This window comes from Phytophthora cinnamomi (assembly GCF_018691715.1).
Source record: "Phytophthora cinnamomi strain GKB4 chromosome Unknown Contig17, whole genome shotgun sequence".
NCBI lineage: Eukaryota > Oomycota > Peronosporomycetes > Peronosporales > Peronosporaceae > Phytophthora > Phytophthora cinnamomi.
In genome coordinates this window covers 964,864-1,245,033 of record NW_027150950.1, presented here as the reverse complement: position 1 = coordinate 1,245,033, position 280,170 = coordinate 964,864, and the positions used below count along the sequence as shown (strand labels likewise).

General features: G+C 52.5%; 33 protein-coding genes across 33 annotated transcripts; 13 read left to right on the top strand and 20 right to left on the bottom strand.

The window, feature by feature from the left end:
* Positions 1-7,678: 7,678 nt before the first annotated feature.
* Positions 7,679-9,433, top strand: IUM83_04767 (uncharacterized protein; the record flags this gene model as incomplete). Its single annotated transcript, XM_067928864.1, has 1 exon — positions 7,679-9,433. The coding sequence occupies one exon, from the start codon at positions 7,679-7,681 to the stop codon at positions 9,431-9,433; it is 1,755 nt and encodes a 584-aa protein (XP_067795999.1).
* A 15,412-nt stretch (positions 9,434-24,845) lies between these two features.
* IUM83_04766 (uncharacterized protein) lies at positions 24,846-25,793 on the bottom strand (the record flags this gene model as incomplete). The annotated part of the gene is made up of 3 exons (XM_067928863.1): positions 24,846-25,315; positions 25,487-25,647; positions 25,705-25,793. 3 exons carry the CDS (start codon positions 25,791-25,793, stop codon positions 24,846-24,848), a joined length of 720 nt encoding a protein of 239 aa, XP_067796325.1.
* A 30,494-nt stretch (positions 25,794-56,287) lies between these two features.
* IUM83_04765 (uncharacterized protein) lies at positions 56,288-57,013 on the bottom strand (the record flags this gene model as incomplete). The annotated part of the gene is made up of 1 exon (XM_067928862.1): positions 56,288-57,013. The coding sequence occupies one exon, from the start codon at positions 57,011-57,013 to the stop codon at positions 56,288-56,290; it is 726 nt and encodes a 241-aa protein (XP_067796326.1).
* A 759-nt stretch (positions 57,014-57,772) lies between these two features.
* Positions 57,773-62,131, bottom strand: IUM83_04764 (GDH/6PGL endoplasmic bifunctional protein; the record flags this gene model as incomplete). Its single annotated transcript, XM_067928861.1, has 7 exons — positions 57,773-58,019; positions 58,121-58,545; positions 60,960-60,984; positions 61,052-61,104; positions 61,164-61,292; positions 61,370-61,516; positions 61,592-62,131. The coding sequence occupies 7 exons, from the start codon at positions 62,129-62,131 to the stop codon at positions 57,773-57,775; spliced, it is 1,566 nt and encodes a 521-aa protein (XP_067796327.1).
* Positions 62,132-84,089: 21,958 nt separating this feature from the next.
* Positions 84,090-120,654, bottom strand: IUM83_04763 (uncharacterized protein; the record flags this gene model as incomplete). The annotated part of the gene is made up of 11 exons (XM_067928860.1): positions 84,090-85,884; positions 88,845-88,905; positions 88,995-89,072; positions 89,177-89,254; positions 89,359-89,436; positions 89,541-89,690; positions 119,344-119,507; positions 119,575-119,627; positions 119,687-119,815; positions 119,893-120,039; positions 120,115-120,654. 11 exons carry the CDS (start codon positions 120,652-120,654, stop codon positions 84,090-84,092), a joined length of 3,273 nt encoding a protein of 1,090 aa, XP_067796320.1.
* A 14,904-nt stretch (positions 120,655-135,558) lies between these two features.
* Positions 135,559-136,002, top strand: IUM83_04762 (cytochrome b5; the record flags this gene model as incomplete). The annotated part of the gene is made up of 1 exon (XM_067928859.1): positions 135,559-136,002. One exon carries the CDS (start codon positions 135,559-135,561, stop codon positions 136,000-136,002), a length of 444 nt encoding a protein of 147 aa, XP_067796224.1.
* A 312-nt stretch (positions 136,003-136,314) lies between these two features.
* Positions 136,315-137,368, bottom strand: IUM83_04761 (Aspartate-semialdehyde dehydrogenase; the record flags this gene model as incomplete). Its single annotated transcript, XM_067928858.1, has 4 exons — positions 136,315-136,418; positions 136,484-136,682; positions 136,761-137,224; positions 137,299-137,368. 4 exons carry the CDS (start codon positions 137,366-137,368, stop codon positions 136,315-136,317), a joined length of 837 nt encoding a protein of 278 aa, XP_067796160.1.
* A 262-nt stretch (positions 137,369-137,630) lies between these two features.
* IUM83_04760 (Mediator complex, subunit Med21) lies at positions 137,631-138,325 on the bottom strand (the record flags this gene model as incomplete). The annotated part of the gene is made up of 4 exons (XM_067928857.1): positions 137,631-137,695; positions 137,777-137,859; positions 137,949-138,037; positions 138,107-138,325. The coding sequence occupies 4 exons, from the start codon at positions 138,323-138,325 to the stop codon at positions 137,631-137,633; spliced, it is 456 nt and encodes a 151-aa protein (XP_067796323.1).
* Positions 138,326-138,637: 312 nt separating this feature from the next.
* Positions 138,638-139,066, top strand: IUM83_04759 (uncharacterized protein; the record flags this gene model as incomplete). The annotated part of the gene is made up of 1 exon (XM_067928856.1): positions 138,638-139,066. The coding sequence occupies one exon, from the start codon at positions 138,638-138,640 to the stop codon at positions 139,064-139,066; it is 429 nt and encodes a 142-aa protein (XP_067796162.1).
* A 144-nt stretch (positions 139,067-139,210) lies between these two features.
* On the bottom strand, positions 139,211-140,647 carry IUM83_04758 (Transmembrane protein; the record flags this gene model as incomplete). The annotated part of the gene is made up of 1 exon (XM_067928855.1): positions 139,211-140,647. The coding sequence occupies one exon, from the start codon at positions 140,645-140,647 to the stop codon at positions 139,211-139,213; it is 1,437 nt and encodes a 478-aa protein (XP_067796161.1).
* Positions 140,648-141,697: 1,050 nt separating this feature from the next.
* Positions 141,698-142,672, top strand: IUM83_04757 (Hydroxyacyl-coenzyme A dehydrogenase, mitochondrial precursor; the record flags this gene model as incomplete). Its single annotated transcript, XM_067928854.1, has 1 exon — positions 141,698-142,672. One exon carries the CDS (start codon positions 141,698-141,700, stop codon positions 142,670-142,672), a length of 975 nt encoding a protein of 324 aa, XP_067796168.1.
* Positions 142,673-144,295: 1,623 nt separating this feature from the next.
* On the bottom strand, positions 144,296-145,286 carry IUM83_04756 (L-allo-threonine aldolase; the record flags this gene model as incomplete). The annotated part of the gene is made up of 2 exons (XM_067928853.1): positions 144,296-144,312; positions 144,419-145,286. 2 exons carry the CDS (start codon positions 145,284-145,286, stop codon positions 144,296-144,298), a joined length of 885 nt encoding a protein of 294 aa, XP_067796167.1.
* Positions 145,287-145,454: 168 nt separating this feature from the next.
* IUM83_04755 (uncharacterized protein) lies at positions 145,455-146,713 on the top strand (the record flags this gene model as incomplete). The annotated part of the gene is made up of 2 exons (XM_067928852.1): positions 145,455-146,585; positions 146,693-146,713. The coding sequence occupies 2 exons, from the start codon at positions 145,455-145,457 to the stop codon at positions 146,711-146,713; spliced, it is 1,152 nt and encodes a 383-aa protein (XP_067796170.1).
* Positions 146,714-147,301: 588 nt separating this feature from the next.
* Positions 147,302-148,282, top strand: IUM83_04754 (uncharacterized protein; the record flags this gene model as incomplete). Its single annotated transcript, XM_067928851.1, has 1 exon — positions 147,302-148,282. One exon carries the CDS (start codon positions 147,302-147,304, stop codon positions 148,280-148,282), a length of 981 nt encoding a protein of 326 aa, XP_067796169.1.
* Positions 148,283-162,725: 14,443 nt separating this feature from the next.
* Positions 162,726-163,151, bottom strand: IUM83_04753 (uncharacterized protein; the record flags this gene model as incomplete). The annotated part of the gene is made up of 1 exon (XM_067928850.1): positions 162,726-163,151. One exon carries the CDS (start codon positions 163,149-163,151, stop codon positions 162,726-162,728), a length of 426 nt encoding a protein of 141 aa, XP_067796164.1.
* Positions 163,152-165,160: 2,009 nt separating this feature from the next.
* IUM83_04752 (uncharacterized protein) lies at positions 165,161-165,612 on the top strand (the record flags this gene model as incomplete). Its single annotated transcript, XM_067928849.1, has 3 exons — positions 165,161-165,218; positions 165,287-165,531; positions 165,604-165,612. The coding sequence occupies 3 exons, from the start codon at positions 165,161-165,163 to the stop codon at positions 165,610-165,612; spliced, it is 312 nt and encodes a 103-aa protein (XP_067796163.1).
* A 1,518-nt stretch (positions 165,613-167,130) lies between these two features.
* Positions 167,131-167,664, bottom strand: IUM83_04751 (uncharacterized protein; the record flags this gene model as incomplete). Its single annotated transcript, XM_067928848.1, has 1 exon — positions 167,131-167,664. One exon carries the CDS (start codon positions 167,662-167,664, stop codon positions 167,131-167,133), a length of 534 nt encoding a protein of 177 aa, XP_067796166.1.
* A 324-nt stretch (positions 167,665-167,988) lies between these two features.
* IUM83_04750 (uncharacterized protein) lies at positions 167,989-168,960 on the bottom strand (the record flags this gene model as incomplete). The annotated part of the gene is made up of 2 exons (XM_067928847.1): positions 167,989-168,365; positions 168,546-168,960. 2 exons carry the CDS (start codon positions 168,958-168,960, stop codon positions 167,989-167,991), a joined length of 792 nt encoding a protein of 263 aa, XP_067796165.1.
* Positions 168,961-169,988: 1,028 nt separating this feature from the next.
* On the bottom strand, positions 169,989-170,405 carry IUM83_04749 (uncharacterized protein; the record flags this gene model as incomplete). The annotated part of the gene is made up of 1 exon (XM_067928846.1): positions 169,989-170,405. The coding sequence occupies one exon, from the start codon at positions 170,403-170,405 to the stop codon at positions 169,989-169,991; it is 417 nt and encodes a 138-aa protein (XP_067796154.1).
* A 1,032-nt stretch (positions 170,406-171,437) lies between these two features.
* On the top strand, positions 171,438-171,938 carry IUM83_04748 (uncharacterized protein; the record flags this gene model as incomplete). Its single annotated transcript, XM_067928845.1, has 1 exon — positions 171,438-171,938. One exon carries the CDS (start codon positions 171,438-171,440, stop codon positions 171,936-171,938), a length of 501 nt encoding a protein of 166 aa, XP_067796211.1.
* A 229-nt stretch (positions 171,939-172,167) lies between these two features.
* IUM83_04747 (Importin subunit alpha) lies at positions 172,168-172,650 on the top strand (the record flags this gene model as incomplete). The annotated part of the gene is made up of 1 exon (XM_067928844.1): positions 172,168-172,650. One exon carries the CDS (start codon positions 172,168-172,170, stop codon positions 172,648-172,650), a length of 483 nt encoding a protein of 160 aa, XP_067796145.1.
* Positions 172,651-173,447: 797 nt separating this feature from the next.
* Positions 173,448-173,918, bottom strand: IUM83_04746 (uncharacterized protein; the record flags this gene model as incomplete). The annotated part of the gene is made up of 1 exon (XM_067928843.1): positions 173,448-173,918. The coding sequence occupies one exon, from the start codon at positions 173,916-173,918 to the stop codon at positions 173,448-173,450; it is 471 nt and encodes a 156-aa protein (XP_067796349.1).
* A 5,714-nt stretch (positions 173,919-179,632) lies between these two features.
* On the top strand, positions 179,633-180,653 carry IUM83_04745 (uncharacterized protein; the record flags this gene model as incomplete). Its single annotated transcript, XM_067928842.1, has 3 exons — positions 179,633-179,778; positions 179,842-180,121; positions 180,486-180,653. The coding sequence occupies 3 exons, from the start codon at positions 179,633-179,635 to the stop codon at positions 180,651-180,653; spliced, it is 594 nt and encodes a 197-aa protein (XP_067796291.1).
* Positions 180,654-199,791: 19,138 nt separating this feature from the next.
* On the bottom strand, positions 199,792-200,250 carry IUM83_04744 (Equilibrative Nucleoside transporter (ENT) Family; the record flags this gene model as incomplete). The annotated part of the gene is made up of 1 exon (XM_067928841.1): positions 199,792-200,250. One exon carries the CDS (start codon positions 200,248-200,250, stop codon positions 199,792-199,794), a length of 459 nt encoding a protein of 152 aa, XP_067796292.1.
* A 2,683-nt stretch (positions 200,251-202,933) lies between these two features.
* On the bottom strand, positions 202,934-204,254 carry IUM83_04743 (Equilibrative Nucleoside Transporter (ENT) Family; the record flags this gene model as incomplete). Its single annotated transcript, XM_067928840.1, has 2 exons — positions 202,934-203,526; positions 203,594-204,254. 2 exons carry the CDS (start codon positions 204,252-204,254, stop codon positions 202,934-202,936), a joined length of 1,254 nt encoding a protein of 417 aa, XP_067796146.1.
* A 16,800-nt stretch (positions 204,255-221,054) lies between these two features.
* On the bottom strand, positions 221,055-221,501 carry IUM83_04742 (Small cysteine rich protein; the record flags this gene model as incomplete). Its single annotated transcript, XM_067928839.1, has 1 exon — positions 221,055-221,501. One exon carries the CDS (start codon positions 221,499-221,501, stop codon positions 221,055-221,057), a length of 447 nt encoding a protein of 148 aa, XP_067796352.1.
* A 6,014-nt stretch (positions 221,502-227,515) lies between these two features.
* Positions 227,516-228,145, bottom strand: IUM83_04741 (Equilibrative Nucleoside transporter (ENT) Family; the record flags this gene model as incomplete). Its single annotated transcript, XM_067928838.1, has 1 exon — positions 227,516-228,145. The coding sequence occupies one exon, from the start codon at positions 228,143-228,145 to the stop codon at positions 227,516-227,518; it is 630 nt and encodes a 209-aa protein (XP_067796350.1).
* A 4,953-nt stretch (positions 228,146-233,098) lies between these two features.
* IUM83_04740 (Equilibrative Nucleoside Transporter (ENT) Family) lies at positions 233,099-233,575 on the bottom strand (the record flags this gene model as incomplete). The annotated part of the gene is made up of 1 exon (XM_067928837.1): positions 233,099-233,575. One exon carries the CDS (start codon positions 233,573-233,575, stop codon positions 233,099-233,101), a length of 477 nt encoding a protein of 158 aa, XP_067796351.1.
* Positions 233,576-244,043: 10,468 nt separating this feature from the next.
* IUM83_04739 (Kinesin light chain) lies at positions 244,044-245,135 on the top strand (the record flags this gene model as incomplete). The annotated part of the gene is made up of 2 exons (XM_067928836.1): positions 244,044-244,276; positions 244,388-245,135. 2 exons carry the CDS (start codon positions 244,044-244,046, stop codon positions 245,133-245,135), a joined length of 981 nt encoding a protein of 326 aa, XP_067796176.1.
* A 126-nt stretch (positions 245,136-245,261) lies between these two features.
* Positions 245,262-249,698, bottom strand: IUM83_04738 (DnaJ subfamily C member 13; the record flags this gene model as incomplete). Its single annotated transcript, XM_067928835.1, has 1 exon — positions 245,262-249,698. The coding sequence occupies one exon, from the start codon at positions 249,696-249,698 to the stop codon at positions 245,262-245,264; it is 4,437 nt and encodes a 1,478-aa protein (XP_067796175.1).
* Positions 249,699-250,261: 563 nt separating this feature from the next.
* Positions 250,262-252,758, bottom strand: IUM83_04737 (DnaJ subfamily C member 13; the record flags this gene model as incomplete). The annotated part of the gene is made up of 4 exons (XM_067928834.1): positions 250,262-250,312; positions 250,477-250,514; positions 250,583-251,739; positions 251,800-252,758. 4 exons carry the CDS (start codon positions 252,756-252,758, stop codon positions 250,262-250,264), a joined length of 2,205 nt encoding a protein of 734 aa, XP_067796180.1.
* A 1,122-nt stretch (positions 252,759-253,880) lies between these two features.
* Positions 253,881-257,695, top strand: IUM83_04736 (P-type ATPase (P-ATPase) Superfamily; the record flags this gene model as incomplete). The annotated part of the gene is made up of 3 exons (XM_067928833.1): positions 253,881-257,021; positions 257,090-257,530; positions 257,600-257,695. 3 exons carry the CDS (start codon positions 253,881-253,883, stop codon positions 257,693-257,695), a joined length of 3,678 nt encoding a protein of 1,225 aa, XP_067796179.1.
* Positions 257,696-258,168: 473 nt separating this feature from the next.
* IUM83_04735 (GTP-dependent nucleic acid-binding protein engD) lies at positions 258,169-259,064 on the top strand (the record flags this gene model as incomplete). Its single annotated transcript, XM_067928832.1, has 2 exons — positions 258,169-258,518; positions 258,599-259,064. 2 exons carry the CDS (start codon positions 258,169-258,171, stop codon positions 259,062-259,064), a joined length of 816 nt encoding a protein of 271 aa, XP_067796178.1.
* Positions 259,065-280,170: the final 21,106 nt, after the last annotated feature.

The following is a 280,170-nucleotide window of genomic DNA, read 5'->3' as shown; positions in this document are numbered from 1 at the left end:
GGTCTTCGTCGACCGCTTCAGCAAGATGGTACATCTTGCTGCGGTGCCAGCAGAGGTGACCGCGAAGCAGACGGCCCGTCTGCTCGTCGAAATGGTGTTCAAACACCATGGCATGACGACCGACATCGTGTCGGACAGAGACCCACGCTTCACAGCGCACCTGTGGCAAGAAGTGTTTACACTTCTTGGGAGCCAGCTTTCGATGTCGACTGCGGATAATCCGCAGACGGATGGCCAAACCGAGCGCGTGAATCGCGTGCTCGTCGACATGTTGAAGAGCTACGCTCACTCGTTCCAATACTGGAGCGAGTGCTTATCGATGGCAGAGTTTGCCATCAATAACTCAGTGCATGCCTCGACCGGGCATACACCGTTCTTCGTGAATGCCATGCGGCATCCTCGTCTACCGAGTTTACTCGGAGTGATGGCTCCCACTTTAAGTGGGGGAGGATCTACGACTGCAATACAGCAGCCGCAGAAAACCGCTGACACTTGCACAGTGTCAGCTGCAACAATGGACAAACCACATGAGTCTACGCACGGCGCAGACACCGCAAAGAACCACGCAGAGGTCGGGCCTCTAGCGGAGAGCGAGCTGAATGACTTCGGCTCGGATGCAATCAGTTTCATCACCAAAAGACAAGCCGTAATTCGGTTTGTCCAAGACACAATAGCAGCTTCTGGTGACCAACAGAAGCTGAACGCCGATAATGTTGGCAGAGGCAACACAAATGAATTTAAAGTTGGTTCATTAGTTTTGTTAGCTACTCAAAACCTGCCTAAACATGCAGTTTCGGATTTCGGAGCAAACAAGCTTGCTCCGCGCTTCATCGGGCCATTCACGGTGATGGCACGCCACGGTAACGCATACACGCTAGACATACCGTCTAGCATGCGGCTCCACCCGACATAAAATGTCGGGTGGTTAAAGCCATACCTCCAGCACGAGCCATGTGGCTCGTCTGACCCGAAGAGACAGAATCGGCAGGGGAAACCCTCCTCTCCAGCGCGTGGTCGCGCTAGAGCAGTTAATACAGTCGGGCCTACAGCACGACTGACACGTTCAAGGCGGTCTGGGAGACCGCCACAACCGGGACACGAAGGTACAGAGCGGCTACCGCCGCGCTCTGAAGGTACTCCACGACCGGGTGACGGTCGTGGAGCGACACGAGATGAAGGTCAACACGGCGTTGACCATCGGGGCGTGTTTCCACCACCTCCGCCACCGCTGCGTGACGCACGCGGAGAAATGCGCTGGATCGTCCAGCGAATTGTTGATCATAGGAAAACAATTCGAGGTCCGGATTGTTTTCGCATTCGCTGGAGAGGTTTCCCTCCCCAACACGACACGTGGGAACCACGGAACGACCTGATGGAAGACGTTCCGGACATGGTGAAGGAATACGAAATCCAACACGCACTACCAGCAAGAAGGTAGTGCGAGCGCTGTAGTAAGCTACAACGCCTGACGACTCGCGTGCTAGATAATTAGCACGGAGATCATTGAAGCTTTCAGGTATACATATAGTATACCTGTTGTAGTCGCGGTTGCTAATACGCACCGCCACCTGGACGGACAGTGCGCGCGGCGCACGGTCACCAGCCTCCACCGCAACAGCGTGGAGTTGCTATTACTTGCCTCATTTCGAGAAGGACTCGAAGTGCTTTGGCGCTTGCTTACCCGATCACGGTAAACCACAGAAATTCGCTTAGAGATGTCGACCCATAGACGCGGTCGACATCGAAGAATCGTACACAGACACTGTGTTGTCTGTCCCTGTGGTAGCGGCGCACCTCGCGCTACCGCGCATGGTACTCAGCAACAGAGAGTTTACACTCTGTTGCAATGACAGTCTTCAGCTTGGTCGTGCTCATTGCGGATGAGTACGAAAATCCCCACCACAAACAATTGACAAGCAGTCAATATTAATTGACGTGTCGAGAACGACACGTCTAAGCTTAACGGGGGGATGGTGTAACGGGGTTACACACACAAGTGACAACAGTCACTTGTGCATGACAATGGTCACAAGTGACAACTGTCACTTGTGCACGACATTTGTCAATTATGGTTTAACAGATAAATATCTGTTAAAGGTTTTAGATACTTCCTCACATTGGTGGAAGTCACACCAATGGATACATTGAAGTGGTCCACCACAATGAGTGGGCCATACCTACCCAAAGATCCTATTGGTAGAAAGCAGCATCTTTCTACCAATTAGAGACGTGCATAGTGGCGGGGCTCCGACGGCCAGCCGCTGTCAACCCCTTTCATAGATGATAAGCAGTTTTAGCAGATTTAGGAGGAAGATCAATTTACAAACAATACAGATCTCATTTTACCTTAAACTAGCTACTTGGTGTTTTATTTGATTTATATTATACTTGTGGACTCAAGTATAATTAATTCAAAATTATTAATAAACTCCTACGCTTCCTCATACACGTAGCGCAACGTGTAAGCAAAAGTAGTGAGCCAAAGTAGGCCCACTACAACTACCACAATCACACCCACTGTTACTTACCTCTCTGTTTCGGAACGAAGGAATGTTGAGTGGGCTGTCGGCGATGTTGGCGGCTGGTGATGAAATGCGGATGACTCCTACCGGAATTCCACCCCATTTGGTTATTTTCAAGCAGCTTCAAGGAGTCCAACAATCTATTGACAATCTACCACCGGTTCTTATTGATGGCATGAGTGAATTAATAGAGAGCAAGGGGGTTGCGGCAGGCAACATAACTCGATATGTTTTTAGAAAGCACTTCGAAAGCGCACTGGAACGCGCCGGCCTCGCTCATGCCCAAGCAGAGGCAACTCAAATATCGTCACCAGCATCAAGTTCGAGTACGGCACATTATTACAACGGCAAGTTCCACACGCTTCCCGAAACATTTGAATTTACCAAGGTTGGGACATACGGTGCGTAGCAGTTGTGGTGGTTTGGCGACAAGACAAAAGGCTATCCACCGTTGAAGCGAGTCGGCACGCATGATCTATCTCGTAAACAAATGCGAAAAACATTTTCGGACTGGACCAACCTAGTAAAACGGATTGCTGTATCGGCAGCAGAGGCTGGCTACGAAACTAGATTAGATATGACTCAAGAGCAGGCATAAAAAATATTTAGGGTAGGAATGGAGAATTTGCCTCTCCTAGCTTCGACTCGCAAGCGCAGAGTATCCGAGCTATCCCTCGGAACTACACTCCGCCTAGCACGTCAAGTAGCTTCTAAGCGCTGGCGGGGCTTGCTATAATTGGACAAAACCCAGTGTATCTCCACCAATAATAAGAGAGACTTTGTTGCCCGCGAGAATTCCTACGTTTTTCCTAGATACGTGAGTGGAAATCTCACAGCGGTATTGCAATTTCCCTGTCACACCTAGCGTGAGGTAATGTATTGCGATGCTGGTGCGAGATGTTTGGTAGCTTTCCTGGACAAAGCCGATGAAGACGATGCTGCATTCATGGCTGCCATTGAACGTACACATCGTGGTATGGAGGTACCTTCACTTTCGGGGGAATCACGACCTGGTCGGGCCCCAAACAAGGCCAGAGATCGTGCCGGTGGATACATTAGCCTTTTGTCTCCAGGGATAGGATGGTGTCTCCCGCGCGTACGGGTATTAATAGGCTCAATTTTGGAAACAAAGTTAGAACGCAACAGAGCACGAATAGACGAACAAGATAGACGAGGAAGAAAAGGAAAACCTGGAGTGTACTCAGCTTTTTCCTTGGTTTGATTCGAGTGATGCATCATCCCAACATTGCTGTCGGAAATTGGACAAATCGATAAAAATCACCAAAATTTTGTTTTGAGAAAACTAACGATGCAACGGAGAAACGGCTGAGTACAGTGGAAAGACGAGCATATAGAGAGCTTGACGCAACTTCGAAATACTTGACACGAGCAAGGATCGCATCAAAAATTGCTAGCCAAGTTTACCTCAAAATACGTCGAAAATGTAGGCTGGTATCGTCAAATCGTACGGTCCGTATGCGCGGCCTCGGATAGTTTAATATGAACGTTTGCATCAAATTACATATGGATAGCAAAACTGATACGCGGATACGAAATCCGAGATTTGACGATTTTGGCCTACATTTTCGACACATTTCCGTACGGTACGGGTAGGATTGTACCCATGCTCAGGCCCTCAAAATTAGGTATTGTGTGAAGAGAAAGTGCAAAATGCCTAATCCTATTTTTTTCAAAATACCTAATTGCGAACATGCTTGAAACCACCCTAGCTCGCAGTCTATTCGCGTCGCTGCCTGTGCATTCCACCTTTCGGCGCTCTCCACCTCCTAACACGATGGGGAAGACAAAACGATCAAGGCGAGGGTCTAAGAAGGGTGCTCGTGGAGACCAACAGACCGCACCACAGCCTAAAGTCACTGGTGCAAACCGCTGTGTCAACACTGCCCTTGTGCAAACTAAAATCACCCCTCTGCAGGAGCGACAAAAATGGATCCCCAAATACGAGGCTGAGCTTGGTCTTCAGCCTTTGAGTTCAAGTGTTGTTGTCTCCAGTTTCGCAATCTCATTGAGACGCACAAGGCTCGGTTGACTGCTGCGTATGGTCCGACAGCAACGCATGACATTTGGAAGCAGAGACATGATATGGCCGAGCGATACAAGGTCGACACTTCTTTTCATCACCGCGTTGACAGTGTTGATCGATCTTCGTTTCTTGTTGCGTGGTCTGATGTGGACTGCGAAGGCAATTACACGTTACTGTTCGCATTCGTCGCTGGAGTGGCGGCGATATCGCCCGACACTCACGCAGTTGAGAGTGAGTTCAGCGTCTTGAAGCAGTCAAGAACCCGCAGAGAACATCTCTAACCAACTATGCAATGGAAGGCCAACTCCAGTCGCTGCAGTACTTCTTTTTGGTCGATCTAGCTGAACGCGTCGCTAGGAGTCCACGTAGCTAATTCACTTGAACACCTGGATGCCTAATTTGGATTTTGAGCCATTTGTATCGAACTACTTAACAGGCGATCCAGTTAAGAGGGGGACTTTTTGGGGGGAAACTAAAAAAATAAATAAATGCGGAAATTGTCCTATTTCAATGAAATTTTAGTCGGAACATAACTAGAATTTCTAATGACGAATGAATCAAGCCCGGCTTTCGTAGCTGCACTGGTTGTGCCATGGCAAGGCATGCAAGCAGCATACCGATACTAGCGCTGTTTGAAGCATTTGTAGGGATTTGGAGGTATGAGACATTTGATAGTGGTACAGACGGTGCACGTCTCGATGCGTTGGTGGGGGGATTTCTCAGTGGTGCAGAATTCCAAATGGAGGGGGGACGAGAAGACTCTGGTGGCGGAATCTATCCGCTCATTACCTGAGCCACTACCTGAGGCAGAGACCGAGTGCAAGGACCGAAGGCGGTGCTTACTGCGCGCTCTCCCTGCCGAACTGCGCGATGGACAAATTGTTCTCACCCTGCCACGAGCCCACCGCCGTCTTGCCGTCCTTGTGGAGACGAAGCTACACATTGTGGAAAGATGGGGACACATTGTGGAGAGATGGGGCAATCCATACCACTCTACCTCCTCGTTTTCCGAATTTAGACAAGCATCGCATTCACACCAAGCGGAGGCGCTGTTTTCGAGCGCTCATGCTAAGATGTGAGCTGCGTTCAAGTGAATAAAGACAGCATATTTATAGGTTTGAAATATCGATCTATCTGATGATGCTAGTTTCACGACCTGAAAATAAAGACCGCAATTACTTGGCTCGACGATTTCCCCATTTTGGGCCCTTTTTTTCCTCTTCTTAACTGGATCGCCTGTTAAGAACTACCTATTCAGACTTTTCCCAAAATACCTAATCGAGTTCAAATTAGGTAGGTAGGTATTTCTGCCTAATTTTGAGAGATCTCCCATGCTACCCGTACGCTTTCAGCCTGGAGACAAAAGGTTAGACTGCTGCGCCCACGTTACAAGAGCCCCATCGACGTCGGCACCCGCCACCAAGGCTCCTGTAGCCACTTCTCCCCCTGGCAACGTGATGTCTGTGCCACCATCACTGCTAACTTCTATCCAGGCCTCATAAGAGAGCTTTATCTCCCGATATCCGACAGTTTGCTCCTCGTGCGGGCCGCTCATTTTGCCGACGTTACTCACGCTACCCAGAGCTATTTCCACGGCCAAATTTGGCCTCAGAAATAGCTCTGTGATCGGAAAGCTATTTTTGTGTTTGGCACTTGGCGATACCGTTGGCGCCACATCCAAGCCAAATTTGGCATTTGTGGGCTGGATAGCTCGACGTGTACGGTCACCCTAACCCGCGGCAAAAATGGAAACGTATAGGGGCTGCTGAACCCGCATTACAGTGTTGAAAATTTATAACAATGCAATGTAATACTGCAACTGTATACTGCACAGCTGGATGATAAGACGATGGGTCGGAGGCCCAACAGCTTATGCTCATGTGCATGGCCGACAGTTAGCTAAGAAACTTCGGGGTCGTAATGCAAGTTTTGTGCAGAGCTACAGTATTACAAGCTGAACTTGGTGCACCTCTGTCGTTGCGAGGCGAAGGTGATGAAGCGAGCTTTATCGAGTGGGACGATTGGCGCTCCCTGTCAAATCGAATTCATACGGAGCGCTAAACTCCCGACGAGCGCGCTCGCAGTCTTTTTGCTGCTCGTGCCCGTTCCTGCGAGCAGCGCTCCCGCTCAGCTCGTGGGATGCTTGGGTTTATTACATGTACAGTACAACAACACCAACGATTGACAGCTGGCTGCACACCCATATATCCGTTTTCCATACGTTGGCGTGCTGTAGTGCATGTTGGTGATAAAGTATAGATCCTCCCAAGACCATGCCAAATCGCACGAGGGACCTATTAACCTACAAAAGACTAGGTAATTCGGGATAATCTATGGTTTTTCGTGTGCAAATCAATCGCTCAAGAGAGGCAATGTAACTATTTGAATATAACGCTTTTCTCGAACTCCTGCACTTGGGCACTCCCGTGCCAACTGTAACGCGCTTATGCTCGCTACCCTTCGATCTTATCCAAGTGCATCGACTCGAGCATGCACTGGTTCGATCGGGAGCGAGATCAACACGTAGAGGCGCGGGTTCTGAGCGAAGTATGAGGGGGCATACTGCTTGCATGGTGTGGTAATGCACAGACATTATATTGAATTGGTGCGAATATGAACCCGCTAGCATGCGAGGGGACACATCTCGGCATCTGTCCAGTCACCTGCGTACCGGTCGAGATCATTAACTGGGGTTCGTCAGTGTGCAGGCAGCACTGGACACACTTACACTGGTATTTTGACTTTGTCTTGTATGTGGGCATGGAAAAGTCTACGTAAATCGGCAGAACACACAGCTACACGCTGAAAAAACCGTGATTTGCTGGGAAATCGATTTAATCACGATATGCTTGCTATCTCGAGAAAGATGTGTCTCCTCAGAGAACCACCACTTATTCACGCAGTTAGGGGTATTTCACCATCTACCGGGTATCCCGCTGGGTTTATACCCGGTCCCAGTAAAAGACCCAGTCTTTGACCAGAATATGCCGAACATGGAAAGCGTTCTAATAAACCGTCATGCTAATCCAGCCTTCTGGAACTCCAGTCTGCATTTCCTTGCCAACGGCGCAGGTCGTATTTCACTACAACTTCTCCGACGCAACACTCCCCCATGAAGATCCTGCTGATTCTAAGTGCCGTTCTCTTGGCGCTGCTCTCGCGGCCGGCGAACGTGGAAGCTCAAACGACCTGCGGCCCTCGAATGCGGAAGGACTGGGATATGATGACCGCCATGGAGAAGACCACGTATAAGAACGCCATCGCTGCTGCCATGGATTCGGGCGACTACATCAAGTTCGTCGAGATGCATACTGAGATGAGGTCGAAGATGGAGGCTCACCGCCAGTGCATGTTCACGTACTGGCACCGGCTGTTCCTTCTCGTGTTTGAGAATATGCTGCGCGGCCAAGGACCGCAGTTTGCGTGTGTGACTGTGCCGTACTTCAACTGGATCGTAGCCAGCGCTCGCATGACTGCGGGTACTTGCACGTCGTTCGCCGACTGCTTGGCCATCAACAAGGAGTTAGGAGGTGGCTCCACGAGCGGCGAAGTACGTTCGATCTCCATTAATGGTGAAGAAAGCTATGGTCGGTGCGTAACCGAGTCGCCGTTTGATCACTTTTGCGAGCTCTCGTCCCTCAATGGCACAGCCTGCGCCAGGTGCGTGCCTCGCAGTGACTGGAGTCAAGTTCCGGTGCCTTCCAGCACGAGCTACGCATCGGTTCGCCAGCAAGTTTTCAAGGGCAAGAACATCGGTCAGATGTCTCCTCTCGTTGAGCAAGGCTGCCACGATAACGTGCACGGCAACCTCGGCAGCACCATGGGCACATTTGCTTCGCCGGCTGACGCTCTTTTCTGGTCGCACCACGCCACGGTCGACTTGTTGCACACAATTTTCCACAAGTGTCGTGTTGGAACAAAGCGACTAACTTTTGCCCAGAAGGCATCCAACCCGGTCGCGTGGACATCGTGCCGTCGCCGTGGTGGTGGTGTCTTCCGTCCGACCGATTTGATCACGATGCGCACCGGTGTTAATCCAATCCCCGGTTGGATCGACCCGAAGATTGGCAAGTACTTTGCAGGAGTCCCCAACCAATTCGCTGGTCTCATGGATGTCCGCGATTTGGGCAATAGCAGCTATGGGTACATCGTCACAGGTCAACTTGCTGCCATGTACAATCGGTGTGACGCCTCTCCTACATCTCGCAAGCTGGAGGAAACGACTGCCACGAACTCCTCGTCCAAGCCTGCCATGTGTGGTATGGCACAGGACGATGGTTATGATGCCGACGGGAACGACTATGCCGCGCAGAACAACTTCCCTGAAACCGATTACAACGGTCAAGACGACGGCCACCAGGACATCGTAGTTGTCGACAGCAACGGAGAGCCGATCAATGCCAACGCGCCGGTCGATGCCTACATCACCGACGACGCCGAGAAGCGCGCTTTCAACTGGTACGACCAGACCATCGAAACCATGGGAGGCGACTCGCATGAAAACATGGCCGACCTCGAGCGTCAAGCCTGCATGTTTGAGCACGTGTGCTTGGGTGGCACTAAGGACTACTCACCAGAGTTCAAGGCGCTCTGGAAGGTGAAGGAGCCGCGCTGCAAGACCATCGTGGACGCCATCACAAACGGCTCGCAGCCGATCATCTACGAGTCATGGCGCCAGGACATGGAGTCTCACTTCGGTTGCCCGAAGCCGATCAACTCGGCGAACGCAACTTCGCACTCGGGTTCGTGGGGCTCTTCGGAGGGTGGTTCGCAGGTATCGGTTGGGGATTCGGACAACACGATCCAGTTCTCGTACGTCGCCGCTCAAAATGACGTCTCTCAAAATGGCATCGCTGGCGTTGAGTAAACCTCCAGCAAAACGTTGTAGAGTGTGCACGGAAAGGTAACCCGGGGCAATTTGTAGATTCGATTATCAGAGCACCGTTTAGTTTTTTTTTTTTTTTTAATTAAGCTAGAGGACCCTGATATCGTAAAATACTTCGCCAGACCGATTGTCGATGCATGCTAGTTCGCTGGCTTGACAGTACCCGGTTTATCGTCGTAGTCGATGTTGACATTTCATTAGCCGTGCTTGTGTTCGGAAGGGTAGGGATGCATTCCTTGTAAACCTCCCACGAATACACTCGATCCGGTTTGGACACATCCAATGTATACCAGTACATGATGCAGCTTGTGCCGCATCCGCTATAGTCGAGCGCGTACGTCATGTTAGGCAGAGACACAAGACAGTCAACGCTGGAGTAGGTCAGCATGTCGTCCAGCCAAATCTCACATGGACCGTTATGGGTATAGCCTGATGTGCGCATGATATCGTTGTCCGGAATTTGTTGGGGGGACCCCTTCAGGTTGGTCCAGCCGCACGTTTGGTCAGCCCCCGACGTCACGGAGTAGTTGCTGTTGTTCATGAAGTCGCGAAGAGTCTCGAAGTCGTTGTCAAGCTGCCACCGTGTGAAGTTCGCCGTAGCGTTGAACCCCTGGTCTTCGAGATAAGCCAACGGCATCCACAGTAAGCGCTGCTTAGCTTTAGTCGTGTTCGCTACCGTCCACGTCGGCGCGGGGATGTAGACAAGTTGATTCGCCGTCGACGTCGCTGGATGTAGCATCATCACACCGAAAAATGTCATGAAAGACGAGAACGAAGAGAACATTGCGCTTAATCTAGTACTGTAGACGGCTAGTTGGGGACTGGGAGGCAGAAGTTCGGGGGATCTAATAATTGTGTCCATTCCACTGCACCAGATGCATCTTTACCTATCATTACGAACGTCGAGCTCGCTGGGTGGGGCTACACTATAATAGCAGCAAGAGTTCGTTCGCATTATCGGTGCACGAGTTTTGTGTATACTCTTCGAGAGTAGTCTACGTCAAAGCCATCCAGGATAATATAACCCAGAAAGACGAGGGAGTTTGAGCTTGCTGGACTGAGAGAGTGTGGCCCAAAGGCCTCACCACGAGCAACAGACATCGCCTCGTTATAACGAGGAATGCTCTTGCACGGATATCGTCGTTGTCCACCTCGCAATACACCGCCATCAGTGTGGATAAAGCCGCACCCTTGCGGCTTTATTTCGTCCAGGGCTCTGTCGCGATTTGCTAGATAAAGCCGCAAGCAAATTCAAAAAGCTGAATAGAGCCGGCCCTATAAAGCCGAAGATAACTCCGCGAGATTGGCTATACAACGGTATACGAGAGGCTATACCTACTTGTATACTCGGCTAATTTGTGTGGGGTTTGTGTTTCGGAAAGTTCCTGCTCAGGTGAGCACCACAACACAACCCCCCCTCAAGTTCCCGTCCAAATCAGTATACAGCCAGCCTACTCATACAACAAGCCTACCCTGGCACGATGGGGCGCCTCCAGGGCTACGAGCGGCAGCAGTTCATTGAGACGGGCTTACCGAAGAAGGGCGACAGGCGACAGCTTTGGTGCAAGCATTGTCATGCAGCTTACGGCGACGAACAAAGATCTGATCCTGCACCCGCGCCCAAGATCGTCATAGGGCGAGATACCAACTATGTGAGCCACCTCAAGCGTTGTGAGTACTTCCTTGAGGCAGTCACACTGCGCAAGGTTGCCCCTCCTCCCTTTGAATGTGTTACTCTTCACGAAGCGTTGATGCGCAGCGCCCTGCGGCCTATACCCAGACCCAATGTGGCGAGGACCCGACATCGGGGGGATGACGTCAGTGATAGTGTTTCGACGGCTGGAGTTTCCACGGCCAGCTCCGACAGCCCAATTAGGTACGATTTGTCCGGTAATGTCCGGATATTGGCCGCCACTTGCCCCACAAATAAAGCCGCGGCTAAATTATAAAGCCGATCGGCTAAAAAATCGATAAAGCCGAAAAGCCGAAAATAAAGCCGCGGCTTTATCCAACACTGCGCCATGGCTTGAGCACATCCCGTGATAGCACTAAGCTCCTCAAGTATCCTTTCTTCACTACAGTAAGCACGGGTTCTTGCACTCCGTTCGGTTGAAGCGAGTCTCTCCAAGCGAATATCGGGTTAGCTTACCTGTCAAGATTCGGTGGGGACCAACTCAGAGACGGCGATGTGGCAGGTAGGTCAGCTGCTGAGATGGTTAACCCAGGTTCTAGCAGCAGGCTGCTCTGGAATATGCCCCGCCACAGCGTTTCCATGAAGCTGACTACATGGACCAGGACAGAACCCACTAAACACAGAGAATAACAGTTTGTCACACAGATAACAACCAAACACATTAGATTTGCGTTCGGCACACCAAAACTACTTAGGACCACACTAATCAAACACGCGGCACACAACAACACGCAGCACCACACCAAAACCAAGGGGCTGCACACCACCCAATATTAGCAAATAGCTCGCGACCTAATGGGAGAATTTTCACCAATGATATGGCTTAATTAGACGATCAAAGCTATCATATCTGTTGTTTCTGTTATGGATCTCCATTCATTACGAAGAAATTAGAATTCGCCACAGCCCAAGCACCCTCGCCCCCTCCCCTCCTTTTCTTCACTATGCCTTCAACGCACAAGTGGACAACCGTCTGCAGCGACATGGCTCGTGAAGACTCGCAATTGCTCACCGAGGACATGAAGTTTTTCATCGTCGTCAAGAGCCACCTGGTTCCGTGCGTCGTGCGTGCGCTACCACGCCCACCTATGATGCGCTACCAACTGCTGGAATGCTCTTCGGGAACATGCAAGGCTGCCACACCATATGACGCCTGTCCGTGGAAAGGAAAGATACTCACCTGCCAATAATTAAACCGAGTGACGATCATGGAGCGTGGTGCCCATGAAACCCTTTCCCGAGATCCTCGCAAGCCCCAGCTTACTCCACGCCTGAACGATTATGGGAGAGAAATGGCAACGCAGGGTTGAAGCCAGCTCGTATCCGCATCGGCTTTGGTCGGCGATTTGGGCTAACCGAGGAGGAGATGACTACCTTACGCCAGGTACAGGGGTTTGTCAGTAACAAGAAAAAGCTTTGCCGCAAGACAACTACGACGATGTGGTTGATCAGATTGACCAGTTGGCGTAAGGACCGGCCATTGCAGACACACACCCGTTCTCATTCGGATGGGAGCGAAACAGCAATGATAAACCAGACATGGGGAACGGGTCTGACGAAAACCCATTCCTGGTGGGTATCACGACCAAGTGTCTGTTACGAAACTCCGTCCGCGACCCAAGCTCGTTTGTGTTTCACATGGACGGTACCTTCAAATTGAACCAAGTGGCATATCCAGTTGTCGTGTGTGGAATATCGGATCGGGCTCGGCCGTTCCACTTGGTGGCCATCTTCATTACATCACAGCGCGTAGAGAAACTCTATAAAGGCGTTGTCAGCTCTTCGCCGGATGTTTACGCGGTCACCAAAGAACAACTGCTGATCAAGTACGTGATGGCGGATGCCGAAGCTGCCCAGTTGAACGCTGTCAATCAAGTGTTCGGCATGGATTCCGACCTGACCTATCTCATGTGTTTCTATCACGTGATGACTAAGGTTCACGAAAGACTGATGGCTGCGCCGGGCACGATGGGTGAACATGTGATAGCGGATATTTACGGCACGCACTTTTCTTCAAGTGAAGCTACGTGTAGTGGGTCTAACTTGACTCACTACTTTAGCTTACACGTTGTGCAACGTGTATGAGGAAGCGTAAGTACTTAGTAATTACTTAGGTTAATTATATTTGAATACACAAATATAAGTTAAGTAAGAAAGGATTCCAAGTGACTTAGATTAGGTAAAATGAGAACTGTATTGCTTGTAAATTGGCCTTCCTCTAAAATCTGCTAAAAACTGTTTATCATCTATGAAAGGGTTGACAGCGGCTGGCTGTCAGAGCCCCGCTAATATGCATGACTCTGATTGGTAGAAAGATGCTACTTTCTACCAATAGGATCTTTGGGTATGTGTGGACCACTCATTGTGGTGGTCCACTTCAATGTATCCATTGGTGTGTCTTACACCAAGGTGAGGAAGTATCCAAAACTTTTAACAGATAACCTATCTGTTAAATTCACAAGTGGCTACAAGCCACTTGTGCGTGTAACCCCGTTACACCATCCCCCCTTAACCCTTTCACTACCAGAGATTTCTTACGGGTCTCCTTGGACCTATGGCTCCAGCAAATCAATTCAACGCACAGGGGAAAAAACGACCAATCAAAAACACCAATTTTTACACGTGGCGACGGTGGTTTACTTCACGGTACTCCCAATCAAAAGTTTGAGAGGTCGAGCTACATGCCGTCGCGCCCTGGTCAGTGTCGCTACAACGGCAATGGTCTATGGAAGTAGGAGCCGTTTGGGGTGGACATCACGGCGAGCCCACTGAGGATGCTGACCTCCGAGCGGTGGCGTCGGAGCCCGCGCGCTCTCGACTCAGCGTCATTCCGTTATAGCATTATCCCAAGTATGCGTGCTTAGCCGAGCACCCCATGTAGTAGATGTAGTAGCAGTTTCCAATCTACATCCGCCAACCGCTCGCACTCCTGCACATGCAATCCTGCGTAACATTCACACTGGCTTGCTATAACGCTATCACTGTAAGCTTATCTAGTTTGGTTAGGATTCTGTAGCGTTGCCTGATGTATGAATTTGAATATTAGCTCGTATACATTCGAACCTGCTCCGCACCCTTCCAGGCCAGGGTCCATGTCGGTCTCCCAGTCTCACGTGTCGTCGTCGGCTACATTGAACAACGCATCGAAGTTCTTTTGTCCACGAAGGGGAGGCGGGGCTGCTAGCTAGACGAGAAAACAATTATGGCAGGTCACACGAACTGTTTGTGGCTCGTGCGGTAATGCATTTTACAGGTCCATGGAGACCTGTTAGGTTGTACAGTGCTTTGCCGTCGTCTCGTAGCTTTTAGTTTTGGCCAATCGCATCTTGCGATTAGACCTCTTATGGGTCCCTATGGACCTATAAATCACTCCAGCTGGCTGGTAGTCAAAGGGTTAAGGTTAGACGCGCGGGGTCTCCGCACGTCAATCTTCTGAATTGACCATTCGTCAATTCTCCGCGTTTGGAGAAGAAATCCGCGCTCATTCAACGATGAGCGCGCCTCAGAAGAAGTCCACAAAGTCGGTGGGGAGTCATCTCTCCATTCAAGACTACTTCGAACGCCAGAAGGCGAAGTATGGCGACGTCATCGACTTCGACGACGATGATGAAGACATGGAGGACGAGAAAGACTCGTCCTCAAAGCGCAAAGACTCAGTGTCGAGCGAATCGCTCGACCCTCATGTCAAGAACGTTCGCCCGCGTGAAGGGGACGAATCGGACGCTTCGAGTTCGAAGCGTTCGCGTACTGAGAGCGATACCCCACTCGGTTCCGCTGGGGCTCTCAGTACTCCGCGCGCTGCTGCTGCAGCGCGTGATGTCAAAGCTCAAGGCTCTCCGCGCGCTGCACCTGCAGCGCGCGATCCATGGATGCCGTCCGCGTCCGAGATCGCGGACCGGTATGGGAACTCGGTACCTCCGAATGAGGTGCCGCTGCACGTATGCAGCACCATCAAAGATGACGCTGTGGCTGCCGAGCTGCACTTTGATGCGGAAACGCATCAAAGGCGCGATTACTACATCGGACTCTTTCATGAGCTCCGGTGGTTTCAAAGCAAGAAGACCTCTTCTCGCAGCAAAGTGCCCGAATGGCAGGCACTTTGTCAAAGGTGGAACGCCTTTGTTGAAAACTTCAACGAGAGGCCGAGTGCTTACCGTGATCGGATTAAGCAAGCGCGTGATCGCTTCGAGACGTACTCGAAGCGTGGGAAGCTGGAGCAACTTCATGTTGCTGCTGAGGAGGCAAATGTGCCGTGCGCTGTGCCCGAGGGCTTTCAGTGCACGACGTGCTTTCCAGGCGCGGTCCGCTTGAGCGACCGCGACCTGAACCGGTACACGTCATTCCGTGTGCCCGAGAGTCTCAAAGAGCTCCGTGCTAAGTTCTTAGCACGTGAGGATTCGGGCGCCAGCGATGACCGCAGCGCTCGCACTACTTCCGCTGTGCCAGTGCGTACTGCTCCTCGTACGCCCTCACCATTTCCGGAACGTCCTCCAGCAAGACGTTCCGCGGCTCCCATGTATCTCGATGGGGAGGAAATCCTCTCCAACGAATACGAAAACGAGCCCCTTGAGGGTTCGTTTTCGGGATACTATGGTCAACAATCCGCTCAACAATCCAGCGGGTTGAGCCGTGGGCGTCACGGATCGGCGGTGGCGGGGGTGGGAACACGCCCCGGGTATGATCAGCCCCGGGCTGATCAGTATGCGCCTCTCCACGACCGGGAGACCGTCGTGGAGCGTCTACAGGGCGCTGAGTTCGCCGCCCTAAAACAGGAGCTGGCGAACCAGAAGGCCCAAGTCGCGGCGGTCTCGCAGACCGCCTCGAATATCCAGGTCGAGCTGGCGACCCAGATGAAGGGGTTGCTCCAGCGCGTCCGCGCGCTGGAGGAGAGGCTGCTCGTCGCCGAGGCCAAGTCCTCCGCTTCTGACTCGGCTCCTGCCGAGGCTTCGGGTCAGCCGAGCTAGATGGCTCGTGCTGCAGGTATGGCTTCAGCCGTCCGACGTAAAAGGTCGGATGGAGGCGCATGCTAGACGGTATGTCTAGCGTGTATGCGTTGCCGTGCCGTGCCAACACAGTGAACGGCCCGATGAAGCGCGGAGCAAGCTTGCTTGCTCCGAAATCCGAAACTGCATGTTTAGGCAGGTTTTGAGTAGCTAACAAAACTAATGAACCAACTTTAAATTCATTTGTGTTGCCTCTGCCAACATTATCGGCGTTCAGCTTCTGTTGGTCACCAGAAGCTGCTATTGTGTCTTGGACAAACCGAATTACGGCTTGTCTTTTGGTGATGAAACTGATTGCATCCGAGCCGAAGTCATTCAGCTCGCTCTCCGCTAGAGGCCCGACCTCTGCGTGGTTCTTTGCGGTGTCTGCGCCGTGCGTAGACTCATGTGGTTTGTCCATTGTTGCAGCTGACACTGTGCAAGTGTCAGCGGTTTTCTGCGGCTGCTGTATTGCAGTCGTAGATCCTCCCCCCACTTAAAGTGGGAGCCATCACTCCGAGTAAACTCGGTAGACGAGGATGCCGCATGGCATTCACGAAGAACGGTGTATGCCCGGTCGAGGCATGCACTGAGTTATTGATGGCAAACTCTGCCATCGATAAGCACTCGCTCCAGTATTGGAACGAGTGAGCGTAGCTCTTCAACATGTCGACGAGCACGCGATTCACGCGCTCGGTTTGGCCATCCGTCTGCGGATTATCCGCAGTCGACATCGAAAGCTGGCTCCCAAGAAGTGTAAACACTTCTTGCCACAGGTGCGCTGTGAAGCGTGGGTCTCTGTCCGACACGATGTCGGTCGTCATGCCATGGTGTTTGAACACCATTTCGACGAACAGACGGGCCGTCTGCTTCGCGGTCACTTTTGCCGGCACCGCAGCAAGATGTACCATCTTGCTGAAACGGTCTACAAAGACCACAACACCGGTGTTCCCTCCGCTGTCCGGGGGAAGACCAAAGATGAAGTCCAAAGACATGGACTTCCAACACTCTGACGGAGTCGGTAGTGATTGCAAAGGAGCCTGCGCGAATGGCGCAGGCTTTACGCGTTGGCATACCTCGCAAGCACGGATGTACTTGCGCACCCACTTATACTGGTGGTGCCAGTAGAAGTCGCGCGTGAGAAGGACGTAAGTCTTCTCACGTCCGAGATGTCCCGCAGTCGGGGCATCGTGATACTCGTACATGATCCTGAGTCGCAGGTCATGGTCATTTGGCACGACAACGCGGATCGCGTTGTCGTCGACTGCATTGTAAAGAAGCAGTCCGTCGTGCACCCGATATCGGTGTGCACGCGCACGAAGGTGCTTGGGCAGCTTCTGACGGGACTTGTCAGAAGGCGCTGTGCCATAGGCCAGCAAGAGCTTCGCGTCCGCGTCGTGCGCGTACGCGGCCTTCACATCATCCAACAGAGACGACGTGGGTGTGCTAGATCGCATAGTGCCAATGGCATTGACATCAGCAGCTTCTGCGTAGTCCGGCTGACGTGATAACGCGTCGGCCACCACATTCAACCTTCCGGGTTTGTATTCGACCCGGAAGTTATACTCCGCAAAGAATGAGAGCCATCTCGCCATTCTTTGTGATATGTGTGGCGACTTCACTGCAGTGCGCAGTGATGCATGGTCGGTGTAGACCACGAACGGTCTACTTCCAAGCAAATACACTCGGAACTTTGCGAGTGCAAACTTCATGGCAAGGAGTTCCTTGTCATGCACCGGATAGTTGCGCTCAGCTGGCTTCAGCTGACGCGATTGGTAGTAGACGACACGATCACGGCCCTCGTGATCGTGTTGCATCAACGCGCATCCGATCGCGAAGTCGGATGCGTCACACACTACGTGAAATGGGCGATCTTGGTCAGCCACTGCCAAGATCGGCGCCTCAGTCAAGCCCCGCTTGACTGCATCGAATGCCTTTTGGCAATCGGGTGTCCAATTCCACACAGCTTCCTTCTTGAGAAGCTGTGACAGCGTGCGGATCTTGCCCGCATACTCCTCCACGTACTTGCACAAGTACGTGGCCAAGCCAAGGAACTGCCTCAGTTCCTTGACACTCGAAGGCGTTGGCCATTCATTGATCGCTATGACCTTTTCTCGGTCAGAGCGAACACCATTCTTTCCTACGAGACACCCGAGGACGGGTATCTCGCTCGCCCCGAAGATACACTTCTTCAGGTTCGCGTAGAGCTTATGCTTTCGCATAAGCTCAAGTAGCTTCCGGAGATGCACCCTGTGCATCTCAATGTCGGCCTTCCCGTCCTCAGCTCGGCTGTGGATGAACTCATCGTCGAAGTAGCTCAGTGCGAAGTCGCACACCGAGCGCAACAAGTGCGTCACGCACCTGTTGAAGGTTGCAGGGCGTTCTTAAGCCCCTGCGGCATTACTAGCCATTGCCAGAGCATGCCGCTTTGCGTGCTCACTGCCGTGAGAGGGATATCGCTCTCACGCATTAGGATTTGGTAGAATCCGTCTCGCAAGTCGAGAGTACTGTAAACGGTGCTCCCGGCCATCGAATCGATGATAACATCTTTTCGCGGTATCGGCGTCTGCGCCGGTACCGTCGCATCGTTCAGCTTGTTATACGCATGAACGATGCGCCATCCGCCCTGTGGCTTTTTGACACAGAACGTCGGAGCACTGTGCGGGGACTTTGATTCCCGCACTTGTCCTGCTTTACGACGACTTTCAAAGAAGTCGTCGATTGCTTTTACTTGCTCTCGCGGCAGTAGCCACTGCCGCGTGACACAATACTTCGTGCCCGGCACGAGATCAATCTTGTGCTGAATGCCCTTATCCTGCGGAAGCTCCGCAGGAATCTCTTCCGGGAGTACGTCTTTGTACTCCCTCAACAATTCGTAATAGGGACTCGACTTCAGCGAGTCCCGACCTTGTTCCTCGAAGCGCTCTCGCTTCGTCTTCGCACTGAGAGTGTCTTCACTCTCAGTGGTACTTCCCATGAAGAGCTGCCTCGGCTCTTCGCTCTCGCTCGCCGTTCTTTCGCTGTCCGAAAGAACGCAGACTTGCTCGATGCGTCCATCGTGCAAGTCGCGCGTGAAGCGCTTCCAGCCATGAGCTGGAAGCGAAGTCAACTCCGACGCCGTCGTCGGAGGACTAGCGAGTTCCATATCACGATACTGGAATCCAGTATCGGTGCGCGTCAAGACGCTTAGCGTCTCGACGTCCGGCGTCACCGCCTCAGTCTGCTCAGCCGACTGCTCTTGTTGCGTCTCGGTCCCGGACCGAGACTTGCGTAGCGTTCGTCGCATGCGCCGTCTTCTTGTTGTGCGGAGCCCGGCTCCGCACGGTGGTTCTTCTGGTCCAGGCCCGGCCATGGACGGTTGTTCGCCGGCGGACCCTGTCCGCGGGCGCGCGATATCAAGCCCGGCTTGATCGCATGGCGCTTCGTCGTGCAGCCCGGCTGCACGACAGCATGCAAATTGCGTCAGTGCGGTACGTTTGCAACCGTCCGCACTGTTTGCAGCGTCAACTCCCGGAGTTGACACGCCATCGTCACCTCGACGCCATTCATTGGCGGAGCCCCTCTTGACCGAGGGTGCGTCGGCTCCCGGAGCTGATGCGTCGTTGTCGACCTGACCTCTTCGGGTCAGGGACTGTCCCTTACACGCTTGAACGTGGGTGTTGGTTCCCGGAACCAGCACATCTTTTTCTTCCGACGTCGGCAGCATTGCCGACGTGGGTTTCACTTGTGCGCGCCCTCGCGCACTTCTTGGGCACTCCGGGACAGCAGCATTAAGCGCTGTCCCGACTGGTGAGCCGCGCGCACCTGCTGGTGCGTGCGCTGCGGTAACAGGGCCATCGCGCGATGTTCCGCTATCGAGGTCGAAGCGCACGAGCGTGCGCTTCTTCCAGTCTATTACCGGATCATGCCGTGCAAGCCACGGCATGCCCATTACTACGTCGAACTTATCGTCCAGGTCGAGGACGATAAAGCGTTCGACAAACACTCGTTGTTTGTACGAGAAGCGCACGTTCACGACGCGCTTCTCGGTCTTCATGATGGCACCTGTTGCCAGTCGTACCTCCAGAAGACTTCGAGGTACATTTACTTCCTCGAAGTCAAGACTCGGTAAACTCCGCAGTCGAACAAAGTTGTTCGACGCGCCTGAATCTACCAGAGCGCGAAGAGAGTCGCTCGCTCTCTTCGACGTTACCTTCAAGATGACCAGGTTCGGCCTGTCATCTTGTTTCTTGCAGTGAGAGCTGGTCTCACTGGGGGCTGCAGTCCTCAGTGTCGCGTGCCCGATGTCGGCACGCGTGACTGCATTACCAGTGGGCGCCCCGCGCCTACTGGATGTTCACGTTTTTTGTTTGTTCGCGGCGGTGCCCGGCATCGCCACGACGGCCACCATTGTAGTGCACGGGGGCCGTGCACTCCCGTGCAAAGTGACCGATCCTTCCGCAACGGAAGCATCGCACGTTACCTCCCTGTTGCTGGTGACCAGCAGCCGTTGCATTCGAGAGGTCCATTGGTACCGGACCTCCCGTCCTCACTATCGGGCGTGGTTGCGGCCTCGGTTCGTTTGCATGGAGTTTCGCCTGCGGCAGGATAAACTCTTCTTGCATGGCAAGAGTGATTGCAGCTTCGAGAGTACTCTGGTACTCTCGGAAGAGATAGGTCTTCACGGGCCCATCTCTAAGTCCCTTCATGAACGTGACGACTTTAGTCGCCTCGTCTATCGGGTTGGTCACGATGTTCGAGACCAAGTACCGTGCACGCTGCGCGTAAGCATGGACGTCATGCTTACCCTGCTGCAGGTCGAGGAATTTCGCCCTCGACCGGAACTCGTTTTGCGGGGGCTCAAACGCTTGTTTGAGCTCCTCTTTGAACACTTCGTACGTGCTGAAGCACGTAGGATCGGAGAGTCGGCGTCCATACGCCCAACTCCTTGCGCGTCCGCCAAGGCAGGACATGGCGAACGCGACCTTCGACAGCGGGTCGACGATGCGTCGAGCCGCTATGGCTGTGTCGAGTTCGACAAGCCATCGGAGGAGAGGCTCGCCCTCTCTTCCCACGTAATTGCTTACGCTCAACTTTAATGGTTGAGCACGCGGTGTCGTCCCTGCCGACGCCGTCACTGAGGAAGCAGCGTCACGCTGCTCCTTCATGATGAATCCCAGAGCAACACCATGTTGCTCCGTCGGCGATAGCGAACGCAGCATTGTAGCTATCGCTGCTTCTCCAATGACTGTTGACAGGCGTTGGAGGGCTTCCCACTCTGGGTCAGACAGGTGGGGGCGGTCTGCGCGTGCAACATGCGTTGCAGGCGTATTCGAGCTCTCTATGGGCACCTCCATGCTCATGTGGTTCTCGGCTCCGCGTTCGTACACCTCGTACGAACGTCAAGCAGTCGGTTGTTGGACGGACTACAAAGTGCTACCAGGTGTAGTGGGCCTACTTTGACTCACTACTTTAGCTTACACATTGCGCAACGTGTATGAGGAAGCGTAAGTACTTAGTAATTACTTAGGTTAATTATATTTGAATACACAAATATAAGTTAAATAAGAAGGGATTCCAAGTGACTTAGATTAGGTAAAATGAGAACTGTATTGCTTGTAAATTGATCTTCCTCTAAAATCTGCTAAAAACTGTTTATCATCTATGAAAGGGTTGACAGCGGCTGGCTGTCAGAGCCCCGCTAATATGCATGACTCTGATTGGTAGAAAGATGCTACTTTCTACCAATAGGATCTTTGGGTATGTGTGGACCACTCATTGTGGTGGTCCACTTCAATGTATCCATTGGTGTGTCTTACACCAAGGTGAGGAAGTATCCAAAACTTTTAACAGATAACCTATCTGTTAAATTCACAAGTGGCTTGCAGCCACTTGTGCGTGTAACCCCGTTACACTACGTATGACGAAATGGTTAAAAAAACAAACTCTGGCCAAGTGGTCGAGCGACCAGCGGCTTTCTGGTTTTCGAAGCTGTTTCAAGAAGGTGTGGGTGAAAAGTGAATTCCACCGCTGGTAGTGTTTTCACACTTCCAGTGGCTACGCTACGACCAATAACCCAGTGGAGCAGTTTAATCGATTGATCAAGCGCGATTACACGTTTCGTACTAAACACAAGATCGGAACTCTTATCGGTCTACTCGCGGACTGTTGTGGACATCAGTAAGTGACTCCCAAACCGTTCAAGGTCATTCCTCAAGCTACTCAGAAGTTAACCCCCTTGAACGCGGAGGGGTGACATGGACGGCATTATAAAAGCCTTATACCACCCCGGACGGTATAAGAAATAGTATGACGCACAGTATACCATATCGTACACTAGTACAAAATTGGATTTTTTTCGCACACGTTGTAGCTAACCTTCCTGGTAATAATTCCCGCAATGCGGATGGGCACCGCACGTATATACGTTTAGCCCAATCACAGCTACTTGCTCGAAATCACGCAATCATGTTTTTTTTTAATTGTGGTGCAGGATCGGCCACAAATCCATTGAGGAGACTGAAGCACAGCGGAGTCCTCAGCCGCGCTAACTACGCTGCCCGTATTCGAACGCACGGCCTTTCAGAATGCGCCAGCATGTATTATAACGAAACCACTACTCTTTCGCTACTGCACGATCACGGATATGGCTTGCCTTGGGTGCAACCTCACCGTTTTGCCACACGAAATGCCAAATTTGGGTGCATATGAGGCCCTCGTTGTTGGGGTGCCCGCGCTCCTTGTTGGACAGTGTGATCAGGCCTTTCTTCCCTTGTGAGCACGGAGCGCAGTAGTAGGAAGACGTTCCTCCTCGCTTCTTTCCTTCCGGCTTGTAACAGGAGCATACCTTACATTGCCTCTGGCGGAGGCGCTGAACACCATTAATCAGGCGGTAGTCAGTGGTCTGTGTGAGCTTGTGATCTCCTTGCACGACATTTGGCCTCTTCGCCACCAAGTTTGGTGCCGCTCTTGCCTGTGTAAAGCACGCTTCCGTTTGCTCAATCAAATCGTTATGAAGCCTTGCCAAAAATTGAAGTGCGACCACTTGTGGGACTTTTTCTCCCATAGATGCTTGTAGATGATGTAGGCATTCACTAGAGCCATGTCGATAAGGCCGAGAAATGGACTCTTGTAGTATTTGTTGAACCTGTCGTATCCGAACGGCACAAGTCAGAATTGTAAACCCCACCGTGTCAGCATACATCCATCCCTACCTTGTTGACATCTGCATCGAGTACGCTTGTAGCCGCAGCTGGTCATGACGATCCACGCCTCCCATGTAACGTTGGTATTCAGCTACCAGACCTGGACAAGGGACGTCGCTTGCTCCACCACCTCTTTCACGGCGCCAACTGTGGTTGCTTCAGTAGTCACCTGGGAAGCGAGGAAATAGACGACGGTATTGTCGGCCCACATCAGCGCCCCGAGACCAGGATTCGATTTCGCCACTGCCCTTTGGAATGTACCACGCGGAGTCCGAGCTTGGCATTTTTCTTTGGGTAATTCAAACGATCACACCAGCCCTTCCGATCGGTCTGCATAGTGCCGACGTAGTTGAAGCCCATCGTTCGCAACGGCTGAAACAGTGGGATGGAAGTGTAGTATCGATCACCAATAATCAATCGCCGGCCTTCGTACGGGAGGCCCCGAAACACACACGCAATGTTCCTGATGACAGCAGTCGGGCCATTTTTGTATCCATAGCCTGTGAACCCTCGGTGTCACCAGATCGCCCAATATCCAGCTCGACTCTAGAATGAGCAGTGTCATAGTATGCATATCATGTCAGCATAACAACAAAACAATAAACATACAATGTCAACACACACCTTTTGCAATACTCCGTTTCAGCGCAGCAGGTCATGACGAACTTGGAGCCCCAGCGATGTGGTTTGTCCTTCATAAACGTCCTCGTCGGGTTTCGCTTGTTGTGAGAGGGAAGGACACCTTCGTCAATAGCAACGCGTGATCCAAGAACATAGCCCTCTTTGAACATCTTCTCTAGTGTAGAGAGAACAGACCTTATTTTCCAAGCTCGATCCGTGGCTGCTGCAGGACTCTCATTATCCGTGAAATGTCGAAAACGCGAGATATCACGAAACCGGTCGCGACGCATCACTTTGCTGAACGTTACCACGGGAAGTACACCCATGGATGTAGTATTCCAATGATCCTCCATGCGCTCACAGGGACTCAATGCATGTCCAATCATCAAAGCAATCCATTGCACGAGTTCGTGGGGTGCAATCTTCTCAAAAATTTCAAGGTTTCGTCGCAACGCATCCTACGCGCTTACAGGTACTCAATGCATGTGCAATCATCAAGCCAATCGATTGCACGAGTTCGTGGGGTGCAATCTTCTCGATTTTTTTAAAGGTTTTGTCGCAACGCATCCCTACTTCTCTGTGCACGATGTGTAACACTTTTTTCCTTCTGTTCTGCCTTGTCTAGTCTTGTGCTCAGCGTTTGCTTCCAGTACAGGTTGGTTTGGCTTGCTACATCACGCCAGAATGCCTTCGGTAAAAAGTAATAGAAGAGCTTCAGTGGCGACTTTGACGCTGCAACTATATTTTGTGATGGGCCGCAAGAGCCCGAGTACATCTTGTCAACTTCGGTGTCATTTACGATGACAGTTTCCAAATTCTCAGGTAGCATGTCCCACCCGTCTGCTTTCATTTGACCGAGCTGGTTATCATCGTAGACCTCCGATGACCCTGTCCGCATAAGCGCTAGTAGTTAGTTAGCTAAAGCACAGCTTACCTTGGACCCGCATGTGTAATCGTTCCAGCTCGTCTGCACCCAACAGCTTCGTAATCCTTCTAAGCTGTTGCTGGATATTGTCCGCACCCGGCAGAACGGCGTCGCTGTCCGTGTCAGCAACGCCTTCCATGAAACCTTCAGCGGAATCCTCGCCTCCTTCGCCATCGGTCTCCAGCGCAGTTTCATCGGTATCCCCAACAATGTTAGGATCTAGCGGGTCCACAGAGTCGAAGCGAAGGGGTTTACCGCAGGCTGAATCACGCAGGGTATTGTAAATACCATTTCTTGGCTGTTGTTCGTCGACGTCCTTTGCTTCACCTTCTTCACCACGTGCTTCCTTGGCGCCGGCAATGCTACGACGTGCTAGCTCTTCTTCGTCTTCGTCATCTTCGTCACTGGGCTCATACGTTTCTTCATCCGAAACCGAGTATCTGCGCGGCGTACTGACATCTGATAGAGAGCTAGCATCAGGAGTCGAGCCATGCACTGCGCTGACTGGATCAAGCGTCCGATTGCTGATGTCAGTACCAGAAACGACATCATGCCCCATCTACAACTGATAATGTGGGAGCGTCGCCGGAATCAAGCGACAATAAAGCGTTGAACCAATACTCTACGTACTCGCTTGATGTTGCGACCGCTCCATTATGTTGCGAATGCCGAGCCACTCGCATAGCTGCTTGTCCGTGCAGATATAACTCAGCAACTCGTCCTCGCCATTGAAGAAGTCCACACCTCGCTTTCCCCCTCTCAGTTTGCGACCAGGTTTGAGATAGTTGTAGCTGGATACAATAAAAATATTAGACACAGCATACCATAGCTATCAGTAGTTGACTTACTGGATCTGAATCCCGGTCGCTGGTTTCCAGGTCCACCCCTCCTTGCGCAGCAGCGGCCAGATCGCGTGAAAGGCCATGGCATACGCCATACTTGCGCTCTGCGCGGTGAAATCGGAGAATGAGTGGCTTTGCTAGAAGGCGGCAAGAGGGGAACCTAAATATCATTTATCGAATCAGCCTAGCCTTGCACGCGGTTGTCTCAAGGCATATATTTTGATACCCAATCAGACTTACCCTTTTCACCACGTGGACCAATCACATCCTATGGATTTCTGGGAAGCACCGAAGATCCTTTTTGCGGATTTAGAGGCATAATGAAGCTAAGTGTTTTCACGCCGCACTATGTAGCTCGTAGAAGGACTAATAGCAGGGATGATATTGCTCAGAAGACTCGTAGAAGTTGTTTGAGATGCACTTGGATATGTCCCACCTGTAAAGCCAAGAATCAAACCAAAATTGGCATTATTGATGATCAAACGCGGAACTCGTGTCGTCGTTGGGAGACCTGTTCCCGTTGTCGAATAAAGCCCGTTGCTGGTCGTGTGTATCCCGTCGGAAGCGATGTGGGCGTAGCTGAGCAATCAAGCTGGCACGCATAATAGGTTGAATTCTCTTCGATCTGAATATAGAAAACATTATTTCCATTACTATAAATCCGATACGCTCCAGCTGCGACCAGCGCCGTTTGTATATTTCGGTTGATATCGGAGTACAAGTAGTATCCGTCTTGGAGAGTAACACTAATAGTAGAAGTGGTAGCAGCAGTAGGCACTTCAATCGTGAAACTGGTGTTACCAAATTGCCCTGAATCGATGTTGAACTCGGAGTTGTACAGTGCAATCGATTGAATCGAAGCTTCAACATCTTGGAAATTACAAGCTGAGCTTGCAAATTGGTATTAACGGGTATTATTCAAGCTGTTTTGGACTAAATTAGTATTATCGATCTTGACAAAAGTACTCATATGAACGAAGTTCGAGACAAACGAAGTTTGTCGAATCGCCAACTGCAGTTGGCTCGAAACGGTGTATGCTTTGTGAACAAGTTCTTTTCCGTCTACTGAATCGTTGCTATATGACCTGACTAATAGATTCTGCCAATTTTAATTGGCTGATCAAAACTATACCTGATTTGACCCTTTACAGAGTCTATGAACAGCATCTGGCCCTTTCCGCGCTCGACCGCCCGATTGTAATAATGGAGAATGCCTTCCTCCGTGAGACCAGGAATGTTGAAATCGGTTATTAGTATCTTCAGATCGCGACGTGAATTCGCGCGAAGGATCGCCACATACTCCGTATTCAGGCGAATCGTTTTCTCGGTAGCGAACCATGAATGTGCTAGGAAGATGGTCGATAGCTTATGATGGCGACCTCTTGTGAAGTAATGGCTGAACACATTCTTCTGGAGGGACTTATCGTTGCTATAGTCATCGATGATAACGAGCTCTGGTTTATTGCCTGGCGTGCGCCTGGTCGCATTAACAGATGGAGGCGTTTCGTGAAATGATACGAAGCCTTCAAGCTTGTCGCGAAGATAGTCATACAGTTCTTGATGAGGGTTGCGCGCAATGGTATGGAGGTGGGAGAAGAGATGAGGTGAGCTTTTCAGTATATGGTAGCATAGATTGTTTTTCCCAGAGAACGATGGACCCAGTATTACCATTCGCAATAGCTTTTTGATATCAAGCTCCTCGATATCACCTACCGCGTCGGTTCGAAACTTCTTTGGCAATGACCCACCATAATCGGGAATAACGCTCATGACTAAAAACAATCAATTGACTTATATAAGAGGCCACAGAAAATGAGTGGATTTAGTTATCCCAAGCCTACTTTCGTTTCTTCATGCTATAATCCAGCATTCTACCTCTCGCTTGATCAGACGGGATACTTGACATATGTATACGCACAAACGCTATATATCGGCATTAATGATTATTGACTGAGCTATATTACGGGTATAACGGCTGGATCAGCTACTCCTGGCGTAGCACTTGTCGTTGCTCCAGACGTATCACTCAGCGGATTAGGAACACTAAGTTGCTCCAGTCTAACTATTAACGGTTCCGCAGTATCATCGCCGCCGGGCTACGTACTCGGTATTACACCTGGTACAGCATCGTTATCGAAACCACATGTACTTGATGGATCGCGCAATATCGCTGGAATCAATTCGCTATCATCATCAAATCTTACTGGAACGCTCCAAACTGCTGCTCAGCCGAATATTACATCGCTTGGTACTTTAACAGCCGTAAATTGATCAGGAAACGTATCGGGAACGCTTACTACCCCAGCGCAACCAAATATCACATCGCTTGGTACGCTAACAGGTTTGAGTTGCTCTGGAACAAGTTCAGGGACATTATCTACTGCAGCACAGCCAAATATCACGTTTCTTGGTACTCTAACAGGCTTGAGTTCCTCTGGATCGAGTTCAGGTACATTATCTACAGCAGCTCAGGGAAATATCATATCAGTGGGTACGCTTACAGGTTTGAGTTGCTCTGGTATAGTGAGTCTAAGTAATACAACGTATAGCTCATCAGCTGTTTCAGGCTGCTTAGTGCTTTCAGGAGGCTTAGGAATTGCTAAGAATTTCGTGATGGGTGGTGAAAATTTCAGTTCGCCCAGCTGGCTTTCCGCAGGCAATCAATACAATGGATTGTCAAGTATTTTCATTGATTCCAGTGCTACGGCTAAATCGGTTGTATCATCCACTGTTATCAACTCCCATGCCGTATGCACTATCGCGGCAACGAATAGTGGAATCACTTATACTTTTGGATCAACTCTATATATCGGTGGGCCTCCTACGACTGGAGTGAACGTATCGATAACGAATCCGTACGCGCTTTGGGTGAACACGCTGAAAACGCTTATTGGCGATAGTACCTTTGCTATAGCCTCAACCGCAGCTCTGATTATCAGCGGAGGAATTTCGATTAACCGCAACGTAGTGATTGCATCATCGGGACTATCACTTAATAGCTGGACTACTACTGGACCGCAGCTTTGTATATCTGGATCAACTTATACTATTAATAACATAGCTGCTTCAGGAACAGCCGCATCGGCATGTATGAATACTTTCGCGGCTTCAACGATATCGTCTATCAATACAGCTGTCGTTTGTACCCGAGCGGCAACGGTATTGATCAGTGGCCCTCCAGCTGCTGGAACCAGTATGACTTTAACCAATTCTCATGCACTCTGGATACCAAGTGGTTCAACTTATATGAGTGGGGCTATCGCCGCTACATGACAAATCACGAGGACACTTATAGTAGGCGGGGGAGTCGGTATTGGCGGCGATTGCTGGGGGAACCTCTTTCAGGCTGTTAGTGGTTGTTTTGGTGAATACGCCTACTGCTTCTCAAACTGCTTGGCAAACCATCACTGGAGATGGTGTTAATTGGCTTGATGAAACATATACGATCTGCTCAGACTACTATGGATCCAATGCAACGCCTGTAAGGGGCTGCATTCAGATGTCGAATGGTGCCAATTCTACATCTACAAATGCGATGTTCATCGAAACGAGAAATTGTGATCTCCGATTTGGTACACTGGATAGTACCAGGATGACCATTCTCGGAGGAACAAATGTCCATACGCCTGAGCCAGCCTTAGACTCCGATTTCTCCCATTGGTCGCCAGTAGCATCCGTTTGAGTCGATACAGCTTTCTTTGCTGAATATGGTTTGCGATCAGCTGTCCACACTGCGGGTCGATCGCTTGATGTAACCTCCTTGATGAGCAGCTCCTTCATGATAGCCTTCAGCTCAGCAAGGTTTTGATCAGAATTGAGGTTATAGAGCCCTCCGCTGTTGGAAAGTTGTTGGGATCGAGATCGAGTACTAACATTGCTATAGTAGTTGATACTCCTGTCCATGGTGGAAGTAGCTGCATGAAAACTTTAAGCACCTCCCCCCCCCACCCCCGCTGAATTATCTAGCCAACGCTTCATAGAGGCTTGGGTACCCAGTACAGTGGATGTACTCAGGGTCACAAAGTGGCTGAAACGGCTTGTCCATCACTTCACTTTTTTTTTTGCTTGTGCAACCACTACTCCGTGTAGAGATGCTTGCCCATACTGCTCGACAGTTTACGAAGCTCAGCACTCCTCGTGTTGAACTCCTCCTCCGTCTCAGACCAGATGGTTTGTAGAACTTAGCCATCGATTTCTCGATTACCAATACGATTATTTTCTTCGTGCTGATAACCGCCGAATTCTGCGCATCAACCTGGCCAATTTGCTTCTGGACCTGTGCGAGCACATTGCGATAGATGTGCCGTTGGCTCAGCTACTTCATTGCCATAGGAAACACAGACTCCGTTATATTTGTACACACCAGTTCACGGTCGGTCATGATCCCACGGGGCATGGTGATTGAATTATCTACCAGTAAGCCTCGCAGCTTCGACAACGCCCATGTATCGTCTGGTTCAGTTTCACCAATGGATCCATTGGTGAAGCTGAACCAGACGATACATGGGCGTTGTCACAGCTCAACACGAGGTATTTGTGAACTTGCGTCGTACCGACTTGTAAGCAAGCGTCATGGAGATGCTGTTGTCGCCCGCGCCGGATGCGGCGCTCCGCCGGTTGGCCTCCCCCACTGAAACATTTCCAATACAAATTTGTAGTCATATCGGGGCTTGTACAAAAACTGTCGAAATCTCACCTCAGGACCACCCCTATGCGGATTCATAAGAATGGTGCAATGACGCTCCTAGAAATCGATTTTGACAGGGTATGTGTTGCAACAACACAATTCCCAGCTCCAGCAATCTGGGTCGAGGAATTGCAACGTCGTTTATCCCCGGACCCAGACTTCGACGGAGAAACTAGGCCGCACAGGGGTGAACCAATAATTTCGACGTGCAAGTATAGTATATCGCCGTCCCATGTTCTTCCGCAATATCCAGGCAATATCCGAAGAAAACTATAATCATCCCGATAACCCAATGAATGCAGCAAAACTACAAACCAGACTGTGTCACGGTCCTATTATGGGAGATGACTCGTCAATCTTGTCGTTTAGTGTACCTTTTGACTGCGAACAGCAGGTAGTACAGTATGACAGCACATGTACTGCTAGCTTGGACAAGGGCAAGAATGCTGCACGTAGATGACTCCTCAATCTTGCCGATTGACTGCGAACAGCTGGTAGCACAGTATGACAGCACATGGATAGTGTACTGTAGGTACATGCACTGCTGCTAGAAGGAAGGACAGCGCGCACGGAAATGATAAGTGAAAAAATGTGTTCAGTCGCATTTTTAACAAATCAACGCTAACAGAGGTGTAATTTTACCCAATGATAAACAGCTACTGGCGGTTTGTTTGTGGTGTCGCTTGCTTGAATCCAACACTTGGGTGCTGAGTTCCAGTTTCAAACCTGATTTTAGCCGTCTGTGCAAAGCTGAAAAATGATAGACAAACAACCGGTGGATGCATTTAACTCCTCTTCCAATGCATTTTAATTGGTCTCCGAAGTAGCTGAATGTGCTCATGTACATCGTCTGATGGCCTAAGAGCCGGTATACTTCCGTGCAGCGTTTTACCTATCGATCCAAAAGGTTTACAAGCGTCGACGTCGGGATTTCATCCTATGCCTTCTTAATGGCCTTGCCAAGGTCGCCGTGGTGTCGTATTGCTTGCCGTTGGTGTACCCAGCTTGCGCTCGGATCTCTCATAAGTTTTCAATAGGATTTAAGTCCGGAGGCCTAGCAGGCCACCACGTTACCCGCACATTGTGATCCTCTGAATGCCACTTGGCAACTCTCGCCGTGTAGATGGAGGCGTTGGCATGCTGAAACTGGAAGTTTGGTCCTTAATGCAGGTGCACAAACGGGAACAGGTAGTCACCCAACGTGATGACGTACTTCTAGGCGTTCTGCTTGCCCTCCAGGAAGGCCAACTCAGACTTACCCTTCACACCAAACACGCCCCTCATGAACACACTTCCGCCCCCAGACTGCAGGTTATTGAGATCTGTTTTTCTTCCTGATTTTCCTTCAATAGTATTGGCAGCCATCAGGTCCATCTAGGTTATTTTTTTACTTGTTGGTCGACACCACACTGTTCCATTTGCGTCCATATTCCACAAACTGATTGGACCACTTCAACCGGGCCGCAATGTGTTCGGGTTTAGGCACTGTGCACGTCAGTCCTTTCTCGTGCGCCACCTCCTCCACTCGCCGCAACCCGAAGGTTTTCTTTCAGTGATCTAGCGCTTGCACCAGTCTTTGAGGCCTCACGCAGCAGGCGGCGCTCGGCGGTAGGTGTCGGCCTCCTGGGCCTCCTGGTGCTCTTTTTCGGGTCGTACGTTTTCGGGTCGCGCGAGAAGATGTTCACTACCTTTCGCGAGCTCCTTACGCGCTTAACAATCGCATTAGTGGACAGGATGCTCTCCCAGTAGGCTACTATCTGACCTTCTGGATGTCCGTCAGCGCATTGCCTCTCCCCATCTCCAAACGTTAACTTTGAAGGCTGCAATGGCACAGCAACTGCCGCTAGTGATTCTTCTATGTATACAAGCGAGGAGAATCGCCAAGAAGCTCATGTCAGCTTCAATCGTTGGGACTACGCACCTCTGCTATCTGTTTCGCGCTAGGAGGGGGGGGAGAATACATTTTAGAGTGCAGCTCCGCTCCCACGTGTCGGATTTAGGCAAGCGACACCGCGAACAAACCGCCAGGAGCTGTTTAGCGTTGGGTAAAAATTACAGCTTCATTAGCGTTGATTTCGTAAAAAAAACCACTGAAAAACATTTTCCGCGTTTCATTTCCGCGCGCACTATAGGATCTACCCTCCACCCACCCATTAGCTGAACCCACTTGTGCTACTGACAGACGCAGTGGACAGATCGGAGGACCAGCAGGGATGATGGAAGGTAGAGGTAGTGCAAGGATTCAAGTAGCGCAGGGATTCAAGACCGGCAGTCTTCTCATCAATGCATTTGATTCATTTTGGAATTTGTTGCGTAGCACGCAGCTGCCAGGTTAAGGGCCTAGCGGGTCCAGAATAAAGGGAATTTGTCATTATAGGACGCAATTCGACTCACATGTCGTCGGTGGCGGAAGGCCTTGCGCCGAGCTCATCGGCGGCAAATCAAGAAGTCAACTCCGAGGATAAAGAGCTGACCCTCGAGACGGACCTGCCTCCTCTCCTTTCCTCAACTGGATGGGGGTGAGAACAGTGGGCATGGAACCAGCAGATGGCACCTGTTCAGTACCGGGGTGGCCCATTTGCAACGCCATTGGTAGGTGGCGATGAAGATGAAGACTGTATACTTGAGTACACAAGTATAATATAAATCAGATGAAGACTCCAAGTGACTTTGTTTAGGTAAAATGAGAACTGTATTGTTTGTAAATTGGTCTTCCTCCTAAATCTGCTAAAACTGTTTATCATCTATGAAAGGGGTTGACAGCGGCTGGCTGTCAGAGCCCCGCTAATATGCATGTCTCTGTTTGGTAGAAAGATGCTGCTTTCTACCAATAGGATCTTTGGGTAGGTGTGGCCCACCCATTGTGGTGGCCCACTTCAATGTATCTATTGGTGTGACTTACACCAAGGTTAGGAAGTATCTAAAACATTAACAGATAACCTATCTGTTAAATTCACAAGTGGCTACGAGCCACTTGTGCGTGTAACCCCGTTACACCATCCCCCCCTAAGGTTAGACGCGCGGGGTCTCCGCACGTCAATCTCTGAATGGATCATTCGTCAATTTTCCGCGTTTGGAGAAGAAATCCGCGCTCATTCAACGATGAGCGCGCCTCAAGAAAAGACGAATCCGAAGTCGGTGGAGAGTCATCTCTCCATTCAAGACTACTTCGAACGCCAGAAGGCGAAGTATGGCGACGTCATCGACTTCGACGACGATGATGAAGACATGGAGGACGAGAAAGACTCGTCCTCAAAGCGTAAAGACTCAGTGTCGAGCGAATCGCTCGACCCTCACGCCAAGAACGTTCGCCCGCGTGAAGGGGACGAATCGGACGCTTCGAGTTCGAAGCGTTCGCGTACTGAGAGCGATACCCCACTCGGTTCCGCTGGGGCTCTCAGTACTCCGCGCGCTGCTGCTGCAGCGCGTGATGTCAAAGCTCAAGGCTCTCCGCGCGCCGCAGGCGCAGCGCGCGATCCATGGATGCCGTCCGCGTCCGAGATCACGGACCGGTTTGGGAACTCGGTACCTCCGAATGAGGTGCCGCTGTACGTATGCAGCGCCATCAAAGATGACGCTGTGGCTGCCGAGCTGCATTTTGATGCGGAAACGCGTCAAAGGCGCGATTACTACATCGGACTCTTTCATGAGCTCCGATGGTTTCAAAGCAAGAAGACCTCTTCTCGCAGCAGAGTGCCCGAATGGCAGGCACTTTGTCAAAGCTGGAACGCCTTTGTTGAAACCTTCAACAAGAGGCCGAGTGCTTACCGTGATCGGATTAAGCAAGCGCGTGATCGCTTCGAGACGTGCTCGAAGCGTGGAAAGTTGGAGCAGCTCCACGTTGCTGCTGCTGAGGAGGCAAATGTGCCGTGCGCTGTGCCCGAGGGCTTTCAGTGCACGACGTGCTTTCCAGGCGCGGTCCGCTTGAGCGACCGCGACCTGAACCGGTACACGTCATTCCGTGTGCCCGAGAGTCTCAAAGAGCTCCGTGCTAAGTTCTTAGCACGTGAGGATTCGGGCGCCAGCGATGACCGCAGCGCTCGCACTACTTCCGCTGTGCCAGCGCGTACTGCTCCTCGTACGCCCTCACCATTTCCGGAACGTCCTCCAGCAAGACGTTCCGCGGCTCCCATGTATCTCGATGGGGAGGAAATCCTCTCCAACGAATACGAAAACGAGCCCCTTGAGGGTTCGTTTTCGGGATACTATGGTCAACAATCCGCTCAACAATCCAGCGGGTTGAGCCGTGGGCGTCACGGATCGGCGGTGGCGGGGTGGGAACACGCCCGGGTATGATCAGCCCCGGGCTGATCAGTATGCGCCTCTCCACGACCGGGAGACCGTCGTGGAGCGTCTACAGGCGCTGAGTTCGCCGCCCTAAAACAGGAGCTGGCGAACCAGAAGGCCTTAAGTCGCGGCGGTCTCGCAGACCGCCTCGAATATCCAGGTCGAGCTGGCGACCCAGATGAAGGTTGCTCCAGCGCGTCCGCGCGCTGGAGGAGAGGCTGCTCGTCGCCGAGGCCAAGTCCTCCGCTTCTGCCTCGGCTCCTGCCGAGGCTTCGGGTCAGCCGAGCTAGATGGCTCGTGCTGCAGGTATGGCTTCAGCCGTCCGACGTAAAAGGTCGGATGGAGGCGCATGCTAGACGGTATGTCTAGCGTGTATGCGTTGCCGTGCCGTGCCAACACAGTGAACGGCCCGATGAAGCGCGGAGCAAGCTTGCTTGCTCCGAAATCCGAAACTGCATGTCTAGGCAGGTTTTGTGTAGCTAACAAAACTAATGAACCAACTTTAAATTCATTTGTGCTGCCTCTGCCCGCATTGTCTGCGTTCAGCTTCTGTTGATCAACAGAAGCTGTTATTGACTCTTGGACAAACCGAATTACGGCTTGTCTTTTGGTAATGAAACTGATTGCATCCGAGTTGAAGTCATTCAGCTCGCTCTCCGCTAGAGGCCCCCTCTGCGTTGTTCTTCGCGGTGTCTGCGCCCTGCGCAGATCCGTGGTCTTTGTCGTTGTTGTTGGAGGAGCCTGCGCCTTGCGCAGACTCATGCGTTTTGTTCGTTGTTGCAGCTGACACTGTGCAAGTGTCAGCGGTTTTCTGCGGCTGCTGTATCGCAGTCGTAGATCCTCCCCCACTTAAAGTGGGAGCCATCACTCCGAGTAAACTCGGCAGACGGGGATGCCGCATGGCATTCACGTAGAACGGTGTATGCCCGGTCGAGGCATGCACCGAGTTGTTGATGGCGAATTCCGCCATCGACGAACACTCGCTCCAGTATTGGAACGAGTGAGCGTAGCTCTTCAGAATGTCGACGAGCACGCGGTTCACGCGCTCGGTTTGGCCGTCCGTCTGCGGATGGTCCGCAGTCGACATGGAAAGCTGGCTCCCAAGAAGTGTAAACACTTCTTGCCACAGGTTCGCTGTGAAGCGTGGGTCTCGGTCCGACACGATGTCGGTCGGCATGCCATGGTGTTTGAACACCATGTCGACGAACAGACGAGCCGTCTGCTTCGCAGTCACTTCTGCCGGCACCGCAGCACGATGTACCATCTTGCTGAAGCGGTCGACGAAGACCACAACACCGGTATTCCCTCCGCTGTCCGGGGGAAGACCAAATATGAAGTCCAAAGACATGGACTTCCAACACTCTGACGGAGTCGGTAGTGATTGCAATGGAGCTTGCGCAAACGGCGCAAGCTTTTCGCGTTGGTACACCTCGCAAGCACGGATGTACTTGCGCACCCACTTGTACTGGTGGTGCCAGTAGAAGTCGCGCGTGAGAAGGACGTATGTTTTCTCACGTCCGAGATGTCCCGCAGTCGGGGCATCATGATATTCGTACATGATCCTGAGTCGCAGGTCATGATCGTTCGGTACGACAACGCGATCCGCGTTGCCGTCGACTGCATTGTAAAGAAGCAGTCCGTCGTGCACCCGATATCGGTGTGCACGCGCACGAAGGTGTTTGGGCAACTTCTGACGAGCCTTGTCAGAAGGCGCTGTGCCATAGGCCAACAAGAGTTTCGTGTCCGCGTCGTGCGCGTACGCGGCCTTCACGTCGTCCAACAGAGACGACGTGGGTGTGCTAGATCGCATAGTGCCAATGGCATTGACATCAGCAGCTTCTGCGTAGTCCGGCTGACGTGATAACGCGTCGGCCACCACATTCAACCTTCCGGGTTTGTATTCGACCCGGAAGTTATACTCCGCAAAGAATGAGAGCCATCTCGCCATTCTTTGTGATATGTGTGGCGACTTCACTGCAGTGCGCAGTGATCCATGGTCGGTGTAGACCACGAACGGTCTACTTCCAAGCAAATACACTCGGAACTTTGCGAGTGCGTATTTCATGGCAAGGAGTTCCTTGTCATGTACCGGATAATTACGCTCAGCTGCTTTCAGCTGACGCGACTGGTAATAGACGACACGATCACGGCCCTCGTGATCGTGCTGCATCAACGCACATCCGATCGCGAAGTCGGATGCATCACATACGACGTGGAATGGATGATCTTGGTCAGCCACCGCCAAGATCGGCGCCTCAGTCAAGCCCCGCTTGACTGCATCGAATGTCTTTTGGCAATCGGTTGTCCAATTCCACACAGCTTCCTTCTTAAGAAGCTGTGACAGCGGGCGGATCTTGCATGCGTAGTCCTCCATGTACTTGCACAAGTACGTGGCCAAGCCAAGGAACTGTTTCAGTTCCTTGACACTTGAAGGCGTTGGCCATTCGTTAATCACTCTGACCTTTTCCGGGTCAGGGCGACCACCATTCTTCCCTACGAGACACCCGAGGACGGGCATCACGCTCGCCCCGAAGATACACTTCTTCAGGTTCGCGTATGCTTTCGCATAAGCTCAAGTAGCTTCCGGAGATGCACCCGGTGCATCTCTACATCGGTCTTCCCGTCCACAGCTCGAATACATCATCGAAGTAGCTCGGTGCGAAATCGCGCACCGAGCGCAACAAGTGTGTCACGCACTTGTTGAAGGTCGCAGGGGCGTTCTTAAGCCCCTGCGGCATTACTAGCCACTCCCAGAGCATGTCACTTGGCGTGCTCACTGCCGTGAGAGGGATATCGCTCTCACGCATTAGGATCTAATAGAATCCATCTCGCAAGTCGAGAGTACTGTAAACGGTGCTCCCGCCCATCGAATCGATGATAACATCTTTTCGTGGTATCGGCGTCTGCGCCGGTACCGTCGCATCGTTCAGCTTGTTATACGCATGAACGATGCGCCATCCGCCCTGTGGCTTCTTGACACAGAACGTCGGATCACTGTGCGGGGACTTTGATTCCTGCACTTGTCCTGCTTTGCGACGACTTTCGAATAAGTCGTCGATTGCTTTTACTTGCTCTCGCGGCAGTGGCCACTGCCGCGTAACACAATACTTCGTGCCCGGCACGAGATCAGTCTCGTGCTGAATGCCCTGATCCTGCGGAAGCTCCGCAGGAATCTCTTCCGGAGTACGTCTTTGTACTCCCTCAACAATTCGTAATAGGGACTCGACTTCAGCGAGTCCCAGCCTTGTTCCTCGAAGCACTCTCGCTTCGTCTTCGCACTGAGAGTGTCTTCACTCTCAGTGGTACTTCCCATGAAGAGCTGCCTCAGCTCTTCGCTCTCGCTCTCCGTTCTTTCGCTGTTCGAAAGAACGCAGACCTGCTCGATGCGTCCATCGTGCAAGTCGCGCGTGAAGCGCTTCCAGCTCATGGCTGGAAGCGAAGTCAACTCCGACGCCGTCGTCGGAGGATTAGCGAGTTCCATCTCGCGATACTGGAATCCAGTATCGGTGCGCGTCAAGACGCTTAGCGTCTCGACGACCGCCGTCACCGCTTCAGTCTGCCAAGCAGACTGCTCTTGATGCGTCTCGGTCCCGGACCGAGACTTGCGCAGCGTTCGTCGCATGCGCCGCCTTCTTGTTGTGCGGAGCCCGGCTCCGCACAGTTGTTCTTCTGGTCCAGGCCCGGCCGTGGACGGTTGTTCGCCGGCGGACCCTGTCCGCGGGCGCGCGGTATCAAGCCCGGCTTAATCGCATGGCGCTTCGTCGTGCAGCCTGGCTGCAAGACAGCATGCAAATTGCGTCAGTGCGGAACGTTTGCAACCGTCCGCACTGTTTGCAGCGTCAACTCCCGGAGTTGACACGCCTTTGTCACCTCGACGCCAGTTATTGGCGGAGCCCCTTATCACCGGGGGTGCGTCAACTCCCGGAGTCGACGCGTTGCCGTCTCCCTGACCTCTTCGGGTCAGGGACTGTCCCATGCGTACTTGAACGCGAGTGTTGGTTCCCGGAACCGACACATCTTTTTCTTCCGACGTCGGCAGCATTGCCGACGTGGGTCTCGCTTGTGTGCGCCCTCGCGCACTTCTTGGGCACTCCGGGACAGCAGCATTAAGCGCTGTCCCGACTGGTGAGCCGCGCGCACCTGCTGGTGCGTGCGCTGCGGTAACAGGGCCATCGCGCTCTGTTCCGCTATCGCGGTCGAAGCGCACGATCGTGCGCTTCTTCCAGTCTATTACCGGATCATGCCGTGCAAGCCACGGCATGCCCATTACTACGTCGAACTTATCGTCCAGGTCCAGGACGATAAAGCGTTCGACAAACACTCGTTGTTTGTACGAGAAGCGCACGTTCACGACGCGCTTCTCGGTCTTCATGATGGCACCTGTTGCCAGTCGTACCTCCAGAAGACTTCGAGGTACATTTACCTCCTCGAAGTCAAGTCTCGGCAGGCTTCGTAGTCGAACAAAGTTGTTCGACGCGCCTGAATCCACCAAAGCTCGAAGGGAGTCACTCGCTCTCTTCGAGTAAACCTTCAAGATGACTAGGTTTGGCCTGTCATCTTGTTTCTTGCAGTGAGAGCTGGTCTCACTGGGGGCTGCAGTCCTCAGTGTCGCGTGCCCGATGTCGGCACGCGTGACTGCATTACCAGTGGGCGCCCCGCGCCTACTGGATGTTCACGTTTTTTGTTTGTTCGCGGCGGTGCCCCGCATCGCCACGACGGCCACCATTGTAGTGCACGGGGGCCGTGCACTCCCGTGCAAAGTGACCGATCCTTCCGCAACGGAAGCATCGCACGTTACCTCCCTGTTGCTGGTGACCAGCAGCCGTTGCATTCGAGAGGTCCATTGGTACCGGACCTCCCGTCCTCACTATCGGGCGTGGTTGCGGCCTCGGTTCGTTTGCATGGAGTTTCGCCTGCGGCAGGCTAAACTCTTCTTGCATGGCAAGAGTGATTGCAGCTTCGAGAGTACTCTGGTACTCTCGGAAGAGATAGGTCTTCACGGGCCCATCTCTAAGTCCCTTCATGAACGTGACGGCCTTAGTCGCCTCGTCTATCGGGTTGGTCACGATGTTCGAGACCAAGTACCGTGCACGCTGCGCGTAAGCATGGACGTCATGCTTACCCTGCTGCAGGTCGAGGAATTTCGCCCTCGACCGGAACTCGTTTTGCGGGGGCTCAAACGCTTGTCTGAGCTCCTCTTTGAATACTTCGTACGTGCTGAAGCACGTAGGATCTGAGAGTCGGCGTCCATACGCCCAACCCCTTGCGCGTCCGCCAAGGCAGGACATGGCGAACGCGACCTTCGACAACGGGTCGACGATACGTCGAGCCGCAATGGCTGGGTCGAGTTTGACAAGCCATCAGAGGAGAGGCTCGCCCTCTCTTCCTACGTAATTGCGCACGCTCACTTTTAATGGTTGAGCACGCGGTGTCGTCCCCGACGACGCCGTCGCTGAGGAAGCAGCATCGCGCTGCTCCTTCATGATGAACCCCAGAGCAACACCATGTAGCTCTGTCGGCGATAGCGAACGCAACATCGTAGCTATCGCCGGTTCTCCAATGACTGTCGACAGTCGTTGGAGGGCCTCCCACTCTGGGTCAGACAGGTGGGGGCAGTCAGCGCGTGCAACATGTGTTGCAGGCGTGTTGGAGCCCTCCATGGGCACCTCCGTGTTCATATGGTTCTCAGCTCCGCGTTCGTACACCCTGTAAGAACGTCAAGCAGTCGGTCGTTGGACGGACTACAAAGTGCTACCAGGTGTAGTGGACCTACTTTGACTCACTACGTTTGCTCACACGTCGCGCAACGTGTATGAGGAGGCGTAAGTACTTAGTAATAACTTGAGTTAATTATACTTGAGTACACAAGTATAATGTAAATCAAATAACACACCAAGTAGGTAGTTTAAGGTAAAATGCGAACTGTATTGTTTGTAAATTGATCTTCCTCTAAAATCTGCTAAAATTTGTTTATCATCTATGAAAGGGTTGACAGCGGCTGGCTGTCAGAGCCCCGCCACTATGCATGACTCTGATTGGTAGAAAGATGCTGCTTTCTACCAATAGGATCTTTGGGTATGTGTGGACCACTCATTGTGGTGGCCCACTTCAATGTATCCATTGGTGTGACTTACAGCAAGGTGAGGAAGTATCTAAAACTTTAACAGATATCTTATCTGTTAAAACCACAAGTGGCTACGAGCCACTTGTGCGTGTAACCCCGTTACCAAGACGGTGATGTGGTCATGCCGACGGATTCACAAAAGGCGCTGCAATTACCAGCTCAAGCAACAGACGTCAGGCTCCTACGCTCCCTGTGGCGCCGAAGGAGTCTGGCCGCATGTTGCAAGATCGGCGAAATTTGATGAGGGATTATGAAACCTACCACAAGGCACTGGTGGTTTTCATCACTCCGACTAGTCGACCCTTCGCGATGTCTGTGTCGGCGAGTATTGAGGCGCGGACAGGCAGGATGATATGTCTATATGAGTTCAAGAAAAAACCTGTACTTCGTCACTGAGCAAGAATTGATCTCCTATTTCAGAGCCGCGTTCAAACCAGAGAACCAGGAGTACGCGTTCGTGGACGAGGCGATGGAGGCGATGTGTCGTGTACGAACACGCGCTAAATTATAAATTGGCACACGCCCCACCAACATCACCCACCAAGTCACGAAGACTCGATGGGCTTGTTAGGGTTAGCACCTGAAGGCCCAGGAACATTCCCTTGAACCGAGTGGATGTTTCCCCTGTGTACCGTGTTTCCGCTAGTCGCCCAACGGAAACTCAGCGTCACTATCGACGAGCAAAGGCTAGCTCGCTCTCACACGCAAATATACCTCGCAGGCCCTCAGAAGGAAGGGCCCCAGTCTTTTACGACGTGATACGAGGGTGCCGGAGCTATACCCCGGCGGGAAGAATAAATGGAAAGCGCTCCCGCTCCTCTAATACCTGGCGACGACTCGCTGCTACTAATATACTGGCCACTACTCTCTTGGTCCTGCCAGGGATGGACACACCCTAAACTAGCAGATGTGCCCACCGATAGTCATAATCCTACCTACCAGGTTTACCTTGAGCTGCAGGACGTCACTGCAGGCACCAGTGTCGCCCTTGTGTGGTTGGGAGGAACAGATGTTATGTTATTGTTGTCCGTAGGGCTTATCTGTCTTCTCTTAAGTTCCTATTGTCCAATACAAATATCAAGTATAAACGGGTCTGTTTTGGACTGCCAATTGTAACCCACAACTCTTCGGTCTTTTCTCTGCGACGTGACGGCGATACCGACGACTCAAACGGCCGCCGATAGGTCGCCGACGACTGGAGAATGGAGCGGTCGACTTGTAAGTTCGGGTATTACCAGTAAGTTCGCAGTCGTACTTAGAGAACTACAACCGCCCGCGCTGGGCATGGCCCGTCGACGGGTCGCCGTCACCTACCTATTTAGACCAATCAGCGACCGAGAATACGATCCAACGACTGGCGATGGGTCCTGGCTCGTCAGTTAGCACTGGCGCCTCGAGTCTTCTCTGCACCCTATCTCGCTCCATGTTTTTCTCGTGGCTCTCTACCACTGTTTTCTGCTCGATCGTTCACGTTTGGTACTAGCAGATTCGGCTTCCACTAGCTTACTCACTGCTTCCGTAAGATGTGCTACTGGGTCACTACTACTCCTCCTATTTTCTTGAGTCTGACGCTTTCGATTCACAGTTTTTTTTATTTGCCCCTTCCTCCGTCTCCTTGGATTCGTCATCTTCATTATCTTCGTAAATGCTTGTAGCGCGGAATTAACGCACTCTAGCTTCAATTGATCGACTGTCCAACTGCTGTAGTTGTCCGACGAAGGGGGAGGCACGGGACGCTTGCTGATTGGTTTCTGCTGGGCCGACCACCTGCCACTAACTCGTGCTTCGCTACTCTACGCTCCCTCCATCGTGGAAGGTGCTCCACCCGCTGCAAACACCACAGGAGCTGAGTTTGGTTTTGCCATGGGCGTCGGACCCCTACCCCCCCTCCCAGATGCTTCCGCCGTCGTTACCGCTGCCCGTGCCTCCCTGTAACGGGGTTACACGCACAAGTGGCTGCAAGTCACTTGTGAATTTAACAGATAGGTTATCTGTTAACAGTTTTGGATACTTCCTCACCTTGGTGTAAGACACACCAATGGATACATTGAAGTGGACCTCCACAATGAGTGGTCCACACATACCCAAAGATCCTATTGGTAGAAAGCAGCATCTTTCTACCAATCAGAGACATGCATATTAGCGGGGCTCTGACAGCCAGTCGCTGTCAACCCTTTCATAGATGATAAACAAATTTTAGCAGATTTTAGAGGAAGACCAATTTACAAACAATACAGTTCTCATTTTACCTTAAACTACCTACTTGGTGTGTTATTTGATTTATATTATACTTGTGTACTCAAGTATAATTAATTCAAATTATTACTAAGTACTTACGCTTCCTCATACACGTTGCGCGACGTGTGAGCAAACGTAGTGAGTCAAAGTAGGTCCACTACACCTGGTAGCACTTTGTAGTCCGTCCAACGACCGACTGCTTGACGTTCTTACAGGGTGTACGAACGCGGAGCTGAGAACCATATGAACACGGAGGTGCCCATGGAGGGCTCCAATACGCCTGCAACGCATGTTGCACGCGCTGACTGCCCCCACCTGTCTGACCCAGAGTGGGAGGCCCTCCAACGACTGTCGACAGTCATTGGAGAACCGGCGATAGCTACGATGTTGCGTTCGCTATCGCCGACAGAGCTACATGGTGTTGCTCTGGGGTTCATCATGAAGGAGCAGCGCGATGCTGCTTCCTCAGCGACGGCGTCGTCGGGGACGACACCGCGTGCTCAACCATTAAAAGTGAGCGTGCGCAATTACGTAGGAAGAGAGGGCGAGCCTCTCCTCTGATGGCTTGTCAAACTCGACCCAGCCATTGCGGCTCGACGTATCGTCGACCCGTTGTCGAAGGTCGCGTTCGCCATGTCCTGCCTTGGCGGACGCGCAGGGGTTGGGCGTATGGACGCCGACTCTCAGATCCTACGTGCTTCAGCACGTACGAAGTATTCAAAGAGGAGCTCAGACAAGCGTTTGAGCCCCCGCAAAACGAGTTCCGGTCGAGGGCGAAATTCCTCGACCTGCAGCAGGGTAAGCATGACGTCCATGCTTACGCGCAGCGTGCACGGTACTTGGTCTCGAACATCGTGACCAACCCGATAGACGAGGCGACTAAGGCCGTCACGTTCATGAAGGGACTTAGAGATGGGCCCGTGAAGACCTATCTCTTCCGAGAGTACCAGAGTACTCTCGAAGCTGCAATCACTCTTGCCATGCAAGAAGAGTTTAGCCTGCCGCAGGCGAAACTCCATGCAAACGAACCGAGGCCGCAACCACGCCCGATAGTGAGGACGGGAGGTCCGGTACCAATGGACCTCTCGAATGCAACGGCTGCTGGTCACCAGCAACAGGGAGGTAACGTGCGATGCTTCCGTTGCGGAAGGATCGGTCACTTTGCACGGGAGTGCACAGCTCCCATGCCCCCTGGAGGTGGCCGTCGTGGCGTCGAGGTGACGAAGGCGTGTCAACTCCGGGAGTTGACGCTGCAAACAGTGCGGACGGTTGCAAACGTTCCGCACTGACGCAATTTGCATGCTGTCTTGCAGCCAGGCTGCACGACGAAGCGCCATGCGATTAAGCCGGGCTTGATACCGCGCGCCCGCGGACAGGGTCCGCCGGCGAACAACCGTCCACGGCCGGGCCTGGACCAGAAGAACAACTGTGCGGAGCCGGGCTCCGCACAACAAGAAGGCGGCGCATGCGACGAACGCTGCGCAAGTCTCGGTCCGGGACCGAGACGCATCAAGAGCAGTCTGCTTGGCAGACTGAAGCGGTGACGGCGGTCGTCGAGACGCTAAGCGTCTTGACGCGCACCGATACTGGATTCCAGTATCGCGAGATGGAACTCGCTAATCCTCCGACGACGGCGTCGGAGTTGACTTCGCTTCCAGCCATGAGCTGGAAGCGCTTCACGCGCGACTTGCACGATGGACGCATCGAGCAGGTCTGCGTTCTTCTCGAACAGCGAAAGAACGGAGAGCGAGAGCGAAGAGCTGAGGCAGCTCTTCATGGGAAGTACCACTGAGAGTGAAGACACTCTCAGTGCGAAGACGAAGCGAGAGTGCTTCGAGGAATAAGGCTGGGACTCGCTGAAGTCGAGTCCCTATTACGAATTGTTGAGGGAGTACAAAGACGTACTCCGGAAGAGATTCGCGGAGCTTCCGCAGGATCAGGGCATTCAGCACGAGACTGATCTCGTGCCGGGCACGAAGTATTATGTTACGCGGCAGTGGCCACTGCCGCGAGAGCAAGTAAAGCAATCGACGACTTATTCGAAAGTCGTCGCAAAGCAGGACAAGTGCAGGAATCAAAGTCCCCGCACAGTGCTCCGACGTTCTGTGTCAAGAAGCCACAGGGCGGATGGCGCATCGTTCATGCGTATAACAAGCTGAACGATGCGACGGTACCGGCGCAGACGCCGATACCACGAAAAGATGTTATCATCGATTCGATGGGCGGGAGCACCGTTTACAGTACTCTCGACTTGCGAGATGGATTCTATTAGATCCTAATGCGTGAGAGCGATATCCCTCTCACGGCAGTGAGCACGCCAAGTGACATGCTCTGGGAGTGGCTAGTAATGCCGCAGGGGCTTAAGAACACCCCTGCGACCTTCAACAAGTGCGTGACACACTTGTTGCGCTCGGTGCGCGATTTCGCACCGAGCTACTTCGATGATGTATTCGAGCTGTGGACGGGAAGACCGATGTAGAGATGCACCGGGTGCATCTCCGGAAGCTACTTGAGCTTATGCGAAAGCACAAACTCTACGCGAACCTGAAGAAGTGTATCTTCGGGGCGAGCGTGATGCCCGTCCTCGGGTGTCTCGTAGGGAAGAATGGTGGTCGCCCTGACCCGGAAAAGGTCAGAGTGATTAACGAATGGCCAACGCCTTCAAGTGTCAAGGAACTGAAACAGTTCCTTGGCTTGGCCACGTACTTGTGCAAGTACATGGAGGACTACGCATGCAAGATCCGCCCGCTGTCACAGCTTCTTAAGAAAGAAGCTGTGTGGAATTGGACAACCGATTGCCAAAAGACATTCGATGCAGTCAAGCGGGGCTTGACTGAGGCGCCGATCTTGGCGGTGGCTGACCAAGATCATCCATTCCACGTCGTATGTGATGCATCCGACTTCGCGATCGGATGTGCGTTGATGCAGCACGATCACGAGGGCCGTGATCGTGTCGTCTATTACCAGTCGCGTCAGCTGAAAGCAGCTGAGCGTAATTATCCGGTACATGACAAGGAACTCCTTGCCATGAAATACGCACTCGCAAAGTTCCGAGTGTATTTGCTTGGAAGTAGACCGTTCGTGGTCTACACCGACCATGCATCACTGCGCACTGCAGTGAAGTCGCCACACATATCACAAAGAATGGCGAGATGGCTCTCATTCTTTGCGGAGTATAACTTCCGGGTCGAATACAAACCCGGAAGGTTGAATGTGGTGGCCGACGCGTTATCACGTCAGCCGGACTACGCAGAAGCTGCTGATGTCAATGCCATTGGCACCATGCGATCTAGCACACCCACGTCGTCTCTGTTGGACGACGTGAAGGCCGCGTACGCGCACGACGCGGACACGAAACTCTTGTTGGCCTATGGCACAGCGCCTTCTGACAAGGCTCGTCAGAAGTTGCCCAAACACCTTCGTGCGCGTGCACACCGATATCGGGTGCACGACGGACTGCTTCTTTACAATGCGAAGTCGACGGCAACGCGGATCGCGTTGTCGTACCGAACGATCATGACCTGCGACTCAGGATCATGTACGAATATCATGATGCCCCGACTGCGGGACATCTCGGACGTGAGAAAACATGCGTCCTTCTCACGCGCGACTTCTACTGGCACCACCAGTACAAGTGGGTGCGCAAGTACATCCGTGCTTGCGAGGTGTACCAACGCGAAAAGCTTGCGCCGTTTGCGCAAGCTCCATTGCAATCACTACCGACTCCGTCAGAGTGTTGGAAGTCCATGTCTTTGGACTTCATATTTGGTCTTCCCCCGGACAGCGGAGGGAATACCGGTGTTGTGGTCTTCGTCGACCGCTTCAGCAAGATGGTACATCGTGCTGCGGTGCCGGCAGAAGTGACTGCGAAGCAGACGGCTCGTCTGTTCGTCGACATGGTGTTCAAACACCATGGCATGCCGACCGACATCGTGTCGGACCGAGACCCACGCTTCACAGCGAACCTGTGGCAAGAAGTGTTTACACTTCTTGGGAGCCAGCTTTCCATGTCGACTGCGGACCATCCGCAGACGGACGGCCAAACCGAGCGCGTGAACCGCGTGCTCGTCGACATTCTGAAGAGCTACGCTCACTCGTTCCAATACTGGAGCGAGTGTTCGTCGATGGCGGAATTCGCCATCAACAACTCGGTGCATGCCTCGACCGGGCATACACCGTTCTACGTGAATGCCATGCGGCATCCCCGTCTACCGAGTTTACTCGGAGTGATGGCTCCCACTTTAAGTGGTGGAGGATCTACGACTGCAATACAGTAGCCGCAGAAAACCGCTGACACTTGCACAGTGTCAGCTGCAACAACGAACAAAACGCATGAGTCTGCGCAAGGCGCAGGCTCCTCCAACAACAACGACAAAGACCACGGGTCTGCGCAGGGCGCAGACACCGCAAAGAACCACGCAGAGGCTGGGCCTCTAGTGGAGAGCGAGCTGAATGACTTCAGCTCGGATGCAATCAGTTTCATCACCAAAAGACAAGCCGTAATTCGGTTTGTCCAAGAGTCAATAACAGCTTCTGTTGATCAACAGAAGCTGAACGCAGACAATGCGGGCAGAGGCAACACAAATGAATTTAAAGTTGGTTCATTAGTTTTGTTAGCTACGCAAAACCTGCCTAGACATGCAGTTTCGGATTTCGGAGCAAGCAAGCTTGCTCCGCGCTTCATCGGGCCGTTCACTGTGTTGGCACGGCACGGCAACGCATACACGCTAGACATACCGTCTAGCATGCGCCTCCATCCGACCTTTTACGTCGGACGGCTGAAGCCATACCTGCAGCACGAGCCATCTAGCTCGGCTGACCCGAAGCCTCGGCAGGAGCCGAGGCAGAAGCGGAGGACTTGGCCTCGGCGACGAGCAGCCTCTCCTCCAGCGCGCGGACGCGCTGGAGCAACCCCTTCATCTGGGTCGCCAGCTCGACCTGGATATTCAAGGCGGTCTGCGAGACCGCCGCGACTTGGGCCTTCTGGTTCGCCAGCTCCTGTTTCAGGGCGGCGAACTCAGCGCCCTGCAGACGCTCCAAGGCGGTCACCCGGTCGTGGAGAGGCGCATACTGATCAGCCCGGGGCTGATCATACCCGGGGCGTGTTCCCACCCCCGCCACCGCCGATCCGTGAAGCCCGCGGCTCAACCCGCTGGATTGTTGAGCGGATTGTTGACCATAGTATCCCGAAAACGAACCCTCAAGGGGCTCGTTTTCGTATTCGTTGGAGAGGATTTCCTCCCCATCGAGATACATGGGAGCCGCGGAACGTCTTGCTGGAGGACGTTCCGGAAATGGTGAGGGCGTACGAGGAGCAGTACGCGCTGGCACAGCGGAAGTAGTGCGAGCGCTGCGGTCATCGCTGGCGCCCGAATCCTCACGTGCTAAGAACTTAGCACGGAGCTCTTTGAGACTTTCGGGCACACGGAATGACGTGTACCGGTTCAGGTCGCGGTCGCTCAAGCGGACCGCGCCTGGGAAGCACGTCGTGCACTGAAAGCCCTCGGGCACAGCGCACGGCACATTTGCCTCCTCAGCAGCAGCAACGTGGAGCTGCTCCAACTTTCCACGCTTCGAGCACGTCTCGAAGCGATCACGCGCTTGCTTAATCCGATCACGGTAAGCACTCGGCCTCTTGTTGAAGGTTTCAACAAAGGCGTTCCAGCTTGACAAAGTGCCTGCCATTCGGGCACTCTGCTGCGAGAAGAGGTCTTCTTGCTTTGAAACCATCGGAGCTCATGAAAGAGTCCGATGTAGTAATCGCGCCTTTGACGCGTTTCCGCATCAAAATGCAGCTCGGCAGCCACAGCGTCATCTTTGATGGCGCTGCATACGTACAGCGGCACCTCATTCGGAGGTACCGAGTTCCCAAACCGGTCCGTGATCTCGGACGCGGACGGCATCCATGGATCGCGCGCTGCGCCTGCGGCGCGCGGAGAGCCTTGAGCTTTGACATCACGCGCTGCAGCAGCAGCGCGCGGAGTACTGAGAGCCCCAGCGGAACCGAGTGGGGTATCGCTCTCAGTACGCGAACGCTTCGAACTCGAAGCGTCCGATTCGTCCCCTTCACGCGGGCGAACGTTCTTGGCGTGAGGGTCGAGCGATTCGCTCGACACTGAGTCTTTGCGCTTTGAGGGCGAGTCTTTCTCGCCCTCCATGTCTTCATCGTCGTCGTCGAAGTCGACGACGTCGCCGTACTTCGCCTTCTGGCGTTCGAAGTAGTCGTCGATGGAGAGATGACTCCCCACCGACTTCGAGGTCTTCTTCTGTGGCGCGCTCATCGTTGAATGAGCGCGGATTTCTTCTCCAAACGCGGAGAATTGACGAATGGTCAATTCCAAAGATTGACGTGCGGAGACCCCGCGCGTCTAACCTTAAGGGGGGGATGGTGTAACGGGGTTACACGCACATGTGGCTACAAGCCACTTGTGAATTTAACAGATAGGTTATCTGTTAAAAGTTTTGGATACTTCCTCACCTTGGTGTAAGACACACCAATGGATACATTGAAGTGGACCACCACAATGAGTGGTCCACACATACCCAAAGATCCTATTGGTAGAAAGCAGCATCTTTCTACCAATCAGAGTCATGCATATTAGCGGGGCTCTGACAGCCAGCCGCTGTCAACCCTTTCATAGATGATAAACAGTTTTCAGCAGATTTTAGAAGAAGACCAATTTACAAGCAATACAGTTCTCATTTTACCTAATCTAAGTCACTTGGAATCCCTTCTTATTTAACTTATATTTGTGTATTCAAATATAATTAACCTAAGTTATTACTAAGTACCTACGCTTCCTCATACACGTTGCGCAACGTGTAAGCTGAAGTAGTGAGTCAAGTTAGACCCACTACACTCCCAGCACGGAACCCCGGTCAGCCACGCCGCGCCACGTGGGTCCCAATTGACAGAGCATCCGAAGCAACCAGCAGCCTCAGTCCCACCAGAGCCCACAGCCCCCCAGCTGACGCCTAACGCGGACTTGCACTGCGACTTCGACCTCGCTGATTTCGTGCGCAACTTCCGCAACGGTGGCGACACCGCAGTACCCCACTCGCAACCCGTCGCTCCGGATAATGTCTTCGCGGCTGGCCCAACACTCCATGCCGCGCCTGGCTCTGAACCCATCGCGCGGCTGGACCTGGGAAATGCGCCTGCGCACACCCCTCAAATACAACAGATGCTTAGTGAGCTACTACGCCTCATGCGCCCCCACGCGGGCTCCGAGGCCACGGCCTTTCCAACCCCAGCCAGTGACCGTCTCCCGCTGCCAGCCGAAGGTCATGAGCCCACGCCACAAATTGGACAATGCCCAATCACCGGGGCCTGCTTCCAGCCGAAGCGGGCCTGACTCTACGCGCAGCGCACTTCCCGCCCCCAGCACGGAACCAGCGCGCCCGCGGCGACTTTGTGCCTGCAGCAATGCACATGCTTGCCGCACACGGTCTGTACCCTTACCTTCTAACCGACGAAGGCACGCACGAAACGCCGATGTCCTTCGTCAACCGCATGCGGTTGCTCGAATGCGTCACATTCTATGATAGCCCAGCTGTCCTGTCAGCCACAGCGGGTGCTCAGTTTGGCCGATACAGTTTCTCGGTCATGTACTACCGACGTGCGGACCACATGGCCCGGCTCGAGGCAGAGTCCACCGGCGCCAACCTCGCCCAGGACTTCGGTCCGACCGCCGTCGCCCCTCCGGCCCCACCATGCACATCGTACTTCGACTTACTCAGTGCGATCAAAGGGCTCCTTACGTTCGCGCATGCAGAATGGTACGAGCTCACGTCTCGCCCGTTGCATCGCCTTCGCGAGTTTGTGGTTGCCAACATGGACGACGACCCTGCTCACACACCGCGTCGCGTGCTACGCACACTCCATGAGGTTAACCATCACCTCGGCGCGGTGTACGTGCACCTGTCGGATGACTCTCCGTATTGGTGGCGCGACTTCTCGGCGGCTGCGTCTCGCATCGAGTTTAACTCGGTCGCTTGGGTCATGGCCTTACAACAGCTCAGCAACACACCAGTGGCTCCCGCGCCCGCCTCACCGCGCTGGCCGCCGTCGCCCCGCAGCCGCTCGAGCAGCCGCAACGCCAGCAGCACCCGCCCAAGCAGCATGCCGGCCAGTGTGCGCGCCCTGATTCCTCACAATGCCGACGGCTTGGAACCGTGCCTTCGGTTCTTCGGCGGCGGCGTCTGCCGAGGCGGGCCAAACGGTGAGTGCGTCGTCGCCGGCCGTACTCACACCTGGCCGGCCGATCTCCCGTCCGCACTCCAAGCGTACATCACGCGGCGGTTCGGCCACGGTGGCACGCCCCAGCGCCGCTGATGGGGACGAGGTGCTGCTGGCTTACCAGCACTCCGTTCCATCACCAGGATAACTACGAATACACACATTCGTTCTTCAGTCCTGCCGAGTAAGCCACCGTCGCCACAACCACAGGTGTCACATGCCGGCGAGACTCCAGGGAACACCATCCCAAGTGGAGATGCCGCCGATGCGCATGACACCCCGCCCGTGGCGAGCACCCACGTACCTTCGCCGCCCACCAGTACGGCGGTAAACAGACCGGGCCGTACATACAGTGCTCCCACGCGAACTGCACTTGCCGGTGAGAGCTCCTCCGAGCATGCCACCGATGCGTCCATGACTAACTCTGCTCACATGCGTGTTCCAGCCCTTCCCCAGTCCGCAACTACCGCTACTTCTAGGGTCCCTACGATCCAGCCAGCTACCTCAGCGCATGCGCTCCAGCGCCTCCAAGACTCTAGCCAGCGCCGTGCCGAGCTCTGCCAGTCCATCAGAGACGTGTCCATCACGACCGCTTTAATGCGGTTGGCGTACCATTCCCACGACGTGCCAATCCGGGCACCCCCAACGATGCCGCGCGATTCGAGCTCAACAAACCCATGCAATCGGCGATGTCCGAGTGCATCCGGCGGACGCAACTACCACTGGCACGTTTCGTGGAGCTGGTTCGTGGCCAAGCCTCAGACGATTATCGCCCCAACAAGGCCATGCTGCCTGCCGCCCTGCGCCGCTGCTGCGTCGGGTACACACACATTGACGATCTCGTCCGAATCGCCGAGGAGGGTGTGCGAGCGACCCTGTCGGCGTCGTCGACAAAGGGGACAGCGACCCCCTCACCACGGGACGTGTCATCCACGACCTATCCCATCCAGACCACAGCTCAGTCAACGATCACACAGATCCCGACTCCATCCCGAGGGCTACTTTCGAGAACGGCTCCAACATCGCACAAGAAATCATGCGATGCCGCACTGCCGACCCAGCTCACGCTGTCAAGCTGATGGCTGGCGACGTCGCCGCCGCTTACCGGAATGCCAGTATTCACAGCGAGAGCGTCCACATGTTTGCAGGGCACATCCCCGAAGACAACGCGATAATGATCGACTTATCCTCTGCCTTTGGATGGGCTGGAAGCTCTGGTACGTACGGCATCCTCGGTGGCGCGGTGGCACACATTCACGGCTCAACTTGCAACGCGTGTCACCCCCAGGGCTTCTACAAATACCATTGGGTTGACGACCACGTCAACGTGACATCCGATGCAGGGTCGAACTGCGACGACATCAGCCGTTCTCTCCGCTGGGCAGTGACCTGTGTTATGGGCAGCGCAGCCGTTAACAAAGACAAATTTTCGGCGGGCCACCAAGTTAAAGGTGCTCGGCCTCATATTCGACACCGTCGCCTGCACGGTCTCCATACCCGATGATAAGATAACGAAGGCGAAGCAACTCATCTCGCAAGAGTTCAACGCGGTGCAACTGTCAAGAAACAACTATCTCAGCCTCCTCGGCTCTCTTCGACACGTGGCCACGTGCATTCGACCAGCTCGGGTCTTTCTGCAGCGCCTATGGACCACCGAACGCTACCTACACAGGGTTCAACGTGTTCAAATTTCAGCGGCTATGCGAGACGACCTAGTGTGGTGGTGGCAAATTCTCGATTCTCCATCTCTCAACGGGGTCCCGCTCGAATACTTCGCCGCCCAGGCTCCCATTGTCAGGCCCACCTCTGGCCTGCTGAGCAAGCAAGCCAGAGCGATGCGGCGCAAAGGCTCTGGCTTGCTTGCTCGTGGCCAGAGGCTTGAAGTTCCTGTGGCAGCTACCCGAGAGGGTCAGCCGTCACAGTGAACATGCATTTTGTAGGAAAAACATGAAAAAGAAACATGGAACATGCATTTAGTAAAAAAGAAATGAAAAGAAAACAAAAAGACGCAGGGTAGCGCATAGTCAAGGAAAAACCCAGAAATACGCAAAGAGAGCCCTGTGCTCGCGTAGGAGCACAGCGAGGCATGCATGTTAGGCTAGCAGTAGCAATTCAGTATTAAATAAACCGTCTACCCCGCACATCGATCACAACTACCGCGCTTCTCGACAGGACCAACACTCGCACCCACTTCAACGACAAACACTCTTCGGGCCCAACGCGACACCCATAGACATCACCGTCGTGACCGCCTCATCCGACGAAGGCGTATGCGCAACCGTCCCATCGTCTCAGGCGTATCTCACATACAAATCCAACGGCACAGAATCCAGTCTCATCGAGGCATTCCACGAGGGCATTCAGAACGAATTTGACATCAACTCCCGCGAACTCGTAGCACGCGCTTTCGCCATCCACGCCTGGGCTCCGCAGTGGCACCGGGAACGGCAGCAGCCAAGTCCCATTCACGTTCGCTTCCTCATCTACAACACCACCGCCGTTTCCTGGTAAATGAAGATGGCGTCCCGCAGCCGTCGGGTACAGCTACTGACCAGACTTCTTGGCATATGGGAGATTGAGTACGGCCTGCGCTTCTCCGCCTCTCATATCCCTGGCGTCGAGAATACGATTGCCGACGCAGGATCTCGGCGGTGGAGCGGCGACGCGCACGCTCTCATCTTTTCCAATCTAACTCGTGGCTGGTCCCAGGCGCAGTCCCCTCCCTCCATCTCATACCTCGAGACAGTCTGGCACAACATCTGCGAGAACACTCCATTGCGTCAACTTCCCTCAAGACCTACCGCCGCGCGTTCGACTTCTGGAAGTCTTGGCTAGCCCGCCGTGGCGCAGTTTGGGACACGAACATGCCTGCGGCAATCCAAATCAGTCTGATCTCCAACTTCATCATCGAGTGCAGGATCCACGGCCTCGGGTCCAGCCAACCAGTGCGAAGCGCCACGATCAAAACCGCACTTCTCGGCATCCGCCATTTCCTGCTGGCGTCAGGACTCAGCTTTCCAACAAGCCACCCACAGGTCCGCATGCTCCTGCGCGGCATCAACAAACTCGATCCCCCACCAAGGCAGAGAGCTCCAGTGTCGGTCGCCCTAATTGAGGCCTTTTTCGCCAGACTCAACCTTCAGGACCCTGCGGACCAAGCTTTATGGTGGGTTCTGTGCCTGGCTTTCTTCTTCCTCCTGAGGCGATCGTAAATTGTGGCCACCTCGGCCACGAGGTTCCGCTGGTTCGCCCTTAAAGCCGCCAACGTAGTAGTCACCGATCGCGAAGGAAATCCAACAGCGAACCCTGGCAGCGCGGCCGCAGTGTGCATACGCCTATGTAGCTCCAAGACGAACCAAGCTGGTGCACCCGTCATCCGTTCCCTGGCTCGTTCAGGCCACCCAGTGTTATGCCCAGTCTTCGGTGCGCTACTACTGACACGGTCCAGGCGACACCTTCCGGCAAACATTCCGGCAGCGATCTACAGCGACCGTGAACGCCACCCAAGGTGCGTGTCAGCAGCCCAGGTGGCGAACGCAATCCAAGACGCGGCACTGGTCTGCGGAGAGGATCCCAAACTTTACAGCACGCACTTGCTCAGAGCTGGCGGCGCGACAAACATGTATCGATCCGGAATTGACGCCCTCACCATTCAGGGCCGTTCTTAACGGAGCGGTAGGCTGGGTGTGCGGTGTGCGTAGAGAGTACCACTCTGCGCGTCGTCGTTAAGAATGACGGAGTGTAGGGCTGTAGGCCGCTGTACCAGACTGTACCTGTGTCCGAGAAATTGTCTCATTCACAAAACGCCCCGAACCCCCTGTGGCATATACTACGTATGTTCCCTCAGTTAGTCGATATGGACGACGAGGAATGGAGCAGTTCGTCCAGTGATGAAGAGATGAATGACATTGTCGTGTGTGTCGCTGCAGCGACGCAGGCGCTTGCCATTAGAGAAGATTATTTCTGTCAGCAGCGGATCATTTGGAGCGACCACGTAGCAGTCCAACGGCGGCGAAGCTCGTTTGAGAGGAATTATCGGATGGATGAAGGTTCTTTTGATCATCTGTTGGAGTTGCTGCGCCCAGATCTGCAGGTAGATGCGCTCATGTCGACGGTTCGCACGGCCGAAGCCCCGATTTCTGCCGAGGTAGTTTTGCACTGTACACTGCGATGGCTAGCTGGCGGATCTTACCTCGACATTTGCACTATTGGTCACATTGGCCACGCTTCATTTTATCGCTGCCTCTATAAGGGGGTTAACGCAATAACCACATGCCCTGCTCTGGCCATCAAGCTTCCGAGAACACACGAAGAGATCGAGAGGACAGCAGCCGAGTTTGCAAAGTGTAGTCACGAAGCTGTATTTGATGGATGTGTGGGATGCATTGATGGAATGCTGGTACGAATTAAGTCGCCAAGTTCCTCTAGTACAGCGAACGTGCGCTCATATTTCTCGGGACACTACTACGCCATGGGCCTGAATATTCAAGCTATCTGTGACGCCAAGTGCAGATTCACGTACTTCGTGGTAGCTGCACCTGGAGGATCGTCGGACATCCACGCACTGCGCCAGACATCACTATCACAATACATTAATTCGCTCCCGTATGGACGCTATGTAATTGGTGATTGCGCGTATGTTCCGTCGGAGCACCTACTTACACCTTTCAGTGGAACCCAAAAACACATACCGAAGAACGACAACTACAATTTCTATCTAAGCCAGCTACGGATCAAAATTGAACAAGCATTTGGATTAATGACAACAAAATGGTGGCGACTGCGATCTCCTCTTCAAGTGGATCTGAAGCACGCTTCAAAGGTACTTGTAGGTATGTCACGGCTTCATAACTACTGTATCGACCATCGTCAATATCCGAGCCCAACACGCATCGCGAGGGTGGCGTACAACGTGGGCTACATACCGTCTCAGCCTCCAACGATAAGTGTGCAAGGTATCTCTGTCCTTCGAGAGGATGGTGGAATTCATCGCAGACTCCGGACTTGCCAGACCTCAGCACAATATTGCTCGTAGGCGTAGACAATCTACAGAAGTAGATGCGTCGTAGATGACGTTAGAGACGTAGAACGAGTTCGTCCCGTTAATCTTCCTCTGAATGATCAAGTCGACCATAGCTGCTTTGGTCTTGTTCTTGTAGCCATGGACACCTAGCTTCTTGCACAAAAATCGTAGTTGCTTGTACTTAAACGACGACCCGGGTAGATCTTTGATGTACAGAAATATTTTTTTCTCGTTCTGCACTTGCTCCGTGTGCTGCTCCGTGTAGTGATCATCACCTGCACGCTCGCTAGATGTGAGTTCCTCCATAATGACTTCAACGTCGCCGAGAGTGATAGAGTCCAGTTCAGGGTATAGAGAAGCAGCATCAGCGAAAGCCGACGCGCGAACAAAATCATGGCCAGCGAGCAGGGCATCAGCGCGTTCACTGCTTTCGACGATATCCTCACACTTCTTCTCCTCTGCCTGGTGATACTCGTGTCGCGCTGGTGGGGGGAGCGTGGATTCGCTGCTCGCATACTGCGCTAGGCGGGGAGAATGACTGCCGCCACTACAGCCAGACAACTCGTCTGCTTGAGCGAGAGGACGGAAGGTGCATGCGATGGTCGTGTCCTGGGTGTCGGAGGTAGACACGTCGTCAGCGCTGGGACCCGAGAGCAAGTCAGAGGAGCTCGCGCTGGGCTGGACAATGGTGCGCAGCAACCCTCGAGGGCGTTCCATTTGGATGGGGAGTCAGAATCTGGGCAGCCTACCACGGACAGCGCCCCCCCCCCCCCCCCCCCCCTCGTGGTGTGCGTAGGGTCCGTGATCGAAAATTCCCTCGAGGTAGTCCCGACTGCTGCACAGAGCCGGTGCGCAGCCTACCCGGGCCTACCGAGCCTACCGCACACCCGCTCCGTTAAGAACGGCCCTCAGTTCCACGGGCGGTGGGCATCTGAGGCATTCAAGTTGTACACTCGCTTGCGTGCGGAGCCAGTAGCCAACGTGGCTGCATCAATGGTCAGCGGTGTCCCACGCGGCGACATTACATTGACGGATACCAGCTACCACCCTCATTGGGAGGCTCAGCCCAGCCACACGGCTAGGGCTGTAGTGCGGTAGCTGCATATCCTACAAAATGTATCTGTGTTGGCCCCTGATGGATTATCATGTCCTAAGAATAAACTGTTAATCCGAATTTAGCCTCACCCCTAAGTAGATCATGATCCAGTGTGATCCCGTTAGGAACCGGTCTATGTCGGCTTCATTTATCGATACCACAGCTGCAGCTCGATGTTATGATGGCTGACGCGGACTCGCGCTTTGCTTTGGTAATGCGGTGGAGTATTTGGTGCCGGTGTCGCTGCGGCGATGGATCGTGCGCCGTGTGGTGGGCTCCAAGACGTCCGAAACGTTCCCGTGGGTGTTCAGTTAATCAAAGAAACCTTAGAAGCAATGTGCAATGTAAAAGAAAGTAAAAATAAAACCCAACTGGCAATTCTACGCTGCCGATGCGGCCACTTCGCGTACCTGCTTGGCATCAAGAACGTCGCCGATCCACTGCGAGGTGTGAGCAGCCATATCGCGCGTCCCACTCGTCTCTATCATGAAGGCGTGGGCTTGTGGCACCACACGGTGCTGAGCGTTGGGGAAGCGCACCTGGTACTCCTGCATGAACTCGGCGGGCACCCACTCGTCCACCGTCGAGTACACAAACAGCGTCTTGTCTCGAACTTCTTGACTATCTCTTCATCCAGATTTGCCACATCCTTCATTTCATCAGCCGCCATCCCCAGCACGTTGCGCATGACGGTCGCGTTCACGAGCAACAGCGACGCGAGTTGCAACGTTTCGGACGTCTTGGAGCCCACCACACGGCGCACGATCCATCGCCGCAGCGACACCGACACCAAATACTCCACCGCAGCAACGAGTGTCACTCCCTGTTCGTAGTGGTTGAACAGCGGTATCATCTGCTTGCCCTTGGGGGACGGCGCCATGTGCGTGATAGTTGGCTGTATGAGCACCAGCTTGGTAACGTGCTGTGGGAACCTCCTGGCGACATCTAGAGCAAAGTAGCTGCCGATCGAGTGGCCAATGACGGTATGGCGCAGCGTCGGGTCCTCCTGCAGTCTCTGGTTGAGGTAGAAGGCCTTGTGCTCCAGCTGCCCCTCGAGCGAGCAGGCTCGGTTGTCGTTCTTCCACGGCATGGAGTGGCCGGCGTGCGACAGGCAGCGCACCTCGTGGCGCCTGCCGTGCTTCCTGACGATCTCCTGCACGAGCAGCAGATGTTAAAGCATAGCACTTAGCTCGTAGTGATCAAAAGAGAAAGTAATTCATTTTCTGCCTGTGCTCACCTGGTTCTTGCAGTTAACCCACGATTTACCCACGAGAGGTACTCCAACCGGAGCCGATGCGCTCCCTGATGGCTTGACCCGCTCAGTGCTGGAGCTCACGGACACCAATCGTAGCCGGTAGAATACTGGCACGTGAGATGTTCGACACCAGCACGACGCCTAGGAAAAAGTCGCGGAAGCAATAAATGCCAAGAGCGTCTAAGAAGGCCAGCAAACTAAAAACTGATGCTTGCCATCGTCTGACAGATAAACCTATAGCCTATATAATTGCATAAAGGCCATCGGTATAGATTTATAAGTCTATAATCGCACTTATCAGAAATTATAGTGTAGTGCCAAGCATGTGTTGACGCTCATACTAAAAGCAAGATATTTCTCGGCCTTAAACTAGTCGACGGCTCAAAACGTAGGCATCTTGTTCGGAAGGCTATCGCTAGATAGGAAACCGCGTCGAGACAAACTGCAACTGTCCAAAACATAGTTGGAATAGCGCAGATTTCTTATCTGCCAAGAACGTTTCCATAACCATCTTGGATCAAAAGTTACAGGCTGTCAAAGTTGGGTAATCTGTTTTTGGCCTTAAACTAATGGTTTTCCTTATGTGGCATACTGCAGTGCTGTCTTCGGTTCTCGGCCATCGCGTTCGTGCTCGAGAAGCAAAATCAAATTTGTTTCTGGGTCTTCTACAACGTCCAGGCATCGCTTCAACACCACGGTACGTCCGGTGGCTGCGGTCAATTGTTAGCGTTTGCCATCTAAAGTGCATGGTTTTCCTCAGGTTTCGACTACACATTCAAGTTCGCTTGGCTGAACGAAGATACTGCGGCAATGGTGAACAACGCGACGGTGGCCAACTCGTACGAGCATTATCAGCGGGAACGCCGATGACGGCTGGCAGAGCTTGCTCGACAGCCACACCTTTATTTCGGAGATGCAAGTAGTACCTCTGCTCGCGCGGACAAACGCTGGAATGCGAATTGGATTCCGTTGATACGAACTTGGTTGCACCAGCTAGAATACGTCGAAGTACTACGCACACCTACTCATCCGCTTCGTGCTGCACACAGCACCAAGATCATTCACCAATCTTCTTCGCCGACCACACGTCCCGACAACAAACCCATCAACAATGGTCAAGTTCTCCTTCTTCGTCGCTGCCCTGCTCGCCGTCGCCACCATCCAACTGGCCCACGCGGACGAATCCCCCCAAGATTTCGCACCGCTCGACCCCACTGAGGGAAGTGGTTTCGTGAACACGACGCTGGAGGAGAGGTGCTGCTTGTAGACTAACGCAGTCTCTAGCTCAGTGACGTCGACTGAACTCTCTTCGTGTTTCGCCGACGTGGCGTCGAGTGTGAACACGGTACCCACAGACACTGCTGTTCTTTCCTTTTAAAAAACTAACAATCCAACGCTCGTTTGAGGCTACTCGACTAGAGTTCTTCTCTAGCTGTTAGAGTATGTTCTTCTAATTGGTAACTCGATTGAAGACGCTCCCAAGGCGATGTGCCCGCTGGGTACGATATAAACTGCAGCAGTGCGGCTTGGACATCACCTTCGTCCGTCGATCGGTGTGGATATCTTTCAACAGCTACGACGACTGGTGTCCAAAGTGCCCAGGCTGCTTCGATTTCGTCCAAGTCGGCGAAGTGGCTGGATGCACCAAGAACCACGTCTCGCAGGAGGACGTCATACGCAGATAATTCGTCGCCTAGTTCCCAAGGAGATGTCTCAACAGTGCCCTCTGCCGTCTTCGCGTTGGGTTGCCAAGGAGATATGACGGTGCCCCTGGTCACCAAGTACTCCCAGTCGTCTGGGATGTAACGGGGTCCAAGCACATCGCTAACGTCGCAAGACCATTCTATCCGGTGGCTTTGGCGCGTGTCTGCATTGTGTTCGCGTTGGATCGTAACGGTGAACCTGCATGGCTCAGAACTTTTGCTTGGGAACGTTCCTTGTGCGAAGATAGCAGTGACTGTCAGTAATCGATCATCGGTAGCTTTCGCTGCAGTAAGGCGAAAGGTGGTGTTTCCCCACTCCTCCAAAGAGCTTGCAAATTCAACCATGGCGGCTGTCGGGGTGAAGTGGTCGCTTTCATCAATGTTTCGCCCCAACTCCTCTCGGTAATGCGTCGCGTACTCTTGGTATTGCCCGACCAAGAGTTGCTGTCGACGAGAACTCTGGATGGGACTCTGTAATGACTCGATAAACCGTCGCTGGGCCACGTGCACGTGTCGAGCACACTCGCTAGGTGAAAATGATGCATCATAGATTGCGGCATCGAAGCCAGGAGATACAGCAATATTGAGTAGCAGCTGAAGGTGGTTTACCATGACATCGCGGATAATGCCGACACTATTAGGAGAGTAATGTCAGCCTACCACCGAATGAATATGGCCAAAAATACGAAGTGAGAGCATACCTGTCGAAGTAACTCACGCGATTTTGCAGTGTCGCCTTTTCCGCCATATCGATCTGTGCAGCATCAGTTTAGCACATTGTTTTTAGCACGTGCAAGCATCCATGTTACGTACATGAATGCCACGAATATGTTTGCTGTTCCAGACCGGTCGAAGTATTGCTGCATTCAGCTGAAAGTAGTTGCGGAGCGCATGAACAATGAGTTTGCCTGCGTAATGGTCCATCAAGTACAGCTCATCGCTCTGCAACCAACAATTCAAACAAAACAGCGAAATAAGCCTCGTACACTATCAAATCCCCCGATGCTTCCTAAACGTACGCTGTAAAGCGACCGCAAGTGCGTAGCAAGTTCATGCGCGGACTGCAGATCTCGGCCAAACGGCTTCTCCACCACAACCCGAAGAAAAGCGGCAGTCCCCTTCTCCGACGACACCGGTCTCAAATAACGGTGAATGAACTCGGTGCTCTCGAGGGCAAAATGAATCACCGTCAGTAACCAGCGGAAACGACCACCACCGAATTCCAGCCGACACGCACGCACCTGAAGGAAGAACTGCGGAGGAATAGCGAGGTACACCACTCTCCCCTCTTCCCTGTTATCCGGCGACTGCTGCTCTACTAGGCTTCCCCCCAACTCATGATAGTGGATCTCCTTCGATAGCGGTGTATACTGCACGCTAGGCTTGAATTCCGCCTCCAGGAACTCCAAACAGTTTGTCTGAGCAGCTGAAATCCCCTGCTGCCGTGCTACAGCTCCACACACTCGCAGTGCGAATCCCTCGTCGAAGAATCCGCTGCGCCACGCCCGCCCTCGCTCCAAAGATTGCGAGGCCCCTGCAAAAAAGCGGTAGGAGCGCCCACCGGTTACCGCCCCCTCCAGCGCCAAGCGGAACAGCGCCACCCACAGATACTTCGCCGCCAAGTCTCCCGTGGCACCCGCCACGATGACATTCACCACTGAGGTCTGACTGCCATTGCCTGCCGAGAGAGAGGGCAATGCGCACGACACCAAGATGCTCGGCAACGCAAGCAGGAAGAGCCCGGAAGCCACCAGCGGGCGCAAATGACGCATGACATGCATCTGACGAATTTACGCTTATCGAATAATCGTAATACCGGTAGAAATACAGATACCGCTGAGGAACTTTAGCTAGTTCCCCCAGATATGTGATTAAATCATGTTAGGGAGGTGCACCCTCGAACTCCGCCAAAACGCCAAGGCCACTTCCGAATTCAAGCCACCTCACCAAAATCTCTGCCTTCACACCATGGCCACCGCTACATGTAGCAGCATGGGCAAGTGGTCCATCGTTAGCAGAAGTACCTGGTTATCCTCGAGCATCACCGGCAGCCGACGCTATCTTGCGCCAAGCTAGCTACCTGGGCTCAGCTCAAGTGTGAACTCCAAGATCCGCCCAACCGAGAAACCGTGCGTATTCTACTAAAGTCCGCGGCAACGATCGAAGTGCCTCACCGCCACGACTTTGAAGGGGAGAAATCAACAAGTAGCGTGCCGTGAGTTGGAATCATGGCTGGGGCGTTTCATCGACGGAACTACGGCTTGTACATGCCCGTCGCGTGGTTTGATACGTCTAATAGCCTCAGAGATCCTGGCAGAGACTCCAAACGTGCCCCCCTTAAAGTTTTTGGACGGACGGTGGGTGGGCTTCATGAAGCGGCATGATCTTCGCTTCAGAACGATGAATGGCGAAGCTGCATCTGTGGACCCCTCCCAGGTGTGAGCGTTCCCCACGTTGAGCAACTTCAAGCGATGAGCTGGATTGATGAGGCGTGGGGGGAGGTAAGCGCCGAAACCATTGCGGATTGCTTTCGCCATTCTGGGGTTGCGTTTTCTGATGATAAAGAGAACGAGAGGTAGATTCTATTTGGGGTCGTATACGGATCGGATCGTGTTAGAGGTCGTACACACTACCGGGTCGTCGTTTTAGACATCGTGTTTCTGGTCATCGAGAGTAGTCCAGTGACTGCAACTTCATTTATCCCGCAACCAAGGCAACAACTCGGCGCCGCGCCTGTTGGCGCACTGTATTTCGTGTACCCCTAGTAGAGCATGGCTAACCGCACACTTCGAGCTGGTTGAGAACAATATCAACAAGTGGCTGGCGACGGACAAGATGCACGCATACCAAGACAAGTAGTGTTTCGCTTAGCATCCACAAATTGACACAGTTTTCCAGCTCAACGTCGACGGCTTACACACGTTGTGGACTCGGTGCGTGGGTGTACCCCCAGAGCCGTATGTCGGAAACGACAGGGAGGTTAGACGACTATGATTCACGTCGGCCTTCGCGTCGTTATATGAGAGAGATGGTGCGACCTCTCACCCTAGCTGCGTACGACAGTACCGATTGAACCCACAGCCCAGTGGGCTCCGCCCCTGCCCAGACAAGATCATTCCGCATTTCGCCGAGGAGAGAGCAAAGCTAACGCCTACGATAAAGCCAGCCTTTGCCTACGCACACTACAGCCTTGAGTATTTTGTGGTCATAGTAGAAGTGTAATTCTCATTCGTTCTCCCAAGAAGCGCGAGCAGTCAGCGAAGTTCTATCACGGAGGCTACGAATTCACTCGGGCATAGCCTTCAAGTCGAAAGATCGTAATGAGGTGCAGTGTGTACCACAGCACAGACTGTAAGGCTCGCTTGGAGGTTCGACTCACTGTCAGACATTGCCATCTAAGTAGAACTCATCACTCACTTGCTGCCACACTTCGTTGGCAGGAGGATTAAGATTGACCACGGATAGACTGTCAACACGATTTTTCATCGCAACCGTGCAATCAACAATATCAGTAGTCACAGCAGAAGTCGTCTACACACAACTGTGGGTATTCACCAGGTTGTGGCAATATTCAGCCGCACAGCAGGTGAAAAGAACTTTTTGGGATAATGCAAGGATGAAACCAAGCCGGTCGCCTCAGTTAGGCATAGCGTTTAGTTTAAGAGCTTCCAGCTTTCCCACAAACCGTTATCTTCACGTGGCTCAAGACCCCCGCCCCCACTTTCTACGCGCATAGGACAGTATGCCCAGGCTTACCCCTCGCTCTTACATGCACCTAGTACAAGCGTCATGTGATCCGGGCTTCGCGAAGAAGTTCTTCGTGAAAGTTACATCAATTGATGGGTCAAGTGTATCATTCCGGAGCATCGAAGAAGAGCAAGAGGGTACCATAGCTCGTTCGGTAGCTGAACAGTACATAGTGCCGGCGGTTGAAGTGCAAAAGGCTGGACGAATTTGTTTACTGCGTCAACCAGTCGCTGCTGTGACAGCCGAACGTGTGTATCGCGGAAAAGTAGTGTTTGAAGTGGTGACTCAGTTACAGTGGCAGTCGGCGGTGAAGAGCTGTCGATCAAGTACTCGAAGATCATCATGGTCGCCCCAGCCGTGGCATTAATCCTGTAACATATCACTTTCAACTTAAGTGAGTGGGAATTGCCAGAGGTCGAGCCCTTGCATGACGAAGTTCTCACAATAGTAATCGGCACTAACAACTAATGCCGTTCAAGAAACATTAACGAAATTGTAGAAGGCCTCATTGACCAAGATGGATTTCCCAAACCCAATCGCATTTGGCGTTGGATTCATCCAACCTCCGGCGGTTGGTCAGAATTGCCCCTGCATCATGCAGTTGACTTCGCATACTACGTTGACAGAGGCGTCCAAACGATTCTTGAGTCCGTTGGTAACTCTTTCTGTGAGCCGCCGATATCCGTCACAGCCAGCACGAACGCAAGCAATCATGAAACGAGTGAAAGCAATAACCCGCTTTTCGACCCGCTTCAAGACGACGATGACGCCGCCCCAGATCATTCCGAGATCGTAGAAATAGTAGAGTCGGCAACTCGAGAGGAGTAACAAATGGTACATGATCGAAACACGGCACGCCAGCATCAAGGTAAGCCCTCTTCTACATTTATTCAATCTTTGATCCGGTCAGAAGCTGTCTTGTCCAAGCCTCTACCCGGGATTTTAACCAGACTGTACGACTGACAATTTGGTACGCGGGGTCTCTCTGTAATGCACTTCGCGCAATTTCATCAAGATTCACGCATCGCTTGATACGAAGCTGGTGGTGCAAAATTTTGAAAAATTATCTGCGACGATAGAGGTCGGACCAGCAAAACATGCAACGTCACTGGAAGAGGTTATTGCGGCAGCTCGCGTACTTCAACTTTACGCGCGAATATTGCTGCTCCGAAGCGAGTGAATAAACGGATACTGTGGTGGCATTCCTTAATTCGAGTGCTCTCCAATTACAACGGAAAATGGCCGAACTATTCACCTTAGTGTTCTGGATAAACGATATCTTTGAGGACTTTGAGCGGCATGTGCAGCGAACACAGATCTGCGCCAAATTAGTCGACGATGTTCCTCAGATGACCGCATTCTTCGGGGACTGTTGTACGAAAAATTGCATCAAAAGGTCGATGCATTAGTCCAAGCAAGTAATTCGCAATCACCCGCACAATCCCGTTCACATCAAGTTCAGCAGACTGGGCGGCATTCGGTTGGAGACAGGAAACCCTGGTCCACTGCCCGACCGCGTCCTCAAGCTTATCCCTACCCAAGTCGATCCCTCGAGCGGTGAGTCTCGTAGTTTGTCTGCATTATCTCTCAACGACGGGTGTCTATCCGAGGGCAACTCAATGTCACGGGGGCAGAGAGCATTTCGTCCCAAAAGCTCTACACACACTCGTGGAAGCCGAAATCAATAAGCGTTTCGGAGGAATCAAGCAGGAATATAAAGCACTTTGACTCCTCCCAGGTGAGTTCACAGGGCACTCACTCGGGAATCCAATTCAAGCGCTGCCGATCCCACTCCTCAAAAACCACGCCGACGACGACAGTGAACAATTCTCTCCCGGGCTCATAATGCAAGTCGATTTCGAAATGAGATCGAGCGTTGTGCCAGCTGTAGGCGCTGCAGAAATATTCAACCCCGCCGTCGTCGTCGAGACGAAAATCTCTCCCCGGCTCATTGACCAAATCGATGCTTCATTGCAGTCGAGGTCAGTGATAACTGCAGGCGCTACAGACCCTTTCGTCTCTCGGGAAAAACTATCACATGTCGATTCAAATCAAAACCTTTTAACTAGCACAAGCCAAATTACTCTGACAAGCTATTCGGCTAGGATTATCCAGCACAGTCTCGAGTCCGAGCTCCTACGAGCAGAAGCGAAAATTACACAAATTCACCGTCGTGAAGGTTGTGTACGATCAGATCCAGCGAAACAAGACGCCATCGACATGTCTGCCTGTAAAGCTTTATCCGACTGCATCCACACTCAGCAATTCAGTGTGGAGGAGGCTACTAGATTCGTCCGCAGCCAAACAATACGTGACAACAGCCCCACAATAGCATTAGACCCCGTACGGCTTCAACAAGTGTCAGCTGGTTATCCCCACCTCGACGTCTTGATGCAAATTGCAGAGCGTGGAGTGTCTGCGAAATGGAGAGATGGCCCTATCGCGAGGCGTCCTCCTCCAAAAAATCACAATTCATGTACAAAACATCTGCAAGCGGTGGCTAGAAATATTCGCCATGGCCAAGGCGCTGGCGAATACCTAGTTGTGGACGGCAGCACCCTCGATATCTGGTCATATGTAATTTGCGGTCCTCTTGGTGCCGCTCTCAAGAAGGAGTAGACCCAGCAGAAGAAGTTCGTACGATACACGATCTATCCTACCCCATTTTCGATTCAGTGAATGGCGCGTTTGTCGTTGACTCTGCTCCAGTGGTCCCATATGAACCCGTAGCAAAAATTGCGATGCGAATTGAAATGTTAGCTGGCCAATGGGTTCGAAGGAAAAATCGGCCTGCTGACAGGCGATGTCAAGTCAGCTTTTTGAGCAATCTACGAATACATGCTGATCACGTTTTCAGAATGGCAGCTTACATCAAGGAACTAGATATTCTCATGATTGACCTTGCAGCTCCATTTGGGTGGTCGGGATCATCCCCGCTTTACGTGTTATTAGGCAGAGCTAATTCGTGGCTAATGAAAACCAACTCGCCCGATACAGTCTCCGACTCCACAGACCGGGATCCATTTTTTAGTTATGAATGGGTCGATGACCACGTACTAGTTCCAATCCTCCGACGAAGGCGTCGGAGTTGACTTCGCTTCCAGTCATGAGCTGGAAGCGCTTCACGCGCGACTTGCACGATGGACGCATCGAGCAGGTCTGCGTTCTTTCGAACAGTGAAAGAACGCAGAGCGAGAGAGAAGAGCTGAGACAGCTCGTCATGGGAAGTACCACTGAGAGTGAAGCCACTCTCAGCGCGAAGACAAAGCGAGAGCGCTTCGAGGAACAAGGCTGGGACTCGCTGAAGTCGATTCCCTATTACGAATTTTTGAGGGAGTACAAAGATGTACTCCCGGAAGAGATTCCTGCGGAAGCTCCGCAGGACAAAAGAACTCCAGATTATTTCAATCACATCGGATTCAGAACATGAAGTAGTAGTAGAACGTGGGAGCGACACGGAATCAGCCCTGACTTATCATTTGAACCGGGTGAGTATTGCGATGACGAGAGCCAAGCGGCAGTAGTATAAAAGGCTTACACGAGTTACCAAAAGCTGGTTGTTCTGCGCTTTGTGGTAGGGCCTAGATGTAATGAGCGTTTAGGATGATTATTACGTTTGGGCACTGCAAAGTTGTTTGCGAAGTGAGTTCATTTAGGAAAGCATTTATCAATCCTCTACTACTCCTGCCTGCCCAGCAAGGAGGGCGGTGTATGGCAGCAAGTCCTAGCTCCGCAGCACCAACCAATGACGCTTGATTATGCAGTGTCTCTGTTGAGGCGGAACCCACGCAGTAGCTTATGGAGTGGCAACGTTGACGCGGATAGACTATTTCTGGGATCGTATACGAATCGGGTCGGGGATTAGGTCGGGCATCAAAACTGTTAATGTGATGATCGGGCATGTGCGAGGCTGCTTTTCGCAGCTCCAAAACAAGCACTGACGTACCTGCATATTCACAGGGTGCCGTGCGGTCCGGAGGTTGTTGCTATCTATTCGTAGACGGCGGTTGCGCATAGCTTGCCGGCTATCGACGGAAATAATAGCATACATTGCAGTGCCCAACTTAGGAGAACTACAAGCATCGCAACGTCGCGAGGAACGGTTGCTGTTCTAACTTCGGCAACGACCTCCTAGCAACAACAACCTCAAGCATCTCGACGCGCACCGATACTGGGTTCCAGTATTAGGAAATGGAGCTCGGTCCTGCGACCTGACTGGCTCCCGCTAGCGCTGCGCGTAGATCATGACACGGCAGACAATCGAGGGGCTAGACACCAACATGCCTCAGTCGATGCTGCGAACGACGCGAAAGGCTCAAAGTCGTACAGGCGAGACGTGCGTGTACCACAACGGAATTCGGTATACCAAGGGCTGGGACTCGATGGTGAAGATCACGTTTCGGTGCAGTGTATACCGAAGCGCACAGTGCAACGCTCTCCTTCACGAGTACGCCACCGGTGGATGTAAAGTGACTGAGAAACACATATGTCTACCTATGCAAGGTCCAGAAGCCGATACAATTGACGTGACAAAACAAATGAAGCAACTGGTGGATACGTTGGCTATTATGGACCTCGCGGTGCCTTATTATCAAATGTGGGATGGGGTTAGCAAGGCGTTTATCCGAAGGACGACGTTATCCGGAAGGGGCTTAGTATCGACCAGGTTAAAAATCGAGTCTATCGAATTCGACGCAAGCACTACGGATCGCACATACTAGGTTTGATTGAGGTTCCACCGCGTTCTTTGGCGGTTGGCAAGCCATTTAACTTCTTCCAGTGTCATCAGTCTCGACCTAGCAACGATCCAACGGCAAAGTCTCAGCGAATTATAGGTTGGACCCACCCAGAGGTTCGACCGCTTATGATGTATCACAATGTATCCATCGTTATTGATGGTACATTTCGCTCCGTCTCAAAGGGCTTTAATTGTTGCGTTATCATGATGGTGCATGACAGAGCCAGCGAGTTGTACGTGCCGATCTATTATGTGTTTTGCATAGGAAAAGAGCGCGATATGTACTCCGTCATTGTGGAGCAGATATATCAAAATGCATCAGAAATCTTGCGCCGAGTGAAATTGGTACGACTTTGAGCATGCATTGATCGAGGCATCGCGAAAGCAATTCGAGAATGCCTTGATTATCGGCTGCTTGCTTCACTGGAAACAAGCCGTGAGCCGCCGAATGCAAAAAAACGCTACATTTACCGGAAGCTGAGATCGCCATTGCTATGACCAAAGGCGTGCTTGACATGCTCACAGTTATCGGGCCTGATTTGGTGCGTGATGAGGGTATTAAATGGGTGAAACGAGAGATTAGGAAGCGCTGCGCTGAAAGGGAATCCCGTACTCGCATCCCAAATGGAAGGAATTCTGGGGCTACTTTCGTGCAACATGGCTGGACCGCTACAAAATCGAGGAGTGGAATGAGCACGGTGTTCAACACGATCTCGTGACGCGAACTAATAACCCATTGGAGCGCTTTCATAGGGAACTAAACAAGGCTTTCACGACTCGTCCAAACATCGTCACATTTGTGTCAACTATTCGCAATATCTCACAGGTCTACGTTACAAAACTAGCTGATATCGCTTTTGGACGTCGAAAACCAGGCACGAGGAAGAACGCAAACATACGCAGGGAAAAAGAGGCGTGGAAAGGGTAAGAATACGCGTAACAAGCACCAAAGCCAAGACGAAGAACAAAGTGGAGCCGACGAGTTTAGCGTGGCAGTGTCATTGGATCTACGTAGTGTAGCAGGAGTGTTAGCCTAGGAGAGCGAAGACGACGCTCCGGCACTCGAAGGGCTGGAAAGGGAGGCAGACAGCGACAACAGTGACGATGCAGAACCTGGAGATACCAATGACAACACCGCCGACAATGACTTTATACCCGACTTCTCGTTCGAGTTCCAGGAGGAGGATCTAGATGGCGCTGGAACAAGCGACACCGAGCAAAACATGATATTAGTACTAGTGTAGATCTAGCGCCTAACGCGCTCTAACACGTGCGCGAGGAACATGCATTTCACTTAATATATTCGCATAAGAAGGATCGATTATTCAAAACCCTACTTTTGATCGGGTCGGTATATTAGGTCGGGGTTTGATGCCCGACCTAATCCTCGACCCGATCCCAGAAAAAACCTACGCTCGGGTATCGGTTCTCGCAAGGTCCCAGGTTGAATAAGCACGCCGCTGAGCTATGCGAAACCCGTTTGTGTAGACTCACAGTCTTTGGCACCATCAATGATGTCAGCGGCTGAGCTTCAACACTACCGGTAGCAGTATGCGCCGGCGAAGGGCTAAGGTCAAACAAAATTCTTTTGCTGTGTCGGTTGGTGTCGGAGACAGTGCAGTGTTGTCGGCGCCACCACCATCGGCGTCGCAGTCGTCTGAAACAATTCTCCATAATGCTACGAACTAGGGACTCACGGTCTGGCCTGGCGTTGTGGTTGGCTACATCGCACGAACCAAACACGCGATCAGACCCGTATACGACCCCAAAGAGAGTCTACCGAACCAGGCTGGTTACCAGCCCCCCGATGGCCCAGTGGCCTCGACTGCCTCAACTGCCATTAGATATTGCGTCCTAAAGGCCTTCTTACCAATGAGAAACAAAACGGGTATACGAAGGAGTAAGACTATGTTTTTGAGCTGCGCTCTGTATTCATGTGATCTCGATCACAAGCACCAAACTTCGGCGGTCTCAAGTTGGACTCGGTTCGTGGGATGCTTGTATTACAGTGTAGAATAGCCGGTGCATTTCAAACTAAGATAATATCGTATTATGACGAAAATGTATGCCTACCACATGGTACATGGCAAAATATAAATAGCACCTTGCCAAATGCAGGGTGCACACCAAAATCAGATGCGCCACACAGATGGGTGCGGCAAGGTCACCAGGATGTGTGATCTTGTCGCTCCACGCAGTGGGGTAGGGAAAAGCCAGTGGGAGGACGAGGACCATCCATCCCACTGGCTAGACCGCCTGCGTAGCGTGGGCCGCGCTACCGATCCTCATTTCAGAATCGGCAGTCAAGTTTGCAGACATCACCAAAGCGCGGCGTGCCTGGCCCTGCGCGGCGACAATGCGACGCGGCTACAATGCGACGCCCCGTTCGCCGTGCTTGTGTGTGCTACTCCACCGGCCTGTGCGAAGCAAGTTCAAGGGTAACCCCGTTTACTGCTTCAGCTGATGGCCGTAGCAGTAGTTCACAACGGCACGTGTGCTTCATCGACTATAGCGATTGCATCAAATAAGCATCGTGTGGTTTGTATTAGAAAGTTATCGTGTAATATATGTAAATGCGTACTATCGCTTTTTGTTTGTTGTTGTTCTTCTTCATTCTTCTTGCGCTTCAGCCTCCACGTAGGTGCGCTCAACTTGACGGCGTCTGTGCCGTCTGAAGCGCTCAATTTCGCCCGACGGCAGGTTTTCCGTGGTTTCCAGCGTGGGCTCCCATGACGTTAGAAACAGAGTTCGCCCGTTAACCCGCACATGATCGAGAATAGTTTTCATCTGGTAGGTGGGGCGGCCATGCAGGTCCACGTCAGGTGGCAGGACCCACTACCCACTCGGCCTCCCCCGTATCATCACCTTGTAATGCGGCATCGATAAGGGGGGGGGGGGGGCCTTGGTAATGCGCGCATGCGCGACCGCATCAAACGACCGCTTGATTGCGCGCCCAGCAGCCATTGTGGGCGAGGTTGAATTTAGCCCCCATGTCCTTAAATAGCGGGCGGCCGCCTCGTCCAGTCGCCCCCCACCCTCTTTCTTTAAGGTACACTTAACACCACTTAAACCAAAACCTTCGACCTCCATGCGAGCATAGTTTGCCCCCATCTGTGCTGAAATAGGAGCTTTCTCTCGGCTTCATCCTAGCTCTGGAAGAAACACCCGGTTGCATCCACGTGATAGCACACGAATCTCATTTGGGTTGGGGGATACGAGCAAAACCTCAAAGCTCGATCGGCTTGGCGTCATGTCAAGAAGTAGTTCGCGGCGACGGAAATCCTTAACGGGGGTATTTAACCCCTTGGATGCAGGGGGTAGGAAATTTGCCTTATGTTGTTCTGAACAGCATAAAAAACACTCAGCTTCATTATGCCTCTAAATCCGCAAAAAGGATCTTCGGCGCTTCCCAGAAATCCATAGGATGTGATTGGGCCACGTGGTGAAAAGGGTAAGTCTGATTGGGTATCAAAACATATGCCTTGAGACAACCGCGTGCAAGGCTAGGCTGATTCGATAAATGATATTTAGGTTCCCCTCTTGCCGACCTCTAGCAAAGCTACTCATTCTCCGATTCCACCGCGCAGAGCTCAAGTATGGCGTATGCCATGGCCTTTCACGCGATCTGGCCGCTGCTGCGCAAGGAGGGATGGACCTGGAAACCAGCGATCGGGATTCAGATCCAGTTAGTCAACTACCGATAGCTATGGTATGCTGTGTCTAATATTTTTATTGTATCCAGCCACAACTATCTCAAACCTGGTCGCAAACTGAGAGGGGGAAAGCGAGGTGTGGAATTCTTCAATGGTGATGACGAGTTGCTGAGTTATATCTGCACGGACAAGCAGCTATGCGAGTGGCTCGGCATTCGCAACATAATGGAGCGGTCGCAACATCAAGCGAGTACGTAGAGTATTGGTTCAACGCTTTATTGTCGCTTGATTCCGGCGACGCTCCCACATTATCAGTTGTAGATGGGGCATGATGTCGTTTCTGGTACTGACATCAGCAATCGGACGCTTGATCCAGTCAGCGCAGTGCATGGCTCGACTCCTGATGCTAGCTCTCTATCAGATGTCAGTACGCCGCGCAGATACTCGGTTTCGGATGAAGAAACGTATGAGCCCAGTGACGAAGATGACGAAGACGAAGAAGAGCTAGCACGTCGTAGCATTGCCGGCGCCAAGGAAGCACGTGGTGAAGAAGGTGAAGCAAAGGACGTCGACGAACAACAGCCAAGAAATGGTATTTACAATACCCTGCGTGATTCAGCCTGCGGTAAACCCCTTCGCTTCGACTCTGTGGACCCGCTAGATCCTAACATTGTTGGGGATATCGATGAAACTGCGCTGGAGACCGATGGCGAAGGAGGCGAGGATTCCGCTGAAGGTTTCATGGAAGGCGTTGCTGACACGGACAGCGACGCCGTTCTGTCGGGTGCGGACAATATCCAGCAACAGCTTAGAAGGATTACGAAGCTGTTGGGTGCAGACGAGCTGGAACGATTACACATGCGGGTCCAAGGTAAGCTGTGCTTTAGCTAACTAACTACTAGCGCTTATGCGGACAGGGTCATCGGAGGTCTACGATGATAACCAGCTCGGTCAAATGAAAGCAGACGGGTGGGACATGCTACCTGAGAATTTGGAAACTGTCATCGTAAATGACACCGAAGTTGACAAGATGTACTCGGGCTATTGCGGCCCATCACAAAATATAGTTGCAGCGTCAAAGTCGCCACTGAAGCTCTTCTATTACTTTCTACCGAAGGCATTCTGGCGTGATGTAGCAAGCCAAACCAACCTGTACTGGAAGCAAACGCTGAGCACAAGACTGGACAAGGCAGAACAGAAGGAAAAAAGTGTTACACATCGTGCACAGAGAAGTAGGGATGCGTTGCGACAAAACCTTTAAAAAAAATCGAGAAGATTGCACCCCACGAACTCGTGCAATCGATTGGCTTGATGATTGCACATGCATTGAGTCCCTGTAAGCGCGTAGGATGCGTTGCGACGAAACCTTGAAATTTTTGAGAAGATTGCACCCCACGAACTCGTGCAATGGATTGCTTTGATGATTGGACATGCATTGAGTCCCTGTGAGCGCATGGAGGATCATTGGAATACTACATCCATGGGTGTACTTCCCGTGGTAACGTTCAGCAAAGTGATGCGTCGCGACCGGTTTCGTGATATCTCGCGTTTTCGACATTTCACGGATAAGGAGAGTCCTGCAGCAGCCACGGATCGAGCTTGGAAAATAAGGTCTGTTCTCTCTACACTAGAGAAGATGTTCAAAGAGGGCTATGTTCTTGAATCACGCGTTGCTATTGACGAAGGTGTCCTTCCCTCTCACAACAAGCGAAACCCGACGAGGACGTTTATGAAGGACAAACCACATCGCTGGGGCTCCAAGTGGGTCATGACCTGCTGCGCTGAAACGGAGTATTGCAAAAGGTGTGTGTTGACATTGTATGTTTATTGTTTTGTTGTTATGCTGACATGATATGCATACTATGACACTGCTCATTCTAGAGTCGAGCTGGATATTGAGCGATCTGGTGACACCGAGGGTTCACAGGCTATGGATACAAAAAATGGTCCTACTGCTGTCATCAGGAACGTTGCGTGTGTGTTTCGGGGCCTCCCGTACGAAGGCCGGCGATTGATTATTGGTGATCGATACTACACTTCCATCCCACCGGTTCAGCCGTTGCGAACGATGGGCTTCAACTACGTCGGCACTATGCAGACCGATCGGAAGGGCTGGTGTGATCGTTTGAATTACCCAAAGAAAAAATGCCAAGCTCGGACTCCGCGTGGTACATTCCAAATGGCAGTGGCGAAATCGAATCCTGGTCTCGTGGCGCTGATGTGGGCCGACAATACCGTCGTCTATTTCCTCGCTTCCCAGGTGACTACTGAAGCAACCACAGTTGGCGCCGTGAAAGAGGTGGTGGAGCAAGCGACATCCCTTGTCCAGGTCTGGTAGCTGAATACCAACGTTACACGGGAGGCGTGGATTGTCATGACCAGCTGCGGCTACAGGCGTACTCGATGCAGATGTCAACAAGGTAGGGATGGATTTATGCTGACACGGTGGGGTTTACAATCCTGACGTATGCCGTTCGGATACGACAGGTTCAACAAATACTACAAGAGTCCATTTCTCGGCCTTATCGACATGGCTCTAGTGAATGCCTACATCATCTACAAGCATCTATGGGAGAAAAAGCCCCACAAGAGGTCGCACTTCAATTTTTTGGCAAGGCTTCATAACGATTTGATCGAGCAAACGGAAGCGTGCTTTACACAGGCAAGAGCGGCACCAAACTTGGTAGCGAAGAGGCCAAACATCGTGCAAGGAGATCACCAGCTCACACAGACCACTGAGTACCGCCTGATTAATGGTGTTCAGCGCCTCCGCCAGAGGCATGCTCCTGTTACAAGCCGGAAGGAAAGAAGCGAGGAGGAACGTCTTCCTACTACTGCGCTCCGTGCTCACAAGGGAAGAAAGGCCTGATCACACTGTGCAACAAGGAGCGCGGGCACCCCAACAACGAGGGCCTCATATGCACCCAAATTTGGCATTTCGTGTGGCAAAACGGTGAGGTTGCACCCAAGGCAAGCCATATCCGTGATCGTGCAGTAGCGAAAGAGTAGTGGTTACGTTATAATACATGCTGGTGCATTTTGAAAGGCAGTGCGTTCGAATACGGGCAGCGTAGTTAGCGCGGCTGAGGACTCCGCTGTGCTTCAGTCTCCTCGATGGATTTGTTGGCCGCTCACTCCTGCACCACAATTAAAAAAAAACATGATTGCGTGATATCGAGCAAGTAGCTGTGATTGGTCTAAACGTATATACGGGCAGTGCCCATCCGCATTGCGGGAATTATTACCAGGAAGGTTAGCTACAACGTGTGCGAAAAAAATACAATTTTGTACTAGTGTACGATATGATATACTGTGCGTCATACTATTTCTTATACCGTCCGGGACGGTATAAGGCTTTTTTAATGTCGTCCATGTCACCCCTCCGCGTTCTAGGGGTTAACTTCTGAGTAGCTTGAGGAATGACCTTGACCGGTTTGGGAGTCACTTACTGATGTCCACAACAGTCCGCGAGTAGACCGATAAGAGTTCCGATCTTGTGTTTAGTACGAAATGTGTAATCGCGCTTGATCAATCGATTAAACTGCTCCACTGGGTTATTGGTCATAGCGTAGCCACTGGAAGTGTGAAAACACTGCCAGCGGTGGAATTCAATTTTCACCCACACCTTCTTGAAATAGCTTCCAAAACCAGACTGCTGCTGGTCGCTCGACTACTTGGCCAACGATTTTTCCACCATTTCGTCATACGTAGCTTCACTTGAAGAAAAGTGCATGCCGTAAATATCCGCCATCACATGTTTACCCATCGTTCCCGGCACAGCCATCAATATTTCGTGAACCTTAGCCATCACGTGATAGAAACACATGAGATAGATCAGGTCGGAATCCATGCCGAACAATTGATTGACAGCGTTCAACTGGGCAGCTGAGGCATCCGCCATCACGTACTTGATCAGCAGTTGTTGATTGGTGACCGCAGTAAACATCCGTGAAGAGCTGACAACGCCTTCACATAGCGTTCTTCTACGCGCTGTGATGTAATGAAGATGGCGACCAAGTGGAACGACCGAGCCCAATCCGATATTCCACACACGACAACTGGATATACCACTTGGTTCAATTTGAAGGTACCGTCCATGTGAAACACAAACGAGCTTGTGTCGCGGGCGGCGTTTCGTAACAGACACTTGGTCGTGATACCCACCAGGAATGGGTTTTCGTCAGACCCGTTCCCCACGTCTGGTGTACAATTGCTGTTTCGCTCCCATCCGAATGAGAACGGCTGTGTGTCTGCAATGGCCGGCCCGTGCGCCAACTGGTGAATCTGATCAACCACATCGTCGTAGTTGTCTGTGCGGCGAAGCTGTTTCTTGTTGAAGTTGCTGACAAACCCCTGCACCTGGCGTAAGGTAGGCATCTCCTCCTCGGTTAGCCCAAATCGCCGACCCATGCCGATGCGGATACGAGCTGGCTTCAACCCTGCGTTGCCATTTCTCTCCTGTAATCGTTCAGGCGTGGGGTAAGCTGGGGCTGGCGAGGGTCTCGGGCAAGGGTTTCATGGGCACCACGCTCCATGATCGTCACTCGGTTTAATTCTTGGCAGGTGAGAATCGTTCCTTTCCACGGATAGGCGTCATAAGGTGTGACAGCCTTGCACGTTCCCGAAGAGCACTCCAGCAGTTGGTAGCGCATCTTATGTGGGCGTGGTAGCGCGCGCACGACGCACGGAACCAGGTGGCTCTTGACGACGATGAAAAACTTCATGTCCTCGGTGAGCAGTTGCGAGTCTTCACGAGCCATGTCGCTGCAGACGGTTGTCCACTGTGTGTTGAAGGCATAGTGAAGAAAAGGAGGGGAGGGGGCGAGGGTGCTTGGGCTGTGGCGAATTCTAATTTCTTCGTAATGAATGGAGATCCATAACAGAAACAACAGATATGATAGCTTTGATCGTCTAATTAAGCCATATCATTGGTGAAAATTCTCACATTAGGTCGCGAGCTATTTGCTAATATTGGGTGGTGTGCAGCCCCTTGGGTTTGGTGTGGTGCCACGTGTTTGATTAGTGTGGTCCTAAGTAGTTTTGGTGTGCCGAACGCAAATCTAATGTGTTTGGTTGCTATCTGTCTGACAAACTGTTATTCACTGTGTTTAGTGGGTTCTGTCCTGGTTCATGTAGTCAGCTTCATGGAAACGCTGTGGTGGGGCATATTCCAGAGCAGCCTGCTGCTAGAACCTGGGTTAACCATGCCGCATCGCCGTGTCCCACCGAATCTTTACAGGCTAACCCGATATAGACTCGCGTCAAGCTTCAACCGAACGGAGTGCAAGACCCCGTGCTTTACTGTAGTGAAGAAAGGATGCTTGAGGAGTTTAGTGCTATCGCGGGATGTGCTCAAGCCATGACGATGTATCGCGAGGTGGACAACGACAGCATCCGTGCAAGAGCATTCCTCGTTATAATGAGGCGCTGTCTTTTGCTCGTGGTGGGGCCTTTGGCCACACTCACTCCGCCCAGCAAGCTCAAACTCCCTCGTCTTTCTGGATTCCATTATCCTAGATGACTTTGATCTAGACTACTCACGAAGCGTATACAACTCGTGCACCGATAATGCGAGCGAACTTTTGCTCTTCAGCGCCCGGGTTGTAGCCCCACAGAGCAAGCTCAACGTAATGATAAGCAAAGATGCATCTGGTGCAGTGGAATGGACACAATTATTACATCCCCCGAACTTCAGCCTCCCAGTCCCCAACCATCCGTCTACAGTACTAGATCAATAGCGCAATGTTCTTTTCCTCATGCGTCCAGATTATCACGACGTAGGGGGGCAAATCGTTTTGTATTGACTCGGGCAAGCTCGAGGGCGTGATTAGCGGGCGTGGTGAGGCGGGATCCGCGCGACGATGCAAATGAAAAGTGAGTTCCGGCACTCGCTGAGCTCGGCCTCGACTAACAATAGCTACCACTGTACCTCCGAAACATACCACCTATCGGAAAACCGATCATCCTCCGGACTGATCTCCATTTCCTCATGCGTCCAGATTATCACGACGTACGGGGGCAAATCGTTTTGTATTGCCTCGGGTAAGCTCGAGGGCGTGATTAGCGACCCCCAGTTTTGTTGCTGGAACGCGCTTAAGATTGTAGAGGGAAAATCATGCGGTTGGACAGATCTGTTGTAGTCGCCGCCGATTGCATTGGATACTCCTCGAAGCACCGCGACATCCACCTGCCCAGTGTCTTGATGCACAAACTATCGACTTTCCCGCGAGTAGCGCTGTCACGCCTCCGCTTCTTAGCGAGTGTGTGGAATATCTTGTCGGCGGTACGCCTGCACATCTTGCCGTCTTGTTGAGTGCGCTCGCGACTGTTTGTGCAGTAAGATCAGCGCACAGATATTCGTGGCTGGACAACCGGAGCACACGTGTTTTAGCGCTCGGACAGGGCATATTGAGCGGTCTCCTGATTGATGCAAGGTTCTCCACGAGCCGCGCCCATATTGATCATTCTTTGCGCCACTGAGGCCGATCGTGATAGCTGTCGCTCCTTCAGCGTTCACAGGTATACCGCGTGCATCGACAAAGAAGGCGTTCTTGCCTTCAAGCAGTAAAACTTTCTGTACCTCCCGACCAATAGGTACTCGGATCTCAGTAGCAAGAAGAAATAGCCGAGAAGCACGCTGCTCCATAGTAGGCGGTCGCGAGGGCGTTCGAGACGGAGGGACCGACGAAGAAGTCGAAGAAATGCGGTAGTGATTGGCATTTTCTTCTTGGTAGGTTTGGATAGATGTTTGATGCCTTGGAGTAGTATCTTGAGCAGAGGTGATCGGGTCGACTCCACGTCACGGTAACGCCTATGGAACCAGAGCACACTAGCAATTTTGGACTGGATAGTTGAATACTGGTTCCTACTACTTGAGGAGTTCCAGCCGTATTTCCAAAGGTAGATAGCAAAATACGCGAGTTTGTTGGAGCTGGATCGACCGGCTGTGTTTAACCACGGTCTCCACCCCATCGAGGCTGAGTATTTTTTCCACTGTTGCCAGTGATCGTAGCACTTGCTCGAGGAAGCTTTGGCGAGGGCTTCGCTGCCCAGAGTTGCTCCCAGAGACTTGAGAGATCGTCGAAGGGAGGTCGTGCTTCTACCTGTGACCACGACGATGATAGCTTAGTCCAAGTTTGCCATAGAGGATGCGTGTCTGTCCACGCGCGTGAACCAGCGTCGGCCATCACGTTCAGCTTTCCTGCGATGTGCTTCGTGGAGAACGATAGTTCGAACTCGAGTTCAGCGAGCGAGGGGAGGCTGTTATATAGCTGCTCCGTCGGATGGCGACTGAGTCGGTTGGTTGCCCATGCCACAGCGCACGAATTGTTAATATGGAAGCACACGTAGACCGGCTGTTTCGAAGCTTGAAATTGCGTTGTTGAACCCCAGTGCAGAGCGGCCAGTACAGCACTATGTAGTTCTCGGACGTTGATAGAGTTCTCAAAGGGCTCGGCGTTCAGTAGTTCGAGCTCCTCGGATGTGTACTGCGCCCGAATAAATTCTCGTCGCTGCGGCTCGAGGACACACAGCCCTGAACCGGAAGCGTCCATGTATACGTGGATGCTTGGCGAAGATAGGTTTGCAAATTGCGCTACTGGAATGCTGTTGAACCAGTCACTGAGATTGATGACGGCTTGGAACCAGCATAGGTCGCTGACCACTTCTGTTTCGAGTGGGCGCTGACCAAACGGCGGGCTGGTAATGGCGGCAACGTGAACTTTCTGGTAGAAGGCTCGTGCTGGTGGGAAACACATTGGTATGTGACGTAAGATGCCGAGCAGCTTCTGGAGATCCGCCATCGACGCGTGGTTCGTGGAGCGAATGTCCTCGATTCTTCGGTTTGCTTTCGCAAGCTTGTCGTTCGGAATTGAGACCGTACCAGCACCTGTGTCCCAGATTAGTCCCAATGCCTTGTTCTTCGTGCTCCAGGAAGTGAATTTCCTGTCGTTGATGGCCGTTGGTCCCAATACTGTAGCCATCGCCTGTCGTAGCGCCGTGTTGGCGTGATGACACCGGCGTCCATAATTAACTTCAACGCAGGTGTGATCGTCACACCACAGATTTCCCTTGAGGTTCCCCAGCGTGCCGCATTCTAAACCGTCCCGCGCTGTGTTCTCGTAGAGATCATTGATGACGGAACCTGCAAGTGAATAGAATGCGGATGAGCCACACCAGCCAAACCCGCAGGATAAGTCGATGACAACGTAGTCATCGACGAGGAAGGTGAACATGTGCACCGCGCTTTCGTGTACCGGCACGTGCCCGAATGCCCCAGAGACGTCTCCGAGCATTAATAACACCTCCACGTTGGGGTATTCTGAACGCAATTCGTGTATGCGCTGCGCTATGTCGCGTGGGGGTTTTACGGGATCGTAGGAAACTCTGACCGATCGGTGAAGTCGTTCACCGAGGCCCGTTGTGGGTATGAATAATCGTTGATCATACGTGTGTCGTTGCCATCCTTGTCCACCACCCCGACCGGACTAATAAATAGTTCCGGCCACAGCTTCTGGACTCGTTTGTCAAGGATGAGATAGCGGCCTTCTCGTTGCCCCTTGCGCACGTGCCGGCGCACTACTGCCACATGGACGATGGCGCTCTTGTGGTTTGGCGGGCGCCGTTACTGTAACTGAGGTTTGGCACTGGTCCACTTGGACATGACGCCTTCCTGAACGATTCTTTTCCAGTGTTCGTAGACGTCTTGACGGGAGGAGCCGGGAGGAATTGGAACCTCGTAGAGTGACTTGTTGGGTCTGTTGTCAGCGGGTAACGGTAAACTCGAGCGCAGAGCCAGATGCGAGAGATATACGACAGACGAAGTGTCGATTGAGTCCTCTTGCTGTGATGGAGGGGGAAATTCAACGCCAAATACTGAAGCATACTCACGTAGGTTGTCAAGCTTGTCAATTTCGGCGAGCTGGTCGAGTCGTTCGAGGAGATGAATTTTAGATGCTAAACGTGGAGGGTCCTTTCTCAGTCTCGACGCAACCTTCGTATCGTCGCTGGGGAGAGTCGTACTGGCTGCCAGTCATTCACTCTTTGGCTCTGGGGCTACGCCATGGTAGCGTTCCGTAATGAAGTCTTTGACGACGTCAGGTAATGATGCCGGGCGGAAGTGTGCTCGCTTGCTATCGTAGCAGCCTCCGGATCCGTTGCCTGAACATCCAGCTACGGAAATTGACTTCATGCACAGCTTCTTATCACCTTGGCGGGGCAGGGCCGCCGCCCAGACGACTGTCGGAACGGATGATTGACGACGTTGTCGCTCGACGCGACGGAACGGATCTGGGCATGTGTGGATGCGATGCGTGGCGGAATCTCCATTTCGATGAGGTGTGCCGTCTTCACTGCGGTGAGAGCGACGCAGTTCGAGAAGCTCCAGCAGGTCTTCATCTCGTCTCGAGAACTCGTGCTGGGCGTCCTGGGCTGAGTCGGGGTCGCGAGACACAATGTAGCTACGAAACTTGCCAAACTTACTCGTGACCCAAAAGGCCATGAGCTTTCAACCCACGTTGTCGGATTCGTGGACTCCTCTATATCGTTCAGTGACGGTAAGTGCGGCGTCGATGAGCTCGACGACGGCCTCCACGTAGAACTCGCTGGCGAATGATCTCAGGCTCCGAAGTGCGCTGCTCACATCGCTGCGAGAGGTCGCCACTGGAGCCGCACGAAGGATGTTACGCTCTGAAAAGTCGGTATAACTGACGTTGGCTGTTGTCGTTGGTGGAGTCAAGAAGTGGCCGAGCGCGCTGCATTCTACGCACGGACTCGAGGCCGCGAGCTCGTTTCGCTAGGGTTTGATTTATTTGTCGCACTTCTTGCACGTCCTCATCGTCTGACGAGCTAGAAAGGCTGAGTAGCTCGTCCGTCAGTGAACAGGAAATCAGCACGCTGTTGTGACGTGGATTGACTTGGCGACTGGGGATCGCGATAGAGATCGAGCGCATTTTTCTTGCGTGGTCCCAATTGACAGTCCAGGACGTGTTGTCTGCGTACTGATACAACACTGAGATTATGCGGACGTACCAACTTGATTCGGTCGTCGGGAACAAAAAGTGTCGTCAAGGTCGACCTCACCGACGTTGGCAAGTCACCGCGACGCTTGAGGCAGGTCCCGATGACGGCGTCCTGTTGGGCTAGTAACTCCTTCGGGTTAAGTACCATGTCCGATACAGTAGCTCCCACCTGAAGCCCGTAAGTAATTGGGTCTGCCTTGATGACGCACAGGGACTCCGACAGCCTGACTTCCACGGTTGTGCCACCCGCAAGGACACTAAGCCAAGTGCCTTCAGTGTTGACTTGGTATCGTGTAACTGCTCCATATGCCCACAGCCCCGCGTGGGGACCATTCGGTTGGACGAAGGCGACCGGGTGTGCCACGTAGCTGCCCGGCCACAGGTTGGTTTCAGACGCATCGACAGCGCGTAGCCGCAGCGTAGACACTGGCACCGAGAACACATCTCCGTCGTTTTCGGCGTCAGGACCAGCAACCCGAACGTTCGCCGTATCCCCGTCCACCTCGATCACTCGCACGTAGCAAAACTCACTCAACTCCGCAGCGTGTACAGGGCCGATAAAGGCGAGGGTGTTGACAGCAACGGGAGAGGCGGTCATGGTAGAGCGAAAGTCTTGGCTGACTGATAACTGGTGGGGCTTGAAACCTCTTGTTGCTGAAGGATAGGGTTCTGCGCGACGATACAAATGAAAAGTGAGTTCCGGCACTCGCTGCGCTCGGCCTCGACTAACAATAGCTACCACTGTACCTCCGAAACTTACCACCTATCGGAAAACCGATCATCCTCCGGACTGATCTCCACTTCGTTCTCGTCTTTCATGACATTTTTCGGCGTGACGGTGCTACATCCAGCGACTTCGACGGCGAATCAACTTGTCTACATCCCCGCGCCGACGTGGGCGGCAGCGAACACGACTAAAGCTAAGCAGCGCTTACTGTGGATGCCGTTGGCTTATCTCGAAGACCAGGGGTTCAACACTACGGCGAACTTCACACGGTGGCAGCTTGACAACGACTTCGAGACTCTTCGCGACTTCATGAACAACGGCAACTACTCGGTGACGTCGGGGGCTGACCAAACGTGCGGCTGGACCAACCTGAAGGGGTCCCCCCAACAAATTCCGGACAACGATATCATGCGCACATCAGGCTATACCCATAACGGTCCATGTGAGATTTGGCTGGACGACATGCTGACCTACTCCAGCGTTGACTGTCTTGTGTCTCTGCTTAACATGACTTACGCGCTTGATGCGGCACAAGCTGCATCATGTACTGGTATACATTGGATGTGTCCAAACCAGATCGAGTGTATTCGTGGGAGGTTTACAAGGAATGCATCCCTACCCTTCCGAACACAAGCACGGCTAATGAAATGTCAACATCGACTACGACGATAAACCAGGTACTGTCAAGCCAGCGAACTAGCATGCATCGACAATCGGTCTGGCGAAGTATTTAACGATATCAGGGTCCTCTAGCTTAATTAAAAAAAAAAAAACTAAACGGTCCTCTGATTATCGAATCTACAAATTGCCCCGGGTTACCTTTCCGTGCACACTCTACAACGTTTCGCCGGAGGTTTACTCAACGCCAGCGATGCCATTTTGAGAGACGTCATTTTGAGCGGCGACGTACGAGAACTGGATCGTGTTGTCCGAATCCCCAACCGATACCTGCGAACCACCCTCCGAAGAGCCCCACGAACCCGAGTGCGAAGTTGCGTTCGCCGAGTTGATCGGCTTCGGGCAACCGAAGTGAGACTCCATGTCCTGGCGCCATGACTCGTAGATGATCGGCTGCGAGCCGTTTGTGATGGCGTCCACGATGGTCTTGCAGCGCGGCTCCTTCACCTTCCAGAGCGCCTTGAACTCTGGTGAGTAGTCCTTAGTGCCCCCCAAGCACACGTGCTCAAACATGCAGGCTTGACGCTCGAGGTCGGCCATGTTTTCATGCGAGTCGCCTCCCATGGTTTCGATGGTCTGGTCGTACCAGTTGAAAGCGCGCTTCTCGGCGTCGTCGGTGATGTAGGCATCGATCGGAGCGTTGGCATTGATCGGCTCTCCGTTGCTGTCGACAACTACGATGTCCTGGTGGCCGTCGTCTTGACCGTTGTAATCGGTTTCAGGGAAGTTGTTCTGCGAGGCGTAGTCGTTCCCGTCGGCATCGTAGCCATCGTCCTGTGCCATACCACACATGGCAGGCTTGGACGAGGAGTTCGTGGCAGTCGTTTCCTCCAGCTTGCGAGATGTAGGAGAGGCGTCACACCGATTGTACATGGCAGCAAGTTGGCCTGTGATGATGTACCCATAGCTGCTATTGCCCAAGTCGCGGACATCCATGAGACCAGCAAATTGGTTGGGAACTCCGGCAAAGTACTTGCCAATCTTTGGGTCGATCCAACCGGGGATTGGATTAACACCGGTGCGCATCGTGATCAAATCGGTCGGACGGAAGACACCACCACCACGGCGACGGCACGATGTCCACGCGACCGGGTTGGATGCCTTCTGGGCAAAAGTTAGTCGCTTTGTTCCAACACGACACTTGTGGAAAATAGTGTGCAACAAGTCGACCGTGGCGTGGTGCGACCAGAAAAGAGCGTCAGCCGGCGAAGCAAAAGTGCCCATGGTGCTGTCGAGGCTGCCGTGCACGTTATTGTGGCAGCCGCGCTCAACGAGAGGAGACATCTGACCGATGTTCTTGCCCTTGAAAACTTGCTGGCGAACCGATGCGTAGCTCGTGCTGGAAGGCACCTCAGCTTGACTCCAGTCACTGCGAGGTACACACCTGGCGCAGGCTGTGCCATTGAGGGACGAGAGCTCGCAAAAGTGATCAAACGGCGACTCGGTTACGCACCGACCATAGCTTTCTTTACCATTGATGGAGATCGAACGTACTTCGCCGCTCGTGGAGCCACCTCCTAACTCCTTGTTGATGGCCAAGCAGTCAGCGAATGACGTGCAAGTACCCGCAGTCACGCGAGCGCTGGCGACGATCCAGTTGAAGTACGGCACAGTCACACACGCAAACTGCGGTCCTTGGCCACGCAACATATTCTCAAACACGAGAAGGAACAGCCGGTGCCAGTACGTGAACATGCACTGGCGGTGAGCCTCCATCTCGGACCTCATGTCAATGTGCATCTCGACGAACTTGATGTAGTCGCCCGAATCCATGGCAGCAGCGATGGCGTTCTTATACGTGGTCTTCTCCGTGGCGGTCATCATATCCCAGTCCTTCCGCATTCGAGGGCCGCAGGTCGTTTGAGCTTCCACGTTCGCCGGCCGCGAGAGCAGCGCCAAGAGAACGGCACTTAGAATCAGCAGGATCTTCATGGGGGAGTGTTGCGTCGGAGAAGTTGTAGTGAAATACGACCTGCGCCGTTGGCAAGGAAATGCAGACTGGAGTCTCAGAAGGCTGGGTCAGCATGACGGTTTATTCTATAGCACGCTAACGTACGGAAAACGGATATATGGGAGTGCTGCCGGCTGTCAATCGTTGTTGTTGTTGTACTGTACATGTAGAGCCAAGCATCCCACGAGCTGAGTGCTCGCAGGAACGGGCACGAGCAGCAAAAAGCCTGCGAGCGCGCTCGTCGGGAGTTGAGCGCTCCCTATGAATTCGATTCAACAGGGAGCGCCAATCGTCCCACTCGGTAATGATCACTTCTCCACTTTCGCCAGAGGTTCACCAAGTTCAGCTTGTAATACTGCAGTGTAACGCACTGCGTTATATTTACTGGTTTCGTAATTTATTACGAAGCACGTAATTTATATTTGTTGTGGTACGTATCACGGGACAACTTACGGGCGACTTACGGGACGGCTTCAATGTGCAGTTTACGGGGCGTCCCGTCAACTAACAATTGCATTCAACAAAGAGTGGCCATGAAGTGAGTAGCTAGTCTAGAGTACAAGAGAGTACGGACTTTAAGTTACAATATCACTTTTCTTTTTGCCATGTACGAGCCCAAGCTTCGACTACATGTAGCTCTGCACAATACTTACTTTACGACCCCGAAGGTTGTTAATTAACTATTGGCCATGACACATGAGCATAAGCTGTCGGCCCCCGACTCATCAGTATCTTATAATCCAACTGTGCATTACATAGTTGCAGTACATTGCATAGCTATAGATTTTCAACCATGTTGTTATAATCTCCGCATCCATTCAAACACGGACGTTGGTATTTTTCGTGCACTATAGGTTCGGATATGAAACTGTGTAGATATGGAAGGAGTTCTCAATCGCTATCTTCATCGTACGGCTGTAACGCGGGTTTTAGCAGCCCGTATACGTTTCTATGTTTGCCGTGGGTCACAATGAATTTGCTCAACTCGCGAACAACAGGGTGTTACAACACCGACAACACGATGCGGACTTGAGTCCACCCACCGCCTTGGTGCAGTGTCTGCGACCTACTGTACCTCATGCTGGTGGTGTCCCACCTCATGCCGGTGGTGTCCACTGTTACAGCCGACAACACGGAACGTTTGCGATCGAACGATTGGTCCATCGCAATCAGCAGAGGATCACCCATCACCAACATTCCTTTGCAATTCTGAGAACACCGGCTATAATCAGGCCTCTCAAAATTAGGCAGTGTGTGAAGGGAAAGTACATAATGCCTATTTCTATTTTTTTTCAAAATACCTAATTGCGGATATGCCTGAAACCACCCCAGCTCGCAGTTTATTCGCGTCGCTGCCTGTGCATTCCACCTTTCGGCGCTCTACATCTGCTAGCACGAATGGGGAAGGCAAACGCATCAAGGCGAGGGTCTAAGAAGGATGCACGTGGAGACCAGTAGACCACACTACAGGCTAAAATCACCGGTTCAAATGGCAGTGTTAACACTGCCCTTCCGGCTATCGAGTTTACGACGCATCGCTTCTTCGAGTGTGACCCTGTCTAGGGGATATGGCAGAAGATCTGGGAACCATGGGCTCCAGTTTTTCCCTGACCTGGAGGCTGTTGATTATCCCGTCCGACCGCGATGTCCAAGATGAATGGCACCATCTTCGTGAGGTTATTCTCATTTATGGCGTATCCACACAGCCATGGTGTTCCACACGCTATGGTGTCTCCGGAACGCTACCTATTTCCACAGTGTGCGTGCGATCAGCCCAAACATCCCCCATTTGATCTGCTCGCTTCAGCAACACTACTTGTACCTCTATCGCCGATCAGCCGAGTTCAATCTTGATAGTGACGAGATCACGACAGTTTTGCACCGCCTGGGTTCCCTGAACTAGTTCGTGACGACGTTTAACTCGTGTGTGGGTACCTCAGCCTTTGGTTTGATTTAGTTTTGGACGTAGCTACGGTTTTTTGTATGAGAGCCTCCCTTCAGTGCTCGAACTCCGCAAACTTCTCATCGTAACAATGTTTCTTGAGGGGTCTGAAACACATATCTAAACAGCAAGCGCCAGCTCACAGTAGAAAAAAAGTTCTACCAAAAAAAGGTAGCCGTAATATTTAGTCCGGGAGTGCAAGACAATTCATTTGAATAATGTATACCACCTGGATGCCTAATTTGGATTTTGAGCCGTTTGTATCGAACTACCTAATCAACCTTTTTCCATAATGCCTATTTGAAGTCAAATTAAGTAGGTATTACTGCCTAATTTTGAGAGGACTGGCTATAGTGGAGCTGTTTGGTCACCAACTCCCCAAGCTCTCTTATATTGTGGTTTGCAGATATTTTGTCGCTCGGATTTAGGGCTTAGATCGATCTCTGAGATAAAATAATTCGTAGACATAAACATGCGACATGGTAGTAAATCGACCTTCAGAGTATGAAGCCTACTAATATTATAACGCTTTGCAATGCGTTTGTCGTTTTCACCTAGTGATTTACCCGAGTTATAATATCTGGCGCCCGATATAAAAACAGATGGCCATTAAATCCTCCAAGTTATAATCGCCAGCCTCGATATCGATCTCGATTTACGCTATCTGTGGTCGAATTGCCGATCCAAAAACGAAATTCGGGCCGATTTAATTTAAATCGCGATGTCTGTGTACGGATGATAATGCCGCGCTTTATATATATAATATGCAATTGGACACTTACATCTGGACACTTGACGAGTGGTCGGCAGATCGCGCTGCTGATCTGTCGAAGCACCGCAGTTTCCGAAAACCTTCACCTTGCACAAGTGCAGCATGTACTCTCTCGACTACCGTTGGCGAGCCGTTTTTCTTATGCATGTGTATGGAATATGTATGCAGTATTTTAGTGATATATTTGGGCCTAACGTGCGAACACTGCAACGTCGGTACAAGTTGTTTTTGACCGATGGTGTGGTTGATGAAGGAGATCGAACTAACCGCTCGTCGCGTTGGCCGAACGACGTGGTCACCCGTGTTCGAAAGTACGTGAAAGCCCACCCTACAATTTATTTAGAGGAGCTACAGCAGTTCATACGAAACGCTTTTCCTAAAGTAAAATGGTAGCATAGTATCAACATGTGGTCTTACATGGCGGGGAGCTGCTCGCGCGACAGACAAGCGGAAAGCCCAGCGATACAGGAGCCGCTAGTGCACTCACAAACGAAGCTAACGAGCCATCAAACACGTTCAACAGATTAGTATTAGAGTCGCAAGGGCCGGAGACACACTAAGTTTCAGTATGGTAGCGTAGTATCGACATGCGGTCTTACATGGCGGAGTGCAGCTCGCGCGACAGACAAGCGGAAAGCCCAGCGATACAGGAGCCGCTAGTGCACTCACAAACGAAGCTAACGAGCCATCAAACACGTTCAACAGATTAGTATTAGAGTCGCAAGGGCCGGAGACACACTAAGTTTCAGTATGGTAGCGTAGTATCGACATGCGGTCTTACATGGCGGAGTGCAGCTCGCGCGACAGACAAGCGGAAAGCCCAGCGATACAGGAGCCGCTAGTGCACTCACAAACGAAGCTAACGAGCCATCAAACACGTTCAACAGATTAGTATTAGAGTCGCAAGGGCCGGAGACACACTAAGTTTCAGTATGGTAGCGTAGTATCGACATGCGGTCTTACATGGCGGAGTGCAGCTCGCGCGACAGACAAGCGGAAAGCCCAGCGATACAGGAGCCGCTAGTGCACTCACAGACGAAGCTAACGAGCCGTTAAACACGTCCAACAGAGCCGTATCGGAGTAGCAGTGGCCGGCGACGTTAGCTCGGTGTCCTGAGAACCAACGATGCGCCCGTTATGTTAAGTAGGAAGAGGTGGTGCGACTTACCTACACCTGGAGGTCGATTTACTACCATGTCGCATGTTTATGTCTACGAATTATTTTATCTCAGAGATCGATCTAAGCCCTAAATCCGAGCGACAAAATATCTGCAAACCACAATACATGTAGATTTATAGCTGCTATGAGAGGAAACCTATCATTCAACATACAAACTACTATTCCACATGGAAAGAGATCCTATCATTTAACATACAAACTACTCTTCCGCATGGAAATAACCTATAGTTTAACATCCAAACTACTATTCCGCATGGAAGACGAGATGAGCAGGCCTCCGAGAAAATAATATCACTGCCGTAATTACTACCTATTTTATATTATACTGCGGATTATTGTTTTTTTTCGAGAAATAATATAGTGTGATACTGACGGAATAATACAAATAAATCCCGCAGATGTTGCCAGCCAGTCGTTCCCCGCTGCCATCCATTCACTCGGAGCTCGAGTAGCTCCGCACCCAAGCAAGAAAAGCTCATTCTTCAATCCTCCATGTCGTCCCAGTAACTCTTCTACACTGTCGTGGAGCCTAGGCTCTATAGATGCAACATCTGCGAGCAGCCACGCAAGCAATCTCAGCGTACAGGCTACACAAACCTGATGTCACACGTGAACTCCAAGCATCCCACTCACAGTGACGAGTACGCTGAGTTCTAGCGCAGAAACCTGACCTCCCTTGAGGTGTTCGGCTTCGTGGACGAGGTGACGACCCACATGTACGACTGGCTGCAAGCACAACCGAAGGCTCGGTGAAGTACGTGCTCTCTTTGACGCTTGTATGGCGAAGTACCCTGTCATGGAAGAGTATCTCAAGTCTACTGCCCAGATTGTTCACTCGCCGACCTTTGAATCTGCTGCTATCAAGGTCATGAGCTCTCGTCCTGTTTCCAGTACCGAGTCCAAGACGCTCGAGCCGTTTCGACGTCCAGAAGGCTCCAAACAGATTGATGAAGAACCGGCTGCTGACTTTGCGAACCAGATTCTTCGCCGTGCTAAGAAGCCCCGCACCTCGCAGAGGCGCGCTGTTGACTACGTCCCACTACTTGGTGCAATTCCCCCAACCAGTAACCGATGCGAGCGGTTATTCTCGGAGTGTAAGTACGTGCTTGAGTCGCACCGTGCTTCCATGCGCTCAGCAACCTTCGAGAGACTGATGTTTCTAAAGGCTAACCGGGAGCTATGGAACGCGTCAACGCTCGTGCCGTGATCTTAGAGTTAAAGCTGGCCGCAACAATACATTGAAAATTGCGGTATTGCGGATTATTGATCGTCTTGATATTGCAGTACGTATTACTTGTGGGTGCGTTGCCTGCGTATATTGACTACGGTATTTTCGGAGGCCTGGAGGTGAGCACTTAGAGGCGATTGCCATTCTCCTGGAGGCGTTGACAACGTTCTGTACGCTGGTGTCCCGCAATCCGTGGGCAAACATGTACATCTGGAGCTTTTGCGCACCTTCTAGTGCCTCGCCGTGCGAGTTCCTCCTCGCCAACACCGTCACTCTCGCTGTCGCTTGAAGACTGCTCGCGTGTGTCGTCTCTCTCTCTCTCTCTCTCTCTCTCTCTCGTTGTTCTCAGCAGCATATTCAACAGAAGGGATCCAATAAATCTAATCTAGTTATAAGCAGCTCTAGATCTCCAAGCTCCGTTTATCACCTGGTAGACAGTTCACTGTCGCACTCCTGCCTAGCAGCCATGCTCATTGACACGATCCTCGTATGAAGCAGTGTAGAATTGTCGCCTCCTAAACAGTGTTCCACGCGACGTAGTTTGTTCTTATAGTAGATAGTGAGGTGCTGGCGCGACGAGACCATTGATGTACTCCTGATCGTGTTTAAAAATGACCCACATATCCCCCACCCTCTTAGAATGTGTAGTTTTGGTTTGGCGGGGGAGCTCTCTTACACTCTTACAGCCTAATAGCCGGTTTGACTTGATTTTACTATAGTCACGATTTGGGATCTCACGAAAGCCTCTAATAACCGATTTTCTCTTATTACCGGCGCCACTATAGCCGGTGGTCCTCTGTAATCACGAATCGTAAACGACATCGTGATTCACGATGGCGTTTACGCACGATTCAAAGGAGAACGCCGTACTCGAGTTGATCAACGCGAATACGACGCGTGGCGAAATGCGTGGATGACTTGAAAAGATGTGTAAGAAATTAAATGGTTGCTTTTAGACGCTACAGCATTTGGGGATTTTCCAGGAGCCGAAGGCGAAGAGGAAAATCATTTTTCCGCTTGAGTGGAGGTCATCTCAGAATGTGAAGGTTGACCGTCCGTGCTTCGACCGGAATCAGATCTCGTCCTCGCCGAGCGGCTATTTTGTATGTTTGTGTGCCTTGGTTTCCTACCCAACACACGGGGCTGTAACATGCCGTCCCCGGACGGGTAGGGTTTTCCAACGCTAGACAGTATAGTGGGAATCCCAGACCAGTTCTGTCGTTTTAAAATGAAATGGATGGAGCTTAGCTGAAGCCCTCTCCATCTTCAGCTCAGTCCCAGCTAATGGGGCGCGGGTCGAACGCACTCACAATCAACTTCTTAATCTTAGGGGAACCTGAGTAAGAGAGGGGGGGGGGGCAAAACAGCATCATATATTGCAATGGATGGAATGTAGCCGGCTACAGCTTTGTCCAGAAATGACAGGAGCTGAGCCCACCAACTGGCCAGTACGGGTCGTCATTACAGTAGTAATGTGTGCTGTGTCCCGCTTACCATCCTCGATGCGAGCGACGACACTGATTTCTTTCACAGCCGAGTGTAGATTTAAATGTGTCAGCGCCCAGCGTCCGTGGTATTAGATAGTGAGTGTGTCGATACCCGACCGATACATGTATGTGGCTCCACCTGATCGTAAGGAGTGCGTGCTGTACGCGCGCGGATATTCTTCGACGTTCCTCGCAGCATCCTGGGGTTTACTGGACAGGTGGCATGCTGACACCGAGCTGATACCGCCATTCTCAGTCGGGTAGGCTGCGATCGGCAAGTCCATCGGAAGGGTTTTCCGAGCACAGAGGAGAAGGATCGCTCCGAGCACCGGGCACATAAACTTGCGACCGGAGCGTTGCAGCATCCGCGGTATGATCTGCCCAGACGGATGTTTTTTTTTGTCACTCGTAGCCGAATGTGGACGAACCACCCGGAACCGCCCTGTGCTGACAGCCACTATCGCCGACCGACTGAGCAAGAAGAAGAAGGCCATGCACAGACCCCCTGTAACGGGGTTACACTCACAAGTGGTTTGCAGCCACTTGTGAATTTAACAGATAGGTTATCTGTTAAAAGTTTTAGATACTTCCTCGTCTTGGTGTAAGACACACCAATCGATACATTGAAGTGGGCTACCACAGTGAGTGGTCCACACATACCCAAAGATCCTATTGGTAGAAAGCAGCATCTTTCTACCAATCAGAGACATGCATATTAGCGGGGCTCTGACAGCCAGCCGCTGTCAACCCTTTCATAGATGATAAACAGTTTTTAGTAGATTTAGGAGGAAGGTCAATTTACAAACAATACAGTTCTCATTTTACCTAATCTAAGTCACTTGGAATCCTATCTTACTTAACTTATATTTGTGTATTCAAATATAATTAACCTAAGTAATTACTAAGTACTTACGCTTCCTCATACACGTTGCGCAACGTGTAAGCAAAAGTAGTGAGTCAAGTTAGACCCACTACACCCCCCCCCCCCCTCAGAGCGCCAAGTCCGAAGGTCGAAGCATGTTGAGTGAGGTGAAACAGGTCTCCAGAAGACGGATTGAGACTGGTGTTTTCCGGCCAGGGTGGGGGTGTGTGGGTCGGTGGGTGCGGGGTATCATGGCGGCTGATGCCTTTGAGTAGCATGCGGATCTGTATATGGTCCGACGGAGATGACCGACCTGAGGCGGAAAAGAAATGTCGGACTCCCATGAGCGTGTTCAGGATTGTAAAGCTCTGTATTGGGCGGTCGGATCCATAGCCATGTTGAAATCCGGAGATAGTGAAGTTTGATATAGTATGTAATTTGGCCGAAACGGGAAAAGCCATCCAACCAAGGATTCAATCCATACCGATCCGCGAAAGCTCGCCCGACGGTGAACGCGCGACGATGCTTGATGTAGGCTTAGTCTGCCACCGAATGCTCGCGCGGATATCGCGCCAAATCCGTTCCAGGCCTAGGATATCCACTCGCGGATGGACCCGTGACCACGTATACGTGCGTTTAGTAAATCTTTGTAGCGCCTGGGGGGCGTTCTGGGATCTAGGATCCTGCATCCGCCGTTCCTGGAATGTGTGACGCAGAAAACCGTACGCCATACGCCACCTCACACGACCCGAGGAGACGGATTATGGTCTGAGCCCGAGTGTTTCTAGATGCCATCAATCATTGCCATGTTGATTTGTTGTCGATGCGGAAGTGTACGTGGATCGGGTTCGCGTCGCAGGTGTTGTGTTCCTTACACCAGGCACCCGACCACGTGTGAACCGCAAACGCACAAGAGAGCAGTTCTCTGTAGTTAATATCAAATACGATTTGGTGCCAATTGTGGAAGTCGTTGATGAGCTTCCGTTCGGTGTCTGAGAATCAGTACGTCAGAACCTGCTGATGTGGATGTTCCAAGGTACACAATCCAGTGTCCGACGCGTCCATTTATAGGACAACATCGGCCGAAGGGGATGTCCTGAAGTAGCTGAGAGGAACTCCGTTGAGGGCTGATGAGTGCAGTATATGTTGTCACCAGACAAAATCTTGCCTCATGTCGTCTGTGATGGATACTTTGGACCACCGATGTAGGGTTGCTTCAGGTCTGCGAAGACATTGCAGGAACAGCCTTACTGGCCGCAGACACGTAGCTACGTGGCGAATGCAGCTGAGGAGGGACCCAAATTGGGTACGGCTTAGGGAAGTTGCGTGGTAGGCGTCGAAGACTAGTTTGGTAGCCTTTTCGGATTTTGGCCGGTGGCACGGACACCGTGCACTGCTCCGTGTCAAACACGAGCCCCAACACTTTCTAATGTGTGCTCCACTGGGTGAATTTGTCGTCACTGACAGCTTCGGGTCCCAGCACGGTCATTATGATGCACCTTAGCGATCGCTCCACATCATGGCGGGAGGAACCGATATCTGCAGAGATGCAGCCATGGTCGCCCACCCAGTGATAGTTGAAAAGGCCCATAGGATGTGCTGAATTGGCAGTCTGACTGTGGATATATGAGATGGCATTGCTGCCTACGCTATAGTATCCGGGGGAACAGGCCCAGCCAAAGCACGCCGAGATATCGATCACGAACGCATTGTCCTCCAGCACTGTGCCGACAAAGCGGTGAGCTGATTGGCTATGAATGCCGGGGTTTCGAAAGCTGCGGCGACATCCCCCGGAAGGATCTTGATTACATGATCAGGGGACCGAGCGCACTGAGCAAGGATCTCCTTAGCGATGGCATCGCAGTGTTCATACAACGTGTCGGGTACTGATGATTTTTCGGTGCGGTCGTTGATAGACTGACCGTCGGGAAAGAATAGAACATGGGTGACCCGACCCGACACCTGAGGGTATCTATCCCCTTTATTGACGGCACCAAACGGGCTAAGAAAGAGCCCCGGTCAAAACTGGGCAAAGTCCATATCGAGGACAAGACACCGACCGAGATCCTGCTCCTTCCTTATGTTCTTGCGGAGGATGTTAATCCGTTGGCGGGCTGATGGGTAATTGGGTGAGGGAGACAGCCGAGTCATCATTGATCGCGTAAGTATGACAGAGACGCCTTTACGAACGATAGATAAGAGCTTGGGAAGCTGGATGTAGTTGCTACACGCGCGTTAAATTAGGTCTGGATGAAATGTTTTTATGTTTGGGCGTTAATCCGAGGGAGTTTGCCCACGGTAAAGCTCCACTAGCCCTGCCAGCGAGCAGCGGGAGCGGCATTCATATTACATATTCGGAGAGAGCGCGTTTGAGCGGTATGTTAAGGGGGTTACGAGGTTCGCCCGCGGGACCGGCATATACTGGGGTGGACGCACTAGGTAACGTCATATTGAAGGCCGCCAAGGCTTTGCATATTCATTTGAGGCGGATTGCTTCGCATAACCGAGACTTGATGCGGCAGAGGAGTTAAAACTGGGTTACCTGTTGGGCCGTTGGTGGGCTCCACCTGCAACCAGATGTAGGGGTAGTGAGCGGGTCGGCTCGGACCGCCCGTGAATATATGCCTATGGTCGTGTGGAGGGCATAATGAATGCCGCGGCTGTAGGCGACGTGCGAGGGAGATGTGTCTCGTGGCGGACCGTTGAAGTTGACGTGAAACAAGGCAACGTATAGCTTGACTTGCCTGGTGAAGATGATCGAACTAAAGGATGGGAGCCGGTTGGGTGTTGTGTTGTGTTATGGGATGGTGGGGCCCGAGTTGCTCGTGTGAGATTCCCGCCAGAGACCGTGGAGAGCGCTGGCCGGACTGCGTCGATGACAGTGGTGGTGCACTACGGTTAGACCGCTGTCATATCTGTGCATGAAGTGTAGCGTTATTGCTGACAGACGCATGATATTGCGTATATGAGGTAAGCTTGGTGGCTCTGAAACGCGTAAACGAGTCGCAGCATTATTCTTGATAGAAGTGGGATACCGTGCACACAAAGTGAACCGAAGCGCTAGTGAGCCAGCCGCGTCTCGGCATCATCACTTCCGGCGAGAGCCGTAGTGGCCGCGGTGATTAGAGCCGTAAAGCCTGTTGATTAACGTTTGGAGGTCTCGGTGGAGAGGTGCCTCCCACGTGTGTGCGGTATGAATACGCGCTCTTCTCGCGAGTCCCCCCGAAGCACATGCCACCACCGAAGAAGCGGAGGCATGGCTCTGTACTGTCGGAGCGACGTGGCTCCAGTTAGCGAAAATGATCAGGTATAGTAGGGACTCGTGGTTGTGTGGCCGGTGGCGTTGACTCGCAAGTGGGATTGAGCGCCGCTCCGGAATCTCAGAGCGCGGTGCTGGAAGGATTTGTAACGCAAGCAGCCAGTCCAAAGACTTGTACTCAATTGCGTCTGTAGCTGCACAAAAATCTGTCCACCATGTAGGGGTGTCCTTTGCCAAGAGCCCTACCGCATGCCCCAAATACAGATTCGCGTATTGGAGGGTGCGTGTGACGCTCAGGTTGTTGTTGCTGGAAATCGGCTGCGTAGTTGTCAGTTACAAACTGACGAATGTGGTCTAGTAGATGGTTCATGTGTGGGTACCAGCAAATGCTGCTAAAAGTGCTCAGGCCGCTCAGGGCAAGTAGAATTTCATCGTGGATCGTCACTATAGATTGTGGTTGTGGAGTGCTACTGAAGTTCATAGAGAAATTCGAGTTGTCAGAACTGCGGGTGAAGCGTTCGCCATGCGTCAAAGGTCGGAAATATGTAAGCAAAAGCCCATGCGATTCAATGCGTACGCTGTATAAACCGGTCGCCGTCGGAACAGGCATTTCAAACGGGATGCAGGTTGAATCTCTGAACCAAAGAAGAGTATCAGAGAGAGAATGGACGCACCGTCCGGCCTCGATAGGTTCGGGATGTTGCGGTACGCGGCCAGAATGTGCGAAGGGTGAGGGGTGTAATCGCCACTTCTCCGGTGCACTGTAGACGGAGCGCTGGAGACGTGAGGTTCACGGAGTCGCACAAGAGGAAGGCCGTATTCATTGGCCACTGGCAGCGTCGACGACGCCTTCATGCCGTGTTACACAGGACAGGCAGTGATGTGCTATGGGCGTGTTCTTGCTGGCCAGTTGTAGGCACGCGTATCTCCGGGAGAGCCAGACGGTCGCGTAGCTCTAGCACTATTGCGCTGAGGGACCCCACTTGTGCTGCGAGTTGGGCTACCACTGGGTCCGTCCGTTGGGGCTCGGACGGCTCGAATGCGGCGCTGCCGATAACACCGGAACTGGAAAGAAATGACTCGAGGTCAAAGTTGACAACACCGCAAGTTGCAGGCTGAGTCGACGAAGGGATTTGCTGGGAAGGTGCTTGAGACACACTGGATGGCCCCGCCGCTGTACCCGGCGTTGTGCCCGCACTTGATAATGGCAGGTCATTCTGCAGAGGAGGACTGTCCAAGTAGATGATTAGCAGATGGTACCGCATCCGCCCCTTGCGTTGCAGTCGGTCGGTTCTCTGTAGGTGGTAATGTCTCCTGTTGGGTGGCGCTGACGGGGCCATGTGCAAGGTCGGGACCCGGAGTTGGAGCGGTTCGAAGAAAAGTCCCTGCCTCTGGTAAGGCCTGCGCGGAGGCGCGTGCTGCGGTGCCAATTTTCTTTTTTGCCTGCTGCTTTGACTGCGTCGTAGACGCCCCAGTCTTTCGGGAAGCCAGTACGGGCGGCGCCGATAAGGCATCGTCGAGAGTGAAGCCGTGAGTGCCTGTTTTCAAATTGGTACGGCTTCTTGCGGAGCTCCACGGAACGCAATGCAGCGTCTGCCTTCCGTTTCTGCGGCCGAATGCTAGTCCGGGAAGTTGTAGAGGTTGGCGTCGAGGTTGTGTCGTTGGTCCCATCAGAGGTTTGGGGCGGCTTGGGGCGGCTTGGGCTTGGGTCCTCCGGAGACGCTGGCGGCCGCCCTGGTGAGAGCGGCGTCAAGTTCCGTAGGTACCCGTGGCGAAGTAGGTGACGCGATGAGTAAAGTTGAAGGCGTCGCCATAGCAGTCGGTTGTTGCAGGGGGCGAGGACGAGAGGGTGGCAGAGGTCGAGCTTGCGGGGCTGAGGGCGAAAAAAAACGGATGATCTCCTTGCGCTCTTATCCTGCTGCTGCCTGACCGCTGCCGGGATAGCTCGGCTGGACTGGAGGGGTTTCATAAAGGTCGCCCAGGACCGACAACAGAAACACCGGGTCGTGATCTTGCCACTAAACTCACCAACTTCAGTGTTGTGACAAAAGATGATGCGGTTTACAACACAAGTGAAACTACTCAATGTCCGAGTTTATCGCTGGCCAGTGGCTGCGTCATGCGATCGGAAGGATTCACGTCAGCCTTCACCTTTCACAAGTCCACGGTCTTCTTTGCCACTTGGTCATGTACGTAGTGCCAACGTAGCTCGATGTGTCGTGTCCCGCGAATGTAGGTTGGGTTAGTAGCTATTACGTATGCTGCTTGGTTATCGATGACCATTCGAAAACTGGACTCTAAATCTGGAAAAGCATGGATCGGCACGTTGCGTAGTCCTTGGCCCTCCATGCATGCTTTGGATGCGGCAACATACTCCGCCTTAGCGGTCGTTTGTTCCACGATGCGTTGGCGTCTTGACGCCCACGACCGCACCTCCGACGATGCAGTGAACAAAACCTGTGATGCCCTTGCGTGTGTCAGGGTCATTACCCCCAATCGAGGTAATGACCCTGACACACGCAACGCAAAAGCTCAAGTTAATTATTGATACGTCGCAATACTTATCAATAATCAACTCGAGCTTTTGCTCCGCTAACTTGTTCGGGTGTATAGAATTCCTTGCGTCGTGGTCCCAACTATGTATCCCAGCACTCTCTTGGCGGTGTCAATGCGCTATTGTGTAGGCGTTTTCAAGTATCTGCTAAGCTGTCCAACAGAGAACACGAGGTCTAGTCTTGTACAGGTAGTCAAGTACATGAGGGACCTGACCAGCTCACAATGCGGGGATTTCTTGCCGTTCACGAGCTTCACCTTGCGTCGACTCGTGTCAGTGTCTTTCACAGTCAAACGCATGTTCGTCTCCATGGGGATCCTACTCGAGTGAGCGTCCCCAAAATCGAATCGTTCGGTAATCTCTTCGCAGTACTTTGTCTGATGCAAGTTAATGGAGTCTGTGTTCTGTTCTACCTGCACGCCGAGGTATGTGTTGAGAAGAGCTTGATCCTTTAATCCATAAACCTGGTCTAACCGCTCAAACATTCGCTTCTTGAACTCGACGTTGGTCGTCGCGCACAGTATATCATCAACGTACAGAAGTACGAAGGCGAACTCGCCGTCTTGATTGTAGAAATACAGGCAAGGCTCGGTCTCACACTATAGTCCACACTCCAGTGATTCACCTTACTGTTCCATTCTCTGACGGACTGGCAGAGCCCGTACAAAGCCTTTTCGACGATGTATCATCTTCACACGGGTAGCCTTCAACCGCTTCCAGATAGTGTATTATACCTAACGTAGCGTTAAGGTAGCCATCTCAGCGGCCATAGTTTCACGCCAAAACTTGGCTTGCTTGGAGCGTATCGCTTGTCTATAGTTCTACGGAATCTTGGTGGCACTCGCACATAATCCTCCATTACCACGGCGATCTGCGTGTAGTCCCTTGAACGCTGAGTACATATCGTAGTCCTCAAATCGTTCAGGATTATGGTTCTGTGAGACTACACAAAATCCTGGGCACCTTGGTGCCGCTGCAAGCTTGGCCCTCAACATGGTACACTTCGTGTCATGCGTACGACGAATATCTTCGTATCTTGGATGCACCTGTCCGATTAGCATCTGCGATGAAATTGCAAGAACACCATTGTCTGCTGGCGCTGGCGGTTCACTCACGTCATCACTTACACCGCTATCGCCCTGTGCCTCGTGATCATCACTTGGGCCGAAAATATAATCGTAGCCATCAACGCCATCAAGTCCCTGTCATTCTCTTCAGGAACAGGTGTCAGATCAGACACATGGCTAGATGTTCTTGTCAGTTCATAAATAAACACGCCAACATCATCATCGTGTGGTCATCAAATTCACTCTTGCATCATCGGCATCTCCGCGCTTCGTTTGGGTAACAAGCCACGCCGTCACCAACGTGAACCGCTTCTGTGTCCTCATCCTCCTGCAACCTCATAGTCGGGCAGAGAGCTGTTCTGCAGATTATTATCCCCCGACCGCTGGTCATTTTCTGCTAAACCACTGTTAGAGCTGCTCCCATCCTCATTGGGAAGGTCGCTGTTGCCTACTATATCATTCCACAGCGCTTGATCCGCTTCGTCGATGTCGTCTGTGCTTGCAGCAACGCTTTGCATTTCGACATTGCTATTGCCACGGACAGATTCAGCGTCATACTCTGCTCGTTGAGATTCTTCGCTGTCATATTCTGCGTAGTCGATATCTCCATCCCGAAGAAACTCATCGAACCTCTGTAACCATCTGTTCACCTTTGTTTTGCATCCGCTCTCGTAGCGATCATTATACTTAATCGCCTTGTTCAGCTTCACATTAGCCATGAAGCCCTTTTGGTGCTCGGTAGGAAAATATACCTGGCAGCCAACAATGCTTTCTTGATAGCCAATGAGAAAATCCACCTTACCGTTCACACTCAGTTTGTTGCGTTTTACCACCGACGTGGGGTAGTACACCAATAACCCAAAGGTACGAATTTGATGAATATCTGGCTTAGCACCGTATGGGGTTCATCCGACGCCATTGCAAAATGCTCAGTTATTAAAGTAAACTGCAATGTGGTACAGTGGCAATCAAGACAGGTTCCCGCGAGGGACGATGTCCATCGTTCGCCAGCTAGAACCGGGACGGATCCAGATCCAAGACAAGCGATGAGGGAAGAAGACGGGAGAAGACGTGCGATCCAAGTGACGCCTCGGTGTCAGGGGGAATACAGCCGATCCGATGTGGTCGCTGTCGATCACAGTAAGTACGGGCTATCCGATCTGGGACCGGACAAAGGCGGCAAGTCTAGAGCCGGAGGAACGCATGCGTGAGTGCAAGGGGGCTGAGTGGGGCCGTGACAGGGCAGGATTGGCGGCTGATGCGGACTGATCACGGATCAGGCATACGGATTGAGGCAGATCGCCGGTGGACATACAGGTTTGGGAAATTTGCGATCGCCGATCGACGGATGATGGGAAGCATCTGAAGGCGCAACCGGGGCAAGAATCCAGCGGATGTCGAGTTGGTGGATTAGCGAAGGGATGGTAGGGTGTAAGGAGGCACAGGCTAAACATAAATCAGAGCTGAATTTGCATCCAAGGCACAGGTCTTCACATCTCGGGGAATTGCATTGGCCCCGACTAAGTTACAAGAAGAAGATAGTTGATCTAGCAGTTTAGGTAATATTTGGAGTAATACATTGGTCAGCTTTCTCTGCTCTAGTGATCTACTGTTTGTGTGCTAGCCCTCGATCGACCGGAATTATTTGCTTGAGCGGCGATCGTTTCACCTCTCGACCGAACTCGATCCCGCTATAGGAAGCGGCAAGCAACTCAAGGAAGGGAAGAACGAAATGAACGCCTACGAAAGGCAACAACAGGCCCCGGATCAACTCCAGGCGACTCGATCGGAGCTGTAGACATCCCATCGAGGCACACAACTGGACGCAGAGTGAAGATTTCTGCGCTGCTCCACCCCATTTCCCCGCGTCACGCCAAGACAGTTATTCTTCGCCAAGTGCTGCATCTTCGGAGCCCCGAGAGAGCAGATCTAGCTGCTTGCCAAAATGACAGTTAGTAGTAGAATTTCGGCTAGTAGTCATACTACTACTATCCTAATTCGGGCAATAGTAGAATACTGTATCTATTAGCAGTGAGGCATCAACGGTATTAATACGACTACTAATTTCACTGAGAACAAATTACCATATCCGGCGCTTGCTGGCCTCCATACTCAGCCGTCTTTGCCCAGCTTCTCCATTCTCGCGCCTCATTTCCGACCAGCTGTGGCGAAGTAAGTAGTATTGTTTACACGGATCAAGTAAATCATTTTTTCATCTGTTATTTAACTATCTACATTCACCCTAATAGGATTATTTCATCAGAATCAGAAATCAAGGAAACTACCGCTTAATGCCCTCTGGTGCGAAGGAGGACTCCTCCAAACTTCCAAGTACCACAGAATGAATCTAACTTATTGAGCACAATGTCGTTTAATATAATTTTTCTGAGATATTAAGATCGATCCATCCTGATAGATAAAATATAAAGATATAAATAATCATATCATACGATTCAACCAACCAACCCATAACGATAATCATGAACTTCGTAGAAGATAACTTTGAAGATGAATTCTGGTGTCAGGATACGCCTGAAAATACGTTCACTGAAGGTGAAATTGAAGACCAAACATGCGCGATAACCGAGAGGATCGTATGTGGTACATTGATTGTAAGGTGACTCAATACAATTCTCTGTAGATCATGATGGGGATGCTTAATTCATGATGACTTTACGCGAGAGATTCGTGAATTCAAGATTGGAAACAGAAGCAAAAATATGTTCCACAATCATCGTGCTAAGGGATTAATCCAGCAGTGCATCGATATATCTAAACACAAGAACGTTTTCAGAAATAAGATCTTTGAGCAACTCATCGCTGAAGTCATGCACCCAACGCGAATGATGAAGCAAATGGACAGCTTCGATGACATCGAAGCCTTCTTCGAATGGATGGGATGCTAAAGTTCTAGATTTGGGAAATTCCTATGAATTTTCCAATTATTTCTGAATTTCAGACAGTTTTCGCTGAAATTCGAAATTTTCTTTATCGAAATATAGGCGTGGACAGGGCTATAGCCTTACATAGATTCTTCTATCAAAGCGATGACTTTAGTTATCACTATTACACCAATTGATATGTATTAAAGGATATCAACCTCATCGGACTCTATTTTTCTTTCAAAAAAATATCATTAGCTTACAGTTCATTTGAGCAGTCAAAAGCTTAGGCATCTTCTCACGAACAAATTCGTTCTTCTTCAACCATTCAATGTAGTTGGAATGAAGGGCTTGGACTTGCTTAATAGCGCTTCCCTTATATTTACCCCACGTTAGCAAGACTGAACCATCATCATTGTGATAGCTGATTCTGAGGAATTCAGCAATTTCAAGGTTCAATTCAAGCAGAATCTTCAGGTTCAGCAGCCAACGACAGTTGCTTGGATCAGTTGCATGAACTACCTCAATGCTCTTGGATTTATGCTGTCAAAAATTAAGTACTGAACTAATGATTATTATCGGGTTTATATATATACATACCCACCAGGAAATTTTCAAAAATATATTAATTAATGGAAAAATGCGTATTTAGGAGCTAAGGAGGAGTAAATCAGTGATTAGCATAACTAGATTCGTTTTATTGGTAGAGGAGACTTACACTTACTCGTTTCCTGAGCAAAGATAGATGTGAGAGTTAGGCATATCGCTTGTGGGAAATGTAGTGGGTCTAACTTGACTCACTACTTTAGCTTACACGTTGCGCAACGTGTATGAGGAATCGTAAGTACTTAGTAATTACTTAGGTTACTTATATTTGAATACACAAATATAAGTAAGAAGGGATTCCAAGTGACTTAGATTAGGTAAAATGAGAACTGTATTGCTTGTAAATTGATCTTCCTCTAAAATCTGCTAAAAACTGTTTATCATCTACGAAAGGGTTGACAGCGGCTGGCTGTCAGAGCCCCGCTAATATGCATGTCTCTGATTGGTAGAAAGATGCTGCTTTCTACCAATAGGATCTTTGGTATGTGTGGACCACTCATTGTGGTGGTCCACTTCAATGTATCCATTGATGTGTCTTACACCAAGGTGAGGAAGTATCTAAAACTTTTAACAGATAACCTATCTGTTAAATTCACAAGTGGCTTGCAGCCACTTGTACGTGTAACCCCGTTACACCATCCCCCCCTTAAGGTTAGACGCGCGGGGTCTCCGCAAGTCAATCTTCGGAATTGACCACTCGTCAATTCTCCGCGTTTGGAGAAGAAATCCGCCCTCATTCAACGATGAGCGCGCCTCAGAAGAAGTCCACAAAGTCGGTGGGGAGTCATCTCTCCATCGACGACTACTTCGAACGCCAGAAGGGGAAGTACGGCGACGTCGTCGACTTCGACGACGACGATGAAGATATGGAGGGCGAGGAAGACTCGCCCTCACAGCGTAAAGACTCAGTGTCGAGCGAATCGCTCGACCCTCACGCCAAGAACATTCGTCCGCGTGAAGGGGACGAATCGGACGCTTCGAGTTCGAAGCGTTCGCGTACTGAGAGCGATACCCCACTCGCTTCCGCTGGGGCTCTCAGTACTCCGCGCGCTGTTGCTGCAGCGCGTGATGTCAAAGCTCAAGGCTCTCCGCGCGCTGCGCCTGCAGCGCGCGATCCATGGATGCCGTCCGCGTCCGAGATCGCGGACCGGTATGGGAACTCGGTACCTCCGAATGAGGTGCCACTGTACGTATGCAGCGCCATCAGAGATGACGCCGTGGATGCCGAGCTGCACTTTGATGCGGAAACGCATCAAAGGCGCGATTATTACATCTGACTCTTCCATGAGCTCCGATGGTTTCAAAGCAAGAAGACATCTTCTCGCAGCAAAGTGCCCGAGTGGCAGACACTTTGTCAAAGTTGGAACGCTTTTGTTGAGAACTTCAACAAGAAGCCGAGTGCTCACCGGGATCGGATTAAGCAAGCGCGTGATCGCTTCGAGATGTACTCGAAGCGTGGAAAGTTGGAAAGTTGGTGCAACTCCATGTTGCTGCGGAGGAGGCTAATGTGCCGTACGCTGTGCCCGAGGGCTTTCAGTGCACGAAGTGCTTCCCAGGAGCGGTCCGCTTGAGCGACCGCGACCTGAACGGGTACACGTCGTTCCGTGTGCCCGAGAGTCTCAAAGAGCTCCGTGCTAAGTTCTTAGCACGTGAGGGTTCGGGCGCTAGCGATGATCGCAGCGCTCGTGTTACTTCCGCTGCGCCAGCGCGTACTGTAAACGAGCCCCTTGAGGGTTCGTTTTCGGGATACTATGGTCAACAATCCGCTCAACAATCCAGCGGGTTGAGCCGCGGGCGTCACGGATCGGCGGTGGCGAGAGTGGAAACACGCCCCGGGTATGATCAGCCCCGGGCTGATCAGTATGCGCCTCTCCACGACCGGGTGACCGCCGTGGAGCGTCTGCAGGGCGCTGAGTTCGCCGCCCTGAAACAGGAGCTGGCGAACCAGAAGGCCCAAGTCGCGGCGGTCTCGCAGACCGCCGCGACTGATCCGCAGACGACATGGAAAGCTGGCTCCCAAGAAGTGTAAACACTTCTTGCCACAGGTGCGCTGTGAAGCGCGGGTCTCTGTCCGACACGATGTCGGACGGCATGCCATGGTGTTTGAACACCATTTCGACGAACAGACGGGCCGTCTGCTTCGCGGTCACTTTTGCCGGCACCGCAGCAAGATGTACCATCTTGCTGAAGCGGTCGACGAAGACCACAACACTGGTATTCCCTCCGCTGTCCACGGGAAGACCAAAGATGAAGTCTAAAGACATGGACTTCCAACACTCCGACGGAGTCGGTAGTGATTGTAACGGAGCCTGCGCGAATGGCGCAGGCTTTACGCGTTGACATACCTCGCAAGCACGGATGTACTTGCGCACCCACTTGTACTGGTGGTGCCAGTAGAAGTCGCGCGTGAGAAGGACGTATGTCTTCTCACGTCCGAGATGTCCCGCAGTCGGGGTATCATGATATTCGTACATGATCCTGAGTCGCAGGTCATGGTCATTCGGTACGACAACGCGATCCGCGTTGTCGTCGACTGCATTGTAAAGAAGCAGTCCGTCGTGCACCCGATATCGGTGTGCACGCGCTCGAAGGTGCTTGGGCAGCTTCTGACGGGACTTGTCAGAAGGCGCTGTGCCATAGGGCAGCAAGAGCTTCGTGTCCGCGTCGTGCGCGTACGCGACCTTCACGTCGTCCAACAGAGACGATGTGGGTTTGTTCGATCGCATGACATCAATGGCATTGACGTCAGCAGCTTCCGCGTAGTCCGGCCGACGTGATAACGTGTCGGTCACCAGATTCAATCTTCCGGGTTTGTATTCGACCCGGAAGTTATACTCCGCAAAGAATGAGAGCCATCTCGCCATTCTTTGTGAAATGGGTGGTGACCACTGCAGTGCGCAGTGATGCATGATCAGGGTAGACCACGAACGGTCTACTTCCAAGCAAATACACTCGGAACTTTGCGAGTGCGTACTTCATGGCAAAGCGTTCCTTGTAATGCACCGGATAGTTGCGCTCAGCTGGCTTCATCTGACGCGATTGGTAGTAGACGACACGGCCACGACCCTCGTGATCGTGTTGCATCAACGCGCATCCGATCGCGAAATCGGATGCATCACACACTACGTGAAATGGGCGATCTTGGTGAGCCACTGCCAAGATCGGCGCCTCAGTCAAGCCCCGCTGGACTGCATCGAATGCCTTTGGCAATCGGGTGTCCAATTCCACACAGCTTCTTTCTTAAGAAGGTGTGACAGCGGGCGGATCTTGCCCGCGTAATCCTCCACGTACTTGCACAAGTACGTGGCCAAGCCAAGGAACTGCCTCAGTTCCTTGACACTTGAAGGCGTTGGCCATTCGTTAACCACTCTGACCTTTTCCGGGTCAGGGCGAACACCATTCTTCCCTACGAGACACCCGAGGACGGGTATCTCGCTCGCCCCGAAGATACACTTCTTCAGGTTCGCGTAGAGCTTATGCTTTCGCATAAGCTCAAGTAGCTTCCGGAGATGCACCCTGTGCATCTCTACGTCGGTCTTCCCGTCCACAGCTCGGCTGTGGATGAACACATCATCGAAGTAGCTCGGCGCGAAGTCGCGCACCGAGCGCAACAAGTGCGTTACGCACCTGTTGAAAGTCGCAGGGGCGTTCTTAAGCCCCTGTGGCATTACTAATCATTCCCAGAGCATGCCGCTTGGCGTGCTCACTGCCGTGAGAGAGATATCCCTCTCACGCATTAGGATCTGATAGAATCCATCTCGCAAGTCGAGAGCACTGTAAACGGTGCTCCCGGCCATCGAATCGATGATAACATCTTTTCGCGGTATCGGCGTCTGCGCCGGTACCGTCGCATCGTTCAGCTTGTTGTAAGCATGAACGATACGCCATCCGCCCTGTGGCTTTTTGACACAGAACGTCGGAGCACTGTGCGGGGATTTTGATTCCCGCACTTGTCCTGCTTTGCGACGACTTTCAAAGAAGTCGTCGATTGCTTTTACTTGTTCTCGCGGCAGTGGCCACTGCCGCGTGACACAGTACTTCGTGCCCGGCATGAGATCAATCTCGTGCTGAATGCACTTATCCTGCGGAAGCTCCGCAGGAATCTCTTCCGGGAGTACGTCTTTGTACCCCCTCAACAATTCGTAATAGGGACTCGACTTCAGCGAGTCCCAACCTTGTTCCTCGAAGCGCTCTCGCTTCGTCTTCGCACTGAGAGTGTCTTCACTCTCAGTGGTACTTCCCAGGAAGAGCTGCCTCAGCTCTTCGTTCTCGCTCTCCGTTCTTTCGGCTGTCGTGCAGCCGGGCTGCACGACGGCATGCAAATTGCGTCAGTGCGGTACGTTTGCAACCGTCCGCACTGTTTGCAGCGTCTACTCCCTGAGTTGACACGCCTTCGTCACCTCGACGCCATTCATTGGCGGAGCCCCTCATGACCGAGGGTGCGTCGGCTCCCGGAGCCGACGCGCCGTAGTCGACCTGACCTCTTCGGGTCAGGGACTGTCCCTTACATGCTTGAACGTGGGTGTTGGTTCCCGGAACCAACCCATCTTTTTCTTCCGACGTCGGCAGCATTGCCGACGCGGGTTTCACTTGTGCGCGCCCTCGCGCACTCCTTGGGCACTCCAGGACAGCGGCATAAAGCGCTGTCTCGACTGGTGAGCCGCGCGCACCTGCTGGTGCGTGCGCTGCGGTAACAGGGCCATCGCTCTCTGTTCCTCTGTCGCGTCCGAAGCGCACGTGCGTGCGCTTCTTCCAGTCTATTACCGGATCATGCCGGGCAAGCCACGGCATGCCCATTACTACGTCGAACTTATCGTCCAGGCCCAGGACGATAAAGTGTTCGACAAACACTCGTTGTTTGTACGAGAAGCGCACGTTCACGACGCGCTTCTCGGCCTTCACGATGGCACCTGTTGCCAGCCGCACTTCCAGAAGACTTCGAGGTACATGTACCCCCTCGAAGTCAAGACTCGGCAGGCTTCGTAGTCGAACAAAGTTGTTCGACGCACCTGAATCTACCAGAGCACGAAGAGAGTCATTCGCTCTCTTCGAGTAAACCTTCAAGATGACTAGGTTCGGCCTGTCATCTTGTTTCTTGCAGTGAGAACTGGTCTCACTGGGGGCTGCAGTCCTCAGTGTCGCGTGCCCGATATCGGCACGCGCGACTGCATTACCAGTAGGGCGCCACTGAATGTTCGCGTGTTTTTTGGTCCGCGGCGATGCCTAGCATAGCCACGACGGCCACCTCCAGGGGGCATGGGAGCTGTACACTCCCGTGCAAAATGACCGATCCTTCCGCAACGGAAGCATCGCACGTTACCTCCGTGCTGCTGGTAACCAGCAGTTATTGCACTCGAGAGGTCCATTGGTTCCGGACCTCCCGTCCTCGCTACCGGGCGTGGTTGCGGCGTCGGCACGTTCACATGTAGTTTAGCCTGCCGCAGGCTAAACGCTTCTTGCATGGCAAGGGTGATTGCAACTTCGAGCGTACTCGGGTACTCTTGGAAGAGATAGGTCTTCATGGGCCCATCTCTAAGTCCTTTCATGAACGTGACGACCTTGGTCGCCTCGTCAATCGGGTTAGTCACGATATTTGATACCAAATATCGTGCGCTGCGCGTAAGCATGGACGTCATGCTTACCCTGCTGAAGGTCGAGGAACTCCTCCCTCGACTGGAACTCATTTTGCGGGGGCTCAAACGCTTGTCTGAGCTCTTCCTTGAATATCTCGTACGTGCTAAAGCACGTAGGATCTGAGAGTCGGCGTCCGTACGACCAACTCCTCGCTCGTCCGCTAAGACATGACATGGCGAACGCAACCTTTGACAACGGGTCGACGATACGTCGAGCCGCTATGGCTGTGTCGAGCTCGACAAGCCATCGGAGGAGAGGCTCGCCCTCTCTTCCTACATAATCGCTCGCGCTCAATTTTAATGATTGAGCACGCGGTGTCGTCCCTGACGGCGCCGTCACTGAGGAGGCAGCGTCACGCTGCTCCTTCATGATGAACCCCAGAGCAACACCATGTTGCTCCGTCGGCGATAGCGTACGCAGCATTGTAGCTATCGCCGCTTCTCCAATGACTGTTGACAGTCGTTGGAGGGCCTCCCACTCTGGGTCAGACAGGTGGGGGCAGTCAGCGCGTGCAACATGCGTTGCAGGCGTATTGGAGCTCTCCATGGGCACCTCCGTGCTCATGTGGTTCTCGGCTCCGCGTTCGTACACCGCGTACGAACGTCAAGCAGTCGGTCGTTGGACGGACTACAACGTGCTACCAGGTGTAGTGGGTCTAACTTGACTCACTACTTTAGCTTACACGTTGCGCAACGTGTATGAGGAATCGTAAGTACTTAGTAATTACTTAGGTTACTTATATTTGAATACACAAATATAAGTTAAATAAGAAGGGATTCCAAGTGACTTAGATTAGGTAAAATGAGAACTGTATTGCTTGTAAATTGATCTTCCTCCTAAATCTGCTAAAAACTGTTTATCATCTATGAAAGGGTTGACAGCGGCTGGCTGTCAGAGCCCCGCTAATATGCATGTCTCTGATTGGTAGAAAGATGCTGCTTTCTACCAATAGGATCTTTGGGTATGTGTGGACCACTCACTGTGGTAGCCCACTTCAATGTATCCATTGGTGTGTCTTACACCAAGACGAGGAAGTATCTAAAACTTTTAACAGATAACCTATCTGTTAATTTCACAAGTGGCTTGTAGCCACTTGTGCGTGTAACCCCGTTACACGAGCAATCTCGGCAAAATCGCAGATAAATCTGCGATAATAGAGACCTTTCGGAGCGGATGCTGGTTGCTGGTTGCCGGAACGACGCACGAAAAAAGTGCAAAAATCAATCGGCTTACTAATCACTCCGCTACGTGACCTTTCGTTCCGGCTTCTGTGTCGGAAATGTTGGCTATTTGGCCCTCCTATCCGACAGCGTGTCGGATGCCGGAATCGGTCCAAGCCAAAGGTCGCTTACATTTCATCATGTGCTATCAAATAAGATATTGCAGTGCTCGTCATTTGTGTTTGAAGATCTCAAGTCGCAGCAACAGCCATGATGCCCACCTTGAGATCGATCGCGAGGTCCTCTCCTCCCCTGACACCTACTCCAGTCTCCGGTGTTGTGAGGACACTTCGCTGTCGCCCCTAAGCTCGTCGAGCCGCACCTCTGCTGACAGCTAGGGGGCGTGTGATACTCTCGCTCAGCGAACACAATCTCCGCGCGTTGAGAACGAAGAGGAGGAAGAGCAGCCGTGTGACTTCGGCGGTGAATTTCCTGGGGACTATAACTGCGTTCGAGATGACGAAGATGATGGTGATCACAACAACAACGCCAGTAACGGCAAGATCACCCCAGACGGAGCAGCAGCCCCACTTCGAAAGCGTTTTGGACCCGATCAAGACTATCTACTCGCAGTTCAGGCCAACGCAGACATGCCTTTCAAAGCAAATTTTGGTGAGGTTAGAAAGAAATGGCAAGCCTTAGCTTCAAAGCTCAATGGCATTCCAACGTTTCGCATGGAGCCGATATCGGGAAAAACTGCGCAGGCACGATTTGAGACTCTCATATGCAAACACAAGGCGTTTGAAGCCGGGTCTAGTGGCAAGACAGGCACTGATGAAAAACACACACAATTTATTCAGGTTATGACAGACGTCATGAAGAAATGGAATGACCACAAAGAAAACAAGGCTAAAGCCGCTGCTAAGGCGGCAGGCGCCGAGCGCTCCAAGGTCCTCGCGGGTGACGTGGTTCGTGCTGCGGCGGTGTCGCGACTCCAGTACGGCAAACGTGCTGGTGCTAGTGACGACGGAGAAAGCGATCAATCCAGTCGTCCAAAAAAACAACAGGCTCGTGCTACTAGTGAGTGGGTCACTGCCATGCAGGAAATGAAGTCCGATCGGACCAAGGCTCTTGACGAATTTATCCGGATTCAGAAAGTCGAAGTGGCGCAACGCCAGAAAGAACTTGAATTTGAGCGCGTCGAGCGAGAAAAAGAGAGAGAGGAACGCCGTGCTGAGCGAGCGGAGCGTCAACAAGAGCGTGACGAGCAGCAAAAATTGATTACCAGTTTACTGCAACTGATTCAATCCAAGAAACACTAGGTTTCATCAAGAATGTTCCGGTGCTGGGGCTTGCGTAAATAGTCGCTCACCGAGGGGGGGCTGCATTGAAAGTAGCGACTAATCTGGTTGCCACCATTCAAGCAAGTTGCAGCATTTGTCAACAGCACAGCCACGCGCACCATTCGCCCAACAGGAGTCAGAAGTATTTTGTGCTTTTTATTCCAGTCGAGAAAAGCCCATTTGCGTTTGATAATTCCAAACATCCATTCAATTGACACACGATTCTTGCTCATGATCTCGTTGAATCGTTTTTCATTGCTGCGCACATACGCATCTTGAAAAGGACTGCACAATAGCTCATCAACTCCATAAGCCGGGTCGCCATAGATCATAACTCCTAATGGCTGAATGACAGGATGACTCGCTAAATAGGCAAGCAGCTTGCTTTCACGGAGCATAGTTGAGTCGTGCAGGCGGCCCTCAATCGGCCCATAGAATGATATGCATAAGCCTGCAGCATAGGAGATATTGTTAGTCCTGTTCAGGAAATAAAGTCCTTATCATGTTTGCATTCGACACTTACCATCTGGAGTACAGACGCCCTGGTAGTTTAGGCAATGACGACGCTTGTGCCCGTTATAACACACCTTCTGAAGGTTTTCCCGATGTCCAACGGGAATTCTATCGAGTGCACTTTGCATCGCAATAATCCTTCTCCTTCGCTTGCCTGGACGGCAGATAAACGCCTTCGTTCCATCGACGAACATGGATACTCGGTCAACAATGCCATTAACCTTTTCTTTGACTGCGTTTACATACGATGTATGGTTGTCAGCGTACACACGATCGTTGAAAAAGAGTGTATCTTTCCACTCCTCGTCTAAGATGCAATCTAGTCATAAGTCGCTTGTTAGCCGCAACGTCTCAATGACGAACTACTGAGATGATAGCACGTACACAGATCAGTGACTATTCTGCAGCATGAAGAGTCTGAGCGCCCGAATTGCTTGCGCACATGAGATAGCTTCCCTGGGTATGATAGACGATAGCACAGCATCGCTAATGCCTCCACACCCAAGACACGATCTCCTGCACCGGTGATGAACACGTCTGGAATCAGCATCAGCTGAACGAGCTCCTTCAGTTCAGAGCACATGAATCGGTAGTCCTCCAGAGCGTTGGCGTCCGGGCACTTGTCAGGATTAAAGCGCATGTCAGGGATCACGGGTCGTTCAACGGCGTTTGTGGAGACCATCAATGCATGGATGGTCTCAGCATCCCACGACTCGTAACAGTACTGGGCTAGCATAAGGATCGCTGCCCCCTGCGCATGTTGCCGCACCGCCGCTCGTGGCATGAATGTCGTCTTCCCAAGGCTTCTTTCTAGAACTGAGCTTCGTTTGGCTATCGTGATACGTGACCTTGAAGAGCCGTCCCGGCATTTGCACGTCCCCGAAAGATAAAAGCACCTCGTCGGTTGTCGATTGCCGGATAGTGACAGTGGGCCTAGTCGTTCCTGCAACCAGCAACCAGCATCCGCTCCGAAAGGTCTCTAATATCCTGCCAAATCCAAGAAACTCAACAACTCCTTTCGATTCGTCGGAGTCGGATACTTGGCTATCACTTCCGTTTTACGCGGATCAACGCTTACTCCTGCCTGCGAGACGACATGTCCTAGGAAAGCCACTTCGGACTGACCAAACGAACACTTTGCCATGTGCGCAAAAAGCTTTTCGCGACGCAGTACCATACAAACTGCACGCAGATGATCCACATGCTCCTCCATACTCTTCGAGAAGACGCAGATGTCATCGAGATACACGACGACAAATTCGTACTTGTCGAACAGCTTGTGCATGAGCCTGGACCATGTCCCTGGCATTCCAGCCACTCCCATGGCCGCTACACACCACTGATACGTTTCCTTGTGTGTTCGAAACGCAGTGTACGGACGACTTGACTTCACCACCAGCATTTGATGATATCTCTGCGCAAGGTCGATCAACGTGTAGATGACACAACCTACCATCTTATCGAACAACTCCTCGATTAATGGCAACGGGATCTTGGCAATGACAGTCACGCTGTTGAGATAGCGGTAGTCGAACACCCAACGCAACGAAATCTTCAAATTGCCGCTACGCAACCATTCAGCCCTTTTCGGCATTTGACCTGTGACTGGGTCCTTCTTCGGGATAGCGAAGATGCTCGAAACCCACGGCGAGTTCGACACTTCAATCCATCCTTTCTTCAACTTGTCTTTGACAAATTCTTCGAAAGCATCCTGTTCCATCTTCGACATGTGGAACGGTGCACGAGAGCTTGGTTGAGCCCCCTTCTTCAACGTCACTTCAAAGCTGACTTCACGCATCGGAGGCAATCCGTCTGGTAATTGCTCCGGAAACACATCCTTGAACTCCTTACCGACTACGTTGAAGATCGGTACTGGAATTCCTTCCACTTCGGGCACAAGTTGCATCTTCACCCGAAACACCTGCTCATACTCGCCTTCCTTCAAGTTGTGCGAGGACGACGGTGCATCGACGTCGATGATTTGCATCCGGTCAGGTATGACAACCTCCTCCTTTTGCCAATCCACTTGAGGGTTGTAGTCCTTAAACCACGGTTTCCCCCAAAATGACGTCGTGCGACTCCGGCAACTTCCATTCCACGAACTCGATTGCTGGAAAGAAGTACCCATCCATGCTCACTGGCGCTTCCACTTGTTTGACATCCGACGCCGGCGTTAACGTGCCATCAAAGCGCTGAGCTTGAAGTCGTCTTGACAGAAGCACATTACTAGCCAAACCTGGCATAATCGTGTTCGTGCTTGCACCGGTGTCCAACAGAATTCGGACATCTCTGCCATTGATGCGACCCTTCCTGGTGAAAAGATTACTCGTACGTTCGGACTTCACTGCGTTCACCTTCAAGGTCTCCGTTGTACTTCTTGGTTGCGATCCTTGCTGAACCAACTTCACTGGCTGCTTCTCATGCAACTCAGCTTCCTGCTCTGGCGGCGATCCGCACACACCAGACTCCAATTCCGGTTGCATCGCATGCAAACTCGGTTCTTCAACTGGCTGTAGTCCACACGAGCCAGCATCCTCCGTCATTTCTGACGCTGCAGTGGCAGTCTCTTCCACTTGTACACGTGCCTTGTCCATAAATGCCTGTAACTCATCCGCTTGTTCCTGGATGTCAGCCACACTCATAGTCACGCGATCCATGACGACAGTATCCACCTGTTCGTCATCCTCGAGGACAATGTTCATCCTCGGCTTACGCCCTTGACTACTGCCCGAGTTGTTGTACTTCGGCGCATTCCGCTTAGCCATTTGCGTTTGCTGCGGCTGTATCAGACATTGGCGAGCCCGATGGGCGCTACTCCCGCACCGGAAACACAGGTTTCGGCGCATACATTCCTCCTTCGACGGTACCCTTACGTTGTCGATCTCCATCGGCACTGGTCCATCGTTGTTGCTCTTCGATCGTCTGTTGTCGTACGATCGGTACCTCGGTCTGTCGCGTGCTCCATCCGAGCGTCCACGATGCGCGTGAGACCGGTCATAGTCGAGCGCTACGGTAATAACGTCGATCAACGTTGCACTCCTGCGATACTGGACTTCCTCCCGAATACTTGACGGCAGACCACGCAAGAAATACATGATATTGTCCAGTTCGCTCATCTCCTTGACTTGAGTAATCAAGTGCCTAAATTTGCTGATATAATCGGGCAAGTCTCGACACTGACGCTCCTTCAAGTCATTCATCTGGTCCCAAAAGACGTTCTTGCAGATCCGGAGGCACGAACTCTTCCTCCAGCTTCAAAACGAAGTCTTCCACACTCTTCACATCGTCCTTCTTGACGATGTGCCACTGCGCGGCTCCGTACTTCAGCGATCCCGCTAACACAGCCAAAATGCGTCCATTCAACTTACTATCCTTCCAGTCTATGCCCTTAGCTGAAAAGTACTGCTCCACCTGCTCCCGGTATAGTTGGAACGATTCCTTGAGCGTCCCCCCGTAGCTGGGCATTTTTACCCCATCCAGCTTTAGTTGCGACAGCTGCCTTGACTTGCGCAGCTCGTCGATCAATTCTGTCTGCTTCTCCATGGCCGCCAACATACTATGCATTAGTTGGGCCGGATCCGCCATCTTGAACACGCGAAAACTTCGCACTTTGTGTGTTCACCCTTGAAACTTGATACTGGTGGTAGCAATCTACTTTTAGGGGCACTGACTAAAAGAAAGTAAAAGAGAAAACCTGTTAAAGAAATTAGCCTACGCTACTTCCTAAAATTGGCCGAGTTATGCGCTGTGGGAGGTCTTGGACTTCTTCGATGCCTTTGAAGAGGTCGATGACACGTGAGAGGTCGATGACGCGTGAGAGGTCGACGACGCGTGAGAGGTCGAGCGGTGACGGTTGTCGTCCTGGTCTTCGCTTCGCCAAATTTTGCTGTGCCGGGCTACCAAGAACAAAAACTGACTAACCGGCTTCGAGACTTATAGTGCTCGACTTAGGTGCGGTGCAGTCTTTTGAGAACAGTAGCTACTTGGGCAAATGGGCTGTCACCGGGGCCAGATGCAAAACAAACTTGCACCACGGCTGCCCTCCAGTTATTTCCCACGGTCAGCGTACAATAGTAGGTTGCCCTACTAATGTACCAAAGTCTCCCCAACAGCTGGGTTGGTCACGCTGACGTGACACTTACACCTCAAGCTGAAAAAAACTCCCCTTGAGTGCCGTGCAGCAGCGAGCCTTCCCCCCGCAAGTGCTACCAGATGTCGCGTTGGGCGCGAAGAGTGTTTGTCGTTGAAGTGGGTGCGAGTGTTGGTCCTGTCGAGAAGCGCGGTAGTTGTGGTCGATGTGCGGGGTAGACGGTTTATTTAATACTGAATTGCTACTGCTAGCCTAACATGCATGCCTCACTGTGCTCCTACGCGAGCACAGGGCTCTCGTTGCGTATTTCTGGGGTTTTCCTTGACTATGTGCTACCCTGCGTCTTTTTGTTTCTTTTCATTTCTTTTATACTAAATGCATGTTCCATGTTTCTTTTTCATGTTTTTCCTACAAAATGCATGTTCGCTGTGACGGCTGACCCTCTAGGGTAGCTGCCACAGGAACTTCAAGCCTCTGGCCGCGAGCAAGCAAGCCAGATCCTTTGCGCCGCATCGCTCTGGCTTGCTTGCTCAGCAGGCCAGAGGTGGGCCTGACATTCTTCCACGGCATGGAGTAGCCGGCGCGCAACAGGCAGCGCACCTCGTGGCGCCTGCCGTGCTTCCTGACGATCTCCTGCACGAGCGGCAGATGTTAAAGCAGAGCACTTAGCGCGTAGTGATCAAAAGAGAAAGTAATTCATTTCTGCCTGTGCTCACCTGGTTCTTGCAGTTAACACACGAGAGGTACTCCAATCGGAGCCGATGCGCTCCCTGATGGCTTGACCCGCTCAGTGCTGGAGCTCACGGACACCAATCGTAGCCGGTAGAATACTGGCACGTGAGGTGTTCGACCCCAGCACGACGCCTAGGAAAAAGTCGCGGAAGCAATAAATGCCAAGAGCGTCTAAGAAGGCCAGCAAAACTAAAAACTGATGGGATGTTATGCTTGCCATCATCTGACAGATAAACTTATAGCCTCTATAATTGCATAAAGGCCATCGGTATAGATTTATAAGTCTATAATCGCACTTATCAGAAATTATAGTGTAGTGCCAAGCATGTGTTGACGCCCATACTAAAAGCAAGATATTTCTCGGCCTTAAACTAGTCGACGGCTCAAAACGTAGGCATCTTGTTCGGAAGGCTGTCGCTAGACAGGAAACCGCGTCGAGACAAACTGCAACTGTCCAAAAAATAGTTGGAATAGTGTAGATTTCTTATCTGCCAAGAACGTTTCCATAACCATATTGGATCAAAAGTTACAGGCTGGCAAAGTTGGGTAATCTGTTTTTGGCCTTAAACTAATGGTTTCCTTATGTGGCGTACTGCAGTGCTGTCTTCGGTTCTCGGCCATCGCGTTCGTGCTCGAGAAGCAGAATCAAATTTGTTTCTGGGTCTTCTACAACGTCCAGGCATCGCTTCAACACCACGGTACGTCCGGTGGCTGCGGTCAATTGTTAGCGTTTGCCATCTAAAGTGCATGGTTTTCCTCAGGTTTCGACTACACATTCAAGTTCGCTTGGCTGAACGAAGATACTGCGGCAATGGTGAACAACGCGACGGTGGCCAACTCGTAGGAGCATTATCAGAGGGAACGGCGATGACGGCTGGTAGAGCTTGACAGCCACACCTTTATTTCGGAGATGCAAGTAGTACCTCTGCTCGCGCGGACAAACGTTGGAATGCAAATTGGATTCCGCTGATATGAACTTGGCTGCGCCAGCTAGAATACGCCAAAGTACGACGCACACCTCATCGGCTTTGTGCTGTACACAGCACCAAGATCATTCACCAATCTTCTTCGCCGACCACAAGTCCCGACAACAAACTCATCAACAATGGCCAAGTTCTCCTTCTTCATCGCTGTCCTGCTCGCCGTCGCCACCATCCAACTGGCCCACGCGGACGAAGCCCCCCAAGATTTCGCACCGCTCGACCCCACTGAGGGAAGTGGTTTCGTGAACACGACGCTGAAGGAGAGGTGCTGCTTGTAGACTAACGCAGTCTCTAGCTCAGTGACGTCGACTGAACTCTCTTCGTGTTTCGCCGACGTGGCGTCGAGTGTGAGCACGGTACCCGCAGAGACCGTTGTTCTTTCCTTTAAAAAACTAACAATCCAACTCTCGTTTGAGCTTACTCGACTAGAGTTCTTCTCTAGCTGTTAGAGTATGTTCTTCTAATTGGTAACTCGATTGAAGACGCTCCCAAGGTGATGTGCCCGCTGGGTACGATATAAACTGCAGCAGTGCGGCTTGGACATCACCTTCGTCCGTCGACCGGTGTGGATATCTTTCAACAGCTTCGACGACTGGTGTCCAAAGTGCCCAGGCTGCTTCGATTTCGTCCAAGTCGGCGAAGTGGCTGGATGCACCAAGAACCACGTCTCGCAGGAGGACGTCATACGCAGATAATTCGTCGCCTAGCTCCCAAGGAGATGCCTCAACAGTGCCCTCTGCCGTCTTCGCGTTGGGTTGCAAAGGAGATATGACGTGGTGTTCCTGGCCATCCAAGTACTCCCAGTCGTCTGGGAGGTGAAGGGGTCCAAGCACATCGCTAACGTCGCAAGACCATTCTATCCGGTGGCTTTGGCGCGTGTCTGCATTGTGTTCGCGTTGGATCGTAACGGTGAACCTGCATGGCTCAGAACTTTTGCTTGGGAACGTTCCTTGTGCGAAGATAGCAGTGACTGTCAGTAATCGATCATCGGTAGCTTTCGCTGCAGTAAGGCGAAAGGTGGTGTTTCCCCACTCCTCAAAAGAGCTTGCAAATTCAACTATGGCGGCTGTCGGGGTGAAGTGGTCGCTTTCATCAATGTTTCGCCCCAACTCCTCTCGGTAATGCGTCGCGAACTCTTGGTATTGCCCGACCAAGAGTTGCTGTCGACGAGAACTCTGGATGGGACTCTGTAATGACTCGATAAACCGTCGCTGGGCCACGTGCACGTGTCGAGCACACTCGCTAGGTGATAATGATGCATCATAGATTGCGGCATCGAAGCCAGGAGATACAGCAATATTGAGTAGCAGCTGAAGGTGATTTACCATGACATCGCGGATAATGCCGGCACTATTAGGAGAGTAATGTCAGCCTACCACCGAATGAATATGGCCAAAAATACGAAGTGAGAGCATACCTGTCGAAGTAACTCACGCGATTTTGCAGTGTCGCCTTTTCCGCCATATCGATCTGTGCAGCATCAGTTTAGTACATTGTTTTTAGCACGTGCGAGCATCCATGTTACGTACATGAATGCCACGAATATGTTTGCTGTTCCAGACCGGTCGAAGTGTTGCTGCATTCAGCTGAAAGTAGTTGCGGAGCGCATGAACAACGAGTTTGCCTGCGTAATGGTCCATCAAGTACAGCTCATCGCTCTGCAACCAACAATTCAAACAAAACAGCGAAATAAGCCTCGTACACTATCAAATCCCCCAATGCTTCCTAAACGTACGCTGTAAAGCGACCGCAAGTGCGTAGCAAGTTCATGCGCGGACTGCAGATCTCGGCCAAACGGCTTCTTCACCACAACCCGAAGACAAGCGGCAGTCCCCTTCTCCGACGACACCGGTCTCAAATAACGGTGAATGAACTCGGTGCTCTCGAGGGCAAAATGAATCACTGTCAGTAACCAGCGAAAACTTCCACCACCGAATTCCAGCCGACACGCACGCACCTGAAGGAAGAACTGCGGAGGAATAGCGAGGTACACCACTCTCCCCTCTTCCCTGTTATCCGGCGACTGCTGCTCTACCAGGCTTCCCCCCAACTCACGATAGTGGATCTCCTTCGATAGCGGTGTATACTGCACGCTAGGCTTGAATTCCGCCTCCAGGAACTCCAAACACCTTGTCTGAGCAGCTGAAATCCCCTGCTGCCGTCCTACAGCTCCACCCACTCGCAGTGCGAATCCCTCGTCGAAGAATCCGTTGCGCCACGCCCGCCCTCGCTCCAAAGATTGCGAGGCCCCTGCAAAGAAGCGGTAGGAGCGCCCACCGGTCGCCGCCCCCTCCAGCGCCAAGCGGAACAGCGCCACCCACAGATACTTCGCCGCCAAGTCTCCCGTGGCACCCACCACGATGGCATTCACCACTGAGGTCTGACTGCCATTGCCTGTCGAGAGAGAGGGCAATGCGCACGACACCAAGATGCTCGGCAACGCAAGCAGGAAGAGCCCGGAAGCCACCAGCGGGCGCAAATGACGCATGACATGCATCTGACGAATTTACGCTTATCGAATAATCGTAATACCGGTAGAAATACAGATACCGAAGGGGTGTCTCGGGTCCCGATCCTATAGGCAAATCCAGACGAGCCGACGCAGCTGATATACTTGATTTTGCAATTCAACGAGGTTTTATAAAAATAGTTTTTTTGTCTCCGCGTGAGGACGCGTTTGTGGTGAATATCGGCCATATGGCGGAGAGATTCACCGACGGCGCTTCCAAGTCCACGCTGCACCCCGGGCAACAGCATGAGCGACTACGCCGAGTCCAAGATGGCCAACGTGCTGTTCACCCTGGAACTACAGTGGTGGATGAGGGACAAGGACGTTGACAACGTCCTCGCGGTGGCCGCTCACCCCGGCGTCTGCCACACGGAGATCTGGAACAAGTACATCCGCAGCAAGCGGAAGGGATGGTCGTTCTTGCAGTGGCTGGCCATGCGGGCGGTGTGGCTGCTCCCGTTCCTGCCGCAGAAGATCGGTGCGTTGCCGACGCTGTATGCGGCGACGGTAGAGAGCGTTCGCGGCGGCGAACTATACGCTCCGAACGGCCTCATGACGCTGAGAGGATATCCCGCACTCGATGCCCCGCACCCGGCGAGCCTTTCACCCGAGCATGCTAGCAAGCGCTGGAGACTCAGCGAAGACATGTTGGACGCCAAGCGCTGCACAGCATGACACGGCCAAGACGTCGCCCTTAAGCTGCTGAGGTATCGGGCGGATTCATATCTACTCGAACAGATTCCGATTAACTAGAACGGATTCTGATTAACTCGAACGGATTCATATCTACTCGAACAGATTCCGATTAACTAGAACGGATTCTGATTAACTCGAACGGATTCATATCTACTCGAAAGGATTCAGATTAACTCGAATAAATATTGACTCGACCAAAACCGGAGTTAGAGAGCATTAAGCATGCATGTCGTCGTGCAGCAGAGAGCGAAAGTGCTCAGCTTTTGGCGCGTTGAATCCTCCACGCGTCCACTGCTCGATGTCATCAGCAATAGTCGGTGGATCAAGCCGCGCAATCCTGGTTGCAAACTCGTCCATGTAGTGGAGTAGATATATGCCGCAGTCCAAACAATTTGTCTGCTGAGGCTTCGTCTTGCAGACACGGGTCATCCATTCAAAAGCTGGAGAATCTTCACTCGAGCTCTTAGTGTACACCTGCGTCAGGAACCACTTTAGCATGTCGAAGACATATTGCGCAGAGTGCACCCCGCCCATTGAATCTACATGATAGTTTCGTCAGTCCTGGCGGTGCTGGGTTCTCCACAATGACGAAGGTCCAGTGGTTATGGCCAGACACTGGAATCAGTACGTAGCGAAAGTTAGCCCAATTGAAAGATCTCATCGCCGATTGTAGCTGTTGCTTCCGCTTCTTCAATGAGCGCACAGTAAACGCTGTCTCAATTTCTTGGTACAGCCCGCTGCCGCAAGGGCTCACCACGCCAAGCTTAGATGTCATGTATCTATACACAAAATAATCCAGCACGTTTCCAGTCGTGGTGGCGCCATTGAGTAGACTATCCGAGTCGTCGGAAAGCACATGTAGCATGCGGTCAGATCTCGGGTCTGTCCAAATCACGAGCGGTATGTAGGGAGGGAAGCGAGCTCGGAAAAACCGGCGCGAAGCAGAACTAGCTGCACTTGTCGAGCCTAACACAGCAGCAATTCCACCGCCATCGTATCGACTTGCGATGACACCAGCGATAATCACTTCCGCGCCCTTGTCTTCCTCAGATTCGTCATCTTCCATACAAACATCGACTTCATTTGCCGCGACATCTTCAACGTCACCGCATGCTTGCTCCATGCCCACGTCACGCTCATCACTAACTCCAGGGAAACGACTATCCACATCAGACGATCCAGTGTCGGAACCGGGATTAATCTCAATAGTGCTGTGCGTTTCAGCACGTGTAGCCAAATCGCCAAAGTCGTATTCTGCCTCACTGTCGCTGCTTTCTCCGCCACACCCTTCATATTCTACCCTTCCTGTTTCACGTAACCCGTTAGTAGCCTCGTAGGCCTTACGTCATTCGATGTCGCCGTCATCTCTGCAGTATCTTGCACGGCTACATCCTCTGCAGTCATTTCATTGTTAGCAGCATCAGCAGACGTTTCAGTCTCCGCAGTCTCGGTGGTGTCGGCAGCAGTCTCGGAGGTGTCGGCAGTAGTCTCGGCGGTGTCGGCAGCAGTCTCGGCGGTGTCGACAGCGTCGGCGGCCTTTTCAGCCTCAGCGACCTTTTCAGCTTCTCGTGTTTCCTTAACGCGCGCAGCCACAAAATCCTTGTACCGCACGACAAATCTTTGTACCCAATTCTTTTGCGCCAACTCCGTCTTGTCCTTGGTAAACTCGGGGATTTCCTTGCAATACTTCAGCAAGTCGACGTTGCATATACTGCCTTCGAGGTCAATGGAAGTTTCATAGTACTCCAGCACCCGCAGTTCGTACGGGGCGAGTCGGTGGGGTCGCCCCCCGCCCTTTTCTCGCTTTCGCTGAGCTGCTCCGGGGGGAAGGGGGTCGTCGACCATGGTCCACAGCTTTTTTTTTCAACCGGGTAGTGTGCCTGGCTTCACCCCCAAGTTTCTTGCAGCCTCACAGACACCCCAGCCGGGGTTCCGTTTCCACTCCTGCAGCTTGGCAAGCTTTTCCTCCAGCGTCAGATTCTTGCAAGGGCGCACCATGGCCACAGATATCGCGCGGCGAAGGGCTCTGTCCAGAGGAATCCGAAGTGGGGAGGATGGCGGGGGAAAGAGGGGGGGGGGGACTGCCTACTTACGTATGCCGAGTTCGAGTTTTTTTGTATCCTTCGAGTTGTTATGATTTAATCGAGTTATAATGAATCAGCGTTCGAGTTATAATGAATCTTTCGAGTTAGAATGAATTGTTCGAGTTATAAGGAATTTTTCGAGTTAAACTCGATCTGAGTTCGAGTTGTAAAGAACCCGTCGTGTTGACAGAAAGGTACCATTATCATCTAGTCAACTCGGGTAGCTTCTTCGTGAAGGCATTCAGCGACAAACCCGACTTGCTGCGTTCCATCTCGAGCTTCTCTGCGGCATTTTCGGTAGAAATATTGTCTCGCTCCGAAAGGACAGCAATGGCGTCATAAAACTTCTTTCGGCGCAGGTAAAATCTAGCTTCCGTGGGACTTTTACGCCAGGAGCTCCCGTACTTTTCAGTTGTCTCTCTGACGGAGATTTGCCCCGCTAGGCCACACGTGTACTCTTTCCACAAGTCCACCACAGTGGTCACAGCTCTGCTCAAACGGAAATCGGACGCTGACGAGGGATCGGTATGGGTGCACTCGTGGTTGGGGGTGGCTATCGGTTGGAGCTCTTGACAGCTCGGACTCGGTGCTGATATCTTCGAAGCTGAATACGATGCGCTTCTTCGTAAGGGACTTTAATGAGCTGACACTAGCCGTCAGAGCATCAACTTTCCCGTTTAGAGCGTCAAATCCATCTTTTAAGGCCTGACCCACATGTGGCACAACTGTTTCCAGGGTGGGATGCGTGGGCTGTTCCAAATGCGGCATTGCGGACATCAATTCGGCCTCAAACTGCTTGTATTCCTCTGTCGAGAACAACGAGTGTTGCCACACAGGATGTTTTGGGTATTCGCGTCGCAAGATGACTGAGTCTTGTAGAAATACTATGCGCATGTGTCGAAGCATTTGCAGAAAGACACCAGCCGCAATTTCACGTTTTTTTCGATTCACTAAGGCTTCAGCGCAGGGCTCGACTTCCGGATAAACGAATTGTTGCAGCTCGGTACTGGGGATTACAGATGCTCTGGGCAACCAAAAGCCCCCATCTCGTGTCGGAAAACCGGCCAAAGCCCGCATGGCTTTCTTTGGTAACGACGTCAAGTAACATCCATCCATTCGGGCTGCATTCCATCGACCTAGATGTCATATCTGCTCTTCACTAGCGCCAAACGTTTCAGCTAACTTTGCGCCAGAACCCCGATTTGCGTGTGTCCACACGGTTGAGTCAATGCCACAGGCGTCAAAGGCACGTTTGACCCTAGTTAATTGCGTATTGTATGAGATCAGCTTCGTGCGCTTTTCCCTATTGATAAGATGGATGTCGTACCAGTTTTTACGGTTGCTTACGTCGGGAAAGGTTCCAGCTTTATTTGCCACCGCCAGAATAAATGCATAGCGACTGCGTTTAGAGGGCAGATTTTGACTTCCTTGCAGCGCATTGCCGCGCCATATTCAATTCGCCCATGCTGATTGGTTTTACCGCGATTCATGATAATCACCAGGGGTGTGCACATCTGAGGACCCGCGTCGGGAAGCTCCAGCGTCAGCATGTCTGGAAACTCGAAGAAGCGCCGATTTTCACCACGCGCTAAAAGGGCATGCCCCAACAAAAAGTCCGTCCGATCCCGCAAACAAATTCCATCATTTTCAGACAGCCAGAAATCGTTTAATTGCCGCATATCGTCCAAATTGTAGCCGTCAAGAACAGTGCCCAGCCCACGATCAGTGTAAGACTTCCGTTTCCGCTTCGTCTCCGTCCGTTTTAAAGTATCAAACAGGTCATGGTATGCCTTGCCACGCGGGTGTGGATGCGTGTTGATTTTTAATGTCTGCTGCAGCTTGTACAGGTCAATGACAGCTTTCGCGTACGACTCGACTCCAGCCATACTGAGAGGTTGCGGCGTGCCATCCTCGGTCTTGACGCGCTTATTGCCACGAGGGATGACAAAGTTCTTCAGGAAAGTAACTAGTTTCCCTTCGTACACAATGCAGACTCCTTCTCGGAGCACCAAGCTTTAAATTCGTCTTGTTTCGGTGCATACTGCTTCACAGTGTTATCTGGTCGTGCTGCAGCATGTTCTGCCACCACGGTGGCAACTACATCGTTGATTTCCTGGGTGTTTGCGGGGGCTTTGCGCGTGGAGGCGTCTATGGCGAACTTGGAACCTGCGTGCTTGGGAACTGCGTGGTTGGCGTCTCGCAAAGCAAACGAAAAGGGGGAAAGGAGCGTACGCTTTATTGGAGGTTTCTAGATTTTGGGGTTCAGACACAATTGTAAATACTTCGAGTATCTCACGGCTATGCGCTTAGTACCTCAAGTTTTAGCAGGTCCGGTCCCAGACGTCGTCGCCCTCGTCTGGTAGATACCGCTGAGGAACTTTAGCTAGTTCCCCCAGATATGTGATTAAATCATGTTAGGGAGGTGCATCCTCGAAGTTTGAATCATCCCGCCAAAACCACTTCCGAATTCAAGCCACCTCACCAAAATCTCTGCTTTCACACCATGGCTACCGCCACATGTAGCAACAAGGGCAAATGGCTCACCGTTACGCAGAAGTACCTGGTTATCCTCGAGCATGACCAGCAGCCGACCCTATCTTGTGCCAAGCTAGCTACCTGGGCTCAGCTCAAGTTTGAACTGTAAGATCCACCCAACCGAGAAACGGTGCGTATTTTACTGAAGTCCGCGGCGACGATCGAGGAGAACCACCTCATCGCCACGACTTCGAAGGGGAGAATGCAACGCGTGATGTGCCCTGAGTTGGAATCACGGCTGGGGCGCTTCATCGACGGAACTACAGCTAGTACATGTCCGTCGTGTGGCTTGATACATCTAAAAGTGTCAGAGATCCTGGCAGCGATTTCAAACGTGTCCCCCTTAAAGTTTTCGGACGGATGATGCTCGGGCTGCCTTGCCCTTAGTGGTTGCTTGGCCTTGAGTCCTGTCTAGCTGCGTGCTAGGAGGCGAAATGAAGACTGAATTGAATGAAATAGGCAAACTATGACTTCCTACTCTGCTCTACTCTCTGCTGTGCAGCGCTCTAATAAAACTCACGCAGCAACGGATGCACTGATGCGATCGAGGACTGGCGCTCTTCGGTGGATCCTCCAGCAACGGACTGCGATCTCCATTACACTTCCTCCCTTAGAAGTGCCGTTGCTCGTGTAGCTGGAAGCGTATTGATGTATTGTCGAAGAAGCTCAGTGACTTGCGTCAAATTGCTTACCGGCTCCCATGACGAACCGAGTGAAGTGTTGACCCACTTCGCTTTGAATTGACGGACCCCTTTCCGTCGACGATGGCCTACAATGGAGTGCACGAGGTGGCCCTCTGTACCGTCCGTTGTTATCACAGGTTGAAGCCGAGTGATCCGAGCAGGATGGTCGTCGTGGTGATATGGACGAAGCCGTGACACATGATACTCCGGATGGAGACGTAGCCCGGGCGGCAGCGCGAGCTTGTACGTGTCAGGTCCGGTTATGTCGGTGATCAGGTAGGGACCGATAAACCTTGGCGCGAACTTGCGCTTGCCGTCCGTGCCGAGGTGTGTCAAGGCGATGTTAGCAGCACCTTGCCGCCGAATGCAAATACCATATGCGAGCGATTACGATAATACGCTCCATGCCAACGCTCTTGAGCCGCGACCATAGCGTCCTGTGCTTCTGCCAAAATCGCCTTCTGGTGTGTGATGAACTTAGAGGCGGAGGACTGGCGAGATGTTGCGACTACGCAATCCGACACTGATCGTGGTTGGTAGCCTAGATCGGCCATGAAAGGGGACATGCCCGTCGTGCTGTGAACGCGCAAATTGTATGCAAACTCGCGCTTAGTCGCGGGCAAAGGCCAGACCCGGATGACTGCAGGTTTGGCGGGATCGATCCGCACGCCGTCGACGCCAACCACATCAGCCAAACATGGGATTTCGCGCGCAAAAAAACGCATTTCTCGATCTTCATGTACAACTGCTGCTTGGCGCAGCGCGTGAGCACCCTCCTAAGCGCGGCTAAGTGCTCCTCCACAGAGTCGGACGGCGTGAAGACGAACAAATCGTTAAAATATGTCTGACAAAAAGAATCAAAGTCCTTGAAAATGGATTGCACCAGTCTGTTGAAGCATGACGGACTACTTGAAATCCCCATAGGCGTCACCAGGTACTCGAAAAGCCCATCGGGTGTGGAGAAATCTGTGTAGGGAATAGAATCCTCTCGCAACTTGACCTGAAAGAAGCCCCATAACAAATCTAACGCTGTGAACATGCGCCCGCGAGACATCGCGCGTAGAATTTCGTCCTTGCGCGGTATCGGGTTAGCTGGTACGCGTACCTTAGCGTTGAGTCCACGGTAATCGTGAACGATCCGCCACTCGCCGCTGCCCTTCCGCACACAGAGGGTTGGCGCGCAGTATGGCGCAGACGACGACCGGATCAACTTGGCCTTTAGCATCTCGCGCATCCATTGCAGGATTGCCTCGCGCTGCTCCCTTGAAAACGGGAACTGCTTCCGGTGAACGGGCGCTGCGTCTGTAACGTCAATGCTCGCATCCATGTTGCCTTGGTGAGCCGGAGGAACCGATGGTAATTCTGATCTGAATACAATATCTCTAAACTCCAACAACAATACAACAATGGATACACTGCTGCATCCTCGAGCGCCTTCCAGGCTGCTGCTGCTTTCGGGGCCAACGTGGCCTCGTCCGCAGAATTTATCATGAAGCAAAATTAATTGTCAGCAGCTTGTAGGAGTTTGTGCACATTTCGAGGCCGGACTAAGCGCGTGCAGCCCACCTCGGACTGGTAACCATGAGAATAATAATCGCGCACACGTGCCTCAGCACGCCGCTTCGGAGAAAGGCGCGGGTGACTGCATCGTCGCCCAGCTATGGCTGGGCGTCTGGCCTTGGTCGCACTTTCTTGGCCACCCAGTCGATGATCGGGTTCACGGCTTCGAGCCACGGCATGCCCAGCACGACGTCGCACGACTCCGGGATCTCCATCACGAACGCTCCAGTAGTGTAAACAGAAAAGTCAGGTAAAATAATAGAGAGAGATGTCACTCGCCGGGGAATGACTGCTGGTTTTCCGCCACCAAGGCGGATTGCCAGTGGCCGGGCATGTTCGTAGACGTTCAGTCCAACACGCGCGGCGAACTGCGGGCACACTGCATTGAAGGATGCACTGCTTTCAATAAAAGCAGACTCAGGCTGGTCCTGGACCAAGCCTGTCTGTTGAAGGTGACCATGAGGGGAGGAATTCTGGCGCATCAAAACAACATCGTCTTTTCACAGTCGACATGTGTTTGATGGCCAGAGGCTTGACGCTGCGCTGCCGCATGGTCGACGGCAGCAGCGTTCTCCTCAGTGGGCTGGCGCCCACCGAGCCTCCTAGTTTTTTGGAGCACCCGGACCCTTGCTAGGACATGCGGGTGCCTTATGCCCCTTGAGCCCGCACTTGAAGCAAGTTGGCTCAGTATGGGTACCTCCAGAACTCGGTTTCGACTTGACTGGGGTTGTAAATTTGAGCTTTCTGTGCCATTGCTCTTGGTTTTCCCTTGCTGGAAACGATTCTGCTTGGGGGCATTTATAGTTGGAATCGATTTAGCCTTAGGGACCTCGCGAGAGTCCTCAAGCGTTCAGCGTGATCGATAGTGTCCTTTAGCGTGCGTGGGCAATTTTGCGAGACGTATGAGTTCGTGTCCGCGCGCAGGTTCTGCTGGTAGAGTCAGCGCTTCACAATATCGGGCATGTCGATGCCCGACATGGACTGCAACTGCATAAACTTGGTGCTGTACTCCTGTTGAGTGGTTGCGACGCGCAGATGATGCATCTTTGTCAACATTTTGAACTCGTAATCATTGTCACGATACCGTGATCGGATCTGCTGTTTGAACAGCGGCCACGTGCGCGGATTATAGCCCATCGCGTGCTTGAATTCACGATACCAAGCCATGACGTCTACGCCCAGAAATGGGACGACGATGTCGACGAAGCGTGAGTCGTTGCTACTCATCTCGATGGTGTTCGCTGCGAAGTGGTCTTCTATGTGGAATAGCCACAGCTCTAAATCATCCTCGGCGCGCCCGTGACACGTTGGCGGGTTAGCCTTCTGTTTCTGGCGATTGGCCCGTGCTTGCATATCATACATTTCCTGCTGAAACCTAGCCTGCTGCACCATGAACGCATGCATTTGCTGCTGGCTGATAGTCATGGCCTGCTGCTGTAGCGAGAACATGTTCACTAGATTTGCCAGCAGCTGGGTCGAATCGGTTGCAGGCGGCGTTGCTGGCGGCGGGACGTAATGTCCCTGTCCCGACGATGTTGCTGGTGGGGCTGACCCCGGGCGTGCCGGCGCTGTTGGTCCAGCTGAAGGATCCTGCGTAGTTGGCGCCGTGGGGCCCACGTTTGCACCTGCCGGAGGCGGCGGCACCTCGGGGTACTGTCATTCCTCGGCATTAGTATCGTACTCAGCGTAGCCGTCGGCCCCAGGCACTTGGGAAGCGTCCGTGGAGTCCGTTCGGGGAGCCTGGTACGGTCGTAAGTTGGGTGATTCGTCTTCGGTCTGCCGAGCGGACTTCCTTGAGCTCATGAGCGGACGGACGAGTCTAGTCGTGCTTAAGCGAGTAGGTACGGTGTTGCCTCGCAGGTTGTTGTAAAGCCTTCGGCTCTAATTTCGAAATTGTCTTGCCCTTAGTGGTTGCTTGGCCTTGAGTCCTGTCTAGCTGCGTGCTAGGAGGCGAAATGAAGACTGAATTGAATGAAATATGCAAACTATGACTTCCTACTCTGCTCTACTCTCTGCTGTGCAGCGCTCTAATGAAACTCACGCAGCAACGGACGCACTGATGCGATCGAGGACTGGCGCTCTTCGGTGGATCCTCCAGCAACGGACTGCGATTTCCGTTACACGGACTTCATGAAGCCGCACGATCTTCGCTTCAGAACGGTGCATGGCGAAGCTGTATCTGTGGACCCCGCCCAGGTAAGGGCGTTTACCACGTTGAGCAACTCCAAGTGAAGGAATGGATTGATGAGGCACGGGGGAAGATAAGCAGATACCATTGCGCATTGTTTTCGCAATTCGGGCGTGGTGTTTGCTGATGATAACAAAACCCAGCCCTCCGACGGCGTGGTAGGCATAGATCTTCGTCACATCATAATTTAAAATGCAACGGCTATTATACACCGTAGCGTTTTCTGGGATCGTATACGGATCGGGTCGGGGATTAGGTCGGGCATCAAATCCCGACCTAATATACCGACCCGATCAAAAGTAGGGTTTTGAATAGTCTGGCCTTCTTATGCGAGTATATTAAGTGAAATGCATGTTCCTCGCGCATGTGTTAGACGCGCGTTAGGCGCTAGATCTACACTAGTACTAATATCATGTTTTGCTCGGTGTCACTTATTCCAGTGTCATCTAGATCCTCCTCCTGGAACTCGAACGAGAAGTCGGGTATATAGTCATTGTCGGCGGTGTTGTCATCGGTATCTCCAGGTTCTGCATCGTCACTGTTGTCGCTGTCTGCCTCCCTTTCCAGCTCTTCGAGTGCCGGAGCTTCGTCTTCGCTCTCCTAGGCTAACACTCCTGCTACACTACGTAGATCCAATGACACTGCCACGCTAAACTCGTCGGCTCCACTTTGTTCTTCGTCTTGGCTTTGGTGCTTGTTACGCGTATTCTTACCCTTTCCACGCCTCTTTTTCCTGCGTATGTTTGCGTTCTTCCTTGTGCCTGGTTTCGACGTCCAGAAGCGATGTCAGCTAGTTTTGTAACGTAGACCTGTGAGACATTGCGAATGGTTGACACAAATGTGACGATATTCGGACGAGACGTGAAAGCCTTGTTGAGTTCCCTATGAAAGCGCTCCAACGGGTTATTAGTTCGCGTCACGAGATCGTGTTGAACACCGTGCTCATTCCACTCCTCGATTTTGTAGCGGTCCAGCCATGTAGCACGAAAGTAGCCCCAGAATTCCTTCCATTTGGGATGCGAGTACGGGATTCCCTTTCAGCACAGCGCTTCCAAATCTCTCGTTTCACCCATGTAATACCCTTATCAGGCACCAAATCAGGCTCGATAACCGTGAGCATGTCAAGCACGCCTTTAGTCATAGCAATGGCGATCTCGGCTTCCGGTAGATCTAGCGTTTTTTTTTTTTAATTCGGCGGCTCACGGCTTGTTTCCAGTGAAACAAGCAGCCGATAATCAAGGCATTCTCGAATTGCTTTTGCGATGCCTCGATCAGTGCATGCTCAAAGTCGTACCAATTTCACTCGGCGCAAGATTTCTGAAGTATTTCGATATATCTGCTCCACAATGCCGAAGTACATATCGCGCTCTTTTCCGATGCAAAACACATAATAGATCGGCACGTACAACTCGCTGGCTCTGTCATGCACCATCATGATAACGCAAGGCTTAAAGCCCTTTGAGGCGGAGCGAAATGTACCGTCAATAACGATGGATACATTGTGATACATCAGAAGCGGTCGAACTTCTGGGTGGGTCCAACCTATAATTCGCTGAGACTTTGCCGTTGGATCGTTGCTCGGTCGAGACTGGTGAAACTGGAAGAAGCTTAATGGCTTGCCCACCACCATAGGAAGCGGTGGAACCTCAATCAAACCTAGTAGGTGCGATCCGTAGTGCTTGCGTCGAATTCGATAGACTCGATTTTTAACCTGGTCGTCACTGAGCCCCTTCCGGATAACGTCGTCTTGAGGATAAAACTTCTTGCTAACCGCATCCCAGATTTGATACTACGGCACCGAACGTATCCACCATTTACTTCATTTGTTTTGTCACGTCAATTGTATCGGCTTCTGGATCTTGAGTGGGGAAAAAACTGGCCTCGGTCATTTATCGTGAGATTGAACACACATCGTTGGGGTGGAACGGCAGCGTTCAAATGAAGCATACGGAGTACCCGGCCCATCAAAGATCTTGCTTTCGATGATAATCGATTACGTGTCGATACTAGTACATGCACGTATTAGTTTTGTTGCTCGCGCGGCCAAACTTGGCCGAACACTACTTATTTAGCCTGCGATAACTGCGCCGTATATGTCAAACCTTACTCTCATTTTTCTCGAATACTTCGAAGTACTTTATTTTGTCCGTGAGAACGATTGCTCAGTTCATTTATGAGAACTTCTTGTGGTATTCAGTGCTCGTGACAGCTCAGGCGAGTTTCTCGTAAAAATAAAGAGGTGTTCCAGCGAAGCACAAGTTATGACGTTTGCGCGCTGCATAGTAGATTGCGAAGTGAGTTCATTTAGGCAAGCATTTATCGATTCTCTCCTACTCCTGCCTGCCCAGCAAGGGAGGGCGGGCCCTGTATGACAGCACCCTCCAGTTCCGCAGCACCAACCACTGACGCTTGAGTGTCGCTGTTGATGCGACACCCACGCAGTAGTTTATGCAGTGGCAACGTTGACGTGGTCCTCATGTGGCGGTTGCTGTGTCGGTCCAGCTGTCGGTGTCGGCGACAGTGCAGTGTCGTCGGCGCCATCACCATCGCCGCTGTCGTTTGAACCAATACTTCTACACAAGGATACACGCGCTGACCACTTGTTTACCGATTACGTGCAGATTCCCATCTTTGGTCATTCCTGCGTACACTTAATTCCGTTGTAGGCTGCATTCGAACCGTGAGTTCTTAATTCACCTTGGCAAGCAGAAACAGAAGCAGAAGCTAAGCGGAAAAAGAGTAATCCTGCATCTTGTCGAACCAAGCAGTCAGCATGCGCGTCAGGTCCGTCACGCTAGTAGCCGGCGTCGTGCTGCTAACCGGGATCAGCAGTCTCCCTACCATCAGTGCAGCTGCTGAGAATACGCATCACGTTGCCAACGCTACGCTGCTCCATGAAGGTGGGTGGGACAAAAGACCGCGACTTGACGACTCGAGCGATGCTGATGGTCTTGATTCCGCCGACGACGAAGACACCAACTCGAGCGATGAAAAGGTGCCTCCATCTGCAATTGCTGCCGAGGATGAAGAGAGGGCCCTATCAAAGCCTTCCATATCAGCGGAGCCTCTGTGGGTAAAGCTATTCTACAAAATATTCCCGCTTGTCGAGCGTCCAGCGCCGGTCATCAAGCACAGGCCTCTGCGTCCGCCTCACGTTGAAGAGTTGGAGAACGGCATGGTAACAGTGTCTTTCAAACGTTGAGTTGGGTGCCGAGAAGAGAGAGTAGACGTCCAACCTTACCGAGTTCCACGACGGGTAATCGAATTCGTAAATGATGCAAATACGTGTTGATCACACTACTTGGGCAAATTCTCCGACTCTCGACAACGACCTACATGGAACCTTATTTCGCGCCAAGCCAAAGCCACAGGTTCCGCGGCCGTCAACGCACCACGCTCGCTGTGGTCCTCGATGCCGACCTCCGAACCCTTCCCGACAACTACCGCCTTCGACGAGCTGCTAATCTTTATCTCTTACGCTGCCACGCACAAGACCCGAAGGAATGGAGACGACTTATCCAGTCCCTCCTCGCCTACACACCTTCAGAAGAGAGATCCGACGCATGCGAACGCTACACTAGCCAGGAGGCTCAATAAGTTGACTCTTAACTAGCGTAATGAACGCGAGACCACGTTTACTGCTACTACTACGTGTTGATCCACAATGTCAATAGAACACTTTCCATGTTCGGAATATTCTGGTCAAAGACTGGGTCTTTTACTGGGACCGGGTATAAACCCAGCGGGATACCCGGTAGATGGTGAAATACCCCTAACTGCGCGAATAAGTGGTGGTTATCTGAGGAGACACATCTTTCTCGAGACAGCAAGCATATCGTGATTAAATAGAACTCCCAGCAAATCACGGTTTTTTCAGCGTGTAGCTGTGTGTTGTGCCGATTTACGTAGACTTTTCCATGCCCACATACATGACAAAGTCAAAATACCAGTGTAAGTGTGTCCAGTGCTGCCTGCACACTGACGAACCCCAGTTAATGATCTCGACCGGTATGCTGGTGACTGGACAGATGCCGAGATGTGTCCTCGCATGCTAGCGGGTTTATATTCGCACCAATTCAATACCATGTCTGTGCATTACCACACCGAGCAAGCAGTATGCCCCCTCATACTTCGCTCAGAACCCGCGCCTCTACGTGTTGATCTCGCTCCCGATCGAACCAGTGCATGCTCGAGTCGATGCACTTGGATAAGATCGAAGGGTAGCGAGCGTAAGCGCGTTACAGTTGGCATGGGAGTGCTCAAGTGCAGGAGTTCGTGAAAAGCGTGATATTCAAATAGTTACATTGCCTCTCTTGAGCGACTGATTTGCACACGAAAAACCATAGATTATCCCGAATTACCTAGTCTTTTGTAGGTTAATAGGTCCCTCGTGCGATTTGGCATGGTCTCGGGAGGATCTATACTTTATCACCAAAGATGCGATATTTGCCGAGGTGCCGACCAACTCCCTAGATGACCTAATGTATACTGGCCCAAGACATGACGTGTTTGAAAGGCGACGTACGTGTCACCAATTGCACAACGATCGTCAAACCTTCTGATTGGCTGCGGATGACCCTTGACAAAGCTTGCACCGTCGGGACTCCGGCGGTTCCTGCCCAGCGTGTCCATGCCGTTGCCACTGCTTGCAGGCAAACACAGCCATCCGCGCTGTAGACACCACTGCAGCCAGCAATTCGAACACGTTGCCTGCAACTGGGAGAATCGGGCCCACCGATTTTAACCAGCGCGTCAATGCAACACAATAATAAGAGAATTACTAAGTACAGTACTTTGATACAGTCATCGCACTGCAGACGCAACGCAAGGGAGCCAAAGTGAGCGGGGAAAGCCCCTCGCCTTGCCCCAGCCAGAATGCGGTGGTGCCGCCATACGACAGCAACCTGTGCTTGTAGCCACGTAGCCATCATTTCTATATCCACAGAAACCCGTCCATCCCGATCCATTTCTATCTCCTTCCCATACAAATCGCCTTTATCGCCCCTTTAGAAACGTTGCTAACCTGTGTACGCGTGGTGTGGCCGGGCGGGCACTTCGCGCGGTCCCTCTCCTCCCATTTCATCATTTCTGCGCGAGCAGCTACGCACGAACCCTCGGAACCGCAGCACTCAGACACACAGAGACCATGGCCGAGACCGACGCCGCCGCTGCCCCCGCCGAGACGGCCCTGAAGGAGTTCACGCTGGAGGACGTGGCGCCGCACAACTCGGCCGAGGACTGCTGGATGGTCATCCGCGACGACGGCATCCGCAAGGTGTACGACGTGACCGCCTTCTTGGACGACCACCCGGGCGGCCCGGAGATCATGGTGGACGTGGCCGGCCAGGACGCCACCGACGAGTTCGAGGACATCGGCCACTCGAACGACGCGCGCGCGCAGCTCAAGCAGTACGAGATCGGCAAGATCAAGGGCGACGTCAAGCAGGACAAGCCCTCCAAGGCCGCGGCCGTCGGCGGCGCCAAGACCTCGGCCAGCGGTCGCCAGGACATCAGCGGCCAGAATGGCCCGCTCTACGCCGTGCTGGCGGCCGTGGTGGCCTTCGCCGCGCTCTACTTCAAGTACCAGTAGAGCGGCGGGGCGGGCCGCCTAGACAGACAGTGAGAGCGCGGAGTGGGTGGTCCACAGAGCGCCGGGCTGTCGCCGAATGTTTAGGGGCTGGAATATACTAAATATGACAATCTTTTTGGCAGTTGGGGAGATGGAGTACGTGGCGCGTGGCTGGGTTGAGTGGTTATTGTAGACTCGGCGACGACTGGCGAAGGGTAGCCATGTCAAGTGATGGGAAGACGAAGTGCCATCAACAATGGACCAATGCACGCGAGGCTCTATCGGCACGCAGTTATATTGTCCACTCGTGCTCTAGCTCCACTGAAACGCTACTTAAGACTGCGCAGGGGGCACTCCGGGGCTCGGTGCGCTCTTCGCGGCGTACAACTTATTCCACTGCGACTGCGCGTCCCTCTTGTTCTCTTTCTCGATTGCATCTGCACAGCGCCGCACGCATCACGTTAGAATAAGCACATCACTGGTAGCACTCCACGCGACGTACAAGACTGCGCGTCGATTCGTAGCCCCTCGGCCCGACGCTTCATCTTTTCCGTGCTAACCGAGATCTCTTGCATGGCCAGCTTGATGCCCTGCAGTTTCTTCACATAGAATGGCAGCTTCTCCAGCACCACGGCTGCGTCCTCTAGCTGCTTGTTGGACTTGATCCCTGCATTCTGCTCCGTCAACAGCTTCAGCAGGCGCTGGGGGTATCAGGCACAGTCCAAACCACGTCAGCACCTCCGCTTTAAAAGTACCGCCGCTCTAATCTCAAACGTTACCTGTTGACTCTCCTTGAGCTCAGCTATCCGATGAATTGTTGCGTCCAGCGAGGGCTGCACTGTATCGACGAACGCATTGCTCATGACCTCGATGCCGTTGACATTCTCATCCACCTGCCACAGCTCCTGGTCCTGCTTCTCATCCTCCTCCTTCTCAGCCACTGGCCCAATCACCTTCTTCGCTTCTGAATGCTGCACTTCCTCTGCTGCCTTCTGTGTTGACGGCTCTTGTCCCTGCCCCTGCTCTTCGTTCTCTTCTTCATCCTCTTCCCCCGTCACCTGCTTCTCCACCTGCGGCGTCTTCTCCTCCAGCTTCAGCTGCAGTTCTGCCTCCTCCTCTTCGTCACTCTCTTCGTCCTCTTCGCCCCCATTTCCTGATGGCGGAGCTACGACTGTGGGCACGGCAAAGCGAGGCGCTGCTGGAGGCCCCTGCGAGCCGAAGCCGTTGAACTGGAAGCTCATTTCTGCGGCGGAAAAGAAGGGAATTAGACGTCTAAACCCGCGCGATTGGCAGTGTTCTTTCGCCAGTGCGACCTACCTTCCTCATCCTCGTCGTCCTCTTCGCTGTCTTCGCCCGCGAGCACGCGGCCGCCGTAGATATCCGCCATAGTCTTCACTCACTTCCCGCTGCGAACGATGACTTGGAATGACATAATTGTACCGCTTTTAGACGAATCAGAATTCGTTATTTAACCTTATTGACCAATCCTGTGCTCGCGTCAAGGTTCGAGCATGATGCCCACGCACTTGTCTTCATGCTGGCAGCGAGTGCAGACTGTTGCAGTCTAATGCTATCTTCCTATCTCGCCATGCCACGATGCGCAAGATAACTGCCGCGAATTGGCCGTGGTCGTTCGTACTCTATAATGCTCAGCGACGCAGACGCGTCTCCGAAATGACCCGCAGCGAGTCGCGCGCGCGATCCATCCACCGCTCTGCAGTAAGCACAGCAGACGAAGGAAGAACCAAGCGTCAGCATCCCCCACCGTATCCTCAACCAGCTCTGTTCAACGCACCAGCTTCCTCGGCCACTTGGCGCAGCGTCTGAGCCTCCTCCTCGCTCTGGATCTGCAGCCGCCGCAGCTCCTCCATTTGCTCTCTGCGCCGCCACAACAGCACCAGCAACAGCAACACTAGAGTCAGCATCTGCGCCGCCTCCTTTCCAACCACATCACCAGCACGACGCACGCCTCCGTCTTGTCCAGTCCCGGCAGGTCGTCGATGAGCGCGTTGGTCTCCTGCACCATCTTGAGGACGTCGTTCGCCAGCGACGTGATCTGCCAGCAGCGCGGCACATTAACCCTCGGCATTGCAGCAGTTTTCCCCCAGGCTAACTCGTCGCTTACCGCGTCCTTGGTCTCCTGCTTCTTGGTGTCCTCCCCGGTCGCGGCCGGTAGCAGGCGCAGCGCGTTGAACATGCTCAGCGCCATCTTGTCCACGCTCTCCTGCAACAGCGACACCTTGTCCAGAGTGATGACGCCGGCGTCGGCGTCCGCCATGGCCACGTCCTCGCTCTCGCCGAGCTGCATCGCCGCCAGTTCGTCCTTCACGCCGTCGGCCTCCATGCCTGTACTGTATGGACCTTCTAATGGAACCGAAAGTGCTCTATAAGTGTGAATGATGCTCTTCAAACAAAATGCCAAGTAAGAGATGGCTACATCGAATTGTGCCAGTTGCCTTTTTGGACTGCGCAATCTGTGGGGCCATTTTCTTCTACCCAGAGATGGCACCAGTAAAGTTGGCACCAGTAAGGTAGACTATGCGGGATGAAGGAGATTTTAGCATGGCCTCTGATGAGGCGACAATTTGCACTGCTGGGGGCATGCTCATTTTCCAATTTGCGATCGGCCTCTTGCTAACAGCTCGAACCGACTCCCATGCAGTCCCGTGCAGTGCCAACAATTTTCTTGTTCTTCGTCTTGCTGTTGTTGGGCGGACAGGTGTCGGCTTGGAACGGTGAAGTGACGTTCTACTCCGACGTGAAGTTTGAAGGCCCAAAGTACCATTGGGGTTTCTCGAAAGCGCAGCGGTGCTTCAACCTGGCCTGCTGGGACAACAGAGCGTTGTCGGTCAAATGGAAAGGCCTTCCGACGGTCGGCAGCTTCAGCGGCAAGGCGCGCATCGCCTTCTACGTGGGTCAGAACTGCACTGGGGACAGTAGAGACTGGTCGACAAACGAAGACAACTACCCGCAGGACTTCACGCTCGATGGGATCAACAATGCAGTGTCGTCCTTCGCCGTTTGGCAGTACGGCAAAAAGATATCGAACGGCCAGATTACGCCCTGCCCATGGGGAACGAGCTGAGTTCGTACAGCTACTTGTTTCAGTAGGAACATTTACATGAAGGCTGCACTAGAAATTGGTTGCACTATTGTCGATTGAACACGTGATGCATGCCCCATTCTTTCTGTCTCTATCTGCCGGGTGCCGTATCACGCTTTACTTCACTCATGCGTTGATCGTGGCAATGGCGACTGCCGTGATGACGAATGTGAGAGCCAGGAAAGTGCTAGCGAACGGAACAGAACTCACGATAGGCTCCGTGAACTCGGTGATCGCCGCACCAGGGAATCCCCACACGCGCTGGCAGTAGCGGCTGCCAATAACTTGGAACCAGCACGGAATCGTCAGCCCCAGCAGGAATCCGAACAGCCCCGCAATAGCGAAAATGAAGTCCAGGCGCTTGAACACGATGGCGAACAGAATGGGTGGCACTGCCACCGACAATCGACACATGCTGCGCGTGATACTCTCGCCAAAGCGCGACGTGAGGTGCGAAGGGAACGACATGAGCATGTTGTCGCCCACCGTGACGCCCACCATCGGGTACGCTGACACGACGTTCACCACCGGGAAGAGCAGGATAATGAGCTGCACGACGATGCCCACCGGGTTGGTGTGCTCGCACTCCTCCCATCCGTTACCGCAGCCCGTGTACTCGCTCCACATGAGCGTCGCTAGAGGGTTGATCTTGTCGAACGCCAGCGCACCGAGCAGCCCCACCAGCAGGTAGCAGACACCTGCAATCAGTAGCGCCGCGAACGCCACGAAGCGCGCCTTGGACTTGGGATTCAGCGGCTGCAGCGCGTCCGGCATGTTGTACTGGCAGTTGAGCGCCAGCAGCGTGGGGCCGAAGCCCTTGCCGAAGTTGCCCCAGTTCACAAGTCCAATCGCAGAGTAGCGTGCGGCCACCAGGTCGCCGCCGTCGCTCAGCACCTTGACCAGCATCGTGACCAGCATGAGCGCAAAGGCCACGATGCGGTACACGGACAGGAACTTCTGCACCAGCGCCTGGTCGCTGATGTCCATGAGCACCATGGTCAGCACGATGGCCGAGAAGATGGCCATGAACACGTAATAGCCGTCCAGGCAGCCGCTGGACGGCGCGTCGCCGTACACGTCGCACGACTCGCCCAGCACGTACGAGAAGAAGAGCGAGGCCGTGGACGACGAGAACACGGACGCGTACGACCAGAGCGAGCCGATGCAGTACGAGCCCATGACCAGCTGCACCGCGGCCTTGCCCAGCCGCCCCACGAACATCTCGGCGATGGTCGCGAACTCGAACTTGCGGTACGTGATCTGGTGGCGCGGCACGCCGCCGCCCGTGGCTGCGCACACGCCCTCGGCACGCGCCAGCGACTCGAGCGTGTAGTTCATGGTGATGAGCGAGCCGATGACGCCCAACGTCATGAGCGTGAGGCTCAGCCCGATGCCCGCCTCCATGAAGGCGTAGGGCAGCCCGAAGCAGCCCGTGCCGATCACGTAGTTGAGCGCCATGGCCAGCGTCACGGCCGGGCCGTAGGGCTTCACGGTCATGTGGCCGCCGTCCCATTCCCCGCTGAGGCTGCGCGTCAGCAGGTACGTGTTCTCGTTGGCGGCCATGGCGGCGTAGGCAGGGAGGAGGAAGAGGCCTGTGCGGCGCGGAGACTTTGCCGAAATGACCGCTCGTGGACGAAGATACGTCACTGCCTCGGCCCTGCGAAAGGCGATGCGCTGATTCAGCTGGAGGAGGGTGGACGGACGACACGCTGAGGACGGCTGGCACTGGAAAAAAGGAGGAGGAGGGCGGAGAAAGCCCGCGCAGATCGGCAAGGCGGCAACGTGGCGAGCTACAGCTGCGGACTCCAGGGGTAGATGCACTGCATCTGATGCAGTGGTCACGAGTTCCCTAGCTGAGCTTGCAGCAGTGGCAGCACGTTCACATGTCAGCCGAGTTAAACATGGTTGCAGTGCTCTGCACGAGGCCGGAATGAAACTCGCGACCAGACAGACTCGCTCGAGCAGAGACTGGCAAACGGTCTTGTCAGCATTGCGCGTGCTTTGTTGCGTGGTGAAACCTGCGGCGTCGACAACTCGCGATTTGCGCGCTCCGCTGATTTATGGGCGTCAAGCTCGCTTGCTGGCAAGTTGCTGCAGCCTCGCAGCTCCACCACAGCTGCGCGCAGCATCCAAACTTTACTCAAGGCAGCGATGGATACGTTGAAGTCGTTCCGCTGAATAAGATGAGATGGGTCCAACAACTTCATTCCGGTGCACTACGCGACATTGCCTCGAAACGCACAGCTTCTGCCAGACGAAGTGTCGATCCATGATCGTCTTGATACATACTAGTACACCAAAGTTTATTGATCGTGCTGCACCAGCAGCGAGAGCCCTTACTCAAGAGGAAAGTCCAACACGCAGTAACGAGCCGGCCGACGATCTCCTTCCCGCTCAAAACAGCAAGCAGGTTGACCAGGGCCTCTATTCGGAGCACACGACGCCGGCGACGTCACGCCCTCTCAAAGCTGCTACTGGTTGAAGATCTCTCCCACGTCGGGTCCGCTGCGTAAACACCACGTTTGAAGCGCGGCGGCCCATCGACGTCAACGTCAGTCGCCGATCCTCCGAGCTGCGCTGAGACCAAGAGCTCCAAACCGCATTCCTCTAACTATGCTGCGCCCCCTGCTCCGTTCGCTGCCGCGCGCCACGCCGTCGCTACTGGCGCGCGCTCTGGCCACGTCCGCGGGCGACGTGAAGATCCAGAAGGTGGGCATGGTCGGGCTCGGCCTCATGGGCCACGGCATCGCGCAGACCGCCGCCTCCGCGGGCTTCGACGTGGTGGCGCTGGACGCCAACCCCAAGGGCCTGCAGAGCGGCATGCAGCGCATCGAGGGCTCGCTGGCCAAGCTGCTGGCGCGCGGCGTGAAGAAGGGCACGCTCACGCAGCAGCAGGCGGACGAGCAGGCCGCCGCCACGCTGGCGCGCATCACGCCCACCACGGAGCTGGCCGAGCTCGCGGACTGCGACCTCGTGATCGAGGCCATCGTGGAGAACGTCGAGGTGAAGAAGGAGTTCTACGCCAACCTGGGCAAGGTAGCCAAGCCCTCGGCCATCCTGGCGTCCAACACGTCGTCGCTGGCCATCTCGGACTTCGCCGGGTCCTCGGGCCGCGCGTCGCAGGTCGTGGGCCTGCACTTCTTCAACCCCGTGCAGCTCATGAAGCTCGTGGAGGTCATCCGCACGGACGCCACGGACCCCAAGATCTTCGACGCCTGCAAACAGTGGGTGCTGGACATCGGCAAGCACCCCGTGAGCTGCAAGGACACGCCCGGCTTCATCGTCAACAGGCTGCTGGTGCCCTACCTGGCGCAGGCTATCTCGCTCTACGAACGTGGAGACGCCTCCAAGGAGGACATCGACGTCAGCATGCAGTTCGGCGCCGGGCACCCCATGGGGCCCATCACGCTCGCCGACTACGTCGGGCTCGACACGACGCTGTTCATCCTGGAGGGCTGGGTGCGCGACCACCCGAACGAGCCAGCCTTCTTTGTGCCGGAGATCATCCGCAAGAAGGTGGCCCAGGGCAAGCTGGGACGCAAGACCGGCGAGGGGTTCTACAAGTGGGACGGCGACAAGCGCCTGTAAGTGGACGAGCGAGCAAACCCGAGCCAGCAGTTTTGCGTGCCTCGAGCAACCATTTATCTACCTACTTCCCGTAGGCAAAAAAAAAAACTCAAATATCTTGAAAACTCACTTTACCAACTTGCGTTCGCTTTATACGAGTGACTTACAGGCGAGACGATGTCATGGTCTTGGCAGCAGGTTCGGGTTGGACTGCGTAAAGTCTGTCGACCTCGATGTACCAGGCGGCAAACCACGCGCGTTTTTCGGCGTCGCAGTTTTGAGAGATCCGTGCAAACAGCGCACTCTTCAGCTCGCGCAGAATGCGTGGGTTGCTCTTCCAACGGGCAAGAAGTTTTTCAGCTTCCATTGCGCTAGCCTGCAAGATATTCATTGGCGCCATCTTCATGAGCTCGAACACCAGCCCTGCGAGATATAACCCATCCGTTTCGCTTTCAGCAGCCGGTTTCCCTGCAGACTTCTCTCCAGACTTGTTGTTGGGACTATCAGTTGATGCGGCTTCGATAGCGCGCTTGTTTTCCTCAGCGAGTAACTCTGAGCTCCGGTCGCAGCATTTACGGACTGCCCACAATACCATTCGTTGAGCCGTCTCCACAATTTCACTGTTGCTTTTTGCCGGCATCGTGAGAGCTTCGGAGTAGAAAAGCGAACCGAAGATGGCACCACAGGCTTTCGTGAGAGCTTGGCGGGTTGCAATGGCTGGATACGCAGCAAGCGTTACTTGCAGATAGTGTGGGAAGACCGTAAACAGCGGTGTGAACTGCCCCAGGTGTGTGAGGCAAACTCCAAGAAACCGATGCGCGAAGGCATCCACGGGCTCGAAAACGTTGTAGAGCCCCGAAAAGACCACCGCCAGCGCATCGTCGATCAGATTCGTGCACTGAAACAGAAATATGCGTAGCTTACGCTGCATGACAAGGCCCACTGCCAACGCTTGGCATCCAGCGACGATATCTACCTCTGGTGGAATAGCGGTGTTCGCTGTCATCGAATGCATCGTAAGAGACCGTAAAACTGGTGCAAAGATCGCTTCGGGTGGCGTTGTTGTCTGCTCCAATGCCTGCTCCAAGCTTTGCGTGACAGTCTGCATTGAGGCATTCGCAGTTGCTGCAGCACACACCTCGCGCGCAAACTCGATTCGAGAAAGCGCGAGGAATGAACGGACAAGATGAACCGTCGACAAAACCTCCAAGGTCGGCGCTACTCCTCCGTAGAACTGCTTGAGGAACGCAACAAGTTCGGGCTCGGACATGAGCAAGCTTTCGTCTTGGGCCGCGCGGTCAGCTGTTGACCGAGCTTTGGTCAACACATTCGAACGGAACAACTCTGCCGGAAGCACAGACTGCGCAGCTGTAACAAGCGAGAGGTGGGCCCCAAGCGAAGTCTGGAAAAACCCGACCATCTCTTCAATACACGCTTCCGTCAATCGAAGCGAATACTCTTGGAGGACAGCGTGAGAAGGCTCGGCAACCAAAGCTTGTACTCTGCGACGAACTTCCTCTTGGTAATCAGACAAGGTCGCATCATCACATGGCTTTAACCGCGGAGATAATAGCGGCAAGCAAAGTAGCCGTAGCAGCGCACACTGGCAGAGCAGCGCCGTGGCTCCTGACTGCATCCGGATCGCTAGACTTTTTGGAGATCTAGCATCAATGAGAGCAGCAAGGCCCAATGCCATCGCAACAATAGCAACGGGGCTATGCGGCTGTGGGAATAGTCCACGGGAAAGCTTGTCAACCACTGCAGCACCTAGTGACTCTAGATACTCCACCACTTCAGGTGCACGACTTGCCGAAGCCAATGCGCTTAAAACGACCACCGTAACAGCAACACTCGCCGGATTCTTCGTAAAGCCATTAGGGCTCATTTTGAAGTTCGCAAACTTTAACCACGTATCCGTCAGCTTTGAGTTGCCTGTCGACGCCTGCAGATGGTCACGAAGCGGCGCCGCCACGTTCGCAATGAACGCGACCTCATATCCACGCATAGCGGCTGTCATCCAGTGCAGGTAGACCTCCATCAACTTCATTGCAGCAGCATCAAACACACCAGCTGGAGCTCCGTGCAGCGGCTTGGCCACCGCAGCCTCCCACAGCTCACGGCTGAACACCACCTGCTTATCCTTGTTGCAGTGCGACTCCGACGTCGGGAAGCCCCGCGGAGGCGGCACACTCATCACTAGCACTGCAAAGCTCTGCGTCTCCTCCTCCGATGCCTCACAGCTCCGCAGAACGTCCAGCGAGCAGCCTAGCTCCACCCAGAGCATCCAGAGCCTCGAGCTCATCGTCTGCCGCCGCTCGTGCCAACTCAAATACACCTGCGACAGCTCTCTCACCGCGAACAGCTCCGCCGCCTTCTTCTCTTCCTCCACAGCTCGGTACGACGCCTCAGTGTGCAGCGAGGGCGCCGCAATCTGCGTGTGCAGCCAGCCCAGCACGCGCGTCAAGGCTGACTCTACTTCCTCATGGTTCTCCGCCGCCAGCAGCTGCACGGACTTCCCGTTCAGCACACGCAGAGAAGAGACAACCTTCTCCATCCCCAGCGTATCCAAACCGGCGCGGTGAGGCTCCGCAGGCCGTGACGCAGCGGCGCCCCAGACGTCCTCCTCCGAAGACATGCCTAAGTGAGCTTGAACTTGTCAGTCGAGTCAACAAAAATAATCCCTTTTCCTCCAATCACAGCCGCCTATCTTTTCAACCAATAGCACCCGATGTTGAGTAATCCATGCATCGACGTACTTCAGCCGCTCGAAGGACGCCATTCATCAGGATCCGCTCAAGCAGCCATGACGTCGCTGCCCCCGCCCGTGGCCAGCTTCCTGGAGAACCTCAAGCTGCAGGCGCAGCGCCACCGCGTACTGGCGCCTCTCCTCGCGCTGGCGCTGGCCCGTTTCGTGTACCACCGGCGCCGCGGCCACCTGGGCCAGCTGCGTCTGCACCGCCGGCTGAGCCGCCAATTGAGCACCGAGTTCGACCCGAGCAGACACGACGCGGCCGTGGCCCCCAGTCCCGTGGCGGCGCCCGCCGAGGAGTGGCACGTCGTGGACGAGAGCGGCTCGCAGGCCCTGTCGCTCGTGTACTACCCAATGGAGAAGGCGCAGGGTGACAACGTGCTGGTGCTCGTGATCCCCGGCAACCCGGGCGTGCCGTTCTACTACCTGCCGCTCATGCAGGAGATCGTCAGGAAGCACGGCAGGCGCCACGAGGTACGCTGCCTGTCGCACGCCGGCCACTTCATGCCGTGGAAGAACGACGGCCGAGCCTACTCGCTCAAGGAGCAGCTGGAACACAAGGCCTTCTACCTCAACCAGAGGCTGCAGGAGGACCCGACGCTGCGCCTTGTCGTCATTGGCCACTCGATCGGCAGCTACTTTGCTCTGGACGTCGCCAGGAGGTTCCCGCAGCACGTTGCCAAGCTGGTGCTCATGCAGCCGACCATCATGCACATGGCGCTGTCCCCCAAGGGCAAGCAGATGATGCCGCTGTTCAACCACTACGAACGGGGAGTGACACTCGTTGCTGCGGTGGAGTATTTGGTGCCGGTGTCGCTGCGGCGATGGATCGTGCGCCGTGTGGTGGGCTCCAAGACGTCCGAAACGTTGCAACTCGCGTCGCTGTCGCTCGTGAACGCGACCGTCATGCGCAACGTGCTGGGGATGGCGGCTGATGAAATGAAGGACGTGGCAAATCTGGATGAAGAGATAGTCAAGGAGTTCGAGGACAAGACGCTGTTTGTGTACTCGACGGTGGACGAGTGGGTGCCCGCCGAGTTCATGCAGGAGTACCAGGTGCGCTTCCCCAACGCTCAGCACCGTGTGGTGCCTCAAGCCCACGCCTTCATGATGGAGACGAATGGGACGCGCGATATGGCAGCTCACATCTCGCAGTGGATCGGCGACGTTCTTGATGCCAAGCAGGTACGCGAAGTTGACGCATCGGCAGCGTAGAATTGCCAGTTGGGCTTTATTTTCACATTGCATATGCTTCTAAGGTTCTTTTGAATAACTGAACACCCACGGGTTAGTGCCTCGGTGTTGTATTGTAGTGTTTGGCGAATGAAAATTGCGCTCTGAGACGCCACCTATGACCTCGAATGCAATTGCGCCGAACTAGTATTATAACTCATAACTGACAATGCTGCTGAGTCACTTCTGCCCTCACAGCGCGAGCTTCATGTATGATTGCTTACGTCGGATTCTCCCGCTGATGAAGTCAGTGTGGAGCCACCTTCTCTCGGCGTGGGTATCGGCGCAAGCAGGATGATTATACCATGTGCATATACATGTACTTGGAAGTATAGATTACTCCGAGAAGATCTGGGCGTCCTTACCACCAGAATCACTGGTGTAAGCTCGCATTTGTCATTTTCAACTAACTCAGCACGCAAGATGTTGTCTCCACCCGGCTTTGTTCGATATTCGTCGGCCAATTCACCGCCACTGCCATCCCCGAGTATTTCCACTTTGACCAAACATTCAAGACCGTAAAGGACCAAGCGCAAAAACACAACGTATCGACGCCTCTCATCGCGCTGGTTGCTGTCGCTCGGTTCTTGTATCAGCGTCGCCAGGCTAGCTTGGAACAACTTCGGTTGGACCAACTTCACATCCGCCAGTTGACTGCCGGTTCCGACATGGAAGAAGAAAATGAAGATGAACACGTCGAATCCAGTTCGCACAGGCCATTCGTCTCCCCTATCACAGAGTGGAACATTGTGGCAGAAGACGGTACCCAGGCTCTGTCACTGGTATTCTACCCGGTGGAAGAGGTCGATGACGAGGTGGAGAAAAATCTCCATGCGGACGAAACCTTGGTGCTGGTGATTCCTGGAAACCCTGGTAACCCGTACTTCTATATACCGTTAATGCAGCAGATTGTGAAGAAGCTCGGACGGCGCCATGATGTGCGTTGTCTGTCACACGCAGGCCACGTGATGCCCTGGAGAAACCAGAACAGGGATTTCACTCTGCAGGAGCAGCTGGACCAGAAAGTTTACTACGTAAAGCAACGACTTCTCGAAAATCCCTATCTGCGTTTGGTGGTCATTGGACACTCGATTGGGAGCTACATCCTGCTGGACATTGCGAGGCAATTTCCTCAACAGATAGCCAGGCTTGGTCTCCTGCAGCCTACAATCATGCACGTGGCGCTTTCCCGGAGAGGGAGACAGATGATGCCGCTGTTCAACAACTACGAGCTGGTGGTAATGTTCGTGGGTATGCTAGAAACTATCATACCAGTCTCGCTTCGCCGCTGGATCATTCGTCGCGCTGTTGGATCCAAGACATCGGACACCATTCAGCTCGCATCGTTGTCTCTGGTGAATTCTATCGTGCTGCAGAATGTATTTAGCATGGGTGCAAGCGAAGTAAGCGATGTCATCGAGTTAGACAGCGAATTGGTGTTCAAGCATGCAGAGAAAATACTGTTTGTGTACTCGGCAGTGGACGATTGGGTGCCGGGTGAATTCGTGCAGGAATATCAGCTACGCTTCCCAGCCGCTCGACACCGCATTGTTCCCCATGGTCACGCGTTCATGATGGAGCCCAATGGAACTCGCGATACTATGGCCCATATCTCGCAGTGGATTGGAGACATTCTAGATGCAGCGTAGTTTGCAGCGAAAACTTGACTTCACACGGATTCGCAGTTCGAAGACTGTGTTCAATATGTATTGAAGTACCAACAACTAGGAGGGTGGGATAGGAGGATTTTTACTTAAGTTGTGCTTAGCTAGGTGGGAATATCATATTTTCTACGGGCATCTTCTTCGCCTGCTTTGCGGCCGCAGCATTTGCTTGGTGCGCCTCGCTCCGCAAATAAGATACGATATTGATTGGGTGCTCCAATCTTTGCCAGTTAATATGTTATTTTCTTCTTGTTTTCCACTAACGCATGCGGTCGGTATGAATATTTCCCTTATCGCCACCTCGTCAATTTGGACTGGGCTGCAGGAAATGAGTAGGTAGCAGGAAATAAGCACAATTATACCACACAGAAGGGTAAATTTAAATATTACGTAATAATTATTACAACTTCGTCAATCGAAGTCTTCATGGAGACGCTGAATGAAGAAGCACAACGAAACTGATCCAACCAGTTCTCGTCCGGATAAATCCGTCTAGAGCCACCAATATTGTTTGTGTTGTGCTATTCACCAACAAACAAATAGCATACAGTTAATGCTTGTACGAACAATTATCCTGCCGTAGTCCGTTCAGCAGTTCAGTCGCTTATGTTTTGTGTCCATCATTATTGATCCGATCTTGGACAGAGTGGTTAGTAGTACTTTCTAAAATAGTATCCGATGGAAACTTACTATCCTATTTTAGACGATATCACTACTACTATTACCATATACTGTAAAATCTGTAATAGTGCCCCATGGGGCACTCCGTTGGTACCCCCTCCAAGGGTGGGTTATTATTGAAGGGGGTACTATTAAAGGGATGGGGCACTATAGTGGTCAAGTGAGAGTCGTGTTGATTTAGGAAGAGCCCTAAAAGCTGCATGCGCTTGCTTAGAGATCAGCCTCTCCGATGTCGATGAACGAGTCGCCATCTTCAGACTCACTGCTGTTTTCAGCTTCCACAACTACATCGTCGTTGGTAGATGCAGCCGCGCGATGTTCAGATAGCAAAGCCACAAAAGCCTCTCCGTAGATGGAGTCCGTAGTCAGAGAGAGTAGATCATCCGCTCCGAGGAAACAACGACGGAAGCTTGTGATGATGGTCTCGCTGGATACAGCCTTCGAAGCACGGGTCAGCCAGCTTCGAACCACATCGTTACCCGGTACTTTCACGGTTACCACATCGAGTGTACTGAAAGTTGCCGCTCATTTTACACTCGTCAATGTTTTCCTTGGAGGCTTGAACATCGCGTAGTCTGCAACTCCTCTTCCATTGTGAACTTGCGCTTCATTGACACGACTCACATTTGACAATGAGAGAGATCTAAGCAATCCGGCGAGACCTTGTTTTCAGTGCTAAAGTTGATTTTTGCTTACGATGTCTACGATCACCTGATAATTCTGATAATTCTGATACATTGAACGGCACGTGTGGCGCCCAGGTTTTACTCTTCAGGTATTATACAGGGAGGCATACAGGTATTGCCCAGGGGGAAGGTATTCCGTTTTTTCATTACCGTCATTTTTCTTTTTTGCTAACAGCCACCAATTCGGGGGAGCGGCATCACGCCACGTGGCGCTCGTCACGTCGTCCGCGGAGAACCGGAGGCTCCACAGCTATGGCGCGCACGCCCAAGACGGCACAGATCAAGGCCCAGATGGCCGAGCACGCTCGTCAATACAGGTAGTACAGGTAGTACTACCACTTCCGACACCAGCTGTTGTGTATTTTTCATGTACATGAAAAATTATTGCAGGATTTAGCCACTACAGACTAATTGACGCCACTTTGAGCATCAGATCGACAATCTCGCCGTCGGCATCGCCCTCTTCAACGCCCTCGTCCTCGCCGTCTTCGTCCGGCTCGTCGATTCCACGAAGGGGAGTCGCAAGACCAGTCTTTTGCCAACAGTGCGCCACCGTCTTGGCCTCCGTAGACGACCACAACAGCGAGCTCCATTGTATTGGCCGGCAGCTTCTGAACTTTGATGTTCGTCAGCACCATGTCGCCGAGAGCCCCCTCGCTTCTACGCTACCCACCCACTCCTCTAAATTCTTTTCTAAAGCAGACGCCTTTACCTTTAGCGGCTTACGCCGTTTGCCCTCACCGTACTCTGGTTTCTTGATAGTGGTTGCGTTCTTTAGTATGTCAGATACTGTGTTGCGGGCTGGGGCTTTGCGCAAGCGGAATGCTCGCTTGGACCACCGCGCTAGCTCTGAATGGGTCATGCCAGGCTCCGCTGCGCTCTTGTCAATCAGCTCGCGCTTGTTCTCGATCGTCAGCCCATTGCTCCCTCGGAAGGGGGCCACAGCGCTCAGAAGCCAGTCTGCGGCGAGTGGTGGACGCGCGCTAAGCATCCCTGTTTAAGCTGATAACGTATTATTAAGGATATTTTTTCTAGGAGGTGTCGGAAGTGGGAGTACAAGCTGTAGGAGGAAGCTCGCCAGCAGGTAGCTTCCGCGCGTACAAAATCGCAGAAATCCGAAGCTTTGATGCGTGCATGCGAGACCCGTGCAGGACTTGTTGGACCTCATGCGCCTGCTTCAACATCGCAAAGTGACGATGGTGATACAGAAGAGAGGGACACAGGGGAGGAAGACGCGGGGGAATAGGACGTGGAGGAGGCGGAGGAGGAAGACACGGAGGAAGACGCGGAGGAGGAAGACGCGTAGGAAGGGGCCGTGGAAGAAGAGGACGCGAGGGGGGGGGGGTGGAGACGTGGAGGGGGAGACGCGTGGGAGGAAGACGAGGAGGAAGGCGCGGAGGGGGAAGACGCAGAACGGGAGGAATTTGCGCCAGCCCCTTCACCTTTAAAACATGGAAGTAAACCTGGACGAAGACCTGGATGTGAACGTGGAAGGATTGTTAGCGCTGGATAGAGGCAAGTTAGGGAAGGACGCCGCCAGGGCAAGAAGCGTTCAGTATCAGATGTGGAAGAGAAGACTTGGTACACGTGCCTGTCTTTCAGGCTCAACACGATTCGTGGGCGTCCCTAGAAATCAGCTTGCTGGCATACAGGAAGTCTTGTGGCGACCCTCTCGCCATTCCGTTCTCGGCAATCTCTCCTTGGAGAGTCCAGGTTTTGTCCATGTATTGTCCATGTATTTTCTTTATTCCAGGTTTTGACATGGTTTCTGCCATGATTGCGTATGTAGGTGGTTCGGACAAAGTCGATTATCTCCAGAGGAGTTGTCGGAGGTTGCGGTGCCGTTTGTGGCTAAGATATACAAAGCAGATCGACGCTTTGCCGGTCGTATAACTGGGGCAGAGAAATATCGCCGCGCACAACAATCCTTTGGTCGAATCAGTGGAGAACTCGCCCGGTTTGGAGATGACGATTTTGAAACTGAGCTGTCTGATCTGGATAAGTGGTGGCACAATTTGAGAAAGGGGAAGGTTTTCCTGGAGAAGTCTGCATCTGGTGATAAAACCAATTCGGTAGTGGTGGTAATGGTGGGGGGGGGGGGGGGGGGATGCAAGCGCTGGAGATGGGACAGGTGACGTGGCCGCACCTGATGCAAGTAGCATCCAAGATGAAGCAAATGATGGGGAAGCGTCTGGCGATGAGCCACCTACCCAGCCAGCGGCTCTGTAGTGGGCCTACTTTGGCTCACTACTTGAGCTTACACGTCGCGCCACGTGTATGAGGAAGCGTAGGAGTTTATTAATAATTTGAATTTATTATACTTAAGTCCGCAAGTACAATATAAATAAAATAAAACACCAAGTAGCTAGTTTAAGGTAAAATGAGAACTGTATTGTTTGTAAATTGATCTTCCTCTAAAATCTGCTAAACTGTTTATCATCTATGAAAGGGGTTGACAGCGGCTGGCTGTCAGCGCCCCGCCAATATGCACGTCTCTAATTGGTAGAAAGATGCTGCTTTCTACCAATAGGATCTTTGGGTAGGTGTCGACCACTCATTGTGGTGGCCCACTTCAATGTATCCATTGGTGTGGCATACACCAAGGTGAGGAAGTATCTAAAACTTTTAACAGATATCCTATCTGTTAAACAATAAGTGACTGCTGTCACTTGTGACCGTTGTCATGCACAAGTGACTGTTGTCACTTGTGTGTGTATAACCACGTTACACCATCCCCCGTTAAGCTGAGACGTGTCGGTCTCGACACGTCAATTAATATTGACGGCTTGTCAATTGTTTGTGCTGGGGGTTTCCGTGCTCATCCGCAATGAGCACGACCAAGCTGAAGACTGCCATTGCAACAGAGGGTAAGCTTTCTGTTGCTGATTACCATGCGCGGCAGGGCGAGGTGCGCCGCTACCAGGGGAACAGACAACGCAGTGTCTGTGTATGATTCTTCGATGTCGACCGCGTCTGCGTGTCGACATCTCTAAGCGAATTTATGTTGCTTACCGTGATCGGGTAAGCAAGCGCCAAAGCACTTCGAGTCCTTCTCGAAGTGAGGCAAGTATTAACAACTCCACGCTGTTGCGGTGGAGGCTGGTGTCCGTGCGCCGTGCGCACCGTCCCTTCAGGTGGCGGTGCGTATTAGCAACCGCGACCACAACAGGTATACTATATGTATACCTGAAAGCTTCAATGATCTCCGTGCTAATTATCTAGCACGCGAGTCGTCAGGCGTTGTAGATTACTACAGCGCTCGCACTACCTTCTTGCTGGTAGTGCGTGTTGGATTTCGTACTCCTTCACCATGTCTGGAACGTCTTCCATCAGGACGTTCCGTGGTTCCCATGTGTCGTGCTGGGGAGGGAAACCTCTCCAGCGAATGCGAAAACAATCCGGACCTCGGATTGTTTTCTTATGATCAACAATTCGCTGGACGATCCAGCGAATGTCTCCGCGTGCGTCTCGCAGCGGTGGTGGAGGTGGTGGAAACACGCCCCGATGGTCAACGCCGTGTTGACGACCAGGTGACGGTCTTGGAGTACCTTCAGAGCGCGGAGGTTGCCGCTCTGTATTATCGTGTCCCGGCTGTGGCGGTCTTCCAGACCGCCTTGAACGTGCCGGTCGGGCTGTAGGCCCGACTGTATTAACTGTCCCAGCGCGTAGTCGCGCTGGAGAGGAGGATTTCCCCTGCCGAGTCTGTCTCTTCGGGTCAGACGAGCCACTTGGCTCGCGGTGGAGGTATGGCTTTAACCGCCCGACATAAAATGTCGGGTGGAACCGCATGCTAGACGGTATGTCTAGCGTGTATGCGTTACCGTGGCGTGCCAGCACCGTGAATGGCCCGATGAAACGCGAAGCAAGCTTGCTTGCTCCGAAATCGGAAACTGCATATTTAGACAGGTTTTGAGTAGATAACAAAACCAATGAACTCACTTTGAATTCATTTGTGTTGTCCCTGCCAACATTATCGGCATTCAGCTTCTGTCTATCCACAGAAGTTGCAATCGCGTCCTGGACAAACCGAATTACGGCTTTTCTGCGATGGATGAAGTCAATCGCATCCGAGCTGAACGAGTTCAGCTCGCTCTCCGCAAGAGGCACGGCCTCTGCGTGGTTCTTCGCGGTGTCTGCGCCCTGCGCAGACCCGTGGTCCTTGTTCCTTCTGTAGTCTGTGCCCTGCACAGACTCGTTCTCCTTGTTATGGGTGTAGGTGCCCTGCGCCGACCCTTGGTTTTTCCTGCCGAGGTCTGCGCCCCGCGCAGACCTGGTTGTCTTGTTCCTTGTTGTCGCGGCTGACACTGTGCAGGTGTAAGCGGCTTTCTGCGGCTGCTGTGTTGCAGTCGTAGATCCTCCCCCACTTAAAGTGGGAGCCACCACTCCGAGTAAACTCGGTAAACGTGGATGCCGCATGGCATTCACATAAAACGGTGTATGCCCGGTCGAGGCATGCACCGAGTTGTTGATGGCGAACTCCGCCATCGACAAACACTCGCTCCAGTATTGGAACGAGTGAGCGTAGCTCTTCAAAATGTCGACGAGCACGCGATTCACGCGCTCGGTTTGACCGTCCGTCTGCGGATGGTCCGCAGTCGACATTGAAAGTTGGCTCCCAAAAAGTGTAAACACTTCTTGCCACAGGTGCGCTGTGAAGCGTGGGTCTCTGTCCGACACGATGTCGGACGGCATGCCATGGTGTTTGAACACCATGTCGACGAGCAGACGGGCCGTCTGCTTCGCGGTCACTTCTGCCGGCACCGCAGCAAGATGTACCATCTTGCTGAAGCGGTCGACGAAGACCACACACACAGGCTTTACGCGTTGGCACACCTCGCAAGCACGGACGTACTTGCGCACCCACTTATACTGGTGGTGCCATTAGAAGTCACGCGTGAGAAGGACGTATGTCTTCTCACGTCCGAGATGTCCCGCAGACGGGCATCGGGATACTCGTACATGATCCTGAGTCGCAGGTCATGGTCATTTGGCACGGCAACGCGGTCCGCGTTATCGTCGACTGCATTATAAAGAAGCAGTCCGTCGTGCACCCGATATCGGTGTGCACGCGCACGAAGGTGCTTGGGCAACTTCTGACGAGCCTTGTCAGAAGGTGCTGTGCCATAGGCCAACAAGAGTTTCGCGTCCGCGTCCGCGTCGTGCGCGTACGCGGCCTTCACATCGTCCAACAGAGACGATGTGGGTTTGCTCGATCGCATGGCGTCAATGACATTGACGTCAGCAGCTTCTGCATAGTCCGGCCGACGTGATAACGCGTCGGCCACCACATTCAATCTTCCGGGTTTGTATTCGACCCGGAAGTTATACTCCGCAAAGAATGAGAGCCATCTCGCCATTCTTTGTGATATGTGTGGCGACTTCACTGCGGTGCGCAGTGATGCATGGTCGGTGTAGACCACAAACGGTCTACTTCCAAGCAAATACACTCGGAACTTTGCGAGTGCGTATTTCATGGCAAGGAGTTCCTTGTCATGCACCGGATAGTTGCGCTCAGCTGGCTTCAGCTGACGCGATTGGTAGTAGACGACACGATCACGGCCCTCGTGATCGTGCTGCATCAACGCACATCCGATCGCGAAGTCGGATGCGTCACATACGACGTGGAATGGACGATCTTGGTCAGCCACTGCCAAGATCGGCGCCTCAGTCAAGCCCCGCTTGACTGCATCGAATGCCTTTTGGCAATCGGTTGTCCAATTCCACACAGCTTCCTTCTTGAGAAGCTGTGACAGCGGGCGGATCTTGCACGCGTAATCCTCCACGTACTTGCAGAAGTACGTGGCCAAGCCAAGGAACTGTCTCAGTTCCTTGACACTTGAAGGCGTTTGCCATTCATTGATCACTCTGACCTTTTCCGAGTCAGGGCGAACACCATTTTTCCCTACGAGACACCCGAGGACGGGTATCTCGCTCGCCCCGAAGACACACTTCTTCAGGTTCGTGTAGAGCTTATGCTTTCGCATAATCTCAAGTAGTTTTCGGAGGTGCACCCTGTGCATCTCTATGTCGGTCTTCCCGTCCACAGCTCGGTTGTGGATGAACACATCATCGAAGTAGCTCGGCACGAAGTCGCGCACCGAGCGCAACAAGTGCGTCACGCACCTGTTGAAGGTCGCAGGGGCGTTCTTAAGCCCCTGTGGTATTACTAGCCATTCCCAGAGCATGCCGCTTGGCGTGCTCACTGCCGTGAGAGGGATATCGCTCTCACGCATTAGGATTTGATAAAATCCATCTCGCAAGTCGAGAGCACTGTAAACGGTGCTCCCGGCCATCGAATCGATGATAACATCTTTTCGCGGTATCGGCGTCTGCGCCGGTACCGTCGCATCGTTCGGCTTGTTATACACATGAACGATGCGCCATCCGCCCTGTGGCTTTTTGACATAGAACGTCGGAGCACTGTGCGGGGACGTCGATTCCCGCACTTGTCCAGCTTTGCGACGACTTTCAAAGAAGTCGTCGATCGCCTTCACTTGATCTCGCGGCAGTGGCCACTGCCTCGTAACACAGTACTTCGTGCGCGGCACGAGATCAATCTCGTGCTGAATACCCTTATCCTGCGGAAACTCCGCAGGAATGTCTTCCGGGAGTACGTCTTTGTACTCCCTCAACAATTCGTAATAGGGACTCGACTTCAGCGAGTCCCAACCTTGTTCCTCGAAGCGCTCTCGCTTCGTCTTAGCACTGAGAGTGTTTTCACTCTCAGTGGTACTTCCCATGAAGAGCTGTCTCAGCTCTTCGCTCTCGCTCTCCGTTCTTTCGCTGTTTGAAAGAACGCAGACCTGCTCGATGCGTCCATCGTGCAAGTCGCGCGTGAAGCGCTTCCAGCTCATGTCTGGAAGCGAAGTCAACTCTGACGCCTTCGTCGGAGGATTAGCGAGTTCCATTTCACGATACTGGAATCCAGTATCGGTACGCGTCAAGACGTTCAGCGTCTCAACGCCCGGCGTCACCGCCTCTGTCTGCCTGGCAGACAGTTCTTGTAGCGTCTCGGTCCCGGATCGAGACTTGCGCAGCGTTCTTCGCATGCGCCGTCTTCTTGTTGTGCGGAGCCCGGCTCCGCACGGTGGTTCTTCTGGTCCAGGCCCGGCCATGGACAGTTGTTCGCCGGCGGACCCCGTCCGCGGGCACGTGGTATCAAGCCCGGCTTGACCGCATGTAAATTGCGTCAGTGCGGTACGTTTGCAACCGTCCGCACTGTTTGCAGCGTCAACTCCCGGAGCCGACGCGTCGTCGTCGACCTGACCTCTTCGGGTCCGGGACTGTCCCTTACACACTTGAACGTGGTGTTGGTTCCCGGAACCAGCACATCTTTTTCTTCTGACGTCGGCAGTATTGCCAACGTTGGTTTCACTTGTGCGCGCCCTCGCGCACTTCCTGGGCACTCCGGGACAGCAGCGTTAAGCGCTGTCGCGACTGGTGAGCCGCGCGCATCTGTTGGTGCGTGCGCTGCGGTAACAGGGCCATCGCTCTCTGTTCCGCTGTCGCGTCCGAAGCGCACGAGCGTGCGCTTCTTCCAGTCTATCACTGGATCATGCCGTGCAAGCCACGGCATGCCCATTACTACGTCGAACTTATCGTCCAGGTCCAGGACGATAAAGTGTTCGACAAACACTCGTTGTTTGTACGAGAAGCGCACGTTCACGACGCGCTTCTCGGTCTTCACGATGGCACCTGTTGCCAGTCGTACCTCCAGAAGACTTCGAGGTACATTTACCTCCTCGAAGTCAAGTCTCGGCAGGCTTCGTAGTCGAACAAAGTTGTTCGACGCGCCTGAATCTACCAGAGCGCGAAGAGAGTCGCTCGCTCGCTTCGACGTTACCTTCAAGATGACCAGGTTCGGCCTGTCATATTGCTTCTTGCAGCGAGACCTGGTCTCACTGGGGACTGCAGTCCTCAGTCACGCGTGCCCAATGTCGGCACGCGTGACAGCATTACCAGTAGGGCGCCCCGCGCCTACTGGATGTTCACGTTTTTTGTTTGTTCGCGGCGATGCCCGGCATCACCACGACGGCCACTATTGTAGTGCGCGGGAGCCGTGCACTCTCTGGCAAAGTGACCGATCCTTCCGCAACGGAAGCATCGCACATTACTTCCGTGCTGCTGGTGGTCAGCAGCCGTTGCATCCAAGAGGTCCATTGGTTCCGGACCTCCCGTGCTCACTACCGGGCGCGGTTGCGACCTCGACACGTTCGCATGCGGTTTAGCCTGCCGCAGGCTAAACCCTTCTTGCATGGTAAGAGTGGTTGCAGCTTCGAGAGTACTCGGGTACTCTCGGAAGAGATAGGTTTTCACAGGCCCATCTCTAAGTCCCTTCATGAACGTGACGACTTTAGTCGCCTCGTCTATCGGGTTGGTCACGATGTTCGAGACCAAGTACCGTTCACGCTGCGCGTAAGCACGGACGTCATGCTTGCCCTGCTGCGAGTCGAGGAATTCCGCCCTCGACCGGAACTTATTTTGCGGGGCTCAAACGCTTGTTTGAGCTCCTTTTTGAACACTTCGTACGTGCTGAAGCACGTAGGATCGGAGAGTCGGCGTCCATACGCCCAACTCCTTGCGCGTCCGCCAAGGCAGGACATGGCGAACGCGACCTTCGACAGCGGGTCGACGATGCGTCGAGCCGCTATGGCTGTGTCGAGTTCGACAAGCCATCGGAGGAGAGGCTCGCCCTCTCTTCCTCCATAATTGCTTACGCTCAATTTTAATGATTGAGCACGCGGTGTCGTCCCCGACGACGCCGTCGCTGAGTAGGCCCAAAGCCTACTCAAACAAAAACATCCTGGATCAAGCGGTGTTTCGTCAGTGAGTGGAACGTGTTTGGCCTAACAAACACTATAGTGGCAGGCACAATCCCATATAAAAGTCCAACCGAGAGATGAACGCAGTATTCAAGAAGCCTCACCCCAAACTACGACAATTTGTTTCAACATTTGCGAAGATATCCACGGCGCATGCACAGCGTCAAGCCAGTATCACACGCGGTCTCCGCAAAAAGAAGCAGCGTCCTCCCCGTATTAATATGCCGCCTGCCCCCGACTTGACATTGTTTGAAGTCCCTCCTGATTCGGAAGACGAGGTCGATGCTGGTGAAAAAGCCGTACATTCTGACAACTCTATTGAATCGGATCACGGTGGCGAGGGTCCCTTCTCTTCGGAAGATGAAGATCCCCCAGGAAACGCGCATACTGCTGAAGAAAGAAAACGAAGTTGATTAACTGGAAGATTGGACTATCGCTAGCTAACTAACTAATTATCAACTTTTACCTAGCAATCATTAAGAGCGAGGAATCCAGATTCGACGTTCTTGATGTGGTAATGTTTCTGACTCAGGAATATCAAATCCCAATTTAGTGAGGGCTAATATAATCGCTCTTCTATCAACATTCAAGGCTTGTGCATGTCGACAAATATATTGACAATGACGACCGAAAGATGCGAGTATGCTTGGAATGTTTGGCGTGTCCGCAGTGGTTTCTTCGAAGTAAATATCATTTCGAAGTCGCCATATCACATGGAAAGCTATAGCAGTATGAACTCCCCACAACATGATGAACAACTGATGATTGCAGCGCCATTGACAGTCAATATCACGAGTGCTTGGAAATAATAGTAGTTTCCATGAGAGAGGTTTGGTGAATGCTGGATTCCACGGTTCCCATAGCGTATCCCACGTAGCCATCAGTGACGGGCATGAAAAGAAACAGTGTTCCAGGGTTTCAATCGCTGAACAAGCGCTTCTAACACACTGTTGAATGTTGGGATTTAATGATCGTAAGAAATATAATCTTGACCCAACAATCAGGTCCCCAAATCACCGTCGAAGCATTACATCGTGAACCATAGCGACCAAACAACATCTTAGACTCTCGATACCGCTCAAGGTTGTGTGAATAAGTCTTCTGGGACACCCCAGTTCTTGCATGGGGTGGGTCACCCTTGCTTGTTCTGGTTGGATTAGTCTAAACCAATCTTCGGTTTGGTAGTAACCTCCTGAATATTTGTGTTAGCTGACGATACAGCCCGAAAATATCACTGAGGTTCACTCTAGACCCGATGACGCTGTCCAGAACTTCACAAATCTGACGAAAGAATGCAACTGGTGTTGGCCAGTGATGGGTTTCATCCAAGAAATCAACAAGACACCACTTCTTCCTAGCTGCAAGGTCACGGAACAAAGCCCGACATTTAATAGATCCCATTCCAACAGGGTGTCTTGGAGCATCTCTGTTAGGCAGTACCTGAAACTCGATCGATGTGTTCCACCAAATAGGATTAAATAATCCGAATTGAAGTGTTTTCATTCTATTGTAGTGAAGCGTATATCTGTTAGGCCACTTCAATCGTTACCAGATTTTGAACAAGCATCTCCACCATGCAGGGAACATTGCAACTCTCCATCCAGCAGGCCTGAGAGGTCTTGAAATAAGAAATCACCAGACCAAGGGCGTCAATATGCTCCAAAACGCATTTGCAATAACTCCGCGATTGGACAGTACCAAACTGATGAACTCATGTCTCCATGTCCTTCCAAAGCGCGTACAGTCTGTTGAAGAAGATTTAGATGCTGTCTCCGTATGCTATCAGCAATTACAGGGACACCAATGCCATCCATTTCCCGAGGTAGGATAGCTAGGTCTCGCTTAACAATGTGTATTCCTCCAATCCCCACATTGACATGATTATACAAGATGTATCGCGTTACAATAGCTTGCCAGCGTTTGATAAATCGGATCGGAATGATAACCGTGGCCGTAAAATACTATAACACAGATAAAATCATCACCTGAACGATGAGTCGGCGACCCATGAGTGTGCGGGCTCGGCCCTTCCATAATCGAAGACGTGACATTATCCGTTTGTCGAGCTGGTTTGCAATTTGTGTTTACATGTCAAAATTTCCAAAGGGAATTCCAAGGTACTTCACTGTTTCTCCTTGATGAAGTGATCGCAGTGGATCAATTGTAGGAGCAGCTCGATGATTGTTGAAACACATGACGACAGACTTATCATGGTTCAGCTTTGCCCCAGATCCTTTGCAATAGCACTCTACCAAACGTAGCTGTTGTTGAAGGTTGTCAGCGTTGCCTGCAAAAAGGATGGTATCATCCGCAAAGAACGCTACTGGAATTGAGATTGTTGCGTTAATCGTATACCTGCTTCTCGATACGCTCGAAGCAGATTTCCCAGTGATTCTAGAGCAAGATCAAAAAGGTACGGAGATATTGGATCACCTTGTTTAACTCCGCGTGTCGGTCGCAGAGGATCCAAGGCCCATCCATTTATCATAAGCGAGCTCATTGATCCGGAATAGAGTAACTTAATCCATGCTAGAATCGTTGGTCCAAACCCTTGTCTTTCCATCACTTTGAACAAGTAATCGCGGTTTGCTCGATCGTATGCTTTAGCAAAGTCGAGAAATGTCGCAATATCTTTTCCCTGCCGACAGGTTACCAAGTGTTGCAGATCTCTTACTAGCATAACTTGATGGTGGATTGAACGTCCAGGGACGAAGCCTTGTTAATCCGAATGAACATTGTGCTTGGGCGATGGGCGTTTGTTGGTTAAACACTGACTTCAGGAAGTGTAGATAATCTTCTTGGGTTTTCCCCAATTTCTTCAAGTGAAGTTTCACCACTCTATCATGGAATGACAGGGCTGTATCCACATCACAATTCGCAGCAAGAATACGATTCCATAAGTGGATTTCAGCTAACTCCATAAGTCTTTTACCACCACGAGCCATGTCTTCACCAAACGCCATGGGCCAAGCCAGGGGAAATGTTCTCAGCGATTGTACATCCAAATCCATATTATTAGATTTGGTCAGAAGTGACTTCACTTGGTCGAGATGTTGCAAGCTTTGCTGAACTCTATCGTCACGAGCCTCAAGATGCATTTCTTCTTCCGATGCAAAAATGTCATGGTCGATCTGCGCACTCACATCCACTTGTTCCGATATAGTTGTTGCACGTTTCTTAGTGGGGTGTGGTTGGGAGTTCTCTGCGTTACGTTCTTCCTGAGTGATTGAGATAGTTGGGACTATCAAGACGCCAGTCGCGGAAGCAGATTCCGGTTTAAACGTGTCCAACCCATACTCCAACGATGTTAACGCCTGGTATGGATTTTCATCCGCAAATGAAGGCTCGTATCTTTTAAATCCCGTTTCAAGGTGACTTGCATTGTTCACATCTTCTTCTTCACTGAGTTCAACATCCATCTCGATATCTGAGCGATGTTCAGACCATTGAGGCTCTGCTCGTGTGTTGGCAGATCTCTGGTCAATTGGCTGGGATACGTTTACGCCTAAATTCGGAGTATAGTACCCGATGATGCGTTGCTGCTGCCACATCCAATCCATTCCTTGCTCATTACTTTCACCACGTGACGTCACCTCCAAAGCAAGAGCCTCCGCTGTTGGTTAATGCACCGTTTGGTCTGGTTGGTTAATTGGGTTATCAGAAGTCCCAGTATTTCCATCGGTCATACTTGGGATCGGATGAGCTGCAATACTGGTCCCATCAGTAGTGTCTCGTCCACCACGGTGATGTTACATCTCCAATTGAGTTGAATCGGATAGCTGCACTGAATACCGCGACTTTCGAAATCCTGACGCTCTCACTGGCGGCAACGTCGAGCGTTTCCATGCGCCACATAGTACTTGCCACCGAGTGTCAATTGATTCGCTACGAATCCATGAGCTATCAAACAGGAGGGAGCTGTTTCTTGCCCGAAGTAAAATCGCCAAGTCGGAGTAGAAACTTGAGCGTCCAGATTGACGTCCCGTGGCGTGAAATACATTGAGCGTGCTCCAATATCACACAGTCCAAGATACAAAGCGTTCCAAGTTGCAAATGCCCGAAATATCAAGGTAGAACTTCTTCGAAAACAGCGACTCCTTCTTAATCTTGAACCTTTTTCCAAGAAGAGTGACTTCTTGGCGAGCTTGTCTTCTGACTCCAGTGTCCTGACGTGAATGAGCACATCTCCTGAGGCCATCTTCTCCACAACAGCCACTTCACGACGGGAAAGCACTTCTTTCACCACACCATTTCCGTTGTCATGCAGAAAGACTTCAGAATGACCGGGGCTGGTGACGATGAACAGTACGATCCTGACTCAATGACCACAGCATGCGTCGTCGACGGAGGAGTAAATGCTCGTGCGCTTGTAACCAGCGAGAGATAATCCACAGCCGGCGTCTCCTTGCGCTCATACATCTCCACGAGATGCGAGGCGTTCTCATCCGTCAGACGCGGCTCCACCAGAAGCGCTGCCGTCGAGCGGCGTTGACGCATGTACTCTTGCGAGCGCAGGTGATCCGCCATGGAAGGTGCCATTGACTCGAGAACAGGGTTAGGGTTCGTCTTGTGCAGTAGCCAGCAAAAACGATTGTCACGCAGACTGCTGAAGACGTGCACAAGGAAATTGAGGATATCGCGAATATGGATTACTTTTCCCTTCATCGGGAGGGTGATGTCGATTTCGACGACTATAGCGACGTGGAAGAGTGGTCATTCTAGTTGGTGATGCACACGTAAACACGTAACGCGGCATGTATACCTTAATACAACAAAACTTGCATTAAACCCGCTAATATAACTTGCTCATGACAAGTTTTCTTCGTTACCCGAATGTTTGGACTTTTACCCGTAAAAAAACGTCCGGGTAAAAGTTCCGGTCAGGGTGGTATACGGGTAGTGAAAAACTCTGCCGTATTGAATAACAAGGGTGTAATCCCGTATGCGGTACTGTAGGTATGGTTGTTCGATCACTTGTAAAGGTTGAATAATTGATTGTCGAGTGCTTGGTGGGCCTAATACAATATTATTTTTATTATACACATAAGCGGCTAGCACTAGTTTTAACGACTACAGAGACCGAGCCCTCTATCATCACCTACAATACTCAATATAAATTTTCCCAGCCCTGGTCGAGATGGCTAGAATGCTAGTTAGTGAATCCATTTAAGTGGATGTTGAGGGGGGGGGGCACCATAGTGTCGAGTTGGAATTCGTGGATAGCTAAGTGCGAACACAAGCCCCAACTACGAACCCTGACCATTCATAGCTGCAAAATAAGCAGCCGTGAGGATTTCGTAGTACTGTGCTACTGAGCTAATATTGAGCTCTGTCGGAGGTAAAAATTCATTCTTTAATTAGCGAAGTTTTTTATGAGGTCGTTCGTTGGTGCCCCCATCGCGTTGTGGGAGTCCATGCAAGTGGAATTGCACGGAAGCTACTCGGCAGCACGTGTCTTGGAATTGGCGGAGTACGAGAGTTTGACTGGTTGGAGCCACGAGATTTTGGTGTTGGTGGGTACCCCTCTCCCATGTTTAGTGGTAACTCTGCTGGTCGATCTATTGCCGCTCGGGAACCCTTCTAACGGCGTGGGGGCTAACAAAATGTTCTTTGTTCGTCAATACTACATCTTCGTGGTGATGACGTTCTTTGCGATACATCAGTTCCGCGTTGGCGTTCGGGCACTTCCATTCCCCGTGGCAAGGGCACATGGATATTCTATAGCATTTTCAGCCTTCACTGTGGGAATCACGTACGGTTTGATAGGGGCCATTGGGTTTCCCCTGCCATTCACGATCTTATCAGTATCGCCAATGTGGTTGCTGCTTACCTCGACGGCGATAGTGGTTGAGTGGAGGAACAAAATGCGCGAGAATCCCCCGGCTGCAAAATTGGTGACTGACATGGTGAAGTTGTGGCTGTGCGACGCACTACTGGCATTCATTTACCCACTATACTTCTACATTTTTACCACACTTTCGAGCGATGGTCAGACTGCGTTCTCTCTATTACTACCGGTGATAAAATTATGTATGAGAAACCTTTTCGCTCGGATGGCTGAACATCTCAAGGATGAGACGCCGGAGATTGTGGTATTCAACGCGGAGCTATTCAACTCGCTCTTCGTTTCGTATTGCATGCAGAGTTCACCATCGTTTACGACTACATTGTTGATCATGATAGCAAACGTTGTAACAATGGCATTTTCCTTACGTGATATTGAGCGTTCTCGTTGGGGACTCAAAACAATCGAGCATAGAATTGACGAGGAATGGCAGCAAAGTAGTCTCCGTGGTCGTACCATCGCTAATTTTTCAGGAGGCCGTCCGCTAACAACTCTTCAGCGGGCAAGTAACTTGCTGCAGCAGGAAAAGAATCAGACGAATGCTCGAGTCGCCACCCCGGCTGAAATAATCCACATGGCCTCATATCATGACATCACAAACGGGGATATAGAGCGCAAGAAAAACACGTTGGCTCCAAAGCCAGCATCGTTCACAGTAATGCCTAAAAAACTGTTTCCGAATTCTTCGCGCCCACTACGCTACTTAGGCCAAAGTCAACGAGAAGCCATGGTTCATCCAACTGTGGATGAGACCAAGCCGGTTGAAAATGATCTTTCCACAGTCCCGCACACAGTTATATACACTTGCAAAGTACAACGGCTTCTCTATATGGCCGAATTTCTCATCCTTCTGAAATACGTCGAAGTAGTTATTCCTCTCGTCTTCAGTAAGTTTGCGCGTTTAAACGTTGTCTTCTCCATTTCGGTATTTACTTATGTGCCGCTGTCTATTCAGCTATTTACTTGATCGCCACGTATCAAATGCCGAACCGAGCTTACTACGCCGTGTTTGATGGCATGGACCAATCGCTGCTTATCCAGACTCTTGGCCATGTGATGTTTTACTGCTCGCTGCAGCTGGTCTCGCTCTTATTTTTAATTGCTAAGCTGCAGTGCATGCTTGGGATCCGGCCGACAAGACAACTCGCATTCGTTCTAGACAAACAGTTCCATTGGGTGCAGACCAGCCTCATTGTTTGGGTATTGTACAATGCGCAAGCATCTCTCCAGCACTGCGGTAAGTCAATGTTATCGTTGTTGTTTTACTGTCAGGCAAGCTGAGGGCCGTTTTTATCAGGCTACGACTACACCTTCCGGTTTGCATGGCTGAGAACACCAACAGATTCAAGCCGAAATGAATGAATCAATCTGCAGCTGTCACAAACACGATATTGAGAATGTTAACTTGATTCCATTGAATGCTTTTTAGACTTCACTACACGTAAAACGCAGATCTTGGCGCCCACGGGTTGTACTCTACAGTAGTACAGTGTCTTCAGCAGTCGCAAGCGAACTGGTTAGGTTTGTCGTGTTGAGAATAGTTTGCTCTCGACACTCATTTTCAATCCCGTTTGTCGGATAGAATCCTTGCGACCAGACCATGAACGACTTTGCGCCTTTATCGAATGGAAACATCACCTGTCCCTTAGGGATAGCGTGGCTGATCAGTTTCATCCCTTGGCACAGCTCCTTCTCGTAAAACACCATCGCGAGCCCGTCCTTGATTCTTTCCCAGTCTGCCCCCACAGTAGAAGAGTCGAAGCAAGAGCTGAACGTGTAGCATTTTTGCGTCGTTGAAAACTTCATAGACCATCGGTGGGCGCCTACGTAAAGCCCACTGTAGACCCAAATTTGCATCTTCGAGCAAATGGAGGGAACAGCGTGCAGTAAGACGAACACGACCACAAACAACACGTTTATCAGGAAAACCATTGTGGTACTAGCGGCAAAATCGAAGAGTGACAACGGTAGAGAGAGAATGATGGCATTTCTTCTTAAAAAAAGTGACATCTACCATCGAGGGAGCTCCACGCATCGAGGGGAGTATTGGATGGTACGGCGCTTGATACTAGTATGCTAGGTCGACAAGAAGTATGTGGTGTTCCCCACAGGTAGGTGTATCCAGATTTAGGTTTTTGGTTGTGGCTGCGAAACGATAGCACTGGCTGACTTTTGCTGCTTCATCAAGCAGCCAATGTGGTAGATGCGCTAACCATTTCTCTCTCGCCGAGGTAGCACGCGTTCTCCACCCCTTTCGTTGCGTAGACACCAGTGTCCCAAATAATAAACGACTTGGCGTTCAGGGCGATTCTAATATCAGTGAAGTAAAGTGCGCCGTCTGGAGCCCCAAATCCTATGACATGGCGGCGCGTTTGGCAGCTGTTGTTATTGTAAATGGCAAGCTTCATATTACGTTTGACCCCCTTCCATGTCACCGGCGTGCATTGGCCTTTGAAGCAGTTGTAGATGTTATAGCACCGCTGTGTCACTCCGTCGATGCTGAAAGTACGCGGCGTGACGGTGGGCTTTCCGAAGGGAGTCAACGTAAAGGCTTTCCGAAGAGAGTCAACGTCATCACCCGAACACAAACTATCACCAGAGAAGCCACAGACAATACCTTCATCAGCTTTAAGGGCCTCATCAGAGCAACGCCACTACTTTTATTTTTTTCAAAAATGACAACCAACTATTGCATATCATTTGTTGCGTTCAGCATTTGGATTTTATCGTACGTCGTTTCCCGGAAAGCGACAAGTTTTTCACCCCAATATCAGCTACTGCTACTAAAGTATTATCTCATTACGACAAACTCTCCGGTCGACTAAGCTCTCGTTTCTCGCATCGGTTAAAGGAAGCTAATGGTGTCATTTGAAGAACCGCTCCGGTGTCTAGACTCGACGAGTTCGCGCTAACATTACTTTGTAAGATAGCAGCTTCGCATATGTCGACGAACCCCTTGAGCGCGAACGTGCCGTACTCCCAGAGCATGAACGACGATACCTTATTGTCGAGGTTTACGGACGCAAACTTGATCTCGCCTGACGGAGTCGATCTGGACACGTATTGCGTCCCGCTGCACGATTCACCGTCGTAGAAGGCAAACCACGCAGCTGAGGGGGCATTAATCCACGACGCAGAAGAAGCTTTGTCGTCGAAGCAGTTAACGACGCTGTAGCAGCGCTGGGACGTCCCGAAGTTGAACCTCTTGAACTTTTTGTGTTTGTCGTAGTCGTCGTGGTCGTACAGCCACAAGTCGGTGGCAATAGCAGGTAACAAGACCACCGCAAGCAAAAAAGATAAAGCTGCCAGCAAAGACACTTTGGTTGGAGCCATCCTGTCTTCGTCGACGACAGTCGCTAAATGTTGGGCCTGACAGTGACAGCTAAGTTATGTGGAAGGCTTGAACGATCCGTCTGGCTTAACGTTCTATCCAAGTATTTTATTCTTCATATGATGTGTCTGTTTCGAGAAAGTTTACGAGCAAGCTGGTGACATCAAGTGTCCGCGAATGCTGGATTTGACTGACGAAGATTCAAGCTTATGTTGCGCTATCGGCGGTACGATCACTGGATCTTGGAACTGCGTGTATGAAACTCAATTTATTTGAATCAATTATGGTAAACCGCAAGAGCTGGTGTCGCTCGCAACACTGTACTTCTAGCTAACGCCCCACGGGCATGGTAAATCTTGGCCGTTTGTCGCTTTCTTACTCTTTTCCCAGACGATGAATGAGGGGACGGCGTCATTGATTCCATCAAGTTTGAAGTTCAGGGGATAGTTGCCCTCCTTGTCGCTGATAACGCCATCCGACGGCCAGTCTCGACTGTCGCCAGTACATTCCTTCCCTGTGAAGAAGGCGATACACGCCTGGCCGTTGAACACGCCAGTAGTAGGTAAGCCTTCCCACTTCACGGACGAAGCTTTGTCATTGAAGCAACCGAGGTTGTAGCAGCGCTGGGTCTGTGTAATTCCCCACGGGAAGTCGGGTCCTTCGAACACGGTGTCTCGGTAGAACGTGACGACACGATACCAGGCTAATGCGAAATGGCAAAGAATCGTAGCGAAGATAAACACGACGAATCCGATGCGTTCATGCATTATAAAGCGAAAGTGAAAATGGAGGTGCGACAACGAAATCGATGGGTTAGTTAGATGCGGTGATCCCACACTCTAAATCTACTGCCCTATACAACAGTGGACTGACTAGCTGGTACCCCATGGGCATGGCGTCTCATAGCCGTTCGTGATTTTCTGGTCGTCCTCCCAGACCATGAACGATGTGATTTCGTCGTTCACGAAATCCAGCGTGAAGTCCTTCGGATAGTGGCCCGTATCTCCGTCGTCGTTGGCGGCATCCGTCGGCCAGTGTCTGACTTCTCCCTTGCAGTTCCTGTCTGTGTAGAAGGCGATCCGTGCCTTCCCGCTGAAGCTTCCCTTGCTCGGCAAGCCGCTCCACTTGACCGAGGAAGCCTTGTTGTCCCAACACGAGAGATTGTAACAGCGCTGGCTCTTGGAGATGCCCCACGGGTACGTCGAACCATCGAAATCAACGTCTTGGTAGAACGTCACGGTGCCGTACCACGCTGAAACGCAGCTGGGCAGGAGAACCACGGCCAACGTTAAGGCCATGGTGAGAATTTCAAAAGTTTTCATAGCGAATGTGGCGGAGCTGCTTTCGTTGTGAGAAGGCAAATCAAGAAATGGGGTGGAGACGCAAGGATACTGGTAAACTTGCTACTCGTTGCAATACAAAAAGTAGGTGACAATGTATTGAATCACAGTTCTATAGAACGTTCCACATGCCGGCTAGAGAGTAAATTAACGAAGAGGAGACGAAATGGATGTTAGCGTCTTCAAGTCAAACTTGGTGCTGCGTTTTAATCGCAACACTAGAGCACAGTACTTAGGCGGTAACATTAGTTAATTGATCATTTAGCCTGTGTTCCCGTGGATAAGCATCTTGTTGTCCCTCCCAGATAGTGAACGACGACACTGCGTCGTCGTCGATTCCATCAAGCTAGCAGCTCATCTAATAGGTGTCCCTGATCCCGTTGATGACCACATCGTGTGGCCAGTCCCGACTGTCTTTTCCAGTGCAGAAGAACGCGTTGCGCGACTTTCCCTTGCATTCCCCGAGTGCCGGGATGCCTTCCCACGAGGCCTGGTCGTCGAAGCAGGCGAGGTTATAGCACAGCCGCATCCTTGTGATCGGCCACGTATAGGAAGCGCGCTTGAATTCTGCGTACTTGTAGAATGCCACAGTGCCGTTCCAAGCCGAAGCAGCATTCGTGAGGAATGCCACGGAGAGGAAGGAGAAAATGGGTGTTGCACTGAAGCATATTCCAAACCTTAAGCTGAGGTGCCGATGGGGTATTCGTATACTCCTGGGTAATTGGGGAAGTGACATTACGCTTGACTACAGCCACGATCCGGATTTTTTTAAGACTGGGGTAAGCACAAAGAACAACTAGATGTCATGTGGAGGAGATTCGAGTAGTGTTTCCTGTGCATGATCAAAGCCTTCGTAATTGTTGTGAGAGCAAAGCACAAAATACGAAAATATGGTAAAACCAAATATCCGGGCAACAAATTGAAGAATCATTATTATGTGTTTCCAAGAGCTGCCAAACCTCTACTCTTGTACGAGCGACGTGCACTTATTGGCAAGGGCTCTCTGAACCGTATTTCTTGTCACTGTTGTCGACCCAAACCATGAACGAAGAGATGTCGTCGTTCATCTTGTCCAGCGTAAGATCGAGCGGATAGTTTTTCTCCTCTGTCGTCCACTCCAGGTGGTACCCCGTGCACCCAGAGTTCTTGTAGAATGCAATGTGGGCTTTGCCGTTGAAGCTCCCCTTTTGCGGTAGGCCCTGCCACTTCACCGACGTGGCCTTGTCGTTGAAGCAGCTCATGTCGTAGCACTTTTGTGCTGTATCGATGAACCACGGGAAGCTCTGACCGTTGAAGTGTGTTTTCTCATAGAAAATTACGACGCCTTCCCATGCCTCTGCAGTGGACATGGTGGTCGTGAAGATGATGACAACGACAGCAACCAGCGACTTGAGGAAGCTCATGATCAAAGACCGGCTGGGTTGGGGGGTGGAAATACACAAATGAATTTAAGCAGACTTAAAGAGTATGTAGTCCTTGTCCGTCGTTTGATAGCAAATTCTATTAAACAATTTCTCATTTCTAGGTGGGGAGATACCGTCGGCTGGCTTATCAGTTTGGGTGGTGAAATCATCTTAACCATCGATTCCTCCTAGCTTCAGCTAACTCAAGTTAATTTATGACTTGTGGAGTACCGCGTGTTTGTGCGTGAAAACCTGCAGCTCATACATTGAATCATCCAACTGTTCTCCCCATTCAGGGCCTACCTCACTTAACCGGTGATGGCTTTCTTCTTGCGCTACGACATTTCTCAATCTCACCACTCGCAATGGCTTCGCTTTCCGCACAACTAGTAGTCATAATGATGGTGGCTTGGGCGAAGGAATGTGTTGGCGTTGCTGAAGACGCCATTACATTCGAGGGTAGCATCAACCTTTATTCAGGTACCAACTACCAGCACGGCCTTCTCACGATCAACTTCAACATGCCCAATCGTTGCTACAACATCAACTGCACCAACATCGACGACCGGCTTGCATCCGCGAAATGGAAAGGCCTCCCAACAACCGGGTTGGGCGGAAAGGCCTACATCACTTTCTACGCCGACTACAACTGCCGCGGAAAGCACACGTCCGCGCTACTCCCTCATAATGGTGGAGTTCGCGAGTTCGTGTATCCGAAAGGAATCTCTGCGTTCATGGTACGGTCGGAATCCAGGAGTCGACGTCATGGGTCTGCTGATGTCTGCAGCTGGACTGGTGCTAACGTCAAAGACGGCTACGTGGTCGAAATCGACAATGATAGTCGCTGACGTCCCGCTTGCAACTATGGCGTAGGCAAGTTCTATCTAAGAAGTTGTACGAGTTATCTTTCGTAGCTTTACGATACAGATATCACAGAACAAACTGGTTACTGAACCTTGCGTCATGCTTGCGCTTGGTGTTCAAAACTCCCCCATGCACCATTCACTTCTGGTTTTGCAGCAAACTGCAGCAATGACATCCCCCTTGAGTTTTCTTGCTGTTCTGTGTGGGTTCGTGTCGCTGGCCAGCGTTTGTACCGCCGTCACGAAGATCAATGGTACCGTGGCGATCTACAGTACCACCAACTACAAGAATCGACTGCTCACGATCAATGTCCGGTACCCCAACCAGTGCTACAACGTGGATTGCAGCGCCCTTGACAACAAGGTTGAGTCTGCCAAGTGGACGAACCTTCCGACTACGGGGCTGGATGGGAAGGCGTACATCGTCTTTTACGAAGACTTCGACTGCGGCGGAAACGAGGCATCGATCACTCTGCCCAACTCTGGCGGCATCAAGAGTTTCGATGGCAACAAAGTCGACGGCGTTATTTCAGCGTTCAAAATCAAGTCACAAGCCTCAGACGTCGACAATGGGTTTTCCAATGTGTGCAGCTGGACGGGTGCCGATGTAGTTGGTGGGTCGGTGTCGCAGGACGATTCGCTTTCTCTGGTCGTTGCGAAGCCGAAGTAGGCGGTTCTGTCAGGCATTGTGTGTGGTGTTTTAGTGACATTGCGAGTAGCATCCTTGATTTTAAATCAAATGAAGCTAACAGCTTTCGAGAACCTGATATGCAGTACCGGTATCACAGAATCATACTGTATGTAGATGAATCACAGAAGACTACAAATTTCATGAAGTTTATATCTCGCGGCGAAGCCCTCTCGTCAGTGTCATTCTTCATTTTGCGCACGGGTTAGCAATGCAGTTACTTCTGTGTCTGTGTATTTGGTTGAGCTTCCTCGGTTGCACAATCGGTGCTACCGATGCAGATTTGAACGGGCTTCTCAAGCTGTACGCCAGTGTGGAGTACAAAAATCCGTTCACCACCATCAAGTTCAACTACGCGAGTCGATGCTACAGCTTGGATTGTGACGCTCTGGACAACAAAGCCGCGTCCGCTAAGTGGGATAAGCTCCCGAACTCAACATCCGACACCCTTATCTTCTACAGTGAAGCCGACTGCACGGGCCACAGAGGAACAGCTCGCCTTTCGAAGAGCCTGGGGGTTAGCGACTTCAAAAAATTGAAAGGCACCATTTCGGCCTTCATGGTGAAGACGATAGCCACCACGAGTGATCAGATCTCCAAGCGAGGAGAGTCGAACGTTTGCAGCTGGACGAGTGTGGGCGTAGGTGGTGTTGCCGAGGAAGACCCGACCCTAGCTCTGGTATTGAGTGGTTAACTACAGCATTCGAGGTTCTAACTGAGCAAATGATCGTTTTCTGAATGTTTATTATAGTTTTTTTTTTTTCAAATTCAGAGTTGCTTCGTGGTCGATTGCTGCTACTGTAAAATCTTCTTGTAGATGGAGATGTTCCGAACGCTGCTTTCCACCCCGGTTGCATACTCCAAAAAGATGAAAGAGTATGCCACGCCGTTTATTCCAACTGAACCAAACTTGATGCGTTCTCGTAAGCTGTTGGCCACCTGTGGCTGCCTTGCGCTGCCTCGGTAAAACGTGAGCAGAGAAGTCGTGTCACCTGTGAAGGTGGCTTTGAGCGGTAATTCTTTCCATGAAGCCGAAGAAATCGCATCATCAATGTCTCCGCAGGCCAGGTTCAAGCACAAGTTGGTGGTATTGAAGGTGAGGAAGACCAGCAGTGACTGGAAATATGTGCCCTTGTATAGCCCTTGTATAGCTTCAGTTCTCCTATCCAGAATATCTGCTCGACGCGGATTCGCTTTGCGCAGTGGCGTCAATAGTGCCAAAGACGGAGGCGTTTAGGGCAGCCGACAAAATAAGTCTTTGAATTATTTGAAGCCACATCGTCTTGGACTTCCGATAATTGGGAACTAACAACATGTCGGAGGTGTCGGTAGAGGGCTCGCAGTGCTAGATTCCGTTGTATGTCTGCTTTCATTTAAAATCGATCGAAATCCACCGCCCCAGTACAAAAAGCATCATGTTATGACAGACAACTGAATTCAGTACAACGTACTACCGATTTGGAGCAGAACACACATACTACCTTCAGACGCTTACGACGAGCTCTTGTTGACACTCACGTTCAAGTTCGCACGGAGCGTCGTGGATTCGTCGGAGCATATACTGGTTTTGCCGTTTTCGATTCCGTCCGAGGTTTCGAGCACCATGAAGGACGAAATCGCGTCGTTGATATCGTAGTCCGCAAAGGACGACACAGAGCCCAGCGAAGTCGGAAACTGCTTGCTCTTGCCGGTGCAGTCCGTGTCGACATAAAACACTACATGCGCCTTGGTCTCGCCCTCGTAACTTGCTGAGGTCGGTAGGCCTGACCACTCGACGGACGAAACTGCATCGTTGTAGTCCCCGCACGCCATGTTGAAGCACCGGTTGGACTTGGTGAACGCGAACAAAGCCAGAAGGTGCCGATAACTGGTATCACGGTAGAGCTGAATCTGCCCAGAGAATTCACCAGCAGCGACCGAGATGAAGCCTGCGATAGTCGAGGCGAGAAGGAGCGAAGCCATCAACACAGACACGGTGGAGCACCACTTGATACTGGAAGGGCGCAAGTTGAGGAATGAGAATATGAAGCCGAAGTTTTTGGGAATACCCACCATTGTCCAAACGTGCAGTTTGTCGAACAGCTTGCACCTTTAAGAAGTGGCACTCAGTCCCTTCTCGTCGACCTGCACGGATTTAGCCTCCTCCTTGCCCTCCCTAACAACCTCCTAGCGGACTGACTTAGAATATTTGATGAAATCGTCATCAAGAGCAAGCAAAACATAGCATACCACTTTGTTGAAGTCATTATTTCGCTCACCACTATTCGTCGTTACATCTGGAAAACATGGAATTGCCGGTCTTCGATGGCTCCATGCACATCTTAGCGGTTCGTGCTGCCCTCGCAGAACGTGATGGTCTTGTCGACGTCAATACCATTCCTATCGTATACGATCAAGGACGTGATTTTGTTGTCGATGCCATCTGCTGCAAAGTTCGACGGGTATTCACCGCTGCTGGCTTTGTATCCTCGTGCACTCCCTTTGCAGTCCGATGATGTTGTTGCATTCAATTTTCTTTTTTTTTTCACAACAGCTGTGAATTCTGCAGTACCGAATGCCAAATGACGCCAGAAATTAAGCCAGTGCAGCCTTTATGCTACCATCAACAGCGGTTCGTTCATAGAATTTAGATAAAGATTTATGGAATTCAGCGAAAAAGCAGCGGTGATCGATACCGGTCACTTGTCGATTTCATACATCAGACTCCTGGCGTTCAATCCTTCGCCTCAATGCTGCGAACGTATGCTCAATGAACTCTTACGAACTTCATGGAGGCCTTAATAGTGAAATTTTGTTGACTTCAGTTCCTGAATTCATGAGAAATCCAATTTTCTAGTTTGGAAAATATAGCGTAATGGTGAATTGATGGAAATTAAAGGCATGGGCAAAGCGTGGGTGGCCACAAACTTTAGATTGTTGTGCGGTTGGAATCCTTGATTTTGCTCTCGCGGGGAGCGCAAGCTAAAACTAGCATGCACGTCCTCCGGTTGCACACCCTTTCTATACATCCAAGAGTGGCTAAACTCCGAAAAGCTAGAGGGTTCTGCCACTTCGCATTTTTCCATTCAGCGTCTACAGTTGCTAAGAATGTTTGTATTCGCCTTACTTATCACTGCGTGGCTGCTTGGTGCGCTGGTTTTGACGAATGAGAGAGGGAGATAACGCTCTATCGTGACACGAATTTCAAGAACACCTTACTTGATATCCGTGGAGCCGAAGTCCAAACCTGCTACAATTTGCTATGCAAAGGCTTCGAGAACGTCGCCTCCTCGGCGGATTGGAGCGGCTGGCCAGAGAAAGCGTCTGGTCACGCGGGGCCGCCATTCCTTTTGGTTTTCACGAAGAAGAACTGCAAGGGCAATTTCCAGGGTTACAAGACCTATGGGAAAGCTTTTCCGTCTGACTTCACAGCAGTTGGCTTCAACGACAAAATCGTGTCGCTGATCGTGTACGACAAGAACTTCGTCGACGTGGACAAGACCATAACGTTTTGTGAGGATACCGAGTTTTCAGCAGTTGTCACCTCTAAGTCGTCAACCCATTGAGCTAGTGGCACATCACCAAAACGAGGGTCAAACTTAAGCAACGATTTGAGGTGATCCTTGTTTAGGGCTGAAGTAGACTGTACTTGAAACTTGCCGTATAGAGCCTACTTGCGTCCAAGAGCAATAACTAAGTACCAGGTTGCTGTCGTTGAGCAACGCGTGCGGTCAAGTCACCGACAGTCGCACTTGTGGTGTTGAGAACTTCAGTCACGCCACAAATGTATTTAGGTGATCCTCCCCTCCCCCAGCACTTATCACGTTGAACGAAGAGATTGTATCGCCCATCCCGTCTTGTTGAAAGGTTGCCGGGAAGTCTGGATTCGTGTCGCTCTGTTTGCTGACTTTCCACCACTTTGCTTTGGGTGCCTTGCAATTCGCAGCTCTGTAGAACATTATGATAGTGCTACCGTTGTTGTAGTGTGCTCCTGCTTCGGGGAGTCCGCTCCACTCGGCGGACGTGACATGATTGTCCAGGCTTTTGCAGAGTGAAAAGCTGTAACAGGTGTCGGCCAAGACGTGAGTGACCCTCGTGAGTCTTCGCTTGAAGTTCGTCTCCCGGTAGAGATCGACGAAGTTAGCTTGGGTCACCGCCGCCAATACGGCACCGAGAAAAAGCAGGGTGAACGGATAGTAGCTTGCCATCATTGACGGTTGCAGCTTGCGTTGATGTTGGCAAAAGGAATGTGAAGTAGTAGGGCTACAGTGTGTTTAAGAAGATCGATGGTCAGGAGTAGAAGGCGGATCAGTTTTCACTTACCTCCCAGCTAACTGTAGTGGCTGTAAAAATTATCAGAATGTAGAGACTACTAAAGCAGTGAGGCATTTTAACACAGACAGCAGTAAACGCTGTCGTGGAATTATAAAGGTACGAGAACTACTCAATTGTTGCGATTCGGGTGTCAATAGTGGCAGGTTCGGGGCACGTAGACTCCAGCCGTGTAATGCTCCACGTATTAATCACCAGAAAAGAGGAAACGTTGAAAGGGAGGTTATCCGGGAACCCAAGATCACCGTCGCTTTGCGAATCGACGGGCCACCACTTGTAGTCGGACGTGCAATTCCTGTCGGTGTAGAATGCTATCATGGCGGAACCACCCTCAAACGTGATTCCAGTCTCTGGCAGACCACCCCACTTGGCAGATATCGCAGCGAAGTCCGAGTCAGAGCACACGAAATCGTAGCAAACGTCCGTTTGGACATTGCTGAGCCTCGTGGTCTTGCCCTGGAACCTCATTTCTTGGAAGAGTTCGACGAATCCTGCTTGAGCGCGCATAGCCAGCAAAATACCGGTAATGACTGTGAAGGTGACCTTGTGCTGAAGGGCGCTGGAGAGACGAGTCGCCATGGCTACTGTAGTTTGATGGTGGTAGTGACAGCGGAGGCAAAATTGAAAGTGATCGAAAGGTTGGTTGATGTGCGCTATCCTCGATCTGTGACAAATAGATGGGATGGAGTTCTCCTCTTGTGACAAAGCATGGGATGACGGAGAATCTCGCGATTCTTTAGTCATTCGGTCTCTTTTCGTAGTAGGGCTTCATGGGGGCGAGAGGAATCTCCACTCCCGTTTGTTGACAATAACCGTTTAACTGAACTGTCCTACGGAAGCAGAGGTTATTTTCTGTGGATACGTACAGCCCCATCTCGCTAAGCTTGAGATTGAGCATTTTTGGACGTATTCTTATCGCGCCAGAAACGTCCGAGTGGACAGCGATCAAAAGGATCAAACTGTCGAATGCAGGAGAAAAGGAAGTTGCACAACGGAGTGCATCAATGACTTCCTACCTCATAATGGAGCAAATCTACACTACTCAAGCTTGCAGGATACCGAGGATAAGCGACATCAATGTAAAGTTTGTATCCATGAATTTTCTTATCGAGGAGAACGCAGACAAAAGCCAGCTTGCAATACTCTCGACCAGACCCTCGTCACGACTACGCCAAAGCAGTGATGGTGTTGTTGTCTAACGCACCACTTGCACTTCCAGAGGATCTGTTGACGGTCGCATTTATTTCAGCGGTAATCTCTCCGGACTCGGTAGTACAGATCGCCCAGCCGCCACGGTTTATCTTCTTCGTACTCTTGTGCCAGACCATGAAGGCTGAAATCTCGTCGTTGATTCCGTCGAGCCGGAAATTCGAAGGAAAGTAGAGATCGTCGTCGCTCTGCGTTTTAATTCGCCACCAGACATTTCGCTCCAGGCAGTCTCTGTCGGTGTAAAACGCTATCATTGCGTCACCGCCATCGGCCATCTTCTCCCTGAGACGACCCCATTTAGCGGACGTGATGGTGTTGTCCAGCGCTGCGCATGAGAAGCTGTAACACTCGTCGTACTCGATGTCATCGATCCTCGAGAGCTTATGTTTGTGGTCCGCATCCCTGTAGAGCTCAACCCAACCCGCTTGAACAACCGCAACAAGCAACACGCTAGCGATGATGCAGAAATGATGCTGTAGGAGTTGCATGAGGTGGTTGACGCAGTGCTTAGGAGGGATATTAAAAAATGAGAAGTGAGAGCAGGTCTTTGGTTTGCGAGTCAAAATAAATTCAGGCAACAATAAAGGATTTAAGGGTTCCACCGAATCAAAATGCTTTACACGACAAATGGCATCATACGTGGCAGTCCCGGTAGAAGATTGTACATTTGAATTCCCGTCAGTTCGCGAGATTTACAGACTTTACAAGCCCAAATGTATGGAGTATAATCGACAGAAGCAAGCCGGGCTTATCATTCTCCATACCTCACTAAAATTTTTACGTCGTTACTGCGTCGCTTCGCTAGTTATAGAGATATAGCGACGGTGCCCTCGGATGCAGGGCAAATGTTTAGCGAGCCTCCATCGATCTGTATTCCACACCTTGAAAGACGAGATTGCACCGCCGATTCCGTCGAGTTGGAAGTTGGCTGGGAAATTGGTCGGGCTCTTGCTCTGCGTATTAATATTCCAGCGGCGTACCTCCCCTCCGCTGCAGTCTTTGTCGGTGATGAACGATATCACGGCGTCGCCACCTTGGAACAGACTGCCATTTTCAGGGAGTCCATACCATGTTGCGGAAGTAACAACGTTGTTCAGTCGGCCGCACCTGAAATTGTAGCAAACATCAACGAGCACGTTGTCGACCCTCAGGAGTTTGTTCTTAAAGGCTGCGTCCTTGTACAGATCGACGTAGCCTGCTGTAGCAATCGCAGCCAGAATGCTTCCAATTGCCCCCAAGGCCGTCACCAGTTGAAGCGGTTTTTTCATAACACCAGTCATGTTGGAATGGCGGTTGTCTTACGCAATAAAACAGAGCGAATATGACCGCGCAACTAGATGTCGACGCCGCTCAGGAGTGGCTCAGTCACTACGATTTCGGATGACAGTGGCCTACGATGTTTCAATGTTCTGGTGTGGTTTGGACCTCACGATTCAAACCAGAAAACAGGAGGTATTCATTCGATCTCTTACTAAATTAAACGAATCTTGAGAATCCAAGAGCGTTCCGGACGTATGAAAGTTCCAGTTGACATCCATAAAATCTGGATGTGTATTCGAAACGACAACACTATGAACTTCATCTAACCTGAAAGTATTGGTCTTCCTCACTCGCTAATGTCGGTCGCTGCTCTGCTCTCTTCAGACTTGTGCTAGTGGGGGAAAGGGTATTCGACTCTGAGCAGTCGTCTTCCGCAGCTTCAAATGTTCATGAGTCTGTATGACAATGAAGATATGGATATTCGCGTTTGATTTCGCGAAACGATAGAGGAGTATCGATTTTACAATATCCATCTTCTTGGGGCTATAGGTTTCTCTCTACGTGCAATCGCTATCCCTTTTAGTGGGCATGAAAGTTGTCAGTGCATCGGTTGTCCAATTTAAACGTGATCTAGTTTAGCAAACATCGAGAACCACATCGTAAACCCTCCTGAGTTTGCCTTTAACCCCCTGGTTCCTGACGTCGTAACTTACGACATAGCGCGAGGAACAATAGAGATTGGCTCAGGCAATACTTTATTTAAGTCATTTCAAAACTATAAGACCAAAGAGGTATTTAAGAAAATTCAACGGCGGGGACATAATCCCGCCAAAACGAAGCTGGGTTAGGGGGCCGATGGACACATGACACTCACTCATCATTTCAGAATCTGCGGGATGGTGCGCATCCGCTCAAGCAAGCGCGAGAAGACCTCCGCCGTTGCCGCAGTTGTCCGCGACCTCGACTTTCCCTTCTTGTGGCGGCAACTGCGGGCGGTGGGCTGGACGTACAAGAAGCCTAGAGGTCTATCTACGGAAGGGCGGTACGTATAGACTAATGCGTGCTGTTTGAATCTGAACTAATATGACGTGTGTATATGTTACAGATACGTTAAACCTGATGGTAGTGAAGTATTCGCTGGTGAACACGCACTAGTCGCGTATGCGCTTGAGTCCGACCTGATGGAAGGGATAATCGCATCTGCGGGTCAGGCTGCCAGCGCAGCGTCAGCACAGACTACTGGCACGGTCACGGCGGACACGGTCACGGTCACGGCGGACACGGTCACAACGGACATGAGCACGGGCACGTCGGCGGACACGGGAACGGCGGACAGGAGCACGGGCATGGGCACGGCGGCGGGCACGGGCGCTGCGAGTCCGGCGGTGGGTGCATCCCAGATTGACACCACCGTCGGACTATCCACAAGCTTGACATTCCGCCCGATGCTTGGCGCTGACGATGTCAAGCATCGGGCGGAATGTCAAGCGTGTGGGGCCGATAACCGTCCCGTGTCCGAGTGCTGTGTTGGGCTACCAGCGCTGGATGGGCGGAGTTGATGTGCACGATCAGCTCCGCCTCCAGCGCTTCTCTCTGCAGACCTCTACCAAATTTCAGAAGTACTACCGAAGCCTTTTCCTAGGCCTCGTGGACATGGCGTTCGTGAACGCGTACCTCACGCACAAGGAGACAGCGAGGATGGCCGGCACACCTTGCCTGACGCGCGGAGAGTGGTTCGCGCTGCTACAGAACCAGCTCTTGCAGATGAAACCCCACGACTTCGTTGGAGTCGTGGCCACGCCGACGGTTGGGTCGCAGAAGCGTAAGCGAGCGAGCGCACGGCACATGCACGCGTCGGAGCAGATCGAAGACTGGGTGACGGTCAGTGGCGTCCAGAAGCGCAGGCAGCGTGTGTAGTGGGTCTAACTTGACTCACTACTTTAGCTTACACGTTGCGCAACGTGTATGAGGAAGCGTAAGTACTCAGTAATTACTTAGGTTAATTATACTTGAATACACAAATATAAGTTAACTTAGACAAGACTCCAAGTAGCTAGTTTAAGGTAAAATGAGAACTGTATTGCTTGTAAATTGATCTTCCTCTAAAATCTGCTAAAAACTGTTTATCATCTATGAAAGGGTTGACAGCGGCTGGCTGTCAGAGCCCCGCTAATATGCATGACTCTGATTGGTAGAAAGATGCTGCTTTCTACCAATAGGATCTTTGGGTATGTGTGGACCACTCACTGTGGTGGCCCACTTCAATGTATCCATCGGTGTGTCTTACACCAATGTGAGGAAGTATCCAAAACGTTTAACAGATAACCTATCTGTTAAATTCACAAGTGGCTTGCAGCCACTTGTACGTGTAACCCCGTTACACCATCCCCCCCTTAAGGTTAGACGCGCGGGGTCTCCGCACGTCAATCTTCGGAATTGACCATTCGTCAATTCTCCGCGTTTGGAGAAGAAATCCGCGCTCATTCAACGATGAGCGCGCCACAGAAGAAGACCTCGAAGTCGGTGGGGAGTCATCTCTCCATCGACGACTACTTCGAACGCCAGAAGGCGAAGTATGGCGACGTCGTCGACTTCGACGACGACGATGAAGACATGAAGGGCGAAGAGGACTCGCCCTCAAAGCGTAAGGACTCAGTGTCGCGAGCGAATCGCTCGACCCTCATGCGAAGAACATTCGCCCGCGTGAAGGGGACGTATCAGACGCTTCGAGTTCGAAGCGTTCGCGTACTGAGAGCGACACCCCACTCGCTTCCGCTGGGGCTCTCAGTACTCCGCGCGCTGCTGCTGCTGCAGCGCGTGATATCAAAGCTCAAGGCTCTCCGCGCGCTGCGCCTGCAGCGCGCGATCCGTGGATGCCGTCCGCGTCCGAGATTGCGGACCGGTATAGGAACTCGGTACCTCCGAATGAGGTGCCGCTGTACGTATGCAGCGCCATCAAAGATGACGCTGTGGCTGCCGGGCTGCATTTTGATGCGGAAAAGCATCAAAGGCGCGATTACTACATCGGACTCTTTCATGAGCTCCGATGGTTTCAAAGCAAGAAGACATCTTCTCGCAGCAAAGTGCCCGAATGGCAGGCACTTTGTCAAAGTTGGAACGCCTTTGTTGATAACTTCAACAAGAGGCCGAGTGCTTACCGTGATCGGATTAAGCAAGCGCGTGATCGCTTCGAGACATACTCGAAGCGTGGAAAGCTGGAGCAACTTCATGTTGCTGCTGAGTAGGCAAATGTGCCGTGCGCTGTGCCCGAGGGCTTTCAGTGCACGAAGTGCTTCCCAGGCGCGGTCCGCCAGAGCGACCGCGACTTGAACGGGTACACGTCGTTCCGTGTGCCCGAGAGTCTCAAAGAGCTCCGTGCTAAGTTCTTAGCACGTGAGGGTTTGGGCGCTGGCGATGATCGCAGCGCTCGTATTACTTCCGCTGCACCAGCGCGTGCTGCTCCTCGCACGCCCTCACCATTTCCGGAACGTCCTCCAGCAAGACGTTCCGCGGCTCCCATGTATCTCGACGGGGAGGAAATCCTCTCCAACGAATACGAGAACGAGCCCCTTGAGGGTTCGTTTTCGGGATACTAGGGTCAACAATCCGCTCAACAATCCAGCGGGTTGAGCCGCGGGCGTCACGGATCGGCGGTGGCGGGGGTGGGAACACGCCCCGGGTATGATCAGCTCCGGGCTGATCAGTATGCGCCTCTCCACGACCGGGTGACCGCCGTGGAGCGTCTGCAGGGCGCTGAGTTCGCCGTCCTGAAGCAGGAGCTGGCGAACCAGAAGGCCCAAGTCGCGGCGGTCTCGCAGACCGCCTCGAATATCCAGGTCGAGCTGGGGACCCAGATGAAGGGGTTGCTCCAGCGCGTCCGCGCGCTGGAGGAGAGGTGCTCGTCGCCGAGGCCAAGTCCTCCGCTTCTGCCTCGGCTCCTGCCGAGGCTTCGGGTCAGCCGAGCTAGATGGCTCGTGCTGCAGGTATGGCTTCAGCCGTCCGACGTAAAAGGTCGGATGGAGGCGCATGCTAGACGGTATGTCTAGCGTGTATGCGTTGCCGTGCCGTGCCAACCCAGTGAACGGCCCGATGAAGCGCGGAGCAAGCTTGCTTGCTCCGAAATCCGAAACTGCATGTCTAGGCAGGTTTTGTGTAGCTAACAAAACTAATGAACCAACTTTAAATTCATTTGTGTTGCCTCTGCCCGCATTGTCTGCGTTCAGCTTCTGTTGATCAACAGAAACTGCTATTGTGTCTTGGACAAACCGAATCACGGCTTGTCTTTTGGTGATGAAACTGATTGCATCCGAGCTGAAGTCATTCAGCTCGCTCTCCGCTAGAGGCCCGGCCTCTGCGTGGTTCTTTGCGGTGTCTGCGCCCTGCGCAGACCCGTGGTCGTTGGCCTTGTTGTTGGGGGAGTCTGCGCGCTGCGCAGACTCATGCGTTTTGTTCGTTGTTGCAGCTGACACTGTGCAGGTGTCAGCGGTTTTCTGCGGCTGCTGTATTGCAGTCGTAGATCCTCCCCCACTTAAAGTGCGAGCCATCACTCCGAGTAAACTCGGTAGCCATCACTCCGAGTAAACTCGGTAGCCATCACTCCGAGTAAACTCGGTAGGCGTGGATGCCGCATGGCATTCACGTAGAACGGTGTATGCCCGGTCGAGGCATGCACTGAGTTATTGATGGCAAACGCTGCCATCGATAAGCACTCGCTCCAGTATTGGAACGAGTGAGCGTAGCTCTTCAAAATGTCGACGAGCACGCGATTCACGCGCTCGGTTTGACCGTCCGTCTGCGGATGATCCGCAGTCGACATGGAAAGCTGGCTCCCAAGAAGTGTAAACACTTCTTGCCACAGGTGCGCTGTGAAGCGCGGGTCTCTGTCCGACACGATGTCGGACGGCATGCCATGGTGTTTGAACACCATGTCGACGAGCAGACGGGCCGTCTGCTTCGCGGTCACTTCTGCCGGCACCGCAGCAAGATGTACCATCTTGCTGAAGCGGTCGACGAAGACCACAACACCGGTATTCCCTCCGCTGTCCGGGGGAAGACCAAAGATGAAGTCCAAAGACATGGACTTCCAACACTCCGACGGAGTCGGTAGTGATTGTAATGGAGCCTGCGCGAATGGCGCAGGCTTTACGCGTTGGCACACCTCGCAAGCACGGACATACTTGCGCACCCACTTGTACTGGTGGTGCCAGTAGAAGTCGCGCGTGAGAAGGTCGTATGTCTTCTCACGTCCGAGATGTCCCGCAGACGGGGCATCGTGATATTCGTACATGATCCTCAGGCGCAGGTCATGGTCATTTGGCACGACAACGCGATCCGCGTTGTCGTCGACTGCATTGTAAAGCAGTAGTCCGTCGTGCACACGAAAGCGGTGTGCACGCGCTCGAAGGTGCTTGGGCAGCTTCTGACGGGACTTGTCAGAAGGCGCTGTGTCATAGGCCAGCAAGAGCTTCGCGTCCGCGCCGTGCGCGTACGCGGCCTTCGCATCATCCAACAGAGATGATGTGGGTTTGCTCGATCGCATGGCGTCAATGGCATTGACGTCAACTGCTTCTGCATAGTCCGGCCGACGTGATAACGCGTCGTCCATCACGTTCAATCTTCCGGGTTTGTATTCGACCCGGAAGTTATACTCCGTAAAGAATGAGAGCCATCTCGCCATTCTTTGTGAAATGTGTGGCGACTTCACTGCGGTACGCAGTGAAGCATGGTCGGTGTAGACCACAAATGGTCTACTCCCAAGCAAATACACTCGGAACGTTGCGAGTGCATACTTCATGGCAAGGAGTTCCTTGTCATGCACCGGATAGTTGCGCTCAGCTGGCTTCAGCTGACGCGATTGGTAGTAGACGACACGATCACGGCCCTCGTGATCGTGCTGCATCAACGCGCATCCGATTGCGAAGTCCGATGCGTCACACACTACGTGAAATGGGCGCTCTTGGTCAGCCACTGCCAAGATCGGCGCCTCAGTCAAGCCCCGCTTGACTGCATCGAATGCCTTTTGGCAATCGGGTGTCCAATTCCACACAGCTTCTTTCTTAAGAAGCTGTGACAGCGGGCGGATCTTGCCCGCATAGTCCTCCACGTACTTGCACAAGTACGTGGCCAAGGAACTGCCTCAGTTCCTTGACACTTGAAGGCGTTGGCCATTCATTGATCACTCTGACCTTTTCCGGGTCAGGGCGAACACCATTCTTCCCTACGAGACACCCGAGGACGGGTATCTCGCTCGCCCCGAAGATACACTTCTTCAGGTTCGCGTAGAGCTTATGCTTTCGCATAAGCTCAAGTAGCTTCCGGAGATGCACCCTGTGCATCTCTATGTCGGTCTTCCCGTCCGCAGCTCGGTTGTGGATAAACACATCATCGAAGTAGCTCGGCACGAAGTCGCGCACCGAGCGCAACAAGTGCGTCACGCACCTGTTGAAAGTCGCAGGGGCGTTCTTAAGCCCCTGCGGCATTACTAGCCATTCCCAGAGCATGCCGCTTGGCGTGCTCACTGCCGTGAGAGGGATATCGCTCTCACGCATTAGGATTTGATAAAATCCATCGCAAGTCGAGAGCACTGTAAACGGTGCTCCCGGCCATTGAATCGATGATAACATCTTTTCGCGGTATCGGCGTCTGCGCCGGTACCGTCGCATCGTTCAGCTTGTTGTAGGCATGAACGATGCGCCATCCGCCCTGTGGCTTCTTGACACAGAACGTCGGAGCACTGTGCGGGGACTTTGATTCCCGCACTTGTCCTGCTTTACGACGACTTTCAAAGAAGTCGTCGATCGCTTTCACTTGCTCTCGCGGCAGTGGCCACTGCCGCGTGACACAGTACTTCGTGCCCGGCACGAGATCAATCTCGTGCTGAATGCCCTTATCCTGCGGAAGCTCCGCAGGAATGTCTTCCGGGAGTACGTCTTTGTACTCCCTCAACAATTCGTAATAGGGACTCGACTTCAGCGAGTCCCAACCTTGTTCCTCGAAGCGCTCTCGCTTCGTCTTCGCACTGAGAGTGTCTTCACTCTCAGTGGTACTTCCCATGAAGAGCTGCCTCAGCTCTTCGCTCTCGCTCGCCATTCTTTCGCTGTCCGAAAGAACGCAGGCTTGCTCGATGCGTCCATCGTGCAGGTTGCGCGTGAAGCGCTTCCAGCTTATGGCTGGAAGCGAAGTCAACTCCGACGCCGTCGTCGGAGGACTAGCGAGTTCCATGTCACGATACTGAAATCCAATATCGGTGCGCGTCTTGACATTCGGCGTCACCGCCGCAGTCTGCCCAGCAGACTGCTCTTGTTGCGTCTCGGTCCCGGACCGAGACTTGCGCAGCGTTTTCCGCTTGCGCCGTCTTCTTGTTGTGCGGAGCCGGGCTCCGCACAGTTGTTCTTCTGGTCCAGGCCCGGCCGTGGACAGTTGTTCGCCGGCGGACCCTGTCCGCGGGCGCGCGGTATCAAGCCCGGCTTGACCGCATTTTCCTTCGTGCAGACCGGCTGCACAGTAACGTGTCCCTTCGCCGGCAGACCCTGTCTGCGGGCGCGCGATATCAAGCCCGACTTGATCGCATGGCGCTTCGTCGTGCAGCCCGGCTGCACGACAGCATGCAAATTGCGTCAGTGCGGTACGTTTGCAACCGTCCGCACTGTTGGCAGCGTCAACTCCCGGAGTTGACACGCCTTCGTCACCTCGACGCCATTCATTGGCGGAGCCCCCCATGACCGAGGGTGCGTCGGCTCCCGGAGCCGACGCGTCGTTGTCGACCTGACCGCTTCGGGTCAGGGACTGTCCCTTACACGCTTGAACGTGGGTGTTGGTTCCCGGAACCAACACATCCTCATCTTCCGACGTCGGCAGCACCGCCGACGTGGATCCCACTTGTGCGCATCCTCGCGCACCCCTTGGGCATTCCGGGACAGCGGCATTAAGCGCTGTCTCGACTGGCGAGTCGCGCGCACCTGCTGGTGCGTGCGCTGCGGTAACAGGGCCATCGCTCTCTGTTCCGCAGTCGCGACCGAAGCGCACGAGCGTGCGCTTCTTCCAGTCAATTACCGGATCATGCCGTGCAAGCCACGGCATGTCCATAACAACGGCGAACTTATCGTCCCGGTCCAGGACGATAAAGTGTTCGACAAACACCCGTTGTTTGTACGAGAAGCGCACGTTCACGACGCGCTTCTCGGTCTTCACGATGACACCTGTTGTCAATCGAACTTCCAGAAGACTTCGAGGTACCTTTACCTCCTCGAAGTCAAGACTCGGTAAATTCCGCAGTCGAACAAATTTGTTCGACGCGCCCGAATCTACCAGAGCGCGAAGAGCGTCGCTCGCTCGCTTCGACGTTACCTTCAAGATGACCAGGTTCGGCCTGTCATCTTGCTTCCTGCAGCGAGACCTGGTCTCACAGGGGGCTGCATTCCTCAGTGTCGCGTGCCCGATGTCGGCACGCGCGACTGCATTACCAGTAGGGCGCCCCGCGCCTACTGAATGTTCGCGTTTTTTGCTGGTCCGCGGCGATGCCTAACATCGCCACGACGGCCACCTCCAGGGGGCATGGGAGCTGTGCACTCCCGTGCAAAGTGACCGATCCTTCCGCAACGGAAGCATCGCACATTACTTCCGTGTTGCCGGTGGCCAGCAGCCGTTGCATTCGAGAGGTCCATTGGTTCCGGACCTCCCGTGCTCACTACCGGGCGCGGTTGCGACCTCGGCACATTCGCATGCAGTTTAGCCTGCCGCAGGCTAAACTCTTCTTGCATGGCAAGCGTAATCGCAGCTTCGAGAGTACTCGGGTACTCTCGGAAGAGATAGGTCTTCACAGGCCCATCTCTAAGCCCCTTCATGAACGTGACGACCTTGGTCGCCTCGTCAATCGGGTTAGTCACGATATTTGATACCAAGTACCGTTCACGCTGCGCGTAAGCACGGACGTCATGCTTGCCCTGCTGCAAGTCGAGGAATTCCGCCCTCGACCAGAACTTATTTTGCGGGGCTCAAACGCTTGTTTGAGCTCCTTTTTGAACACTTCGTACGTGCTGAAGCACGTAGGATCGGAGAGTCGGCGTCCATACGCCCAACTCCTTGCGCGTCCGCCAAGGCAGGACATGGCGAACGCGACCTTCGACAGCGGGTCGACGATGCGTCGAGCCGCTATGGCTGTGTCGAGTTCGACAAGCCATCGGAGGAGAGGCTCGCCCTCTCTTCCCACGTAATTGCTTACGCTCAACTTTAATGGTTGAGCACGCGGTGTCGTCCCTGACGACGCCGTCACTGAGGAAGCAGCGTCACGCCGCTCCTTCATGATGAACCCCAGAGCAACACCATGCTGCTCTGTCGGCGATAGCGTACGCAGCATTGTAGCTATCGCCGCCTCCCCAATGACTGTTGACAGTCGTTGGAGGGCATCCCACTCTGGGTCAGACAGGTGGGGGAAGTCCGCGCGTGCAACATGCGTTGCAGGCGTATTGGAGCTCTCCATGGGCACCTCCGTGCTCATGTGGTTCTCGGCTCCGCGTTCGTATACCGCGTACGAACGTCAAGCAGTCGGTCGTTGGACGGACTACAAAGTGCTACCAGGTGTAGTAGGTCTAACTTGACTCACTACTTTAGCTTACTCGTTGCGCAACGTGTATGAGGAAGCATAAGTACTTAGTAATTACTTAGGTTAATTATATTTGAATACACAAATATAAGTTAACTTAGACAAGACTCCAAGTAGCTAGTTTAAGGTAAAATGAGAACTGTATTGCTTGTAAATTGATCTTCCTCTAAAATCTGCTAAAAACTGTTTATCTTCTATGAAAGGGTTGACAGCGGCTGGCTGTCAGAGCCCCGCTAATATGCATGACTCTGATTGGTAGAAAGATGCTGCTTTCTACCAATAGGATCTTTGGGTATGTGTGGACCACTCACTGTGGTGGCCCACTTCAATGTATCCATTGGTGTGTCTTACACCAATGTGAGGAAGTATCCAAAACTTTTAACAGATAACCTATCTGTTAAATTCACAAGTGGCTTGCAGCCACTTGTACGTGTAACCCCGTTACAGTACCGCAGTGAAGTCGCCACACATTTCACAAAGAATGGCGAGATGGCTCTCATTCTTTGCGGAGTATAACTTCCGGGTCGAATACAAACCCGGAAGATTGAATGTAGTGGCCGACGCGTTATCACGTCGACCGGACTATGCAGAAGCAGTTGACGTCAATGCCATTGACGCCATGCGATCGAGCAAACCCACATCATCTCTGTTGGATGATGCGAAGGCCGCGGACGCGAAGCTCTTGCTGGCCTATGACACAGCGCCTTCTGACAAGTCCCGTCAGAAGCTGCCCAAGCACCTTCGAGCGCGTGCACACCGCTTTCGTGTGCACGACGGACTACTGCTTTACAATGCAGTCGACGACAACGCGGATCGCGTTGTCGTGCCAAATGACCATGACCTGCGACTCAGGATCATGTACGAGTATCATGATGCCCCGACTGCGGGACATCTCGGACGTGAGAAGACTTACGTCCTTCTCACGCGCGACTTCTACTGGTACCACCAGTATAAGTGGGTGCGCAAGTACATCCGTGCTTGCGAGGTATGCCAACGCGTAAAGCCTGCGCCATTCGCGCAGGCTCCATTACAATCACTACCGACTCCGTCGGAGTGTTGGAAGTCCATGTCTTTGGACTTCATCTTTGGTCTTCCCCCGGACAGCGGAGGGAATACCGGTGTTGTGGTCTTCGTCGACCGCTTCAGCAAGATGGTACATCTTGCTGCGGTGCCGGCAGAAGTGACCGCGAAGCAGACGGCCCGTCTGCTCGTCGACATGGTGTTCAAACACCATGGCATGCCGTCCGACATCGTGTCGGACAGAGACCCGCGCTTCACAGCGCACCTGTGGCAAGAAGTGTTTACACTTCTTGGGAGCCAGCTTTCCATGTCGACTGCGGATCATCCGCAGACGGACGGTCAAACCGAGCGCGTGAATCGCGTGCTCGTCGACATTTTGAAGAGCTACGCTCACTCGTTCCAATACTGGAGCGAGTGCTTATCGATGGCAGCGTTTGCCATCAATAACTCAGTGCATGCCTCGACCGGGCATACACCGTTCTACGTGAATGCCATGCGGCATCCACGCCTACCGAGTTTACTCGGAGTGATGGCTACCGAGTTTACTCGGAGTGATGGCTCGCACTTTAAGTGGGGGAGGATCTACGACTGCAATACAGCAGCCGCAGAAAACCGCTGACACCTGCACAGTGTCAGCTGCAACAACGAACAAAACGCATGAGTCTGCGCAGCGCGCAGACTCCCCCAACAACAAGGCCAACGACCACGGGTCTGCGCAGGGCGCAGACACCGCAAAGAACCACGCAGAGGCCGGGCCTCTAGCGGAGAGCGAGCTGAATGACTTCAGCTCGGATGCAATCAGTTTCATCACCAAAAGACAAGCCGTGATTCGGTTTGTCCAAGACACAATAGCAGTTTCTGTTGATCAACAGAAGCTGAACGCAGACAATGCGGGCAGAGGCAACACAAATGAATTTAAAGTTGGTTCATTAGTTTTGTTAGCTACACAAAACCTGCCTAGACATGCAGTTTCGGATTTCGGAGCAAGCAAGCTTGCTCCGCGCTTCATCGGGCCGTTCACTGGGTTGGCACGGCACGGCAACGCATACACGCTAGACATACCGTCTAGCATGCGCCTCCATCCGACCTTTTACGTCGGACGGCTGAAGCCATACCTGCAGCACGAGCCATCTAGCTCGGCTGACCCGAAGCCTCGGCAGGAGCCGAGGCAGAAGCGGAGGACTTGGCCTCGGCGACGAGCACCTCTCCTCCAGCGCGCGGACGCGCTGGAGCAACCCCTTCATCTGGGTCCCCAGCTCGACCTGGATATTCGAGGCGGTCTGCGAGACCGCCGCGACTTGAGCCTTCTGGTTCGCCAGCTCCTGTTTCAGGGCGGCGAACTCAGCGCCCTGCAGACGCTCCACGGCGGTCACCCGGTCGTGGAGAGGCGCATACTGATCAGCCCGGAGCTGATCATACCCGGGGCGTGTTCCCACCCCCGCCACCGCCGATCCGTGACGCCCGCGGCTCAACCCGCTGGATTGTTGAGCGGATTGTTGACCCTAGTATCCCGAAAACGAACCCTCAAGGGGCTCGTTCTCGTATTCGTTGGAGAGGATTTCCTCCCCGTCGAGATACATGGGAGCCGCGGAACGTCTTGCTGGAGGACGTTCCGGAAATGGTGAGGGCGTGCGAGGAGCAGCACGCGCTGGTGCAGCGGAAGTAATACGAGCGCTGCGATCATCGCCAGCGCCCAAACCCTCACGTGCTAAGAACTTAGCACGGAGCTCTTTGAGACTCTCGGGCACACGGAACGACGTGTACCCGTTCAAGTCGCGGTCGCTCTGGCGGACCGCGCCTGGGAAGCACTTCGTGCACTGAAAGCCCTCGGGCACAGCGCACGGCACATTTGCCTACTCAGCAGCAACATGAAGTTGCTCCAGCTTTCCACGCTTCGAGTATGTCTCGAAGCGATCACGCGCTTGCTTAATCCGATCACGGTAAGCATTCGGCCTCTTGTTGAAGTTATCAACAAAGGCGTTCCAACTTTGACAAAGTGCCTGCCATTCGGGCACTTTGCTGCGAGAAGATGTCTTCTTGCTTTGAAACCATCGGAGCTCATGAAAGAGTCCGATGTAGTAATCGCGCCTTTGATGCGTTTCCGCATCAAAATGCAGCCCGGCAGCCACAGCGTCATCTTTGATGGCGCTGCATACGTACAGCGGCACCTCATTCGGAGGTACCGAGTTCCTATACCGGTCCGCGATCTCGGACGCGGACGGCATCCATGGATCGCGCGCTGCAGGTGCAGCGCGCGGAGAGCCTTGAGCTTTGAAATCACGCGCTGCAGCAGCAGCAGCGCGCGGAGTACTGAGAGCCCCAGCGGAAGCGAGTGGAGTATCGCTCTCAGTACGCGAACGCTTCGAACTCGAAGCGTCCGATTCGTCCCCTTCACGCGGGCGAATGTTCTTCGCATGAGGGTCGAGCGATTCGCTCGCGACACTGAGTCCTTACGCTTTGAGGGCGAGTCCTCCTCGCCCTCCATGTCTTCATCGTCGTCGTCGAAGTCGACGACGTCGCCATACTTCGCCTTCTGGCGTTCGAAGTAGTCGTCGATGGAGAGATGACCCCCCACCGACTTCGAGGTCTTCTTCTGCGGCGCGCTCATCGTTGAATGAGCGCGGATTTCTTCTCCAAACGCGGAGAATTGACGAATGGTCAATTCCAAAAGATTGACGTGCGGAGACCCCGCGCGTCTAACCTTAAGGGGGGGATGGTGTAACGGGGTTACACGTACAAGTGACTGCAAGCCACTTGTGAATTTAACAGATAGGTTATCTGTTAAAAGTTTTGGATACTTCCTCACATTGGTGTAAGACACACCAATGGATACATTGAAGTGGGCCACCACAGTGAGTGGTCCACACATACCCAAAGATCCTATTGGTAGAAAGCAGCATCTTTCTACCAATCAGAGTCATGCATATTAGCGGGGCTCTGACAGCCAGCCGCTGTCAACCCTTTCATAGAAGATAAACAGTTTTTAGCAGATTTTAGAGGAAGATCAATTTACAAGCAATACAGTTCTCATTTTACCTTAAACTAGCTACTTGGAGTCTTGTCTAAGTTAACTTATATTTTGTGTATTCAAATATAATTAATCTAAGTAATTACTAAGTACTTACGCTTCCTCATACACGTTGCGCAACGTGTAAGCTAAAGTAGTGAGTCAAGTTAGACCCACTACAGGTACGCAGTGAAGCATGGTCGGTGTAGACCACAAATGGTCTACTCCCAAGCAAATACACTCGGAACTTTGCGAGTGCGTACTTCATGGCAAGGAGTTCCTTGTCATGCACCGGATAGTTGCGCTCAGCTGGCTTCAGCTGACGCGATTGGTAGTAGACGACACGATCACGGCCCTCGTGATCGTGCTGCATCAATGCGCATCCGATTGCGAAGTCCGATGCGTCACACACTACGTGAAATGGACGAGCTTGGTCAGCTACTGCCAAGATCGGAGCCTCAGTCAAGCCCCGCTTGACTGCATCAAATGCCTTTTGGCAATCGGTTGTCCAATTCCACACAGCTTCCTTCTTGAGAAGCTGTGACAGCGGGCGGATCTTGCCCGCGTAATCCTCCACGTACTTGCACAAGTACGTGGCCAAGCCAAGGAACTGCCTCAGTTCCTTGACACTTGAAGGCGTTGGCCATTCATTGATCACTCTGACCTTTTCCGGGTCAGGGCGAACACCATTCTTCCCTACGAGACACCCGAGGACGGGTATCCCGCTCGCCCCGAAGATACACTTCTTCAGGTTCGCGTAGAGCTTATGCTTTCGCATAAGCTCAAGTAGCTTCCGGAGATGCACCCTGTGCATCTCAATGTCGGTCTTCCCGTCCACAGCCCGGCTGTGGATGAACACATCATCGAAGTAGCTCGGTGCGAAGTCGCGCACCGAGCGCAACAAGTGCGTCACGCACCTGTTGAAAGTCGCAGGGGCGTTCTTAAGCCCCTGCGGCATTACTAGCCATTCCCAGAGCATGCCGCTTGGCGTGCTCACTGCCGTGAGAGGGATATCGCTCTCACGCATTAGGATTTGATAAAATCCATCGCAAGTCGAGAGCACTGTAAACGGTGCTCCCGGCCATTGAATCGATGATAACATCTTTTCGCGGTATCGGCGTCTGCGCCGGTACCGTCGCATCGTTCAGCTTGTTGTAGGCATGAACGATGCGCCATCCGCCCTGTGGCTTCTTGACACAGAACGTCGGAGCACTGTGCGGGGACTTTGATTCCCGCACTTGTCCTGCTTTACGACGACTTTCAAAGAAGTCGTCGATCGCTTTCACTTGCTCTCGCGGCAGTGGCCACTGCCGCGTGACACAGTACTTCGTGCCCGGCACGAGATCAATCTCGTGCTGAATGCCCTTATCCTGCGGAAGCTCCGCAGGAATGTCTTCCGGGAGTACGTCTTTGTACTCCCTCAACAATTCGTAATAGGGACTCGACTTCAGCGAGTCCCAACCTTGTTCCTCGAAGCGCTCTCGCTTCGTCTTCGCACTGAGAGTGTCTTCACTCTCAGTGGTACTTCCCATGAAGAGCTGCCTCAGCTCTTCGCTCTCGCTCGCCATTCTTTCGCTGTCCGAAAGAACGCAGGCTTGCTCGATGCGTCCATCGTGCAGGTTGCGCGTGAAGCGCTTCCAGCTTATGGCTGGAAGCGAAGTCAACTCCGACGCCGTCGTCGGAGGACTAGCGAGTTCCATGTCACGATACTGAAATCCAATATCGGTGCGCGTCAAGACGCTTAGCGTCTTGACATCCGGCGCCGCCGCCTCAGTCTGCCCAGCGGACGGTTCTCGTGGCGTCTCGGTCCCGGACCGAGACTTGCGCAGCGTTTTCCGCTTGCGCCGTCTTCTTGTTGTGCGGAGCCGGGCTCCGCACAGTTGTTCTTCTGGTCCAGGCCCGGCCGTGGACAGTTGTTCGCCGGCGGACCCTGTCCGCGGGCGCGCGGTATCAAGCCCGGCTTGACCGCATTTTCCTTCGTGCAGACCGGCTGCACAGTAACGTGTCCCCTTCGCCGGCAGACCCTGTCTGCGGGCGCGCGATATCAAGCCCGACTTGATCGCATGGCGCTTCGTCGTGCAGCCCGGCTGCACGACAGCATGCAAATTGCGTCAGTGCGGTACGTTTGCAACCGTCCGCACTGTTGGCAGCGTCAACTCCCGGAGTTGACACGCCTTCGTCACCTCGACGCCATTCATTGGCGGAGCCCCCTCATGACCGAGGGTGCGTCGGCTCCCGGAGCCGACGCGTCGTTGTCGACCTGACCGCTTCGGGTCAGGGACTGTCCCTACACGCTTGAACGTGGGTGTTGGTTCCCGGAACCAACACATCCTCATCTTCCGACGTCGGCAGCACCGCCGACGTGGATCCCACTTGTGCGCATCCTCGCGCACCCCTTGGGCATTCCGGGACAGCGGCATTAAGCGCTGTCTCGACTGGCGAGTCGCGCGCACCTGCTGGTGCGTGCGCTGCGGTAACAGGGCCATCGCTCTCTGTTCCGCAGTCGCGACCGAAGCGCACGAGCGTGCGCTTCTTCCAGTCAATTACCGGATCATGCCGTGCAAGCCACGGCATGTCCATAACAACGGCGAACTTATCGTCCCGGTCCAGGACGATAAAGTGTTCGACAAACACCCGTTGTTTGTACGAGAAGCGCACGTTCACGACGCGCTTCTCGGTCTTCACGATGACACCTGTTGTCAATCGAACTTCCAGAAGACTTCGAGGCACCTTTACCTCCTCGAAGTCAAGACTCGGTAAATTCCGCAGTCGAACAAATTTGTTCGACGCGCCCGAATCTACCAGAGCGCGAAGAGCGTCGCTCGCTCGCTTCGACGTTACCTTCAAGATGACCAGGTTCGGCCTGTCATCTTGCTTCCTGCAGCGAGACCTGGTCTCACAGGGGGCTGCATTCCTCAGTGTCGCGTGCCCGATGTCGGCACGCGCGACTGCATTACCAGTAGGGCGCCCCGCGCCTACTGAATGTTCGCGTTTTTTGCTGGTCCGCGGCGATGCCTAACATCGCCACGACGGCCACCTCCAGGGGGCATGGGAGCTGTGCACTCCCGTGCAAAGTGACCGATCCTTCCGCAACGGAAGCATCGCACATTACTTCCGTGTTGCCGGTGGCCAGCAGCCGTTGCATTCGAGAGGTCCATTGGTTCCGGACCTCCCGTGCTCACTACCGGGCGCGGTTGCGACCTCGGCACATTCGCATGCAGTTTAGCCTGCCGCAGGCTAAACTCTTCTTGCATGGCAAGCGTAATCGCAGCTTCGAGAGTACTCGGGTACTCTCGGAAGAGATAGGTCTTCACAGGCCCATCTCTAAGCCCCTTCATGAACGTGACGACCTTGGTCGCCTCGTCAATCGGGTTAGTCACGATATTTGATACCAAGTACCGTTCACGCTGCGCGTAAGCACGGACGTCATGCTTGCCCTGCTGCAAGTCGAGGAATTCCGCCCTCGACCAGAACTTATTTTGCGGGGCTCAAACGCTTGTTTGAGCTCCTTTTTGAACACTTCGTACGTGCTGAAGCACGTAGGATCGGAGAGTCGGCGTCCATACGCCCAACTCCTTGCGCGTCCGCCAAGGCAGGACATGGCGAACGCGACCTTCGACAGCGGGTCGACGATGCGTCGAGCCGCTATGGCTGAGTCGAGTTCGACAAGCCATCGGAGGAGAGGCTCGCCCTCTCTTCCCACGTAATTGCTTACGCTCAACTTTAATGGTTGAGCACGCGGTGTCGTCCCTGACGACGCCGTCACTGAGGAAGCAGCGTCACGCCGCTCCTTCATGATGAACCCCAGAGCAACACCATGCTGCTCTGTCGGCGATAGCGTACGCAGCATTGTAGCTATCGCCGCCTCCCCAATGACTGTTGACAGTCGTTGGAGGGCCTCCCACTCTGGGTCAGACAGGTGGGGGAAGTCCGCGCGTGCAACATGCGTTGCAGGCGTATTGGAGCTCTCCATGGGCACCTCCGTACTCATGGGGTTCTCGGCTCCGCGTTCGTACACCCTGTACGAACGTCACGTAGTCGGTCGTTGGACGGACTACAAAGTGCTACCAGGTGTAGTAGGTCTAACTTGACTCACTACTTTAGCTTACTCGTTGCGCAACGTGTATGAGGAAGCATAAGTACTTAGTAATTACTTAGATTAATTATATTTGAATACACAAATATAAGTTAACTTAGACAAGACTCCAAGTAGCTAGTTTAAGGTAAAATGAGAACTGTATTGCTTGTAAATTGATCTTCCTCTAAAATCTGCTAAAAACTGTTTATCATCTATGAAAGGGTTGACAGCGGCTGGCTGTCAGAGCCCCGCTAATATGCATGTCTCTGATTGGTAGAAAGATGCTGCTTTCTACCAATAGGATCTTTTGGGTATGTGTGGACCACTCACTGTGGTGGCCCACTTCAATGTATCCATTGGTGTGTCTTACACCAATGTGAGGAAGTATCTAAAACTTTTAACAGATAACCTATCTGTTAAATTCACAAGTGGCTTGCAGCCACTTGTACGTGTAACCCCGTTACAGCGTGCCTGCAAGGTGTGCGCGCTGCTGCGGGTCAACAAGCACAAGAAGTCCTACCAGACCACCTGGTTCTGTGGGCGCTGCTCGGTTGATGACGCAAAGTGTTGGCTGTGTAACAAAAGTCGACGTGAGTACAAGGGGCAAGCCAAGACCTGTTTTGAGATCTGGCACTACGATTTCGGTGCGGCGATCCCAACGCACCTGGGGACGCGCGTGGTCTTGCGTCGTCCCGGCCAGAAAGCTGGAGTCCGCAAGAAGACCCGCCGCGAACTCCAGCTCCGCGCAGACGGCAGCGACGACGGATGCGAGTCCGACAATGAAGAAAGCAGCGAGGACGAGTAGGCTCGTGATGAGTGAGCTGCGTTTCAGTTGATGCGTGAGCTGTAGGCACTTGATAATGCAATTTGTTGAAGCAACGCATTTTTTTTTTAGTTTTTGGCTTGCCTGGATTCATTGTGCAACGTCTCTGCTCTTTTTCTATCGTTAGATTTGCTCTCGAGGAGTAAGTTACGACATGGCCGCTGCTTTCGATATTTAAAAGGTGTATAACTGACGACATTGAATTGAAAACCTCTAGAAACCTTATGTACCTAAACCCACGTCCTATTCGTGCCTCATACAAAACCAATGGTACATGGATAAGTCGTAAGTTACGACGTTCGCTTACGTGTTCTGGCCCCCTTTTTTCGGGAACCAAGGGGTTAAAGTCTGCATCACGGTAGAGATCCACGTAACCAGGGTCAGTAAGTGCTGCCAGCACAATAGCGACAACAATCATGGCAACAGCCTTTGGCATCGTTGGTTTGGTGGAATGTGCAGAACTGGTGGCAAAAGCCTCACCACTCGTACGATTGACCGCTTCCCTCTTCATTTGCTGTATCATTGCTGCCCACGATCTTGGGCGATCCGCGGTCGTTGCGCACTGATGAATATAAATTCAAATATTTGTTGGCTTAGGTGGTAATTGCCATTAACAGTTTGGTCCAATGTGCAATCCAGTCATGAGAACTGTCCGATTGTGACCATATATGTACCGAAGGATCTAAATGTACAAGCCGTTCGGTTCGCTGCTTTGTCTGGTGTTCTGTCTGCTTCGACTTGACAACATTATGGCGTCGCACCTTGGAAGAAATTATGGTTCGGGTTCGAGCCTCGGATGAAACCAAATTTCGAAACTAGAAACTGGACGGTATTCACTCGACCTTACTAATGCTACGAATTTAAAATGGATAAAAATCCAAGTTTTCCGGCTAGCACATCAATAAGTATAACGGTATTCGAAACATCGTTCATCGCCGACAACGACTGCAGAGGGGGCGAGGTACATCGCTTGAATATTAGTACGCAGAGCAAGAGCCCGACCAATTTCCCAACCAACTTCCAACTTGACGGATTCGGCGATGCAATCTCGTCTTTCAAGGTGTGGAATCCAGGTACCGATGGAGGCTTGCTAAACTTTTGTATTGCTTCTGAGGACATCGTTGCCGTGAACTCTACACTTAGCTGGTCTACATCGACGGTTTTACTATTTAATGTCCGGTGGTATCTCTTACAGAGTTCCACAAGAATACATTTTTCGCCACGCCTCGGTTGGTTACATTTGATAATATGTTTCACTCAGGGAGGCGAAAACATTTATGTACTTCAACTTGCCTGAAAAGCACTATTCTCCCTCACTCCCTAATATTGGTTACTACTCTTTTCTTTTCAATCAACGTTGACACTAGTGTTGGTGGTGGAACCATAACTGTGGGCAGCCCTCGCTTCCGATGTGATTTGGCTTTCACGTCTGCAACATCGATGGGTAGTTGATGTGGTGACAATCGCAGCAAAGTAATGATGGTATTGCTCCGCTTCTCTCGTCGTGATCGAGCACAATTCGGGTGAGTCTACGGCACGATGGCGATCTTGGGGCGAGAATCTTGGGTGTTCTTGCATCATTTCTTTCTACAGCGAAGGCTTATGGGTGCTACCCATTTTATTGAAGCTATGTTCTACAACCGGCAATGGGTGTGATGGCTATAAGCACGGCATGGTAGCTATGAACAAGGAAGTTAGCAATTGGTAATTCATTGTGGGGTATCATTATCTTGTGATGTAGATGCTTAACGCGGTCTTCTTATGCGGCCTACACATCCGTCTTATTACGGGAACTCGACCGTGCTGTCGGTGTTAGAGCTGTTCCCTCATCCGTCGTTGCATTTGTAGCAAGACCACTCTCCGGTAGGTAGCAAACATTCATCACACCAGCATTACCTCCCGCATTGAGGACCATGAACGAGGAAATGTCGTCGTTCATCCCGTCCAGTCGAAAATTGTCAGGAAAGTACCTGTCTTGCTTGCTCTGCGTGTCGATGTACCAATGCTTCTCCGTTCCATCGCAATTCTTACCGGTGTAGAATGCAATCGTAGCGGATCCACCTTCAAAAAAGCTTCCGGTTTCAGGAAGACCGTGCCATTTAGCGGACGTGATGGCATTGTCCAGGTTCTTGCACGTGAATCTGTAGCAAGCATCAAGAACCACATCGCCAACCCTCGCAAGCTTGTGCTTGAAGCCTGCGTCGCGATAGAGTTCAACGTAACCAGCATCGGTTAGCACTGCCAGCCCAGCAATCACAACAACCACGATGACAGCCTTGGACATATTTGGCTTGCTGAAAATTCGAGAATGGCGACAAACGCCTTGCAACTCGCAAAGTGAACCCAGACAGATTAGATGAACCGTGACGTGATATTTCACATCAATGCTACCCAAGATTGTGGGTAATACTTCTATAATACATGGTTTGCAACGTGCTGGTGAATTTTAATTCGATTGCCGATTCCAGTTCTATCGATTAAAAATTGTCGTTTGTATTTTGACGCCTTATTACTGTGCTTATACCCCTAGAGATGACCCGTGCTACTATATCCACTGCTGGTTTGGTTGGCTGTCGTATTTGTAGCGGTGGTGCTCTCTGGCGAAGCGCAAGCGTATAGTACACCTGCGTTTCCTCCAACATTAATCACCTTGAAGGACGAGATAGCGTCGTTCATTCCGTCGAGCCGAAAGTTGTCGGGGAAGTAGAGCTTCTTCTTGCTCTGCGTTTTGACCAGCCATGATTTGCTTTTCCCCTTGCAGTTCTGGTCGATGTAAAACACGATGGTGGCGTCCCCTCCTCCAAAGAAGTCGCCAGTCTCAGGCAAGTCGTGCCATTTTGCTGATGTGATCATGTTATCCAGTGGAGCCTCTTGGTCGCACTTAAAAGTGTAGCAGACATCGACGACCACATCCTTGACCCGCTTGAGTTTGTGCTCGAAACTTGCATCCCGATAGAGGTCCACATATCCTGCCTCTGCCACCATTATGAGGATTGCAAAGATTAGAATCGCGGCAGCATCATTGCGGTAGTGGGTTTCGAACATAGCTTCGTCTTGAAACTCGCTGGACGGGAAAAATGGAAATGGCCTTACAACGTGCAAAACGTGTGAAAACATAGAAGTGAATTTATCTATTTAGGCCAGCCAGCTGAAGATGCTGGTATCGATACGGGGTGTGCTGCGGCCTTACACTACTAGGTGGTTCTTAATCGCTACTGTTTTAGAGCAGCTAAAAAGCTTGGGTAACGGGATCAATAACTTTACTGCCGATCTCTATGGGTGCTACGCAAGGCTGGAATAGAAGGGCACGAACGTTTACTTCTGTACTTCCGACCAAGGGCGATTTCGTTCGTGGTGTGTTCGCAAATACATCGCATCAATCATGAATGACTCTGAACTTCAAAGCTAGCATAAAGTATATTTTATATGTTCTCATCCTTTAAGATCCACTAGTTTTGGTTGGAACCAGTAAGCCATGCGAACTGGAGGCTGTAGTCGTACCCTGGTGTTCAATAGCTAATTAGCACTTTCCTGACAGCAAATTGGTATAAAGTAGATTTTGCATACCGCAATGCTGTAGAGATGCCTGCACATTGTAAAATACCCAGAAAATGAGACTCGTCTGAACCCAGTGGAATTGCTTCTCCAGAACAAATGCAAGTTGCCTTGTTGGCGGGATTCCAAGCATACGCTTTAGTATGACAATTAGAGCTATCAGCGACACCAGCTGAAGCGAGCAGTAGAACAGCACATGGCTCAATGTCTGGATCAGCTGTGCTTCGCCCATGCCATCGAACACATCATAGTAGGCTCGGTTGGGCAATCGGAAGGTGATAATCAAGTAGATAGCTGAGTTGTTCGCGATGCACAAGTTAGACCCAGTCGAAAGTAATATCACACAAACCTTCATGAGCGATACGCAAACTTACTATAGACGAGGGGGATTGACACTTCAACGTATTTGAGAAGAATGATAAATTCGGTCATGTAAAGGAGCCGTTGCACCTTGCATACGTAGTTTAAAGTGTGTGGCACATTTACGACAGTGTTCTCAACAGGATTCGATTCACCTACAGTGGGGTGCACGATAGCTCGAATCTGGTTTTGGCCAACATCGCGTAGGGAACGCGAAAACTGCGAAAATACTCTCTTTGGCATTACTTTGAGAGATGTCCGTTCAACCGTGGTCGTTTGGGTCTGTTGTAGGGTGGTATCATAATAGGAGGATATGCGTATTTTGTCAGCAAGTGTTCCAGCTAGAGTGCTTGTTTGGGTTGTCTCCTGCTGTAATATCGCACTTGTCCGCTCTATAGTTGTGAGTGGACGACCATCAGCAACATTGTAGCAGATGTGGTCATGAAGACTGCTCCATCGTCTTTCCTTATCAATATGGTTTTCAAGAAGATATAAGCCGCGGCGGACATGTAGCATGTCACGCAGTGAAAACGCCATCATCATAACGTTCGCAATCATAATCAGCAGAGTTGTCGTGAACGATGGCGAAGTCTGCATGCAGTACGAGACAAACAACGAATTGAACAACTCGGCGTTGAACACCACAATCTCTGGTGTCTCATCTTTCAAGTGATCTGCCATCCGAGCGAAAAGGTTTCGCATGCACAACTTGATTACTGGTAGAAGTAGAGAGAACACGGTTTGATCGTCACTGGAAAATGTAGTAAAAATGTAGAAATATGCTGGGTAAATGAAGACCATCAGAGTATCGCACAACCACAACTTATTAATATCGGTCATCATTTTGGCTGCTGCGATGTCCTCTCGCATTCTACCCTTCCATTCGATCGCCATAGCTGAAGATGTAAGCAGCAGCCACACCGGGGACACGAAAAGAAAAGTAAACGGTAGAGGAAAGCCAACCGTGCTGATCAAACAGAACACTATGCTGACAGTGATCGCAGAAATCAAATTTGAATACCCAATCGCTCTGGTCAGTGACAACTGGGGTGCCGGAACACCTATACGAAATTGGTGCATAGCAAAGAACGTCAGCACTACCCAGCTGTAGTATTGGCGGACGAAAAACATGTTGTTGGCCGCCACACCGTCCGAGGGGTCTCCAAGTGGTAGCAGATCAATCAACACAGTCACCACCAAGCACGGTACAGGCGTACCCAACAAAATCAAAATCTCGTGAAACCAAGTAGTCGAGCTCTCGTACATCGCCAACTCCTGGGTGCGCGTCGTGGAGTAGGTCCCGTGCAGTTCTACTTGCGCAGACTCCCATAGCTTAATGAGAATGGTCCAGAGAGTCTTCATGGGTCACCACTCGAGTAGGTTTGTAGATAAATGTGTCCGTCTTCACACTTTGACTTTGAAGACCACAGTTGAATTGCTTGTGTTCGTGTTGGCAACAGGGCATCAGAGTTCGTTTGCCTATTTTCAATGAAAACTAAATTTGGAGCATCTGAACCACTTTCGTCTCCGAAAACACAAAATAGGTGTATACCAATACGTGTATACCGATAGATGCTTCCGCAACAACATAACTTACCGAAGTACATCGCTTATTCTCGTATTTTTTTTGCCTCAGACGATAGCAGGCCTGCGCGATCCATGCGGAATTGTGCAGGGTAGAACCACATGCAGCAGTTGTTGAAAGAAACACTTCTATTTGCCAAGGTGTCGGACCATTAGGCTCGAAGGAATATTACATCTCCTTCGTGAGCGACATGAGGCCACGGTGCTCATCGACTTCTCCGTGAATCTCTTCCACCAGTGCACGAACAGCCTTCGTGACTTCGTCGGGCTTCTCATGGTGGATGCAGTGGCCGGCGTCGTTAACCACCAGGTGCACACTCCGTTTGCTAACGGTGTGGGCCAGCTTGGTTTGCGCATCAAGCCACTTGCGCTCGAGATCCGCCAGTGTCTGCGGAGTCACGCCCGCCTGCATCTTCATGGTGTCAAACATACCCGCCTTGCCGTGCGACAGCACCACGCACGGGAACTCGAACGGCTTCGTGCCCGTCGCAGCAGCGTCCCTGAAGCGCTGCTCCGTCTGCGGAATGGCTTGGTTCTCGTGCAGAGCGCCTTCGCGGTGCGCCGGAGACGGCGAAAAGTGCTCGACGTAGGGCAGCGCCACGGTAGAGTACTTGGACACCATCTTGGCGTGCTGCACCACATTGATCAGTCGGATGAGGCCCACGCGCGACAGCCGCAGCACCATTTCGCCATTGCTGTCCATGTCCGCCAGCGACTTGTGCACCACCTCGGACACGCTCTCTAGCTCACCGCGCAAGTCCTCTGCAAGTGCAAGCGTCCCCGTTAATTAATCTGCCGGTCAGCACCAACACGACAACTCGTCTCTCACCTTGCAGGGCGTCGACGAGCACCAGCCCCTGGCACTCGGGTCCGTGTCCCGCCGTCTCCAGTTCCTCAGCCAACTGCCTCATGTTGTAGCCTCCCGCCCCGTGGGCCACGAGCACCACCTTGCCCGAGACATTGAGCTTGTCCAGGATCTGCTTGTACTCGTCCGCGATCTGCGCGGCCGTGCGGGGCAGCGCCCCGGGCTTAGAGAAGCCGAGCCCCGGGCGGTCGACGGTCACCACCGAGGCGAACTGGGCCACGTCCGTCGCCACTTTGTCCCAGTCGAAGGACGTCTCGCCCACGCCGCCGTCCAGCAGGACAGTCACGTCCCCCGAGCCGCGACGCTGCACGTGGACGTCGGTGGACGCGCCGTCGGGTCCGACCACCTGCACCATGAAGCCCGGCGGGTCCATCGGCTTCAGCGTCTTGACCGTCTCGATCACGAAGCCGCCCGACGCCAGCAGCGCCGTCGTGACCGCCAGGCCGCCGACCACGAGCTTGCCCACCTCCTTGAGCTCCGTCAGCACCATCTGCTTGGTGGGGCGCACGGTGGCGCGCGCCTCTGTCGCCGCCTTCTTGGAGAACGCGCGCGCATGGGCCGACGGGCGGCAGGAGGAGCGAGACGCGGAGACAACGGCGCGGAGACGTCCCAGCCGCACGAACATGGTGAGCAATTGTTGATTTGCTAACAAATTAAAAGGGGATATTGCAATTTGGTCAGGTTTTCGACTGGGGATTTGCAATTCGGTCAGGCGTTTGGATATGGAATTGGAGCACTACAGTGCGCGTCAAAACTATAGGACCACCCCTGTGTGGCCTCATAACTCAATCAGTTTTTATCATTTTGAAGTGGGGTTTCGACAGAAGTTGTAAAAGACGCTGAGAAAGACGTGAGCGGACAATCGGCGAGTCTACGGGTATAAATTTTCCTCGGCTGCGTACCCGTTGTGGAGTGCTGGAAGGACATCGGCTGCGTGGCTGCAGATTTGCTATTCTAATTTAGTAGTGCCTCAATTCCAAGTTTCGAAAGTGCTGACTGATTAGCAAACGCCTGGCCGAATTGCAAATCCCCAGTCAAAATTGGACGAATTCCTGAGCGTGTGGGACCTCGCGGAAGTTTCAGGTGCAGTAAGGAAACCCTCGGTTTCCCGATCAAGAGGTGAAAGTCCAGACCTAGCGTAGCTCATTCTTAGATTTTCTGTTTAGCTTACGCGTCTCTTCAGCCTTCGACCGCTCCTTGCACCTCCCAGCTTTAACCACCTCCCTACCGATGTCGCCCACCACATATACCTACTTCAAGCCGAATGTGTTCTCGACCTCGGGCTACGCCTACAGGATTGCCACCGACGACGGCGACAGTGAAGCGACGTCGCTAAAGTAGTGAGAGTTCAAAAGTGGACGATGGAAAGATGACGACGAACCGGCAACTCCCTGTGACCGCTCAGAAGCCGAAGCACGCGCTGCAGCGAAGCTGAGCCCCTTAGTGGAATCGGCGCTTACGTCGGCAGTTGTCTCTGTGTTGCTTGAGTTCCGGCTGGTGCTGCCAAACTTTGGGACTATGGAGTTGCTGTGGGTTACTCCTGGAACGAAGACACCACCTGTGGCTAGAGTTCAGTGGTGGAGCCGCCGACATCTCTTTCGATGAACGCATGCTGATCGACTTGGCCCCGGAAAGCTATGCGCTACGGCCTTGTGCTCGCCGAGCTGTGTGTGGCGTCATGACCCGACAAATGGAGCTGGGGCGCACAAATTCTTCAACGGTATCGACCGCAGATCATCGCGGAAGTCAGTGACGATTTTAACGTCCCTACAGTGTCCCGCGGTCGACGAGTCAAGCCGTGTCCCACTATTTGACCTGACGACTTCTACGGTAGTCACGCTCACCGCCAAACATGTAATAGACTTCTCGTATTACGGCGGCGGGCGTCGATGCGTTCCTCAGTCTGTACAACTAGATACTTCCATTTTCGACGACCTCTCAATCGGCTTACCACTGGCGCAACCAGTTTCAATCGAGCCTACAAGAAACGGCCAGGGTGAAGCGTCTTCAGCCACAGCCGCAGCACCGCCTTTCAGCATGGATCAGCTGGGCGACTCTGACGCGGACGATAACGGTTTTTCGACTGAGGCCCAGACGTACTCCCGCCACAGGAAAGCCCCGGCTCGAGGGTTCGACCTTGCCTCGGATGGTGCTGATGTCGCCAGACGGTTAGCCCTAAAGGAAACGGTTCGTCCGGCTTTCGCCCTTACAAAAGATATTGATCAGCGAATCTCCTTGAAGAAGATTACACGAGGCTTCGATACTAGTTGAGACACAGTCGTTAGATTCAACGACACGTTCACCGGCTTTTAGCCCACCAGTCCTTAACAACTTGTTCACAGTCCCCTCGTTAATGGTATGTTTGGAGCCATGAGCACTCAACTATTTATGGATCCAGATAAAGGCGTTTCTCTTTCTAACACATTCCGGCACTTGACGTGGATTCTACGCTTGGGACTTTGGATTTCTTGGCCCCTCTCTAATACACATCGCGGCAGTGACGGCAATGACGCGCCGTGATATCACCCGGGCGTATCACATGACTACCTTCAAGGGGAAAATACCTCCACCTAGGTGCGCAGTGTGGGTGCGATCATTAGTGCCATTGAATGCCTCACCACAGCCGTAACCACTGCGTACCAGCCATTCTTGGCAAACATATTCGTGGAGCTACGATCATATATCCTAGATGTGAAGAACGAAACCCAAAAAGCAGCACGAGGCAATACTCGCCTTTATCGACGAACGTTACGGCGGCCTTGCTTCATATTTTGCCGATATTGCAGCGGAAGAAGGAACCTGCAGGTACGGCGGCGAGGAGCTTGTACTTCACTCGCCACAGTACCACCACGATCGTCATTGCGTGGGCATCAAAGGTGACATCTCCGGTGGCCGTACTGATGCCACCATCAGGAATCCTTCTGGAAGCAGTACCGATGCTCCCTTTGAAGGTATATGTTGTGTATTCCAGATATCCCCCGAAAGTGACCCCTCTCAATTCCTACCCGGGCTACGGAGGGAAGGCCACCGCTCTGGGACTAGCGCAGTAGTTGCATTCAGACATCTATGTTGATCGGTAGAGGGTACATTACCCACTCCCGTAGACCCCGACAATCCTCCAAGTGACGCGCTTATCATGAAGGAAGACGACTGTGGAAGTAGCAACTCCGGTTATTCTGCTAACCAGCCAGAAATAGCTGCGGAGGGACCTGTTCCCATTCCCGCAACCGTGGTCTTTGTCCTTGCTGTTGGAGGAGTCTGCGCCTTGCACAGACTCATGCGTCTTGTTCGTTGTTGCAGCTGATACTGTGCAAGTATCAGCGCTTTTCTGTGGCGGCTGTATTGCAGTCGTAGATCCTCCCCCACTTAAAGTGGGAGCCATTACTCCGAGTAAACTCGGTAGAAGTGGATGTCGCATGGCATTCACATAGAACGGTGTATGCCCTGTCGAGGCATGCACTGAGTTATTGATGGCAAACTCTGCCATCGATAAGCACTCGCTCCAGTATTGGAACGAGTGAGCGTAGTTCTTCAACATATCGACGAGCACGTGATTCACGCGCTCGGTTTGACCGTCCGTCTGCGGATGATCCGCAGTCGACATGGAAAGCTGGCTCCCAAGAAGTGTAAACACTTCTTGCCACAGGTGCGCTGTGAAGCGCGGGTCTCTGTCCGACACGATGTCGGACGGCATGCCATGGTGTTTGAACACCATGTCGACGAACAGACGGGCCGTCTGCTTCGCGGTCACTTCTGCCGGCACCGCAGCAAGATGTACCATCTTGCTGAAGCGGTCGACGAAGACCACAACACCGGTATTCCCTCCGCTGTCCGGGGGAAGACCAAAGATGAAGTCCAAAGACATGGACTTCCAACACTCCGACGGAGTCGGTAGTGATTGTAATGGAGCCTGCGCGAATGGCGCAGGCTTTACGCGTTGGCATACCTCGCAAGCACGGATGTACTTGCGCACCCACTTATACTGGTGGTACCAGTAGAAGTCGCGCGTGAGAAGGACGTAAGTCTTCTCACGTCCGAGATGTCCCGCAGTCGGGGCATCATGATACTCGTACATGATCCTGAGTCGCAGGTCATGGTCATTTGGCACGACAACGCGATCCGCGTTGTCGTCGACTGCATTGTAAAGCAGTAGTCCGTCGTGCACACGAAAGCGGTGTGCACGCGCTCGAAGGTGCTTGGGCAGCTTCTGACGGGACTTGTCAGAAGGCGCTGTGTCATAGGCCAGCAAGAGCTTCGCGTCCGCGCCGTGCGCGAACGCGGCCTTCGCATCATCCAACAGAGATGATGTGGGTTTGCTCGATCGCATGGCGTCAATGGCATTGACGTCAGCAGCTTCCGCGTAGTCCGGTCGACGTGATAACGCGTCGGCCACTACATTCAATCTTCCGGGTTTGTATTCGACCCGGAAGTTATACTCCGCAAAGAATGAGAGCCATCTCGCCATTCTTTGTGAAATGTGTGGCGACTTCACTGCGGTACGCAGTAAAGCATGGTCGGTGTAGACCACAAATGAAGCAAATACACTCAGAACTTTGCGAGTGCATACTTCATGGCAAGGAGTTCCTTGTCATGCACCGGATAGTTGCGCTCAGCTGGCTTCGGCTGACGCGATTGGTAGTAGACGACACGATCACGGCCCTCGTGATCGTGCTGCATCAATGCGCATCCGATTGCGAAGTCGGATGCGTCACATACGACGTGAAATGGACGATCTTGGTCAGCTACTGCCGAGATCGGTGCCTCAGTCAAGCCCTGCTTGACTGCATCGAATGCCTTTTGGCATGGTATGCCAACGCGTAAAGCCTGCGCCATTCGCGCAGGCTCCATTACAATCACTACCGACTCCGTCGGAGTGTTGGAAGTCCATGTCTTTGGACTTCATCTTTGGTCTTCCCCCGGACAGCGGAGGGAATACCGGTGTTGTGGTCTTCGTCGACCGCTTCAGCAAGATGGTACATCTTGCTGCGGTGCCGGCAGAAGTGACCGCGAAGCAGACGGCCCGTCTGTTCGTCGACATGGTGTTCAAACACCATGGCATGCCGTCCGACATCGTGTCGGACAGAGACCCGCGCTTCACAGCGCACCTGTGGCAAGAAGTGTTTACACTTCTTGGGAGCCAGCTTTCCATGTCGACTGCGGATCATCCGCAGACGGATGGCCAAACCGAGCGCGTGAATCGCGTGCTCGTCGATATGTTGAAGAACTACGCTCACTCGTTCCAATACTGGAGCGAGTGCTTATCGATGGCAGAGTTTGCCATCAATAACTCAGTGCATGCCTCGACAGGGCATACACCGTTCTACGTGAATGCCATGCGACATCCACTTCTACCGAGTTTACTCGGAGTAATGGCTCCCACTTTAAGTGGGGGAGGATCTACGACTGCAATACAGCCGCCACAGAAAAGCGCTGATACTTGCACAGTATCAGCTGCAACAACGAACAAGACGCATGAGTCTGCGCAGCGCGCAGACTCCTCCAACAGCAAGGACAAAGACCACGGGTCTGCCTAGGGCGCAGACACCGCGAAGAACCAGGGCCTCTAGCGGAGTGCGAGCTGAATGACTTCAGCTCGGATGCAATCAACTTCATTGCCAAAAGACAAGCCGTAATTCGGTTTGTCCAAGACACAATAGCAGCTTCTGTTGATCAACAGAAGCTGAACGCAGACAATGTGGGCAGAGGTAACACAAATGAATTTAAAGTTGGTTCATTAGTTTTGTTAGCTACACAAAACCTGCCTAGACATGCAGTTTCGGATTTCGGAGCAAGCAAGCTTGCTCCGCGCTTCATCGGGCCGTTCACTGTGTTGGCACGGCACGGCAACGCATACGCGCTAGACATACCGTCTAGCATGCGCCTCCATCCGACCTTTTACGTCGGACGGCTGAAGCCATACCTGCAGCACGAGCCATCTAGCTCGGCTGACCCGAAGCCTGGGCAGGAGCCGAGGCAGAAGCGGAGGACTTGGCCTCGGCGACGAGCACCTCTCCTCCAGCGCGCGGACGCGCTGGAGCAACCCCTTCATCTGGGTCCCCAGCTCGACCTGGATATTCGAGGCGGTCTGCGAGACCGCCGCGACTTGAGCCTTCTGGTTCGCCAGCTCCTGTTTCAGGGCGGCGAACTCAGCGCCCTGCAGACGCTCCACGGCGGTCACCCGGTCGTGGAGAGGCGCATACTGATCAGCCCGGAGCTGATCATACCCGGGGCGTGTTCCCACCCCCGCCACCGCCGATCCGTGACGCCCGCGGCTCAACCCGCTGGATTGTTGAGCGGATTGTTGACTATAGTATCCCGAAAACGAACCCTCAAGGGGTTCGTTCTCGTATTCGTTGGAGAGGATTTCCTCCCCATCGAGATACATGGGAGCCGCGGAACGTCTTGCTGGAGGACGTTCCGGAAAAGGTGAGGGCGTACGAGGAGCAGCACGCGCTGGTGCAGCGGAAGTAATACGAGCGCTGCGATCATCGCCAGCGCCCGAACCCTCACGTGCTAAGAATTTAGCACGGAGCTCTTTGAGACTCTCGGGCACACGGAACGACGTGTACCCGTTCATGTCGCGGTCGCTCAAGCGCACCGCGCCCGGGAAGCACTTCGTGCACTGAAAGCCTTCGGGCACAGCGCACGGCACATTAGCCTCCTCAGCAGCAACATGAAGTTGCTCCAGCTTTCCACGCTTCGAGTATGTCTCGAAGCGATCACGCGCTGGCTTAATCCGATCACGGTAAGCACTCGGACTCTTGTTGAAATTTTCAACAAAGGCGTTCCAACTTTGACAAAGTGCCTGCCATTCGGGCGCTTTGCTGCGAGAAGAGGTCTTCTTGCTTTGAAACAATCGGAGCTCATGAAAGAGTCCGATGTAGTGATCGCGCCTTTGATGCGTTTCCGCATCAAAGTGCAGCTCGGCAGCCACAGCGTCATCTTTGATGGCGCTGCATACGTACAGCGGCACCTCATTCGGAGGTACCGAGTTCCTATACCGGTCCGCAATCTCGGACGCGGACGGCATCCACGGATCGCGCGCTGCGCCTGCAGCGCGCGGAGAGCCTTGAGCTTTGATATCACGCGCTGCAGCAGCAGCGCGCGGAGTACTGAGAGCCCCAGCGGAAGCGAGTGGGGTGTCGCTCTCAGTACGCGAACGCTTCGAACTCGAAGCGTCCGATTCGTCCCCTTCACGCGGGCGAATGTTCTTCGCATGAGGGTCGAGCGATTCGCTCGCGACACTGAGTCCTTACGCTTTGAGGGCGAGTCCTCCTCGCCCTCCATGTCTTCATCGTCGTCGTCGAAGTCGACGACGTCGCCATACTTCGCCTTCTGGCGTTCGAAGTAGTCGTCGATGGAGAGATGACTCCCCACCGACTTCGAGGTCTTCTTCTGCGGCGCGCTCATCGTTGAATGAGCGCGGATTTCTTCTCCAAACGCGGAGAATTGACGAATGGTCAATTCCAAAAGATTGACGTGCGGAGACCCCGCGCGTCTAACCTTAAGGGGGGGATGGTGTAACGGGGTTACACGTACAAGTGGCTGCAAGCCACTTGTGGATTTAACAGATAGGTTATCTGTTAAAAGTTTTGGATACTTCCTCACCTTGGTGTAAGACACACCAATGGATACATTGAAGTGGGCCACCACAATGAGTGGTCCACACATACCCAAAGATCCTATTGGTAGAAAGCAGCATCTTTCTACCAATCAGAGACATGCATATTAGCGGGGCTCTGACAGCCAACCGCTGTCAACCCTTTCATAGATGATAAACAGTTTTAGCAGATTTAGGAGGCAGATTAATTTACAAACAATACAGTTCTCATTTTACCTAATCTAAGTCACTTGGAGTCTTATCTGATTTAAATTATATTTGTGTATTCAAATATAATTAACGTAAGTAATTACTAAGTACTTACGCTTCCTCATACACGTAGCGCAACGTGTAAGCAAAAGTAGTGGGTCAAGTTAGACCCACTAGCAGATTTAGGAGGCAGATCAATTTACAAACAATATAGTTCTCATTTTACCTAATCTAAGTCACTTGGAATCCTTTCTTATTTAACTTATATTTGTGTATTCAAATATAATTAACCTAAGTAATTACTAAGTACTTACGCTTCCTCATGCAACGTGTAAGCTAAAGTAGTGAGTCAAGTTAGACTCACTACATGCACTGTATACAATCGAATTGAAAACACTTCAGTCTTAGCAAGGTACACTATTAGGAGGAGGTACACTATTGCCTTGACGGAATCCTCGGAGTCCCAAATCGTGAACTCGTCCAGATTTTCGAGAAGATCCTCTTCAACATCGTTGTCATCAGAATCATCGTCGCGAGAGAGCCACTTGCGGCAAAATAGTTCTCCATAGACGTCATGGCGACTGATGTGCCAATCTTGGTAACATGGAGCGAATCCTGCCGCTGCCACAGACCGAGTAACAACGTCGTCAGGCACATCTTTCCAGGCTGTTTCCACCCACTGAGCAACGTCTGTAATTGGAGGCTGCTTCGGGTTTCCACCTTTCGTGTACTGCACGCGGTCCGACGATTTCCATTCGTTAATGATAGTCGAGAGTTTGTCATTAAACGACTTCAAGATGCCGATATCCCCAGCTTGCAGATAGGGCGTTAAGCCGCCAGGGATAACAATCATCTCCAGCTGCTTCTTTCTGAACTGCGACTTCACCACCTTAGACGTGCGTGCTCTCATCGAATCCCATACAACCGCCTTACCATGTGTGACTGCATCTAATACGGGTGGAAAGACCAAGTCGAGCCACTTGATGAGCAGTTGGGAGTCAACCCAAGCTTTTTGCTGGTACGTTACGTAAGTGTTGCCGATCCGCTCGAGACCAATTTCCTTACGTGCTCCTTTCCATACCACCAGCGGCGGCAGCTTGCGTCCAATTGCCGAGACGGCAAGGACAGCAGTCACACGCATTGACGCATAGCCCGTTGACTTCAAAACGACGTGTTGGGCACCAGTCTCATCAATAGTCTGGCGACGTGGATCCTCAAAAGTATACCGCTGTTTCATCCATGAGGACGGTATGATCGAGGCTCAGAACATCGACTCGAGGTGATAAGTAAGCCATGAAGGACACAGCTCTGTCTGTCAGAGCATCGTCGGTCAAAGTCGTCAAGTTTGTGGTCCGACGCTGTGACAAATCGTAGCGACGCATAAATCCATCGACCCATTTGTTTGACCCGACAAAAGTATCATTGTGCAGCTCAGATTGAGCAAGCTGCTTGCCCAGATCGGCGATGAAGGACCGTGCAATTTTTTTCTTCTCGGAGCGAAGGAAAAAGACTTGGTCGAAGATCATGTCTTCAACCTCTGCCAAACGAGGCTTTGCTCCAGCGCCTTTAAGACGAAGGTTGAAGACCGGGGCATTCTTGATTGATTCTTTCTGCTTCCACCAATATCGGATTTGAGCCGCAGAGATTTTCCATCCGCGCTCGTTCTGGAAGTGCGTGGCAGCCCTTGCTGGGACCTCTCGATGCTCCTCGATCCACGTGACGACCTCCTTCTTCTCCGACATGGTCTTGGCGAGGCGGGATCCAGGCATGGTAGCGTTGGTTGGTTGGTGCAGGTGCTTGTTGTTGACAGCGAATTAAAAAATGACAATGTTTCCGCTGCGCAAGTGCCGGATGTCGTGCTCTAGGATGCCAACGTGAGGTATACTAATTGGCGTAGGTACTATAGCAATTGTATAGTCAACGAGATGATCGGCTTCTACAGGGGGGTATTCTATTTGGCACCGCAATACTAATTAGCGTTTTCCGTTAATATAGTCGTTGACTTCAAGGAGTAACGTATCCCAGATGATACGATACGCAAGAGAAAAAAACTTACCGAATAACCTATGTTATCACACGATTGGGTAATGGGGCACTTCGTCCAATTTAGCCGCTAACAGCTCAGGATAGAAGTGGTGAATAGTCTTCTCGATATCATTGTAGGCAACGAAATGGTCTAAGATATTTGTCTTGTGTGACACGGGGAAGGATGAAACAGTGTGCGTCTTCAACTTACGACCTTCGCCGCCTGGCAGACGAGGCTGGCCCTCTGGATGTCGGCGCTGCGTGCGAGCCATCGAATGCTCCGAAAATACAGTTTGAGGTCTATACGTGATAACTTGGGTGCACGATGGCCCTCTGATTGGCTATATCACTGCTGTATGCCATAACATAGAAATAGAAGGTGTATTAAAAATTCGATAACAGCCATCTGCCATTCTAACCCAAACACATGAAAGCTACAACGAAGAGATTGTGCTGCATTGTCTCTCCGCTGTTTGGTCATTAGTAGTACTCTGAACGTTCGGTCTCTGAACGTTCGTGAACCTCCTCTTCACTGAACTCCAGGCGGTTTGGCGCTACTGTTTCTGAATCCCTCTAAACTGCCTTTACTACGGCTTTACTACATCGGATTTGCTTAACGGTAATTAACTATGTATATAGATTCTTCAAGTATTTACTATCTTGACACAATGTGGCTAGACCCGCTAAGCTTAGCGTCACATTCCGCTATGGCAGCTCGACGGCAATCAAGTGTCCCCCAGACGCCGCCACATAGCCGTCTGGGTCGTGCTCCAGTATCCCCAGCACCTCCACGGGCCCAACGTTCGCTTTCCTACGGCACTGCATCCGTCCCTGAACGAGAGTCAAGATCGCTGCTCGTTCAGAGCCTCCGCTCACCACAACTGCCCCAAAGACAACCCCAGCAGCAACTCTGGCAACTACCAGATGAATATCTTTACGCGCAATCGCAGCCACAACCGCAACAGCAACGACTCGAGCAGCAATTCTTGCTACAGACAACGCAGCTGGAGAGCTGGCAACAATTGCAGCAGCAACAACCAGAGCAACAAGAGCAACACGAGCAAGAGCAAGAGCAAGAAAAACAACATCGACTAGAGCAACAAGGTCATCAACAACTTAGTCCGCAATCACAGCAGCAACTAGATTTATCGTTGCAAACCCAGCAAACCCAAAAGTCTGACGCAGCACCTCTCACGGTTGACGTTGAGATACTTCGGCGCCAAGTTGAAGTCGCGCGTGATCTCGTACTATATACCATGAAACGCCAGAAGAGGAAAGACGCATGGCATTTTGCCCGGCTAATACGAAGTGATGCCTTTCGGCACGTTCCACGTGAGCAATTAAACAACACCCATGCCCAGCAGGTATACTGCCTTCTGTGTGATACAACATTTAAGTTCAGTGTTGGTCACACGAAGGTGGTGTCGCATATGGAGACGTATCACCTGGTGGAACTGCAGGCTTATGCTCGGCAAGCAGAACAGTCCACCCGAGGTGAAGGGCGTAGCCGAAATTTGGTCGGTGGAGCGAACGATGAAAGAAAGAAAAAGCTGCGCAAAATTACGCAGCAACAGCAGGTGCACCTGAATAAGCTCCTCGCTGCGTGGATTGCTCGCCATTTTCGCCCGATGATAATTGTGGAAGATGAAGGCTTTATTGCAGTGATTCGATATATTACGGAAGATATTAGTGGCATTGAAGTGACTCTACCAGAACGAACCAAGATCAGCCAAGAGATCGTAGCTTTGGCTGTGGATTATCGAAGACGCGTACGGCTTGCAATGAAGGTTGGGTGTTTGTACTTCTCAATTACATCTGACATCTGGACAGCTCGGAACTACCAAAGTTATATCTCCGTAACGGTTCACTACGTCGACGATGACTTTTGTCCTCAAAGCTGGACCCTCGAAGTCAAGGAGCTACCTGGAATGCACGATGGGGCCGTCGTCGCGGCAGCAATTGAGAAGGTCTTGGAGGAGTGGTCACTGCTGAAGAGCTACTGTGTTCGTTTTGCGAGAGATGGAGGCTCAAACATGGTGTCCGCATGTAATAAATTGTGTGTCAAGCACATGGCTTGCTTCGCTCACCGTTTGCATTTGGTTGTTGGCGGAGCAATGATTAAAAAGAAACGAAGGAGTGATAGCGCCGATGAGCCAGAGTGGGCTGCAGATGTCGCAGCTGAAAGTAGCGAAGTACCCATTGAGCGTGATGAGGAAGCATCGCTCTCATTTGAGGATAGGACTCAAATTGAAGGGCTGCGCGAGGTTGCCATCGATGAGATGGAACACTATCTGGACGAAACTATTGCCTCGCTGCGGCGCAACGAGCTGGATGCGGTACATGCAATTGTGCAGCGCTTTCGCACGCTCGCGATGTACTTTCGAAAATCGCCGAAGGGAAATAACCGACTGGGCGCTCTTCAGGTTGATAACTTCAACGTTAAAGCTCATGAAGTAAAGAAGCCTATCATTGACTGTGCAACACGCTGGAATAGTTGCTGGCAAATGATAGTGCGCATGATTGAGCTAGAGGGGGTTCTAGTGAATGTTTTTGCGTACCTGAAGCAGCCGGATGGTCGCAAAGAGTTCAAGGATGTTGCGAGAAATTGCGTCGCCCAACTGCCAAAGAATGGTTAACTATTAAATGCCTTCAAACGTTGTTGGGACCGTTAGCTGTCGCCTCGGAAACGCTTAGTGGTCAAGCATATCCTACTATGCCGTTTGTACTCCCCACATTGTCCGGTATTCGCAAGCATTTGGAGAGAGTCGACCTTTTTGCTGGCCTCTCAGCAGAAGCAGGTGATGTAATGTCCGTGACCCAAACTGTCCTGATGATGAATGAGTGCCGCACGATAATTCTGGCTTTGTACAAGGCGCGGTTTGATGAACTGGAAAAGAGCGAGCTGAGGTGGGTGGCTTTCCTTGACCCTCGAGTTGGCGAATGGATGTCTCATCTGGGTCCTGCCGACACACCGGCTGCAAGCAACGAGCTTGTGGAAGCAATGGTGGAGCTAGCTCAGCCAAATTTACCGGGGGAAGAAAGCGATCGCCGCAGCCGAACGCCAGTTCAGGTATCAGCAGAACAGCATCGCAGTTTCATGCATCATCACATGTTCGGCACAGACACTGTACCTGCAGCAACCACAGATGTGGGCACCGAGTGCAAGAAGGAGTTTGCTCGCTACTTGGAGTCCATTTCTGCAGTGAAAAGCGACACCAATCCCTTCTCGTGGTGGCCGGTCAACGGAAACAACTATCCAAACCTTCGCAGTCTTGCGCGAAAGTGGCTGGGGGCTGTAGCGACTAGCGTACCTTCGGAGCGCGCATTTTCAACAAATGGCAATATTATCACGGTGAAGCGTAGCTCCTTGAAGCCGAATATGGTTCGTGATCTAGTGTTTATGGCCGAGAACTGGAAAGGGATCAATGCTCTCAAGCCTACGCCTGCTTAAATCTGCGAGCGGATTGTACCTGTATGTTTGCACTTGTAATAAGTTCATTGTCATTGCTCTAAGGATTTATAGTATCTCCCAGCTACATAACCTCTTAGACTTACACTCAATTTATCACCACTTCATTGCTCAAATAGGCGTCCCATTGCTCCTGTCGCGGCCAAGTCTCAACTTTCGTAGTGTTTTGAACACCAAACAACTCTATAGTATTTTCAAGTCAGAGGTTCACGGCTGTTCAGAGGTGGTTCAGCTGAACTGTACCTACCATGAACGTTCAGGTCCGAAAGAGCTAGTGAACCTGAACGTTCACAGCACTAGTCGTTAGACGTTTCAGACGTTGCAGCTGCTTTTCCATTCCACGCCTACAAATGGCAACAACAATCATATGAATCAACAATCATGTGGCTTGTACATGAGTAATGCAAAACTACTTGCTTTAATTAATAAGCTATTAATCGACAGCATCTTCGCCGAGTTTTGAGCAGTATGAATTCTCTTCTTATAGCAACCAAAGTCGTGCGCCGCACGAAGAGAAACTCTGAAATTTCGTTACCTAAATTTGAAAAAATAGATGAAACGAAGCTACAAAAACTAGTTACCAACATTTGAAGAAGTAAATGAAACAAAGCTAGGCCCTGCGTCGTTTGCTTTTTCTCGTAGCCTGCGCGCCGTGGATGCGGTCACAGTCAAGCTCTAATTGTAACGGGGTTACACGCACAAGTGGCTACAATCCACTTGTGATTTTAACAGATAGGATATCTGTTAAAAGTTTTAGATACTTCCTCACCTTGGTGTAAGCCACACCAATGGATACATTGCAGTGGGCCACCACAATAAGTGGTCCACACATACCCAAAGATCCTATTGGTAGAAAGCAGCATATTTCTACCAATCAGGGACATGCATATTAGCGGGGCTCTGACAGCCAGCCGCTGTCAACACCTTTCATAGATGATAAACAGTTTTAGCAGATTTAGGAGGCAGATTAATTTACAAACAATACAGTTCTCATTTTACCTAATCTAAGTCACTTGGAGTCTTATCTGATTTAAATTATATTTGTGTATTCAAATATAATTAACGTAAGTAATTACTAAGTACTTACGCTTCCTCATACACGTAGCGCAACGTGTAAGCAAAAGTAGTGGGTCAAGTTAGACCCACTACACTAATTGCTCTAGTCTGGGAGTGAGGAAAGAATTTTACGAAAACAAAGACCCATAAATTGCTGTCTCATATTATTCTGCAATATCCTGACCTAATCTGAAGAAAACTATAACCATCCCGACAAATGGATTGAATGCAGCAAACTACAAATTACCGCAAGGCTCGTTATGGCATAGTATTCATTATCGGAAGTTTTAGGGAGACGCGGTCCCCACCTCGTCCCCACCCCGTCCCTCGCACGTCACTCTGATATGTCAACTATCTGAAGTTTGGACTTCCGGATAACAGCACATATCCACGTACTCAAACCACAGAAAAACACATTTGCACAACACACATTTAAACAAAATCCATTTGACAGAACGCAGCGGCACCAGCGCACTGGGCGGGGCACCACACGGACGTCGACCGCGCCGGCGCCCGAGGGAGTGATGACCTGAAGGGTGGCGCGGCGGAGCAGAGCAGCGGGGCCAGCGCTGTCACGACCAGCGCGCAGACCTCGACCGCGCTGGCGCAGGAGGGGGTGATGGCCTGAAGGGCGGCGCGGTGAAACAGAGCGGCAGGGCCAGCGCCAGCGCTAAAGAGCGGCAGTCAAATCTGTACGTACAACAAGGAGGAGGGGGCTGAGCATGGATTGAACTACTAACTGGTTTTGAAATTGGTTTTAAATGTGAAGAAGTAATTGCCTTTGAGACTGTCGCTCAGCGCATTGAGTGTAAGCTTGGTCTGTGTACGGTGTGCTTCGACAGCACAGACGGATCGCTCGCGTTCGTGTTAAACGGAGGATTTGCCCACAACTTATGGGATGGATGCACTTCACGCAGCAGCACAGCATCTTGTAGGACGACTACCCAGAGGTACAGTAGCAATTCCAAAAATCCTCCAGTTGATATGTGCGGTGTTGACTGTTTTACCTATGTTGTCATGTAGTTAAATGGAACCACTTCGCGTTGCAGACTATCAGGAGGTGTAAGAGCATATCGATCTAAAAAGAATGAGCGGCGGTCCGGGGGAACCCCAGCAAGGGTGCGCATGGCGTCCCGAGGTAAAGCCACCATGTAATATCCCTCCACAGCGCCAGCATTCCAGCACCCCAACCTTCTAATCTGTGACTCTGTTGCTCCAGCTAGTTCAGCCATTCGGGATCCAGATCCTCGGATAGCGTGGGTCTTAGCTTTTGAGTGCATACTGAGGGCAGAGAAAGATTTACGGTAGCGCCGTAATGTGCTCGGTATGTCATTGCTTTTGTTGATTTTTTCCTGCCTTGAGAACTTAAAATTATATGACAGTGCAGGCTCTATAAAATTAGAAACAACTTCCTTAGGAACGTATGCGCGGGTCGTGTCGGCAGGCCTTGCCTCGTGACAGCGATCTAGCGTTGCGTTACTGTCCTCTTCGAGCTCAACTTGCAACCCTGGTGGGCTCCATGGCACCCCAAACACAATTTACGATATGGACTATTTTTTGCTATCACCGAAGAGCTGCCTGCAGGGAGGGACGCCGTCCCCATTCTATAGTGCATTCAAGTACAGTCACACCTAACCCTAGGGAGATAACCTCTCACTATCCTTGGGAGATAACAAACCTCCCAAGGATGTAGAACGATTACGGGCCAATAACAGCAAGTACTAGTCGTACTACAGTAGTATAACTAATAGTATTTGTTTCGCAAGGTTTCTCTATCCAATTCGTACGCTACAACACTGAAATCAAGAGGCTTCCCTCTTCCATGTTGACCCTTTTAATTGATAACGGGACGTCAACTTACAGGTTAAGCCTGGGCATCTCTTAGGCTGCGGCCACCCTCGCTCCTGCGGCACATGTCGTAGTACAGCGGTTAGAAGCCCACGATGAGCAAGGCTGATGCATAAAAAAAAGATTATTCCGCTTTGTTACCATCATGTTCCTCTGCCTTCCGCTACCGGCGCTAAGATTGCAGCGTATGGCGAGGATGTCGGCGATGACACCGACGCCTTGTCGTGGTCTCAAACTCCGAATTCGAATGCAATATCAAGCACCTAGCATATGTGGAGATCCACAATGTCCTCGTCAAAACATCACCACTAGCGAAGTCAATCCCGCGCCAACTCCAAACCTGTACTGGAGGAGTTATGGAATGTACTTATCGCTGAACTACCGCCCTCATTACCTTCTATTCTCTCCATCGAGCATGATGTGGTCTTAAAACATGGCGCGTAACCCAGCAACCGAGCTCCATTTCAAATTTTCAAGGTAGACCAGGAAGCACTCGAACTCTCCGTCCATTTCACTTTGGCATTTACCAGCAAGAAACGACAGCTAGCACAAGTCCGAAGCCCGAAGCCATGAAGTTCGCCTTTGCGACCGTACTCGCCTCACTCCTGATCGTCGGGACCTCCGCTCAACAACCCCCCCTTCAACACTGGAGTTGCGGCGCGAGCATTACATGCGAGAATGACCACACACAAGTCTGTGGAAGTAACGGTATCACTTACCCGAGTCTCTGCGAGTTCAACAAGGCCAATTGCGACAACAAGGGGTGGACACCGCTGTACTTCGGCACGTGCCGCAGGGACGAGGGTGGTCGCCGCCTAAGAGATGCCCAGGCTTAACCTGTAAGTTGAAGGTCCATTATCAATTAAAAGGGTCAACATGGGACTCGGAAGCGTCTTGATTCAGTGCTGTAGCGTACGCATAGGATAGAGAAACCTTGCGAAACAAATACTATTAGTTGTACTACTGTAGTACGACTAGTACTTGCTGTTACTGGTCCGTAATCGTTTTACCTTCCCTGAGAGATTACAAGCATATTCTCCCAAGCGCGAGGTTCAGTGGTGTAAATGTATCAATTTTCCTTCGCTAACTCTCATATAGTAAGAATGCACGTGCGTGACCCTAGCATGGATCGTCGCTTATTAGTACGTCGGAGTGGACGGAATCATATTGAATTAGAAGTGAGTCGTTTCCACTGTATTCAGTAAAGACGTCATGATTCACCCTAGGCAGCACTGAAAATCCCACGGACACGGCAACGTCGTGGACTTGGCTTTCTGGTCGAATTGCCAAATCATGAAGGATGAAATAGCGTTGTCGATGCCGTCGAGGAAAAAGTTGCCCGGGAATCCATTAGGATGTTTAATATCCCAATCCCTCTCCGTTCCCGTGCAGTCCTTGCCCGTGTAGAATGCGATACGCGAGTTGCCATCAAAGGCGCCCCACTTGACGATATCACTCCACTTGGCCGAAGTAGCGCGGTCGTTGTAGCAGCTCAGGTTGATGCACTCCTGCGATTGATCGACTTCGTAGGTGTACTTGCCGCCACTGTCATCGTGCCACATATTGTTGTAAAACGTCACGGTCCCGGACCAAGCTGAAGCAGATTGAGTTGAAAGCCCCAAAAAGAGGTAGGAAAGCAGGATGACAGCGTTGCACAGCGGCATGTTGGGTTGTAATCACGGTGAAGACAATCGCGAAATGGGAGGAGAATTCTGATTTTCCTGGTTCTCCGCACCCATCCATGCCGACTGTATCCTAGCAGATTTAAAATAGTTGGCTGGACAATGGCACAAGCGCTTCCGCAATTCATTAAAGAATCAACGTAGCCATGTATGTCGCCAGTATCTTCGTTATTTCGGCGTAGGCTGTGGTATTACCGCCGACGAATATTTTGGGTTTGACTATCAAGTAGTTCTTGTATGTTCGGGAATCTCGAGCTAGGCGGGGGCCATGCCATTAGTAGGCGTAAGCGGTCGTATTATCTAAGTGGGAACAATGAATCTCAACACAAAAAAGTATCCACGAGATTCTACAGCTCAGGTACCAGAACAAGAGCTGACCCCCTCTGCTACACGTATGAGTTGCTTAAAATGTTCGCGCATACAGCAACAGCCTATCAAAACTGAGAGCTTCTCTCCATTCATGACGTATCGAATAACTACTGTATGGATATTGTAGGTATGGTTATTCAATTGCTTGTAAAGGTTGAATAATTGATTGTCGAATGCTCGGCGGGCACAATACGATAGTCTTTTTTAATCATGTAAGCGGCTAGGGCTAGTCTTGGCCTATAGAGACCGAGCCCTCTATCATCACTTACAATATTCAATATATATATTCCAGCCCTGGTCGGGATGGGATGGTTAGAATGCTAAAAAGTGAATCCATTTAAGTGGATATGACGAGGGGGGGGGGCATCTTGTCGAGTTAGAGTTCGTGAACAGCTCAGTGCGAACACAAGCCCCAACCTCGAACCTTAACCATTCATAGCTGCAAAAAAAAAAAGAGAGTGGTTGCTGCTCCAGACAGGAAACACTTGTTTTGGTCACAGATGTTTGACTAGCTAGCGTCTTGCATCCGGCCAACGTATATTGTATAGTAGATGAGGCGGGAGATAAGAAGAGTTTTAAACAAAACAACAGCCAGCAAGCGCACTGGAAACGAGAGCGCGGAAAATGGCGCTGCGCTGCATGGGGCAAAAACGATTACGGGCCAATAACAGCAAGTACTAGTCGTACTACAGTAGTACAACTAATAGTATTTGTTTCGCAAGGTTTCTTTATCCTATGCGTACGCTACAGCACTGAATCAAGAGGCTTCCCTCTCTCGTGTTGACCCTTTTAATTGAACGGGCCTTCAACTGACAGGTTAAGCCTGGCCATCTTTTAGGCGGCGGCCGCCACCCTCGCTCCTGTTGCACATGCCGTAGTGCAGCGGTTTCCATCCCTTGTTGTCGCAATTGGCCTTGTTGAACTCGCAGAGACTCGGGTAGGTGATACCGTTACTTCCACAGACTTGTGTGTGGTCATTCTCGCATGTAATGCTCGCGCCGCAACTCCAGTGTTGAAGGGGGGGTTGTTGAGCGGAGGTCCCGACGATCAGGAGTGAGGCGAGTACGGTCGCAAAGGCGAACTTCATGGCTTCGGGCTTCGGACTTGTGCTAGCTGTCGTTTCTTGCTGGTAAATGCCAAAGTGAAATGGACAAGAACTACTCCGGCGTTGCGAACTGATGGAGCCGCACCTTTTGCAATCAATGATGTCGTGTATCTGCTAGTCGTTGACTTCGAAGTAGTAACGTATCCCAGATGGTAAAATACGCAAGAGAGAACATCTTACCGAATAACCTATGTTATCACATGATTGGGAAATGGTGTGCACTGAGCACTTCGTCCATTTTAGCCGTTGGCGGCTCAGGATAGAAGTGGTTCTCGATATCGTTGTAGGCAACAAAATGGTCTACCTAAGACCTTTATCTTGTGTGACACGGGGAAGGATGAAACAGTGTACGTCTTCGTTCACCTTACGATATTCGCCGCCTGGTAGACGAGGCTGTCCTTTCGCTTCGTGCTAGCCATCGGATGCAAAATGAGCTCCGAAAAATCCAGTTCGAGGTCTATAATATAGAATTGCAGTTGGTTGTTACGAATTTCCTGTTATCACATTCTATTTTTATGTTATGGTATGGCATACAGCAGTGACATAGCCAATCAAAGGACCATCGTGCACCCAAGTTATCACATAAGTTGTGATAACTTGCTATACATAATATGTGATGACTTGGGTGCACGATGGTCCTTTGATTGGCTATATCACTGCTGTATGCCATACCATAACATAAAAATAGAATGTGATAACAGGAAATTCGTAACAACCAACTGCAATTCTAACCCAAACACATGAAAGCTAAAAGAAGAGATTGGGTTGCATCATCTGCTTTACCAGACGTTTCAGATGTTGCTGCTGCTTTTCTATTTCACGCCTACAAATGGCAACAACAATCATACGAATCAACAATTCGGTGGCTTGTACATGTACAGACAACGACGGATAAATCCGGGCGACACTAAAATCCGGGTGAGACAGATCCCCATTCGATCCCCATACAAAATCTAACGCCATTTTTATCCAATGAAATGCTTAAATGAATTATTTTAGAGCCAATCAGAAAGTTAAAGATAATGAGTGGTGTGAAGCTAAACTCCTTTGCCGACACAGTAATTTGAGGTCAGTTGCGCAATGAAGCGCGTCGAGCACGTGACGGCTACAGGTTACGGAGCAGCACAACTGGGCCTAGTGGCGGCCGGTGGTGGCCCCCAGGCGGGCGGCCAGCACCCTCCCAAGTACGTGCTGACTAGAACCAAGTAGAGCAGCTGGTAGCGCGTGTAGGCGCCGCTCTGCAGGTCCGCCTCGAGGTTCCCCGTGTCCAGGAAGGCCATGCTCATGAGCCACCCAGTTCCCGTGTAGGACTAGAGCACGGATCAGCTGAAGCGCCTCCTTGGGGACGTGGTGGGGGCATCTGGAGCATGCGGGGGGGGGGGGGGGGGGGAGCGAGCAGCGCCGAGGTGTGGGAGGTTGGGAGGTCAGCATGACGCATATCCGGGTGTGAGGTTGCCACCGAACAGCTCACCATTGTGCCAACCGCTTAGTGCTGGTGTCATGGGGCCACTAAAAAACGAAGCTAAGAAATAGTGCTAAAGCTACTGGAGGCACGGCAAAAGAAAAACGCCTTCGTGCTATTCATGCCAATATTGCTGTGCGGAACGCCATACCGACAAAGGCGATAATTCGCAGCATCAAAAAAACAATTCCTAGGTACCCTAAGGCTCTGGTTTCTCCGTCTGGGTCTGGGTCTCGGAATAAATTAAACGATTCTGATTGGCTGACTGTTTATCCCCAGACAAGCCATTAATTCCCACCTCCAAGGGGGTGGGAATTGTTTGAGGATTTTATTCCGAGATAGGCATCAGTTCGGAGAGGCAGACTATTGCGTGGTTGCCATCGAAGACAAAGGCAACGACGCTGCAGCGCTTGTGGCGCGTACTCGGGGCCCCGGGAGGAGCGCGCTTCGTCTCAGCCGGAGCTTCTTCGCGGGCGGGATCTTCTCCGCCGCCAGCAGCACTCACGGTGGCGGGTTGCGCAGGGGGTGGGGAAGTCATCAGGCGGAGCGTCGCATCCGGGGCGGGCGACAACAGCATCTCCATGACGCTTGTTTGCGTGCCGGCGCGACGCAAATTTCCAACTTTCCAACTGCGAGGAGGCATCCTCCCTGGGGTTGTGTATGAGATCTGAATGGTGCGAGGAGACTCAAGCTAGAAAAACGATTTTGACAGGGTATTTGTAGCAGCAACATAATCCCCAGCACCAGCAATCTGGGGACAGCGTCTGGGAATTGCATATTCATTTATCCCCAGACCCAGACCCAGACGGAGAAACCAGGGCCTAAGGTAACTGTCTAAAAAGACGGATTTTTTTGCTTTTCCATACGGTTTCAACTTCGTTTTCTGTACCATAGGTTAGTTTATCAACCAATCCAATCGCAGAATTTTTACTCCCCGGATTTTTGTGTCGGGAGCGGAGATTGCCCTATAGTATGGAGGATGTCATTCAGTGAGTCCGGATTTATCCGTCGTTGTCTGTATTGTGGTTTGCAGATATTTTGTCGCTCGGATTTATTGTGAAAACCGGTGATTTTGTCACTCCGTATAGCTCTGTAAATCAGGGCTGTGAGCAAAAACGATACGTGGTAATTTGTACTAGTACTGAATAGGAAGTTAATGTGGGTGCTAATCTGAGTAAGTCGGCTTAAATAGGAGTTGGGAAAAGGGCTCTAAAGCCATCTTGTCAGAACAGAGTGGTGAGGGAGAGAGACAGCGGAGACACGATGTATGCCGCAGAATTTCGGCGCCACGTTGTGTCGCCTGCCTGATTTTCCCTGACAGCAAATGAGAATAGCTCCAAGCAGAGCGGCCCTGTGTCCTTGCGATGCCGCTGGAAGTTGGATCGGACCGTGGCCACAACGGCAGTCCAATTTGACTCAGTTAAAGCCACCCAGCCCTGCTGAGTGGCAACTTGACTTGGCTTAGCGTAGAGATTAGTATCAGGGCGCAACGTTCTAATATCGAAAGCAGCTAGCGCGGCTACGATGCGCTCTTCCGCTCTCGCGTAGAGGTCATCAAAGCTGCCCTCTGGGTCAAAGCGAAACTCCGCGTCCTCGACACGGACGCTGGTTCTGCTCGTCCTGTTGATTCCTCCTATTTTGACTGATATCTTGGCTAGTGTTTGCATAGCCGCTTGCTCGGTGGATTTATTTGTGCAGGTTGGAGCTGACATTTCAGCCTATTTAGAGACCAAATCGATACCGACTCTAAAATAGCTTTGACGCGATGCTCCATAAGACCAATTATAATTAGGGGTACCCAATTCTAAATAAGGGACGGATTGAAATAAATAAGGGTTCCCGTCTCTAAATAAGGCACTAAATCAGCCGATTTACTATCCGATTAGACAATCTGAGTGCTTTTCACAATAGGACTTAGATCGATCTCTGAGATAAAATAATTCGAAGACATAAAAATGCGGTAGTAAATCGACCTCCAGGAGTAGGTAAGTCGCACCACCTCTTCCTACTTAACATAACGGGCGCATTGTTGGTTCTCAGGACACCGAGGTAACGTCGCCGGCCACTGCTACTCCGGTACGGCTCTGTTGGACGTGTTTAACGGCTCGTTAGCTTCGTCTGTGAGTGCACTAGCGGTTCCTGCAACACTGGGCTTTCCGCTACTCTGTGGCGCGAGCAGCTCCCCGCCATGTAAAACCACATGTTGATACTACGCTACCATTTTACTTAAGGAAAAGCGTTTCGTATGAACCGCTGTAGCTACTCTAAATAAAATGTAGGGTGGGCTTTCACGTACTTTCGAATACGGGTAACCACGGCACTCGGCCAACGCGACGAGCGGTTAGTTCGATCTCCTTCATCAACCACACCATCGGTCAAAAACAACTTGTACCAACGTTGCAGTGTTCGCACGTTAGCCCAAAATATATCGCTGACATACTGCACACAGATTCCATACACATGCATAAGAAAAATAGCTCGTCAACGGTAGTCGGGAGAGTGCATGCTGCACGATGAAGGTTTTCGGAAACTGCGGTGCTTCGACAGATCGGCAGCGCGATCTGCCGACCACTCGTCAAGTGTCCAGATGTAAGTGTCCAACTTCATATTATATATATAAAGCACGGCATTATAATCCGTACACAGCCATCGCGATTTAAAATAAATCGGCCCGAATTGCGTTTCCTGATCATCGTTGAGTTGGTTTTCGGCAAGCCTCGTTATACCAAACGCGTCGTTGGCGGCTTCACTGGACAACTGCTCGTGCTCAGCTTCGTACCCACGTCCTACTTCTTCCTGTCATCAGGGACTGCCAGCGCAATCGCAGTGGTTGGAAGTACAGCGCTGGCTGCAGTGACCACCACCTTCCTCGACAGCTCGGCCATCACGCTCGTCTCACACTATCCGAAACGTGTCCAAGAAAGCTCCCGTTCTGTGCTCTTCGGTGGGGCTCATCCTGGAACACTTCTGGTTAGGTTACGTTGTGTTGATGCTTCGTCACACTGTTGAGACCTGCCGAAACGCGGTGGATTGTAAACCTTAATGCCTCACATGTCTCTACTAACTGAGCAGAGCGCTATCTAGGACGAGTCCCACCGTGGAGCCTAGCACGAGTCCTAGGTTCAGGAAGAAGCTGGTAATAGGCCCGATAATCTGCTGCTCCTCAGGCTCAACATTCTCGCTCACGAAGATGATGGTCAAGGCACCCAGATACCCGTTTCCGAATTCGTGGAGCAGTACGCAAACCACAGACCAAATGTCGCTTTGGAGCCACCACTCCTCGACGATGCCAACAATGATCGGGACGAAGATGAACCGCACCAGAATTGGGATCCAAATGTTGCGCGGGGTGAGTCCACAGCGGTGGCTGACAACGAAGCGCCCGACGCAATCGTTGATTGAGAACATCGTGAGCAGAATCAGTGACCACCAGCCACTCTCTTGCAGCGACGGAAAGTTATACGTCTTGATCTCAGTGATGAGCGGAGGCCAAACCGATAGACTAGCGAGGTAGACGACCAAGATAAGCAACTCGAGGTGCCAGACCTTCAGGACAGACCACTTGGTTGGTACAGGACCGTTAGCGTTCTCCGACGGACGCTTGTCCGTAAGCACGAGTGAAGTCCTCGCGAGGTCGACGACGTTGTCTCCGTTCGTAAGGAGGCATTTCTTGGTGGTCCGCAGTCCCATGGCCTTGTAGAAGGCACCGATGTAGAGCGCGATTGTCAGCGCCCCCGTGTAGAAGTAGATGAGCGACGTGTTGAGGTTGCACTTCGCTGTCTGATCGACTGGATCCCTACCGCGAGGCAGACGGCCTGCGCGTGCTGGCACGTGCCACCGGGGTCTGTGGTTGAAGATGGGAAGATCTCGCAACCTGATTGGCTGGACTATCTCTGATACTGGAATGTGATTGGACGACAACTTCAATTTGGGTGCTTATGATTTGCATGTGTTGAGTCAACCGTTTTGAGCCGCAGCCGTGACTAGGCGGATCAGTCTTACGACTGGCAACTTCGTTTGGACCGCAGCCGAGATCGTTTGGACCACATCTACAAGCCGCACCTACTAGGGAACATTGCATACAGTAGGGACTGCTAGCTGGCAAACACACTAACCTAAATCGAGCTCACTTTCGGATTTCCTTCCAACTACTCACTCGACTACCAAGCCTCATTCGCACACTCTCAATTGGTTATGAGCCCAAGCTACGCGGACACCGTCAAGCTCGTGGAAGATAACTACTTCCACTGGGAGTTCAACATGCGGATGAAGCTCTCGCGCAAGGGACTGCTGCCCCACATCATCAAGGCAGAGTTCGACCCGGTGAGCAACCGCACCACGGATGCATGGAAGACCGACGATCTGAAAGCCCTTGGAGTGATCGCTGGCGACGTCAGCCTCACATTCCAAGTCTACATCCGTGGTGCGATGACTGCGATGGATGCATGGACCATGCTCCAGGAGCAGTTCAACCGAGCACGCTCAAGAACCGACTCCTCGTCACCAAGAAGCTGCATAACTTCAAGATGGAGCCCGGTACGCGGTTCACGACGCACGTGGACCGATTCAAGGAAATCGTGCTCCAAATGGAGACGATTGGTGAGCCTCTCGACGAGACCCGCCAACTCGTGCTGCTGCTCGGCAGTTTGACCGATGAGTACCGGATGATCAGTACCGTGCTCGAGAACACGCCGAACATGACGCTCTCGTACGCAATCCAAGCGCTCGCTGGTGTTGAAGCCTCGGATGAATCGTCATCGGCTCAAGAGAAGGCGTTTGCTACGAAGAAGAAGGAGAATTTCAAGCATCGGTTCAACGGCAAGTGCTTCTACTGCAAGAAGACTGGCCACAAGGAATTCGAGTGCCGCAAGAAGAAGGTCGACAACGAACGTGGGCAAGTCGCGCAAGCTGCGTCCGACTTCGCGTTTACGGCAACGGGTGCGATGGACAAGTCGGAGTGGCTCGTGGACTCCGGTGCCAGCTCGCACATGACCAGCGTCCGGGACAAGTTCGTGTCCATGAAGGAGCTGAAGACGCCAGTCCGCATCACGATCGCGGATGGCACGAAGATCGACGCAGTTGCAAAGGGCACCGTCGGAATGAAGCTGATGGACGGAACGTCTGTCACGCTGTCGGATGTGCTATACATCCCTGAAGTTGATGGAAGCCTCATCTCGGTTGCGAAGCTGGCCGAGAAGGACGTCGTCGCGCAGTTCAGCAAGGACAAGTGTGTCTTTCGCTATGGCGATGCTACCGTCATGGAGGCCAAGCGTTTTGGAAACGTCTACAAGTTGAAGACAGTGGGGGGCGAGGTGTGTCGTGCGGCGACGGCATCTCGTAAGGAGCCATGGGCCGTTGTGCACGCCCGTCTCGGCCACATCCCGTTCAAACGTTACGAACAGCTGTTGACCATGGCAGACGGAGTGCCTTGCGTTTCGGATGGTGTCACAAGTGGTACCGTCTGCGCAGGCTGCTGCATGGGCAAGATGTGAGCGGACGACTATCCGCGCCACCCGGAGAAGCTCGTCAAGAGTGCAGGCGTACTGGATCTGGTCCACACGGACGTGATGGGTCCGATGCAGACCAAGACACCCGGTGGCTGCACGTATGTGGTAACCTTTATTGATGACTACTCACGTCACGTGACCATCTACTTCATGAAGGCCAAATCGGAAGTGCTGTCGAAGTTCAAGATCTTCAAGGCGGCAATGGAGAACGCAACAGGCAAGGCGATCAAGCGCCTACGTTCTGACAATGGTGGCGAGTACACGGGCAAGCAGTTCAAGGCCTACCTCGACCGCAGTGGCATCAAGCATGAAAAGACGGTGCCATACACGCCTCAGCAAAATGGACTGGCTGAGCGCATGAACCGAAGTTTGGTGGAGATGGCGCGCTGTATGCTCTACCACGAAGCCATTGAGAAAAAGTGGTGGGCCGAAGCCGTAAACACGGCTGCGTGGATCATCAACCGGCTCCCCAACTCGGTGAACGTCAAGACGCCCTACGAAATTGTGCATGGAACCAAGCCGCAGCTCAAGAACATGAAAGTATTTGGTTCAGTTGGCTACGCGCACATTCCCGACCAGAAGCGCCGCAAGTTGGATGCTAAGGCCTTCAAGTGTCGATTCGTTGGCTACGAGGATGGTGTCAAGGGATACCGAGTACTCAACGTGGCGACGGGAAAGGTGCAAATCGTGCGCACCGTGAAGTTCGTGGAAACAACAAGTCTGGATGACATGGTGGAGAAAATGGAGCTGGATGACGATGAAGTCAAGGTGGAGCAGCCCAGCCATGGTGGGTATCAACCGGACGAGTCAGGACAAGTCGTGCCAATGGATTCTGAAGTTGGGGACGTTATCCCACTTCAACGTGACATGGGCGTAAACGATGCGATCGTGCCATACGGATCGACACATCATATGATTACCCGATCGCGTGCTCGCCACATTGACGAGACAACGGATCCTGAAGAGGCAGGCGCTCGCAAGAAGCAAGTCGTGGCACCCTCGACTACTGGCACGAAGCGCCAGAAGATGATTCAAGGCAGAGTTCAGGTTAACGAGGACCAATATGCAATTGAAAGTGGCCAAGCAATGGCTGCAACGGAAGAGGTCCCGACGTCATATGAAGAAGCTATGGCGAGTGCGGACCAAGTGGAATGGAAGAGGGCTATGCAGAGCGAGTTGAAGTCGCTCGTAGCAAACAAGACATGGAAGCTGGTGCCGAGACCAGCTCACCAACGACCGATCGGCTGTCGTTGGGTATTCGCATTGAAACGCAACGAGAAGGGACAAGTTATTCGTCACAAGGCCCGTCTCGTAGCCAAGGGTTACTCGCAACGTCACGGCGTGGACTACGAAGAGACGTACGCCCCGGTGGCTTATCTCAACTCGATTCGCGCCAAACTGGCGAAGTGTGTCGCAGATGGATACGACATCGAGCAATGCGACGTCGACACCGCGTTCCTGTACAGCAAGCTGGAAGAAGAGATCTACATGGACTTGCCAGAGGGACTCCGAGATCTCTTGACTCTTGCCGAAGAAGATGGTGAAGAGGACGTCGTTTGCATGTTGCTGCAAAGTTTGTACGGACTCAAGCAGGCGTCACGAATATGGAACGAAACGATTGACGCGCACCTCAAGGTGATGGGATTCAAGCCTGCTGACGCCGACCCGTGTGTGTACACAAGAGGGGATGGAGACAACCACTGCATTGTGTGTCTCTACGTGGACGACATGCTGATCGCATCGCGGGACAATGCGGTGATTACATCGGTGAAGGCTGGAATCGCGGAGAAGTTTCGAATCAAGGACCTCGGGCGCGCACGTTTCATTCTTGGAATTGAGATCGACTACAACATGGATCGCAAGACACTGAGGATCTCTCAACAAGCGTACACCGAGTCGATCATCAAGAAGTTTGGGCAAGAGAACGCGAAGCCGTGCACATCGCCTATGGAAGCTGGAGTTCATCTGACCAAGGCCGACGAACCGCAGGCGGAAGAAGAGAAGACCAAGATGAAGTCGAAGCCCTACCGATCGCTGGTGGGCAGCCTGATGTACCTGGCATGTGGAACACGACCTGACATTTCGGTCGTGGTTGCCAAGTTGAGTCGTTTCCTGGAGAACCCTGGCCAGAAGCACTGGGACGCCGGAATCAAGGTAGTGCGCTACCTACTGAAGACCAAGGACGTGGGCATCACGTACGATGGGTTATGTGGAACCGAGCTCGTCGCCTACTCGGATGCGGACTGGGCCGGCAGCCGCGACGACCGTCGTTCCGTAAGCGGGACGATGTTAATGATGTGCGGTGCTCCTGTGGTGTGGCGTTCGACGTATCAGAAAACTATCGCGTTAAGTTCTACAGAGGTCGAGTATATGGCGCTGAGCGAATGCGTGAAGGAGTGCGTCTCGATGCGCCGTCTATTGAAGGACATTGGCACTGAACAAGTGGGGGCTACGGTGATCTATGAAGACAACCAAGGCGCGATGGCATTGGCGAAGAATGTTGGATACCAAGCTCGCACGAAACACATCGACATACGCTACCACTTCATTCGCGAGAAGGTGGTGAGCAACGAAGTCGCGCTGGAGTATGTGGAGACCAAGAACCAGCTCGCTGACTTCATGACGAAGGGTCTATCGTCGAAGACGCTCCGCTACTTGATGATATGTAGCAACGTTGGACCCAAGCTCGAGACATCGAATTGAGTGGGGGTGTTGAGGTTGCACTTCGCTGTCTGATCGACTGGATCCCTACCGCGAGGCAGACGGCCTGCGCGTGCTGGCACGTGCCACCGGGGTCTGTGGTTGAAGATGGGAAGATCTCGCAACCTGATTGGCTGGACTATCTCTGATACTGGAATGTGATTGGACGACAACTTCAATTTGGGTGCTTATGATTTGCATGTGTTGAGTCAACCGTTTTGAGCCGCAGCCGTGACTAGGCGGATCAGTCTTACGACTGGCAACTTCGTTTGGACCGCAGCCGAGATCGTTTGGACCACATCTACAAGCCGCACCTACTAGGGAACATTGCATACAGTAGGGACTGCTAGCTGGCAAACACACTAACCTAAATCGAGCTCACTTTCGGATTTCCTTCCAACTACTCACTCGACTACCAAGCCTCATTCGCACACTCTCAATTCGACGACGCTAGAATTTCATCCGACGGGAAGACGAACTTGGTCAGGTCACGGTAAACGCTTCCGATGAGTGTGCTCAATCCAATACCCAACTGGAATCTTTCCTGAACGCGCTGCGGGTAGTGCGACACGAGTGCGATGGTGCAGCTATCGATGAATGCGGTGGCCACCGCAGCCAGCGCAGTACCGCCAAGTACTGCAATTGCGTTGGCGGACTCCGATGACAGGAAGAAGTAGGACGTGGGCACGAAAGCGAGTACGAGAAGCTGACCGGCGAAACCACCGACAATGCGCCTCGTATACTGGGGCTTGCCAAAAGTCATGACTAGCAGAGTCAGGCACGCAAGGTTCGTGTACATGAAGATGGAGGTGATGGCGAACTCGATGTTGCGGTCGGGGAACACCATCTTCCAGTAGTCAACAGGTTGCGTGAGGGCTGAGAACGGGAAAAGGAATCCGACGCCCACCAGCATGAACAGCCACGAGGCATCGTCTCTTCCCAAGATTCGTGAGTGGTGCTTCGGATGCCATTGTCGTCGAGTGGAGTGTCAGCGTGGCAAGCGTATGACGGGTGGAGGACTTCGGGTGAGAGAGGCACCGGCGACGACATGGCTGTGCCGGTTCGGCACTAAATGGGAAATGAAGCCCAGCCTAAGAGCGCCCTGAATCACTGGTTGGCGATGTGCGGTTTAACAACACCAAGTTGTGCGTTTGAAGTCAAGTCATCGCCACAATTGCAGTATTTGTTGGCGTGCTGCCAACGGTGGTAAGCACTGGTGTGCTTACTGCACAGCACGCACGATGTTGTTTTTTTTGCATACCCAGGAATATGATACCACGGGTCTCCAGCCTGTCCGGGTGTGTGCGCGGCGCGCACTGCGCGCACGTTGGTATGCTGAGGATCCGGCGCCTGCTCAATAGGTACCGGTATCGCAGGACAAAACTGGTCTGTTGAGCCGAGCTTGGTTCCCTTCCCCGGACTGCAATGGTTAGAGACCAACGGTAATTCCACACACCAAAACAAGCAAGCATGGGTCTCAAAACCCTCGAGTCAAGAGCGATTCAAGCAGGTCTCAAGAACGATCATGCTTGCGCGCCTAACACTGTTTTTGTAGTGGGTCTAACTTGACTCACTACTTTAGCTTACACGTTGCGCAACGTGTATGAGGAAGCGTAAGTACTTAGTAATTACTTAGGTTAATTATATTTGAATACACAAATATAAGTTAAGTAAGATAGGATTCCAAGTGACTTAGATTTGGTAAAATGAGAACTGTATTGTTTGTAAATTGATCTTCCTCTAAAATCTGCTAAAAACTGTTTATCATCTATGAAAGGGGTTGGCAGCGGCTGGCTGTCAGAGCCCCGCTAATATGCATGTCTCTGATTGGTAGAAAGATGCTGCTTTCTACCAATAGGATCTTTGGGTATGTGTGGACCACTCATTGTGGTGGCCCACTTCAATGTATCCATTGGTGTGTCTTACACCAAGGTGAGGAAGTATCCAAAACTTTTAACAGATAACCTATCTGTTAAATTCACAAGTGGCTTGCAGTCACTTGTACGTGTAACCCCGTTACACCATCCCCCCCTTAAGGTTAGACGCGCGGGGTCTCCGCACGTCAATCTTTTGGAATTGGCCATTCGTCAATTCTCCGCGTTTGGAGAAGAAATCCGCGCTCATTCAACGATGAGCGCGCCGCAGAAGAAGATCTCGAAGTCGGTGGGGAGTCATCTCTCCATCGACGACTACTTCGAACGCCAGAAGGCGAAGTATGGCGACGTCGTCGACTTCGACGACGACGATGAAGACATGGAGGGCGAGGAGGACTCGCCCTCAAAGCGTAAGGACTCAGTGTCGCGAGCGAATCGCTCGACCCTCATGCGAAGAACATTCGCCCGCGTGAAGGGGACGAATCGGACGCTTCGAGTTCGAAGCGTTCGCGTACTGAGAGCGATACCCCACTCGCTTCCGCTGGGGCTCTCAGTACTCCGCGCGCTGCTGCTGCAGCGCGTGATTTCAAAGCTCAAGGCTCTCCGCGCGCTGCAGGTGCAGCGCGCGATCCATGGATGCCGTCCGCGTCCGAGATCGCGGACCGGTTTGGGAACTCGGTACCTCCGAATGAGGTGCCGCTGTACGTATGCAGCGCCATCAAAGATGACGCTGTGGCTGCCGAGCTGCACTTTGATGTGGAAACGCATCAAAGGCGCGATTACTACATCGGACTCTTTCATGAGCTCCGATGGTTTCAAAGCAAGAAGACCTCTTCTCGCAGCAAAGCGCCCGAATGGCAGGCACTTTGTCAAAGTTGGAACGCCTTTGTTGAAAATTTCAACAAGAGGCCGAGTGCTTACCGTGATCGGATTAAGCAAGCGCGTGATCGCTTCGAGACGTACTCGAAGCGTGGAAAGCTGGAGCAACTCCATGTTGCTGCGGAGGAGGCAAATGTGCCGTGCGCTGTGCCCGAGGGCTTTCAGTGCACGAAGTGCTTCCCAGGCGCGGTCCGCTTGAGAGACCGCGACCTGAACGGGTACACGCCGTTCCGTGTGCCCGAGAGTCTCAAAGAGCTCCGTGCTAAGTTCTTAGCACGTGAAGGTTCGGGCGCTAGCGATGATCGCAGCGCTCGTGTTACTTCCGCTGCGCCAGCGCGTACTGCTCCTCGCACGCCCTCACCATTTCCGGAACGTCCTCCAGCAAGACGTTCCGCGGCTCCCATGTATCTCGATGGGGAGGAAATCCTCTCCAACGAATACGAAAACGAGCCCCTTGAGGGTTCGTTTTCGGGATACTATGGTCAACAATCCGCTCAACAATCCAGCGGGTTGAGCCGCGGGCGTCACGGATCGGCGGTGGCGGGGGTGGGAACACGCCCCGGGTATGATCAGCCCCGGACTGATCAGTATGCGCCTCTCCACGACCGGGTGACCGCCGTGGAGCGTCTGCAGGGCGCTGAGTTCGCCGCCCTGAAACAGGAGCTGGCGAACCAGAAGGCTCAAGTCGCGGCGGTCTCGCAGACCGCCTCGAATATCCAGGTCGAGCTGGGGACCCAGATGAAGGGGTTGCTCCAGCGCGTCCGCGCGCTGGAGGAGAGGTGCTCGTCGCCGAGGCCAAGTCCTCCGCTTCTGCCTCGGCTCCTGCCCAGGCTTCGGGTCAGCCGAGCTAGATGGCTCGTGCTGCAGGTATGGCTTCAGCCGTCCGACGTAAAAGGTCGGATGGAGGCGCATGCTAGACGGTATGTCTAGCGCGTATGCGTTGCCGTGCCGTGCCAACACAGTGAACGGCCCGATGAAGCGCGGAGCAAGCTTGCTTGCTCCGAAATCCGAAACTGCATGTCTAGGCAGGTTTTGTGTAGCTAACAAAACTAATGAACCAACTTTAAATTCATTTGCGTTGCCTCTGCCCGCATTGTCTGCGTTCAGCTTCTGTTGATCAACAGAAACTGCTATTGTGTCTTGGACAAACCGAATCACGGCTTGTCTTTTGGTGATGAAACTGATTGCATCCGAGCTGAAGTCATTCAGCTCGCTCTCCGCTAGAGGCCCGACCTCTGCGTGGTTCTTTGCGGTGTCTGCGCCCTGCGCAGACCCGTGGTCGTTGGCCATGTTGTTGGGGGAGTCTGCGCGCTGCGCAGACTCATGCGTTTTGTTCGTTGTTGCAGCTGACACTGTGCAGGTGTCAGCGGTTTTCTGCGGCTGCTGTATTGCAGTCGTAGATCCTCCCCCACTTAAAGTGCGAGCCATCACTCCGAGTAAACTCGGTAGGCGTGGATGCCGCATGGCATTCACGTAGAACGGTGTATGCCCGGTCGAGGCATGCACTGAGTTATTGATGGCAAACGCTGCCATCGATAAGCACTCGCTCCAGTATTGGAACGAGTGAGCGTAGTTCTTCAACATATCGACGAGCACGCGATCCACGCGCTCGGTTTGGCCATCCGTCTGCGGATGATCCGCAGTCGACATTGAAAGCTGGCTCCCAAGAAGTGTAAACACTTCTTGCCACAGGTGCGCTGTGAAGCGCGGGTCTCTGTCCGACACGTTGTCGGACGGCATGCCATGGTGTTTGAACACCATGTCGACGAACAGACGGGCCGTCTGCTTCGCGGTCACTTCTGCCGGCACCGCAGCAAGATGTACCATCTTGCTGAAGCGGTTGACGAAGACCACAACACCGGTATTCCCTCCGCTGTCCGGGGGAAGACCAAAGATGAAGTCCAAAGACATGGACTTCCAACACTCCGACGGAGTCGGTAGTGATTGTAACGGAGCCTGCGCGAATGGCGCAGACTTTACGCGTTGGCATACCTCGCAAGCACGGATGTACTTGCGTACCCACTTATACTAGTGGTGCCAGTAGAAGTCGCGCGTGAGAAGGACGTATGTCTTCTCACGTCCGAGATGTCCCGCAGACGGGGCATCGTGATACTCGTACATGATCCTGAGGCGCAGGTCATGGTCATTTGGCACGACAACGCGGTCCGCGTTGTCGTCGACTCCATTATAAAGAAGCAGTCCGTCGTGCACACGAAAGCGGTGTGCACGCGCTCGAAGGTGCTTGGGCAACTTCTGACGAGCCTTGTCAGAAGGTGTTGTGCCATAGGCCAGCAAGAGCTTCGTGTCTGCGTCGTGCGCGTACGCGGCCTTCACATCGTCCAACAGAGTCGACGTGAGTGTGCTCGATCGCATGGCGTCAATGGTATTGACGTCAGCAGTTTCTGCGTAGTCCGGCCGACGTGATAACGCGTCGGCCACCACATTCAATCTTCCGGGTTTGTATTCGACCCGGAAGTTATACTCTGCAAAGAATGAGAGCCATCTCGCCATTCTTTGTGATATGTGTGGCGACTTCACTGCGGTGCGCAGTGAAGCGTGGTCGGTGTAGACCACAAATGGTCTACTTCCAAGCAAATACACTCGGAACTTTGCGAGTGCATACTTCATGGCAAGGAGTTCCTTGTCATGCACCGGATAGTTGCGCTCATCTGGCTTCAGCTGACGCGATTGGTAGTAGACGACACGATCACGGCCCTCGTGATCGTGCTGCATCAACGCGCATCCGATCGCGAAATCGGATGTGTCACACACTACGTGAAATGGGCGCTCTTGGTCAGCCACTGCCAAGATCGGCGCCTCAGTCAAGCCCCGCTTGACTGCATCGAATGCCTTTTGGCAATCGGGTGTCCAATTCCACACAGCTTCTTTCTTAAGAAGCTGTGACAGCGGGCGGATCTTGCTCGCATAATCCTCCACGTACTTGCACAAGTACGTGGCCAAGCCAAGGAACTGCCTCAGTTCCTTGACACTTGAAGGCGTTGGCCATTCGTTAATCACTCTGACCTTTTCTGGGTCAGGGCGAACACCATTCTTCCCTACGAGACACCCGAGGACGGGTATCCCGCTCGCCCCGAAGATACACTTCTTCAGGTTCGCGTAGAGCTTATGCGAAAGCATAAGCTCAAGTAGCTTCCGGAGATGCACCCTGTGCATCTCAATGTCGGTCTTCCCGTCCACAGCCCGGCTGTGGATGAACACATCGTCGAAGTAACTCGGTGCGAAGTCGCGCACCGAGCGCAACAAGTGCGTCACGCACCTGTTGAAAGTCGCAGGGGCATTCTTAAGCCCCTGCGGCATTACCAGCCATTCCCAGAGCATGCCGCTTGGCGTGCTCACTGCCGTGAGAGGGATATCGCTCTCACGCATTAGGATTTGATAGAATCCATCTCGCAAGTCGAGAGCACTGTAAACGGTGCTCCCGGCCATCGAATCAATGATAACATCTTTTCGCGGTATCGGCGTCTGCGCCGGTGCCGTCGCATCGTTCAGCTTGTTATACACATGAACGATGCGCCATCCGCCCTGTGGCTTTTTGACACAGAACGTCGGAGCACTGTGCGGGGACTTTGATTCCCGCACTTGTCCTGCTTTACGACGACTTTCAAAGAAGTCGTCGATCGCTTTTACTTGCTCTCGCGGCAGTGGCCACTGCCGCGTGACACAGTACTTCGTGCCCGGCACGAGATCAATCTCGTGTTGAATGCCCTTATCCTGCGGAAGCTCCGCAGGAATCTCTTCCGGGAGTACGTCTTTGTACTCCCTCAATAATTCGTAATAGGGACTCGACTTCAGCGAGTCCCAACCTTGTTCCTCGAAGCGCTCTCGCTTCGTCTTCGCACTGAGAGTGTTTTCACTCTCAGTGGTACTTCCCATGAAGAGCTGCCTCAGCTCTTCGCTCTCCCTCTTCGTTCTTTCGCTGTCCGAAAGAACGCAGACTTGCTCGATGCGTCCATCGTGCAAGTCGCGCGTGAAGCGCTTCCAGCTCATGGCTGGAAGCGAAGTCAACTCCGACGCCGTCGTCGGAGGACTAGCGAGTTCCATCTCGCGATACTGGAATCCAGTATCGGTGCGCGTCAAGACGCTTAGCGTCTCGACGTCCGGCGTCACCGCCCCAGTCTGCCCAGCAGACTGTTCTTGTTGCGTCTCGGTCCCGGACCGAGCCTTGCGCAGCGTTCTTCTTGTTGTGCGGAGCCGGGCTCCGCACAGTTGTTCTTCTGGTCCAGGCCCGGCCGTGGACAGTTGTTCGCCGGCGGACCCTGTCCGCGGGCGCGCGGTATCAAGCCCGGCTTGACCGCATGTTCCTTCGTGCAGCCCGGCTGCACGGTAATGTGTCTCTTCGCCGGCAGACCCTGTCTGCGGGCGCGCGATATCAAGCCCGGCTTGATCGCATGGCGCTTCGTCGTGCAGCCCCGCTGCACGACAGCATGCAAATTGCGTCAGTGCGGTACGTTTGCAACCGTCCGCACCGTTTGCAGCGTCAACTCCCGGAGTTGACACGCCTTCGTCACCTCGACGCCATTCATTGGCGGAGCCCCTCATGACCGAGGGTGCGTCGGCTCCCGGAGCCGACGCGTCGTTGTCGACCTGACCTCTTCGGGTCAGGGACTGTCCCTTACACGCTTGAACGTGGGTACTGGTTCCCGGAACCAGTACATCTTTTTCTTCTAACGTCGGCAATGCTGCCGACGTTGGTTTCACTTGTGCGCGCCCTCGCGCACTTCCTGGGCACTCCGGGACAGCAGCGTTAAGCGCTGTCGCGACTGGTGAGCCGCGCGCACCTGTTGGTGCGTGCGCTGCGGTAACAGGGCCATCGCTCTCTGTTCCGCTGTCGCGTCCGAAGCGCACGAGCGTGCGCTTCTTCCAGTCTATCACCGGATCATGCCGTGCAAGCCACGGCATGCCCATTACCACGTCGAACTTATCGTCCAGGTCCAGGACGATAAAGTGTTCGACAAACACTCGTTGTTTGTACGAGAAGCGCACGTTCACGACGCGCTTCTCGGTCTTTACGATGGCACCTGTTGCCAGTCGCACTTCCAGAAGACTTCGAGGTACATTTACCTCCTCGAAGTCAAGTCTCGGCAGGCTTCGTAGTCGAACAAAGTTGTTCGACGCGCCTGAATCTACCAGAGCGCGAAGAGAGTCACTCGTTCTCTTCGAGTAAACCTTCAAGATGACTAGGTTCGGCCTGTCATCTTGTTTCTTGCAGTGAGAGCTGGTCTCACTGGGGGCTGCAGTCCTCAGCGTCGCGTGCCCGATGTCGGCACGCGCGACTGCATTACCAGTAGGGCGCCCCGCGCCTACTGGATATTTGCGTTTTTTGTTGGTCCGCGGCGATGCCTAGCATCGCCACGACGGCCACCTCCAGGGGGCATGGGAGCTGTGCACTCCCGTGCAAAGTGACCGATCCTTCCGCAACGGAAGCATCGCACGTTACCTCCCTGCTGCTGGTAACCAGCAGTTGTTGCGCTCGAGAGGTCCATTGGTTCCGGACCTCCCGGCCTCGCTACCGGGCGCGGTTGCGGCCTCGGCACGTTCACATGCAGTTTAGCCTGCCACAGGCTAAACTCTTCTTGAATGGCAAGCGTAATCGCAGCTTCGAGAGTACTCGGGTACTCTCGGAAGAGATAGGTCTTCACAGGCCCATCTCTAAGCCCCTTCATGAACGTGACGACCTTGGTCGCCTCGTCAATCGGGTTAGTCACGATATTTGATACCAAATATCGTGCACGCTGCGCGTAAGCATGGACGTCATGCTTACCCTGCTGAAGGTCGAGGAACTCCGCCCTCGACCGGAACTCGTTTGCGGGGGCTCAAACGCTTGTTTGAGCTCCTCTTTAAACACTTCGTACGTGCTGAAGCACGTAGGATCGGAGAGTCGGCGTCCATACGCCCAACTCCTTGCGCGTCCGCCAAGGCAGGACATAGCGAACGCGACCTTCGACAGCGGGTCGACGATGCGTCGAGCCGCTATGGCTGTGTCGAGCTCGACAAGCCATCGGAGGAGAGGCTCGCCTTCTCTTCCCACGTAATTGCTTACGCTCAACTTTAATGGTTGAGCACGCGGTGTCGTCCCTGACGACGCCGTCACTGAGGAAGCAGCATCACGCTGCTCCTTCATGATGAACCCCAGAGCAACACCATGTTGCTCCGTCGGCGATAGCGTACGCAGCATCGTAGCTATCGCTGCTTCTCCAATGACTGTTGACAGTCGTTGGAGGGCTTCCCACTCTGGGTCAGACAGGTGGGGGCAGTCAGCGCGTGCAACATGTGTTGCACGCGTGTTGGAGCTCTCCATGGGCACCTCCGTGCTCATGGGGTTCTCGGCTCCGCGTTCGTACACCTCGTACGAACGTCAAGCAGTCGGTCGTTGGACGGACTACTAAGTGCTACCAGGTGTAGTGGGTCTAACTTGACTCACTACTTTAGCTTACACGTTGCGCAACGTGTATGAGGAAGCGTAAGTACTTAGTAATTACTTAGGTTAATTATATTTGAATACACAAATATAAGTTAAATAAGATAGGATTCCAAGTGACTTAGATTTGGTAAAATGAGAACTGTATTGTTTGTAAATTGATCTTCCTCTAAAATCTGCTAAAAACTGTTTATCATCTATGAAAGGGGTTGGCAGCTGCTGGCTGTCAGAGCCCCGCTAATATGCATGTCCCTGATTGGTAGAAAGATGCTGCTTTCTACCAATAGGATCTTTGGGTATGTGTGGACCACTTATTGTGGTGGCCCACTTCAATGTATCCATTGGTGTGTCCTACACCAAGGTGAGGAAGTATCCAAAACTTTTAACAGATAACCTATCTGTTAAATCCACAAGTGGCTTGCAGCCACTTGTACGTGTAACCCCGTTACAGTTTTTGTCGTTACGTGGCGTACTGCTCGCCGCGCAGATAGGTACTGCAGCTCAGCTGGTCGTCTTTTCTCCATGCATGCAGTAAGCTGTGTATCTGTCGCTAGGGCGGTGTTCGCGAATCGCTGCGAGCAAATACGTGAAAGGAGGTCGCCTATAAACTGCGTTCGTGCCTCGGGCATGACCTTTCCCGTTAGCTGTCTATGCTGTATTCAGTTTTATCCCGACCGACATGAGGTAGCTCGTGATAACGGTGGATGTGGGCTATCATCGATAGAGACGGCAATACACGCGTTATGCGAATTTTAACAGCATTAATTCTCTTGAATTTGTTGGCGTCTGACTTCCTTTTTGTATCAAAACTTTTGCGTTTCTTGTGCGTTTGTGCGCACACGAATTCGTTTTACCCCTGGCGACTTTCGATACAACCACAGTTATTCTGAGCGACAATCCAGAGTTCTCACGAATTTGTTGGCGTCAGATAGCTACCGTAATACACGAAACTCAATTCCACCCCGTACTACAGACGCAACACATACGATGTCACCAGCCTGGTGGGGGCAGCGGCAAAATATCTACCGCGAGAGGGAATGAGACCGCGCGTGGCGGCGACGCTTATCCCCCCCCCCCTCTATCTCCCTCCTTCCCCCCAAGTTCGGGACCTTGGACAGCGTCTCGTCGTACGTGGCTACCTCCACCACAGCTGAAGAAGGAAGATGGGTGGTTAGCGGCCACTGTGTACGTTATCCGCGGGAGTTTAAAGCGGAGACTATAGTCCAGCTGCATCAGTGCCTAGTCGGTGTCGCGAAACTGCATGGCATCGCAATATTCGGAACTAGGATTGCATGTACGGCTTCTAATACATTCACCGAACGACACTACAGTGGAAATAACACGGTTTTAATTGTGCATTTGAGTCTACATTTGCTTGCGTATGTACTGGTGTTACTACTAACGATGCCTTGGCGTGATCTACAACGGTTTTCTCGAATTCCATTAAGGTCATTCAACCATTGGAGCTGATTCCTGCGTGGCATCGCAGATTCTCGCTTCTCGCAGACATACGAGGAAGACGCCAAGATGTGCCAGGTGGACATCAGCTACTTCGTCGGCGGCTTCGAGGCTTACTTCGAGAAAAGATGCTGTTCTGCGAGCCGGATCTGGTGGTCTGCTTCAATACTGGTATCTGGGGCTACGACGAGTGGCTGCCTGCAACCCGACTCGTACTGAACGAGGTGTGCGTGCCACTGCTTGTCACGCCGTACAATGAGCACGAAGCTGGAGACGACGAGGACGTGTTGAGCTAATGCCGTCCAAGTGGATGTGGCGGCCGGAGAAGAACCCACGTGGTGCCAGGACACCGCGTGTGGAAAGGTCCTGTGATCGCAACTTGCTAGCAATGCGGACTGATTCACGCCACGACGCCAGTGCTACATGCTGGAACATCGTAAGCTCAAGGTTATGATAATAAGCGTGCGTTTGTAAAACAATATATATTTTAGGTAGCAAGGGGAAGTCTCTCGTGGTGTCCACTAGTCAAGGGCTTTAGCTCCAAAAGTCGCACACCACTCGATTAAGTGCGATCACAAGAATGTCACACAAATTCTTGCTGCATAGAAGATGCTGTGCCGATAACAAACCCTCGCTAGAGAGAGGGGGGACTCGTTCGTCTAAGTGCGATTATGTGCGCCACACATCTCCGTCTGCGGCCACAAAAGAGCGCACCACCGAATCGCTTCATCATGCTGCAGCGGCGCGTGTTGCTGGCGGCCTCCGCCGCGCTCCGCCGCCGTGCGCCGGCGTCTTCTGCTCTGCGCGGCGCCACCACGGACATTGCCGCGCGCTGGAGCTCCACCAGCTCTAGCGACCCGCCCAGACGCACCGTGCAGGTGCTGCACAACAAGCCGCAGACCAGCTACGTGCAGGTGGAGCAGGACATCGCCGTCATGCAGCGCGAGATCCGCGACGCGTACAAGTGCGTGCCATTGCAGGCTGATTCTGTGGCGCCAGAGCTGCCGATGCAGCGTCAAACGGCTGCCAACCGGCGTCTCTAACGCGAGTTATGCACTTTTGAACTTTTCCGCAGCGCCGGAGACTACCAGGCCGCTCTGGACGCCGGGCTGCAGTGCCGAGACCTGGTCAAGTCCCACTTCGGCGAGAGCCACCCCGTGTACGCCAGCACGGTGACCAACATCGCCCTCATGTACAAGAACCTGGGCCAGATGGAGGAGGCCGTGGAGTCCTACGAGTTCGCATTGCAGACCTACAAGGCCAGCGTGGGCGAGCAGCACGCGTCCTTCGCCACGACGCTCTACAACCTAGGACTGGTCTACCGCGCGCAGGCCATCTCCAACGCCGGCATGGAGCGCGTGAGCGCGCTGCACCGCGCGCTTGAGTGCTTCGAGGAGTCGCTCAAGGTCCGCCGCAACATCCTCGAGCCGGGACACCCGGACATCGCGCTCAGCATGAGCAACATGGGCGTCATCCACTGGCAGAACAAGCAGCCGGAGAAGGCGTTCGCGGCGCTGACCGAGGCAGTCGATCTGCTGGAGAAGAAGGTGGGGCCGTCCAGCTCGCTGACGGCGTTGGCGAAGAACAACCTGGCGTTCGCGAAGAAGGAGGCGCGCGAGTACGACGAGGCTATCAGGCTGTACGAAGAGGTGCTGAGTGTGCGGAAGCAGGTGCTCGGATCGGCGCACAACGAGACTATCATGGCGCGTCATAACCTCGCGGAGGCCTATCGCTCGAGCGGAAACGAGGACAAGGCGGTGGAGATCCAGAACGAGATCCTGGAGCTGTTCGACGCCGAGCTTGGGCCGGAGGACAAGAAGTAGATGATGATAACGAGATGGTGACATCCCGTTCACCACGAGTTTTTGACGGCAAAATGTTGGATTTATTAGGTTGGATGATTCTCTTACTACAAAGTTTATCTCGCGGCGCTCTATTCAAGCAAGTCTTTAGCCGACCTTGTTGGGGTTGGCGTGAGGTGCCTTGAGCAACGCGGGCGCGTGCGGCGGCACGAGCAGACGGCGAAGGTCTTCCGACGTGGCCTGGGTTGTGTCGCCATGGGTCTCCCATACCCGGGACGCGATGAGCAGACTCGAGATAGCGCCACCGCTGCCTGGGTTCGACGACAGCACCGACAGGAACCGAGCGGCGTACTGCTTGGTTGTGGTGCTCTCACCCATCTTGGACTTTGGAACGAGGGTGGAAAGCAGATTGAGCAGAGCTGCCGCGAGCTGCGAGCTCACTGCAGCCTTCGCAAACTCGGTAGCAGCCTGCGTGTGTCGCTTGAGCGGAATCATGTGCAAGCACAATAAAAGCTGCATCTCCGTCGAGTCTCCTAGCCACACGTGCGGCAGCAGGTTCGACAAGCTGGCCGGGTCCATTCCCTTAACGAGGTTGTCGATGCACGCAGGGATGAGACACAGGTTGCCGAGCAGCTGAAGTGTCACGCGAGCCAACTGGCCCTCGGTTGAAGCCTCAGTGCGGGCGAGGTTCTTGTATACAACTTGGAACGCGCTCTTGATAAATGGAGGGACCACCGTGGCCAATGGGTCGACACACTTTCCGCTGAACGACAACATTTGCACACATTCCATGCATCGAAGCTGGAGTAGCGGTGCGTTCGCAAACGAGAACCCCTGTGGTTGTGTCTCGTGGTCTAACACGAACAACAGCGTCAATAGCCCATCGGCCTGCACAACTTGTACATCCATGTCAGGAGTGTACTGCAGTAAATGCCTGATGGCGGTAGCCACCGGAAGCAAACGCTGCAGTAGTACACTTTCCAACGCCTGAGGCTGCGCACGCACACCCGAGATATCATATGACAGTGCTGCCAGTAGACCGTGCATCACATGCCCACTCACAGTGCGGTTTTCCAGTTCTGCTGCCGCTGCTGCGGCAGCTTGGATCTCCTTCTTTGTTGTCGGCTTAGGCTTAAACATATCGCGATTCCCGCCGCCATTCACGGTTCCAGCAATCTGGGCGAGGATACCGTTTTTCGGGTTTTCGTTGAAGAAGTTAACGTAGATGCCAGCCACACACAGCTCCTCCTTTTGTGCAGTGTACATAAAGTAGGGTGGTAGCTCAAACACCTTGTGCACCTCTTCGTCGCTCTGATCCAGTGTTGTGTGGAACTGAATCGCGCGCTGCGCAAGACTGATCAGCTCCTTTCGCATGCGTTCAGTCCACATCACGTGCGGCTCGCGAACTTCGGTCGCTAGCACGTCCAGCATTTTAATCGGTCCTGCTCGGCGCAAGATATCTACCAGTGGGCGAGTAAAGATCTGCTCGATTGTAGTCTGCATTCTCTTGACATACACAGCAATCGTCTCCTCCCTCGCATTGGCTTCCAAGATTCGCCCCAGCGCTTTCGCCGCTCCGATGCTAATGCGCTGCATATCGCTGTCAGCGTCATCATTGTTCGGTTGATAGTGAAAGAGCAGAAGCGTCAAATACCACAAGATTCCGTGTTCGGCAAGCTGCAGCAGCAGAACTTCTGCCATTTCACCCGAGCTGCCCGCCATTTCGTACACAATTTGGAGGGACAAATCTGTGGCCAGGCGGTCTCCTTCTTGTGACAAGAAGCGCGTCAGACATGGCAATAAATCAATTGACTGTGCTGCAGCGGACACACGCCCATTAGGCTGGTTCAGAACGTTCACAAGTGCTTCTAGCACCCAATGTGTCATAACATTCGGCGTGCATCCGTCGATAGACCTTAGCGCTTCCTGGTTGTGGAAGAGCAACTGAAGCGAGTTGCAGAGCACGCGAAGTCCTAGCCCAGAGCTACACCCGTGAGCATTCTCGTCTGAGATTCCAACGGCCAAATTGATCACACGAATCGCACTTCCAAAAGCCTTCACAAAAGTAGTTTTCGTCGTAATGGCCTTAGAAACATCAAAAAACGTTTTCGTCGGTCCAACCCGGTTGTCCTTCAACTCCGTAATGCATCGCTCCAAAGCCTCCAGGAAATAAGAAAAGTTCTGCAAGGTTGTAATACTCGGTGAATCAGGGAAGCGGCGTAGAAGCAGTGAAGTGGCCTCAAGCAGCTCTACAGCATCGAACACGGAAAGAAGTTTAGTGGACTGACCTTCGCTCGCCATCGCCCCACGAGCAGTTAGCAGCAAGCCGGGGTGCACCCAACGGCGAATGGAATCAAGCAGCGCCCGTAAGAAAGCAGCTTCATCGTTGATAGGCCACCCAGGGAAGTTCTTCTCGTCAAGGAGATTATGCAGATAGTACTGGTAGCACTGTAGTGCGTGAACTTCCTTCGGATATTGAATCAACGCAATGGAAGCCTTGTGTTCCGAGCCTTCGGTTTCCGAAATGTAGAACATGCCGTTTTCGTCAGTATGCAGCTCCATAAACTTCTCGATGTATGTCACCATTTGACTGCGCATATTAGCGTTCCAAACCACTTCGGGGTTGTTCGCATCCGAGAAAAGCGCCGTTGCAAACCGCCGAGGTCCGTGGCGCAGTAGCTGAGCAACCATCGACACTGGCAGAACTCGCACCAGCCAACTCCTCAGGCAGATTCGTGTCAACGGATCCGGAGAGAAAACACCCTTCTTGTTCTCCCCCTTTTGTTTATCATCAATCAGATGCGGCACGTCGAGGCCTGATTGCCGCAAGTGGATATGAGAGATAAGGCGTGCTGCGATCGACATTTCGTCTACATCCTGGGCAAACCGTAGCAAGTAGTAGAAGATGCCGGACGCATGGAGGTTAGGGATGATCGATTCATTGTGACGGACAAGAAGTCGAATCAAACCGAGGCATTTCTTGAAAACTATGCGATTCGGGCAATCCAAAAGTCCCACCAGGAACCGCAGCGTTTGATCTTCACAGAGTCGATGCTTAATAGAGCTGATAGGGCTAACACCTGACCCTTCAAAATGGGTAAGTCGTCCATATTTCGGAAAGCGAATATCCTGGTACATGTGTCCTTCTTCCTCCGCAGTGTGGCAATCGATAAGGCGACTGAGCACGCTCAAGCACGTCTGCATGATCATTGACCCGCTCATTGCACCACAATGTTCTGCTACAACTGTCACACGGCTGGGCTCCTCTTCGTGCACGCTTTCGTCGTCGCGATGTGCGTATGTTGGCGAGACGGAGTGACTAGAAATAATAGAGCTCTCCGCACCAGACTCCTCTAGTGCGTCGATTGTTCTTCTCGCCATATCTCTCTCGTCATCATAGTCCTCGTCCTCCTCGTACTCACCTCTATCCTCTCCATAGTCATCGTCGTCGTCTTCATCGACGACATCATTTTCGTCTTCTGATGCATCCAATTCAGCCTGAACGTCCGCTGCAGGCTCTACAGCGTATTCTTTCTCAGAATCATTGGGTCCTTGAAGAACGACCAGCGGTTTGACTTCACGCAGCAGCTCCAACACCATCGTTACGTTGTCTTCTTCACGAAGGAAACGCGACACGTTTATCGCGCTCGACAAGACACGATCAAGGAACAGCATGATGTTGCCACGGACAACTAATGGCCATCGTCGATCATCCCCGTTCCTGTCTTTCATCATACTAACACGGAGGAAGTGATTCAGAAACATGAGCGAGCCCAACTCGTTAAAGTGGCGTTCATATAGCTGGATCATGACCTTCAGCACCAGCAAGCGAATGTCAGACTGGTCAACGTCACCAAGTGAATCCGAAGGAGGGTACCGCTCGCTGGGAAGCTTCTTCACAGAAATACTACGATCTTCGGCAAGCAAGCGGTAATAGAGCAATGTCATGAATTTCTCCGCGCCCTCAATGTCCTCAACCAACACGCCACGATCGTCCAAAATGTTGGCGAGGTAATACGGACCAACCTTCACTTCGTTCTCTAAGCACTCGTAGTCAATACGGAATTCGTTGCAATTCCAGGCTACGAACCACCGAGGCATGTTTTTCGCATTTTTCTTTTTCTTCTTGATAAGTGGTGCATTCCGGAACTCTTCGTGGGGTCCGTCCGGATCATCGTGCTTCGTCTCCGGAGTATCGCTGGGGCGAATGAGACTGTTCGAACGGGAGATAAAACCATTCTCATCCGTGTAGTTTTCATCGCTGTCATAGTTGTCATCGTCTAACCCACCGTCACTCTCGACGTCATCAGACGTGTCGGGATTTAACAGGAACGAAAGGGGCATGTACCGAGCAAACCGATTAGACGACGAGATTGTTCCCTTCATCATTTCAATCGCCAACCGACTTTCAGAGCCGTTCTGCAAGAACTCAAAAAGAAACGGAGCAAAATTCGCATGTTGTGAATCATGGCGAAGTCGGTTTGCCTGATGCGCCTCCCATTCGGACTCGGTGTGATCAGTCGCCAGCGGGTCCGTGTAGAGATACCCCAAATACTTCAGTCTGTACAAGTCGAGCTCACTCATTTCCGCCTGCAACTTACGAATAAGTTCTTCAACCGCGTTAGGGCCCCACACGAGATCCTTCGTCGCATACGTTTTACCTAAACGGTCGAAAAACTCAGGCAAGAGCACGGCATGCTTCACATTCCGCGCCAAGCGAGCCCGAGTGTTTATCCCATAGCTCAGCTTGCTTCGCCCGCTTTCTGTTGCATTCGTGATATCGCGCCGACTGCTGTTCTTGTGTGCAGTACCGTTAGCTTTAGCATAAAGCTCAGGGTTTGCAGTCGGAAGATGTCTTCCAAACTCGTCATATTCCAGTTGGCTTGCCTTTTGATCATCCAACAATGCGTGCGGGAAAACGTTTCGAATCACGTACGATGAACGCGGGTTTTCATGCGTGAGCAAAGCAACCAGCTGGGATGAGATTCGACGCTGCGCCTTGTCTTGGGTGTACAGTGCCAAGTAAAGCTGCCAAACTAGTGCCCCATGCTTCCTTGCAAAATCTTGAATCAGCTCGACCAACTCAGTAGGCTGCTCCAGAATATGCACTTTTACCAGAATGGAGGAGCACTTCGTGATTGAGAAGCTCAACGAGCGATTGAACAAGAACAGAGCATGGTGGCGTGAAAAATCGTCAACTCGCATAGCACGAAGTAAATCCCTTGCCACTCTCTCCGGCGTTGCCTTTTTTCCACTAGACAAGCACACTTCGAGGGTTTGTAGAACCATGGCGAGAACAAGGTAATCCAATCCCAATTGAGAGTACGCCAGCGCATTAGCCATGCTGCGCTCGGTATTGGACATGGCGGCCACCGAAATAGTCCCATGACCAGATCCTATCTTCAATAGCGATGTGGAATGCAATGGCATGCGCCCCACTCGATTATTCCTTGACAGGTCGAAAGCGCGAGACACGTATATCCTGCTGTGATACTTCGTGAATATCGCGCGACGATTCGCTGTCTCGGATTTCAAGCTGCGAGTATCCGAGTAATTGACTACCATGTACTTGATCACACATGCCGCCGCAAAGCTCACCTCCTCCATCGGTGAATGAAGCAATTCCATGATCACCTCAATGCTGTTTTTATACTGCGAGCTGGGGATTTCCTCGAAGACACCACGAGTGCAAAGCAGGCGTTGAATTGCCAGCAGGAGCTCCACTTGGAACTCTGTCGTCGGAATTGGAGCGTCAGTGTTTGATGGACTGTTTAGCTGGGCCACAGAATACTCCTTGAAGTTCTCAAGCAGTTTCATCAGGCTTGCAAATGCACGTCGATCACGCTGACGCAGACCTCCCAGCGGAATGTTGCGGTTAAACTGCACCAGCTGGTGATAGATGAGCGACATACTCTCATTCGTCACAAGATTCGGGATAAAGTTCAGATTAACCAGCTTGCGTAGCAAGATATCCTCCCATTCAGGATGAACTTCAGTGCCCCACGTTCCTTCCTTGCACGCAATTTTCGTCTCCTCCGTTGACCAAGGCACATGCAGCTTGTTCATGCGGCACATCTCAATCATGTTGCTCAAGAACAGGCTTCGGGCCTCCTTCGGACTGAGTAGCGTTGTAGCACCGGCAACCTTCAGCCAATCGGGAACATTTATATCTCCGGCAATGTCTCCGATGATCTGTCGAAGTTCATTCTCATGCTGCGACGACGCACGCTGCAACCCGAGGCTTACATCTTTATCGCGCCTGCTCGCTGTAGAGCTCAGACAAATGTACCGGCGAGTAAGCCCGTGCTTCAATTCCAGCGCAAACTTGCCACTCAAGCCCTCAGAAATTTCGCTATCGGGGTCATCTTGCGACGACGAGATCGAAGGGTAAATCACCACATTAAATATGTCGTTCAACGAGTGGCTTGCCATCGTCTTGCGCGTTACAGGGTCTCGCTCAATGATCGCCAACGCCGTCAAGCCCAGTAAGCGCAGCTGCAGCTTGTTGTTCTTGCTGATCTTGAGTACAGGCATTTCAAAGGTCACCGGCTGCGGGATATCCCGCGTCGACGTCAGGGCGTCGAACTCGCACGAATCCGACACTTCCTCCACGAAGAGCGACACGCTCAGCCACGAGCGCAAGTTGTTGGCGATCGCCTGGATGAACGGCTCGCGGCTGTCGCACCAGTAGCGGTGCACGCGGTTGTTCTCGAAGTAGAGCACCAGTTCGTTCGAGTTGGTGTTCACGCGCTGGATCTTGACGATGTCGATGAGCAGGATCGACGACAGCGTGGAGCGCGTGTGCGGGTCCAGCCTGTCCAGGCTGGCGGCGCGCACCGCCAGCAGCACGTCCACCTTGACCGGGTGGATGGCGATGCTGCGCGTGGTGCTGAGCTTGGTCATGGTGAAGGTCTTGCCGCAGAGCTGGAACAAGCTGTCGAAGTACATGCCGCTGCCCAGCAAGTTGGCGTTGCTGGGGCCGCCGCCTGAGCCCGCGGAGCCCGTGGCCCAGCTGCTGTCGGCCGTGGCCCCCACGGCGCTGAGCGCGTCGGCCGTGGCGGCGTCGATCTCGTCCTTGCGGAAGGACGAGGCGCGCTCGCGCAGCTGGTAGTAGGCGGACAGCAGCTGCTGCCTGCAGCGGCACGTGTACGTCTCCTTGAGGCTCTTGCCGATGAAGACGGTGAAGGCGCGGTCGGCGTTGTGGCCGCCGCTGTCCGAGGCGATGGTGATCTCCTTGATGTTGTCGAAGGCGTAGCGCTCCTTCACCTCGTCCGAGTACGGGTCCACGACCGTCAGGTGGCCGCTGCTGAGCACCATGAGGCGCTTGGCCGAGCGCAGGAAGCCCACGCGCGTCACGAAGAAGCGCGCGGCGTAGATGACGCCCGCGAAGCGGTTGGCGGGCACCTCCAGCGCGTCGGCGTCCGCGTCCTCCTCCTCGTCCTCCTCGTCCTCCGCCTCGGCCGGCAGCGCGCCGTAGAAGGAGCTGCCGGCGCGCGGCTCCACCTCGAAGCCCGTGGTCTCCGGCCCGCGCGGCACGAAGCGCGCGTCCAGCGCGGCCAGGTCGCGGCCGAACACCTGCGGGCCCAGCCGCTGCTTGAGCTGCTGCAGCTCCGCGTCGCTGTCGTCGCTGCGGGGCAGCGCCATGGCGCACGGGAGGAGCTCGGCTCGGCGGCGCTTGAAGGGGGAATGGAATGCGCCGATGGCCATCTGATTTCCAGGGATCGGCAGGTAATAGGAGTGATAGGAGGGGTAAAGGGGGTTAATACGGGATTGTTGGGTGTGGGAGGAAGCAGTAAAATGCTGGGTCCTGAGACGTAATACACGGGGTGGTTAGGGACAGGGGACAAGTGCCCAATCATAGCGCGAGACGGAAGATCTTTGACCGGATTGGCGCAAATCTCAGCCAAGAGATTTTACGTAACAAGTCGTTTTTACCAAGCGTAAGAAGTCGGCAGAGGCCGAGCCAACCGTTGCTGCTGGACGGACCCCAACCTGGTCATTCCGCCTTTGGCTCTCTCCGCGCGTGTGTCGACGGACCGTCGCCTCCTCTGCTGACAGCGACTGCCAGTATATTTTGTGTTGTCTCCTTCCACCGCGAACGCCTGTGACGATTTTGCACCAAACGGACCAATTCATGTCGATTGCAACTTTTTCGGGTACCAGCTGAGGCTTCGCTACTACCATGTGTATACAGTTTGGCTGCGCTCTGTCTGCCATGTATGGCGTCGGGAGTGCGGCCGTGCATGTCAATAGAGTGGGCTTTGTGTGTCATTGTCGGCGGCTAGTGGCTGCGGGTGTGGTCGCTCTCTGCTGATGATTTTAAACAAGCGTATGTCTGACTTGTATGAGGACAACCTTTTCTACTGAAGAAATCACCACCCCACTCGGCCTTGTCAGTCGCCACAGTACCAATAGCAATAGGTTCCACAGCAGCTCCCGGCTCTTACAGCTTGGGGATCGAGTGATGATCGTTTATCTGGTTACTCGGACCCCGCACTCGTGCGGGCTGACGAAACACAAACATTTAAGACTACGATGATCTGACGATTCCTGCATCTGCCGCACGTGCATCTCCTACTGCATACGTACTGCCGCCTTTCATCAATCAGGACCGGATCAAGCAGCAGTAGCGGAGAATGTAGCCATCTCCAGTGGAGACTGTAGCCATCTTCCGTCCGTCTCGCTGTTTGACACGTCAAGTTGCCGTGTTCGTACTTAATCGGGAGCCGCCTACATTCACTCTCACTTTTGGATCGGCGACCGACGATGGGCGGACGAGTGCGCGTGGGCGTGGCCGACGCGGCCGTGGCGGCCGTGGCGCTGTACACGCCGCTGCCGTGGGCCATGCGGCTGGACCTGCTGCCCTTCCTCTTCGTCTACGCCACGGCCGCGCACCTGTACGCGTCGCGGCCGGCGGACGACGTGGTCGCGTGGGTCTTCGGGGCGCTGGGCGCCTTCTGCCACGCGCTGGCGCTGCTCAGCGCCGAGTGGAGCGTGGACGCACGCTGCTGGATGGGCTATACGCGGCTGGCGGCCGTGACGCCGCACGCGCGCGGGCGCATGCTGGCCAAGGTGGAGCCGGCGCTCGCGATGCTGCCCAAGCAGCTCTGCCACTGCCACTTGGCCGAGGACCAGCACGAGCACAAGCGCAAGGACGAGCACAAGCCGCTCAAGCTGCAGGGCGCGCAGGTGCCGACGCTCTGGTTCTCGTACCAGAACCTCAAGTTCTGTCTGTACGAGGGCGTGGACGCCATCAACAGGGGGGGCGCGCAGTTCCGCCGCCTCGACTTCCCGTCCTCGGGCACGCTGCAGTCCTACCTGCAGACGCGGGGCCTCACGTCCAACGACGAGCTGCTGCGCGCCCGAGGCAAGTGGGGCAGGAACGACTTCGAGCTGCCCATGCCCAAGTTCGCCGAGCTGCTGAAGGAGCAGCTGGTGGCCCCGTTCTTCGTGTTCCAGTTCTTCTGCATGCTGCTCTGGTGCCTGGACGAGTACATGTACTACTCGCTGCTCACACTGCTCATGCTCGTGATCTTCGAGTGCACGGTGGTGAAGCAGCGCCAGCAGAACATGGACACCTTGCTGCACATGCGGCGCCCCCCGCAGCCGTGTCTGGTCTTTCGGCTGGGCAGCTGGGTCCAGGTATCCAGTGATGAATTAGTTCCAGGAGATGTCTGCTCGGTCGGACACAGTGCGCGTGATATGGTGGTGCCGTGCGACCTGCTGCTGCTTCGAGGAAACTGCGTGGTGAACGAGTCGATGCTCTCAGGCGAGTCGGTGCCGTTGCGGAAGGAGGCTGTTGGCGCATCAATTGTGAATGATGCGGAAAAGCTGAAGAACCTTGAGATTGACGACGGCTCTAGCATGAAGCACAAAAGGCACGTTTTGTTTGGAGGCACCAAGGTGCTTCAGCACGCAGCCCCAGCGTCGAAGGATTCGCTCCGTGTGTCGATACCCCCTGATGGAGGCTGCATTGGATTCGTGCTCCGAACTGGCTTTGGTACCACTCAAGGGAGTTTGATGCGCACTATTTTGTATTCCTCTCAGCGTGTTACGGCAAACAACTCGGAGGCAATGTGGTTTATCGTTCTCCTGCTCAACTTCGCAGTTGCTGCAGCGGCATTTGTGCTCGCGCAGGGGATCAATGATCCGACGCGCAACCAGTTCAAACTCTTCCTTCACTGTGTTATGATTATCACCTCTGTTGTGCCTCCTGAGCTTCCCATGGAGCTGTCGTTAGCCGTGACCAATTCGCTGATCGCATTGACGAAGAGCAACATCTACTGCACGGAACCTTTTCGAATCCCTTTCGCCGGCCGCATAGACGTTTGCTGCTTTGACAAGACCGGCACGTTAACCAGTGATGAGCTAAAGCTTCATGGAGTAGCAGGGTTGGAAACACATGTCGAGCCCGACAAGTATAGGGGCAAACGCCGTGGCGAATTGGATATTATTGCGCCAGAGCAGCTCCCTCTTGACACGGAGCTCGTGCTTGCTGGTTGCCAGTCCTTGGTATTACTTAACGGCCAGGTCGCTGGAGATCCACTTGAAATGACTGCTGTTCGAAGTATCCAGTGGTGCTTGACACACAACGAAAATGGACAAGAGGGGCTTCCAAGTGTTCAACCATCCTTTTTCTCAGAACGTCGGGGCGAAATTCAAGCAGTTGACATTTTGCACACCTTTAGTTTCTCTTCTGAGCTCAAGCGTATGACTACGGTAGTCTGTGTGCGAAAAGCCGATAACGATGAGCAAGACGAACAGCGGGTGCTTACAAAGGGTGCACCTGAAGTACTCGAGTCAATTTTGAGCAAGAAGCCCACGTACTATCGGCGCGTGTACCGCCACTATGCATCCAAAGGATGCCGCGTCTTGGCGTTGGGCTTCCGTGTGCTGTCTTCGGAAAGTTCCCCAGATGAACTACGCCGCAAGTCCCGTCAAGAGTTGGAGAGTGGTCTTACTTTTGCTGGTTTTCTGATTCTAGATTGTCCGTTAAAGGACGACACAAAGCGAACGATTCGGGAGCTGATGATCTCCAAGCACAAAGTTACCATGGTCACGGGAGACAACCCTTTAACGGCATGTGATGTAGCACGACAAGTCGGAATCAATGCAGGATATTCCAAGCAGCCATTGGTGTTGACGCCTAATGCGGAGACGGAAGATGTGGAATGGAAGTCCATTGACGACGGGTCACCGGACATCGAAGAGGAGACTATTTCTTTCAATGTGGATGAGGTCGAGAAGATGCAAGTTCAGTACGATCTATGCGTGACTGGCGAAGCCATGGCCATGCTTTTCAAGCAGCAAGAGGGCGAATGCACAGATAATGCGGCTGCATTGGAAGGTTTTCTCGCTGTTCTTGAAAAGATGTGCCTGTGCACTACGGTGTTCGCTCGCACGTCACCTCAGCAAAAAGAACATCTGATCATGGCAATGAATCGTTGTGGTAAGACAACAGCAATGTGTGGAGATGGCACCAACGATGTAGGTGCCTTGAAACAGGCCCATATCGGTATTTCAATTGTGAACTCGTCCAGCGCTGATCATCCTCCTCATGTAGTGGCGGGGGATGTTGGTAGTGCTGCAGGCCGAAGTGGTCTTCGGCATCGTCGGCAACCTGGACGTCGAGACAACTCCGTGGAAGAGTTTCAGCAATCTTTGTACGGAAGTGATGATTCGCAGATTGTGCGTTTGGGGGACGCTTCGATCGCATCACCATTCACGTCGAAAAGCTCGAGTATCCGAGTGGTCAAGAAATTGATCCGCCAAGGGCGCTGTACATTAGTGACCACGATCCAGATGTACAAGATTCTTGGTATCAACTGCCTTATCACGGCATACTACTTGAGTTCTCTCTTTATCCATGGCGTGAAGAACGGGGACCAACAGCTCACAATATCCGGGGTAAGTGCGTATGTTTTGTTTGTGCAAGCAGGGAAGAAGTTCTAACACTATGCTGATATTGTGCACAGTTGTCTATTGCGATGTTCTTTTTGTTCTTGTCGCGGGCAAAACCGGCTCACAAGCTTTCACACCAGCGTCCGCCGTCTGGGGTGTTTTGCCTGTCCGTTATGGCGTCGATCTTTGGCCAATTTGTGATCCATCTGGCCTTTTTGGCTGCTGCTCTCCATGTAGCTCAGCCTTTTATTGAACCGGGAGATCCAGCAATGCATCCGGATGGAAACTTCACTCCAAACGTGGTGAACAGCATCATGTTCCTCATGTCGTCGGTCATGCAAGTGAACACGTTTGTGGCCAACTATCGGGGGCAGCCTTTTATGGAGGGATTCTGGGAGAACAAGTTGCTTTATCGCAGCGCTCTCTTTAATTACGCAGTGCTGGCAATGGTAATTGCTGAGGTGTTCACACCTATCAACGCAATGCTGGAATTGGTACCAATGCCAAACCAAGAGGTACAGCATTGATCTTGAAACAGTGCGGGAAATTCGAGTACTAACATATGTGTGTGTGGTCGCTTCTAGACGCAGCTGATGATTGCAGCTCTCATGGCAGGAGACACGATCGTGACGATGGCATTCGAACACGCCGTTCAAACGATTGTTTTCGTGTCAGCATGATTTAGCATGCTTCCAGAGGCTTCCGAATAAAAGTGTCAATCGACTGTTTAGGTTTCCCTCTAAAAAGTTTCCATTATTAGGGGGAGGGGGGGTCGTGAGAAATGTGTTTCGAAACCTCGGTCCCCGGGATAGGTGCTGGTGAGTGTTCAGGGGTGCCGAAAAATAAATCGGGCCTAGCAATTATCGCAATGTGTTTAGTCAATAAATCTATTTTCGATGGCGGCACAAAACTAAATATAATTTATTCGCAAGCGACACTGCCTCCAATAACGTATTAGAGTACACACACAAACACCCTATTAGAACCCTACCATATTGAAACAACCCCTGGATTTTATATTCGTTGACAACCAGCCATTCTGGCCACTGCAACTCAGCAACGTCAATCCCGGCATCGATTCACGAGTGGTTCTAGCTTACCATTCTCTATTTGACTACCAACCTCTCAAGACCCACCCTCCCTCGCTCCAATCATGCTCGCTCCCGCTCGTGCCTCGCGCCCAACGTTCTCAAACCGGCAGGTCGACGAGTTTTACTTCCGCCCGTGCCGCGACGAATACGGCGAGGTCGTCCTCGAGTACTATCGTTGCCGTTGCGGCTCGGTGCGGAAGCGCGCGCATAAAACGGGCTTCACCAACCTTCTTCAGCACGTGCGGCGGGAGTACCCAGCGTTCGAGGCCGAGATGCTCGCTGCAATCCCCGGCGAGACCGGCTCCGTGACAAGTTACATCCGCCAGTCGTCGCAGAACCTGTGCGATTGGTTGGACTGGGTCGTTAACGGCAATCTGCCCCTCTCATTTTACGAGAGCAAGCTCGCACGGAGGTATGTACCAGGTTTTCAGGTGCAATTGGATGCTTTGTATCGTGGTTAAGTGATAATATTGTGGAACAAATGGTGTGCAGATACACAAATCTCAAACCAATTTGTGTCGAAACTCTGTGTTCGGAAATGGACGGTGTCACGCGCGCTGTCGAGCGGACGATTGTGGCCGAGATGTGGGACAACTTCGGCCTGCTCATCGATGGGTGGAGCCACGAGTCGGAGAATTACGTCGCAGTGTTTGCATATCACGAGGTGGGCTGCGTGACGTGGCTCCCGCTCCTCAGTATGACTCCACTCATCGACGAGAAGACGGACAACCTCTCGGCGGCGAGCCACCGCGCCTTCTTGGACACGATGCTCGCCCGCGACTACGACCGGCGGCTCGAGCTGTGTCTCTTCTTGGTGGAAGACAACTGCTCGGTCAACCACAGGATGGTCATGCTGACGGGCGTGCCGCTGGTCGGGTGCGCGAGCCACCGGCTCAATCTCGTCATCCACCAGCTGTTGCAACAGTTTCGGAAGAGCTGGAGGCACTTCAAGCTCTAATGGTCAAGGTTCGCGGTCTGAAACAGTCGGCAAAACTCCAGTAAGTTTTATGGCTCAACGGGCGTCTGCGCGACCTACTCATTGAGCTCAAGGACTTTGAGTCGGTTTCTATGGCGCTGCAAGGCGATGGTGTCAACCTACTAGAAACGCACGTTTGGTTTGACGGTCTCGTCGCGGAGCATCCGACCTTTGGCGACTATCTCGGTACGCGGTTTTGGCGGATCCATTATATTGTACTGTACTAAGCAGTACTTTATTATGTACTTGCACCCGATGAGAACATCGTCCACAGCCCAGAGTTCGAGGCAGCGTGTGCCCAGGGGTGCTCAAGGGAAAAGCGAACCGGCTCACTCGATCTCAGCGACGTGCGCTGGAGCGCTTCCGTGCGCCTACGCCTCCTAGCACCCCGCTGAACGCAACGCTGGAGCGCGTTTCCTTCGATCGGCAACTTGGGAAGCGGTGGAACCTTGACGTGGAGCTCCCAGCGTACGAGTTCGTGGCGAGCATCCCGCTGATCTCGCACGTGGTGGAGCGATTTTTCAGTGTCGCCCGCGCCACGTTCGGTCAGCAGCGCCACTCCCTCCAGCCGATTACGCTCGAGATGCTGTGAGAACAGCGCACTTTGGAGTGCGCACAAAGTCGATGCGCTGGAGTGAGTTTCTTTGTGTCACGGTAGGTAGTAGGGTGCAATAATCTATCGTTGCTCGAGTACCTAGCCAATTTCCTATTGTTGCTGCTGAGTGCGGCGTGCTCGATAATCTATTGTGGCTGGCTTGAGTAAATGTGGATCAAAGCAATAATCAGCAGCCCTGGGAGCAGAAATTGCACTGGCTGCATATAGTTTACCACGAAATAGATGTCCATAGCATCTAGAGATTCTAGCTAGCACAATTAAATGCTAGTAAGATTACGAATACGATCCATACTCTCGATGACAAACTGTGCGCTCCCACCTCGGATAAAATCATTAACTCAAAATTATTTTTTAACCCCGCTACGCCCTACCTGCTTTTTACCTGTATTTATTTCACGGTACTCGCCCAATATGTGATTCGTGCAACATGTTAAAGTCGCGCAGCGCTTATTTTACTATAGTCTCGTATAAGTTCGAGTATTGACTGTGTACAATAGCGACATGACCATTTCGCAAATCGTTTATCATGTCGTATAACCAGCGTGTACACGATGTCTATATAACATGGCAATGGTGTAGATACACAATGGTAATGAGAGGTCATTGGCTTTTTTTATGAAGAGATTGGGCAATGACCGCTAAGAGGCTGTAAAGAAGGATGACTTGTATGGCATCTTGTACACAGGCGACAACGCATCAAAACAATACAATCATAAACCGCACACATTGTAGCCTCGAGCTGTCACCCCAACACGATTTTGTATATTGTTATCATACAGGCGCACATTATGCACTGCCCTGGTCGTATATCCCATCAAATCTGTTTTCCTGATTTGTTAAATGTAAGTAGGTTCCTAGCCTATTTATAATTCCCTCTCAAAACACCACTTGTCCCCCAGCGCGTATACAGTGGTCGGCAGTATCAATGCAGAGCAAGTCTCACCCCAACTGTGCACAACATTTCCTCGTCATTATGCACATCGCCTCGTTGGGGCTCATAAACGTTCCACTTGCTCTTACATCTCGATTTCAGACATCGCGCCGGTGTGCACGTGATTTGACAATTATGGTGTCATATCTGATAACATGCATGGTAAGTTCCGAGCAATACCCATCGTCGTTCAGCTTGCATATACACAGGCTGCAAATATAATTAACAGACTACCGTAATGGTTTGATCTTACTCTTACGCGAATCGATGTAGCTACAGTAGCGCATTGTCTTACTTTAACCGTACTCATACAGTTTATGTCGGTCGGGCTGGTCCGACAAACCCAAGCCCTGCGCATTTCAGGAGGGCCTAGGTTATGTAGCTAATCCGCCCATGTTTTAACGTGTTGTGCGTACAACATGTTTCTTCATGTACGTACAACGCGTGGACGTTGGGGTGGGGGGGGGGGGGTTAAACGACCTACTTAAATTGAATTACCTGACGAGGAGGGTGGCTGATGACAATCCATGACTATGCGAAACGCGTGACGCGTCTAATGCATCGCGTGCTATAATTAGGGCTTCGCGTAGGCTGGAATAGGGTGCTGATAACATCCAGGTATACATTTCCCAACTTCCAGAGTATCATGTACACCACAAACGTCACGTTCCAACAAACCAATTGCCCAAGTGGCTCGATGGCTGAGACCATGCCGTTTTACAGCGCAAAACACAAATTGTACGGATTTAAAGTTGAGGTGTCGATAAACCCGCGCAGCTTTGCTATTAACTGCACGCGTCATGCCCGTGGCAACACCGACATCACGCTTTTTCGAAACAACGAAGGTTTCCACCTGTCCGGTCGCCGTAAAACTTCACGGCGAGAATCGACTTCAAGATAATGGTCCTCTAGCTGCGGGATATCGAGATGAATGGGCGCTGTCGGGATACCAAGGTAATCAAGGCCTTGCTGAACATGTACGTTGCATTCACCCCAAGGAGGGCAACAATCTCACCGTGGAAGAGAAACGGCAGAACGCTCTTATTCCCAGTGGCCGTGATGGCAGAGGACTTTTTTGGTAGAATGTGCGGGCTTTGGATAATTTGTGCGGAGAAGTTTCGATGGAATGAAAGCCCGGATCGGGCAACATTCGGATATCACTTGTATCTCATTAAATAGTATTATTAAGCCCTCTACGATATCTCCACGTCTTCGTGGATTTGACTAAATACCACGTAGCGATGCATCCTCTGCGTGAAGAAAACGGTCTGTGCTATCGTCAGTTCCACAGCCGGCTTCTAGCAATTGGAGCCGAAATGAAGAAAGACGTCATCAGAGCCAACATAGACACCGCCGGAACAAGTTTATCCGACTGCAAATGGGGCTCGACGACCACCCTGCGCACGACGGTGATCGACGGCTTTAGTGATGCCGACTCTGACATCACAGAACTATCACTGTCTCTGTAAGTACGTAGATCTACATTGTTGCAAGTAACTCGGTAGATGACTAGGAAGGAGGTCTACTTGAGTTTTGTGCGTAGCCGCTCTTTTCTGTAAAGTACATTTGAAGTTTTTTTAATTTCTTTCGTGTGTTGCCAAGCGGAATCAATGGTCTGTGGCTCCTTTAGCGTAATTTGATGTCGAGATAGTTACTCATATTATTCTTATCGGGTCTAAAGACGCTTGCTCTCGTGCTGCAAGACACATACAGAGGCTTATGTTGGCGTAAAAGACGGCGTATGCGCGGCAAGAGATGGCAAAAGATGGCAAAAGATGCGCCGTCGGGGAATCGAACCCCGACATCATCCTTGGAAGGGATGAATCCTAACCATTAGACCAACGGTGCACACAAAAAAGCACAAAACAATTCAACATACACACATACAAGAACACTACCAACACAAAACAAACCACTCCAACCGCTATCCAGCAATACCGACACCCTCTCATAACGACAACGTGGATACACACATGAGACCTCTCTGTTAGATAGCAATGTCCAGGTCTGATCCTGGCCATAGAACGGACAAACCCCTTGTGACACAGTTGTACCCCAGTCTTGTCGGTACAAGCACGGGGGTGTATCTACTGAGTACCCTCCAATCATTTCCCTGGGAATGCCATAGAGCCGAATCGGTGAGTGCACTCTGGCATCGCGAGAACCCAGTCGACATCAGTTAAAAAAATTGTCTGCTTATTTGGCACTTAGCCTCCTCCTGAAGCAGCCTCATGCATCGCACCAATTCTTCGCCCTCAGCCCCAGCCTCAAGCTCCGCCCTGGCAGCCACACACGCCAGTTCCACTCGCCCATCATTTCGCCCAGCGTTAAGTCGAGCCCCCGCTCAATCGCGCCCCACTCGAACGACTTCACGCCCCTCGCAGAGTATGTGGTGCGAGTTTGACGGCCGGGGTACTCGGCGTTCCTCCAACTACAGGAGCGTGAGACTGACCGCGTCAGTAAGTGCGCGCGCCACCGCCACGACCCGCTGCCGTCGAGCGAGGGAGAGGAGTACACGCCGCACTCAGTCCTCGACATGTTCAATGAGAACATAGGCAGCAGTGGCGTGCTGGACATGACCAACTTCATTCCCACCGAGATCGTGAGGATTTAGGGCTACGTGGGTGACTACGTGACGACAAAGTGGAATGTCAGCCGCGGCAAAAAATGCAAGCATACTGGTGTGGACGTGTTCTTCATGACGCTCAGCGTCATGAAAGGTTTGAACAATTTCACGCATCGTTGCCATCTCATCCATCGCTAAATGTGCTAGCGTTTCGCTTAAAAAGGCCTCCATCTCGTCGACTGTAACATCGCGAAGCTCGCCCATCTGAGCCCGATCGTCCTCGCTTAGTTCGTCATCTTCCTCGTTTTCATTTATGGTCACATCAGGTTCAACAGAGACCATAGTTTCCCATGCTGGACCGCGCTGATCTTTTTTCCTCTTCTTCGATATTAGCCCGGAAACCACAAGATGTAGTTCATGCGCAATGCAGGCGGCATGATCAGTTCCCATTATGTTGCCTGCAACCACCATGTTTGAACCGGAATCGCGAGCAAATCGACAGCGAAGGGCTTTCGAGAGACCCCACTCCTGTATGATCAGCTCCAGCGCAGCCACGATCTCAACAGCATCGTGATTTCCGGGGATCTCTTTCACCTGAAGATGTCCAGCTCACGAAGTCGAATTCGTCATTAACGTGGTGAATTGTGGAGGCGATATAGGAGCGAGCATTTCGCGCTGCTAAAATCACGATATCACACGTAACCGAGTCCGTCCAGGTAAATGCAGCTTGATTCCACATATCGTCTCCGTAATGAACTTGATGAACGCAAGAAATCCCTCGTCTTCAACCAAGACCAGCGGTCGAAAATGGGCTGCTATCCAACGGGCAAGCAGCACATACATCTGCTGCTGCTGCTCAGTGCTACTTTCACGAAGTGGCGGCGTTTTTTCTTTGAGCTCCGATCCTTGGTGGTGAATACCTACCGCGTCGTCCTCTTCGCCGTAATTGTTGAGGTCCTCTTGGTGGTACTTGCTCATGTGTCTCTCAACGCCATGGTTTTTCTTTTTGAACCGAATCGCCCGCTTACACCTTGTGCAGTATGCATACGCAGCGTGTTCGTTCTTCAGTTTATCATCATTGATGTCACAGAACTGGTAGTGAGCTACGAGCACAATAAACTACCAGTATTGAGGCTTTCGAATCCGATTCATTTCAAACTGTTTGTGAGGCGGCATCGCCATCACCTTTTCGTAAACAGGAGTCTGCCAAAGAGGCGGTGGGCCCGTTCGCGTCGTGCCGGACGCATTACTGCTACTACCGCCGCCCACAACCTCTTGAGTTGGCGATAGATCGGCGCCGGGTACTGAGTGTTGCTTCACTGCTTGAATCTGTGACTCTGTGCCCACGTCTGCATAGGTAGAGAACACAGCGTGTAACCTTCTGCTGCGCTGAAAACGCTGAGTTCCACGAAAATCATTTCCGGTAGCGCGCGAACTCTCACGGGCGATCGTGTGCGGGCGGCGATTGTGATGAACAGAATATATCGGCGTGTGGGGGGGGCACTATTCAGGACTTCCTCCGGGAGGCGATGTTCATTCATCTTGCGCCAAGTTCGTCGGTACCAGAGCCTCCAGACCCCGGACTCCGTCGAGCCAGTGATGTACGCGGCTACCTTTAAAGATGGGCTAGTTTTTGCAAAGATCGCAAGTTATGGAGGTTAAGCGAGTAGACGGGAGGTTGTAAGGTTTGGAGGTAAGGAGAGGTAACGAAGTTAAAAGTGAGGTTTGGAAGGCTGAAGTTGATAGCATTACCCACGGATGAGGTCGGGGTTCGATTCCCCGGCGGCGCACGCCTTACTTATAAATGCCTTGTGCATGCATACCACCCGCAGGACTCTGTGACTTGTTGTTCGGTGCACCTTTTGTCATTTTTCCTTGCTGGTCTTTTCGTTCGTTCCAGGGCCCTCCGGACGGATGCTAGCGCAACACAGACCAACCCAGTCTTCCTTGGTCTCTATAGCGCTGCGCCAGTCGCCCAACAGGGGCCGTTGCGACCAAGAGGGAGTCTACATCCGAGTGCAATATCGGGCGGTCGACCGTCTTACCGCGCACGACGTAGGCGTCCCAAAGAAGGTCAGCGCGGGTCTTGTCTTGTCTTGTCTTGTCTTGTCTTGTCTTGTCTTGTCTTGTCTTGTCTTGTCTTGTCTTGTCTTGTCTTGTCTTGTCATGGACGCTGGTGACGCCACGGGCGAATAGCTCCGAGACCCGGAGCCGCGGATCGTCCGTCCGTCCGAGGCGGTCGTTTCCCGGAGTGATGTGCTTGTGGTTTGGTGGTGGATGTGTGCGTTCGGGCTACTGGTGTATCGGGGTAGGCAGACACTCGTGTGTCCTTGTTTGTATTCTTGTGGGCAAGCCTTGCTTGATTTTTGTTGTAGGCGATTTCGGTGTTGGTGTGATGATAGCGACGGGGAGTACGATGTAATGTGCGCACGTTGTCAGTGTGAGAGGGTGTCGGCAATGGTGGAAAGCGGTTGGAGTGGTTTGTTTTGTGGTGACAGTGTGGTTGTATGTGTGTGTTGTTTTGTTTTGTGTTTTTTGTTTTCTAAGTGTGCACCGTTGGTCTAATGGTTAGGATTCATCCCTTCCAAGGATGAGGTCGGGGTTCGATTCCCCGACGGCGCATCTTTTGCCATCTCTTGCCGCGCATACGCCGTCTTTACGCCAACAGAAGCCTCTGTATGTCTTGCAGCACGAGGGCAAGCTTCATTGGCATCGGACCGCCATCAGCCTTGGCGATTACCGAACAGCAGCGCGCTAACGCACGGAAAAACAGCGAGTGGTTCACGCCACAAGGCACTTCCACAGCTAGGGTTGAGGACCGGGGGCAATCTGCAAGAGCTGCTGGATGCTTCGAGGGTGCTGCTCGTAGCGTGCGGCGTGGCATGGTGGCATTCGAGAGTATTGTATTTTGGTTAGGGTTGTGGTTCTGGTGGGTTCGTTTGGCGTGAACATGGCATTTGTCTGGCGCGCCGTTGGTCTAATGGTTAGGATTCATCCCTCCCACGGATGAGGTCGGGGTTCGATTCCCCGGCGGCGCACGCCTTACTTATAAATGCCTTGTGCATGCATACCACCCGCAGGACTCTGTGACTTGTTGTTCGGTGCACCTTTTGTCATTTTTCCTTGCTGGTCTTTTCGTTCGTTCCAGGGCCCTCAAGACGGATGCTAGCGCAACACAGACCAACCCAGTCTTCCTTGGTCTCTATGGCGCTGCGCCAGTCGCCCAACAGGGGCCGTTGCGACCAAGAGGGAGTCTACATCCGAGTGCAATATCGGGCGGTCGACCGTCTTACCGCGCACGACGTAGGCGTCCCAAAGAAGGTCAGCGCGGGTCTTGTCTTGTCTTGTCTTGTCTTGTCTTGTCTTGTCTTGTCTTGTCTTGTCTTGTCTTGTCTTGTCATGGACGCTGGTGACGCCACGGGCGAATAGCTCCGAGACCCGGAGCCGCGGATCGTCCGTCCGTCCGAGGCGGTCGTTTCCCGGAGTGATGTGCTTGTGGTTTGGTGGTGGATGTGTGCGTTCGGGCTACTGGTGTATCGGGGTAGGCAGACACTCGTGTGTCCTTGTTTGTATTCTTGTGGGCAAGCCTTGCTTGATTTTTGTTGTAGGCGATTTCGGTGTTGGTGTGATGATAGCGACGGGGAGTACGATGTAATGTGCGCACGTTGTCAGTGTGAGAGGGTGTCGGCAATGGTGGAAAGCGGTTGGAGTGGTTTGTTTTGTGGTGACAGTGTGGTTGTATGTGTGTGTTGTTTTGTTTTGTGTTTTTTGTTTTCTAAGTGTGCACCGTTGGTCTAATGGTTAGGATTCATCCCTTCCAAGGATGAGGTCGGGGTTCGATTCCCCGACGGCGCATCTTTTGCCATCTCTTGCCGCGCATACGCCGTCTTTTACGCCAACAGAAGCCTCTGTATGTCTTGCAGCACGAGGGCAAGCTTCATTGGCATCGGACCGCCATCAGCCTTGGCGATTACCGAACAGCAGCGCGCTAACGCACGGAAAAACAGCGAGTGGTTCACGCCACAAGGCACTTCCACAGCTAGGGTTGAGGACCGGGGCAATCTGCAAGAGCTGCTGGATGCTTCGAGGGTGCTGCTCGTAGCGTGCGGCGTGGCATGGTGGCATTCGAGAGTATTGTATTTTGGTTAGGGTTGTGGTTCTGGTGGGTTCGTTTGGCGTGAACATGGCATTTGTCTGGCGCGCCGTTGGTCTAATGGTTAGGATTCATCCCTCCCACGGATGAGGTCGGGGTTCGATTCCCCGGCGGCGCACGCCTTACTTATAAATGCCTTGTGCATGCATACCACCCGCAGGACTCTGTGACTTGTTGTTCGGTGCACCTTTTGTCATTTTTCCTTGCTGGTCTTTTCGTTCGTTCCAGGGCCCTCCGGACGGATGCTAGCGCAACACAGACCAACCCAGTCTTCCTTGGTCTCTATAGCGCTGCGCCAGTCGCCCAACAGGGGCCGTTGCGACCAAGAGGGAGTCTACATCCGAGTGCAATATCGGGCGGTCGACCGTCTTACCGCGCACGACGTAGGCGTCCCAAAGAAGGTCAGCGCGGGTCTTGTCTTGTCTTGTCTTGTCTTGTCTTGTCTTGTCTTGTCTTGTCTTGTCTTGTCTTGTCTTGTCTTGTCTTGTCTTGTCTTGTCATGGACGCTGGTGACGCCACGGGCGAATAGCTCCGAGACCCGGAGCCGCGGATCGTCCGTCCGTCCGAGGCGGTCGTTTCCCGGAGTGATGTGCTTGTGGTTTGGTGGTGGATGTGTGCGTTCGGGTTACTGGTGTATCGGGGTAGGCAGACACTCGTGTGTCCTTGTTTGTATTCTTGTGGGCAAGCCTTGCTTGATTTTTGTCGTAGGCGATTTCGGTGTTGGTGTGATGATAGCGACGGGGAGTACGATGTAATGTGCGCACGTTGTCAGTGTGAGAGGGTGTCGGCAATGGTGGAAAGCGGTTGGAGTGGTTTGTTTTGTGGTGACAGTGTGGTTGTATGTGTGTGTTGTTTTGTTTTGTGTTTTTGTTTTCTAAGTGTGCACCGTTGGTCTAATGGTTAGGATTCATCCCTTCCAAGGATGAGGTCGGGGTTCGATTCCCCGACGGCGCATCTTTGCCATCTCTTGCCGCGCATACGCCGTCTTTACGCCAACATAAGCCTCTGTATGTCTTGCAGCACGAGGGCAAGCTTCATTGGCATCGGACCGCCATCAGCCTTGGCGATTACCGAACAGCAGCGCGCTAACGCACGGAAAAACAGCGAGTGGTTCACGCCACAAGGCACTTCCACAGCTAGGGTTGAGGACCGGGGGCAATCTGCAAGAGCTGCTGGATGCTTCGAGGGTGCTGCTCGTAGCGTGCGGCGTGGCATGGTGGCATTCGAGAGTATTGTATTTTGGTTAGGGTTGTGGTTCTGGTGGGTTCGTTTGGCGTGAACATGGCATTTGTCTGGCGCGCCGTTGGTCTAATGGTTAGGATTCATCCCTCCCACGGATGAGGTCGGGGTTCGATTCCCCGGCGGCGCACGCCTTACTTATAAATGCCTTGTGCATGCATACCACCCGCAGGACTCTGTGACTTGTTGTTCGGTGCACCTTTTGTCATTTTTCCTTGCTGGTCTTTTCGTTCGTTCCAGGGCCCTCCGGACGGATGCTAGCGCAACACAGACCAACCCAGTCTTCCTTGGTCTCTATAGCGCTGCGCCAGTCGCCCAACAGGGGCCGTTGCGACCAAGAGGGAGTCTACATCCGAGTGCAATATCGGGCGGTCGACCGTCTTACCGCGCACGACGTAGGCGTCCCAAAGAAGGTCAGCGCGGGTCTTGTCTTGTCTTGTCTTGTCTTGTCTTGTCTTGTCTTGTCTTGTCTTGTCTTGTCTTGTCTTGTCTTGTCTTGTCTTGTCTTGTCTTGTCTTGTCATGGACGCTGGTGACGCCACGGGCGAATAGCTCCGAGACCCGGAGCCGCGGATCGTCCGTCCGTCCGAGGCGGTCGTTTCCCGGAGTGATGTGCTTGTGGTTTGGTGGTGGATGTGTGCGTTCGGGCTACTGGTGTATCGGGGTAGGCAGACACTCGTGTGTCCTTGTTTGTATTCTTGTGGGCAAGCCTTGCTTGATTTTTGTTGTAGGCGATTTCGGTGTTGGTGTGATGATAGCGACGGGGAGTACGATGTAATGTGCGCACGTTGTCAGTGTGAGAGGGTGTCGGCAATGGTGGAAAGCGGTTGGAGTGGTTTGTTTTGTGGTGACAGTGTGGTTGTATGTGTGTGTTGTTTTGTTTTGTGTTTTTTGTTTTCTAAGTGTGCACCGTTGGTCTAATGGTTAGGATTCATCCCTTCCAAGGATGAGGTCGGGGTTCGATTCCCCGACGGCGCATCTTTTGCCATCTCTTGCCGCGCATACGCCGTCTTTTACGCCAACATAAGCCTCTGTATGTCTTGCAGCACGAGGGCAAGCTTCATTGGCATCGGACCGCCATCAGCCTTGGCGATTACCGAACAGCAGCGCGCTAACGCACGGAAAAACAGCGAGTGGTTCACGCCACAAGGCACTTCCACAGCTAGGGTTGAGGACCGGGGGCAATCTGCAAGAGCTGCTGGATGCTTCGAGGGTGCTGCTCGTAGCGTGCGGCGTGGCATGGTGGCATTCGAGAGTATTGTATTTTGGTTAGGGTTGTGGTTCTGGTGGGTTCGTTTGGCGTGAACATGGCATTTGTCTGGCGCGCCGTTGGTCTAATGGTTAGGATTCATCCCTCCCACGGATGAGGTCGGGGTTCGATTCCCCGGCGGCGCACGCCTTACTTATAAATGCCTTGTGCATGCATACCACCCGCAGGACTCTGTGACTTGTTGTTCGGTGCACCTTTTGTCATTTTTCCTTGCTGGTCTTTTCGTTCGTTCCAGGGCCCTCCGGACGGATGCTAGCGCAACACAGACCAACCCAGTCTTCCTTGGTCTCTATAGCGCTGCGCCAGTCGCCCAACAGGGGCCGTTGCGACCAAGAGGGAGTCTACATCCGAGTGCAATATCGGGCGGTCGACCGTCTTACCGCGCAACGACGTAGGCGTCCCAAAGAAGGTCAGCGCGGGTCTTGTCTTGTCTTGTCTTGTCTTGTCTTGTCTTGTCATGGACGCTGGTGACGCCACGGGCGAATAGCTCCGAGACCCGGAGCCGCGGATCGTCCGTCCGTCCGAGGCGGTCGTTTCCCGGAGTGATGTGCTTGTGGTTTGGTGGTGGATGTGTGCGTTCGGGCTACTGGTGTATCGGGGTAGGCAGACACTCGTGTGTCCTTGTTTGTATTCTTGTGGGCAAGCCTTGCTTGATTTTTGTTGTAGGCGATTTCGGTGTTGGTGTGATGATAGCGACGGGGAGTACGATGTAATGTGCGCACGTTGTCAGTGTGAGAGGGTGTCGGCAATGGTGGAAAGCGGTTGGAGTGGTTTGTTTTGTGGTGACAGTGTGGTTGTATGTGTGTGTTGTTTTGTTTTGTGTTTTTGTTTTCTAAGTGTGCACCGTTGGTCTAATGGTTAGGATTCATCCCTTCCAAGGATGAGGTCGGGGTTCGATTCCCCGACGGCGCATCTTTGCCATCTCTTGCCGCGCATACGCCGTCTTTACGCCAACATAAGCCTCTGTATGTCTTGCAGCACGAGGGCAAGCTTCATTGGCATCGGACCGCCATCAGCCTTGGCGATTACCGAACAGCAGCGCGCTAACGCACGGAAAAACAGCGAGTGGTTCACGCCACAAGGCACTTCCACAGCTAGGGTTGAGGACCGGGGCAATCTGCAAGAGCTGCTGGATGCTTCGAGGGTGCTGCTCGTAGCGTGCGGCGTGGCATGGTGGCATTCGAGAGTATTGTATTTTGGTTAGGGTTGTGGTTCTGGTGGGTTCGTTTGGCGTGAACATGGCATTTGTCTGGCGCGCCGTTGGTCTAATGGTTAGGATTCATCCCTCCCACGGATGAGGTCGGGGTTCGATTCCCCGGCGGCGCACGCCTTACTTATAAATGCCTTGTGCATGCATACCACCCGCAGGACTCTGTGACTTGTTGTTCGGTGCACCTTTTGTCATTTTTCCTTGCTGGTCTTTTCGTTCGTTCCAGGGCCCTCCGGACGGATGCTAGCGCAACACAGACCAACCCAGTCTTCCTTGGTCTCTATAGCGCTGCGCCAGTCGCCCAACAGGGGCCGTTGCGACCAAGAGGGAGTCTACATCCGAGTGCAATATCGGGCGGTCGACCGTCTTACCGCGCACGACGTAGGCGTCCCAAAGAAGGTCAGCGCGGGTCTTGTCTTGTCTTGTCTTGTCTTGTCTTGTCTTGTCATGGACGCTGGTGACGCCACGGGCGAATAGCTCCGAGACCCGGAGCCGCGGATCGTCCGTCCGTCCGAGGCGGTCGTTTACCGGAGTGATGTGCTTGTGGTTTGGTGGTGGATGTGTGCGTTCGGGCTACTGGTGTATCGGGGTAGGCAGACACTCGTGTGTCCTTGTTTGTATTCTTGTGGGCAAGCCTTGCTTGATTTTTGTTGTAGGCGATTTCGGTGTTGGTGTGATGATAGCGACGGGGAGTACGATGTAATGTGCGCACGTTGTCAGTGTGAGAGGGTGTCGGCAATGGTGGAAAGCGGTTGGAGTGGTTTGTTTTGTGGTGACAGTGTGGTTGTATGTGTGTGTTGTTTTGTTTTGTGTTTTTTGTTTTCTAAGTGTGCACCGTTGGTCTAATGGTTAGGATTCATCCCTTCCAAGGATGAGGTCGGGGTTCGATTCCCCGACGGCGCATCTTTGCCATCTCTTGCCGCGCATACGCCGTCTTTACGCCAACATAAGCCTCTGTATGTCTTGCAGCACGAGGGCAAGCTTCATTGGCATCGGACCGCCATCAGCCTTGGCGATTACCGAACAGCAGCGCGCTAACGCACGGAAAAACAGCGAGTGGTTCACGCCACAAGGCACTTCCACAGCTAGGGTTGAGGACCGGGGCAATCTGCAAGAGCTGCTGGATGCTTCGAGGGTGCTGCTCGTAGCGTGCGGCGTGGCATGGTGGCATTCGAGAGTATTGTATTTTGGTTAGGGTTGTGGTTCTGGTGGGTTCGTTTGGCGTGAACATGGCATTTGTCTGGCGCGCCGTTGGTCTAATGGTTAGGATTCATCCCTCCCACGGATGAGGTCGGGGTTCGATTCCCCGGCGGCGCACGCCTTACTTATAAATGCCTTGTGCATGCATACCACCCGCAGGACTCTGTGACTTGTTGTTCGGTGCACCTTTTGTCATTTTTCCTTGCTGGTCTTTTCGTTCGTTCCAGGGCCCTCCGGACGGATGCTAGCGCAACACAGACCAACCCAGTCTTCCTTGGTCTCTATAGCGCTGCGCCAGTCGCCCAACAGGGGCCGTTGCGACCAAGAGGGAGTCTACATCCGAGTGCAATATCGGGCGGTCGACCGTCTTACCGCGCACGACGTAGGCGTCCCAAAGAAGGTCAGCGCGGGTCTTGTCTTGTCTTGTCTTGTCTTGTCATGGACGCTGGTGACGCCACGGGCGAATAGCTCCGAGACCCGGAGCCGCGGATCGTCCGTCCGTCCGAGGCGGTCGTTTCCCGGAGTGATGTGCTTGTGGTTTGGTGGTGGATGTGTGCGTTCGGGCTACTGGTGTATCGGGGTAGGCAGACACTCGTGTGTCCTTGTTTGTATTCTTGTGGGCAAGCCTTGCTTGATTTTTTGTCGTAGGCGATTTCGGTGTTGGTGTGATGATAGCGACGGGGAGTACGATGTAATGTGCGCACGTTGTCAGTGTGAGAGGGTGTCGGCAATGGTGGAGAGCGGTTGGAGTGGTTTGTTTTGTGGTGACAGTGTGGTTGTATGTGTGTGTTGTTTTGTTTTGTGTTTTTTGTTTTCTAAGTGTGCACCGTTGGTCTAATGGTTAGGATTCATCCCTTCCAAGGATGAGGTCGGGGTTCGATTCCCCGACGGCGCATCTTTTGCCATCTCTTGCCGCGCATACGCCGTCTTTACGCCAACAGAAGCCTCTGTATGTCTTGCAGCACGAGGGCAAGCTTCATTGGCATCGGACCGCCATCAGCCTTGGCGATTACCGAACAGCAGCGCGCTAACGCACGGAAAAACAGCGAGTGGTTCACGCCACAAGGCACTTCCACAGCTAGGGTTGAGGACCGGGGGCAATCTGCAAGAGCTGCTGGATGCTTCGAGGGTGCTGCTCGTAGCGTGCGGCGTGGCATGGTGGCATTCGAGAGTATTGTATTTTGGTTAGGGTTGTGGTTCTGGTGGGTTCGTTTGGCGTGAACATGGCATTTGTCTGGCGCGCCGTTGGTCTAATGGTTAGGATTCATCCCTCCCACGGATGAGGTCGGGGTTCGATTCCCCGGCGGCGCACGCCTTACTTATAAATGCCTTGTGCATGCATACCACCCGCAGGACTCTGTGACTTGTTGTTCGGTGCACCTTTTGTCATTTTTCCTTGCTGGTCTTTTCGTTCGTTCCAGGGCCCTCCGGACGGATGCTAGCGCAACACAGACCAACCCAGTCTTCCTTGGTCTCTATAGCGCTGCGCCAGTCGCCCAACAGGGGCCGTTGCGACCAAGAGGAGTCTACATCCGAGTGCAATATCGGGCGGTCGACCGTCTTACCGCGCACGACGTAGGCGTCCCAAAGAAGGTCAGCGCGGGTCTTGTCTTGTCTTGTCTTGTCTTGTCATGGACGCTGGTGACGCCACGGGCGAATAGCTCCGAGACCCGGAGCCGCGGATCGTCCGTCCGTCCGAGGCGGTCGTTTCCCGGAGTGATGTGCTTGTGGTTTGGTGGTGGATGTGTGCGTTCGGGCTACTGGTGTATCGGGGTAGGCAGACACTCGTGTGTCCTTGTTTGTATTCTTGTGGGCAAGCCTTGCTTGATTTTTGTCAGGCGATTTCGGTGTTGGTGTGATGATAGCGACGGGGAGTACGATGTAATGTGCGCACGTTGTCAGTGTGAGAGGGTGTCGGCAATGGTGGAGAGCGGTTGGAGTGGTTTGTTTTGTGGTGACAGTGTGGTTGTATGTGTGTGTTGTTTTGTTTTGTGTTTTTGTTTTCTAAGTGTGCACCGTTGGTCTAATGGTTAGGATTCATCCCTTCCAAGGATGAGGTCGGGGTTCGATTCCCCGACGGCGCATCTTTGCCATCTCTTGCCGCGCATACGCCGTCTTTACGCCAACAGAAGCCTCTGTATGTCTTGCAGCACGAGGGCAAGCTTCATTGGCATCGGACCGCCATCAGCCTTGGCGATTACCGAACAGCAGCGCGCTAACGCACGGAAAAACAGCGAGTGGTTCACGCCACAAGGCACTTCCACAGCTAGGGTTGAGGACCGGGGCAATCTGCAAGAGCTGCTGGATGCTTCGAGGGTGCTGCTCGTAGCGTGCGGCGTGGCATGGTGGCATTCGAGAGTATTGTATTTTGGTTAGGGTTGTGGTTCTGGTGGGTTCGTTTGGCGTGAACATGGCATTTGTCTGGCGCGCCGTTGGTCTAATGGTTAGGATTCATCCCTCCCACGGATGAGGTCGGGGTTCGATTCCCCGGCGGCGCACGCCTTACTTATAAATGCCTTGTGCATGCATACCACCCGCAGGACTCTGTGACTTGTTGTTCGGTGCACCTTTTGTCATTTTTCCTTGCTGATCTTTTCGTTCGTTCCAGGGCCCTCCGGACGGATGCTAGCGCTACACAGACCAACCCAGTCTTCCTTGGTCTCTATAGCGCTGCGCCAGTCGCCCAACAGGGGCCGTTGCGACCAAGAGGGAGTCTACATCCGAGTGCAATATCGGGCGGTCGACCGTCTTACCGCGCACGACGTAGGCGTCCCAAAGAAGGTCAGCGCGGGTCTTGTCTTGTCTTGTCTTGTCTTGTCATGGACGCTGGTGACGCCACGGGCGAATAGCTCCGAGACCCGGAGCCGCGGATCGTCCGTCCGTCCGAGGCGGTCGTTTCCCGGAGTGATGTGCTTGTGGTTTGGTGGTGGATGTGTGCGTTCGGGCTACTGGTGTATCGGGGGTAGGCAGACACTCGTGTGTCCTTGTTTGTATTCTTGTGGGCAAGCCTTGCTTGATTTTTGTCGTAGGCGATTTCGGTGTTGGTGTGATGATAGCGACGGGGAGTACGATGTAATGTGCGCACGTTGTCAGTGTGAGAGGGTGTCGGCAATGGTGGAAAGCGGTTGGAGTGGTTTGTTTTGTGGTGACAGTGTGGTTGTATGTGTGTGTTGTTTTGTTTTGTGTTTTTTGTTTTCTAAGTGTGCACCGTTGGTCTAATGGTTAGGATTCATCCCTTCCAAGGATGAGGTCGGGGTTCGATTCCCCGACGGCGCATCTTTGCCATCTCTTGCCGCGCATACGCCGTCTTTACGCCAACAGAAGCCTCTGTATGTCTTGCAGCACGAGGGCAAGCTTCATTGGCATCGGACCGCCATCAGCCTTGGCGATTACCGAACAGCAGCGCGCTAACGCACGGAAAAACAGCGAGTGGTTCACGCCACAAGGCACTTCCACAGCTAGGGTTGAGGACCGGGGCAATCTGCAAGAGCTGCTGGATGCTTCGAGGGTGCTGCTCGTAGCGTGCGGCGTGGCATGGTGGCATTCGAGAGTATTGTATTTTGGTTAGGGTTGTGGTTCTGGTGGGTTCGTTTGGCGTGAACATGGCATTTGTCTGGCGCGCCGTTGGTCTAATGGTTAGGATTCATCCCTCCCACGGATGAGGTCGGGGTTCGATTCCCCGGCGGCGCACGCCTTACTTATAAATGCCTTGTGCATGCATACCACCCGCAGGACTCTGTGACTTGTTGTTCGGTGCACCTTTTGTCATTTTTCCTTGCTGGTCTTTTCGTTCGTTCCAGGGCCCTCCGGACGCATGCTAGCGCTACACAGACCAACCCAGTCTTCCTTGGTCTCTATAGCGCTGCGCCAGTCGCCCAACAGGGGCCGTTGCGACCAAGAGGGAGTCTACATCCGAGTGCAATATCGGGCGGTCGACCGTCTTACCGCGCACGACGTAGGCGTCCCAAAGAAGGTCAGCGCGGGTCTTGTCTTGTCTTGTCTTGTCTTGTCATGGACGCTGGTGACGCCACGGGCGAATAGCTCCGAGACCCGGAGCCGCGGATCGTCCGTCCGTCCGAGGCGGTCGTTTCCCGGAGTGATGTGCTTGTGGTTTGGTGGTGGATGTGTGCGTTCGGGCTACTGGTGTATCGGGGTAGGCAGACACTCGTGTGTCCTTGTTTGTATTCTTGTGGGCAAGCCTTGCTTGATTTTTGTCGTAGGCGATTTCGGTGTTGGTGTGATGATAGCGACGGGGAGTACGATGTAATGTGCGCACGTTGTCAGTGTGAGAGGGTGTCGGCAATGGTGGAAAGCGGTTGGAGTGGTTTGTTTTGTGGTGACAGTGTGGTTGTATGTGTGTGTTGTTTTGTTTTGTGTTTTTGTTTTCTAAGTGTGCACCGTTGGTCTAATGGTTAGGATTCATCCCTTCCAAGGATGAGGTCGGGGTTCGATTCCCCGACGGCGCATCTTTTGCCATCTCTTGCCGCGCATACGCCGTCTTTTACGCCAACAGAAGCCTCTGTATGTCTTGCAGCACGAGGGCAAGCTTCATTGGCATCGGACCGCCATCAGCCTTGGCGATTACCGAACAGCAGCGCGCTAACGCACGGAAAAACAGCGAGTGGTTCACGCCACAAGGCACTTCCACAGCTAGGGTTGAGGACCGGGGGCAATCTGCAAGAGCTGCTGGATGCTTCGAGGGTGCTGCTCGTAGCGTGCGGCGTGGCATGGTGGCATTCGAGAGTATTGTATTTTGGTTAGGGTTGTGGTTCTGGTGGGTTCGTTTGGCGTGAACATGGCATTTGTCTGGCGCGCCGTTGGTCTAATGGTTAGGATTCATCCCTCCCACGGATGAGGTCGGGGTTCGATTCCCCGGCGGCGCACGCCTTACTTATAAATGCCTTGTGCATGCATACCACCCGCAGGACTCTGTGACTTGTTGTTCGGTGCACCTTTTGTCATTTTTCCTTGCTGGTCTTTTCGTTCGTTCCAGGGCCCTCCGGACGCATGCTAGCGCTACACAGACCAACCCAGTCTTCCTTGGTCTCTATAGCGCTGCGCCAGTCGCCCAACAGGGGCCGTTGCGACCAAGAGGGAGTCTACATCCGAGTGCAATATCGGGCGGTCGACCGTCTTACCGCGCACGACGTAGGCGTCCCAAAGAAGGTCAGCGCGGGTCTTGTCTTGTCTTGTCTTGTCTTGTCATGGACGCTGGTGACGCCACGGGCGAATAGCTCCGAGACCCGGAGCCGCGGATCGTCCGTCCGTCCGAGGCGGTCGTTTCCCGGAGTGATGTGCTTGTGGTTTGGTGGTGGATGTGTGCGTTCGGGCTACTGGTGTATCGGGGTAGGCAGACACTCGTGTGTCCTTGTTTGTATTCTTGTGGGCAAGCCTTGCTTGATTTTTGTCGTAGGCGATTTCGGTGTTGGTGTGATGATAGCGACGGGGAGTACGATGTAATGTGCGCACGTTGTCAGTGTGAGAGGGTGTCGGCAATGGTGGAAAGCGGTTGGAGTGGTTTGTTTTGTGGTGACAGTGTGGTTGTATGTGTGTGTTGTTTTGTTTTGTGTTTTTGTTTTCTAAGTGTGCACCGTTGGTCTAATGGTTAGGATTCATCCCTTCCAAGGATGAGGTCGGGGTTCGATTCCCCGACGGCGCATCTTTTGCCATCTCTTGCCGCGCATACGCCGTCTTTTACGCCAACAGAAGCCTCTGTATGTCTTGCAGCACGAGGGCAAGCTTCATTGGCATCGGACCGCCATCAGCCTTGGCGATTACCGAACAGCAGCGCGCTAACGCACGGAAAAACAGCGAGTGGTTCACGCCACAAGGCACTTCCACAGCTAGGGTTGAGGACCGGGGCAATCTGCAAGAGCTGCTGGATGCTTCGAGGGTGCTGCTCGTAGCGTGCGGCGTGGCATGGTGGCATTCGAGAGTATTGTATTTTGGTTAGGGTTGTGGTTCTGGTGGGTTCGTTTGGCGTGAACATGGCATTTGTCTGGCGCGCCGTTGGTCTAATGGTTAGGATTCATCCCTCCCACGGATGAGGTCGGGGTTCGATTCCCCGGCGGCGCACGCCTTACTTATAAATGCCTTGTGCATGCATACCACCCGCAGGACTCTGTGACTTGTTGTTCGGTGCACCTTTTGTCATTTTTCCTTGCTGATCTTTTCGTTCGTTCCAGGGCCCTCCGGACGCATGCTAGCGCTACACAGACCAACCCAGTCTTCCTTGGTCTCTATAGCGCTGCGCCAGTCGCCCAACAGGGGCCGTTGCGACCAAGAGGGAGTCTACATCCGAGTGCAATATCGGGCGGTCGACCGTCTTACCGCGCACGACGTAGGCGTCCCAAAGAAGGTCAGCGCGGGTCTTGTCTTGTCTTGTCTTGTCTTGTCATGGACGCTGGTGACGCCACGGGCGAATAGCTCCGAGACCCGGAGCCGCGGATCGTCCGTCCGTCCGAGGCGGTCGTTTCCCGGAGTGATGTGCTTGTGGTTTGGTGGTGGATGTGTGCGTTCGGGCTACTGGTGTATCGGGGTAGGCAGACACTCGTGTGTCCTTGTTTGTATTCTTGTGGGCAAGCCTTGCTTGATTTTTGTCGTAGGCGATTTCGGTGTTGGTGTGATGATAGCGACGGGGAGTACGATGTAATGTGCGCACGTTGTCAGTGTGAGAGGGTGTCGGCAATGGTGGAAAGCGGTTGGAGTGGTTTGTTTTGTGGTGACAGTGTGGTTGTATGTGTGTGTTGTTTTGTTTTGTGTTTTTGTTTTCTAAGTGTGCACCGTTGGTCTAATGGTTAGGATTCATCCCTTCCAAGGATGAGGTCGGGGTTCGATTCCCCGACGGCGCATCTTTTGCCATCTCTTGCCGCGCATACGCCGTCTTTTACGCCAACAGAAGCCTCTGTATGTCTTGCAGCACGAGGGCAAGCTTCATTGGCATCGGACCGCCATCAGCCTTGGCGATTACCGAACAGCAGCGCGCTAACGCACGGAAAAACAGCGAGTGGTTCACGCCACAAGGCACTTCCACAGCTAGGGTTGAGGACCGGGGGCAATCTGCAAGAGCTGCTGGATGCTTCGAGGGTGCTGCTCGTAGCGTGCGGCGTGGCATGGTGGCATTCGAGAGTATTGTATTTTGGTTAGGGTTGTGGTTCTGGTGGGTTCGTTTGGCGTGAACATGGCATTTGTCTGGCGCGCCGTTGGTCTAATGGTTAGGATTCATCCCTCCCACGGATGAGGTCGGGGTTCGATTCCCCGGCGGCGCACGCCTTACTTATAAATGCCTTGTGCATGCATACCACCCGCAGGACTCTGTGACTTGTTGTTCGGTGCACCTTTTGTCATTTTTCCTTGCTGGTCTTTTCGTTCGTTCCAGGGCCCTCCGGACGCATGCTAGCGCTACACAGACCAACCCAGTCTTCCTTGGTCTCTATAGCGCTGCGCCAGTCGCCCAACAGGGGCCGTTGCGACCAAGAGGGAGTCTACATCCGAGTGCAATATCGGGCGGTCGACCGTCTTACCGCGCACGACGTAGGCGTCCCAAAGAAGGTCAGCGCGGGTCTTGTCTTGTCTTGTCTTGTCTTGTCTTGTCTGTTAAAGGGTGATGCGTGCGCGTGGCTTCACACTTGGCGCGCCATTGTGTGTGCGTGCGTGTGCGTGTGTGTGCGTGCGTGTGCGTGTGCGTGTGCGTGTGCGTGCGTGTGTGTGTGCGCGTGTGCGAGGCTTTGTGGCGGCGTCCAATGCTCAAGATGAGACGCGCAGGCTGCGTGTGCATGAGGACGAGCGCGTGGGAGCGCGTCTGGATGTTCAAGCTGCGTGGATGCGCGGGTGGGTGCATAGTATTTGCATATGTAGGAGTAGGGTGTCTATGACTTTGCACAAGTCTGTATTGCTTAGTGGGT